We start from the raw sequence: 205,000 nt of genomic DNA on the forward strand, positions 1-205,000 counted from the left end.
CAAATATTTGCTGAGCACCTACTAGTGTCAAGCTCTGTTCTAGGCACTGGAGGAGCAGTTGAGAAAAGGTAGACAGACTCCTGCTTTTATGAAGCTTATATGTGCGTTGGGGAAGCACAGTGAACAACTTGGTAAAGAAAGGGACAAGATAATTTTAGATAACAGTACTTCCTACCAAGGCAATAGAAAGTATTGGAGGTGTTGCTTAGGTTATAGGTCAGGAAAGGGTTTTCTGACGAGGTCAATTTGAGCTGAAACTTGAGCAATATGCAGAGCTGATCTCGGAGTGTTCCAGGCAGAGGGCACGGCAAGAGCAAAGGTCCTGAGGCTGGAACAGTGTGGGTGTGTTTTGGTGAATAGAAAGAAGGTCATTGGAACAAAGTGAACAAGGGAAAGCGTTGTACGGGAGGAGGTTGCAAGGGTAGGCAGAGGCCAGATTTAGTAATAGGGTCATGTAAGTGGTAAGACATTTCAATTTTATTCTAAGTACAAATTGGAGAGATTTTAGGAGTGGAATGATGTGATCTGATTTACGTTTCAAAGAAGTCATCCGTGTCATTCATCTATTTGATGGTTTCTAAGAAAGGGTTTTGGGACACGTTGACCATACTGGTGATCGCACGAGGTTGGGCTTTGGAGCTGCAGAGGGAAGAATGTGGGCTTGGAGGTGCAGGCATCAGCTAAGCATGGACTGAAAGGTACATGGGAAATAGAAAGGTGAGGACGGAACATAGGTTGTGGTTAAGGACCTGTACACACTGAGTAGGGATGGAGCCCAGGATGCAAGGCTGGGAGAAATGAGACAGAAGGGAAGACAGGGGCCAGGTCACTACAAAACCTTGTAGACCAAGCCGAGGCAATTGGACTTAATGTTAAGGCAGTGGGTTTCTGACGACACCATCAGATTTCCGTTTGCGCTGCTATGTGGATGGTGATTAAAGTGGGCATGGTTAGAAGCAGAAAGACCAGCTAGGACTGTGGCAGTCATCAGGGAGGAGACAATGGTGACTTAGAGCAGGGCAGGGGCAGTGGGAATGGAAAAACTTACTTGGGTTTGAGAGGGGTTGAGGTTATGAGCAGTAAGGCTTGGGGACTAACTCTTGGGGGCAGGTCAGGAGTCCGGAGTCCAGGTGGGTGCCGGGGACCGGGTAAATGAAACACACTTCTCTGACCTTTATGTTGTGAACCACAGATGGGGATTGTGTTCTGGGTCCCTAATGGGAAGCAGTCTCTTTCAGTCTTTCCGTCTTAGTTAAAAACTCCAAGCTTTTGCTAGTGTGACCGGACACAGAGGGGTAAGGGGGAGACTGGATAAGAAAGTAGGGACCCTTTCTGGAAGGAGAACACAATGAGCCAGAATATTGTCCCATGCTTGTGCCTGATGTGCAAGAACTGACAGTGAAATCTACCGAGCTCCTAGTATTTTCCAGCTGCTAAATCTAGTGCTTTCCGAGAAACGTCATTAGAGTCTCATCGAACAGCCACATGTAAAACTGAGACTCTTACTTCTGTTATCTTCAAAAATGTCAGTCCCACCACCACTGAGCCCTGTCGGTGCCAAGGTCTGGAAGACAAAGAGGAGCCAGTGCAGGACAGGAAGGCCTCATGAAAACTGCTCTGCTCTGCGTATCATCTGCCCACCACCTCCCTCCCCCCGCTCCTGATCCCCAACAGCATCTTGTCGCTCTTCTTCTTAATAGTTTTTGAAAAGTTAACAGAGTGAAAAAAGCAAGGTTTCGGCACACATTATAAAGAAAGCAGATAAATGTATATCTCGCAGCTTCAGCAACGTGGGTTTATATCCATTTTTTTTTTCAAGTCAGGGAAACTGAAGAAATAATAGCAAAACTCAGACGCATTTCTCAGCCATGTTTTGAGACACGTGACTCTCATTCAGGAGCTGAGAGCTTGTGTTGGAGCCACGACTACTAATTTGTTGTAAGATTAATGAAAGTATAAGAGTGGAGCCTTTTGGTGTTTGTTGCTGATGGCCTTTCAAAGGTCTCTATCTTTCGTGATGCATGGCCAGCAAAAGTAGAAACGACTTAAGGCAAGACATTTTTTTTTTTTTTTAGCCTTTGTACAAGTTATAACCCATTGGTTCAGAGGAGGGTTATATAAACACACCTCATTTTAAACTCCAGCTCTATCACCACCTAGTAGCCCTATGACATCTTCGGCAGTGTTACTCATCTTTCGGAGTCTCAGTTTCCTCAGTTGTAAAACGGTGATAACCATGTTGCCCACCTCAGAAGGCAGTATTTAGTGGTGAAGAGTACAGACTCTGGAGCCAGGTAGTCTGGATTCTTACCTTAATTCTGCCACTTACGTTACGTTGTGTGGCCCTGAGCCTCAGTTTCCTAATCGGTAAGATGGAGATAACGATGTGCCTGCCTCATTGGGGTTATTCTGAGGATTGTACAGCAATTATAATCCTCTTATATGGAGGGGATTTCCCAAGAAGTAGGCCCCCCGGAAGGCACTGCACGCAGAACAAGTACTATTTCACTATTTGTTAAGCACATAAAAAGGATTTTTGAGAAGATTAAGTAAGAGAATGTATATGAAGCCCAGTGGCTAGTGTGGACTCAGTGATTGAGATTTAGAACCTCATCCCTGCACTCCTGCCCCCACCTCCGGCCTGTCTCAGGACTGGGCATCTAGTCAGTGCTCAGTCTATACGTATTGGTGATAGCGGACTCAGCTTTAAGAAATATGAGGCACTCTCTGGCCCTCAAGGTTTATATTCTTTCTTTGCAAGTGGAAGCTTGTATTGATTTCAGAGCCGTGTGAGGGAAGATGTGATGTTCCTTATTTACTAACATTTACTTGGGCTGGTGTCTGGGACACCCAAAATATGTTATGAATCAGAGGATAACAAGATCTGCAGCACTGTACAGATTACTCACTAATTTGACATTTGGGGATTTTTGCAAAATGTTAGGGAACATTTGACAAGATGCAAATTGCTATATCCATAAGTACATTTGACTCTGAGGATGGCGGCACTCTCCCCTGATGTGGTTACATTGGTTCCTAGCATCAGCTGCTGCATCCTGACAAGGTGGCTTGTTTTATTTTTCCCTCCTGAAGTAGAAAGTATTTGAATTTTTCTCTGAAAACATAACTAAAATTCGCTGAGTACCTACTATGTCTCAAGTGTCTTGACATCTTTTGTCTCATGTACTCTTCACAGTGATCCTAGAAGGTATATATCACTAGCATCTCTATTTTTCAATGAGGAGACCGAGTTCAGAGAGGTTCAGCAACTTGCTTACGGCCACAGAGCTCTGAAGTACCTAAGCTAGAATTTGAACCAGGGACTATGTGTCCCCAAAGACTGGGTTCCAATGCAGCAAGCTGTCTCTCATACCACCAGGGTATCATCAGATTCTGGCCTGCTTTTCCCACAATGAGGAGGGGTGAAGGAGAACACAATTTCTTGGTCAGTCCGTAGTTTTAAACAACTGGGCGGCATCTGTGGCCATGAAACCTTGTCCTGCACTGTTTTATAGTGAGACCTGAATTTGTTGGTAATCGAGAGCTTTGAAGAGCTTTCTCTTATCATGACGTTTTTAGTCAAACAAGGAAGACTGTGTTAAGGGAACAGAATGGCCCTCCCAGGCCCCCATCCTGAAGGCGCAGATATCACTGTCACATTATTTTTATCGCCGTCACATTATTTTTGGCATTGTACCATGGTACTGAGACTTACCACTCCCTGTCAGGCAGATTTTCTCCTTGCTTCCTATTGGATCCTGGAGAACAAAGGGGCATGTGTGTAGGATCTGGGTGTGAGGAATATAGCATGCCCAGGAAATAGGAATAGAGCCCTTAGGGAAAACTTGGCTCCTGGTGGATAGCTCTTGGAGCAGCCCAATTGTATGGAGGGGCTGTTCCAAGAAGAGAGCCCCCAGTGAGGCACTTACACACGTCAAAAGAGTAAATGAATGCCTCCTGGTTCCAAAAGGCCACTCCAAAGCACACTCTTCAGTTACCATTTTAAACGACAGACAAAAATATATTAAATATATTAGAGGTTCCTAGGACTTTTCATGCACTTCCTTATAAGTGTATGAGAAGTTCGTTTGGCCTGCCCAAATGAGCAGCAAGTTTTTCAAAACAGGGATTATGTGCTCTATCTCATTCTTCCTGACTGCTTTGTCGTGTTGTGTATGTGGTAAGCGGTTAATAAGTGTCTGTTGAAATGAAAATATCCTTAGAACAAAATCCATGCTGTGAATTTCCATACTCTGATACTTAACCCTAAGTATTGACAGTGACTAAGTTCTTTCTTTTTCTACTTTTGAACATGTAAAACAGGTTTTAAAAACCAGGTTTTCAAAAAAAACAAAACAGAAAAATAGATGTGCTTCAAATATCTAGAGCAAAAGACTAGAACAGACACTTCCTACCTTTTTGACCATGGAAATCCTGTTTTTAATGTTATAAAACCTTCATGGATCCCTCCACGTGATCCTAGTCGTAGTTTTAATTTCTGTTAATTAGGAAAGGACCACAGTGACAAAATACTTTTGCAGTAATTTTTATTTTATTCATTCCAACAACATCTAACAACTGGAAAGAAAAGAGTAGTACAGTTTGTGGCCTATTATTTAACCTACTTACTTACAGGCAGGGCTGGGTGCTGGTGGAAGGTAGGGCACCAACTCCTTGAGCTGGGAGGTGGGGAATGGGATGGGCAGCGCTCCAGCACGGGTTTGGAAGCATTTGGCTTCTTTTGGTCTCTCTTCCTCCACTTCCTTTTCTATACAGCTGAAAGCCACAGCAATGTTAGCAGTTGCGACTCAATTGAGAGTGCTAATTCCAAATGCAAACTGGTGGATGGATAAGTTTATTCTTCTGAGACTTAATACTCTAGAAGTGGTCCAAGTAAAACAGGCCCCACTTAAAGTCCCAATGTACACTGTCCAAATGGTCACCTAAATGTCATCCTAAGCGACAAGGAGAAAGCATGGGCTACTGAATCAAATACCGCCTTGCTCATCTGGAGGCCTTGGTACTCTCTGGCTCTGTTTCTAATTGGCTGGTCAAGCCAACTCAGCTCTCTGGAATGCTCTACACTCATCTGTAAAATGGGGAGATGGAATTACATGACCTCTGAAGTCCCTTCCGGGTTTTGTAATCTACAGATGCCCAGGAATGGCGCTGCAGCACCTGAGCTATACTGCCAGGTACCGGGTGCCACCCAGCTTCTCTTCATGCCAAGCCCAATACCTGCACAGACCAGCTCTCGAAGGGTTGCACTCAAAACTTTGTTCTTGGTCTCTCCGGAAAGGGGGCTTTCATTGTTGGTGTCCTATTATTAACCTTTCTCCAAGCTCTGTTTTCCAAGTTTAGGTTGGCTCATCAGAGTTGAACATGGACTGTTTGGATTTTTGCCAAAGCTGTTCTCCGAGCCTGATAGCACATTCATTACTCCCTACCCATGGTTTCTGCTAAATGACCTCGTTAGTGCTCTAATTACATGTTGCTCTTCAGAAAGCCAGGGGTGGGGGTGGATGAGTTAACGAAGGCTGAGTACTGAGATGGAGTACATTGTAAACACCCTGAAGGACGCCTACCTTCCCCTGGCCTGATTACCCATAGGGAGTTGGAAGGGAAGCTTTATGCTCTTTCCTCTTCTCCTCTGTTATCATTACATATTAAAAGATAATAATAACACATCCCAAATGTGTTGGTGGTAGTTGGTAATACATGAATTTGAAAGCTGGATGGTAATATTTTTACAATTTAATGTCTGTGGAACCAGAGAATTAAAAAAACAAAAAACCTTGGAGGGAAAGAAATGAAAGCATGTTTTTTGAGTGCCTATTATGTGCTTACGTAGGTTTTTGTTCTTCTTACCATCAACACTATGTCTAGTTTTTATGCTTGATTCATTAATGAAGAAGCAGCTTCAGAGAGGTTTAAGTATTTTCCAAGGGCACAAAGCAAGTATGTGGCAGAGCTGGGAATTGAACCAGGTGTTTCTGACACTAAATCCCCAAATCCCATGCTACCTCTCTATTAATTAACTCATTCATTCATTTATTTAATAAATATACTGTGGTCTCTTTCCTATGACCAAGTATAATCATGTAATTTCAGAGTTTCTATATTACTATTTTAAATTAAGTCTACAAATTCCTCAGATGAATCTAAATTCAGTGTCTTCTTTGATCATATTTTTTTTTCTGCCCTCTCAGGCTTCTTATACTTCCTCCTCGAGGGTCAGATCACAGATTTGAGATTCAGGATACTGGTTGTTATATTTAAAGAGTATCCTGAAAAAGACTTCTGTTTTTCAGAAATAGAGGTTCAATGACTTGTTGAAGTGGTCAACTTTTCACTACACTGCATTCCAGGGATGCCAAGCGTGTGTTTGAATTTACATGGAGTGTTGAGAAAGGATGATTATGTGCCATAACAAGTACGGAGATTTTCTAATGCTTTCTGAGACAGTGTGTGCACAGGACAAGGGGTGCTATACCCATTGCTGACTTTAACTTGAGCTTGTTAACTACAAAACCACACGTGTCCAATTTTAATGAAGGAGAACCCATCTTCCAACCTGGGTCTCTGAAGTATGTAGGATTTTCTTTGAGGTTTTCTTTTGGGTGGTGTTAAGGTGAACTTGTAGAGTCAAATACTTTCACTTGTCCCTGTGGAATTCTCTCCGCCACATTTTTTTAAAAAGTGGCAAGTATGATATGTTGAGTGATGAGAGATGTCCACACTTAGGACAAAATAAATGATGTGATAGAAATAGTAACAGGATGTAACTTTAACCAAGTGATGAACTTTCTAAAAACAGGGGGTCGTACCCATCTGATTACTAATTAATATTTCAACAAAGAACTTGGAATTTTGCAAACCAGGCATTTAAAATGTGAGCATTGTTTGTTTGACAGACTGTCAAGACACTGGTGGAGGCTTAATACATTAGTTTATTCTATAGCAATCAAGTTGTTATTATAACTATAAGAAAACCAGAAAAATAAAACTTTCACAGTCAAATCAGCCATAGGAAAGAAACGAAAAAAAAAAAAAAAAAAACCACACACAACTTTGAGCTGTTCCCTGAATCTATAGTATGTTTGCTGAATTGGGGGTGTGAAACAGCAGGAAATTATTACTGCATGTGACCATAGTTTTAATGATTCTACTCGAACATAATAAACCTATAATATGTGTGCCTCGAAATAAATTATAGATCCCACAGTAAAAAGCAATTCCTTATTCCACATTCATCAGTTTGGGAGAACGGCTCCCTTCTTCTGCAACGAAGTCATTAAGCTGCATGTTTCACCACAGAACAACTTTTGGAAGAACTATTCAAACCTTCTAAAGTAATTCAGTTGTACTCTTCTTCTATTTTTAATGACCAAAAACATACACAGGAGATTCAAATATACCTCTAGAATTTTTGAATGACTGGACAAAGTAGTGTTAAAAATTCAACAGCACTAATTACTTAGCTGAGCAGTATAAAAACCTCTGAATAAATGTCAGCCTAGGAGATAAGCTCTTATCTTAATCTAATGACTCCACAGACTTAATTTGTCAGGCCAGCCTCGTTGATGAAAAACAGGTTTCTATTCTCCAGTGTTAGCAGGAACATCTTTCCAAATCTTTGAAGTTGGATAGTAATACCATCAGTGTCATCCTATAAAAATCTTGTGACCAAGCCAATTTAATTCCTATTGTCCTGTTACACTAATTAAAGTTGTTCCACCCCTGTTGGACAAATATCTAAAAGTGAAGCCAATGTATTTGTAACATTTTGAACTAATCACCCTCAACTCCCCATGTTTTGTGCTTTTTTTTTCATAGTGCTGGAACACCAGGGACTATCTATCTTCTTATGGGGAAGCTGAGATTTCCAGAGGAATCCATAAAGTAAAAGGGATCCATTCACAGAGAGGCAATGCAGCAGAGTAGTTAAGAGTGGAGGTTCTGAGGTAGAAAAGTCCTGGATACATTTTTGCTGTGTCACTTATAAGTTGTGTGACCTTGGGCAGATTTCTTAAACTTTCTTAGCCTCAGTTTAATCATCTGTAAAATGGAGGATAATCATGGATATTATGAGAGTTAAATAAAAGAATGCTTCTTCAGTACTTAGAGTGCCAGACTTTTATACTTAATACAGTTCAGCTTTCATTAATTCACTGGCTTATTCATTCCTTCATGCAATAAACAAATACACATTGAGTCCTAACAAGTCCATAACACATGCCAGGTGCTATAGGGCATATGAAGAACCAAAAAGCAGAGCCCTTTGCCTTTGTAGGACTTTGTATAAACTTTCTGCTTGAGCCTGATGCAATCAGCTGCTCTTACTCTATCTGGGAAGGAAATTCCACAGAATTACCACGACTTTCCGCTTAAACTAAGTTGTGAACCTTGTTACTTGCTTTCCAGTAAAATGGGGATGTAAATTTCCACCTCAGAGGTCTGTTGTGCAGATGACATGAGATAATGTATAGTGGACAACCAAATGTTGGTGGCCTTTCCGTTCCTTGTCTCCTTATCCAGGTGACCCAGAATCACACACGGTACAAACACGTCTAGTGAGCTCTCTTTTGTCTTGTTTCATTCCAATCTCCTCAATCAATGCAATATCCTTCCCAGCACCCCATTCTTCCTCTGCTCGCTCTCCTCCTCACCATTTGAATAGCACCTTATTGATTCTCCATTCTATGGAAAGTCACTTGGAAATGTTTGTTATGTGTTGTTTCATTCAGTTCCTCACCTTAATAGAATGTAATGACACAATTTCTTTCAAATGTCTTGAAATTCATGCATATACTTAAAAATTATGTATTGAGAGTCTATTATATACTAGGAACCCCACTAGGTATTGGGGACACCAGAATATGTAAGCTGCAGCCCCTACTCTTTAGAAACTTTAAAGTAGTGTGATAAATGCTGTGACAGGCTCCTCAAGTGCAGTAGTAGCAGGAAGGGGTGGGGGAGACATTCAGCTCAGACTGGGAACTCACTTAGGGAAGGTTTTTCAGAGGAGATGACTCTTAGGCTTAGCTCTGAAAACTAAATAGGAGTCAGTTGGTAAAGATATAGGGAAAGGAAATTCCAGGTTGAGGAGTCAGCATGAGCAGATGGAAGAAAGTAGTTCCGTAGAAGAGTGAAGGGCTTGGGGGGGAAGTGGTGAGAGATGAGGTGGAAATGAAGGATCACAAAGGTCTTATGTGCTATGGTGTTAGAATTTCACCCTGAAAATGACAGGCGCCATTGATAAATTTTAAGCAGGTTGTTAATTCTCCGTAGCATGTGTCGGGGGCCCAGGAATTGGGTTTGTGTCCACGTTCTCCTGTTCTCCTCACCACTTTCATGGCCCCTTCATTATACACCACCCCCCACCCACCTCTGAGCCATCAGATTCATTGAGCACCCTGGCACCCTGCCCTTAGCATCCCTCTTCACCTGGTCTGCTGTCATCACTGATGACTCACAGCTCTTTGACTTCCTCTGCTCTAACGACTTTCACTCGATTCCATCTGGACAATCTTTTCTCCTGTTACAGCCAGAACTGCGCAGCCTTTGAAGCCTCCAGCAGTGACATTCCGATTCCTATGTCACCATCTCATAGTCTTCCCTTCCACTTCCACCGAGCCTCAGTGAGACATCCAATACATCCGTCCTACCCGTTCAGTCCTAAGCCCTTTCAAACCCCTGTACTTCCCACTATACCTAGTCAGAATCCTATGGGAATTTCTGTTGCCAACCTTGCTAATCCCCTTTACTCCCAATTTTCAACTTCATCCATTCCCTTCACTGGCTGGAGAAAATGAAACAACCTTGGCTAATAATTCCACTCATTGCTTACAGTATCTGGTTTTAAGTCTTGGCCTTTTCCTCAATTCGAACAGACTTCCTTTCTCGTTCCTTCCTGCCACAGTTTCAGGCTACGTCTGTTGGAGACAGGTTTGGTGGGCATGCGTAAAGAGCCCTGGGACTGTCCTCTAGATAGCTGTATTTTTCACCATGGACCACACTCTACCCCAACCCTGCCATAGGTGTTTGGAAAAGGATGGACATCTAATACAGAACCCCACTGAGCCAATCCGTTGACCATTGGCAAATCAGATGTTCTTTTGACAGTTTGTTCCTATATCATTTAAATAGACTGCCCTTTATTGTCGCTACCATCAATGGATTTCTATTATTTTTTACCGTAAAGCTTTGACAAGATCCCTGCAGCCCTCAAATAGCAACCGTACTCCTGCTCCCCTCATTCTCTTTATTACATTTTAGTAAGAAAATAGAGTATCTGTAACCAGAATTCCCGCAGTTTTCCTCCAACCATTTTTAGCTGTATTTCTTACTAGATCCACCCTGTCTCAGAGAGACTCTTCCTATCTGTTGTCTTTTTTAAAATAAAATTATAGTTTATCTACACTTATTAAGACATTTCTGCTATGTCATTTTATGTTTTCTGCTTCTATGCTTTTATCTTTTTCTGTTTTCTGCCTTTTTTCTTGTGTGTGTTGATTGAGTTGTCTTTATTGCTTTCTCTTCTGTTGGTTTGGAACTTACACGTAATTACTGTTTCTATTCTTTTAATGAACTTTTCTAGACTTTTAACATACATATTCAAATTTGTGTTTTTTTTATCAAAACTTAAACTTAATCAGTGTCTATATCATTCTCCTCCTAGAAGCTTTAACTTTCATCTGACTAAGCTTCCATTGATTGTAAACCTATAATATGTATGCCTCCATTGATTCTAAATTAGAATTATCTAGTATTCATTACACTTTGTTTATAAACACAAGAATTATTGGTAGCATTATTTATATCAATACTTATTTAGATTTACTAACATGTTTCACAAGTTTTTTCCCCACACGTTTGCTTCTTCCTTCAAAAGTTAATTTTTTCTCTTACTGAATACATCTTTTAATTTTTATTTCATTTTTTAACAAAGAGCTTGTAGTCATTAATTTTTTGAATCCCACCTGTTGAATGCTAGTTTGTATAGAATTCTAGACTCAGTATTTTTCCTTGATGCTTTGAAATCATTCCATAGATTTTTTTTTATAGTCATTGTTGCTAATGAGGTCTGCTGTCAATATGATTGCCATTCCCTTATAGGTTGTAAAGGGAACCTATCCCTTATAAGTTCCCTTGTAGGTCTCTCTTTTATCTCTGATTTTTTTAAGTTCTCTTTAATTTTGGTATTGTGTACTTTCACTATGATGTATCTAGGTGTGGATTTTTACAAGTTTGTCTTTTTGGTATTTGATAGGCTCTCTCAGTCTCAGAACTCATGACTCTTCACTCTGGAAAATTCCCAATTAATATCTCTTTATGCTTCCCCACCCCACCACCGCCATTCTTTCTAGTCTATTCTTATGCAACCTTTATTGTGAGATATATGTTGGAGCTTTCTAAACATTTATGCTCTATGTCTCTCAAATTTCCTTTTTTCTTCCAGCTTTATATATTTTTTTTTATAGTTCTTGGGCGATTACTTCAGTTCTCTCTACTAGTTCACCTGTGTCTAACCTCTTTAACCTATTAAATTTTGTATTTTATAAATATTTTTATTTTCAATAAATTTTTAATTTTATTATTTCCTAATGTTATGGATGTTATTCCTTTTTTTAAAAAATCTTTTTGAGGATTTAAAGCACTACTCATTTTAATGTTCCTTTTATATTGCCCAAATAGCTCTATTTTCAGTTTTCTGGTTTATTGGTTCTCTCTCCTTGAAATGGATTTAAAAATAAAATACTTTTTAATTCTGTTTGTGAACTTATCTTTTTATTTTCTTAGGACCTTATGTCCTCCTTGTGGGGATACCGTGTTTCCCTGAAAATAAGACCTAGCCGGACCAACAGCTCTAATGCATCTTTTGGAGCAAAAATTAATATAAGACCCGGTATTATATTATATTATATTACATTATATTAGACTCGGTCTTATATTATATTATATAAGACCCGGTCTTATACTTTATTATATTATATTATATTATATTAAAGACTGGGTCTTATATTATATTAAAATAAGACCAGACCTTATATTAATTTTTACTCCAAAAGACGCATTAGAGGTGATTTTCTGTCTAGGTCTTATTTTTGGGGAAACACAGTAGTTTCATGGCTGCTTATGCCCCAGACCTTCAGCCTGTTTCTGACCAAAGCTTATGTTTGTAAATTGCTTGGGTCTATCAGCCTGCAAAAGTAGTGTAATTCTAGGTCCTTCCCCCAAATGCAGTGTAGAATAGAGTTCAAGTTCTAATATAAGAACTCAATGCTTACCCCCGTTTGTGGGCCGGTAAATTCTTTTTGGCTATAGTCTTGGGCTGATGGATGGAGATAGTTTGGCAGCCATTAATTACTGTAAAGCACTATCCTGACTTCTAGTTTCATGTGGGTGATTTGCACGCATACTGTACATTGGATATTCAGCTTTAGTTTTCACTTAACACCCTGGTTTCCCATCTGTTTCTCTTGTTTTCAATATCTTCTTGTTAGGGAGACCTGTCTGGTATTTTGGGTTTGTTTGTTTGTTTGTTTGTTTATGGAGTATGTTTCTTGTTTTGAGCATGACTGATTGTTTTAAAAATTCTTATATTTTTTAACTCAGTAGTATATGAAAGTGCTTAATATGACTTTTTTTACAATACATACTTTGTTCCTTAAAATTTACATTCACCACACTTATGAATTACTTTTTACTTCTTTATTTACAGTGCCTTAACATTTTTATGTTTATATTTTACTCTATAATATAACTGTTTTATTATTAATTTAATTTTTATTTCTATAAAAGCAATACATGTATATTATTTTAAAAGTCGTGTAGTGCTAAAAAGCTTGTAATGAACTAGAATAATTTTTCTCCTCACTCTGAATCTTATGCCCAAGAGACAACCACTCTCAAATTTTCTAGCTCTTTCCCCTGATATTTAACTTCATGTTTCTAATAATAGTTGACATGATTTACCATGTAACAGTCACTGTTCTAAGTGCTATTAACTCATTTAATCCAAATAATATACTTATTTCTTGATTGATAAATTTTAGGAGTATTTTATTGTGTTTTTGCCATAGTAGATAAAAACTTAACTCTGTGCTTCTTCTTTCCCCTTCAACATATTTGTTTAAATAAAACAATTTTAGTTTATTATGCAAATGCAAATATTTTTCAATGATGAGCCAAATAGTACATTACAACGGTGTTGCTTTTCCTTTTCCTGACTTTCATTTCTCCTGCAAATGACAATTGCTTCATTTTTTTCACATGCCTTTCTATATACTTATGATTAATTTTCCAAATGTTCTAATATCTCTACTATAAATAAAAAAATTTTTTGATCTGTGGGCTCATGTAAAGTAGCTCTAATTTTTCTAGAGAACTTCTCCCAGAAAATTTCCTCTCCTGATCCAATATGGACTCTTTTCTGTCTGGAAGATGGCACAGATGTCATTAGAAGATGCTTTTGCCTCTTTTCTGATCCATTTTTCGGATTTCACATCTTTCGTTTTTTAAAAAAATGTGTTTCTTGTTTTGTTGATGCATGTTTTCCAATAACTTCTTAAAGCATTATAATGTTTTAGTCCTTGCATATCTAAACTGTCTTTATTTTACTTCCACATGTCTGACAGGCTGGGATTCGAGATTGAAAATTATTGTCACCTAAAGTTTTGGAAACATTGCTCCACTTTTCCAACATCTGGTACTGTTATTGATTAGTCTGATGCCAGTTGAGTTAGTGTCTTAATAAGGAGGCTAATTTTCCCCGTCTGGGAAAATTTTGTGACCTGCTCCTTAATTCTACATCTCTCTATATCCCAGGTATTCTGAACTTTCACAGTAATGAAAGTTTGATGTAAATTATTTTGGAGAGAGAGTTAGTTGGTAATGTTGGTGTTAGTAGAGTTGTCATTGTTTTAATTTCTGAGGCTGAGTTCAAACTACATGTTGGCTTTTTAATCCTCTGCTATTATCATGGTTTTCAATTCCTTTAAATTTAGGGGGCTTGTTTTATGGTCTAATATATGTACTATCTTGGTGAATATACAGTTGCACTTGAAAAAAATTTATTGGATAGAGAATTGTATAAATATCTATAAATATCAATTAGGTCATGTTGATAGTATTATCAGATCTTCTGTTAATAGGTATATACAGGCATAGCTCGTTTTTCTGCACTTCACTTTATTGTACTTCACAGACACTGCATTTTTTTTCACAAATTGAAGGTTTGTGGCAACCCTGCATTGAGCAAGTCTATTGATGGCATTTTCCCAACAGCATTTGCTCACTTTTTGTCTCTGTGTGACATTTTGGTAATTTTTGCAATATTTCAAACTTTTTCATTATTATTATATTTGTTGTGGTGATATGTGATTACTATCTTAGCATTTTTTAGCAATATCTATTTTTAATTAAGATATATATTGTTTATATATATATATATAATGCTATTGCACATAATAGGCTACAGTGTAGTATAACTTTTATATGCACTGGGAAACCAAAAAATTCATGTGACTTACTTTATTGTGATATTTGCTTTATTGTGGTGGTCTGGAACTGAACCCAGACTATCTCCGAGATATGCTTGTAGTGACTTTTTTTTCTGGTTGTTCTATGAATTGTTGAAAGAAGGGTGTTTAAATCTCCCTCTATGATTGTGGTTTGTATATTTCTCCCTTTAATTCTGTCAATTTTTGCTTCATGTATTTTGAAACTCTGTTACTATGCACATACAAATTTTTGATTGTTATGTCTTTCTGAAGAATTTACTCTTTAATCGTTATAAAATGTCTATGTTCATCTTTAATATATTCTTTGCCTTGAGATTTACTTTATCTGTTATTAATATAGCCCTTCCAGTCTTTCTATACTTACTCTTTGTATTTTATATATTTTTATCCATTTATTTTCAATCTATGTATGTCATATATAAGTGTGTCTCTTATAGACTGAATATTGTAGGGTCTTGCATTTTAAAAATAAATTCTTATAATTTCTGCATTTTATTGGGCAGTTTAGTCCATTAAATTTTAACGTAATTAGCGATAGGGTTGGATTAATTTGTCCCCTCTGAATTTTATTCCTCTGATTCCCTTTCCTTCCTTCTTTTGGATTGTTTGAATATTTAATTTATCTATTAGCTTTTTAGTGATACCACTTTGCATGATTTTAACTTATGCCCCCTAAACTAGTCGGTATCAGTCAGGGTTCAATCAGGAGTTAGAACCCACACCAGTTACTGAATAGAGAGAGTTTAGTATAAAAAAAGTGTTACCTAGGTAACTGAAGGTACAAAGGGGACTATGAGATATCGTGAAAGTAGGAAGCATTTATCACCCTTAGGGCTGAGAGAACAAAAAGAATAGATAGTAATTATTAAAACTTAGAAGTTTAAAGAAGGAATCCCAGGGAGGTGAATGTCAGACCTCTGAGGAGAAGGTGATACTTGGCTGGTGGTGTCTCTGCATTAGAAAAAGACTGGGACCCTGACTCTGAGGAGGAAAGCACATGCTGGCTGGCATGTCGTGGTGTCTCAGGATGGGGAGGAGGGGTTTGCAGAGAGGCTGGTTCTAGGATTTGGAAAAACTTCAAACTGGATTTAGCTGCTGCTACCAGAAGAAACTGCCATGATGAGGTGAAGAACTATTGCTGCAGCAATGCTCATGGGAACCACAAACAGACAGACAACCCACAGGAAGCAACAGGTAGCACATAGGAAGGAATAGGTCTCTTTTCCTCCTCCAGCCTTTGGCTTCCTCTAGCACTCCCTATTAACAGGACTTTTGAGGAAGTCAACTGGCAAAGCAAAAATGATGTTTGCAGAGTCCCAGTCCAGCATCACGAAGGGGAGAATAAAAAGATAGGCTTGGAGCTCAGAGATAACAACTTACTAGCTCGTCCCTTTTTTTATGGTGTTGGACATCTTCACATCTCTTTTATTTAAAGATATCTTGTCTTGGACCTGCTTGTTCTGTCCATCTTCCCTTTTCCACCATACTTCTTATCTCTTATTAACCTTTTACGATTAGCAAATATCACAGAGCCTATCATTGGGGAGATGATAGGTGCTCAAAAATGTTTGCCAAATTAATGCTAACACTAGAGAATAACTGATCAGTGCCAAATGAGTAGTACAGACTTTAATTACCATGCAGGCTCAATGGAGCAGGGAGAGACTACCACGGACTTGGGTGACCCTCAAACTTCATACATGAGATGGGTCTTGAGCTATACTTTGATAAATGGGAAGGGTTTAAATACATGGAGAGGAGGATGAGGCATTCAAGGTACAAGGCATGGCATGAACAGAGGCTTGGAGGTAAAAATGAGCTAGATGGCTTTGGGAGACAGGCATGGCTGGAACTGAGGCTTCCTTCAGGAGTGTGAAGCTGGTTTATGGATAGAGGCCCTTTAATGTCTGGCTAAAAGTGTAGAATCATAAAGGAGCAATTGGAGCATTGCTCTGTAAGAGCTGAAGAAAAGTCATTGATGGTGTTTCCGGAAGGAGAGGGTCGTGATGAAGACTACTGAATTGGGTGCTGTGTGGGGTAGCAGGGTGATGTTTGTTGCTCAGGTCTGAAGCATATATGTCTAGCAGAATGGTGCTTCTGTTAGTCGGAATCAGGAAGAGAAAGAAGCTTTTTAGTTTTGTAATGGTTCTGGGATTTTGATTATACTAAATTCAATTTGCGAGTCTACTTTTAGAAACAGGGAAGTGCAGAAAGACCTAGAGAATGAATTGGGGGGAAGTCCAAGAGGTCAGCAGAGCATCCTCTTGGGGAGAAATCAATTTCAGGCCAGCATGTGGTCATCCTTGCCTCTGCAAGGGTGGGTGACAACTTCAATAGATAAGCAGTGCACATTAGTAGAATTAGGTTCACCTCTGGAAATTAGGGATAGACCAGCTGCCTGTCACTTGATACCATTCCTGTCCCATTTCCTCCCCTGTTGAGGCCATCAAACTATTATTTCTCATTGTGTGGGCCACCCTTCCTACCCTCTAAAAACGAACCTTTGCTTATGCTTTACATTGTGGCAGAGCCTCGTATCTATTTACCAGGTTTAAAAATGATAAGATTTATTTATTTTTCTATTTTTGGTCCTTGAATTGTGCTCTTTCTTCTTCCAGGAAAAGAGTGTACCAGGGAAGATTATTTCTGACAAGTCCAATGGGAATTATAATATATTGTCGAGAAAACGAAAACCACTTGGTAGCCAGACAGATGAACATGTTCAAAATGCTCCAGTTTCCTGTCCCACCAGAGCCTTTGCTGCACATACGTGTGAGGGGGGTTCTGTTTCCTGCATTGGTTCTGAACTTTGCTAAAGCATTTCTTCTGTTTTTAGGAGAAGCCAAGCCCTCTTGACTGGAGCCTGGGAAAGCCTGCCTCACTTCCCTCACATGAAATTTTAGCAAACTGCTCGGGCTGCCAGGCACGTTGGAGATCCTGTGGGTGCAACTCCACAGAGACCAAGGGCAAGATAATCAGTCCAAGGAGACAAGTTAATTTTAGTACAAAAGAGGTTAGATGTGATTTATTTCCAACACCAATGAACCAAAAGAGCGAACAATCATCAGAACAAAACACAGAACCATCAAATACTACATGTAAAAATGGCTTGTGTCAGCTGAGATCAGCTTTGTCGTCATTGTTAGGAAGGGAGACAGGCTTCAGGTGGCTTAAGAGCCCATGTGGAGGACACTTTCAGGTTGTCTTTATAGGAAAATGGGTTTGAATCATCAGAGAGTTGGAGGAGTGGATTTGGAGACAGGAAAGAGAATAGGAGAAAAAAAAGAAGGCAAGAGAGGACAGGAGGGTTTTTATAGGAATATCATAGCTCATTTGTCATTTCGTTCATCATCATTATCTTCAGAAAGCATAACGCTAGGGCAGGATCCATGCAACTTACGCTGCCTCTTAATCATCCCTTTTCAGCTGCTGCAGGAGAACCCTCTCCAGAGCTCTGCTTTCTGTGGAGCGGAGTTCAGTGAGCCCATCGCCAAGCCCAGCGGTGCTTCCGCACAGCCTCTCACCTCCAAGATGGACCCCTAGGCAGGGTATTTGTTCTCCACTTGAGCAAGGTGTTCCCTTGCCCCTGAGCCAAGGACTTGCCAAAGGCCATTGCTCATAGTCTAATTGTTGATTTATTTAACTGTATAAAATAGCTTAAATAACCCCTTTTTCTAGTTCTGAGACTCACATAGCATCTGAATCTAAGGACTTGAAAGAATGCTTCTAAAACCCACGTCCGTGGCAGGATGAGGGCTCAGAGAGGGATTCCCAAAATCCTAGATCCTTATTTTAATGAGGAAAAGCCTTAGACCTTTACTGTTCTTCTCTCTCGGTCATTGTTTACCAGAAAACTTTGGGTGTTGAATCCCTTCCCCTTTATTTAATCACCCTGTCCTTTCTGCAGTCACATCATCCACATATTTCTGTTCCTGCCTTCACATGTAACACATTGAACATCCCTAATTTTTGCACCGACTAGGACTACGGCTTAATTACCTGTGAATATCCTGTATGTAGGTCAGCACGTGGTATATAATACTGAGTGAGTAAGTAAGTGAATGAAAGAATGAAAGCCATTAATATTGAGTGAATAGTAATTAAATCGAGAATGAAGCTGTCTACATCAATCCCTGGCAAATAAGAAGGGAAACTCTGTGAGGCTTTGTATTTGTGAAAAGACAAACCAAAAATATCTTCCATCATATGCAGAGGAGGAGACTCGAGGCTCTTGCTGAGGCTACTCAAATGAGACCCAGGGCTGGAATGGTATTTACATCTGAGCCCTCATGTCTGTCTAGTGCATGGGCATGGTTCAAAGCAAGAATTCTGAGCTCACTTTCTCTCCAGCCCACCCATTCCCCTTCCGTTTCTTAACTTTTCCTTATCGCTTATACTGACAAAAATCATAAGGTATCTTAATTGTTCTCAGTTCAAACATACTGTCCTGTCATCAGACCAAGTATCCAATTGTAGGGTTCAGAAAATGCATCTCCACCTCCTTTTTCTTTAAATGTAGGAGCTTAGATTGGGTGGCTACATACTTAATAGGGGAAATTACTTAAAAATGTATCAGGATGTGTTTGTGAAACAGGAGAGCAAAAAATTACACTTGACAGTGTTTGGGAAGGAACTGAATTTTCTCAATCTTCCCACAGGCATCCCTGCTGTCATTGCACAGCCTCTGTTGAGCACCCTAGAATACTCTGGTTACCAGCAAATGGTCATTCAAAGCTTTGCTAAAAGTGCTCATCCCTTACTCTGTTCTATTGGAGCCTCAGGCGTGTGCCCCTGCACCCTCTCTGCCCTGTTCATTGTTTTGGCTTCAGAGCTGGGGAGCAAACCTGGCATCATGTGGAGAGTTCCCATGTGCGAATGTCCACATCCTTCATTCACATCCTAAAGGGTTTCCTTTAACATTTTCCGATTGTGTTTCTGAGTACATGGTGTCAACAGCTCTCAGAACTGTTAAGTTTTCTATTTATCCTCAGGCCAGGAAAAGGCACAGATCACTGCAGTGTAACATTATCAGTGGTTTTGACAGCGACCTAGAAGAAGGATGGAATGAAGAAATTTAGCCCTGAGAGCTGAGGTCCGGCCTCAGGCCCATCTTAACCAAGAATCTCTGCTCAATTATACAGGTCACAAGAAGTTCTGCTAGTCCTGAAAATATTGAACTCATCAAACTTAAGTTGGGTGGTGTTGACTCATCTTGATGAATGGCCAGTTGGGGCACCAAGTACCATACTTACTTGTTTATTTCCTCCCCTATTCCATTACTATGCAATCTTAATTTTGAAAAGTAATCCTTTGAGTTTTGAAATTTGCTTTTTATTTCTTTTGTAGGAGCTCTTCAAATCAGCACAAACTCTTCTGAAGGCTTGAAAAGATTAGTTGGAATGATAAAAATTTGCCAGATTTGCTGAGAATAGAAGGAAGGGGACTTATTTCTTTGGAACTGTGCTTGCAAAGCCTTCAGAGAGAGGATATTGCACACGTCCCCTCAAAGTAGCATTTTTGGTTTCTTCGGATAAATATCCAAAAGGGGAGTGGCTTGGAGTAAAACATGAACTGCTCAGAAGGTCGCCTGTTGTCATTATGGTGATGAGCAGGAGATATAAGCCAGAAATATTGACCAGCTGTTTAGCCCAGCCTTAAATGCTACTAAATGTGGGCTGGGCTAGACAGGAACTATCTCGGTTAATCTTGATTTGAATCCAGGCAATTGGGAATGGAAATGCGTGTTTCTCTCTGTGCAGCTAGGAACATCAAGTTCTTATGGACCATTTCTCATTCGCCTTCTTACTCCACGTACCACGGGTGTTACCAGTGGCTCTTGTAGTTGACTTTTGACTGGAAGAAACTCCTAAAATGTTGGAATTTCTCTTTCTCTGACATACTTTACCCTAAAGAATGTGTCAGGCAGGGCTAAAGCAATAGTCTCAGGGCAGATCGCCAACTTGCCTCTGATGACAACATTGTACAAGAGTATTGCGATCTGTTGACTTCAGAGTGAACACTCAACGCTGACTGAGACCCTGGAAGGATGGCCCGGAGCAGCTGGGATGGACAAGCTGGGTATCTGCTTCATTTCATAACTCAGGGAAGACTAGTGGCTAGAAAGCATTTTCCCTTTGCCCTTTCTTATAGTTCACAACTGGGTGAAATGTTGCTCATAACTGGATTTCCAGGTCTGATAGCCTAAACAAGTTTTGGCCAGATGACTTTTATGGATGTTTGCATTTACTTTGTGAAATTGGAAGCAACAATAAGAATGACAGACATTTAGTGGTTTTAACAGTTGCTTAAATTTTTTTTTTTTTTTTTTACAGAATGCCTTTGCAAGAGATTAATGTTTAGGGGTGGCTAGGACACTCACTAAGAAAGCCTCAAATGCTAATTATGGTATATTGAGATCGGGAATTTTCAAATGAGCCCAGAGTTTCTGAATTCTTTGAAGCCATTCTGAAACCTTCTTGAAAGAACATGTAACCCCTGTAAACAAGTTTCCTATGTGTCTGCCAGCATTTGCAAGGTTGGTTCCACCATTACATCAGGAAATGGGATTCTGGGGCACAGAAGTAATACAGAAAAACATCAATGGATTTGAGAGTCACCTATTCAGATTAATCAAATGGAAAGTTAGTTCTAAGGTCTATTTAATTTGGTAATAAAACGAACAATACTTTTTCCAATCTATGAAATTCCTGGTTCTCAGACAACTTCCCTTCAGCCCCTGGCAGGACATAACCAAGACTAAGAACTTGTAATTCTCCAGCAGAGGGAGAAGATTCCTGATAAAAGGCCTTGTTTGTTACCACCTTATGGGCACTTTTTGTATTCTCTGTTTTAAGAGCGTCGGAAAGCATTTCATTATATGTCACCATTTACCTAAATACTGAGCAGTTTTCTTTCTGATGGAATGGGAATCAGATGGGTTGAAGATGAGGTTGTGAATCACTACCTTGCCTCACTGTGGCCTGAGCTCGATGGGGCCCCACCTTCATCTCTCCTTGCTTTTCTTTTATTACCTGTGTGGGTAGCTCATCTGTAGAAATCCTTCCATGCCCTTCGGTAGACTTGGCACTCAGCAAGATGGAGATTTTCAAGCTCTCCAGTGGCAGAGTCTGGGGCTGTCACCGGGGAAGCTGTACCTGGACTGGACCCATTTGTACTGATGGCACTGGGTCCTGCACTATCTGTGCAGCCCTAAAAATAGCTCGCAATTAACATTGCATTTCAAGAATTGGAAAATTTCCCAGAAGTCCATTCTTTTTTCCTTTTCTATTTCATTACATTTTGCAGTAATAATACACAAGCCTGCAGAAAACATGACGGGTAATGAAAAAATGTAATTAATATAAGCAGTGTAAAGCATGTATTTTTTTTTCTCTGTTGTCCTTGCAGAAAATTGCTGCTTTAAACCAAGCAGGATGTGAAAATGCATAAAACCCCCCTTTAATCTGCTGTGGTTTGTAAATATCTTATGCAAAACAGTTAAGTCAACTGTCAGATTTAAAAAAAAAACATTAAGTCACATATTCTTGTAAAAAATTTTTTTTCTTGCAGGGCAAATTGAGTGATTTGGATAACTATTTTTGAGGGGGGAGGAATGGAGGTGATGGTGAGGATTTTCAATAAATCTGAAAACAGGAAGAGCCTGCGTTTTGGATGGCTGATGTCTATTGGATTCATCTGAACAGCAGTGAGTGTGCTGCCTCTCTGTACATTCAATTTTGGTACAGTACTAGGGAAAAGTAAACATCCTTGCTACTATTTCACTCAATACACCCCATCCCATTAATCGAAATAAAGTGATAAAGAGGCCGAAAGGCTGTGGTATATGCTGGCATCACTCAGACCATTTCAGTTCACTTATCTGTACCACTGGCTATATCGAGAAGTCTGTGACTAGAAGGTCACAACAGAATTTCAAAACTGAAACAAAACGTTATTTCTAAAACGTCTTCCTAGGCCAGACAAGGAAAATGCTTATGATTTGTTTTCATTTGTTCTTTCCTTCGTCCTTTTTTATTTTATTTTTTTAATAACTACAGCTGACATACATCATTGGTTATTGTTTATTTCTATCTTGTTCTGGGTTCTCAAAGTGTCCCCAATGGCCCTGGTGTGTGTGAACTTTCAGATTTAGCTTGGGAACTGCTGGCCTAGTCCCCTCTGCTCCACGGGGATCCCTGGTGAAGGTAGATTCCCCCAGCTGAGAAGCAGTGCCTCTCTCCTGTGGCATTCTGGGCAGCCATTTGGAGTCCCAGATGTAGGAAATGAAATAATCCACGCTCATACAGTCACAAAGTGCCCATCTGGCACCCAGGAACCTTGCACGATAGAAGCACACAGGCGTGAGCTCACTTTTGTTTTGGCATTTCATAAACAGAGCTGCAGCCAGCCAGAGAAGAAGGACTTCGGGATGATAACAATCACTTTCCACTCCCCTCTCTGTCTGCCTGTTCCCCTCAACACACACACACACACACACACACACACACACACACACACACACACACAGCTTTAACCTTTATAAAACATAGGGGCCAGTGAGAAAAGAAAAAAGGGAGATCTATCTTCCAAGAGGTAACATTTTTTTCCAGAGGGTCTGAAGGAGAAATTTCCATTAACAGCTAAATCCCTCCCCACCACCTCTCTGTCCACATTATTGTTTTTATGCCCTCCATTCTAGGACTCACAGGCAATGGTGTGAAATGTGACCAGTCAACTCTTAGCTAACTCACTTCCTGTACATCACCCTAAAAATAAGGAAAAGCGGCAGCAGGAGGGATTTCATAAATCACACAACTACTGCATTGCTTTCTAGTCCTGAAACCGAATTCACAGGAGAGTCTAATAAATGACCTCAACACTTTTTCCTTTTTAGTTTCCTTTTAAATGTTTGTGCCAAAGTAGGAGCAACAGAAGCCTGACAAAGAGGGGTTGGTTAGAGAGTACCTCGGGCTGAGAGTGTGCGTTTATATGAATAAAGAAGGGGTGACTGTCCCCACAAATGCTTGCTGCTGACATTCAACCCCAAGTTATAATTACAGAGCAAGGCGAGTGTGTAAAACAGGCCTGCTGGGGCAGAGTATAATTGTTCTACTAGCTTCTCATCTAATCTGTGTCTCTAACTATTAATCTTTAAAAACACAGATTTCTAAGAGACCTATTGCCCAATGGCAAGAGCAAGATCCCCGATGGAGTGGGTAACTCGGGACCCTGTGATCCCTGCAACAAGTTGAGGCTTAAATAACAGACCCGTTAAATCATGTGCTGATTTGTATTGTCCTAGCATTAAGATGAGGAGAAAAAATCGCCTTGGACATTTCACTTGATGTTGTTCCGAACTGTAATAAAAAACATCAGGTTGCATTACCCTTCCCAAATATCACACTTGGCTCTCTCAGCAGTTCCAGCCTCCCAAGAAGACATTTTTTCAAAGCAGCTAGATTTTTCATCCCCAGAAAGGAGAACAATCACTGAAGCACAGGCAGAGCCCATCCCTGGCCCCTGCTGACCAAACGGCACACAGGAGAAATGAGGTGACTGGAAGGTGTCCCAGCGGAGTACAGGTTCCTGACTCCTGACCGTTAGGAAGAAAAAAACAAATGGATCTCCTCAGGGAACTCGCCCACTCCATTCTAGCGCCGCTCCTGCCTTCTCAGAGAATGGGATCTGCTTGTTTGCGAATCCAAAGCACCAAGGGGTAAGCTCACTGCGATGTTTGTAAATATGATAAACCATTACAATATTACAGCTTTTCATTTGGAAAGCCATTTAGGCAAGAAATGATTACTGACCCGTGATATGTAAATGATGGAAATGCAGAAATTAGTATTTGGGTCAACTCATGTATTTTTCAACCATGAAATGAAAATCTCAGTGTTCACATTCCAATCCGTACATGAAAGCATCACGGTACTATTAGTTGGCTATTGTGTTAATTTACTATTTTCTTAGTTAATGTTTTTAAAGCTACCACAAAGTTGTATCTCTACTTGCAATACACTGATGTTGCAACTGAAAGAGGGAAGCATGTTATTTTGGGCCAGCTGGTTTCCTTAGGGAATTCTACTTCAGTTGAGGAAAAAGGAAGTGATTTTGAAGGACAGGCGAGGGAACTACTCCCCAAATATCTCAAATATGGGATCAATCTATGGGAACTTTCTTTTGAGTTCATAAAACCATAATAATGTGTTAAATAATTATGCTATGCAAGTTCCTAGGTGCCATCGGGGCCACAAAAGAGTCTTTTGTCTTCAAGGTTGAAAGCAAAACAGACTCACTATGAAAATGGTGCAAGAATTCAGAGGGAGAGAGAATTTAGGAAAGCTTCTTGGAGGAGGTGATATTTAAGCTGGTTCTGAATGGCTATGAGAATGTAATAGGTGAAAGTAAGGAGAAAAGTCCCAGAGGATAGAGTACAAAGCCACATGAACTTGAGTTCCCACTTCAGGGAAACGGAAGGCAGATGTTAAAGAGCAAGAGGTATAGGAACTTAGTGAAATATCAGGTTGCAGCTTAAGTCACGCAAGGTGGGATGACCATTCAGGTTTCTTTCCCAGAGAGAACCAGATGAGGGCCATTGGAAAACAGTCTGGGCCTATTGTAGATTATGTAGAAATGCAGGAAGGATTAGAATTGGGAAAGACTGCAACAGGAAGGCCAGTTGGAAGGTAGGACTAGCAATTAATTTAAGGTTAGGGAGAGAGGGCCTGACCAAATGGCACACAGGGGAAATGGGATCTTTTGTCATGTGTATTAGGAGAAATGGCAGAGGGATGGGAAGGGAAAGGTGGTCTGGTAGACAAGAAATGCAAGCATTAGAGATGCATCTAAATGCTGTGTGCAGAAGGATAGATTTAATGTCAACCCTTAAATTCAATGGCTGTAAAGAGCAAAATGCGTGTATGATGCAGAGAGTAAGCGGAGTAAGGAAGTGCTAATGGTTTTGCCTTTTAATCTAATTAATTGGTATTTCCACTGTGCAACTAAATCTCCTCTTCTCACAACCTCATACATCATAGGCTTGAGTTTGAGTAGTGCTGACATCTTTGGCTTCATGCAACCTTGGCCTTTGGATCTGGGGTCTGCCGACATCTTAAAGATAGGCACTTGTTCAAATCTTTTCCTCAGGGGTGTCAAGGTCAGAAGAGATGTTCTGCCTGAGAGGTGATCTGAATGCAGGGCAATTTTGAATAGGTGAGTTAGACCAATAGTTCTCAATGGAGGTACTAGTGCTCCCTACAGAGTGCTTTGAAAATTCCTGGCAGCATTTTTGGTATGTCACAATACTGGGTGGAGCCAGGGATGGGAGACATCCTCTCTTCACAGTAAAGAATCATGAAGCATCCCACGTGGCTTTTGAATGTCCTGCCAAACATTCGTGTAGGTACACGTGTTTATAATTACCTAAGCCTAAAACCCAACTCCAATTTACATATTTTGCTGCTCAGTTTTAATGCACATTTTATTTTCCTTCAATTCACAACTACCATGTATGTTAAGGAAAGATTATATTTTGTTTTGATCAGAACTTTGTCAAGAATTGGACACTGAGAAAAATCACCTCATTGGCAGCAATACTGCCTTATTTGAGTGGCTTTCATGTCTGTCATTCCACACACAGATTCAAGCATTTGATTATTTTTCATGCCTTCCACATGTACATATTTAAATACAAATAATTTTATTGTGAATTACTTTCTTTTTGTTTCTCCTTTATATTGTATTTAGGAAATTATGCGTCTAGGTAATGTACTATATATGTGATATATATGTTCTATGAATTTCATTTCAGGATAACAAAGGGGGCGATTATAAAATATTGTTATAAAAAGGAAATGTTGGGTCTGATGGGGGTGAGAACCACAGAGTTTGAAACACAAGAAACTTAGATATGATACCTTATGAGTGGCCATCTTTTACCATTATTATTATTATTATTATTATTATTTATGTTGCATCAATCAGTGGATCTTTACTGAGCTCCTATGGTAAGCCTGCAGAGGTTCAAGCACCATATAGACATGCTGTGGATAAAACTGAAGTACAAGTCACAGACTCTCTTCCACATCTTGTAACTCAGACCTTGGCCTAATATGGCCTGGTGGCTTACCCGAGGCTGGGATAGGCCAGAAGATAGTGGATGAGACATAATATCCTGGAGGTTACAGTACTGGCAAATAACTGTCAATACAGTCCAGAATGAATGGTCCAACAGTGAGAGCCTGAGAGCACATTCCTGGAATGTCAAGCAGGTAGGAGACTGTCAGCATCAGGAACAACTGGGTGTGGATGATACTGCTCCAAGCACCAGGCTGGGGATGAGAAGTGGAACCCCATCCTTCATGGAGGGGCCAGGCAAGAGCAAAGATGACCACGTCTCAAATGACCACAGCTGGAGCCCAGAAACAAAGGAACAAACTGAAAGCTAGTACCTAAGACATGGGTAAAGATGGGACCTAGGGTACAGGCCGGAGCTCAGGTCAGTAGCTGAGGTCCAGGGCAAACCAGCAGTGAGAGGGTCTTCATGTTGAGTCATAGTGGCTGGGGTTAGAGCGGCTTATTATGTTTTGCTTCCAGTGCAGATGGATTTTCCTGCATGGTTTTGAGAAGGAAGTCGGATGTGAAGGCTGGGAACCATGCTGGACCTGACACTGAGTTTTATCATCTCATTGGAAGAACAAAAGTGTAAATACATGACAAATGCATCAACTGGACAATCATTAACAAAGAATAGGGCAATAGTTCAAGAGTATCCAAAAAATCCTGCATTGTCTCCCTTGGATCAAGGAGGGCAGGACACTCTAGGATATGAGACAGATCTATGGGTTGGAGTGGTTTCTGAAGGTTTCATGGAAGAACAAGGTCTGGAGCTTGCCTTTGAGGAGCAGATGAATGGTTAAATTGACTTACTCATTCATTCAATAAATACTTAGGAAATCCCTACTATGTGTTAAGTGCTGAGAATAAAGATGTGGACAAGACAAACAATGGCCTTATGATTATAGGCTAATTTGGGTTTCAGAGAGGTGAGCAGGCAAGAATGGGCAGCTTTCAGCCCAGGACTTGAGGGAGTTCCTAAGGCCAGTGAGACACACCTAGGGCCTACTTTTAAGGAGGTGATCTTCTTGCTACGTGAGCTGCTACTAAGCCTAGTATTAATTGTACAGTGTATACATTATACCTGCTTTAAGGCTTAATCCTAAAGGAAACCATTAATCCCAAAAACACCATTAATATAAACTCTTAGGGGGTTGCAAACTTTTTCTGTAGACAGCTAGACAGTAAATATTGTAGGCTTTGCAGGTGTGCTATGAAATCTAATTCTTGTTTTAACTTTCTAAAAATGTAAAACCTATTTTTAGCTCATAGCCTGGATTTTGCTTGTAGGGTACAATTTGCTGCCCCCTGGTCTACGCAGTTCCTTTTGTTCAAAGACCAATAGGCATTCAATAGCATTAGTGGGTGATGATAAGAAATATTTATTATAAGTAATATTTGTAGAACATTAAGCATTGTCTGATGTTATGTATATATAGTCCCACTTAGTCCTCAGAACAATACAGCTGGACTAGGTAGGCCACATACTACCATGATTCCTTATTTCATAGATAAGTAGACTGAAGCTCAGGAAAGTTCAGTCATTATATTAAGTCAGAGCCACAAAAACCAGAGGGACATTGGATCTTGGTCTTTTGATTCCAGAGCTTGTCCTTGACATACAACTACTCTGAACTGACCATGCAACCAAATTATTCACAATTTTCACAGGGTGCTCTAATTTTGAGTCTGAATGTTTTTTGAAATTAAAGGCTTACACTTACAAAGCAAACAAACAAATATTGTATATGTTCTGACTAATGCCAGGGCGATTAAGAGAGGAGTATTGAGTAGACTGTTCTAAGGGCTGAGGACACACTACAAAATTCAATAGACACAATTCCTGCTTTAATTAATAGTTTACATTCTAATGAAAAATCATTCGAATGATAAGGACACAATAGTAGGAAGAGTAGCAGTTACCTAAATGCCATGTATTGTGTTTGGAGTTACGAGTGTTTTATCAATAATCTTTAAAATAGAGCCGTAAAGTGGGTCTTATTTCCTCCATTGTGTAAATACTTTAGTAACAATAGCTAACATATGGAACTTACTGTATGCTAGGAAAGAAATGCTCAGAGGAGATAAGAGAGCAGGTATGTAACCAAGGGAGATTTGAACTTGGGTCTATACACCCTAGAGTCTTAAGGCCTTCCACTTCATGCTCAAGCAAAACCCTGGACTGTGGCCATTTGACCGTACCAATAGGCCTCCACTTTTCTATGGCTGGTGGATTTAAATCAGATTCCTTCATCTTACTGTTCTGTCATTTATGAGCCAAGGCAGCCCGAGAGCACTTATTCATTAGTGCTTTACACTGTGATGATTGCTGAGATGGCACTTCCGGTGTCATATAATGCCATTTTCTAAAGCTTATAACTCTGAAGTAATTGCCTCATGGGTTACGATTTCATCAGTGTTCAAATGCTGTTGATATGCTGTTGGGCAATTTTGATGCATAGACATCTACCTCAAGGTTTCAGTGTGCACTGAGTTTACTTTAAAAAGCAAAAGTCAATGGGAATGAAGCACTGGTTGGAATTCCTTCCTTCCTTTGGCGTACTCATTCTGGCTTTTCTTGCTTTATTCAATAGAAGGCCACTGAAACTTCTCTCTAGGTATTATTATCATTATTATTTAACTTGCATCAATGTAGTAAAATTTAAAGTTCAGAATCAAATGACCTTTGTTTACAAGCTCCTCAGCTGATTGGGGCACAGATGCATGAAGGAGGTTTTGTATAACCCTTTTTTTTTTTTTTCAATCATTGGGAAATTATAGAATCTTAAGCATGGAGGGGGATCCTAGGAGGCTTAATTTTAAATTTCCCAAATTTTCTGTGATTGAGACTTTCTTTAAAAAAAAAAAAATGTGTATATATATATATATATATATATATATATATATATATATATATCATTAAAAAAGAATACTGAATAGTGTGTAAGTGGTTTTTCCTGATAAATACATTTATCTGAAGAACTTTATTACTGCATGAATTAGTTTTTCAAAATTAATTTCTATTTTTTTAAAAGATAAAACCCATGTTTTCAATGTGCCATTAGGAAAGCTCAATGATCACATATAATAACAATGTATTAAAAGCTATACAGAAAAGAACCCATTTTTAAAAACCCATAACTCAACTAAAAAAATGACAGACTAGCCATTCATACAAATTAGTTAACTCACATTTATCAGAGAAAATATTTCATAGCATTAATAACACTGTCATTTAAGAAAAATTAAATGGGACCCAGAACCACACATTTATTTTTACTGCGTTCATTATTCGTTTACTTGTTTCATTTCTTTCTTTCTCTCTCTCTTTTTTTTTTGAATTGTAACTTTTGAACTCAAAGTTCAGTAGAGGAAGAAGCAGATGATTTTCCCATTTTAGTGACCCCGTGGTTAGCAGCAATAAAGCAACAGGAACAAATCTGGCTTGAAACATGTCCAAACCCACATCTCCCAGTGTGCACAAAAGGCAAAAAAGTAAGATGTGCAGCGGATATTAACATGAGCAATCTTGGAAATCTAAATATTAAACATATGTCAAAGATTATCAAATGCACATCCACATGTCTTATAGAGATGTCTTGCCTCCGAGAAGCTCCAGCCCATTTCAGTGTGTATGGGCTAGTTCTCTAGCCCAGAAGGTTTCATCAAAGTTTGGCATGCCCAGTGATGACAGCCCAGTTTTTTAGATGGGTCCTTGTGAAGTAATAACTTCTCAGCTCCCACACCTTTCTGGAAGACAGTCTTATTAATCTCTACTCCCACCTGGAGATAATGTTATTTAAATCCAAGTTGATTAAGTCATTTGCCCGGTAAGCTGCACAGTTCAGAAAATTTCCTGCGGTCTTTGATTTGTGTTCTGATGCTGAAGACACTAGAACCCATATTCAACTCTGTCTACAGGGGTCTTATTATGGCAATCCAGAAAAGAATGTTCCAGGTGAAACATTGAGAAGTAGTATTGTCTTATCTCCTGGGCGCTGTGTGAAGGCTGTGACTTAATTCCTTCTGTCCATTAGTCAAATGTATTTACTGGAATCAGCTCATGATACTTGGTGTCTTCTTCCCTCTAAACTTTATTCTGTAGGGTGATTGAAGTTATATTTTGGAAATACTTAAGGGTGTAATATTATAATAGGGAGCCGGCTTAATTTTTTTTTCCTGTGTGTTCATTGACCGTTGGATAATGTATTTTATAAAATCTCTTAGTGCAGCATGACCTTATTTTTTCTTAGCGTCAGTTTTGTCATCTATAAATTGCAAAAGAAAAACTGACTCTCAATATTTCACAATGAGATCATGTTTATGAGAAGACTTTGTACACTCTAGAGCTTTATACAAATGTAGAATATTATTATTACCATAAGGCACATCTACCAGAAAGAGGCCCCCCGAGTGATAACTGGTGCACTGAAATCCAATTTCATTTCCACATCTATTCATCCTTGGCAAATGTCATAGCTTTGTATAGTTTGCAGAGTCTTCATTATTAGCTAAGTGAGTTGCTCCATGAATACCACTTAGTAGGCAGACTGAGTGAGGCGGAGACTAAATTCTTACCTTTGTGCTACTTCTCTCTTAGGGAGTCTGGCACCTAGTAAATGCTTAACAGATGTGTTTTGAATTGAACTGAATTGTGCAGAGGGTAGGACTTGGAGTGAATGAGACAAGTGAATACAGAGTAAACTGCTAGTTTGGTTGAACCTGTCCTGGCAGGTTTTATGGCAGGTAGTACTTCTGGGGCACTGCTTGAGAACCAGAGAGGAACCAGCCATTCTCCATGGAGGAGCAGCATGCCCAGAGCAGTTGTGATGGGGAGGTTGCCCTCTGCCCCCCGCCACACAGACACTTCTGATACCTTCTCTCACCTTCTCTTCTGTCTTTAACAACCTGGAGAAGGAGAAGCTGCTCAGTCTTTTCTTATCTGTTGCTTATAGGCCTTTTCTCATTCTATGAGGCAGAGGGAGCTTAGATGCTTTTGGGAATAGCATGGAATCTCCAGCTCTGTTCTTTAGGGAATTTGCAGGAGCTGGAAAAGGCAATCTGCAGACATTGTTACTTGCTGGGAGTTTTCGGGGAGCGGGATGGGGAGGGATGGAACTTTAGGGAAAGATCTCAAATATGTCAGCACACACTTTTGGGTGGAAGATTTGCTTACTGAATTTGTCCTTAAAGCTAAGTGTCTGTTTTGGTCATTAAAGTAAAACATCACTTATAATAAGAACAATTACCCAATTAATTTTTCTCCTTTGACCTAGCGTGTTCTCCTAGACCACATTATAAGAAATAAAGGAAAATGTATTCTCAAATTGCTTTTGTCAGTGTGTTCCAAAATACTATGACTTGATTCTCCCCAAACACATTTGATACACACCCTACCACCACCTTTGGAATAGAAACTATTCTTATCAGCTGAAGAATCTCAAAACTGCACACACTCATCCTTTTCAAGAAGAAAGGGTTAAATGAAAGGTGTGGCTTATGAGTTATGGAGGGTGTAGTTACCCTCAGCCTGCTCTCCTCTCTTCCTGCCTACTTATCTTCCTTCCATCTTTATCTTTATCTTTAACCTATATCTCATAAGCTGAGTGTGCAAGACTATCACACCCTCAGAGCATCATCTACCCGGCTAAAGATGCAAACAGATCTGGGCTTGCAGCCGCTGCTGCCTAAGCCATCTCCCTCTGGACAAAGGGGACTGTTCTCTGAAAGAAAAGCCTAAATGCAAAAATCACATTTTACTTGCTCGGTAATAATTTCCTTTTCATCCTTTTCCCAGCCATTTTCTCAGAAATACGTAGAGAGCTTTGCTTTTGGTTTGAAATTGCAAGGGAGTGAAGAAGGAGAGGACTTGAGGAAGATCTAGATTTGGGGTAATTGAGATAAAACATTATTCTTTAGTTGATTTGGGTGAGACTATCAAAAACTAATGAAAGCTGCTGAATGTGATGACACATCAGGACTCAAACACTTGTTTACTTTCTCACTTCTATTTTAAGAGTGAAATATTAGATGGAAAAAAAAAGAATGTGTCTAAAATGAAACTTTAGTGACTTACATGTTCACATTTTCAGAGAATGGAGTAAGTTTAAGTGAAAATATTTAGAAAATGTTGACTTAAATATATCACACTCAACTCCTAAGTGATCAAAAGCTTAAAGTCTGTTTATACCGAGTAACTTCTTAAAAAAAACGATTCACTTGTCATTTGCATACATGTGTACATATATTTACTGGAATCAGCCGAACTAGTAAACTATAGCCAACAGAAAAGTCAACATGCTCACTACTATTTAGTTTATTTAAAAATGTGTTTAATTCTTTAGAGACACCATATAAAGAATATCATGGCCAGCTACAGGCATACATATTTTTGCTTGGGGCTTGATTACTGTAATCCAAGTATTTCAGAACTGTTATTCAGAACCAATGAACAGCTATAGTTGGATTAGATCTTCAGAATCTTAGACATTGGGATGAATATATTACAGAACACATAGTCCAGTGTTTTTCAGACTCCTCTGGTAATAGGGATTCCTGATCTTTAGTCCAGATCTGTTGACTTTGAATCTTCAGGGGTGGGGCCTCAGAAACTGTGTTTAAACAATGTGGTATTTTTATCATCGGGAAAGTTTGAAATAGATCTAGTCCACTGGTTCTCAGCCCTGGCTATGTATCAGAATTGCCTGGAGAGGTTGTTGAAAACACAAAATGGTGGGTAGTGGGCATCAGGCTCTTGCAAAATTGAATTCTATATTATGCATCTTTATTCTTAACAAGCTTCACAGGCACTGCCAAAGCAGGTTTGGGAATCAGTGGTCTAGTCTGACCTCCTACGTGTGTCATAAATCTCTTCCAAAACATTCTACTTAAACATTCTGACTCAAAAGCCAGCCTTTTCCTTATTGTAGGGCTCATAATGTTAGATGTTACTTTCATTCGTTGGGCCACATTATGGCTTCCTGTGACCTCTGACCACCATTCTCAGTTTGTCCTCCAGAACCGCAGAATAATTATTTCCAATGTCCTCATAGAAAATGTTCAGTAAACGTCAAATCTGTTACCTCGGACTCACATAACTGTCTTCCAAGTATCACAGACCCCATCCTTAACCTATTCCCTCATAGCGGTGACTTCATAAATTGTCTCTTTTACATAAAAAACATTTACACTTTTAAGAGCACTCTTTGTGGTTTTTTATTCTTAGAATCCTCATTACCTGAATCCAGACATGCTGCAGCATCTTTATTAAAATTGATGTATTCCAAAAATATTATTGAACACCCACTATACATGTGGGGACAGAGCCAGGAGTGTGGTTTCCAGTCTCTCGGCCTCACATGGAAAGGTGCTGGCTCAGGTAGTAGATGGCCATCAGCTGTGGCTAGTTGGCCATCAACAGTAACCACTGAGCCAATGGCCACTAATATAACTGCTGTGGCTATACTAGCAGAAAAATGGGGGCTAGTAAGAAGATGGTGGCTGAGCTGGCAAGTGCGGATTGCAGTTAGGATGGCAGGTTGCAGACAGTGTGGATCCAGCCTCCAGTGAGACTATCGTGCCGCCAGCGAGAATATAGTAGTGTGACTCCCCTGTCTATGGCTCTGTGGGTGTTCCTTTTTGGCCTCACCATGACCTTCATTCTTATGTGGGGAGTGGGACCAGAGACTCTGCATGCTGCCTTGCATGACAATATGTCACACCCTTCTTTAGATACAAGGGTTCCCACAATGACCAGAAGTAACCCTGGGTGACAGATGGGCTCTAAGTGAACCCAGTGGGGATATAGTTTTGACCCCATTGTTTCAGTAAGGCAGCCCATGACTATACTGGCTATTTTGAAAGCCATGTCACATTGTTAGTTTACTCTAAGTTAGAATTTTACCAAGACCTCAAGACTTCATATAAGTTACTGTTATTATTATTATTACCACCCTTACTATTACAAGCATTATAAAAGATAACTTTTGGGTAGTGATGTATGGTTTACAAAGTTTTTCTACCTCACCAATTCTTATAGCAGCTCTATAAACTTGAATTATTATTTCTAATTTATAGGTGGAAAAACTGAGGCTCAAAGAAGTTTAGGGTATTCCTTAAAATTGCATATATAACATTCGGTCAAGCTAAGACTTGAACTTAGGCCTTCTGCTCTTAATCTGAAGCATTTTTGTTGCCTCATAATGCCATAATAAGTGAGGTCTTCCCTGACTGTATTCTAGCAAGTGGGACAAAGTAGGGTAGTACATTACTTTTTCTTATTGAGTTATATGTGATTACTTTGACCCTTTATTCCAGCCTCTTGAGCTCTTTATAAATCATTGGTTGATCTATATTAGCTGTCTTTGTCTTCAATTAATATCATCTACAAATTGATTGAGCAAGTCTCTAAGTTATTCGAGTTATTACAAACTGTGAACAGGACACAAAGAGAGAACACATTGGCATATTTCTGGGAAACATTCTCTGGGTTAGCATTAAAGCCATAATGAACACATTGGCAACCATTCTTTAACCAGCTAGAATTTGAGGTACCTGTGCCATCATTCTGCTCGCATGTCCCAATCTTGACATTCAAAGAGGTCATGGAAGCCTTAGTTAAATGTGTTGCTTAAGTCCTGATACATTATATGTATGGAATTCCTCTGATGCATCAAAGAATAAATGGTCACCTTTTAGCTGAGTGGACCATTTAGCTGAGTGTTCCAAAAATCAAGTTACCGTATTATTTGAAGAAAATTCTCAAGGTGTTCTTTTAAATCTTGGAAGGACTCTGTAAGAGTCTCATCCTTCAAGATCCAGCTCGGAGGTCATCTTCTTTGGGAAGTCTTTGCTGATCCCCCAGGCAGAGTTAGCAACAACCATTGCTCTGTCCCACCATTCTGGTCATTTTGCTGGTATAAAACTTACCACATTACCTTGTAGTTATTTGTGTGTTTTTTTCTTCTCAATATTTAAACTTCTTGAGGGCAAGGACTACATTTTATTCACTTTCGAAGCCTTACACAGTATCTAGTATAGATACTAGTATCTAGCATATTGGTATGTATAAGAAACTCACAATATATACTTCCTGAATGAATGTGTGATTGAATACACATACGACTGTGATATAAAGTTTTCTTATACAGTTTTTGTTAGGTAAACAACATAATAAGAATCTCCTTTCAATTTATTTTGGGCTTTGCACTTCTTATTGAAGATATCCAGGAACAATGGACAAAGCTTGACCAGGAAAATCCAACATTCATTTATTCCCTGAAGTGGAAGAATTAATCCTTTGGCCCCCTAGAGTAGTTGTAGTTTTAAAATTAATCTTAACTCTGTTTGTAGCCTATAAAACAAAACTAATTGAAGAATTCAAAGCTTTAGAGCATTTTTAGGTGGCTTGATGAGAAAGCATTGAAATAAATACGAACATTTAGATAAAACAACTATTTTAATAGTATTAAGTCTGCCAATTAATGATAATAGAAGAGCAGTCCAATTAGCTAAATCACTAATAGTTTTATCAAGCAGAGGTTGGTAATTTAAAGCAAACAAGATCTTTCTAATTTTATCCACTTGCACACCAAGATATTTAAAGGATAACAGGGGATCCAATAAAGAGTATTGCTCAAGAAGAGTTATATTTAAATCTCCTAAAGGCTATAGCATAGAGTTACCCCAATTAGCCAGAAAACCCAAGCAGTCAGTAAATTCTCTCAAGCTTCCATAATTTGGGGTAAAAATAAATGAGATGCAACAAAGGTGTTGCTTACAATCATTAGCATTATTATTGTGGTATATTTGGAAGATGGAGAGTGCTCTGAGACAGTCAGAACTGTAAATTTAACTCCTCAAATCCAGCAATTGTGATTGCTCTGTAATCAGGCTCTGCTTCACACCACGGCATTTCTATGGGGGTTCCATGGAGGTTAACACCCCTTTTCAGGACAGAAGGTCAGGGGCAAGTTCATTGGTTCAATGCCACACCCAGGTTAGGACTTGCCCTGTCAAACCTCCATGGAGAATTCAGGCACCTAATTGGATAATTTAGGAAAATCCTCTTAGGACCAGAATGATGTTAACATTTCTTACAATCCCTATTTTATTTTTCTCAAGAGAACAGACTTTTGAAAACATCTGCATTGTCTGGATCTGTGAACTTCATCCGTAGAGATCTGGTCAGTTAAGGACAAATGGCAAATGATACACTGAAAAGGGCCTTTGTCATCTATCTTCTGCTTGAGCACAAGAGCAGCTCTTTAAATTTCACAATTAATGATGCTGTTTATCCCACATTAGGGTACTGCCAACCAAGCACCGTGCTCAGATGAACAAGCTTTAAAGGGAAAAGAACAAAATGGAGAGCATTTCCACAGCATTATCTCTGTCAGTGTCAGCAGGAAGAAAGTATTCTCTGGCTATGATAACAACTACAGTTTATTGAGCCACTTGCTATGAACCAAGCACTGTGTAAATGCCTTTATATTCATTATTTCATCAAGCTTCTCACCAATAAAGTGGGTATTATCCCTGTTGTATAGATGAGTTTACTGAGGCTTACAGGTTAAAGTCGCTTGCCCACAATAATGAGGCTCAGAGACAGGATTCAGAGTTAGGGATCTCTAACTGCAAGGACCTTGCTGTTTACCTGGATTGTATACTGCCATTCTGGTCCCAGAGGCTGGCATGTTGACAGTATTCAGTGTGTATTGCAGGAGGATGATGGTCTCTGTGTGTTCCAGTGGAACAGAAAACAAATACCCTGTGGACAGCCCTGTGGGGTAAATACGGAATGAACTGGACTCAGCTGGGCATTTGCATTAAAGTGCCTCACCAGAGTTCCCAGCTGCTCTGGCAAAGTGCCCAGGCACTGCCCCAGAGCCCAAACAGAATGCTCTTTGAGATGCCTCTGGTTTTCATTTTCCATGCTTTGTCATACACAACAAGTGGGCCTGGGGCTGACCTCCCAACCTGCCTCACTTCTTGTGAGATGTGGCAGGTTGTGTAAATAAAAGGAATTAGTGATACTGAAATCTTCATATCAAGAGGTAACTTTTCACTAAACTGTTCAAAGACTTGTCAAAGCCATCTGTAGAAACGATTCTCAATAAGGAGTTTTAAAGAGAAGGTTGTCAGTGATATAAGCCACATGGAACTTGCATTCACCAAGATATAAGAGCAGAGGTTAATTGAAAGATTTAAATGTAGTTCAGTTTTAGGGCTCAGGGCAGGATGGGCTGAGAACACTTAACCAGACTCCTAAGCAGGTAAACCTGCCTGAGCAAAGCCTGATTAATATTAGAGAGCAGGCTTAATTTCTCTCCTTTTACATTGTCTACTGTTTGGTTTAGGCCATTTTAAATATGTTTCACTCTTAGGGAGAAAACTGTAGAGACAGCTATATCTGACCCTAAGTTCAGATATTGGCTCTGTCACTAGGTAGCAGTGAGAGCATGGACTGATCATTTCACCACCCTGAAGAACAGATCTTGTGGAAAAAAGGATCTTGTAGATTACAGATACTCCAGAGCAGGTTTATGCTTTCTAATTCTACTATTTCACTACTTGCAGAACAGTAAAAGTGATAAATGGAATTGGTTCTCAGCAGAACTGGTACTTTAGTTTGAGAAAGAATGAGAAAAAGAAACCGAAAAATACTAGGACAATCTGTTTGGCCTTTGGTCACAGAGATTTCACAGCAAATTCTACCGGCCATCAGCTGAGTATGGGGACAAAACAGTGGCCCAGGAGCCGTGATCCTTTGTTTTTTCCCCCCACTTTAGACACCTCGAGCCCTGTTGCCCCCTGATGGCTACTTTAAAAATTAGCTATTGATAAAGCCTCTCGCCATAAGGGAGTTGGGTGAGGAAGGGTCTCAGTGAGTCAGCAGAGTGGAGCAGTGGAGCTCGCCAGGCCAATCAGATTCAGATTTGGCCATGGTGGGGGTGGGCTCAACACAGGAAAGATGGCTCCCGCCTTCCAGCTGAACGGGAGAAAGTCCCCACACAGGGAAAATGGCAACTGCTCCTCCAGTCCTCGCTCTAAAGCCACACAACCCAGTCTCTCCCCATTTGTCTCTGATGCTCTCCAAATCACTGTCCCACCGCCAGAGCCCAGGGTAAGTGCCTGCGAGTGAGGGAGTGTGCGCGGACCCTTTAAGAGGATGTCTGGGTTTTCTGCAGCCTCTGTCCCACTGGGGTGGTCAGAACCCCACTGTTTTTCACAGCCAGATGCTGTGGGGCTCCTCTTCCTGGCACCAGTACTTTGGGCTGGGTAGTCTGGTGTGGGCCTGGTGTCCTTGCTCTTCAGGGGAACCTCTGCAGCTGACATATCCCTCCTGTTTCTCAACCACCACACTCAGGTGTGGAGCCAGCCTGTTCTGCATCTGCATCCCTCCTACCAGTCTCGATATGGCTTCTTTGTATCCTTAGTTATAAAACTTCTGTTCAGTTCGACTTTAGATGGTTCTCCAGGGTGATTATTCCATAATTTAGTTGTAATTTTAATTTGTTCATAGGAGGAGGCAAGCACAGCATTTATCTACTCCACCATCTTGGATCTCTCCCCTATATTATAGCTTGTAAAGTCAATGTTTATGTTTACCCACATATTTAACACTTTTTTCAGTTCTTTAATCCTTCCTACATCTCTGTTTTTTTAGTCTGCTGGTTGTGAATTCTTTGTTTCTGTTCATCTGAACATTTCTGTATTTAACTGTCATGCTTGAAGGATATTTTGATGGGGATAAAATTCTGTGTTAGTTTTTATTTTCTATAATAGCATTGATATATTTTAATTTTCCTTTGGTTTTTATTTGTCCTTTGAGAAATTTAACTATTGCTTCTTTGAAGGTATCTCTGTCTGTTTTCTATAGCTGCTGTAAACATTTCTCCCCTTTTCCTTAGTTTTCTGTAGTATCACAATGATACATTTTGACATACGTATTTTTTAAAATTATTATTCTGCTTGGGATTCTTAGGTTTTGTTAATCTGTCCTGGAAAATTCTGTCATTCAGCCATAACATTTTAAATATTGTTTTTGTCCCACTTCTCTCATGCTTTTATTTCTAAACCTACATTTAAATATATGTGAGGCCTTTTCGATGTATTCTCTTTCTCTTATCCGCTTTTCTATATTTTCTATCATTTTATCTCTTTGTGCTATATTGTAGAACGTTTATTCCGACCTATTTTCCTGTCCAATGATTCTCTGTTCAGCTATATCTAATCTGCCATTAACTCATTCAATTAATTCTTAATTTATTGTATTTTTTCTTTTCAAAACTATGTCACTCCCCCCCCCCCCCCCCAGTTTCTTCCTGAAATTTCAAACTTGGCTGTTTGTTTTGTTTTGTTTTTGACTTGGTGGGTATAATTATTTTATAGTCTGTATCAGGTAATCCCAATTTTAAAGTCTTTGTTGGCCTGATACTATTGTCTTGCTGTTTTTACTGGTTCTCACTCATGTTGTCTCGTTTCCTACATGCTTCGGTTTCTTTGTGTGCTGTGCAATGTATGTGATAAATTATTTTTAGGTATACTTAGAGCCATTAGAGTGGTGGGTGCTTTATTTGAGTCCTAAACTTTGGTGGATCCTGAGCTTTGACTGTTGTTCCCCCTGCCCTTAATGACCTCCAAAAGCAAGTGCAGTTTCACAGTTATTTCTTACGGATAGGCAAATGCCCTTAGGGAAAAAACATATTTGAATATAGGACTTCCATTTTCTCCTGGATTTTGACTGGGCAATTTTTTTTATTCTTTGGTTAACTCTGGTATTTTGGAAGGTGTGGGTTTTTTAAAAAAAAATATTTCCTAATTTTATTTTACATTTTCTCAGCAGAAGGGTTAATGTGAGATAACTAGTCTACTATAATAGAAGTAAAATTCTGTTTTTATTTTTATATTTTAGCCTTTAGCTCAGTTCCTGTCATTCAATATTTGCTGAATAATGACTATATCAATGGTAATGAGCATTGGAAACAATTTGTATGAGCTACGGTTATTGTTTTCAAGAAATTTATCATTTATTAGGCAAGGAATAAAACACAAAAAAACTTTAAATAATGACTTTTCTTTGGGTAATATACAGTAAATGCTAGGCTTCCATACTTTCTTAGTAGAAGTGTACATTAATACACTTCTTTTCAACGGGATTGGTTAAAAAAATTGATGTGTCATACAATGGAATACTATGCAGCCATTTAAAAGAATGGGAGAAGGTTTATATGTATTGATATGGAATAATTTCTATAACATATCTAAGTAAAAACAAAGTGCACGTGCGTGCACCTAGAAATTTACAGGGTATTCCTGAAATGTTCTATATGGAACTTCTCTGAAGAGAAGAACTGAGGTTTGGAGTACAGGGATTGGAAGGAAACTTTTCACTGGGTATTTCTGTGTATATTATATATTATATTATATTATATTATATTATATTATATTATATTATATTATATTATATTCATATTATATTTTCACTTTTACCATGTATATGTTTTAAACCATTGCATTAAAAAACAAAACGTGCTAGGAAAGTAGTGTATTGGAAGGTAAACCATACTGTACTGGTGATTAATTGACCTATGTTGTTGTTTGGTTTTGTTCTGACCAAGTCCTGTGACCTTTCTAACACTCAGTGCCTTCCTCTGTGAATTGAGGACACTGACCTAGATAATCTCTAAGGCCTCTTTCAACTTTAATATTCCTCAATTCCACCTACTAACTTGGAGATACTTTTATTGGAGAAATACTTCAGTTGAGCAGTATTTTTGAAGTTAATTTGGCAAATGAAAGTATTAATATTAGATGAAATTATTGGTTGCTGAGAATGCTAACCTTCCTTTTGGTTCTCCTTCAAGTATTGCACTGTGCTTTCCCTAAGGCAATAAATTAAAATAATTGATTTGTTTGGATTCACAGTTTGAAACTGTGATTTTTAATATAACCTCATGTTTGAAATACTTTAGGCCTGTTTTTCTTTAGGATTGGGAAGGCTTAAGTCTCTGATAGATTGACCAAATCTTATTACCCTCTATTTACTGTACTATGAAAGCTTATTTCGTAAGTGTTTCCACATTTTACGCTCACACAGATCTAAGTGGCCAAAACATTTAATTAAATGGACTATTCATACAATCTCATTTCCTGGCTGGTCATCTACATCAATGATAACAGCAGCATCTGCCCCACGGCTATGACTCTGAATCTTAAAAAAAAGAGGATAATTATTTAAGTCTAAACTATGCTCAGACTAATGATTTAAAATCATTTTTAATTATAAAAGTAATTCCAGTTTATTTTCAAAAGTTCAAACAATAGAGAAGTATACAAAGTAAGAATTGAGTTCTTCTCCCCTGCTTCAATCCTACTCCTCAGAGATAAACACTGTTAGTATGGCATGCCTTTTCTTACACACACATACACACACACACACACACACACACACACACACACACACGCACGCACTCACAGAGTTTGTTTATACAATGATGGGATTATACTGAACATACTGTTTTACAATTTGTCTTTTGTACTCAGCAATATTTTGTACTTGGGGTACATGTAGCCTTATATCAGTCTTTAAAGGGCTATAACGTATTCAGTCACACAGATGTACCATGATTTATTTACATTTTTTTCTTAGTAATGGACATCTAGAGTTAGTTCCGATTTATATGCTGTGAGGAGCAGTGTTGTATTGAATTTTGTCACGTGGCTAGAATTTTTGTTGATTATTTTTCTAGAATTGGGGTTTTAGGTTACATGGTGCTTTCTATATGCCAGGCACCATTGTAAGTTTTTTATTAAATTAACTTTATTTAATTCCCATATTAGTATAGATGCTATCTATGAGTACATTTTACAGATGATAAAATTTGGCTCAAGAGGTTAAGCAACTTGTTTGAGATCTCACAGCTCTAAGTGGTAGAGTCAGGATTGGAGCTCAGGCTCTCTGACTCTAGTCAGTGCTAAACCTCTACTCTCTGCTGCCTCATAGGACAGGTATACTATTTGGAAATTTGACAGACACTGCCAACTTGTCCTCCAAAAAGACAGTATCCATTTATACTCATATCCACTGAATTTGACAGTTGACCAGTGTCCACATTTACTTACCAACTACTGTGTTCTTCCTTTAAAACTTTTTTGCCAATTTGTGGTTGGAAAAACAGTATCATATTATTGCTTTAATTTACAATTGGTATATTATTAACAGTTGTAATACTTAACTGTTATTAGACCTTTAGTACAATAAAATACATAAAAGAGTTCTTCATCATTTCCAGATTATCATCCAAGAACAGTGACGCCCACACACAGCTTCTTCAGGAAATGCTGACAACGTGGTGTACACATGGCCTCCATGTTTGTAGTGGTTCCAAAGTTTGCTTTTGAGGTTAATTTCTTTTTTCTTTTGCATAAACTTCTCACAGAAGACCTGGGTGAGCAGAAGCCTTTTTAAAACCATAGCCCAACTGTTTTGTTGAGCAATCCAGGAACTCATTTATAATGTGATCCTCACATTCATGTAACGTACTTTGTGAGAGGGTATGCCCAGAGCAGTTAAAAAAAGCAATACAGCATTGTAGCAGTGAGGGATTTAGCAGGAAGATCTGACCTAACAAGTAGAAACTCTTTTAAAGGTTCAATCAAGTTTATTCCCATCACATTCCTTTGGAATGCCCAACAGGCACATGCTTTGTCAATGAAAATTATTTTCAATCTCATTGATGTTTTGTTTGGCAAGAACCATTTCTTTGAACAATTTCTTATTAATTATCTATGATTTTTCATTTCTGACAGTGTTATCACCAGCTGCATATTTATAAAAGAGCCGAACTTCAGCCTGTATTTAATTTGTTTGTTTCTTGAGAATGAAATTTGAGAAAAAAAATACCAATCTATGTGAAACCAGATTTCAGATCTTGAACATCAGATTCACGTAGAGGAATATGAACACAACGTAATTCTTCTATCATCCCTATTTTGTGAGACCACATTATTATGTACCTACCTTACCAGTCGTGTCATTTAGCTTTGTCCCTCTTTTTGCGGCTTGTAATTTTCTGTTTTTGGGGACATGGTTTGCCTTGTGGCAATCCACATATGAATAACAACACCTAGCCTGTTAATGGGGTCCTGCCTCCCAGACAAATGACTCACTGTGGCTCTAAGATTGTATCTTCCCACAGGGGCTCGCTCACACTGCTTTCCTCAAACCACCTTCTATCTACCTGGGTGTATTAAAAATACACCCAGGACTAGAGAAAGGTGTTTGGCACATATTATTTTTATCTCCTGGGGCAATGTGGGGCAGTGCTGTCTCCTGGCTGTGAGCAGCCTATGGGTCCCCAGAGAGCATTTCAATGGGCTTCCGCTTACATGTTGTTTATACACAGCCAGGGATTTCCTTTACCAAGAGTTGCCAATCCAGTGGAATTAACCCCACATGTCAAGCAGCTCCACTCTCTTCTCAACCAGGTAGCAAGCACAGGATCTGGGATAGTGGTGAGAGAAATGGCGATAGTGGACTATGCTTCTGAAAGCACACAGACGCATAAGCATTACCAGGTAACTTGTTGAAAATGCAAATCCTTTGCCCCACCCTGCATCTCCTGGTGACTTGGGTGCAGTCCAAAAGCTTTGAGAATCACTACCCCAGCTTAATGTGTCAGACTCTTCCACCTTATCTTTTTTTATCCCTATATATTTATGTCCCTCTTTACCCATGTAACAGTTCTCAGTCTCGCATTCACTTTCTAAATGCCTTTGAGCTGTGCTGTGGACAGGGGCTCACCCTGATGGTGGCGTTCTGGCACATGATTAACAGGCTCAGAAGGACGGCTACTTGACGTGTAGCCTCTTACAATTTCTGTGGTGTAAATTGCCCGCTATGGCTGATGTTAAGCTACTTGTGATATTACGGAACATGGAGTTAAGAAGAGATGTGCCTAATTGCTCTCGAGAGTGGGTGTAAGCCAGTGTCAACACCCTATGGGGAGGTGCCAATAATCCTCTAAGTATTGGTTCAAATTTAACTCCATGTGGATTTAGATTGGGTTTATACATGAAATTGGAGTCATTATTTGTGGGCCATTTGTTGAATCATTGAATGCTTTTGATCATTAAGGTACCTGAAATATTCAGCTGGTATCCTTTAAGATCACTGGCAATATTCAAAATCAGCTACCAAATGGCATTTGGGGAACACCACATACATAGTAGATTAAGACCCACACTTATATTTGGTATCTTTCCTCTGCATACCCTGTCAAAAGTTGCTTTTGAATTAGAAACTATTAGGACTAAAATGAATTAGCAACTATTAGTTTACTATGGCTGCCATAACCAAATACCACAGAGTGGATCGCTTAACCAACAGACATTTATTGTCTCACAGTTCTGAGGCTAGAAGTCCAAGAACATGGTCTTGGCAGGTTTGGCGTCTTCTGAGGCCTCTGTCTCTGGCTTGACAGATGGCCACCTTCTTGCTGTGTCTTCGTGTGGTTGTCCCTCTGTCTGTTGTCTCTCAGTGTGTCTAAATGTCCTCTTCTCAAAAGGACACCAGTCACACTGGATGAGGGCCTATCCTAACAGCTTCATTGAACTTAATTACCTCTCCAAATACAGTTGCATTTTGAGTACTAGGGGTTAGGACTTCAAGAATGAATTTCGGGGGATACATTTCAGTCCATATCAGTAACTTACCAGCTTCTATATCTTAAGGTTCTGATAGCACAATAAGAAAACCCAAAGCATCAGTCGTAGATTGGGAATATATCAGTGACGTGCCTTTTTATTTGCCTCGATGTGAGAACTTGTCTGGGTTATGAAACGGATGCAATGTCATCTAAGAAATGACAAACTAGTCGTATACATTGCAAAAATGTTCCTCCCACCCCTCCCCTTGTCTAGTGCTGCTTATCATTGGCACATGAGGTTTCGTCCCTGCTAAACGAGTTAGAAGAATAGAAGAGATGGATATGTAATTTGTATGCATATACAGAAAAATAAGATATTGAAACTTTATTATTATTTATATATTTCCCTGTAAAAATAAGGTGTGGGAATTTTCTCCCAGCCATACTTTGACTTGCAGGAAAGTGCTGTTGAGGAGGTTCAACTCTCTCAGCTTCTCACATTTATGAGGTTATTTTTTTTATTTCATGACTATCAGAACATTAGTAAAAAAGTTCAAAGTGTGGAAAGTCTAAAAAGCCTTTGGAGTGTCTCTGTTGGGAAAACATAGGCTATCACGGGCCGAAACTTTCTTGGTTGAGAAATGGCTCCACTGTAGTCAGAACTGTGGCCAACTATGAAGAGAATGACATGTCACCGGAAGTCCACCTTCTGCTTTTGTTTTTTTTCTTGTTGACATCCTGTCATCTTAAATCATTTGGTGACATGAGTGAATCATAACACAATGTTTTAATTTTACACTATAGGTTTTATTAGGTATAATTTTTTAGTTACCTTTTGGGAACACAATCAGACTTTTAAAAATTATTTATTTTGCTGTTTTCTAAGTTGAGGTTCTCTTTTGATCAGTAAACTTTCCTTTAGAAATCCTCAAAATAATCTCAACATGCCTTGAGGGCATATGTTCTTGTAACATAATAGCATGACTAGGTGGTTCTTGGCAATCAGCCTGGCACGGTGAGACATGCTGTTATTACACAATTACACATATCCTGGTGTATGTCTTATTACGTAATTGTTCTTTTCCTTTAAAGATGCTGCTGAAAGCAATTACGTAAGTCCTGTTCATTTCAATGGGGAATCTAAATGGTGGAAGTGAAGCCGAGCCAACTGCATAGGCACTGAGGGCAACTGTACCTTAGATGGAATGTCACATCTCTTGATAGGATATTGGGCTACACTCAGGAGATTTAACTCAGGAGATTATTTTGGGCTTTTTATCCAACAGCCCCTCCCCCCTCAGTCCCCCTAGCCAGCATGCAACAATAACAGCACCTGTAATTTGTGTATTTCCATTTGTTTTTAAAGATTTTCATAAAGTAAAATTGAGTGATACGGTGGTGACACTGTCTGCCTTACGACTGCAAAATCCTATTCTATGTGTCTAGGAGTATGACACATCTTAAATGAATAAAATAAAGGTCACTGACTCCATAAAGAAGCATAAGGGAGAGGGCAAAGAGAACTGCTTCTATTAACTAAGGCAGCAGAGATAGCAGGGAGAACTGGGGTTCGGTATATAGCTCTGTGGAGGGAGAATCCTGGAAAGTCTGCCAAGTAGTGGAGTTTGTCCAGTTGAGGACATATTTATGGGGCTCCTCCTGAAATAGATCACGGAGCCATATAATAGCCATCAATACTCAGTTTTTGAATGAATGACTTATTAATGAGAGGGCAACCTGCTTCTTCTTTCCTCTTATTCTAACATCTCCTCAAATCTCAAGGGAACTTTTAACATCACTTGGTAGATTCAAGTCAGGTCAAATTGACAAGAATTTGGGTTGGAAAGAGCAGGCTGTCTTCCCCTGTGATAAGGAGTCTCTAGATCCCAGTGCTTTCTCTTGCAAATGCAGCTGAAAGTACCACCAGTGTGCCTCTTCTGGAGGGTATCCTGAGTCATTTAAAAGAGAAAGCAAAGGATGGAACCCACTGTTGACTTTGTGGGCCTTGTAATTTGGTTGTGAACTCTTGGTAGCAGGGAGATGGTAGACCATATGATCCTTGAGGACAAGGGCTGTGTCAGAAAATATCGCATTGCCAGGGTCAAACCCAGGAATTGCTATATAAGAGATGCTTCAAATATGTTGGTCGTGTCTGTTATGGTTAATTTTATGTGGTAACTTGGTTAAGCCCTGGTACCCAGATATTTGGTCAGACACATCTAGATGTTACTGGGAAGGTAGTTTTAAAATGAGATTAACATTTATGTCAGTATACTGAGTAAAGCAGATTCCCCTCTGTGATGGTTACTTTTATGTGCCGTACTGTGGGTGGGCCTCATATAATCAGTTGAAGGCCTTAAGTTAAAGACTGACCTCCCTTGGAGGAAGAGGGAATTCTACCAGCAGACTGTCTTCAAACTTAAACTGCAATATCAACCCTTCCCTGAGTCTTCAGCCTGCTGGCCATCTTTACAGAGCTTGGATTTACCAGCTTCCACAATTGTGTGAGTCAATTGCTTATGAATGCCCAAATGCCTCCAGCATCTTTGCTTTATTCTGGTGCTCATTCCTCCCTCCCCCCAAATTCAGTGAAGTCGGGGGAAACTACTTTGCTAACTTAAAACTTTGAGTCTTTGCCCTAAAAACACAGTTTTCCTTTTAAATGGGGAATCAAAATCCTGATACTGACCAGGATGCCAAGACAGGGGAAAGATAATTTGGGGTGGAGGGAGACGAGAAGAATTCAACACCCTTCTCTAAATCCTTGATTTTATATTTACTGCTAATGTCCTATATAAAAATCATTGGCTTGATTTTAGTGCCTTTGTTGAGTTCAAAGCCCCATCGCCACCACCAGCACCATCACCAGCAGCAGCAGCTCACCCTGCTGGGGTCGGGAGAGGCTGAAGACCACTTTTCAGCTTGATGTGATTTCTAACAGCTGAGATATTAAAACACTGAAAAACGGGGTTTATAATGGAAATGCTGACAGACTATTAACTATAGCAGCACTGCTCTAATAAATGGAATGGCCTGTCATAATCTCTAGTTCATAAATATGCAAATATAAGACGGGGGATTTGCTCTAAAGGATGTCTCTATAATTTTAACTGACCTTTACTGATACCAAATGAGCCTGTTGCTTCTGTTTTTGTCCATTGGATATAAAGTACAGGAAATCCAGCTGCCTGCCCTCGGCCTATAGTATATAAAGTTTAAACTGCCAGCTACTAAACTCTGGGCTCAGATTCCATTTCTCTTCACATTCACACTCTTTATTGACATTTTCATTTTTTTATTCCCAGGGGGTGGAAGCTGAGTGTGGGGGGGAAATCAAACATTGTTCATCCCCCTTTCCCCCCACGTTATTTCCACATGTCACACTGCCTACCCAGCCAAAATTCATGGATTGCCTCAAGGACAAACAGGCCATCTACACTGAATTATAAATTTGAGTTTTATCCAGTTTTCTGCTTTTGGACCAAATGGGCAGAAAATCCAGTGACTTCATATTTAATAACCTAGATGTCATTTGTCCTGTGTCTTTCAGCACAGAGTAAAGAGTTGGATGGCTAACAGTTTTGCAGATTTTTTCCCCCTAATTATTTTAAGCTATTCAGGCTGGTATCCGAACTATTGATGCAGAGCCAAATTGCCAGCAGGGGAGAGATCTGTCCAATCCAGGAGCTAAATGAGTCACTGAGAGTCAATCTGTTTTTCCCTTGCTGCTGGGGTTTCCTCCGGCCTGCCTCTCCGCTGCAGTCACAGAGAGCTGCAGGCTTGGCCCTCGCTGGCTTCTGTCACCTCCCATTTCCCGCCTCAGCCCTGCTTGCCGCTGCTGTTGATGCGTTCTGAGCAACTGAGCGAGGAGGTCCGGGACCTCAATCACCCTGTAGTTGAGGCCTCGCTTTGACAGAAAATGAAGACATTTAGGCCTTGTTGTGTTTGTTTCCCCAGTAATACATCAGGTACCCAGAAAGTACAGGAAGACCTAAACTAACTGTGTTATTGGGGTGCCATGCCAGTTCACTACTGCCCACTGCCCAATTCCCTCAGAGTACTGTTTTACTTTTCCTAAGTGTCCAAATGGAGTCCTTGGAAACAAAATGCTTCGTTTTGTCATAGGAAAATAAAAATATAAAAGTGGAATGGAAGGGATGTGTGGATATGCTGAGGGTGATGGCAGGGAGAAAAGCCAGGAGCTAAACCAGAGGCTGTGGGAGTGGTCGCTCTTTAAGCAGTAGGGAAAAAACTCACAGTGCATGAATAACATATAAAAATAATAATTTTTTTTCAATTGAAACATTTCATTTCTAATAATATTTACTAAAAAGCAAGATCCTCAAGTTCTTCCTGATAGGGTCAGTATCCAATTACACAAAAATATGAAGCTGACTTAAGGAATGTGTATAAAATTAAGATAATGTATTTTATAGGAAATAATTAAATTAGCTGACAGTTTTATCCTGAACTTTGCCATTAGGATGGACAATTCTGTGCAGTGCGCATTGAATACGGTGGGCAATCTAAACTGGTATGAGCTTTTCCTCTTGAAACTCAAGCACCACCCAGAAGCAGTATTCTCTACAAATGTATAGCGGCGTTAACATGCATGGAGTTCAGAAAAACAATCATAGAAAATTGTATTGTAGTAAGCTGAACTGCCCTAGTACTCAGAAATGAGAGAACTCAGGAGTCCTTGAGAAATAAGGGAAGAGACGGGGAGAGGGAAGAAAGATTGACTAATTGATTTACTATAATTTTCAGATAGAAATTTGGGGGGGGGGACAACTCAAAATGGGCAGAGTTGATTCATTCACTTCACAGTGAAGTCTCAGAGAAGGGAGAGCTTTGTTTCCAATGGGGCAGTCGGTTCTATTTCTGTAGTTCCAACTAACCTCACCTTTTCACATATGCACGTTGATTTTCGGTCTTCCTTTTTTTTTATCCAGCAAGGTGACAAGGGCAGTCAGAGAAAAGAGACAGATTTCTGAAACTCGGAAAGATTTCTCACTGAAATCAAGTGTATATTAGTGAATGGCTTTTCTTTTTCTCCTGCAGTCTCTCCTGTGATGGGGTCAGCTGCATCATTTACGTTTCGTTTCGTAGTGGATTTCTGAATTCTGGGGATCCAGGAAGTTCAGGGAAGTGCTCACACCATCTTAGTCAGAAGTAATTAAAAAATAAAGGCCCCTCTTTCCCTTCCATTTCAACTACAGATCACCTACTACCAAGCATGCAACACCAGTTTTCAGACCATTAGTACAAAGCATCTTCGCAGGAGGTGATAAAATGTTGTGTTATATAACCCAGATACAGTTACAGGGCTTTCAGAAAGCAAGAATCTCCCTGAAAAGAAATTTACATGAAAACAGTCCCATTGTTTGCGAACTTATGCAAATGATGCACAAAGGGGTTTGATAGTAATTTTTAAAAAATTAAATCTTTATCCCTCTCTCAAAGAGATCCTGAGAAACTCGGTTACCTATAAAGAATGCCATTGCACTTTTTTAAAAAATGTGTACAATGTAGAGTTGTTTAAAAAAAAAAAAAAATTCCCTAAGCTCCAAACTTCTTCCTAAGCTTCAAAGCCTGCTATAATGAATGTCCTACAGAGAGCCTAGTACTTTTCCATTTAACACTTACGAGGATCACTCATTACTGGTTAAGAAAATTGAAGATAACAACTACAAAATCTGACATAGCTCCAAGTATTTTGAACAACGTAAAATGTTTCTTCTGTGGGTGTAGCTTTTAGGGACCACATGGGGATACATACCCCTCAGTACTCAATCAGCAGAAGACAAGCTCTAAGTATCTCAATTCGTGTTGATTGCCTCTCAATTCCCTGGTGCTAGAAATCTGGATGTGTCCATTACCGCATGTTCAAACAATGGATCGCCTGTGCCAAGAATCTGATTTCTGTAGAAAGAAGTTAAAGAGATGGGTGAGGAATAGGGTGTTGGACCAAATGTTGTGACATTTCCCTTTGATTCTACTTTCTTCAAATTCTTTTGCATTTACTACCCGGTGTCTGTCTGGCTTTGGTACCTTCAGTTTCTTTTCTTTTCCTCCTTAATTCACTGTGGAAGATAATCCAAGTATGGAGTTTCTTCTACCACAGAGGTTGGCATGTCTGCTGGCACAAATGAGCTTGGTTTTCAACACCAGTCTTTGAGCACCAGGAATTCCTTTAGTGATCACGCCAGACAATATAGACTTTGGAAACAGACACTTCAGTCCCAGCTCTGCCATTTACTAGCTTTGACACTTGGGACAAGTCATTTTAACCTCTTGAAACATCAGTTTCCTCTTCTGTAAACAGGAATCATCATCATCATCCTATATCATCAGTTAAAAAAAATAAAAAACTGAGCAAAGTGCCATTCATGTACTCTCAACACATGTATGTGAGACACGTATTAATTTTTATACAGGTACTGTTATATTATATATGGTCCAAATTATAAAATACACATAAATGGAAATTAAATAATGAAATTACAAAATACATAGAAATAAATAATATTTTCTTCCCATCTCACACAACTCCTGGGATATATGACCCCACTTTGGAGAAGCATAATAGATGTAGCATGCTTAGTACTCTGCCTTGCGTAAAACAGTACTCAGTACATGTTAGGTATTATTTATTTTTTATGAGTAAGGAAAAGACCAGTTGCAATGGGGAGCATGAAGCCTCATATTGGCTTCTTTTTTGACATGAATTTGCTCTTATATAAGTAGCAGAGATTGGCCAAGTTGTAAGCCAAGCTCTTCCAAAACAGAGGACTCTCATTGCATAATTCTGGTCAGCACTTTTTTTCTGTTAAGAGATGCTCTACATTCACAATTATGTTCAACAGCAGCTCATATTCCAAGGAAGAATGGCGACTTCTCCCCTTCAGACAGGCCACAAAGATAGCAGAGTTGCATTCGCTGGTGTAAGGCTGGGGTGACATTGCCTCCTTGAGAAATGAAAGCCATATCTTAAAGAATCTGTGCACATGGGGAGGTGAATGAGGACAGATTTAAAATCAGAGGAAAACAGAAAAGTCTCTGTCTTTTTCTTAATTATTCTTTCACTGCAGTCAGTACTGTCCTTGGCATTGCTTATCATATGCAATAAGTAAGACACACTTATTTTGGATTTTACTGTCGTGGCATTGAGTATAGGTCTAGAAATTTTTATAAACATTCTTTGTATAGATTCTTCTAATTTCATAGTCATTTATTTGTTATTCTTAATCATTGTTACATATACTAAGCCTTCAGTACATGTCAGCACTGTGCTAGGCACACTTGCATGAACTTGTCTTTGACCAAAGAGAAGCAAGCCAAAGGAACTGATGGTAATAAATAGACTAAAAAGCTCAAATTCCCACTCAGAATGTTGGGATTTGCTAGGGAATTTGATGTGAACCACGTGATAACTGACCTCACACTTTTAAATTAGTGAGCATCAATCTTTCTCCTTGGAAATTCTTTTATTACATAAAATGTCAAACCTTGACCAAAAAAATCTTACAACAAAATATTGAAAAAAATTAAGGGCTTAAGAGAGAATAGGTATTTGCATTCATCTTGACAAAAGCACACAGCAAGTATTTTCATTCTGTTCTGATTATTGTGGATCCACTGGGTAGAGAATTCCTTTGTATTCAACATTTTCTGTTGGTTTCACTCTTCGTGAGATATAAAATCTTAATGTAGATGGTGGTGGTGGTGGTGGTGGGTGTTAAACATTTCTGGTTCTCACCAATATCTGGTTCTCCTCTTATTTTTGCACACATAGAAGACCACATTTCGTGGAACTTAGAGGTACCTGTGACTAGTTCTAGCTGTGGGTTGTAAACTGAAGTAGGATGCACTCTGGATAAAGGCACAAAAGGTTGCTGATGAGATACTTCTTGTCTCCTCTTCCTTCTGCTGTGGAGACATGACGAGGTGGTGTAACCTCCTTCAGCCTGGAACCACACGAGCAGAGAATCTCACTAACTTGTGATTAATATGTACTGGAACGAAAATAATAACACTTTGTGTTGATAATCCACTGGGATTTCAAGGGTAACAATTTATGAAAACATCAAGGAAAAAAACATCAAATATCTGGAATAAAAATAAACGTTTTGCTGGCGAAATTTGCATCATAGGATGTTGGAGAGTCAACACCACATAGTAATTCTTCGTAGAATTCATCTACGTAATTTGAACTGTGACAAAATTTCTCCTTTATTAAAGAATGTGGAAGAGTGTTCATTCAGGCTTTCAAAAGTGAGAGATAAAGGGTGACCTTTCAATAAGAGGCTTTTAGGAACCTGCAAAATGAAGCATTTGTACCATGAAAGTCTGCAGGAATGATGACCACTTAGGTTTCTGAGAAAGAGGTGCAGAAGAGTGAACCACAAATGGAAGCAAACACAACCTGTCACAAGGAAGTCCCAAGGGAAAAATAACATTTTGGGGAAAAAGCTCTCATTAAGAGTATATTGAAAAGCTCCTATAGAGCTAATATGCCATTACACGAGGTGAAATAATCATCTTGAACTTAGACCTCATGGAACAAAACCCTTATGAGTAGAGACTATCATAAATATTCTAATTTTGAAAACTAGTGACATTTCTGAGCTCCCTAAAGGCCTGGGAGCAATGGTAGCATGGTAGGAACTAAGGAGGACTTGTTGATCTGTGAGGCTCTTTTAAATGTACTTTTAAAGCCGCTTTCTCCCTAATCTTAAACACTTGACCTTTCAGTCTGATACTCTTCAGTATTATTGGATTAGGTGATTAGTTATTAAATATACTGTCTCCAGTAAATAGGTAATTGTATAATGCAATGGCCTTCAGCTTTTCTAGGCCATGTTCCCATGGCATTTAGAGTTAGAAAACTGAGTCCTTTTAAAGTGGGAATGTTTAACTCTTTCTGTGGGTAGAAGAATGTCCTGGGATTTCCCGGGATCTCATATTCAAGCTGACTGAATGAACGATAGTCAAAATGTAGAGGATCTTGTTTTTGAGAGCTCTCGAACTCAAAGATCACAGAATTATTATTACATGTATGCCCACATAATAACAGTGACAACTGCATAAACCAACATTTTCCTGTGACAAGTTGGGTGTGATGAACGTAATGGAGGTACTCACTAAGCTTCAGATGGGGTACTTGAGAAAAGTTGATAGTGCTCTTTTGCACCCAAAAGCACACAGGTGGAGAAATTTTAAATGTTGATTAGTTTTTTTCAAACGTTGTATGGCATGAAAGGGTGGGGATAGAGAGAGGAGGAAGAATAAGGCAGGGACAGGATCTAGCATGTTTGGGTCGCTTAATATGTGCCAAGCACCACACCAGGCATTTTTCATACACAGACTCATTTAATCATCCCCTAAATAGAAATAAAGTGAGTATTGTTAGTCCTCATTTTGCATTTTAAGAACCTGAGGCTCAGAAAATTTAACCTAATCCTAGATCAAACAGCCGGGGTAGTAGAATTGGAATTTGAACTTCCATCTGTTTGACTTCAAAGTCCTTGCTCTTTCCTGTATTTCACACTGTCTTCCTTTTATTAAATGTCTACTATGTGTAGATGTGGTGTTACTCATGTTATGGAACGAGGAAGATGGTCAGGGAAATCTCGGTATCAATTATGCATCTGATGTCTTTTTGAGTGCCTGCTGTGTTCCCAGCAGCACACTGTGAAGCATATAAAAGAAGCATTGAGACACAATTATAGGCCCTCAAATTAGAGGCTGAAATCTACTTGAGAAGGCAAAGCAACACATATAAAACAATTCCTCCAGTGAGTCCTATGAATGGTAAGTATTAAAGTTCACCAACGATGAGATAAGTGTGGTCTGGAGATGAGTACTAGAACCTGAGAGAATATGATCTTGTAATGCAGCCAAGGTTTGGATAGAAAGGGCACTTCAAGCAGAAAGGTTAGATGACATGAATCAAGGCATGCAGTTAGTGTTGCAGAAGGGAAACTGGCCTGGCTGGGGAGGAGGAGACAACAGCCGAGTGCCTTCCCTCTACATTGCTCTGGACCTCCAGAGCATCCTGTGCTCTGCTCTTATTGTTTGGACCACACTGAGGTGACTAGCCACATTTAATGCGTGCATGACCACTTTCCCCTGTGAGCTCCTTGAGAATAAGGACTACATTGTATTCATCTCTTTATTTCCAACACTTAAAGAAGTGCTGGGTGCCCTTTAGGGACTCAGTAAATACTGGTGAAATGGATAAATGGAAAGATGGATGCTGGATGGAAGGTTGAATAATGGGGGAAAATATCAGGGCTAGACTGACACTGAGGCAAGAAAAAAGTTGAACCAGATATATGATAGTTAAAAAGGTCTTGAATGAGTATGTAAACAAGATAAACCTAGTATTTATGAATGGGTTGGAAGGGTGAGAGACTAGGAAAACTGAGGTAATAAGAGCATGGAGCAGTAAAAGTGAGAATGGGGAAAATGAAGAATTGGAAATCAGAGAGCAGTGAGCAACGACAGACTCTGTTTCAAAATCTGGTGGAAGGGAGCAAGGAGAACAGGTATCCATAGGAAGAGATGTGGAATGCCAGGAAAAGGGTCTTGTTTTAGAGAATAATGAGCTACTTTTAGACAAGTCAAAGATTTAAAAAAAAACCCTGAAATTCTTATGTTGCGTATTAAGTGAAAAGAGGGACATTCAGTGTGATATTTAGGAATATCTATGAAAAAAGGCTGGGAGCGTGGATGTGGCTGGCTGCATAGGTTCAAGCTTCTACCTGTGGGACGGCAGAGTCCAGATATGTCTGGGGGTGAATGATTGCCTCATAAACTCCCAGAAATTGTGGTTCTGCCTGGAAGCCACAGGCACAAAGATTTGAGGTATGAAATGATCCACTTGATTTAGTTCACCATGAGATCTCCTAAGGCCTAATATGTGATTTCAATCTCCGATTAATCAAATTAAGTTTTGACGCCTCCTGACTGATGGTTCCTGATTCACACACAAACACATTCGGATGCGCTGCCAGTGTGTCAGTTTTCTACCCTAGTTGACTCGACCTTCTTTCCCTACGTCAGTGGGGTAGGGGCAGGGAGGAAGACACAGGCGCGTGCGCACACACACGCACACGCGCGCACATGATGTTCTTACATCACCAGAGCATTCTGTGCCCTCAACATGCAGCCAAAACAATGGTTAGTGTTCTTATCATAGCACATGTTCTTACAGACAAGGAATACAAACCACATACCACTCAACTCTCCCAACGTAATGAGCCAAGCCCAAACCATGACTCAGAACTCTAGACATTAGTTATTTCTCCAGGTCACAAAGGCAGTCTCTCTCTCTCTCTCTCTCTCTCTCTCTCTCTCTCTCTCTCTCTCTCTCTTAATTGAGAGATAATTGACACTTAACATTGTATCAACATTATGATTTTATGTTTGAATAATTATGAAATGATCACAATAAGTACAGTTAACATCCATCACCATACTTAGTTACAAAAAAATTATATTTGAGATGAGAACTTTCAGATCTACTCTCTTAGCAACTTTCAAATATGCAATACAGTATTACTAATTATATTCACCATGCCAAACCTTACGTCCCCAAGGGCAATCCTTTTTGAACTTGAAACAAACCCATATATAAACACTCTCCTCTCTACTAGCACTCCCAAATTTGGTGGGCAGAGAACTCTGTATTTCATAGGAGATGCTTGCAGATGTTGCATTAAGTTTCCAAAAATAAAAACAACAAACAGTGCCCCTCACAGTTATTTGTCATGATAGCTACAGGACCAAGAAGAAATACCTATCGTCCTGGGGGTACAGAATGCAGGAGGACAAGATGTTGCCCATTTTCATAACCATCATGGAGCACAGTTAGCTCAGAATCCTACAGAGTCTACTTGGCATATTTATAGAGCTCAGACTCACACCGGTGCATCAGGATGGTTTAAGGTTTGGGGAACAGGTTCCTCTACTGACAAATAGCATAATTAGGCATAATGTCTTAAGTGAACATATTAGCTGGGGCTTTTAACAGTGTGCAAGCCTCAGCTTCCGCAATAATAACCTAATCTTGTGTGGGAGCTGTCCCAGGCTGTACTTGAACGTAGGTACTGTTCGTCCACCCAGATAAAGCTCAGAATGGTTTTATTTATATCGTCCTTGTTAGTCATGCAGTCTGTGTGCAAGCACAACAACATTATTCTTATCTCCTCGGAAAGTTTAATTCATTAGCAATTAAAAACCGGTGCAAGAAAAGGACCAGGTATTGGGGAGAGGTGCATCCCAGCACAGCAAAGCCGGACAGAGAGATTTGTGGGGGTAGCTCTCAGAGATAACAGCACTAGGACGCCTGCCGAATTGTTTTTAATAAATAGTTTACCCATGTAAGGATGATCCCACTGTAATTAAATAAGATAATGTCGCCAGCAATCTCTTCAAAAGTACCCTGTTGAAACTTGCTGTCCTCAGGCTCTTGCCAGAGCCCATTCCTGCTTCCTTCACCCTGTCTGGCTTGCTATTAGTGGAGGCTGCCTCTGGGCCAGGTTCGTGTTGTTGTGGCAGAGTGCTCAATTCCAGAGGGGGATGGCTGGTCCTAGCAGCTGCAGAGGGCCTCCCAGTTCTCTTTGGAACAGGGATGGACTTGACCGCGTTCTTTGTCCTCTTAAGGTCAAGAAACTTAAAAAACGCAGACCTGATGGCTCTATCAAAAAGTCATGTTCAATGCCAGGTATTAGTAACAGGGGAAGCTGTGGGGGTGGGGGTGGGGGTGGGGGTAAGAGTGGGTGTGGGTTGGGGGTAGGACAGGGAAGGGGTATGTGAGAACTCTATGTACTTTCTGCTGAGTGTTTTGTTAACCTAAAACAGGTCTAAAAAATAATATCTACTATTACAAATAAACAAAAAGCCATGGTTCTGGGGTGTGAGGGGCCAAGGTTTATTTGGAAAGGCTTTTTCTTCTTCTTCATAAGAGGCAGAACAGGACGAAGCTGAGATTTGGAGGGCTACACCCAGGACAGGGAATTAGAAATAAAAATGTTCCCTCCTCTGAGCTTTGGTGGCCTCCACTGGTAGGGTGGAAAGTGAAACTGTCCCAGCTGAGGGGGCCTCTGGTTTCAGTGCCACTTGAGTCTTGCCTGACCCTGTAGTAGACAAAACAGACACTTGTCTGTGTGGTGTTGCATGGGTGGACTTGTTCCTTGATTAAATATTTCACTTCTCAACTACTTAGCTTTCTTTATATAGGTCAGCCTCAGTGTTGGAGAAAGAATTTGTACTGAAACTCATAATCGGTTTAGAAGTAGGTTGGATCTAAGATAAATAAGGTTAATATAACAATAATACGTCTTAAGGCTGGAGGGGACATCAGTCATCACCGGGTGCAATACTTGTCCAGAACTAAGTGGTCCTGAAAGAGTTAAATAATAAAATCCCAGCCTGGCGGAAGTTTTAATCCCAGCTGCTGCCCCAGGGGGTGAGAGGAAGAGATATTTGATAGTCCAAAGCAGAAAGTAAATATAGAGTAAATTACTTCCATGTAATTGGGGAGATTATTTCAAGTAGATTGCGACTTGGAAATGGATTGCTTCTTTTCGAAACCCAGAGTACTTGTAAATCTCCCCTTGTGGTTTCAAGGTGGCACTTAGGGGAGGAGCCATTTCTGGCTTTCAAGGACAGCTACAACTAGTCTGTTTTGTGAAGTCAAAGCTAAACATCTTTGATACTTGCATTACTCAGATCTGTGCAGTAGTTCATTGGACCAGAAGTCTAGAGACGTAGAAATGTGGCCAACAGAAACACAACACCTTAAAAATCTGAACTGTGAACCCTTGTAGGCAGAAAACACTTTGCAATTAGTATAATCACTCTCATTCAAGGAAATGGTGAATTTGATTTGAAATGGTGTGGAAAAACGTGGGAGGGGATCCATGTGAGATACCTTATAGAATTATTATATTTTTTTTTTCATAGAATGAGCCAATTTCTCCAGTAACTTCCATTCTTTGGTGCTAGTGCTCTCTTTTCAAGCCAGTATGAATATGTTCCAATCTGGTGTCTTTCTATTATTTGTCTCTTCTTCTTAAGTCTATAGCCTCTAGAACCAGAGAAGCCTCGTTGAGACTCATGACTGTCCCCACCTATTGCCTCTCTGACTTTGGGCAAATTGCCTGGTCTCTCGCTCAGCCTTTATTTTCTTATTTGTGAAATGGGGATAATAATAGTACTTGCTTCACAGGCAAAATGTTGTGAGAACTAAATGAGAAAATGCTTGTAAAGCACTTAGCACTCAGTTCTTTTTATAATTATGATGATAATCACCCATAATAAGTTATTTCTCACATGACATGATGTTTAGCCTACTCACCATTCTATTTTTCTTTAAAGCAGTTCAGTCTGTAGCATCCAGAACTGAACAAAATGCTCCAGATATGCCCTGATAGTACAAAGTATACTATCATCCCCTTTATTCTAGATTCTATATATCTATTGATGCAACCAATTAGAGTATTATATTTTTCTGCTTATGTTTTACCATTTTTTTTCAGGGGGAGGGATGGTTACCCCAATCAAACTGCTTAGTAAACTCTTTTCTCCTCTGCTATATTTCGGTATTTAGTTTTAGACCCTGGTGCAGAATCTTACATTTATGTTACCTTTTCAGTATTAGCTCTTCTTTCAATCCTATGTAATTCATTCATTCATTCATTCATTCTAGAATCTTTCAAAAATATATTTATCATGGGTCAGGCCATGATAACAGTGTCAGTTATTTGCCATGTTCTAGTATTTTTAAATTCATCCGAGTTTTGGTAGAGCACAATTTCTACGTCTTTATTCAAATTGTGTAACATGTTGGACAATGCAAGGCTAAGGACGCAGACCTAAGGAATGTCTTGAGAAAATCTCCTCAAGGCTGACCGGCATCCTCAGGGCCTGTAGTTTAATCATTATGAAGTTATCTTGTTATAGTATTCTTTGGTACAAATTATTTTTCAACTTGGCCATCAGGAAATCTTGGGCCCTTGTCAAGATTCTTGTTCAAGTCAAAATGCACTTGATCTATCTAGTCACCTGTTTCAAAATTGCCACAAAAATAAGAAAATCTGATGTGATTTCTTATTTTGAGTGAAATTAGGCTGGCATGTTTTCTAAAGGGCTCAGAGGACATATTTTTGTAACCCAGTCTAGAATTTTGATGAATGTAAATAAAAACAGAACATAGTGCATAAAATATGACAAATAGCTATTTTAGATGCTGCTCCCCACCGCATGTAACACGGTGAGAACCTTAGTGAGAAGTTTGGGAAGTTTAGCGACTTAAAAAAAAGTCTACCATAGGGCACTACCTTTACCTTTATTGTGGATTTTACTTAGCTTTTTATATGTATTTTCCCCCTTCTGGTCTCTTTGTGGTCAGGGGTATGCTTTTACTCATCTCTTGTAATTCCCTTCACAGTACATGACTCGTCATAAGTGATTGTTAATTGCTTTTAAAAGTGATATACTTAAGGTTTATTTGTGAACCTAATGTCTAACCTATCAAGATTATAGAGAAAAAATACTACCCTCTTTCAGTCCAGGATATGGCAAATAGAGATGTCTTTAGGCCTTAGGGAATCCCTAGAAACTTTCAGAGAGGGTTAGGAAAGATGTCCCCTTAAGTTGCATGAAACTCTCAAATGATTAGCAAGAATCTAATGAATGAAAAGCAGTGAAATAGCTTTCTCAAAATATTGTGAAATTGGTGATCTCTTTTTCTCCTTTGTCATTACTAGGATTTTGAAATTGTAGGTGAAAATTGCATGTTCAAAAATCATTGTACCATCTGACCTTTGCAAAGATTTCCCTTTCCTTAAGTTTGTTCAGGGCAGGCAATTGCTTCTATGGACTTCTTGAAGGTAAGTATTATTTCTTTGTATTTGTATCTCTAGTATCTAGCACAATACTTAGCAGAGAAGAGGACCTACATATGTGTTGGATGAACAAATAACATTTGTGAAAGTGCTTGGTAGACTGGGAAATCTTGCACCAATGAAAAGGGTGAGGATGACTGCTTATGATACTCAGAAACTGAAGCAGAACACTTGTCTTAATGTACTACACACACACATATACACTTTCCTTTTGAATAATGGTTCCATTTTTTTTTTTTTTTTTTTAAATGGGAAAGGTATGGGGACATTGGGTACTTTTAAAAATGTTAATCAAAATGTGTTTGCTCACTTTTTATTAGTGGTTGCTCCATTTGCTCTTCTGGCTTTTGACAAACATATGTTTGTATTTTGTATACTTAATATTACTATTCTTAGTTACCCGATACCTATCTATCTTACCCATATTTAGTCTGCCATACGGTCTTGACTTAGATTTTCCAACTGTTAGACGGTCACGCTTTTCAGGATACATTTTACAAATCAGTTTCTTTGAAAGCACTTGAACCAAAAGTCAAATGGCACGATGTAAACCAATAGTTTTTCAATGAATAAATGAAATGTCTCAGTAATGACAAATAAGGAATCTAACCTATTGACACCAATTTGGTTACACTGTATTGATTCCTACAAAAATATTACAAAAGAGAGTCCTCCATATACTCTACTGATCAGATTACAAGTATGTTTGTTAGTAAAGAGAAATTGTGTAGGATACAAGAGTTTGCCTTAAAGTGTCACCTGATATTAGCTGTCCCTCACTGATTCAAGTATCTTCCTGGATTCAGGTGGGTCAGGATGTGAGTGAAGAACCCACAGACTGCATGTGGTCCTGGGTACACAATGGATTGTGCATGATTTGGAAATGCAGCAAGTGCGTCCAGGATGTCACGGCAGGTGATAACCTGAAAATACTGGGCCTGCTGCTTACTCGGTGCCAGGGATGAGCAGGGTGTAAGAAGAGATCAAGATTCCACAGTTTCCCACAAATGTGTCAGCTTTTTATTTAGGACTTCAGAGTCTTTAGCGATACATTCCTGATTTGATTTTGGCTGTTTCACTTATTCTCATGTAAACTGGTAGCAGTGATCGTGGGTTGAGTGAGGTGGGTGAGGCCTCATAAACCCTGCTACATGTGCCAGGAGAAGTCCCCTGATAAACCAACGCAATTCTACATATTCTAGCTTCACACAGTTCAGCGGGGACTCAGCACTATCACTTTGCATAGCTCGCATACTTCTGGGCAGTTGGCAAATCCAAAATTCCTAGATGGAGGGGTTTATGGTGGCCATCTGGAAGTAGGGGGAGGATCAGGGGCCTTGTCTTAGGTTGCTTTGCCTAGAGAGCACATTTTTACTTAGCTTGAATGCTTACTTTGGCGTATTATGGAGGTGGGCAGATGGAGATAACAGACAGCGGTGCTAAAGAGACCCCAAGTCACCCTTGGGTACTACCCGTGGAACCCAGGTTTGGTAAACACTGCAAAACCTCCATACTGTTGTATGAAGCACGAGATGCTTTTTTTGAGGGTCTGAATTCACTCTCCTGGAAAGTGTTTTTCAATGGGTTGCCTACTGATCCAGAATATCCGGGGGTGGTGGTGGTGCTGCTGGGAGGGGTAGGGTTACCAGGGAGGGAGACTCTGCGTTTTTAATACACACTTTAGGTAGAGCTTAATGCATAGTAAAGTTTGAAACTAGTGTCTATGAAAAGAACCTCAAGACCACTTACCTTTCTGGTGTATGGAATTTCTTCACTTTTTCATACTCTTCATCTTATAGATAGTTTTTATTTATTTCTATCTCCTTGCAGCCTTTTGAAATATGAATGTCTTTCCTCGTTTATTTTCCCCATTGGGACTAGGAAGTCTGCATCTTTCCAAATGAGTTGGATTGTCAAAGAGTGTCCCTTAAAACCATCTAGGGAGATCACTTGTGTTTATAGAACACATTATGGGAAATTGCCTTGGGCAAGGAGGAAAACATAATGGTGATAATATTAATACCATTTATTTAAATAATGTGCTACAATTCACAGTTAAATAGAATTAAACGGTATGGTTAAATTCATAGTTAAATTACATGATCTCATCAAATTTCACAACTTGCTATCAGGACAGATAATATTCCTATTTTACAGATGAGGAAATTGAGGTTCAGAGAAGATAAGGACATATCTGACTAGTGTACAGAAGAATTGGCCCACAGTTGTCTTCAACATTTAAATTCTCTGTTTGTTCCTTGACTCCACGCATCAAATTAAGAAGGTGGGGGTTTTAAATCTGAAAATTGGTCATCTCAACATTCAAACGTAAAGTTAAAAGGTTTATGTTAGTGTCACTGAATTAGGGGTCAATCTCAAAATTTACTTGGGAAAATTTTTAAGTTATACACTTCTTTTACAGAGACCAGATGGCCTCTGGATTGACGTTTGTGCACATACCTCATAAGTCGTTGCTTAGAGCAGATTTGTTGATGTCAAATCTCCTGGGTTCTGACCTTTCTGATTCCTTTGGAAAAAATCTTCATTGAAACATTGAAATTGTCATAGACATCCACCTGTTGAATAATTTTCTCTTGGGAAAAACCATTCTAATTTAGTCTAGCTCAATTCTTACCTGTCAGCTTTACCGTAGGCCTCAACATTTTTGAAATGGCTCACTTCCCTACCTCATTTGCCGTTATCTTAGTCCAAGGAGGATATGGATCTAAGAAGTCCAATCATTTTTCTCATATCCTATTATGTTACATTTATAGATGCATCTATACATATGCCTTTTAGATTTCCTACTGCTTTATTTTGATCATCTTAATTTAATCCTTATGAGCTCATGTTCCTTAATTAAAGCCATCAAATTAAAGAAGGAAAAGGGACCTGGGAACCCCATACTAGATTTCTTTAAAGGCAGGCCCAATGAGCAGCCATCTAGCTCTGCTGTGCCCTTCCTGTGATGAGGACATGTTGTCAGGGGTTGCAGCCCATAATAACTAGACCCCTCTCATTGTCATATAATTCTTCCTCTATGTTGGGTTGAAACTTTCAACCTTTGGTCCTTTTCTGATCTCTTAAGAAACCCAGATATCTTGTACCTTGTTTTCATGTGAGAGTTTTTCAAATACGTAAGCCAGTCATTGTGTAGATCTAGAGTTACAGAATTTGGAGTCATTATGGGCTAAATTGTATTGCCATGAAATTCATGTTTTGACGTACTAGCCCCTCAATACTTCAGAATGTGACTGTATTTGGAGACAGAGTCTTTAAAGATGTAATAAATTAAAATGAGGTTATTAATGTAGACCCTACTCCAATACGGCTGATATCCTTACAAGAAGAGGGAATTAGGACACAAAGACACACAGAGGGAAGACCATGTGAAGACATGGGGAGAAGATGGTCATCTACAAGCTAGAGAGGCCCCAGAAAATCAATACTGCCAACATCTTGTCTTGAATTTCTAGCCTTCAGAACTGTGAGAAAACAAATGTCAGTTTAAGCTACCCAGTCTGTGGTACTTTGTTATGGCAGCCCAAGCAGACTAACATGGGAGAGAAATGTAGGTGGGGTTAGAGCCAAGCAGATATGTGAGATCACTTAGGCAAAGATACAGGGGGAGAGAGTAAGAGAACAATGAGATAAAAACCTTTATAGAGTAGGCAAAGGGAGGAGGGCATGGTAGCCTTACTTAGCAAAGGATCAAGAGAGACTGAGTGAAAGAAGACAAGGGAAGAAATAATTCTATGCTCCTTTTATTTTGGGTTCTAAATTCCTTAACTTGTGTTCATTTTTGTCACACTTGTCTTCGGCATTTAAATTCTGTTTGTTCCTTGACTCCATGCATCAAATTAAGAACGTGGGGGTTTTAAGTCTGAAAATTGGTCATCTCAACATTCAAAGTAGAGTTAAAAGGTGTATGTAAGTGTCATTGAATTAGGGGTCAATCTCAGAATTTAGCTGGGAAATTTTTCAAGTGACACATTTCTTTTACAGAGTCTATGAAATTCAATTTCAGTATAGATTTGTAGTGGGATACTAAAACATATTTTTAAAATAAACAAGCAAGCAAATAAACAAACAAAAAGACAAAACTCGATGTAACTCCCCAGGTGCTTTTGATATGCACACTGATTGAGATACACTAATCCAGATGAGAATAAAAATGATTTTTTTCGCTACATGACTGGAAATGATGCCAGATAATTATAGATTTCAAACTTCATGGAAAAGTGTAAATTTCACCTATATGGGAGAATGTTTTGTGAACCCAGGAAGCACAGCTGAAGTTTCCTATTCTAATTACATTATTACTTTTAATAATAACATTGAAAATGATAGGTAGGCTTTTGGGATGTTTGTTTTCTTCCTCCCAGCAATGGCTTCCCTCGGCCAGCAGGCACTGTTCTTTTCCCATATTTCAGGATCTCAGTCTGAAACGAGCTATAAAAGCTTACAACAGTCAATCATATTGACCATCACATTATTCTTTGTGACTTGGGAGAATACCCCTGTTTTCTCAAATGCTCTATCTGCTGAGAATTAGGAACCATTTCTATGTAATAAAGAACTATCGCTCACTGGGAAGTATACTCTTCCTTATGGTGGAAGAAAACTTATGACATTGAACTTGATAAAAGCCATCATTTTCACAAGCTCAAATAAAACAAGTCATCTCCGTTTCCCCTCCCTCCTCTATAGGTGCAAGTATGTGGGAAAGACCAAACTGTAAAGATGGCATCATAGACTTCAGGATGAAACAAATCAGGACTAACCAGCGTAATGAAATTCTGTATAAAAACAATGAATTGTGCAACTTTAACTTAGATATTCTAAAGAAACTCTATCATGCCCTTTATTCATTTCTGGAAATATTTCTAACCACAGCTCTATTCTTTGTGGGTGGAGGGGGTCACGGGGAGGCAATAGTTCCTTGAGAATAACCAGAACAGCCAGACTCTGTTAATGTAGTTCAGGTATTCAGGTATCAGGTATTAGGTTAATTAGAACTAATTAGTATTAGGTTCTGAGTAGGTAGGGAGTGCTATTATACACTGTGCCTAAAAGATCACAATGGGAAAGTGTGTGTGTGACGGGGGTGTGGAGGGAAGTATCCTGTTTTGAAATTTACCAGGTCTCCATGATGAGTACTGACTTGACTGGTTCATCTGCCTTAGGGATCCTGAGGATACACTCCCCTGCCCCAAAGTATGTTTTATCCAGGTGTCACGGTGTCTGACATTCTACCTCTAAAGATGAATTCCTTTGTCTTTTTTTTCCTTCCTTTAAAATAGGAATTCTCTTGGTTTGTGCAAAACACAAAATTAATTCACATAGCCAAATACACCAAGGTAGTTATCTGCCTTGTCTCTCACTGGCTGAAAGGGACTAGCAAAGCTGGAGGAAACTTGAAGTTCATCAGTAGAGTGACAGGGAGGTTTGCTAAGGAGGGCATGAGAAAGCACAGAGAGAAGAGGGGAGGGCCAGTGGGCACACATTTTGCCCATGTGGGAATTTTGAATGGGGTTGACTCTGCTCACTCAGTACCACTTCAAAACAAAACAAAACAAAACAAAACAAAACAAAACAAAACAAAACAAAACAAAACAAACAACACATCTTTGAGAGTTGCTTTAATCTATTGCACTATTTCAGTAGTTGAACTGGCCAAGATTTATAAATCTAGAGTCGAGAAGGGTGACAAGTTTTGCAACTAGAGTGTGAGTGGTAAATCAGGGCATTTATTTGGGCACTGAGGCCAGATCATTTGTGTTTGAGGAGCACCTTTGAAAACTCAGATGCAGAGGGCAGGACATGGTGTCTGTCTTTTATACCATTTCCACCCTTTTGAGGTATGTCGGAGAACTTGAATTATGGAACATTAAAAGATCATTTTGTTTCCACATTCAATTTTCTTCTTTTCACTTAGAAAAAAACTTTTAGGCCCAAGACCATTTAAGGTGGTCCTGGTTCCTCCATGGTTCATTCACTGGCCTCTCATTTCTTCTGGACTTTCATTTCAATGGAAAATGATTCTGGTGACCTCACTGTAGGGAGGCAGGAGCCTCTGGCATGTTATCAGATTGCCAGGCTGTTCTACGTAAGCAGGGCTCTTTGCTTTGGTGTAAGAAGATAATGCCATGTGTAGGTCAACACTCAAGCGTTTTGGCAAACTTGTTAAGGGCGTGGGGAGCCCTAACCACTACTATGGGCGGGGAGATGGGGATGTCCCTTGCAAGTCACCTTCAGAATTTGGCTCTGATTAAATGAAGCTATGCAGGTGGAGTCCTGCTTTGTAAAAAGGAGTCACATCCTAAGGAGGTGCTGGCGTTTCTTCCTCATGCTCCTTCTGAGGACGCGCAGAAAGGTATTCTGGCCAAATCAGCCAGTTTTGGGTTTTCCAAGTAACTTTGGTTGTAGACACCTGACTCTGTGAGTGAGTGGGAGGCTATTTTCTCTGAATGTGTTTGCATCTTGGCTTTCATGTGACTACATGCACATTCAGCCCACGGATTTCTGTTATCTAATCAGGTGCATCAGTCCATGGTGGAGAGGAGAGGGGAGGAACGCCCCTCTGACTCAGATTTTGCACAAACAAAACTCAGCCTTGTTAGCAAAGACAGGGAAGAGCACCCACAACTCAGTCCAGATCTTTCCCCACAATCTGTGGGGCAGTGCAAATGGGTGAGTTTTTGTGGCAAGATAAGCAACTCCACTGTGGTATGCTAATAAAATTAAAATGTCAATTTTTACACATGACCTTCAAGGCTCTTACGCTCTTGCTTTCTTAGGATTCAGTACAGACTGCATTTTCTTTAGTCCGTTACCAACAGCTTGGAAATTCAGTTAGAGGACATAACCCAAATGTTCTCCAAATGTTGCTTCCAAATGGGCATCTTGAAAACTGCTGATTTAAGGCGTGCAACCTTTCTGCACTGAGAGAGGGCTGTCGCTCTGCTCACCCAACTGCAGGGGAATTACCAGAAGATTAAAACCACCAATGATAAAGATAGCGCCAGGGAGCACACTTTAATTTGTTGATAACTAAAGCACAAGAGGCCTTTGTACAGGCTTCTTGAAGCCTCACTATTGTGTATTGCACATTCAACCCCTGCTTGTGTGCTGACACAAACAAATAAACGCGATCATAACGGTTGAAATGTAGTTAGAAACACAATTGAGAACATCTGTATTGTAAGCAGAAATAAATTAGAAATACTGGAGTGTTTTGTAGCTGTGAAAACGAAGGAATAAAAAAATAACCCACAGTACCTGGATTAAGCGGTTATAAATAATGTATAAAGCAAAAATCTCATTACCCCCTGTGTAAAACGGCCCCCCCAATGAAATATATTTTATGAATGTAGTAACACTGTAATAACCAAAGCATTTGTTTTTACCCACAAACTTTCCATTTCATAACTGTGAGATTGTTTGGATTTACAAGTTTGGGACCAAACATCCCCGAGTTTACTGGTTTTGGTCTCTTCCTGGTGACCTTCAGCTCTGGGACTCAGCACAGTTCCACACTCCACTATTTATCAGAATGTTGCTTTGCACACGAGAAAGCTTCCCCCAGATACAGCTACAGAAAAAAACAAAACAAAACAAAAACAAACACACAAACAAAAACAGGCGAACACAGATCCCTGTAGCCCTGGAGGAAAAGGCCTTGAAACTCTTGCATTGTTGAAGCCATGAGGCAGAAGGGAGGAGCACTACCTGCGCATGTCAGCAACACCTGGTGTGGCTCCCGGAGTGCAGACTGCTAGAGATAGAATTGATCATGGTGCTAATGTTAACATAAGTGACAGCTGCCAGATTAGTGAGCTTTATCCAACTGAGCTATGGGGCCATTACAGGGGTGGCCAGAATTTTCCCAGGGACACCATCCTTAGCAGAGCCAGGAACCAGAAGGAACGAGAGTGTCTGCATACCCACTCACTGTTGCAGCCCTTCCCTCATCCGTTTCTTGGTTTTCTCTCTCTCTTTTTTTTTTTTTTTCTGGTCATAAACCCATAATCAGTCTCTGGAAAATCATGGAAGGCAGCAGCATGCCAAAGGGTCAAACATGATTCTAGAGTCCTGTTATTTATGAAAACCAGTTCTCCTGGGTCATGCAAGGTGAACATTGTATCTTTAAGATATACTAGGGCAAGAAGTAAAGCACAGAGAGCTGGCTCAATACAATTTTTTAATATAATAGGAGCCACCCTAAGCCTAATTGTCTCCTACCTCAAATACCTAATGATTCCTTCTGAGCTTTTAATTAATGAATTAGCATATATCCTATCTGGCTCTCCTAACGTCCTTGGACTGGTTCCTAAGTGAACCACAGATACACACACAGACAACTGCCCGAATTCTAGCCCAATGCCTGATCAGGTGCTGCTCTTACTTGCATGACTTGTGACCCTGTTCTATTTCCGCCTGGCCCCAATGGGACAGCAGTGTGGTTAAGCAGCTACGCAGAATGACCCCATTAGATTTCCTTCCAGGAGGAAGTCACATGTGGACTCATTTTTGGAGGCGTAGTCAGAAACTCGTAATTTCTCTTTATTTTGGTATACAGCTATGGCACAGTGGCACAAAGTTACCAGATTATGACTCAGAAAATTGCTGTTAAGTCCACTTCTCTCCTCACTACCTGAGTGACATTGGATCAGTCCATTTTTGAGCGTCAGTTATCTGGAAAGTGGGGATAATATTACCTTATATTATTCCCTTGGTGGGACCTAAATAAGGTAATGCGAAGAAAGGGGCATTATATAGTTTAAAGTATTATTGAATGGTGTGGTGTTATCGTTTGCCTTAGTCCATTTAGGCTGCTATAACAAAATACAGACAGGGTAGCTTACAAACAACAAAAACTTATTTCTTATAATTCTGGAGGCTGGAAGACCTGGGTGCCAGCATGGTTTGGGTGAAGGCTGTCTTTGGGGACACAGATTTCTCACATTCTGTCTGTGTCCTAACATGACAGAAGTGAAGGAAAGATCTCTCTGGAGCCTCTTTATTTTTTATATTTAAAGATTTTTATTAAAAAATATGCCTAACATAGAACATTTTATCAGTTTCAAGTGTATATCATAGTTATTCAGCATTCATATACCTAAAGAAGTTATCACCATAATAAGTTTAGCTACCATCTGACACTATATCATGCAATCACAATATAATTGACTATATTTCCTATGCTGTGCATTATATCCCGGTAACTTATTTGTTTTATACCTGGAAATTTGGACCACTTATTGCTCTTCACCTTCCCCCCTTAAAAATTTTTTTCAATTACAGTTGACATGCAATATTATTTTGTACTAATTTCAGTTGTACAACATAGTGGTTAGACATCTGTATAATTTAAGAAGTGCTCTCTGACTACTCTGGTATCCACCTGGCACTATATATAGTTATTACCATATCATTGACTGTATTCCCTATGCTTTACTTTACATACACATGACTATTTTATAACTACCGATTTGTATTTCTTAATCCCTTCACCGTTTCACCCTGTCACCCTACTCCCCTCCCATCTATCACCCCCATAAATCTAGTACCCATCTGACACCACACATAGTTATTATAACATTATTGACTATATTGCTTATGCTATACCGTACATCCCCATGACTATGTAAAACCAATTTGTACTTAATCCCTTCCACTTTTCACCCGGCTCTGTAACCCCTCCTCCCATCTGGCAACCATAAAAATGTTCTCTGTATCATTAGTTTGTCTGTTTTATTTATTTATTTTGCTCTTTAAATTCCACATATAAGTGAAATCATATTGCTTCTGTCTTTTACCGTCTGACATACTCCACTCAGCACAATACTCTCCAGGTACATCCTTGCCACTGTAGATGGTAAGAACCCCTTCCCTTCTGTGGCTGAGCAATATTTGATTGTATATATGTACCACCTCTTTATCCATTCATCCATCAACAGGCATCCAGGTTGCCTCTACATCTTGGCCATTGTAAACAATACAATGAACATATGGATGCACCTGTCCCTTCAGAGTAGCATTTGGGTTTCTTCAGATAAATACCTTGGAGTGGGATTAATGGATCCTTTACTGTGTCTTCTTATAGCCTTTGTTTTAAAGTCTACTTTGTCTGGTATAAGTATTGCCACCACAGCTTTTTTGTTGTTGTTACATCAAATTTAGTACCATCTGACACTTTGAAATAGCTATTTTTATCCCTTTACTTCTCTATCTGTGTGTGTCTTCTAATATGAAGTGAGTCTCTTGTAGGCGGCATATGTAAAGGTTTTGTTTTCTTATCCATTCAGAACTCATATGTCTTTTGATTGGAATATTTAATCCATTTTCAATGAAAATAATTGCTGATAGAATGTAGCTATTATTATTCATAATTTTGATTTTTTTTTTCTTTCCCTCTTAAAGAAGTCCCTGTAACATTCCTTGTAATACTGGTTTGGTGGCGATGAACTCTTTTAGGTTTTTCTTGTCTGGGAAGCTCTTTATCTATCCTTTGATTCTAAACGATAGCCTTGCTAAGTAGAGTATTTTTGGTTGTAGGTCCTTGTTTTTCATCACTTTAAATATTTTGTGCCAATTCCTTCTGGCCTACAAAGTTTCTGTTGAGAAATCAGCTGACAATCTTATGTGAGCTCCATTATAAGTGACTAGTTGCCTTTCTCTTGCTGCTTTTAGAATTCTCTCTCTGTCTTTAACCTTTGCTATTCTAATTATAATGTGTCTCGGTGTGGGCGCTGTTTGGGTTCATCTTGTTTGGGACTCTCTGTGCTTCCTGGACTTGCATGCTATTTCCTCCACCTGGTTTGGAAAGTCTTCAGTCATTATCTCTTCACATAGTTCTCAATCCCTTGCTTTCTTTCTTCTCCTTCTGGTACCTCTATTATGTGAATGTTGTTACACTTGATGTTGTCCCAGAGATCTCTTAAACTATTCTCATTTTATTGGATTTTTTTTTTTCTGTGCTAAATGGGTGTTTTCTGCTACCTTGTCTTCCAAACCGCTGATTTGATCCTCTGCTTTGTCTAGTCTGCTGGTGATTCCTTCAAGTATATTCTTCATTTCAGTTATTGTATTCTTCACTTCTGACTAGTTCTTTTTTATTGTTTCTATGACCTTTTTAATGCTTGCTATCTCATTGTTGAAGTTCTCATTAAGTTCCTTGAGCATTCTTATAAGCAGTGTTTTTAACTCTGTCTCTGGTAGCCTGCTTGCCTCTATTTGCTTTAGTTCTTTTTCTGGAATTTTCTCCTGTTCTTTCTTTTGGGATGTATTTCTTTGTTTCCTTATTTTGGCTGCCTCTCTGTGTTTGTTTCTCTGTATTAGGTAGATCTGCAACATCTTCCCGTCTTGGCTGGGTGGTCTTATGTAGTAGGTGCCCTATGGGGACCTCACACAGTCTCCCTGGTCTCCTGCTCTGGGTGCTCCAGGACTGTCCCTTGTGTGGGTTGTGTGTGCCCTCCTGTTATATTTGATCCTTGGTTGCTACTGGCACATCAGTGTGTGGGATTGACCCTGAGGCTGACTGGCTGTGGGAGTTGGCTATCCACAGCTTATGGGTTGCTACGAGAGAGATTTACCCCACTGAGCAAGATCTGCCCCAGTGAGCTCTGGTGGCTGTTGAGTCCACGCTTTTGGTGTGCCACATTTGGGGCTAATTGGATGGTGGTCTGTTGTGGTCCGAAGCCAACTTCCAAGGATATTGGTTCTGGGGCCTGTTGGAAGGAGCTCCGGTGCAGGCCCAGGTTAGCCACTGCTTGTGACAGGCTGGGGACTACCTGGTTGGAGCTACAAAGTGATCCACAGTGGTTGCTGCCTGTGCTTAACCTGGAGGCATGTGGGAGAGGCCTTGCTGTGAACCAAGGATGGCAGCCACCAATACCAGGTCTGGGGTAGCTCCACAAAAAATCAGCACACTATGAGGGCTGCTGCCAGCTGCTGGCTCCCTTAAGGTTCAGCTGCTGATAAAGTCTAGTGCAGTACAGAGTTGGGTGAGGTGGGGTCTCAATGAGTCACCAGGGTGGAGCAAGTAGAGCTCACCAGACAATTCAGGTTCAGATTTGGCCATGGACATGGGGGGAGGGATCAGCAACACAGGATGCTTACTGTCTGCATGGAGAAGGACCCCATACAGGGAAATTGGCTGCAATCACTCCAGTCCTTGCCCTGAAATCGCACAACTCAGTCTTTCCCCTTATGTCACCAATGCCCCCTAAGTCACTGTCCCTCCACTGGAGCCCAGGTTGAGTGCCGGCTAGTGAGTGAGTCTGTGTGTGGACGCTTTAAGAGAATGCCTGGGTTTCCAGCCTTCCATCTCACCCAAATATTCAGATATGGCTCTTTTTCACAGCCATATTTTGTGGGGGTTCCTCTTCCCAGCACTGGTGCTCTAGGCTGGGGAGCCTGGTGTGGGGCTGGAGTCCCTTGCTTCTCCATGGGGGCATCTTTGTGGCTGAGATATTCCTCCTGAATTTCAACCACCACAATGAGGTTTGGGGCCAGCCCATTTTGTGTCTTTGCCTCTCTTACCAGTGTCAATGTGGCTTTTCTTCTTTATATCTTTAGTTATGAAAGTTCTGTTCAGCTAGACTTCATGTGGTTCTCTCGGTTGATTGTTCTGTAATTTAGTTGTAATTTTGATTTGTTCATGGGATGAGGCAAGCACAACGTTTATCTACTCTGCCATTTTGGGTCTCTCTGGAACCTCTTTTATTAGGACACTAGATCCATTCATGGGGTCCCCACCTTATGACCCATTCACCTCCCAAGGAGCATCTCCTGATACCATCACCTTAATGATTAATATTTTAATGTATAAAATTTTGGGGGAAAATCAAGCATTCAGACCATAGAATCATTATTAAGAGGAAATATCTATCCTACATATGTTATTATATGGTTTGAGGCTCAATTAAAAAATATGTGAAGAGGGCTTTTAAAAGTGTAAAGAGCTAAGCAATGCAAAGTGCATTACGATACTGTGAATGTAATGGCCATGTCAGCTGGATTACCTGTGATCACGGGTTCCATGTACACATTTGCCAGAGCAGCTCAGTCTGCTAGACCAAAGAGAGGGTGCAGTGGCTGGAGATACTAGATTTTGTATTATCTTTATTCCAATTTTTTAATTGTGAACACCTCAATTAATTGTATTTAGATCTTTCTCACTTCTTTTACTTCTTATATGAAGAAATAATAGTCACCTCCTGATATTGTCCTTGGGAAACATAATTAAAATGGATTCTGAAAATATCTTTTAAGGACAAAGTTATGTGAGGGACATAAATTATGTGTGAACTCCTTCAACAATAAATAGGCACATCTCACATATCCCTAGTATCTCGAGCTGATAATATAACAAGAGCCTATTGAATCAGGACAAGGTGATGGTTCTGCTCGTGTGACAATCTAGGTCTCAGAGTCTGGTATGCAGGCAGGGTGTAGAGAGCAGATTGCATTTTCAGGAGAAAGGTTAAGCTTGAACTTTTTGGGCAGGAGGTGGTTAGGTGGATTTTTTTTTTTAAGTCCTTGAATTTACCTGATGAGTTTTGTGTCCTTGTGATGGTTGTTGCCCTCCAGATTATGAATAAATTTAGCAGCACAAAAGAGGTCATTTAAAAATTTCTCCCTCAGCTGCTCCATTTCCTCTGGTTCTTCTTCCAGCTTTCTCCTCTTCTTCACTAATTTGGCCACCTTTGAGGTTGGCTTCCTGATCTTTGTGAGTTTAAGATAAGTGGTATGTGGTTTTAGCAATGTTTGGAAACTTTTATGGAAGAATTGTAGAAAAATGGAGGTTTCCAGAAAACTCTTAATCGAAGTTAATAGATCCATTTTATTGTTTATTTATTTATGACGTTAAAACATTTTATTTTGAATTAATTTTAGACTTACAAGAGGTTGCAAAAATACTATGAAATGTTCCTATATTCCTCACTCTGCTTTCACTTATGTTAACATCTCTCATCACCATGTTATAATTATCAAGAATAGGAAATAAGCACTCATATAATGTTAATAACTAAACTACAGATTTCATTAGAAATTCACTCATTTTCCTGTAAGTATCATTTTTCAGTTCTAAGATCCTATGCAGTACTCCCATATTGCATTTTGCCTCCAATCTGTGACAGTTCCTCTTTCCTTGTCCTTCATGATTTTGGCACTTTTTGAAGAGTAGTGATTAGTAATTTTGTAGAATGTCCTTTAATTTAGGTTTGTCTAATATTTCCTCGTGATTGCATTATGCAGTTAGATTATGCAGTTTTGGCAATAATGTCACAGAAATGATACCTTTTAAGCACATCATATCAAATGATTCATGATGTCAATATGTCTTATTACTGATGATATTTACCTTCATCACTTGGTTAGGCTGGTGTCTGCTGGTTTCTCCACTATAAAGGTACTACCCTGTTTCCCTGAAAATAAGACCTAGCCAGACCATCAGCTCTAATGCATCTTTTGGAGCAAAAATTAATATAAAGACCCAGTATGTATATTATATTATATTATTTATATTATATTATATTATATTATATTATATTATATTATATTATATTATATTATATTATTATATTATATTATATTATATTATATTATATTATTAATTATATTATATTATAATAAAACCAGGTTTTATATTAATTTTTGCTCCAAAAGATGCAGTAGAGCTGATGGTCCAGCTAGGTCTTATTTTCAGGGAAACAGTATCTTTCCCTTTGTGTTGATAAGTATTTTGAGGGCAGTATTTTTAGTTTATCTTTGAATTTCTTTTCTATAAAGGAGCAGAACCCTGTGTACTTTATTGTATCTTAGTTCTTAAACAAAGAATTGCATACTTTAGATAATCTTTGGGGCTTTACCATTTTTTGCCTGATATGCATTGTGGTTTTCCTCATTCCTGATTTTTTCATATAGTTGCATAGTACTTCATTGTGTGGCTAAGAGGTCAGATATTTAAGTTTACGAACTCATCCTAGAAAAAGTGTTACATCCTCATTGCTGAATATCACTACAGTCACCTTTGAAGTACTCCCATTGGGAAGTTATGCACCAACACCAGAGCCTAGTCCACCCTTCAAAGCAATTTTGGAACTCTTTTTCTGGAATGGCCATCAGAGCTGTCATCGTATCACACTTTATGTCCTGAATGTCATCAAAATGTCTTCCTTTCAGTATTTACTTTATCTTTGGGTAAAGAAAAAAGTCATTGGGGGCCAGATCAGGTTAGTAAGGAGGGAGTTCCAATACAGTTGTTTACTGGCTGAAAACTCTCTTACAGACAGTGCAGTGTGAGCTGGTGCATTGTCGTGATGCACGAGCCATGAATTGTTGGCAAAAAGTTTAGGTCATCTAACTTTTTCATGCAACCTTTTCAGCACTTCCAAATAGTAAACTTGCTTAACTGCTTGTCTAGTTGGTACAAATTCATAATGAATAAGCCTTCTGATATCAAAAAAGGTTAGCAACATCGTTGCAACAAGCTTGGGAACTTTATTGTCGGACCTCGTATAGCAGTTTATTCAAACACTTTCCCACATATGTGTTTTTAAGTTGTTTCCAGTATTTTATAATTACAAACAATGCAGCAATGAATAAGTTTGTACATATGTAATTTTGTGTTATTGGAGATATATCCCTAGAAGTGGGATTGATAGGTCAAAAACAAAATACATAAGCAATTTTGTTAGATATTGCCAACTATCTCTCCGGAAAGGCTATACCAATTTGTATTCCCACCAGGAATGTACGAAAGTGGCTGTTTCCTCATAGCTTCACCAGAGTTTTACTAATAGAATGTATTGTCATATTTTTAAATTTTTGCCAATTTGATAAGTAAGAAATAGATTTCTTTAATTATAAATGAGTTTGAGCATTTTTTCCACATGTTCAGGGCCATTTTTATCTTTTTTTAAAAAGTTGCTTATGTCTGTCCCTCATTTTTGTATCAGGATTTTGGTCCTTTGTCCCTCAGTTTTTAAGATTGCTTTATATATGAGGCATATTAGCCATTTTTCTCTGGTATATGTTAAGATATTTTCTCTCCATTTGTCAGTTGTCCTTGTTTATGGTGTTTAATTTTAATTTTTATTATCATGCAACACTTTTAATTTGTATGCAGTCAAATTGATCAATTTTTAAAAATTGTCTAGATTTTAATCATAGTTACAAAGACTTTTCTTATAAAAGTTAAAGGATAATTTAGTCATGTTTTCGTATGCACTGTGTGGTTTCAGTTTAGATCTCCTGAAGTTTATTCCACTGTATGATGTGAGACATGGATCTAATTTTATCTTTTTCCAAATGACTACCTAGTTGTTCCAGAACTATTTATTAAAAAGTTCATCTTTACCCCGGTGATTTAAGATACCACCTTTGTCACATACTGAATGTCCATATATATTTGGGTTTAATTCTGGACTATTCTATTCCACTAGTCTATTTGTCTATTTATCTAACTATGTTCCAGCTCCACACTATTTTAATATTCACGGCTTTATAGAATGTTCTAATTTCTGGTAAGATTAGTCACCACACACTTTTATTTTAATGTTTTTCTATCTATTCTTGCTTTTTTTTTTTTCTCATGTGAACTTTAGTATCAAGTTGTCCGGAACATAGCTACTTAGTATTTTACTAAAATTGTATTACATTTATAAATTAACTTAGGGAGAACTGGTATTTTTATAGTGGTGTAATCTTAGCTAGGAACAGGGGATGTGTTTCCATCTTTTTATTCAGGCTTTTATTAGTGTCTTTCAGGAGTGTTTTAAATTTTTTTCTTGTATATTTTTATACACTTTTTGTTAAAGTTTTTCATAAGTGTTTTACTATATTTTGATGTTGTTGCAAATGGGGTTTTCTCTATCATTATGTCTATTGTATGAAGGCTATTAATTTTTTTTTTTTTTTTAAGATTTTATTGGGGAAGGGGAACAGGACTTTATTGGGGACAGTGCGTACTTCCAGGATTTTTTCCCAAGTCAAGTTGTTGTCCTTTCAATCTTAGTTGTGGAGGGTGCCATTCAGCTTCAAGTTCTTATCCTTTCAGTCTTAGCTGTGGAGGGCGCAGCTCAGCTCCAGGTCCAGTTGCCATTGCTAGTTGCAGGGGGCGCAGCCCACCATCTATTGCGGGAGTCGAGGAATCGAACTGGCAACCTTGTGGTTGAGAGCCCACTGACCCATGCGGGAATCCAACTGGCAGCCTTCAGAGTTAGGAGCTTGGAGCTTCAACCGCCTGAGCCACTGGGCCACCCCAAGGCTGTTAATTTTTATATGTTAATTTTTCATTTATTTTTCTAAATTAAATTTATTTGGGGTGACAATGGTTAGTAAAATTACATAGGTTTCAAGTGTACAATTCTATACTACCTCAGCTATATATCACATTGTGCGCTCACCACCCAGAGTCAGTTCCCTTCCATCACCATATATTTGACCCTTTTACCCTCTTCTACCCTCGTCTTTCCCCCCTTACCTCCTGGTAACCACTAAACTGTTGTCTGTGTCTATGAGGTTTTGTTTCTTTATTTGTCTTGCTCCTTTGTTGCTTTCAGTTTTATATTCCACATATGATTGAAGTCATATGGTTATCAACTTTTTCTATCTGACTTATTTCGCTTAGCATAATTATCTCAAGATCCATCCATGTTGTCACGAATGATAGTCTTTCATCTTTTCTTATGGCAGAGTAGCATTCCATTGTATATCCTGCTACTTCAATAAATTCTTTTATTGTTTGAGTTAGTCTTGTTATTGATTCTCTGTGGTTTCCCAGGTATATTATCAGATCATTTGCAAATATAGTTTTCCTTTGTCTTTAATCATTCTCATGTCTCTAATTGATTTCTCTTGTATAACTGCATTGGCTAATACCTCTAGTAATAGCAGGGATAGTGGACATTTGTGTCTTTTTCCTCATCTTAGTGGAAATGGCTCTAGTGTTTCCCTATTAAATAAAATACTGGCTTTAGATTACTTATCATGTTGAGAAAGTATACATCAATTCCAATACACTAGTTTTACCAAGAACGTGTGTTAAATTTTGTCAAATGTTTTTCTCAGTGTCTATAGAGATAGTCCTATGATTTTTTCCCCCATTTAGTCTTATTATGGGCAGTAGGCTAAATAAAGCCCATCATGTCCTAATCCTCAGAATCTAAATGCTGTGTTATAGGATTAAGTTTTGGCAGATGTAATGAAATTAATAATTTTCAGGTAAGGAAATTATCCTGGATTTTGAAGTCAGCACTAAATGCCATCACAAATGTGGTTATAAGAGAGAGTTAGAGTGAGATTAGATACATACATAGCGGAGAAAACAATGTGAAGATGGAAGCAAAGATTGAAGTGATATGGTCAGAAGTCAAGGAATGCTGGCAGCTACCAGAAGCTGGAAGAGGCAAGGAACTGATGGATTCTTCCAGAGCCTAAGGGGGATTGGGGAGGGGGTGGGGGGTGGGGTGGGGTGAGAGAATCCAAGAACTTGATTTCAGACTTCTCACCTCTAGAACTATGAGAGAATAAGTTCGTGTTGTTTTAAGCCACCAAGTTTATGATAATTGTAACAGTGGCCAAAGAAAACTGATGGGGATTTTGGTACTGGGAAGTGAGATGCTGTTGTTACATATACCTAAAACTGTGGAAGTGGCTTTGAAATTGGATAATGGGTAAGAGGTTAGAAGAATTTTGAGATATCTGATAGAAAAAGCCTGAATATGCAGACTGCAGATGGAATTATAAATGTTAACAGCACTTTGGTGAGGTCTCAGAGATGGAAATGAGGAGAACATTATTGGACACTGGGAGAACGATGATCTTTGTTACATAGTGGAAGAAAAATTAGCTGAATTGATCCTACAGTTTGTGTAAAGCAATATTTATAGATAATGAACCTGCATAGTTAGATGAGGAGATTTCCAAGCAAGGTATTAAAGGTGTAGCCTGGTTTCTTCTTGTTGCTTATAGTAAAATGACAGAGGAAAGGGATAAATTGAGTAAAGAATTGTTAAGCAAAAAGGAAACAGCACTTGACAATTTGGGAAATTGTCAGCCTATTTAGATTGCAAATGATGCTAAAATGAGGAGGTTTACTGTTAGGAAAGTGTGCTCTGGAGAGAATGAAAAGCATGTGGCTAGACAACCTTTTACTAGTGTTGAGGAGATATATATGTGTGTGTTGGAGTATGTTTGCTAATATTTTGTTCAGAATTGTTGCACTGATATTCATGAGTATTGTTGCTTTTTTAGGTTTATGTCTTTGTGTTGTCTTTATCTGTTTAAGTATGACTATTATATTTGTGTCATAAAAAGGATTAAAAAGTTTTCTTTCCTTTTAGCAATTTATAGAGCATTGGGACTAACTAGTATTTGAAGGTTTGGTATAATTCTCCTATGAAATCATCTGTGATTGTTTTTGTGGGGGAGTTATTTAATAACTTCTCTATTTCTTATATGGAAATTGGTCTATTTAAGCTTTCTAACCCTAATGAAGTTAATATGTAATGTAGGTCTTTGAAGTTATTTGCATAGAGGTCTACAACTTAGCCTGTTATGATTTAAACATTTGTTTTGTTTCAATGCTTTTTCCCTTTTCTCATTTCCTCTAAAAATATTTGAATATTTTCCCTTTTTGTCGATCAACTTAGCTAATGGTTTACCTATTTTGTTATCTTGCCCCCAAATTATCATTTTGATCTGTTGACATTCACCAAATGCCTATACAGCAATGTAGGCCTATCAACTTTTCTTTCCTGTCTCCTATTTTTTAGTTGCAACATTTCTATTTTGTCACAATATACAATAGCTGCATGGTAGTCTTTCAATTCCATTCCCATCTTTGTTTTAGTATTATGTGTACCTTTACATATTTTAAAATGCTTCATATTAGTCCTTTTATTAAAATTTTTGCAGTCATGATTTGGTTGGGTGAAGTTTCTTTAGTAGACTCTTCAAGAACAGTTTATAGGTACAGAATTCCTTAAGTCCTTTTTTTAAAAAAATTATTAAATTACAGTTGACATTCAATATTATTTTATATTAATTTCAGGTATACAGCATAGTGGTTAGACATTTAAGAACTGATCCGCCTGACTAGTCTAGTACCTACTTGCCACTATATGTAGTTATTACCATATCATTGACTATATTCCCTATGCTTTACTTTATGTCCCATGACTATTTTGTAACTACTAATTTGTACTTTTTAATTCCTTCACCTTTTTCACCCTGCCCCGCAACTCCCTCCCATCAACACCCCAACAAATCTAGTACCCACTGAACACCATACATAGTTATTACAATATTATTGAGTATATTCCTGATGCTATATCCTACATTCCCATAACTACTTTGTAATGACCATTTTGTACTTAATCCTGTCCCCTTTTCCACTCACCCCCAAAGCCCCTCTCATCTGACAACCATCAAAATGTATTCTGTGTCTATGAGTTTGTTTCTGTTTTGTTTATTTTGTTCTTTAGAGTATACATATAAGTGAAACCACATTGCATTTGTCTTTCACTGTTTGACATACTTCACTCAACAGAATACCCTTCAGGTCCATCCATGCTGCCACAGATGGCAAGAACCCATTCTTTTCCATGGCTGAGCAATATTCCATTGTTTACATGTACTACCTCCTCTTTATCCATTCATCTATCGACAGACACCCAGGCTGCCTCCACATCTTGTCTATTGTAAACAGTGCTGCAATGGGCATATGGATGCCCATGTCCCCTCGAAGTAGCGTTTGGGTCTCTTCAGATAAATACCCGGAAGTGGGATTTCTGAGTCCTTCTTTGTCTCTTGTTATAGCCTTTGTTTTAAAGTCTATTTTGTCTGACATAAGTACTGCTACCCCAGATTCTTCTTCGTTTACTTTTGTTTCCATTTTTATAAAATATCTTTTTATTCCCCTTTACTTTCTATCTCTGTGTGTTTTTCAATCTGAAGTGAGTCTTTTGTAGACAGCATATATATGGGTTTTGTTTTCTTATCCATTCAGCCACCCGATGTCTTTTGATTGGAACATTTAATTCATTTACATTGAAAGTATTATTGAAAGTAGCTATCGCCAACTGTATTATTCATAATATTGATCTTTTTTTTTTTTCCATCTTAAAGAAGCTCCTCTAACATTCCTTATAATATTGGTTTGGTGATGATGAACTCTGTTAGCATTTTTTTGTCTGGGAAGCTCTTTATCCATCCTTCGATTTTTAATAATAGCCTTTCTGGGCAGAGTAATCTTGGTTGTAGATCCTTGCTTTGGAGAGCCTGTCGAAGAATTTCTCTCACCATGTTATCTGCAATGTACTGGAGCATAAGCCCCAGTAACTCTTGTCTGGGCTTCTGGTTTGGCCTCTTGTCAATTTTTATTACATAGAGAGCCTAAGAACCCAAGGTTGGTAACCAAATTGTTCATTGATATAGTGAAAGACAGCTTTACTATATATAAAATCTCTTTTTTTCATAATTCCTTTCATAGAACTTTTTAAAAATGTTACTGCATTGTTGCCTTCTTCGTATGTTCTAAAAACTCTGATGCTAGTTGAAATCTTTTGCCATTATTTATTTTGAAAAACATTATTATTATTTTTTTTTTTTCAAAAGCTATTTGTGCTTTTTCCCTGGAAGTCTTGAGGATTTTATCTTTGTCTTTGTAATCTAATAGTTTTACTAAGATAGGTCTCAGCTTTGATCATTTGGGGTTAATTTTCTCAGGTGATCAGTTAAGCTTTTTAAAGCTTTTTCTATTTCTGGAAAAATTTCTCGGGTTAGAATTTTAAAGAGTAGGTGTGTTTCATTTGCTTTCTTTTTCTTCTTTAGGGACCCCAATAATGAAAATAGTATTCATTCTTTGCCTGTCTTCTATTTCTATTTTTCTCTGATACACTTTATGTCTTCCTTTGTGTCATTTTCCTTCTGGTGGTTGTTTTTCTGCCTTTCTTCAATGTCCCTTATACAATTTTTATTTGAGTGCGTTTTCTCTTGGCTGTTTTGTAATTTCTTCTTTATTTCTGAGATAATATCATTTCCCCCCTCCCACATTTCTTTCCTAAGTTCAATCAGCTATTTTTTCATTTCTCCTTTTTTTGTCTATTTCTGTTCTAGGTGTTGAATTTCTAATTTGAAGTGTTTTTTCATATCCTCAAATGCTTATTAGAATATATGTAGTTTGTTATGGAGTGTAAACTTAAAGTTCCCTTCTGCTTCATGGTATATTTTTTTTGGGGGGAAGGGATTTTCCTCGGTTGATTTGTGTGAAAATTCATTCTGCAATAGTTTATTTTATTTTATTGTTGTTGTGTTTTTTGGTTGTTGTTGTTTGTGTTTTTTTGGTGACGTTGGAATGTTTTACATGGTTCCTTGTTAAATAGCAGTCTTTACTGTTAGTCGAGTGAAATTTAGGTACTTGAACAGGTTTTTGTTTGTTTTGGTGGTGAGGGAGGAATTGTGAGTCCACCAGTTTTGTTGATTAATTTTTATCTTCTAGGACCCTACACTTTCCTTCTTTTCTACTTCATTACCGAATTGCCAAAGGACATGTCTTCCTTTTTTTTCCTTTGTTTTTGTTTTTCTCTCCCAGAAGCTACACGTTTGGAGGACTGTCCCTTTAAATCATACTAGTTCATTTCACTTGTGTCTGTCCCTTTAAATTATGTGTTTGGCCCTTTAAGTAGCTGCCTCCCCTTTAAAACCACATACTTCGAAATTCTCTTTCTGAAGTCCTGCTCTATTTCATCTTTCTGGTGTCCTCTCCATCCTTCCCTGAGGTCTCCTTGCTTGTGCCCCTCCTCTGTATTCTGAATAGTTTTTATTGGTTGGCCTTTGCTTGTAGCAAAGTTCTGTGGTGGGGGAAGGGAGGGATAAAAGGGTATGAGATTTACTTCTTGTTTTCTTTTTACTCACAATTTTTTTAGCACTCTTGGCACTCTGTTCAAGTAATATTGAAAGTATGATTTTGCATAGAGATTTCATAGTTCTGGAATTACTTTGAATTGTTTGATGGAGGGAGGGAGTTTGAAGGTTATTTACTGTATACCTGTCATTTTCTCCAGCTACTTGAAAGTCCTCAAGGGATGCATGTGTGTGTGTTAAAACAGCAATCTCAGTCTTGCCAGTGGTTTTACTTACCACCTATACAGCCAATGACTCATATTTAGATTTTGAACCCATACTTTTTTTTTTTTCGATCTTTGGATACTTATATCCAACTATAATCATATAACCTCAGATTCACCAAGATCATGACTCAACAATTTCCTTCCCCCACAAGCTTGATCTCCCCTCTCCCCTCACACGCAGTCTGTTTCTTGTTGAAAAGAAGCATTCCTCATTTGGACACTGAAGTCAGAAATTTGAGAGTCACATAGAGTCATCTATCTCCCCGCCCAAACATCTAATTGACACTTAATAAGTGGCTATTGGATAAATGTCTTCACCGTTTCTGGAAGAAGATGAAAAAGAAACAACATTTCTGTCCTTTGACAACACCTGGCATGAGGCCAGGTAGGGTGCTCTTTGCTGCATAGGAGAAGATCTTGCTAGTGATGGGAACAACAGCACCGAACACATAGCATTTAGTAAGGAGTTTATACGAATGATAAACTTCTTATTTGAGTTGAAGATCTTGGGGGCAAGAAAAATGTCTTATTCGCTTGACAGTCTTTCATAATAGTTGGCCGAAAGCTTAATAAAAGTTATTAGGGTTATTTTAAATAAATGAATGATAAAATGGATAAAGGACTATGATATCAGCTGTGATAATAGCATACATCTTCTAATGCAAAGGAAAAGTGGTCTTGAAGATCACTAAACTTAAGTAAGCCAACTCAAAATTTTACACACATTAGCAATGTTACAAAAATAAATAATATGAACACTCAAAATCTCGGGCAAACTGAGGATTCTAAATGAGGGTTTCTCATCCATTTTTGTGTGTGCCATGAACCCCTTTCCTATCTGGTAAAGCCTATGGACATCTGTCTTTCCAACTAGATTCTATGGACACTTCTCAGAATAATGCTCTAAGATGCATACCATAAAAAGCATAGCATTACAAAGAAAACCAATTACATAGAAACATAATTATCAAAGTATTAAAAAACACACAAATGTGTGACATAGTAATATATATGCTTCTTTATTAATGCATTAAATAACAAGGTCTAGCAGGCAGAATAATATCTACCATATTTTCAACTCGTGGTGAATATAAGCAATTTTTAAAAGTTATCTGCCACTACTGTAATGTGATATGAAAACATCTATGATTTTTGTTGGTGATGCAGTTAAGACACTACTATTGCAATGGTTTCTCGCCTATGTTCATAATCGAAAAAAAGCTAAATTTCAGTCAAACTATAGTAAAAATAAAAATGTGTTTTTTTCCTATCCGAGTTCACGGCCATCTGAATTCTATACACACACCTACATCCATGAATTCCAGGTTAAGGACCCCTAATTTAGAAGGTACAGCTGCTGTTCAGCACCATCTGATTACAGCCACGCAGAATTGGAAGCCCAGTGGCCTATGGGTTTTCATTTTTTGTGACTTCTGACCTAAACCTTTATGAAATTATGGATCCATCATTTTATATTCTCTCTAAAAGAGTTACCTTTCCGGGGGTGGAGGGGTGGGGAATTGGAAAGTGACAGCTGAGTTGTCCCTTGACAGGCAGAAAGGTTTATTTTGCCCAAAACAAAATAGACTTGCATTTTGCAAAGTTAAAGATAATATCTATAAGCCATTCTCTTCAAACACCACTCTGAAGGAGCTCTCAGAGGCTGGGCCATGACAGAGGAAGGTGTGGAAGGTGATGGAAGAGGGCTGGAACCTGGAAAACAAATACTACAACCTGTAGATAATAAATGAAAAAGGGTAGGAACTTCCCACTGGCTGATAGAAAGAAAATGTCACAAACATGAAAACATAATAAAGCTGCGTTTGAGTCCTTGGTGCCTTCCCTTCGTGATTAATGATTGGTCTCAAATAGGATGGGTAAGGGAAAGTGAAGTTCCTCTTGAAGCAGTTTTAAAAATGCCACAGCTTAAAAAAAAATATATTGTAACATCAATTTAAAAAAAAAAAAACCCTGCTAAAATGTAAAGGTCAAGAAAGATTTGGGTGTTTTTAAATGCTGTCTTGAAGAAATTCTTATAAAGGTTAAGATGTCATGTAGTTTCAGAATTATGGACAAAGGAAGGGGGTTCAAAAGCAGTGCTACCTCAGGGCCCTGGGTGACTGTGACCCATGCCGACAGTGGGCAGCGGGCAGCTAGTGGATCACAGTGTGTCACCATGGCAGTGGGACAACCCAGGCACTGATCTCTCAGAGTCTTTAAAGCCATGAAAACATTTCACTTTCAGAGCTCTGTTCTGATTATAAGCAGCCCTCAGGATTATCTGTTCCCCCTACCCCACTGCTCCCAAACAGCAGCCCTCAAAACCCCCCAGGTGAGGGAATTCTGAGCTCCTGCTGTTGCTTGCCTTCTCCCACTTTGCCCTGAACTACCCAATCCGTCCACAGAGAGAGCCACCCCTTGTTTTTAGATTTATGGAGTATGGCAGTATCTCCTCACCTCCACATATGAAGTGTTCTCTGGACATGGCAGAGGTTTCCATGAATTCATGCCTAAGTGGTCTGGAGACAGGTGTTCATTTGCTCTCAGGTGTTCTAGTCACAAGCTAACAGACCCCTACGGGATGTCTCCTGGCCCTGGCAGTGCTCTGGTGGGAATGCAGAATGGAGTGCCTATGCACCAATACATCTGAGCAGGACTACAGCTCAGGGACTTGGGGGGCCACCGGGCCATTGGAGACCAGCGATTCTCAACCAGTGCCCACCAACATGACATCTAAATCACTGGAAGTCATCTAATTGCACCTCTCAGTGTAGTCTGTGGAGCAGCAGCTTTGGCATCTCTGAGAGCCTGTTAGAAAGCCAGAATCTCGTGTCTCACCCCGGACTTACTGAACGAGAATCTGTATGCTAACAACATACCCTGGTGACAGTATGCACGCCCGTTAAAGTCTAAGATGCACTTTTACTCAAGGCGTATCTTCTGCATGAGTAAGTGCATACACACGTGTGGGCACGTACAGAGGACACCTCTCCCCCTGGGAATCTCTGTTGAATGATAAGAGTAAGTCATAACACTCAAAAGAAAAGGATAGTAACTGCCATTGTGGAGAGTTCCAATCTGTCATGCCCACAAAGGGAACAAGAGCTTGCAACTACATGCTTGCTGTGGGTAGTTACTACTATGTACTCGCTGTGCGTAGTTACTTAGCAAGCTTATCCTGAATGACGTGGGCCTTTTGAAGAACAAGCCAAGTCATTTGACCCCTCATACCACCTCTCCCCCAAATTAATGTCTTTGTGACATTAATTGATTTTATGTATCAGGGTTGGACCTTCAGGTAGGGAGCTAGACCTTTGCAAAATATCATTTGCAGGGCATCAGAAAGCAACTGTTAAAATGCAATCTGAGGGTCTTGTTAATTGAGTCTGGAATTCACCATTAAAAAGCCAATCATTTGGGTTAACTTAGAGTTTCTTGTTAGGCATGCAGTTCTCACTATTGCTGCTGAGATCACTTCCCCTAGCATGAGTGAAATACTTTCCCATTCTTCTCCTCTGGTGTCTGTCCCAAACTCTCTTCCAGAGTCAGCTTAATTATCCTAACACTTTCTACTTACTACTGCTTCTTATTTCTGATTGTACTAATTTTATATATTCCATTCATTTAGCCCTGAAAATATACTCTTCTGCTATTGTATAATAGCCTGACTTTCCAACTAGATTTTTAAACCCATCAAGAGCAGAGATGTATCCTAGTTCTTGTATTTCAGCCCCCAGCCCAAGGCACTATATCCAGGAGTGGTCTCATAAACTTAAAAAAATAAATAAATAAATAAACTATCATCACCAGTTATTAATGGTTCTGGGTGACAGTACTTTCCAGGTGCTGGGCATTTCACACACATCTAGTCATGGGATCGTCACAATTACCCACTGTGGTTCTGGGGATCCCTATTCTCAGAGGAGAGAGGAGAGCAAGGCTCAGAAATCACAGGGGACTTTGGAAAGTCACATGGCTGGTGTGGGGCCAGGCCAGATTTGAGCTCAGATTTATCTGCAATGTGTGTCCCTTTTTCATTAATACTGTTGTGGGAATGAGTTTTCCTTTTGCTGCCTGCTGAGAACAAATCAAATAAGGGCTCTGGGAGGAGAAGGCTGTCTTGGGAGAGAGATGGATGAATGGGTCCCCATGAGCCGTGGTTACGTGTGTGATACTGGGAAAGTTGTTTCTTTTGGTACATCCCAGCTTTTAAATCTCCAGCACAGTGGTGGTTATCCTTAACTCACTGAGTAATTGAAAAGTTCAATAATCTAGCGGGGTATCAAAGAAGAGAAAAGGTCCTGAATGTGAGAGCCAACTTCAGAGGCAGTCCTGTGTATAGCCACTCCAGCTGCAACCTCTTGCTTTTTCTCCTGCTTGTTTATGAAGTCTTCAAAAAGTGGCCGCAGGTCTTCTCAAGGGTGGCCCTCATACCATGAAAGAGCTTGCAAAGGTCTAGCTCCCATCTTTTGATGTCAGAAAGAGTAGCTGTGTTCTTCACACTCAGGATGCGGAAGCCAGAAATTGCTCATTTATGAACCTGCTCGCAAGGAAACAATTCGTGCTAAAGGGGCCTGGCTTACTTCTTGGACATTTGCCACAAAACTGCCTTTGCTTTTCCTGACATCCAAAAAACAAAATCCCCACAACACTGTGGATTCAGAAAGAAGTGGATCTAATGTGATTCTTTCCAATCAATAGTCAATGAGGGATTTTAATTTGTGAACACAATTACCATGATTACTGTGACGCCTATGGAGTCATTGCGTTTTACTACTCTTCTGGGGAACTGGATTTCCATATTTAGGAAGGAAAACTAATGATATTAGGAATCTTGTGTAGCTACATAAAATTCTTCCCTAAATATGTAGTGCTTTTCTAAGAACCCTTTCTGACTAAAAATGATGCAACCTAATATTAAAATATTTTACAGATGTATAATTCACCACCCCAATTAAAACTTTAAGTAAAAGGGAACAGAGCTAAAGTGTCAATGTTTCTATCAGAGCTGTTCCTCTTTGAGGTGGCCACAATGGCTGAGACGCACATTTGAAAAATTCTTACCATTAGACAATTTATTTGGGTTATGACATTGTCTCTAGAAGGAACCTGTTAAAAATGCAGGTTACTTGGGTTTAGTAACACATTTCCCACAATAACCATTATTCTAGATGCATGAATTACTTTATCAGATTAATTAGCTGTCATCTATCGGACAATACGATGTTGAGGAAATAAGGCATATTTTAGTGGACATCATTGAAGTATACAACAGTTCTATGAGGGACATGCCTGCTTGGGGGCCCTATGCTGGGGGTCTGGGAGGCTAGCAGACAGAGAAAGACACTGAGTAACCAGGGGGAGAAGAGGAAAGTGAGGGGAACATCAAAATGAAACTTCTATGTCCTTCACAGTTTTCTCTCTGATCACCACAGTCTTGTTTTCTGCTTAAATGTTTTTCAGTATAAAGTGACCGTATAATCTCTACTTCGGCCCAGGCCTCCAAAATATAGGTCTTACTTGTATCAAAATTTGAAATGAAATGATTTGCCTGCCCATGCCTATGGCAGTGATCACCCATATCTGTTTCTCTTCTCTGTCCTGGGCACGCAGCTCAGCAGCATTTCCCAGCCCTGTGTGTCTAGAGGAGCTAATGTGACTGAGGGTTAGATACCAGATTGTGGGTGGCCATAAAATATATCACATGGACTTCTGTCCTCTCGCTGTCCTCCCCTGAGTGGCTGGAAGCCAACAACTGGGAGACATAAGAGACATGGGAGAAGCCCCTTGACAGCAGAATCTTTGGAGAAGGGCAACACAGGGGTGTGTCGGACTGGAAACAACCAGCTTAGTGCCATTAGTGATAAAGCAAACTTGATTGTGCTAAGATATTGAGATCTGAATGTCTTTTATTATGTCACAGAGTATTATTTATCCTGAGTGCTATAATTCACCATCTATACTGATATTTATTATCACTAGATTTCAGAATACTTAAATCTGAGCAAAACAGGACTTTTAAATTATGTTTAAAATATTGTATGTATCAGCAGCTCTAGTTTGCTAAGGACTTTCTATCAGACACTTCAAGTGTTCTGTACTCTTGCTTAATTCCTGCAACAATTTTCTGAAGTAGATTTGCTATCCCCATTTCACAGATGGGAAAAATGGACTTAGAAAGTTTATGAAAGAACTTGCTTTGGGTCATACTGCTAGTGAGTGGCAGCATTGTGATGGTAATCTGAGTCATTCAGTGTTCCCAACGAGCTCTTTGCCAATGTGTGATTCTTATAGTTACTCTGAGAAAACAGGATCAGACCATGGAATGACAGGGCAAGGTCACACCATGAACTGAGAAAAAATCCTGGCCTTGAAGAGGAAAAAAATTATCTTATTTCTCTGCTCACAAAACGGTTGAGAGAACATTTCCTTTATCTCCATTCCATACCTCAAAAATATTGAATTGATTTTCTTTGCTTTCCCTTTTCTGCCCTCCATTGAAAGCCTTGATTATGCCCCAATTTGCTGCACAGAGAACATTCTTGCTATTGAGTTATAAATTCTGCAGATGAGGAGGTTCTAACTAGGTTTCAACCGTGAGACATTTATCCCTCCAGTGATATATGCGTGCAACTCCCATCAGGGAATACTTTTCTTAGACGAAACAAAATTCTGTTTCAATAGAGGTGAAAGAGGGAAAAAAGTGGACACAATCTGTGGTAGAAAAATGCACCCCAAAGAGAGACGAAACAAAGAACGGAGCTAAGTGGAGGTAGCTTATTGGCTGTTCTTGTGGATAGGGAATGTCGAATTTATTTTCTTTTTTCTTTTTCTTTCTTTCTTTTCTTTTCTTTTTTTTTTTTTTTAGCAGAGAAGGTAGTTTTGCCTGACTGACCCCTATGATGATTGTTGCTACTCAGATTCACTAAGAGAATGTATGTGAAAAGGGCTTCAACACTGTATGGTGCACCACACATGAAAGGTATGATTGTGCCTTTATTGATAGAAAATCTGCATGTGGTGTTCTGCTAGATGATGCCCAGGAGGCTACAGTCCGATAAGTTGGGGAAAATAGAAGAACATCATGGTTTAGAACAGGCTATGGAGGCAGAGCACAGCCCTGACTAGCTGTGCAATAATGTCATCAAGTTACTTAATCTTTCCAAGCTTCAGATTCCTCCTTCATAAAATGAGGAGAAATGTTAGCTCTCTCATTGTGTTTTGAGAACGACACAGGATAATACACAGAAGCCCTCATGCTTTGTCTCCTGTTTTGAGGAGAAGGATGATGACGATGACGATGTTGAGTTAGACACAAAAGGCAGAAGAGAGACAAACTAGCCTATACTAAGAACAACTTTACATATCTGCTTTTATTGTGTGTTAGCCTCAGTTTCATGAATTTAAGGGATAAAAACAAAATCAGACTAGAAGGAATCCTAGAAAGATTTGGCCAGGCAATGAGAGATAGTGGGTAGGTACAGCTCCCTGCTGGAATGCCGTAGGACTGAGTGGTGGAATGGTAAAAGGAAACCACAAGTGAATCCGGTAATTTTTGAATGAGACTCATTGCACTTTGAGATCCCATCCAGGGTCCAGTAAGTACCAGATCATCAGAGAGGGAGTAGACTTCCAGAGAACACAGCTGGAAGCAGAAGTGGGTTTGTAGGGGAAGGTAGGACTCAGTGTTGGCAGAGAGAGAGAGATGGACAACTCTGAGAAGTCTTGTAAGATCAGTTGGGTAAACTGGTCCAGGGTGGGACTGGACCACCACCCTACAGGGCTTGTCCTACAGGCCAATCCTACATGTTGCAGTCATTTAGCATCCGTCTTCTTGTAGGGACCAATCAGAGTTATCAGAGTTCAGAAAACAAAGTTTCTATGTTGTTTAGTCTGGAATTTGTCTTATCTTTTCAATATTCTACACGTTTCCCACCAGCCTACTAAAGAATATCACTTCTCTGAGGAACAGAATGGTCTGCTCTGATACTAAAAGTGAGATGTTTGTTTTTTGAAGCAACATAGATTCAAATAGCGATAACAGTTCTTTGTGGAAAATGAAAGCATCTTTATATTTATTTGAGTAAACAGAAAAATAGCACAATTGAAGTGATTTACCACCTACCAAACAACACCGTTTCCTTTTGTAAGCCGTGTTCCATATACGAGGGTGGTAAAAGCACTATGCCGCACAAAGGGAATTGTGATGTATTCAGCCAGTGGAAGCCACCATGCCTGTTGACAGGAGTTTACCTTGCTCCATTATGTTCTACCTCAGCCGATAGAGAATCATCCTGCATTCCTGAGACTGACAGGCTCAGCTGCTTGGCAAAAGGTGTTAGTTCTCTTCTCAAATGGCCAGTGTTTTGCCTGGGAGTCAATTTGTGGGGATTCATGCCTGTTGAATTGGGCCTAAAGTCAAAGCAAAACTTCAGAGAAGCTGTCATGTAGCCCAGGTGAAACCAGTAATATTTATTTATTGCAGCTTCCTTCTTCAGTCAGATAGTTCTTGTCCTAGAGAGGGTTTGGGATTTTCCACGGCCAGTGCATGCTTTTAGGTTGGGAGGCGGGTCGTGAGGACACATAGCTTTCTTTTTCTTCTCTAGGTTTTCTTTGGAGATGTGTCAAAGCCGACTCACCAGGGCACCATAGGGCCCCCGGCCCCTCTGTCTCCTGGCCCCCTGAGACCCCCGCTATGACAGTAAGCCTAGGTTCACTTTTTTTTTCTTATGTGGCAATGACAACAATCATAATAATTGCCATTTATTGGTTCTGTATTATGTCCCTGAAATTATGCTAAGCATCATTGTATTCACATTATCCTCCCTGCCTTTCCTAACAACTACAGAAAGTGGCTATATGTGCAGCAGAGACTGTTGGTTTTCATCTCTAACTCCTCGGCCTACTCCACAAGGTCTCCTGCGGACAGGCTAGTGTCCTGCATGACAGCTGTGTCCCTCATGTGTCCCATGAGGTGTGCTCTGACCTCATGGGATGATTGGAAATACCTGAAAGTACCTCATGGGCTAGGCTGGAAATACCTGAAAGTCCTTGGCTCAGGAGTGACCCTCAACCTTTGAGGGCTGGGCGTTCTTGCATAAATCTCCCAACGTCCTCTTCCTTGGGTGGGGCAATTCTGAGGCAGATTTCCACAGTCTCCTGAGGGGTCCTCAAAGGGATTGAAAGCAATTCATTGCAGTGATTACCTCTCTTTGAAACCACTTCCTCCCCATCTCATTTCCTCATCTCCTCTCCATGCTCCTTGTGATTACCATCCAAACTTGCTCCCTGTCCTCGACTCAGGATTTGTCCTTGGGGGAATCCAAATCAAGATAGTACATGATTGCGCACACATAACCAAAGAAAAATGGAGGCTTAGTGAGGTTGACTTGCCTGCTGACATGTAGCTGATGAAAGGGCAGAAGGATTTGAACCCAGACTGTCTCTCATTATGTTTTTCTGCTTCTAGCAGAAATGGTCTAGACCTATTTTTCTAGTTAATTAATTATATTAGTTCATCTATAGCTTCGTTTCACAAAGGACTTGAGGCAATGCAACCTATAGTTCCTTCATCTGTCAAAAAATGTATTTGCCCTGTGTCTTGTTCCATTGAGACTCAGGATTCAGCTAACAATATAATTAGAGACAAATTTAATAAATTAATTAATATTGCAATGTTATTATCTGAAAATGGCTAAATGTAGTATGCCTCTGGAGGTATTTATAATTTACAAGGGACTTTTAAGATTGCAATACCACAACTTAAATGGCTCTCTGTTAGTGGAGTTTCCAGCATCAAGTGGTTAAGGAGACCTCCTCTCCAAGCCCTGCGATGGGATGGATGTTTCCTGAGTTCCAAATTTCATGTCTCGCCATTTGCTTACTTACTCTGCCTAATGACGCCAAAGCTCTATCTAATCATCAAGATTCCTCTTGAACTGGAAGGCACAGTTCAACCCTGAATGTGTACTAACCAGGCTCCTTCTAAGTGACCAAAACATGCAGCCCTCCTTTCTTCAACTTCCTGTCTCACGAGGCGACACAGAAGACCTGTTTACCTGCCTTAGTTCCCCAGCCTATAAAGGGAAGATAACACTTGTTCCAACTTGCTTTTCGTGGGGTGATGTGAAGACAAATGCGAGAATGTCTACAAAGTCCTCTGAATTCTTGGGATGAAAGGCGCTATGTAAATAGAACACAGTCTTATTATGATTAAACTTTAATGCAGCAGCTCTCGGGACTGCAGTCTGGCTGGAAGGTAGGAGTGCAGAGTTGTCCCTTCTAATCATTGCCCCCGTGAATTCACCATCTGGCTGACACATCTCAGTAGTGCCCATCCTTTTTGCACGTTCAACTTGGTTTTTATTCTCATAACTTATTCTCAAGTTATGCAGTTACGTTGTTACTTTTCACATTCTTTAGATTTGGGGTCATGTTTTAGAAAGCACATATGTACAAACATATATGAGCCACCTAATAGGTGACCCAACTCCTGGGGATCAGTAACTAGACGTTTAGATCAGTAACTAGACATTTAGATGTAAATTCTACTCTGAAAACAATATTCTTGACCATCTGCATGCTCTCTGTGGCCTGATACACACTCAGGCATCTCGCATTTTCAAAACAACAGGCTACACAGTTTTCCTTTTTGTTGAAGAATTGGAACGACTGGATTTCTCAGCAAAAGCAAAACAAAACAACCATAGAAAAACACTACCTTTTCCTTCCCAAATTAATTCTTTCAGTTTATGCTCCTAACTCCATAAAAATGTGGTTTAGCTTTTGAAGTTTTTATTAATATTTATAATGCCCGTTTGGTGCCCTTGAACCTCCCAGAAACAGAGACCTGATATAAATACCCAGCTTCTAGGTGGTAGTATACTCAAGCCCAACCATAAACTTTAATGTTTATACATATATATATTTGACTTTGCTTTGTTTCTCCTGCCTCTTGATGTGGAAGAGATTTTTAAAAATACTTTTAAAAATGCATATTTTAATGGCTTATATTTTAATTTCAAAAGTAATGCACGTTTGTAAAAAAATACAGATGTGCATATAGAAAAAAACGAAAAAGGCTCTTTTTCCCAACCAGTTTCTAAAATCCCATGGAAGTAAACCATGTACTTTCAATCCTTTTAAATTAGGGTCCTGTTAGTTTGAATGATTGAAATTGTCTTAAAAGCTAATCAGAGTCATATTTCTCTCTCTTTTATTTCTGAATAGGAATGTAATAAAAAGTGTAGAAAGTTTCAAAAATACAGTGAAGTTTAAATAAGAAATGAAAATTGCTCGTAAGTCTAGTACCCCCAAGAAAACAATTTAACATTTCAGTGTACTTTTTACAGAATTTTCCTATGTAAATACAAATAAAAAGTGGTACCCTACTCCTCCCACTTCCTCAATGTTGTATTGTGACAATTTTCCAATGTCAAGAAAAGTCTCCAAAAAAACATACTTTTGATTGGCAGTGAAATATTCCATTGTAATTGCTTCAGCTTAAATTATTTCCAAATAATAAGATAGGGTGGAGTGGGGGGTGCTATCCCTCTTACCTTATGTTTCCATGGTGGGGGTGGGGCTGCAGAGGGCTTCCCTTCGGCTGACAAGGAAGGACACATATAAGCAGACCCTTTGCTTGTCACCTTTGGATCCCAAGGTGGAGTGATTCCTCTGGCAGGTGACATGAAGGTATCAACTCAGTCATTCCCCAGCACCATCCTGTGAAGTTCCCAGGCTTCCTGTTTGAGCTCCCCCATCTTCTTGGAGCTACTGGACTCGAGGATGCGATCAGTTTTTATTTCTCTTGTTTTCCAAATAAGACTCACTTATTTGGGCATGTTTTTACCAAATGTTGAATTAAACTGGTGTTCAATTCTGAAGTAGTAGTAGGCTTTTGACCAAAGATTGAGCCATTTTTCTAATCTGGTTTAATCAACCAAAGGATTATGTATAGATGCTCAATTGAATTTTTCTCTCTCACCTGGCTCCTAACACAGATGGGAAGAAATTGTGAGTCAAGAGAAAAAGTATAATTAATTATACTCTTAGGTCTAAATCAATATTACTATAGTTAACATTTATTTAATATTTACTCTGTTCCAGGCTGCATTTTCTCATATAACTCTCCCAAAAATCGTGCATGGTGGTGTTATTACTCCCATTTTATGGATGATAAAACTGAGGAATGGTGACACCCCTAGCGAGAGATGGAGCTGAGATTTGCTCCTATGCTCCAAACCACTTCACTCTATTCCTTTCTTCTATTCCATATCTTAAATAATACATGAACTTTTTTGTCCATAAATTGTGGCTTGAGCTTATAGACTACCCAATGCTGTCTCATTATTGAGTATATGTCTGTAATTACTTTTACAGTATTTTATTTTAGTTGTTGAATGCCTTTCAGTACTATTTATAGTGACTATTTTGGTATGCATATTTTTGTTTTTATGCAGTTAAATCTATTCTTACCTTTCTTTATGACTTATTCCATTTTGACTTTTCTGCTCTTGGCTCTTCTGTTTTTGTCCTTGCCTACCCCAATAGATTTTCATCTATATTTTACTCTAAATTACTATGGTTTTATTTTAGAAATATAACTCGTACCATCCAGAAATTATTTGGTATAGGAGAACCATCCAAATTTTTCGCTTTTTAAGAAAAAAAAAAGAGTCAGTTGACTCAATGCCATCCTTTATCCATAATGCAATGCACTGACTGTGTAGGCATCTACCTGTGCCCATATTGCATCAACCTCCTGAGAATGGGGAAGAAGGACCATTGAATAACATACTGATGCTCAGGCTGCTTCTGATGTTACAAGTAATAATATCATTAGTCTCTGACCCCAAAGTCTCATTTCTTCTGCCACATGAAACTGTGGCAGGCTAACTTATTAGCGGGCAAGTAAGGTAAAAGCTCAGACCCAGTTTTTATTGTTTGAGAGATTCTGTTTTCTAGAAATTTACTTATAAATTTACATCTATACGCAGAAGTAATATTGTTTGTAATTTTTTCCCATGCTATCTTTAATAAGTTTTTATGACTATACTACCTATAAAAGGACTTTGAAAGTTTTCCATTCTTTTCTGTGCTGAAGTATTTTATATATATATATATATATATATATATGTATATATATATATGTATGTATATATATATATGTATATATATATACACACATATATAGTTATATATTTATAGAGATATATATATAATATATAATTCTATATGTAATAATAATATACAACATATAAAACATATATGTTTTTATATAATATATATGTATATATATATTGTATAGACTAAGACTTGAAAATAGTTTTTTAAATAGTTTTGATTTAGAAGCCTTATTGGAATTTATTTTCTTTCCAATTTTTTCCCACCAACAAAGATTTATTCAGTTTACTAGTTCTTATTGAGTTAACTTTAGCCATTTATATTTTTCTAGAAAATCAGTGAATTTTGAAAATTTAATAGTTTATAGTATTGTCATATAGGTTTTAAGTGTCTTTCGTATGTATAATTATATCACATTTCTCATTTTATGTACTTGTTATTTTAAGCCCTTTCTTTTTTTTTCCTGGACTTGCTAGAATATGCCAGACTATTAAATTTTTAGTGTTTGGTTTCATTACACTTTGCTTTTATTTTTGTTATTTACATTCTTCTGCTTCTAAAAAAATATTTTTATTTTCTAACTTTTAAATTTAATTATGCTTAATTCTTTTATTTGTGTTACTTCTGATATAATAAATCAAGCATAGCAACCTGCTTTTTCCTCTGAATAGTTTTAATGCCATCTTGTAAGATTTGATATGCAATGTTCTAATATTTCTAATATCTATTTTCCCCCTAACTTATAATCACAATTTTTATTTTTTCTTTGATCCAAGAGTTACTTATGTATATTCTTTCTAATTTCTAATTAACAAGTAAACATTTTTCTTTTTTAAGACTCTTTTTACTATATTCTAGTTTATTTCGTTGCAATTGCAAAATACAGGTTGTATAGTTTATCAAAGTTTAATTTTTGTTCTATTACGTGATTAACTTGTAGAAATATTCCACAGATGTTTTAAAAGTATATGTGTTCATGGAAGGGCATAAACTTTAAATTAATACAATTATATAAACTAAAAATTATTAGTTACATCTGCTTTGTATTAGGCTTACTTTGTTTATCAAGGAAGGAAAACAGTTTCAAGATTTCAGTTGTTTGTCTCCCTATTTCTTCAAATATACTGAAGAGTTGTGTGCTTTCTATGGTCTAATGGTATTTAGTAGATGCATAATGGTTCATACCTATTATACTTTTGTTGAGAAATCTGTATTTTTTAAGCACTCTAAATATACATTCTTTGTTTTGTCCTCTGCCTTTGTCTATTTTTTGTGCTATTGATCTTTTTATTTAAATAAATCTGGTAGATCTTTAGTTATCTTTTTATTCTTAATTTTAATGTATATTTTTAATCCAGCATATAGTTGAATTTTATTTCTTAACCCAATTTGATAGTCTTGATCTTTTAATAAAAAATTCAATTTATTTATATTTATTTTCATAACTGACATTTTTCTTTTCATCTTTTATGCTTTCTTTCTCTCTACTTCTTTGCTGCTGCCTTTTTTCTTTCATTTGATGTATGGACTAGGTTTCCTTTGCTCGTTTTCCTATTATGATTGAATGTTTACTTGTGTTTCCTTGAAATTTTAATTAACATATGTAATCCTGTACTTCTCTAATCATGAATGAAACAACCTATTGACCTCTTACTTCGTTAGATGATGAAATTAGTGTGCATCAACCATTTTCTTGCTCTCATGAAAAAAAATATATTTTTAGATGTTAACCATGGGACGGCCCTGAGACCTTTGCTCAACTTCAGGAGCTAGTCAGTGTTGCTAAAATTATAGAACATGTTGCTAGCAAATTTTCTATCTTTCTGATTATCCAGTCCAAATGCGTTACTATAATGAAACCACTAAAACCTCAGAGAGGTGAAATGACTTGCTCTAGTTCCCAAAACTAGTCAGTGGCAGTATTAGCCAATATTCGACCTAGAACTCAGGTCTCTTGATCCCCAAACTAGTACTCTTTCTAGTATATTATATATTTTACTAGTAGCAGTTGAGCCAGTGAGCACATCTGGTTTTTTTAGGATTGGGCAGAAGTATGTAGAGGAAGAGAGTGCTGCAGCTTAGAGAAAGGCATAATGGCAGAGCATAGGAGTGTTTGATTTCAAGAGGAGACAATATACAGCTTATCATTTAAAATAAACATAAAACAAAAATGCAAGCTTTTTTTGCTGGCTCTGTCACCTCACTGAGAAGAGGACTTCGGTCAAGCCTTTGGATTATCTGTCTGCCTTGAGCTTTAGATTGCCCTTTTGTTCACTTTTATTGAGTTTTAACAAGAAGCCATCTGGTGAAATATTTTGGACTTTGGTTGATATTTAGCATGTGAAACAGGCTGATTTCAAGAGTGAATACTCAGCCACCAGATGAAAGTTAACAAATAAGGGTGATATTAACTAAATTATAATCCAAATAGCATCTCACTTTAATGTTTACTGGTTGACTTAAACATGATCGTCAATTTTCATTGAGTTCAGAAACAACTCTTAGGGACATTATCCCAGGAAAGCTCTGGCCTTAGGAAATAGGCCTGTTTTTCATCCCAGTATCAAGGCTTTCCAAAATCAGCCCAGTAGACTTAATGAAATGTACACTCAGGGAGCAGAGGATGGTGGAGCCAATGCTTGGAAAAGATATCTATAGTTCAGCTCCCATGAACATGGATACACCCTTTGATCCTGAGAGGGCTTTTTCCCTCCTGACAACAAACAGGTAGTATCTTTTCCAATGTTACTTTTCCATCTCTCAGACACCAACTGGGTATGGATGGGGCTCCCTTAGCATGTCAATCACAAGTCCTAGGCCACTCATACTTCTTCTGACTGACTGGCTATACATTTGGGGTTCCCACTAGAACAATTCATAGAGCTCAGGAAAGCACTTTACGTGCTACATGAAAGAGATGCATAGGGCAAGGTGTGGTAGAGGGACCATGGGGCTTCCCTGTTTTCTTCAGGTGTGTCACATCCCAACACTTGGATGTATTCACCAACCAAGAAGCTTTCTGCATTTCATTGTTCAAGAGTTTCTGTAGCATTCAAACTACAGCCCTTTCCCTCCTCTTGCTGGATATTGGTAGGTGCAGCTGAAAGTTCCAACCCTCTAATTACTTGCTCTTTCTGGTGACCTACACAATCCTGAGGCCATTTAGGGGGTCCGACTTTAAGTCAGCTCATTAGCAGACCCTCAAGTGTTATGGAAAGGGATTCCTTATGAATAAACAAAGACACACCTTTCACTCAGGAAATCCCAGGGCATTTAGAAGTTCTGTGCCAGGAACCAAAGACAAAGACTAAATATATTTTTGTAGTATACCATAGATCCTTATGTTTTCATATAACCCTCTGGGCAGAGCAATGAGGTCATTGGTCATCTATATAGAACCCACAATTTATAAGTGAAGGATTTTTTTTTTATGTGTGTGCAGAACCCAATAGATACCTGATGAAATATTGAAATGAGAATATCTAGAAGACAGACATGGCCTGGTTGTTGTAATTTCTGAAGTTAATAGAGGAGGGTGTCCAGGTGTTTTTAAAGACTATATTTCTCTTGTCCATTTCACCCATGTTTTACACACCTCTTCCTGTTGAGGAGTTTAGTGTGTTTTTGCAGGTTGTATTTAAATAATTGTCAAACATTATATAGACTGTGTTATTTGGCTCATTTGGAAGATAATACCCAAAAAAGACTTATTCAAGATCACACACACAGTCTCTTCCTAAATTGGCAAATGATCTCTGTGCATTTACCTGCCGGCCTGCATGATCCTTGAATTGTAGAAATGATGATGCTGGATATGTGTCTACATGACCTTCAGCCCTTTACATACAGTATCACTGGGTAAATATCCTTGGGTAAATATCTGTGTTTCCTATGATGGTTTGAGTGATACTTATGCTTTAACAAATGACCCATTTGTTTCTGGCTACGTAGTGGCATCCCTTCCAGCACAGCGTCGGCTGGGCTTGGCAATGGTAAATAGCTGTAACTCATTTTTTGATGGCTGGGTGTCACTGTGTTTGTCTTTCAAAACTCTTCAATCCATTTTGCCCATTTATGTTCAATTTCATTGATGGGAATCATGTTATGGTCCCAGCTCAGTAAACCTTGATTCTGGGATACAGGTTTGGTGTTCATGTATTGACCATAGTATTGGGCCTTATGGACCATATTTTTTCTTGACTTTGGGTGATTCTCAACTTGAATATAACACCACCACTAGGTGGGTCAATTCTATTGCTTTCTAGACCTTTGCTTCAGTTTTAAAATTGATGCCATGATGATAGTATGCCACTTTTATTTTCCTACAGAAAATAATTTGTAGACATTGTTTTCTCCCATCTGTCTACCTACCATGTGATAATATATGACCAAGGAAGCCAAATTTGGTACACGACAGTTCTACCTGGCCAATGAACTTGCTCCATCAGGCAGAGGCCTTCGTGTAGGTTTTGGTCATCTTTTGTACTCTCAGGGAATGGTGATTTTACCCACTCTACAACGAGGTCTGAAACAGTGATTCAGAAGCCTGACTCCTCACCTGAAAACGCTGAGGAGTGTTAAAAAAAATAAACAGATTCTCAAGCTTCAACTAGATTAACTGAATCAGAATCTCCAGGGTCTCAGAATCTCAGTTTTGAAACAGCTATTAAAGCAGTAATACTGTTGCTGGATCTCTAGTGGGAAGAACCACTGGTCTAGAGACGCTGAAATGCTTCCGGTGTATATGTATGTGTGTGTACTAAATAGTAGCACTTTGGAATTAGAAGGAACGCTCCCAGCTCATCTCTCATTTTATGCGGAGGATGTAGCGGTCATGGCATGTTCAGTTACATGTCTAAGCCCACATAGTTAGTCAGTCAGAATTGTGAAAAGCAAAGTCAAACAAAAACCAAGTGTCCTGATTCTTAATCCAGACTCGATGTTCTCTAAATAAAGCTATCTTTGAATATTTTCATAAAGTGTTATCATTTGTAAGTTTAATATTTTACCCAGGAGAGATAACTATATGTTAAATATCTCTGTCCTCTGAGCATTAGAGCAAAAATAAATTTTGAGAAGCAAGGGTTAATAGAACAATGCAACTTTACCATATCAGTAGTTGACAAGTTAACTTACTGTTCAAAAAGTCATTTTGGTGCAGGTTGATATCAGCACAGGGAGATGTACTGAGAGAGGTGGAGGAACAGTATGGACCTAGCACAGGTGTGTAGACATATGTAGGCTTAGGATCAAATCCTGACTCCATGATATGATTCTAGGCAATTCCAGGCCTCAGTTCTGGGTCTATAAAATAGTTCCTTTTATGTTCCTTTTATGGTTGTTGTTAGGTTAAGTGAAACAATGTATGAATGTTGCCTGGTACATAGGAACTAATACTAATTCCTCATTCATTGAGTGCTTATTAAATTCCAGCCACTGGACAAAATATTTAAAATTATCATTATCCTCTGAGTGGGTGAGTTATACTTATGCCCATCTTAAAGATGAGAACCTGAGACTCAGATGTTCACTAACCTGCCTGGACTCATGGAAGTATTAAGAAGCTGAGATTGGAGTTCGGCCTATTTTAAAAAAAACACCCAGGTTTCATGACTCTTCTACATTGTCTTTCAATAATGACAGTTATCATTACTGCCCCCATCCTCACTCAGAAGCCAGTATAATTTAGTGATCAAGCATGTGACTGAGGAGTCAGACTCAGGTTTTAACCCAGATTGTTCCATTTTAATAAATAACAGCTCTGTGACCTTGTATGCGTTCCTTAATTTCTCTAGTCCTTGTTTTCCTCATTTGTAAAATGAAGATGATAATCTAGTTTATAAGGTTGTTAAGAAGATACCCAGTAAGTAAGTCTCAGTATGTCTTTTGCTTTTTTACACATTAGTCAATTCAATATGCTAAATGAGAGTGAATTCTGGGTCTTGACCATGCTTTGGAAGATTATAAAAAATGGTGTTTTTTTGTTGGTGTTGTGGGTTTTGTTTTTTTAGTATGCTTTCCCTAAACCTAAGGTGCTATTGTAGTAAAGGTTTTTGCTGAAGGGCAGTGGAAACAAAGGTTGGTACAATTTCCAGGTTCCTCCAGCGAGAGTTGGTCTTTCCTCTAGCAGGGAGTGGACTCTCCCAAGTTCTATGGCCCCGAAAACCGTAGGTTGAAGGGGAAGATGGGCCAAATCTGAGCAGCATCTTATCACCCCACTGTGATACGTTTGGCAAGCATGCTTATCGAGAAGGGGCTCAGTTTTATGGACTTCTAACTGCTCTGCAGAATGGAGCCCAGCTCTAAAGAGGTACTAATAGTTACATTCCGTGCAGAGACGGCCCCTGTGATATGATAGCTGAGGTTTTGGGCCATCCGTTGTGTGCTGTCCATTCAAATGAAAGATTTTGGAGTGTAAAAGCAGATGCTGCTAGTGACCCCAAGGGATACGTGTGTGTGTGTGTGTGTGTGTGTGTGTGTGTGTGTGGTGTGTGTGTTTTGCGTGCTTTCAGTTTTTTCTCACACTCATTCCATTTTGAAGGCTGAAGGCAAAAGTTACACATTAGAACATTTATGAGACCATTTCTCCTTTGCATTTACCTGTAAAAATAAAAAAAACGAAACTACACTGTCCTAATGACATTAGCTTCCTTTTTGTTAACTAAATCTAAGAGATGATCTGTTAAAGATAATCTTTATATATTTTAGCTTTCTAAGGGGAAAAAGCTGTCATTAAAAAGCATGAAATATCACTTACTACATTTTAGTTCAGTAACCTGAAGTTTGACAGATTTCCCGCCTTCTCATCTTTCCTAACAGAAGCAACGCACGGGCCTGCGTGTAGGCCTTTGTAACATTTTGTTCTTCGTCATGGAAGAAAATATTTTAACGCTCCTTTATCTCCCTTCTTTATGCACACTGTGCTCCTCATCCAGTGCCAAGATGAGGCTGAACCGCAGCCCTGGAGGAGCGTTTCTGTCTCAAGCCAGCTGTTTCCTGCCTCCTCCCACCTCGCCTATGTTGTATGCTTGATTGAATTAACCAATACCAGTGCATTGTATTGTGAGTTATATGTATATGTGAGTTAAAATACAACCCGCTACACGTCAATATTGCACTAAAAATACATCTTTATACTTTTATTAACAAGCATTGCTTTAATTCAGTACGGCAAAACAAATCTCCATTTCTAGAACAGCAATTTTACATGTCTATAAATACCTGGATGTATAGAAAAATCAGATATGTGATGAGCTGAACACACAAAATTGATAAAAAAAATACTGGGTAATTATTTGAATTGCAAAGGAACCCTACACTTTGTTCAAATGTTTCTTTAAAAGTAATAATAATATCTTACATTTGCATAGTGGGAAAGGCTTTGCAGATGTCTTTCACATACATTAGCTAATTTGCTCCTCTCAACATTCCTGTGAATTAACTGGGGTAGTGACTATTATCTGCATGCTTTATGGATAAGAAAATTACAAAGCATCCTTAGCACATTTGAAATATAATTGCCTTTACAAAAAGTCAACTAATCACCGGTTTAGGTTCAATAATCCATTGTGAAAAGTTTGCCTACATGTATTTACTTATATATATGGATAGTTACTGGACTGCCCTGGTTATCTCTTGCTGTGTAACAAATTACCCCACCACTTAGTGGCTTAAAAGATTTTTATTATATATCACTATTTTGGGGGGTTAATAGTTTTAATAGGGCTCAGCTGAGTGATTCCTCTGTTCCATGTGGAGTCAACTAAGATCACTTGGGATACTCAGCTGGCAGGAGATTCTCAGATGCCTTTATTCACAAATTTAGTGCCTGGGCTGGAAGATTGATCTTGGCTGGGACTGTCATTTAGAGTGCTTACACGTAGATTCTACAACGTGGTATCAGGGTAGACGGGGACTCTGGGTTTCCACAAAGGCATCATTCCAAGAGAACACAAGTGGAGGTTGTCAGTATCTTAAGGCCTGGCTGGTTTAACAACTAGCCTAACATCACTTCTGCCATAGTCTGTTGATCAAAGCAAATCATGGAGCCCACCCAGTTTCAAGGGAGGGGGACATACACTCTCCCTCTCAAGAGGTAGCAGAGAATTTGTGGCAATATTTAATCTGCCAAAGTCCATTCTTTGGCCATTCATTATTCACATTCCTTCCCTATGCAAAAATATATTCACACTCTCAAAATAACCCCCAAATTCTCATTTCATGACAGCATCAGGACTCAGGCAGCATCAAGATCAGGCTCAAGATCCAAGATCTTGTCGTCCAAATCAGGTACAGGTGTGGATGAGACTCTTCAGGTATAGTTCTTCGAGTATGAGTCCTCAACCTGAAAACCTGCAAGCTAAAGAAACAAATCGTTTGCCCCTGCCCAACTTAAAATGTTGAGACAGATAAGACAAATGCAATGGGCATTCCCATTCCAAAATGGAAAGAATGGAAAGCAGAGAGTCATTCCTAGTCTACAGGACTTCTGAAATCTTGCTGGCCACATGCTGACATTCTTTGATTAGGTTGTTGTCCTGTTTCCTAGGAATTACACAGTCATATAATGAAATAATATTAATAATTATTTACTACAATTCATTTTTATCTCACCTTTATCAATATTATATCATATATGCTTAAAAAATTGACACTTTTAGCATTTCTTCCAGAAATCAAAATGCAGCCCATCAGTTCATTAAATCTATTTTCAACCCATCAGATCCAAGATCATTAAATCTATTTTCTATTGCTTACATTGCCACAGACAACAGCATTGGCAAAATTTCTGCCCCTTCATAACCAGAGTCACTTTTTCTCCAGCCTCCAATGGCAATTACTATGCTATCTTCTGGGTATTCACCAACACTCTCCTTCAGGTCTTTGCTGTTTTCACGAGGGGTCTTCCCAGCTTCTGCCCTGTCTGCTTCCAAAACCAATGTCACATGTTTTCACATTTTGTTATGGTAGCACTCCACCTCCAGGTATCAAATTCTGTTCCTGTTATCTATTGCTCCATCATAAATGACCCCCTAAACTTAGTAGGTAAAATAACAATTATTTTATTATATAAGAACTTTATTACTCAGGAATTCAGTCATGGCTCAGCTCCGTAATTTTCTGCTCCATGCTGAATTGAGTGAAGTCACTCAGTGGTCTTCTGCTGGTGAATGGGCTTGTCTGGAGGCTTCATGATGGCTTCACTTCATGATGATATGACTACAACCATGGCATTTTTGCCTGGAAGGTGGGGCTCAGCTGGAGTTGTTGACTGGAGTATCTACTCATGGCCTCTCTAGCATGGTGGCTTCAGGGTAGTAGGATTTCTACTACCCTGGGTAGTAGTGACCCAGGATTCCCAGAGGGAGTATTCCAAGAGGTAGGATAGGGGAAATTGACACTTTCTTAAGCTCTCAGCCTGGAATCTGGCCCAGCTTCACTGTTGCTATATTTTATTGGCCAAACAGTCATGGAGCCCACCCAGACTCAAGGGCATGAGATATAGACTCCATCTCTCCATGAGAGGAATGTCAAAAAAAAAGTTTTAGTACAGAAAAATAATATTTAGTTTTTCATTTTGTATTATTTACTAATACTTATAGGACTGTCTGACCCAATGAACTAACTCAGGATTAGGAATTAGACTTTTAAGCTTTGGTTTCCTTTTTTCCCATTACTTGGCTATGTTTGAGCTGATGTAAATAATCTTTGGGTTTCAGTTTCCATCATAGACAAAACGGAGATGATGACAACTGTTGGCACCCACTAGCTCAAGGGGATGTTGTGCCTGTTTAAAAAAAATCAGTATTCAAAGAAGTACTCTCTAAAGTGCTCTAGGAAGTAGAATAATAAATTATTATAAGTAATTGGACCATTACAAGTGCACCACATTTTTCTAATGAGAAAGAAAATTGGATCTCAGTATTGTGTAGGATTAACAGGGCCACATAGGAACTCTGGTACATGTACAACATTCACACTTTAAACACATAATTTAATGCCATAGCATATGTTTCTTCTGTCTTTCCTGTATGCCAGGCAAAGTATATATTCTCATTGAACCTTTGCAACACCTCTTTGCGGTAGGTGCCATTATTAACATCTTAATCATGTTTTCTGAAACATTTTTGTTCTGAAGTTTAAATTATAACACATCTTTTGCATATTTATACATAATACATCTTAAAAGAATCTAATGAAACTTTAGTAGAGTCTGTAAGGGTTTTGTTTAAATTCTACAGAAATCTTCTTTGTTTTCTTCTATACAAATATTCTTGTAAAATGAGATAAAAGCAGATTTATGAAGATATTAAAATGATATAACTAAGGGAAAGAAAATAATAAAAGAAGCAAAAGAATTAGTAGAATCTAGTTTTACTTACAGAAACCAGAAAGAAGATGAGGTAGTTTGTATTGTAGGAAGTGGGGTGGGCTGGACGCCAGAGCTTGGTTTCTTCTTTCCTCTAGACCAAAGTTTCCTTTTGTGTCAAGAAGGTGGAACAAGATGAATTCTAAAGCCCATCTTGACTTTAACATTCTCTTATCACTCCAAAGAAAGGGGATGAAACACAAAATACACATAAACACACCCATCTATCAAGGAAGTGAAGACGCAGACTAGAAGACCGATTTATCAAATGAAAAAAATTTTGACCTAGAAAATCATTAGTAGAACAACCATAGAGCCTGCAAAACAAACCAGCAGACAAGGAGGGAAATCAAGATTTAAAAAAAGAAAATACTGAGCCCAGACATCAAGAAGGCTATTTGCAAAAAAAGTTTCATTTATTTTTTTCAACAAATGTTTGTGGAGCCTCCTGTGTGCCAGACACTATTGTAGGTATTCAGGATGGAGTAGTTAAAAAGAAAAAAGAAAAAAAATCCCTGCCCACGTGGCACCTATGTTCTACGTTGGAGGATATAGGCAGTAAACATATTCAGCATGTAAACTATATGATCTGTTAGATGATTGTATGTGCTAGCAGACGAATAAAGTAGGGAAGAAGGGTTGAACATGCTGGGTAGGGTTTGCAACACCAGATAGGGTGACCCCCGGGAGACCTCACTGAGTAAAGATGTGAAGGAAGTCAGCAAACGAGCTGTGGGGACTTGACTTCCTATTTCATAGAGAAAATGAAAGCACTTATAAGAGCATTGCAGGCAGAGGGAATAACAGAGGTGCTAGGATGACAGCATGCCTGATATGTTCAAAGAAGAACAAGGAAGCCAGTAGAGCTAGAGTAGAGTAAATGAAGAAAAAGGTAGTAGGAGGGGAGATCAGAGAAAAGACTCTGGGAAGATGTTGAGCAGAGAGTACCATCTGACATTTTTTAATGAGGTACCTTTATTGCTATGTATAGAATAGACTAAAAAAAGGTGAAGGATAGAAAAAGGAGGAAGAGTTTGGAGGCTACTGTACTAATCCAGGAACGTGATGATGGTGGTTCAGACTAGAATGGTAGCAGTAGAAGCATGGAGAAGTGATGCGGTTCTTCATATATTTTGAAGGTAGAATGAATAGGATGTGTTGGGTGGTTGGGGTGTAGGGTATGAGAAAAGAGGAGTCAAGGAAGCTTCAAGGAGTTTTGAATTGAACTAAAGAGTTACCAGTTGCTAAGATGGGAAAGACTGGGAGAAGCAGTTTTGATGGTGGAGCTATTAGGAGTTTAGTTTCAGATATGTAAACTCTTAGGTGCCTATTAGGTATCCAAGTCATGTATGTATCATGTGTCATGGACACATAAGTGTGGATTTCAGGGGAGAGAGACAGACTTGAAGCATAAATGCATTACAGCCGTGAAATTGAATCAGCTTCCCAATAGAATCAGCCTCCCAATAGAATAAGATAGAAAAGATGCAGGGTTCAAGGACTGAGCCTGGGGTGTCCCATGCAGAGATGAGGAGAAACATCAAGAGTAGACAAAGAGGAGTGATCAGAGAAGCATGCATAAAACCAAACTAGCAGACAGTCTTGGAAGCCCAGTGAAAAGAAAAGTGTTTCAAAGAAGAGACAGTGATTATCTAATGCTAATGATTGGTTGAGTAAGATGAGGACTGAGAAATGACCACTGGTTTAGCAAAACAGAGGTCTTTAATTAGAAAGACATCTACAGAGAGGTACAGGTGAAAGCCAAATTTGAGTAGGTTCAAGAAAAAATGGGAGGAGAGAAATTGGAGACAGTGGGTTTAGACACTGTTTCAAAGAGGTTTGCTATAAAGGGAATGTAAAAAAGGGGAATAGCTAGAAGTAAATTGTAGTTGAGAGCTTTTTAAAAATATGTATATGAGAAAATGACAAGTTTGAACATTGAGTAAAGTGATCAGATAGAGAGGAAAGAGAACATTGCTTGTGCAATGTCTTTTAGTAGGTGTGTGTACTAGCATCCAGTGGCAAATGGAAGGCTTGGTCTTGACTAAGAGCATGACTAGAAGAGAAGATGGGTAAATGGGCACAGATGCAGGTAGGAGGGCAGAAGTGGTGGCAGCTGAGTGAAGTTCTCTTGAAGGCTATCACTTTCTCAGTGAACTAGGAAGCAAAGTCATCAGCCCAGAGGGAGGATGACAAAGGTGTTTAGAGGGTTGAAAAGAGAGGAGTAGGTATGAAACAGGTGTCTGTGGGGGTAGGAGAGTTATTGGACTAGAGAAATATAGTATAATTGCTAGAGGGTATTAAAGACACCTTTGAGGTGAATCCTTTGGTTTTCTGAAGTTATGCATTGCTGGTCCTTTTCAAACTGGTGTTCTCACAGTAAAATATTCCTTGGAGCACTGAGAGGAGACAAGAGAAAGCCTAGAATTGAATAAATGTCCCAAGGTGCAGCTGACAGAACATAACCATTTCTTCTACCCTGTTTCCCCGAAAATAAGACCTAGCCAGACAATTAGCTCTAATGCGTCTTTTGGAGCAAAACTTAATATAAGACCCGGTATTTTATATATTATATTATGTTATATTATATTATATTATATTATATTTTATATTATATTATATAAGATCTGGTCTCATATTATAGTAAAATAAGACCAGGTCTTATATTAATTTTTGCTCCAAAAGATGAGTTACAGCTGATTGTCTGGCTAGGTCTTATTTTCAGGGAAACACAGTAGAACACCATCAGTATTTTTCTGGCACTTTTCCTAACTCCCTTGTTCATTCCTCTCCCCCATAACCATTTTCCTTATTTGTGCTGAGCTACAGCTGGATTGGTCATGTATGGGTTTCAGGGAGCAGAACCACTTGTACCTAATGGCTTTGTTTTACTTTTGTATTGGTCAGCCTTTTCTGTTGTTCTCAGGTAACAAACAATCCCCAGTTCTCAGAGGCTTACAATTTGTTTTTATTTCTTGTTATAGGTTGGCTGTTGGCTGTAGATCAGTTGCTGTTCTGTCCCACATAGCTTCCTTCCAGAATTAAAGCAGTAGGAAGAATCCATATTTAGATCATGCTATGCTCCCAGCACAGGAAAGAGCAATAGTAGAACTACAGGATGGCTCTCAAAGCTTCTGCATGGAAGGGGTAATTGTCGCTTTTGCTCGTATTTCATTGGTTAAAGCAAGTCATATGGCAAATATGATATCAATGGGATAGGAAGTATAAAATTCCTTTTATTGAGGAACAAATAATTTGGAACAATCACATAATTAGCCACAACGTTTTCCATGTGTAGCAAGAGAAATCCTCCTCAAGTAACACAATGGGTCAAATTACTTCTTTCCAAAGACAATTGACATTTAGCCCCCAGGAGTAATCTCAGGATGATTAGACACTTGGTATGAATTTCTGGGTGCAATTTTATGTCTGGCCCTGTGGGTTAGATTATTTAGCTTTAGAATTTAGGAAATATCTTATCTTCAGGGAGGCAGGTCAGGTATTTCATCACATACATTATAGGTATTTCAATATCAAAAGCACCTATGGCAAATTTTACAAAATACATCTTACAAGCTGCAAGAGAGAGCTCCATCCAGACCTATCTTTTGAGAACATTTTAAGTTCCATGACCAATTTTACAATAATATAAATATAACATAATAGAGGAAAAAGCTCTGCCTGCAACTCAGCAAAATAAAAATCTAGATATGGTAGAGAATTCCATATGTGTTTCTTGTTTAGAAAGAGGAATTTTATAGTTTGATAAAGAGCTGGGATATTTCTCCAAGGCATCGTGGAACCAAGGCCTATGATTCAGATTCCTGTGCAAAATATAGTGCCCTGCACAAAGCAACGGGTTGTTCTGAGCAACTGCCTTGCCATGGCCTCATAGAGGCGAGAAACTTGAGACCAGCCATGAGGGGTAGCAAAGCTGACATGGATGCCTGGTATGTCAATTTAAACATTTCCATGTTTCTCTGTTAGCACAGAAGGAGCCAGGCTCTGCTGCTGTGCGTTCTTTAGTTTCACTTTAGTGAGACTTTTCCTTTTTGTTTATGAATATATGACTCTGACAGCTGGCAAAGGAAATTCTAAGAACTTAGCCAGAGCACAAATTGTGCACTACTGTGGGAATTTCTCCTCATATCACTGTCCAATGACCCAGCTCTGGAGAAAACACCCAGGTAGTGCATTCCCAGTGGTAGCTTGGTTCCCATTGACTCACCACTGGTGCCCTCATTAGGGTGTTTTTCTTTCTTTGGATTTTAGATTAGTTTTTTCCCCCCTAGTCCATCTCAAACTCCCACCGCAGTGAATTTAGTGTCCATGAAGGGGACTGAGGAGCTGTCCCCTGAGACTATCTTAGGTTTATTTTTAGTGCAGGCAGTTTGGAAAAATTACTTTCCCTTGCTGACCACACCAGGACTGCCTTAACTCTGACTTAGCATTCTAGACTTCTCCCATTGGACTGAGCAGGTAACCCATGCCTTCCTCTTAAAGATGGAGCAATCACACTACAATGAGGATAAAAGATTTGCCAAGAGTTATTCAGACACCCAATTGGAAGAGCATTTTTCTTTAGTCTATTGGTCTCAGGTCTATAAGATGTTTGTGTAAAATTATAAGTCAGTCTGACTAAATTGGACAGATTGCAGGTAAGAACCCCACTCCCTAAATCCCAGTTGATCTCCTGAGCCATCCATATGTCTTAAAATTGTTATTATTACTATGAAGCTATATGCTTAAAAATTGTTTCCCTTGAGAACACATACCTAACCCAGACAAAGAGATCACTATTTTTTTTCTCACTCAGTACCCTTTGTTCCAGTTTTCTTGTTTCTTTCTACCCATCTTATGTTTCATTCAAAATTATATTGAAATGCTGTGATCTCTGTAGTCCTGTCTGCTATTAGGTTGAATCATATGAAATTGCCAATATTCACATGTTCTTTTCCTATAAAGGCAGCAATTTAATATAGTTCAGTCTAACCAATTAGAATGAGATAGTAAACTGTGAAAATTCTCATGCAGAAAATGCAGATTATTGACCAAGTTAATGGCAACTCATTGGTAATATGTAATAGAGTTGAATGTGTATCCAAACTTTAATAAGACCCTTTGTAAAATGAAGGCGAATTGGCATATTAAATGAGAATTTTAATTTGGAAGAGAATTTCAACTTCTGATAGGAAAACGAAAGGGGGAACTGAGATGCCCACATACATGTTAATGTGTCAAGAGACTCTGTGTGCAATGGCCGTAACCACAACTCGGCATGTGCAACTTGCTTAGGTCTGTAGAAGATTGGTTCTTTATTTTATATACGCTCTCTCTCTTTCTTTTTCTCCCCCACCCTTTTGCCCTTGGTTTTCATGGTCGGATTTCTGAAAAAAAACAACAGTCTAAACTCTGTCCATATTCTCCCTCGTATTCTGTGTGCAACATACTGCAAAATCTGGTTTCTGTCCCTGACACTCCGCTAAAACTGTTTGCCAAGGTCACTAATGACCTTTGATGGACAAATTCAATGGAAGATTTTCTGTCTTTATCTTGCTTTACTTCCCTGTTGCATTTGACAGGATGGACCAAGATTTACTTTTTAACATTTCATCTCTTTCCCTGACTTTCATGATCTGGACACACTCAGCTGTCCAGGGCCTAGCTTGACATAGACCCAGGAAGGTACTTGTCTCTACTTGTCGAATGAGTGAAAGAATGAATTAATGAAATTACAGCATGTTGTTAATTATTAGTCATTGCTAATAATCAATTGAATCCCCACTTCTAGTAACTTCTCTACCCTACCCACTGCCATATGCATTTTTAATAATGTGCAACTTGCAAGGTGCAACATTCTTCATTTTTCTAATCTCAGAAAGCCTACTGGATAGTCGGAGGAAAGGCAGGTAAGACAGAGGAAACTGCTGGTTCCTTCTCACGTGACTTCCTCTAATTCTGAGCATTATAAATATTCTGGGTCATCAGTCATGTGTTTTAGTAACTCTTAACTCTTAGGAAAAAAGATTTATGTTCTTTTTCTTTCATCCCCAGGATGTATCACTTAGAGGTCCAATAAAGTGTATCCACAAACAGCCACTTGTTGCTTGCTTAGACATATGACCCTGACAAAAAGATAGAGAACAAACCCAACACAAAACTCCAGGAAAACAAAAGAAATGCACTAACAGAAAATGTGACACACATGCACACACGTTATGCATGTTTAATTTCTGTTGTTTTGGTTGGAAAACAGCTGCAGGTGTCCTCTAATTATAACCCCATTTTCACAAATATCAACTGTCATATTTAATCTGTTATAGTCACCATATAGCCTACTGTTACAGCACATTTCTTTCATTACGAATTTAGTAGCTGAGTCTTGAATGCTCAAACTAACATTCAGGCTAGTCAATTAATGCATTATTTACAAGTTAAATGTTATTAAAAACAGGTTCTTAATTTACTAATGATTTACTAGACCCAAGGCAATATTCCAATTTTTTTTATTGAAAAATGGAAGAACATTTAGCACAGTTGGGATGGGGAGGAATATTTTGGCATCTCTCATCATTTTCTGAGTTTCTTTCCTACTTTCTTCTTTGTTGTGTGTTGATTTCGATGCCTGTACTAACCAGTTGCAACATGAGTGACAAGAAAGATGCATAAAAAATAAAGACAGCATAAATACTATTGTAAATGGTGTTTTTAAAAATCACCAGGCAGTTTGGAATGACTCAGTACACATGTTCCCCACACAATTCAGCATATTGTGATTTACAGTACCATTTCGGCAGCACAGCAGGTTAAGAAGGTTAGAAGTCAAGGAAATTAAATATTATTAGCATTCCACTGTTGTCAGGCTGCATAAATGGAATATATGTCTTTTCAAATACACTTTGAAAAATTAAGAGTTTCTAACATTTAAGGGCCTCAGAGTCATCACTACAATCTGGATTTTGTTCTTTGTTTTAGCTTTTTTATTTTTTTCTGTTTGCCCTAGATTATGTTCTGAATTCTTATCTTTCATGTTCTCTAATTCCATGACATGCTACTTATGAAAGATAACATGGGTGAGCTCTTTGATGACTCCATGAAAGGATTTACCTCTATAAAGCCAGTTACCCCTTCTTCCTGCCTTTCTCTGCAGCTGTCTTTGTGGCCTAGAGCCTTCCATTTTCTCCTCTCTACTTTTCTCCTGTCCTATAATACCTTTTAAAAAACTTAACCAAGATCCACCTTCTTAATGAAATCTTGTTAAAATGAAGTCTTGCCTACAACGGTCTTTCTTATCTCTGAATCCTTATAGTTTTTCATGTCTGTCACATAGTCCCTCCAATATATGTTACTCTGAATTTTCTCCACAGTTGTTTCTCCATGGGACAAGCTATAGACTCAGAAAGACCTGCCATTTATTCGTGATGTGACCTAGGGCAAATTATTTCTGTTCTCTAAGTCTCACTTTTCTCTTCTCTTAAACGAAAATAAAAAAACCTTTATTTAATCGTTGTGAGAATTGGCAAGATCATGTATGTGAAGAACCTGGTAGTTAAAATGGTAGAAGCCAATGCACAGCAGTTCCTGTTGCTGTCATGAAATAAGATAATTTACATCAATCTCCTAGTACAGTGCCTAGCTCATGTTTGGCACTCAATAAAGTTGAATTCCCTTTGGTACAATAAATAGGTCATAAGCATTTCTTGTTTTCATTTTCACTCAGAGTAAAGATTTCTCAAGGGCAAGGACTACATTTTTTTTTTTTTTGTACTCTTCAGTTTATGTGCATTAATGTTCAATCCTTCATATTTTGGAAAGCATTCTGTGTATCTCAGGAAATCCAGGCAGAACTGAGTGCTCATTGCACATGTCGGCGACCTGGGTAAGGCACGTTTTCATTGGCTTTTCCTCATTCCTTGCCTCACTCTACCTGTTCCCTCGACTTCTGGGATCACCTTCCAAATGAACTACTGACACCACAGCCCTTGATTCAGGCTCTACTTTTGGGGGAGCCCATACTAAGTAAGAAAAAGATTCAAATGAAAGAGAAAGGCAATAAACTAAAAAATGTGCAAAGTAGCAGAAGCTTCAGTGCTGCCCAAGGCAGCTAAGATGGGTGAATGCCAATAGAATAAAGATGAGAATGGAATTAATTCATTAATTTTTATTAAAAAACTATTTATTGAGCACCTAGTAGGTAGCACACCAGGTATTGGTGATCATAATAGATAAGGTCTTTCTGCCCTCATGGCACTTATAGTCTAGTGAAGGAACATGCAATAAACAAACACATCAATGTGCAAAATCATATCAGGGAGGGACATGGAGACATCACTTGGAAACAAGGCAGTAGGAGTTAAACTGTGTGCAAGCTTCCTATTTTAGACAGTGTGATCTATTCAAAATGAATCAAGGCCTATCTGAGAAAGTGATATTTAAACAGAGACCTGGCTAGAGTGATAATGACCCACCTTTTGTCCACTGCCTACCATCTTCTGGAGTCAAAGCAGTTAAAAAAAAATGCTGTTGAACCTGGCGATGGGGTAATAAGACAGGATCTCAATCCTGCTGGTTAGAAAAAAATGTGGTGCAGAGATTTCTCAAGGTGCAATTTCCCAAGCAGAGTGCTTGCTGCTCCAAAAGAGCCCTAAAGAGCTGACCTTGGCTTGTAAGGCCTGTGTAAGTCCTTCCTGTAGTAACTCCATCAGGGGCTCCTTCATCCTTCTATCTTCTCTCCTACCTTTCTTTTTCAGTATGTGCTTCCCAAACACAAGGAATGCCTTTATTGATATAAAATTTTAGAGTATATACAGAGCACACTTTGTCTCAATTAATCTCCATACAACTTTGTCCATTAAGTACTTTTATCCTTATTTTATAGCTGAGGGAACTGGGGCTTGGGAACTTTGCTTGGGAACACCCAGCTATACTAATAGAGCTTGGATTCAGACTCAGTCTTTTGGCTCCAGTCCAATGTTCACTTCAAAGCTGAGTCCGAGGGCCCCAAAACTGAGTTTTGTCTCTTCCCTCGCCACCCCCACTGACCCCTACCCTACCCTCATCAGCCAACTTGTGGGGGCTGATGATCTTTTCCTTCTATAGGATCCCATCATTCTGACTTTCCTTCAGTGAGCACAGGATCAGATCTCAGTAAATCCACAAGTTTAGAAATGAAAAATCCGAGGACAACTCTATCAAGAGATTCTATGTTCAGTATTCTCACTTAGCCCATGTGCTGTACTCTTGATTGTGTTTTCCCATTGCCACATAACGATTACCAAGGATTTTTTTTACAAGTAATATTTATTTTTAAGTATGTGCTAAGGTATCCTTAATGTTCCTCCCTCTGAGGAAACACGTGGTGAAATTTGATATGATTGCTCTTGGATCTGTTTCACTCTGCCTAGTGGCACACCCCTCTGCCCCTGCCCCATCCTCCTCCCCCTTTTTTTTTTCTTCCAGGACATCCCACTTGATTCAAAAGCTGAAAGACTCAGTTCCATAGTGATGGATGCTCCACCATGTGGGGGACTCAGAGACAATTTCCTCTGTGGGGTGAATTCTGCTGCACAACTTATAATATCAGGTTGAGTGGGACTCTTCTTTTGGGTTCCAGTTGGAAACTGTGGATTTTTAAAAATTTAAAACACAATGTACTATGTCAGGATCTCAGAATATATGGAAAGTTACTGTACTTTTAAAGAGATTTAACTCTTAAAATGTTGGAAATGCAAGATGGTGAATGTCTACTCCAGGCCATTTCTTTTGGCATACAGGTTGGCAATATTAAACATTTTTAAAGCTTCTTTTTAGTATACAAGCACTCCAACTAATATTTTCTAATCCTTACAATAATTCTGTGTGAGGTAGGTATATTTCCAGTTCTCATTTTATGCTTCAGTGGCACTTTCTACTTCTCCTTCAAAACACTTTGCTCACTTGTAATTATTCAACAACTTACTAGTTGTAATTATTTGTCTAATATGTAGGAGTTAAAAAGGCACATTCTGGAACCAGACAGACCTCGTTATGATTCCTGGTTCTAAAAGCTGTACTCCCCATGACCCTGGCAAGGTGTCATAATGCATCCCTGCCTCAGTTTCCTCATCTGTAAAATGTAAACAATAACAGCATTGACCTCATATGGTTGTTCTGAGTTTTCAAAGTGATAAGGTGAACAGGGCTCAATACAGTGCCTGGCATGCTGTAAGTATTCCATGACTGTTGGCAATTGTTATTATTATTGTTATTGCTCTGTAATACATAGGTGATCTTCTGTCACGTTTTGTCAGGGACCGTTCCCATTTGCCAGTCGTCCTGCAATAATTATTAATAGTGTCTCCGTTTGCTCTCAAAAGTATCCAGTTTGGAAAAACTATAGACATGGAGGACTGAGTAATGGTTGATTGCATGAGGAAGTAAAACTGGGAAAATCTGAGTGAGATTAATGTATTGCATTGATGTCCATATATTGGTTGTGAGAGTATACTGTAGTTTTGCAAGCTGTTAGTAAGGAGTACACAGGCTCTCTCTGTGTTATTTCTTACAACTCCAGGTGAATCTACAACGATTTCAAACTCAAAAGTTTGATTTAAAGAAGGAGAAGAATAAAAAAAGTCCCAGTTTAAAAGATAAATAATACTCTGGTCATCCCAGAAAAAATGCCCATTGTCCCACCAGGATATGACCACCTTCTTTAAAAAGAATTGCCGTTGGTTTCATCTATCTCCTTTACTCAGTTTAATTTTTTTCATTGTACTTATCTCCACTTGACATATTATATTTGTTTATTCTCTCAACAACTATTTATTGAGTGCCTTCTAGGTGCTAGCCTTGTATCAACGAACAAGCTCCTTGTGAAACTTAAATTCTACTGGAGGAAATAAATCATCTCATTCTAAAACATCCTCACACCCAGAATGTTTGAAAACCTATCTGGCCACCTCATGGCCCAGTCAAGATAACACATAGAATTAACCATCACAACAGGATAAGGGGGAATGGATACTAGGTGGTAGTTGAAATTTTAAACAGGGGGGTCGTGTAGCCTTGTTGAGAAAGGGGTATTTGAGCAAAGACTTGAAGAAGGTGAGCCATTTATTGGCTATTGTTCATCTTCCCTGATCAGAAAGAAAGCTTTATGATGCAATAATTTTTCATCTATTATATTCCCAGTGCCTTGTGCTTATTAGGTCATCAAAAATATTTGCTGAGTGAATTAGTGAAGATGGGAACTGTGGTTTGTGTGCAGTTATATTTCTTTTCCTTAGTGCAATGTTTGGCACATGTTGGGTTTTCTTTCATTTCTATGATTGTTCATAATAAACATCACTGTGGACATGGGCTTACTTCTTTTGTTTGATATTGTGTCCCTAGCACTTCAGTGTTTAGACCAGTGCCTGGAACATACATAGTAATTAGTTAATAATTCTTATGATTGACTTTGGGCTCAGATAAAAAGACTGAGGCTCGGAAATGGGAAATGGCTCCACCATGGTCGCATGGCCAGGATGCAGCAGAGCTGGTTGGGGCCTTAACTCTGGCTTTCTAACTCTTAAACCATAGTATTTATTTATATCAAACTGCTTTTAAAAATTGTCCTGGGGTCTCTCATTTGGCCACAGCCCTTCTGTCATCTATCCCGCTGTCCCTTATTTGCCCACTCTGGGATGTCTCCCTGAGTGACAGGCAGGCAGGTTATGTTGAGTTGTTAGCACACACACCTCCCAAAAGATAACCACCTCCTCCAGGTACCACAGTGTCAGGGGCCACCCCTCACGTTAATGCAAGTAGAAGGTAATGAAACCTTTTGGCGACTGTCGACTTTGTCAGACAATAGTGCATTCAGTTTGAAAGCCTCCACCAGGAAGTTGCAGACTTTTAAAACTAATTTGGTGTTTATTCAACTTTGCAATCACTTCTATGTACTATCTGTGTTTCACACACCGTGAAACGGCACTACACTGTGCAATTGAATTAGTTGTACAGTGACTCAAAGGCATTAAACAATGACTTTGATATTTTAAGTACTGACTAGGAGGGATTTTTAATTCCTTCCTCATAATGAAAGCAACAAAAAAACCCAGTTACACAACCCTGGAACACTTATTCTCTTTTCTATTCTGGGTGGACCCCACTGAGACAGAAAAAAATCTCCAAGCATTTAGTTTGCTTAATGGCAGAAGAAAAATTAAACAAGCATAGACGTGCAACCTTAATGACACCCAGCAACACTAGAATAACAGTTCCTAGCTTCTAAAACCTGTTATTTAATACAATGGGTAAATCTTGTGGGAGCTTTTCAGGTGCTGCTGAGTCTGAAAAAAACAGCTACTTTGTGGGGAAGGGTGGGAGGAGAGGCAGGGCCTGCATCCTGCTCGAGCTTATTTGCCTGGGAGGGTCTCTGTGCGCCATTCAAGGCAGGCAGGTACTGGGTGAAACACAGCACTGGCTGGACAGTCCCTGGAGGCTACGACCCTTCTGAAGACAACACCATGGCTATGCAAGGCACAAATGTTGTCAGTTCTGCCAGTGACAGCATGAGACTTTTCATCCAGAGCCATTCTGGAGATGGCACTGACAGAAAGCAAGAAGGAGGGGGGGAGGGGGGAGGGGGGGAGCAAACAAACCCAAACAAAAACCACAGCAAGTGAATTAGTGCCATGAAACTACAAGCATTAGCTGGTAATAGTTCAGGGCAAAGCACCTAAGTGATGATTCACATCTAACAATAAATATATGAATAGCTGTTGAAAGCTTGTTTGATTTTCACAAAGAGGTTTAAACAAACATTCGTTTGTTCATTAGTCTTAAGCAACACTTTTATGGCAGGGGATGCATTAAACCTAACATATGTCTGCAACCAAGATATTTGGTGGTTTTAAAGATGAAGACACAAAGCCATGCATATCGTTTATGCAGAGCGGCCTTGAACTACCTGTAATGGAGTGAGATACAGTTATTATGTATTAATGCTGTGAATCTTCATCCAAGGAGAGAAAACGAACAGGCGGGAAGGAATGTTGCGTCTTTGGAGATAAAGACTTAGAGGCCCCCATTCTGCAATTGGTTCTGTGTTTGCATAAACTCATTTTGTTGTTGTTGTTGCATAATTTTTAAAAATGCAAGTGGTTTAAATCTGTTCCCTGAGGTAATTAATGCTCAACTGGCATTCCAACGCCATAAATTTCCAGCTTTGGCAATCTTGGCTTGGGTGTCAGGTCAGGCTGGGTTACTGAGCAAATGGCTGCTTCAAAATTTTTAGGGTAATTGCCTCTATAACTCGTTTAGCACAGGCCCTGTCAGGAAATCTCTGACTGTCATTGACGCTCCTGTTCCCCTTTTCCCTCCGCCTTTTCTTTCCACACTGTTTTTGTACTGAAGTTTGCTCTCCAGTGGAGAATGACATGTGGCCTTTCATCTCCTGTAGCACCTGGATTTTGTCACTGTCAAAGCCTTTGCTCATGACGATGTGATGTCATCCTCGATGGGGCCCAAAGGGCAGTGGTTTGGCTGAGCACATTTTGCCCCAGCTCAGCCTCCATCCTTGCCAAGAAACCATCAGTTCAGAGAAGACAGGTCATGGTGATGGGATGGGGATCAATTGAAGAACAAATGCCCATAAGCCCAATTTTCCCAACTTTTTTATGAATGCTGGGTTAGTTATTGATGTCTTCCACAATGGTGTGAGCAATTTCAGCAGTGTACTTTGATCTCACTTCTCATCTTGTGTGTGTGGACATGGAGCCTTGGTAGGAAGAATGTCATTGAGTTTGTGCATTAGCTCATGGCCAAGAACTTCTATTGATATGTCTCTACATATGGGGATTTTTCATCAAACTGCATTATAAAATATGTTAAATACCCAACTCCTAAATCCAATTCATTAATTATCTTGCTTAAAATACACTTCAAATATATCACATTTGACATCATATGTCACTGATAGTAGAGGGAAATGATAACACTTAAAATCAATAAATGTTTTAAATTTATTTTACTTATTATGGTTGTCATAATATTTTGACATGTAGGGCTGACATGTCAACAACGCTGTTATCATGATGTGAAGCAATGGCATTGAACTGTCTCACCTCCTGTGTTGCTGTTTCAAGGTAAAGTGGGCCCAGGGGGAAAATACAGCTAAGATCTCCAAGGAAGCATCTGCTTATGGAGTCAATACAGGTCATCACTGAATAAAGCGCCCTGAGTGCAAAAGAAAAGCTGGGGGGAAAAGTCCTCACTCTAATCTGTAACGCTTCTCTTGGTGCATTCAAAAATAATAAGAGCCAAAGTAAATGGCATGCTTTCCATGCTTTAGACCCTGGGCAAATTGTTCCATGTATTTGATCTCATTTCATCCTGTGAGGCGAGGCCCTTTTAGCCCTGATTTATAGATGAGAAAACGGAGGCTCCCAAAGCATAAGTAACATGTGCAAAGTCACAAGTCTAGTAGGTGGCAAGGCCTGGGTTTGAATGGATCCATGCCTGGCTCTACTCAGAAGCCAAAGCCATCACTCTTCTGTGTGGTTTGGAACTAAAGTGGATTCTGGCTTCTGGCTCATCCTGACTTCCCACCGGGATCCTGCCACATTCCCAGGTCCTCCCATCTCTGACTGCTGCACGATTACGAGTATGTAGAACTTGAATGTGGACAGTGTGTTGGAGTTTACAAAATGCTTTCATACACCTGGAGAAGATAGGCTTGCCGTTAAACAACACCTTTTGTTTCCAAGTTTAGAGATTAAAGGCAGATTCAAAGGAAACTGCAAGAAAGGAGGATTTGAGAGCTGTGCTTTTTCTGTTATTTAGGACACAGGCGAAGCCAGATTTTTTTTTTTTTTTTTAAGGCTAAATGTAGGTTTGACCCTGCTTGAACTAAGCACCAAAGTACTGAGTAATAGATGTGACTTGGAATCCTTCACAGCAGCGGTATTCACTATGCTCGGCTAATTAAAGTGCAGCAAAGAGCTTCTGGTGGGCAGGGCGATGTCTTCCCACCTCAGTCCCTGTTTTGTGCAGAGTCGGTGCCCAACGAATATTTATTGAATGCAGTTATTCATCCACAGCCAGAGGTCAGCAGCTTGTTCCTATCTTAGCCCCTCTTTTCTCCACTATTGATTTGTTTATAAAGCGTTTTTATTTTTACCAGCAGGTCTACACCACTGCCTTAACAATTAGCCTTGGCAACTAAAAGCTAGTCATTCGTTCAGCTAATATGTATTTACTGTTTTTCTTTTCTTTTCTTTCTTCTTTTTATAGATAAGGCTCTGCATTAGGTGCTGGGGGTATAGCAGAAGTGAATAAAATAGACGATTGTGGGAGATAGAGATCGGTTAACTAATTAGACAATTATTATCATGGTGGCAACACTTATGCAGGAGATGCATAAATGGTATAGGTGCACATAAGAAGACAACTTGATGCAGACGGATGGCTTTCTTGGAGAAATAATATTGGAGCTAAACCTTAAGGGTGAATGAGAATTAACCAGGGCAAGCAGAGTAGGGAAATGATAGGAGGGAGGGTGTTGAACAAACAACCCAGGGAGAGAGAATGCATTGGTGAGGACAGAAGCGCAGAAGCGCAGCAGTGTTCTGAAACAGAAACCAGATTCAGTTTGGCTGGAATGAGGGGCGAGGGGGTGGGGAGCAGAGTGGCAAAATGAGACTTTTTTTTTAACCGGTTAAGACTTTTTGGTTGCAATAAAGGGAATTTATTGGCTCAGTAAACAGAAAAATCCAGAGGTATGAGAGGACCAGAGTTCTTTATTCCTTTCTAATTTCTTGGCCCTAATGTTCCTCACAGGTTGAGTTGTATCTCCTCAGATAGTAAAGTAACTGCAGTAGCTCCAGCCCTCACACCTTCCTTCTGCATCAAACTTGTTACAGCATTCTTAATACAAGGCCTGAGATTTATCCTGATTGGCGCAGTGGAGGTCACATCCCTAGCCCTGAACCACACCAGCATTGAGGAGGCAGGAATGGCCTGCTTAACTTGGCTAGGCCAAGTGGTCTGTCTCTGGAGCCAAAGGAAAAGTCAGCATCCCTGGCAGCACAAGGATTATAAATAGAAATCAGGGCTGCTGGGAAGCACAAGATAGATGATGGGGAGGCCACAGTGTTCACTACGAGGGTAAAAAAGAGAAGGTACGCCTGTGCTATAGGATTTGGGGCTTATTAAAACCACAGGGAGTCTTTAAAGGATTTTCAACAGGTCAGTAATGTCATTAGATTAAAATTAGATATTTAAAAACATCATTAGGAACTTCACATTGATATGTCTATACTCTAGTTCCCAAGAAAACAATCATTGTCAGGTAAATAAATTATTAGGTTAGGAACAAAATGCAAATCATTATTTTTCTAGTCTTCTTAATAATAAAAACAGCTAATTATTATGTCTATTTAATGTTAATAAATAGCTATTAATAGTAATGAGCCAGCCACTCTGAAAAGAATTTTACAAACATTATCTCACACAATCTTCACTATAATCCTAGGAGCTAGGTTCCACTATTATCCCCATATTTCTCATGGGGAAGCTGAGGTATGGCGAGTTTAACTTATCCAAGGTTACATAACTAGTAAATAGCAAGACCTATACCTGTCTAAATAGAAATACTGTGTTATTTCCACTAAACTCTGGAATATCATGGGGGTAGGGAAACCATGTCTTTATTTATTTGGCAAACAATTATTGAACAAAGCTTTTTGCCAAGATTCAGGAGTCTCAACTGGCCAGCCAAATTGCATAGAATCTGCTGGAATTTAAACAAACAAACAAACTATATATATATATATATATATATATATATATATATGCCATTTTAACCACTTTTAATTGTACAATTCAGTGGCATTAATTACATTCATGATGTTGTGCAACCATCACTACTATCTTCCAAAATTCTTTCAACACCACAAACAGAAACAATTAAGCAATAACTCCCCATTCCATCTGGTAACCTCTTATCTACTTTCTGTGTTTATGCAATTACCTATTCTAGATACTTTATGTAAGTGCAATCATACAATATTTGTTCTTTTGTGTCTTATTTTATTTTGTGCTTGCTTCACTTAGCATAATGTCTTCAAACTCCATCCATGTTGTAGCATATATCAAAACTTCATTCCTTTTCAAGGATAATCTGCCAGACATTTGACAAAACTATTTTTGTTAGTACAATGATTACAAAATATTTGAAGCTGAATAACTATAATTTTAAGCAAGCATTGCACTCTCTGGTTTCCACTATCCCCATGATACTCTATTGTCTTAAAATTAGTAGCCTACTTCCGCTTTGTAGCATTTCCTGTCTGGCTCAGAAGGCATTTGTGTTGGCACCCATTGCCCTTGCAGTCTGGGATGAGCAGAGCTCCAGGAGGTTGATCAGACTGAGTTCTCTCCCCAAGAAGGGAGAAACTTGTCTCTCTATACCTTTTTTGCCATCACCTAGTAACATGGTGCCTTGTATAGTAGGTGCTTAGCATACTTGTATATTTGTGGACCCAAATTTAAATTCAGTGTAGCAAACTGTTATCCAATGTTTATAATGTTTCAGGTACTGTGTTAAGAGACAGGCACACAATAGAGAGCAAAAGACATGTTCTTCCTGTCCTCGCGGAGACTATACTGCAGCTAATAATGATGATAAGAGCCAATGATCTTAAAAATACTAATGTCTTCTATTTTTATTTTGTTGTTGTTGTTGTTTTCAAAGTATGTTCACATGTATCAGCTCATTTAGTGATATGATGTTTGACATACATTTACTTTTGAAAACGAATGGCTATCATTCAGCCTATTTCAAACGGAACAAGTTGGAAGGTTATTGCTTAACCAAGATTTAAGGTTTGATTTAATGGGTGGTAAATAATGAATTACTTCTTTCAGAAAAAGGGTTTTTTAAATCTTAAAATAGTTTGTATAAAAAAACATTGTTCCTCAGCCAAGTTGGGAGACATGCCAATTTTTGCCATGCTCTAAGAATCCTCACCAACTTTCATGTCGTTTTATGAACCTAACTCTCTTGATAGTTCCAGGATTTAAGTTAAAAGGGTGCCTTAAAACAAAATCCAGAGCACATTACCCTGTCTCTTCATGTGTATCATATGTCCCTAGATGAGTTGTGAAGGCTTTTAGGGAGTGAACAGTTTCAGAGTTTCCTTGAGCAGGTTTACTGAGTTCGCTAGACTTGCTGTCACCTGGAACTGTCCCACTTCTTTGGTTGTCAACAATGTGCTAGTGGAGAAGAGAATAATGCAACAATAGCTGCCTCACAGACCTCAACAACCTTCTGTCTTGCTATACAGCTGAAAGTGTTGGACTGTCTTCATTTGTCACAAGCATTTCCATCCCAGAGATCTGTGGGAAGACCGTAAGTGAAAGAGCCAGCATTTAGTCAGTAAGATGGGTGAGAGGAGATGGTGTCTTTCTGAATGTTCTATTAAGTACATAGTTCCGGGTCATTACCAAATAAGGACAAAAGGGGCCCACAGAGAGCAATGGAATAGCATCACTTAAAGAATCCAAATACAACTCATAGTTGCAAAAAGTGCTTTTTGTCAAACATTAGGAAAGAACATAACTACATTTGAACAAGGCTACCTAAGAAAACCGTGTAGGAGGCAGAGAAGGAGACTCTTGGAATGGGAGGAAATTCCAGTTCAGTCTGGTTTATAGAAACTTCAACCACAAGCTTTTTCAAAAGGATATCAGGATTCAAGCATTACATCATCTAAAGAAATTCTCATTGGTGTTCAGACCCTGACTGCTTGGAATCTGGTTTTCTTTATTTAACCCTTTCTCAGCTGAGACGTTGCCCATTTAACTTTGGGAATATACTTTTCATATTGTTGCAACAGCAGTTAGCATTTGAATAGGAAGCATTTGAAGGAAGTTGCTTTCTATAAACCCTTCATCTGAGAGTTAGTTTTTATGCTTAGAATGTCAAAAGTTATTTCAAGTGCTTTGTTGCTATATAATTGCAATAGCAGCATTACTAAGAGAAATGCTTCAAGAAAAGCCTTTGAAAAATAGAGAACATCAGTCATTGTATGATTAACTTTCCCATACCTCAGTCTCCTTTCTCTTATATTTTCCAGCTTTATTGAGATATAATTGACACATAATGTTGTGTAAGTTTAAAGTGTACAACATGTTGGTTTGAAACATATATATATATATATATATATATATATATATATATATATTGCAAAATGATTGCCACAGTAAGGTTAGTTTACACCCCCATCATCTCACATAATTACCATTTTTTTGTAGTGAGAACATTTAAGATTTACTCTCTTAGTAACTTTTCAAGTACATGATACAGTATAGTTAACTAGAGTCACCATGTGGTACTTAGATCCCCAGAACTTATTCAGCTTGTAATTGGAACTTTGTACCCTTTGCCCAACATTTCCCAATTCTCCCTACTCCCCAGCCCCTGGCAACCACCATTCTACTCTCTGTTTTTATGAGTTTGGCTTTTTTCACATTCCACATCCAGTGTGGTCATATAGTATTTGTCTTTCTCTGTCTGACTTATTTCACTTAGCATAGTGCCTTCAAGGTCCTTCCATGTTGTTGCAAATGGCAGAATTTCCTTCTTTTTAATGGCTGAATGATATTCCATTGTATAAACAGGAGTGTATCACATTTTCTCTATCCTCTAATCTGTTGATGGACACTTAGGCAAACAAGATCGTTTCCATACCTCGGCTATTGTGAATAATGTTGCAATGAAGATCGGAGTGCAAATATCTCGTCAAGAGAGTTATTTCATTTCCTTTAAATATATATACAGAAGGGAGGTTGTTGGATCATATGGTTGTTCTATTTTTAATTTTTTGAGGAACTTCTATAGTGTTTTCCATAAGGGCTACACCAATTTATATTCCCATCGACAGTACACAAGGGTTCCCTTTCTCCACATCTTCACCAACACTTGTCACTTGTCTTGTTGATAATAGCTATTCTAACAGGTGTGAGATGATATCTCATTGTAATTTTGATTTGAATTTCCCCAATTATTAGCAATGCTGACCATCTTTTCATGTGCATGTTGGCCATTTGTATGTCTTCTTTGGAAAAATGTATATTCAGGTTCTCTGCCCATTTTAAAATTGAATTATTTTTTGCTGTTGAGTTGTGTGGATTCCTGATATATTTTAGCTATTAGCTCTCCATCAGATACATGGTTTTTTACAAATATTTTCTCCCATAGGTTGCCTTTTCATTCTGTTGATTGTTTCTTTTGCTGCATAGAAGCTTTTTAGTTCAATGTAGTTCACACTTTTTTATTTTTGCTTTTGTTGCTTATGCTTTTGGTGTCATATCCCAAAAAATTGTTACCAAGACCAATACAGGGAGAATTTTTTCCCTGTACTGTACTTTCTTCTAGGAGTTTTATGGTTTTGGGTCTTACATTTAAGTCTTTGATTCATTTCAATTTAATTTTTCTGAGTAATATAAGACAGAGGTCCAATTTCATTCTTTTGCAGGTGAGTATCAAGTTTTCCTAGCACTATTTTTTGAAGAGACTCTCCTTTCCCCATTGAGTAATCTTGGCTCCCTCATCAAATATTAGTTAACGATGTATGTGTGGGTTGATTCTTAATTCTGTTCCATTAGTCTATGTGTCTGTTTTTATACCACACTGTTTTTATTACCATTGCTTTGTAATATAGTTTGAAAATCAGGAAGTATGATGTTTCCAGATTTGACCTTCTTTCTCAGGTATGCTTTGGCCATTTGGGGTCTTTTGTGCTTCCATACAAATTTCAGGATTACTTTTTCTATTTCTGTGAAAAATGCCTTTAAAATTTTGATCGGGATTGCATTGAATCTATCTTTAGGTAGATTGGTATCTTTAGGTAGATTGGTATCTTTAGGTAGTATGGCCAGTCCCCTTTCTGTTATAATCATATTCTTAACTTTTGGATCAACATGTATGTCAGATTGTTGCTTTTCTTTGTCATTATGAAAGAATATTAAAATTATACCTATAACTAAGCAACCATCTACAAAAACTAAAGTAACATGCCATGGCCACCAAAGAGACATGTAAATATTTTGGCTTAATGATGACAATATTATTTGGGTATTTTCCACTTTATCTAGGAAAGGGCATTGATATAGTTAACGATTTAAAAAGTATACCATTCTGGAATTGGCTTGCAGTCTTCCTGTCTTCCCACTGGATGCTAGAATGGAGCCAGATAGACACAGACAGTAACTGTGGTTCCGAGTGATAAAATGACTCATAACAGCTTGGGAGTTGTGCAACTTGGGGCTATTATCTTGATTTCATATCACTTTCCTTTCCTTCTCATGGTAATTATAAGTAATATATGTTTTCTAGTTCATAAATTAAAATGCTTTCTATTTCAATCATTTTTGGTGTTCATAACATCCTTGGAGATAAATGAAGACAACTACCAGAGGTGATAAACACAGGTCTAGAGGCGTGAAGAATTATATGGGACAGAAGAACACAGGGAGGAGAATGTGGGCAACCTGATTTCATACCCATTTGCAGGAGGGCTGGTGGCTGAGATATAACTGCCAGCGGGTAGACTAGGCAGCAAAGAGCTACTTCTCAGGCTTTTCAAACATTATGAGCTTACTCTCCTTTCTGGTCCTATTCCTACCAAAAATTCATAAGACTTAACCAGGCCAGTCATAATTTGGTCCCCAAAGATAAGAAGAGGAGGGTGGGAGCATGAAACTTACAATGACTGACCTTCAGTTGAGACAGAAAGTTCAGACAAAGAGTATGAGTAGTTAGGAAGTATTAGCTGTCTCTTTATCCATTTCCACACATGGACCTATGTTTCAACTGGTACAGAATTGGCAGTTGACTCACAATTATATAGTATTTAATACTGGAAAATTATTTGTGTTTAAAAGAGTAACATATTTTTTACCTGGCTCACCAATGTTCCCTTGTCACTTCTGAAAGCATTTTCTAGAAGGAAGGCTCCATCTCGCCCAAGGCTCAAAATTATCAGTCATGTTGAAAGGAAGAGTAAAAACAAGCCAACAAACTGCTGTGCATTTGATTCCAGTTCATAAATGCATTATCTTTTAAATACCTGTATCATAAGTCAGGGTCTTCAAGGAGCAGAGTCTGACAGAGTCCCATGGTTTTGGGGAAAAGAGGGAATAGGACTGGGGAGAGGGAGGAGTCAAACTGTGATGCAGTTCCAACAAAAGCCTCAGGGTCCTATGACTCTTTTCACAGAACCTTTTGGGGATCTCTAAAGCTGGGTTAACCCTGCAGAGTTGTCCTGAATTGGGGTTAGAGATTTGGCCTTTGTATGCTTGCAGTGACCAGTCATGGCACATGGGTGGCCCTAGGGGATGAGGCATGACCCTGGGTGATGTGGCTGTCTAGGGCAAGTCCTAGAGAGGCAGTCAGCTGTGAGCCGTAAACGATCAACACTGCTGGTCACTGAGGGAATGAGTATCTTAGTCCCAGAGGGTAGATTTGGGCAGTACACCACACCATCAACTACAATGCAGATGAAAGGTCTCAACAAAATGGGCTTCCAAGATTATTCAGTTTTTTTTGAAAGATTGACAAAGTAAACTCAGGATGATAAAAACTTCAGAGAGCCCTCAGTGGCCCAGTGATGGCAGATTCCTTAGAAATTATAAGACAGGGCTCTTGCTTGGAACCTTTTTTACTCACATCATGAAATGAATGGCTTTTCCATATAATAGATGTAGCAAGAACACAGGGGCTGTTCCAGTTTGTGATGTTCGGATAGTGGGCTATAGGGATAGGAGTGTAGCAGCCTCCATCGCAAGGCTTAACCTTCCCCACTCTAGTTTGAGTCCACATTCTTAGAGGAAGAGCTAAAGGTTGCATTCTGGATCTTTCTGTGTAAGAGGGGGTGAAATCTGCTGCCAAGCACAGGAGTATTAGAGCCTTGAAACAGAATCTAAAAACTGGTTGTGGATTTGGAACAGTGTCTTTTATGGCATCACTGTTGGGGGCCACTTCAGGGAGCTAGGGGATCACTGCGGCATTGCCTAGGACATTCATAGGGCTGTCGGAGATTCAGGAGGTGAAGCCAGAAGATATGTGTGCTTAATGTTGAAGAAAAGCATTTTTATGTCTGTTAACATTTATGGTGTCCGATTGAGTGGGTTAGCAAAATAAAGACAGATGGCAACAGATTAATGCGAACACTTACAATACTTACAATATTGCACCCACTCCAGCTGAAGCTCTCCTGCTCAACTTCCTCTACAACTCACAGTCAAATATCACTTAGTGACCCCGAAGAGAAGAGCAATTTATGATGGATCAGGAATCAGGATTAACCATACATTTATCATGGAATGAGGAATCAGAAACTTCATTTAATGTATAACTGTGATGTTTGTCTGGGGCTGGTGGATCATTACTTTGCAATCATTCCTTGTGTTAGGGAGCAGGAATTGATTAGCCTAGGGTCATTAAGTCCATCCCCTGCCTCCAGGCTGTACAGTTTGTGTAAATGGTTCCAGCTGGATATACCCTTATGCTGTTCTTAAGGAGCTCCTGAAGAGGAAATTACGAGTTGTCCCAGAGGAGCACATTGTGAGAGTCTCACGGACTTAAGCTTCAAGAAGTTCCTTTCCATATTTAAGGAGCACTGGACTAGGGAGTCATGATCCCTGGGCTCTCCTATCAGCTCTGATGCTTAGTAGCAATGACCTTGGGGTAACTGGTTTTTGACTTATTGTTTTCACTATAAGAGGAGAGTAAAACTATTTCTTCTGACACCCTTGACACCCCCCATAAGACTGTCCTGTCGGGAGGATCAAAGGAGACAGTGATATGTGGAGTGCTGTTGTGTTTCTAAATTAGGTTGTGATTTACCAATTCCAGAGTACAAATTGAGATCAATTAGATACAATTAAGGACTGATCAGGCCATGGAGAAGCAGATGTGATTAAGAGTGAAAAGCCTCAGCGAGTTTAGATTGAAAGAACGGGTATAAGATGGAGTCTATAATGCTTATGGTTGAACATTACTGCATTCAACTTGGTCATGTTCAAGCCTATTGCCTTCATTACAGTGTGATACCAAAGGTTAAGTTATCTGATATGGGGGCTTCCGTTATCATTGTTGGGTTTCAGTACCATTTGGAATGATTTTTGTGTCTAGATTTAAGATGCTTGATGATCTGGAGTGCCCTGTCCTGTATTCTTCAGCTGAATCCAATTACTAGTAGAACAGTGTGGGTTTGATGTTGAACCAGAAACCCACCCACTCATTGCACATGTGTTTCCATATCACATAATGAAAAATACATTGTAGCTTCAAGCAGCTGATAAATGATGGTAAATTTTTTCCGATGTTGGAATTTTTCTAATGTCTGATAAATGTCTTTCATAATTCACCCAAGCTTTCTGAGTACAAGAGAACATCCATTATCAAGCAGAGATAGGAATTTTTTCTGTATATGCCTTCTGCCATGACCCCCCCACCCCCACCCCACCTTTGCTTTGCTGGTATTTGAGTTGGGGCTGTTTTGTTGTTGCTGCCCAATGGGCTACACGGCAGCACTAGAAGAGTTGTGAACCTCTTTCCCTCGACGCTTGGACACAATTTGTCCTGTCTCTTTCACCCTTGGAGAGCCTCACAGCTGGTCTGCATGATACTCGATATCATTTTTATGATAAATGAAGGCTTTTTGTAAAGTACAGTGTCTCTGTCCTGCTATGGCAAACAAAATGCCTCCTCCAAGGACAATGTACTTCCTATTAGTTACAGCAGTTACGCAGCCCTTTCTGCTCTTAGATTTTTGCCTTTTCCAAAGTTTGGGTATATTTCTTTTCTTCCTTTCTACTTGATTCTTTGGGCTTCAGAGTAGAGTTTGTTTGAGGCTCCTGTCCTTCGGAGGCTTTTTACAGGGTTTTTTGGCTTTCTTTTTTATGTAACAATACATATTTAGAAAAGCACCTTTGTCATTTACTTTCATTACCAAGATTGATCCTTATTTCACAACGATCTGCAATGTAAATAAGTAAATACGAGCAGAAAACTGGGGCTCATTGTATTTAGGTGTTTTGTTCATTTTCATATTTCTAGCAAGTGATGGCAGCAGTATTCAAAGTCAAGTCTTCTGATTATTCATCCTGTGTCTTTGCAACTTGGCCACAGTGTTTAGCACTAAATAAAACATGTAATGATATTTACCTGACCCATTTAACTATGTGAGTATTTGTGATTGGGCTGCCTGGCCATTAAGCATCCATGGTAAGTTACATAAATGAAAAGGTGAATGCATTTAGGCACAGAATCAATACTTATAGGGGTAGTTGGGGACTAAGCAGAGAAAGAGCAAAAAGAGGTTGTGGCTCCCAGAAGTTCTCCCTGCAGGCATCAGGGGCTTCATCTGACAGAGGTGCTATCCTGCTGTTAAGTCAGTTTTGGTGCCCCAGGCTTGAGAAGTGAGACGCGGCAGAGACTGGGGATGATGAACCTCTTTCCTTTCACAGCACTGGCTTTGCCATGCTACCCTTCAGTTCTAGAACTCAAAAAGAAAACAGTTGTCTCAGAGAAACAATAAGTAAAAATAATTAGGATTTAGTAGGTGGCTAAGGTGACAAATTTATATCTGTGATGATTAGTTTTATGTATCAATTTGACTGGGCCACAACGTACCCAGATATTTGGTCACCCATTGTTTGGGGTATGTCTATGAGGGTGCTTTGGAATGGGATTAATGTTTGAATCATAAGACTGAGTGAGGCAGACTGCACTCCCTAATGTGGGTGGGCCTCATTCAATCAGTTGAAGACCTTTATACAACAAAAAGGCTGACCTTCCCCTAAGTCAGAGAGAATCTGTAACTGTAACTTCAAACAGGGCCATCAGCTTTGCCTGCCTTCAGACTTGTGATGAAACATCAGCTCTTCCTGGGCCTTAAGCCTGTCTGCCTTCCAAGTGAAACTCCATCATTAATTTTCCTGGATTTCAATCCTTCAGACTTGGACTCGAAATAAACCATCGGCTACCCTGGTCCCCAGCTCTCTGACTGCAGATCTTGGGAGCACTTAACTGTCATACTCATGTGCGCCAATGCCTTATAATAAATTTCTCTCTCTCTCTCTCTCTCTCTCTCTCTCTCTCTCTCTATATATATATATATATATATATATATATATATATATATATATATATATATATATATATATATATATATATATATATCCTGTTGGCTCTGTTTATTTGAATAACCCTGACAAATAGAACATCCCTCTAATAAGATAGGTGGTAAGTAGTAAATGACAAGGAGAAGTGGCAGTGGCGAGTATACTCTGGAGGTTTGGGGTATGGGAGCTGGAGTCCTGGCAGAGAAGACACTCAAGAAACAGGACACAAAAATACAAAAACAGCCCCCCCCAAATGTATGTGTGTGGTTCCTCAAGTGTGATGGGGAGGTGGTGAGTGGAAGGAGCTAGAGAGTGAGGGCCATTTGGGAGCATTAATAAGGAAGTCTGGGCCAGATTCTAAGGCAAGAGTTTGGGGGCAGTCATAAAACAGAGTGAGGAACTTACACACTGCCTTCCATAGTGGCTGCACCAATCTGCCTTCCCACCAACAGTGTATGAGGGTTCCTTTTTCTCCACAGCCTCTCCAACACGCGTTACTATTTGTCTTGTTCATGATAGCCATTCTAACTGGTGTGAGGTTATATCTCACTGTGGTTTTCATTTGCGTTTCTCTGATGATTAGTGATGTTGAGCATTTTTTCATATGTATTGGCCATTTGTATGTCCTCTTTGGAGAAATGTCTAGTGAAGATACAATGTGATATATATGAGGTCAGACAATAGAGTTCGTGAACTCATCCTAGACAAAATGCCACGTACCTCATTGCCACTATGGTCACCTTTGAAGTACACCCCTTGGGAAGCTATGCACTGACACCAGTGCCTAGTCTACCCTTTAAAGCAATTTTGGAATTCTTTTTCTGGAATGGCCATCAGAGCTGTCACCATATTACCGTGATGTCCTGAATGTTATCAAAATGTCTTCCTTTCAATATTTCCTTTATTTTTTGGTAAAGAAAGAAGTCATTGGGGGCCAGATCAGGTGAGGAGGGAGGGTGTTCCAATACAGTTATTTGTTTACTGGCTAAAAACTCCCTCGCAGACAGTGCCGTGTGAGCTGGTGCATTGTTGTGATGCAAGAGCCATGAATTGTTGGCGAAAAGTTCAGGTCGTGTCACTTTTTCACACACCCTTTTCAGCACTTCCAAATAGTAAACTTGGAGAACTGTTTGCCCAGTTGGTACAAATTCATAATGAATAATCCCTCTGATATTAAAAAAAGGTTAGCAACATCATTGCGACAAGCTCGTGAACTTAATTGTCAGACCTCATAGGTGATGCATTACAGAATTGTATACTTGAAACCTAAGTATTTTTTACTAACAATTGTCACCCCAATGACTTTTAATTAAAAAGCAAAGTATGAAACTTGCTGGGGTGAAAAAAAATGAAAGAAAAGTAGAGAAGCAGAGAGGGTAAGGGAGAACCATTCTGAGAGGGTAAGAGAAGAGCATGTGGAGAGAACATCTCAAAGACTGTGAACTTTGCCTTTGGCCAGTCTTGCTTGCTCCTCTCCTAGATATAGAAACAACTTTCATTTCGCTCTGTCACATTACATTTTACCTAATTTTTTATCTCAAGCCAGCAAACATTTGCCTATTCATTTATTCAACAAATATTTATTGAGTGCTTACTCTGTACCATGCACCGTTCTAAAGTGCTGAGGATGTAGCAGAAAACCAAACAGACAATATTCCTGGGGTTTCCAGTCCTATAACATGTCATGCCTTTGGGCTACCTGTCATAGACAAATAAGCATCTACTTTCCTGTACTCAGATCATGGCTCCCACTTTAGCAAAAGGTGCAATTCTGAATGAATAAGACAATCCCTGCTCTGAAGGAGCTTATAGTCCAATAGTTTCATTTACACATATACAGTTAATGATAACAGGACATATGACACATGGGTGAAAGTTTGAGGGAATGAGAATTACTTCCCCCTGAGTTTATTTGATGCACTTTGAGATATTGCCATAGAACCACTTGATTATTTAGTGGCTAATGGATTACAAACTGCATCTGACATCTATTCTCTTACTTCATGCTCTCAACAATCCTTTATGTCAGATAAAACACACATTATTATTTGCAAGTTTAAGAAGATACATTTTAATAGTCCTGTTTTTAGGCAGGGCTCTATATTTCTCTTTTCATTCATGTCAGGCCACATGTCCTACTTTTCCTAACCTCACACAATGGTGGGAGAAATGAAGTATTGAGTGCAAGGAGCTGGGTAAGCCAGTGGCAGTGAACTGGTTCTGAGGGGTTACGGATCACAGCTGACCAGATGGGTGCAAGGGGAAGTATGGTGTGGTGGGTGCAGGAGTGGTATTTTGTGCTATAATTGGCCATGCATGCCCAATTTATGTGTAATGCAGTGTGAGGGAGGAGTGTTATATGATATTAAAAATTTCTAGGGAACATTTCCCTTCCACCTACAGATAACCTTTAATGTGCACAGATGTACGGCTCTGTCCCTGTCAAGCAGATCTCACAAAGGGGAGGCTGAACAGTGAGAATGGAAGGCAGCCCAAGAGAAAGGGGCAGGCTTCCTAGTGGTCCTTTTTCAGGAAACTCTTCCTCCCTTTTCCAAAATGTGGGACAGAAGGACCTGTTCTCCCAAGGACAGACCCACGGAATTGCTGCAATCCAAAAGTCAAGGGGACTGCAGAACAAAGGCTCAGATTTTTCTCTAGCAACATGTGTTTAGAACAGTTTTCCAGTCCCTTTCATCTTCATCATCCTCCTTAGAGGTGAGTGGAAGAGGTACCAATGTTTTCACTCTACGGATGAGGAAACAAGCCTGAGATTTTTAAGTAATTTATAAAGATTATAAACAAGTTATAAGTGGAGTGGAGAGAGTGGAGATTTGGATACAAGTATGTCTCACATTTAAATCACAGGTTTCCTTTTCTATGCTACAATTTCCCCCCATAAATAAAAATTGAGGGGGGATTGGAGATTAAAATAAATATTGTAAGTAGTTATACATGAGGTGTGATCAAAAACTATGGTGAATGTTTAAATTTAAAAGAAAAAGGAAGTATTATGGTGAAAGGCACCTTGCCATTAATCCCTCTCAAAATACTCCCCCTTGCTTCGAACACGCTTATCCCATCATCCTTGCCACTTTCTGAAGCAGTCCTGGAAAGTCCTGTTTTGTGTCTTTAGTTGCGCTGTCGTGGCTGCCTCGATGTACTTACTGAATCAATTCAAAGCATTTACCTTTCATGGTCCCCAAAAGAAACCCTGTACTCCTTATTAACCACTATCCATTTCCCCATTTCCCTACCTCCTGCAATCACAAATCTATTTTCTATCTCTATGGATTTGCCTACTCTGGATATTTCATATATTGGAAACATACAATAATGCAGACTTTTGTGTATGGCTTCTTTCACTGAGTGTACAGTTTTGAAGATTCATCTATTACATAATAAGCACAATGTGTTGTATCCATATAATGGATATTATTAAGCCATAAAAAGGAATCAAGTATACTTTTGCTTTAGGGATTTTGGTTTTCTGTTGTTAGGTGTATATATGTTTATAATTATGTCATCTTGACGGATTGATGTTTTTATCTTTCTAAAATGTCCTTCTTTGTCTGTAGTAATAACATTTGTCTTAAGTCTATTTTGTCTGATACTAGTTTAGTCACTCAAGTTCTCTTCTGGTTGTTATTTGTATGGTATATTCTTTTTCATATTCTTACTTTCAAACTATTTCCACCTTTGAATCAAAAGTGTCACTTATAGACAGCATATAATTGGATCATGCTTTTTAAAATTCATTCTACCCAATTTTGTCTTTTGATTGGAGTGTCTAAATTCGTTACATTTAATATACTTATTGATAAAGTAGGGTGGCTGTATGCCATTTTTTCTATTTGTCTGTATGTCTTATTTCTTTTTTGTTCCTATTTTTTTTTTATTAATGGTTTCTGAGTTAAATAGATATTTTCTACTGTAGCATCTTAATCCCCTTCTTTTACTATATATTTTTGAGTTATTTTCTTAATGTTTTCCATGAGGATTACAGTTAACATCATAATTTAACACAATTTAGTTTGTATTGATATGAGCTTAATTTCAATAATACATAGAAACTTTATTCCTAGCTGCATTCCCTCCCCTCTCCTTTGTCATATTATTGTGATACAAATGACATCTTTATACATTATTTGCCTATCAACAGAGTTGTAATTATTGCTTTATACAGTTATGTTTTTAAATGTTGTAAGAGAAGAAAAGCCCAAAGCTAAATACTTTATATTGTCTTTATATTTACCTATGTAGTTACCTTTATCAGCTTTCTCCATTTCTTCCAGTGGATTTGACTTACTGTTGAGTGTCCTTTCATTTCTTCACGATGGACTCCTTTTAGTATTTCTTGTAGGCCAGGTCAGCTAGTGACAGATTCTCAGTTTTTGTTCACCTGGGAATGTTTTAATTTCTCTTTCATTTTTGAAGGGTAGTTTAGCTGAATATAGAATTCTTGTTTGATAAGCCTTTTATTTCAGCACTTTGTGTATATCATCCCATTGCCTTTGGGCTTCCATCGTTTCTGATAAGAAACCAGATATTAATCTTAATGATGACCTCTTGTATACAATGAGTCACTGCTCTTTTGCTGCTCTCAAGATTTTTTCTTTGTCTTTCAATAATTTGATTATAATGTGTCTAGGTATGGATCTCTTTGAGTTTATCTCACATATAGTTCATTGAGTGTTTTGGATGTGTGGATTAATGTTTTATACAAATTTGGGGAGTTTCTGACCATTAATTCTTCAAATATTCTTTCTGCCACTTTCTCTGTCTTCTCACTTACTTGGACTCCCATTGTGCATGTGTTAGTCCTCCTTTATAGCATGCCACAAGTAACCGAGATTGTTCATTTTCCTTCATTCTTTTTTCTTTCTGTTCTTTAGACTGAATAATATCAATGGACCTATCATCAAGTTCACTGATTCTTGTGCCAGCTCAAAACTGTTGTCATCGTTAGTGATTCCCTCTAGTAATTATTTACATTTCTATTATTGTACTTTTCAACTCCAGGATTTCTATTTGTGTTATGATAACTTAAAATATCTATATCTTTATTGATATTTCTATTTGGTAAGACATCATTTTCATTCTTTTCTTTCAATGTCATGTCCTACGGTTCTTTGGATATATTTGAAATAGTTGATTTAAAGTCTTTGTTTAGTAAGTCTAACATCTGCCTTCCTCAGGGACAGTTTCTCTTTACTGATTTTTTTCCTATGTATGGATGATACTTTCTTGTTTCTTTGAATGCCTCATATTTTTTTTTATTGAAATGTAGACATTTTAAATAATAAAATATAGCACCTCTGTAAATCAGACCTTCTTCCTCCCAACCCAGAATTTGTTGTTGTCTGTTTAGTGATCTTCTTGAACTAATGATGTAAAATCCACTTTCTTTTTCATATTTAGCCACTTACGTCTGTGCTTAGTTAGCTTGGTGGTAAGCTAATAATTAGAAAGAAATTTTATTAAATCCCTGGTGCCAATAAGTCTCTAGCCTTTGCTGAAGAGCTCTATAGCTGTACTAGGGTACATCTTCAACCCTTAGGTTGGAGTTCACTACTATGTTTGAGCTATCACTTCTTGTTTCTGCAAAGCCTCAAGTTTGCTCAGAGGTGAGAGTTTAGGGCCTTCTCAGGTGTTATCAGGACCTGTATACAGCTCTGTATATCCACAAAGATTTATAGATTTCCAAAAATATCTCAGAGATTTTTAAGGCCTCAACGAGCATTTCATTATGAAGCTTTATTTTTAGGTTTCTTTTGGTTAGTGTCTTGTTTGCCCCAACTGTTATTGTTGCCCCATGAAACTGCAATGTTATACAATTGCTGCTGATTGTTTTTAATAAAAACCTTCAGGGAAAAGGCTGTTCACACAAAGTGAGTCCTTAGTCAGGTCAAATAAAGACAACCCTTCAATTGGGTGTTCCCAGGTAACTGGAAGATGGGTCAAATAATGATAGTTCTTTGGGAACCCCCTAGTGACTGGTAGGCTGCTGAGTTTTACTGTAATTGTGCAGTTGTTGGTTTTCAAGTCCACATCAGCACTGAAGAGAGAGAGAGATGGAAATAGGGCAAGTCATAACACAGTAAAGCTTGCTTTTGTTATGGAGATTCTTGAGTAAACACTCTTTATTGCAAGCCTTTGGTTAATTTCCAGAGTTCTGAAAATTCTGATTTTGCCAATTTTTGCCAGCGTTCTTTTTTCTTTTATGAAGGAGCAAATTTTTGGAAATCCTTATTCTGCCATTCTCATTGACATCATCCTTTTAACCTCATGTTTATTCAAAAATTTTTCTTAAGATTCCTTTCTTTCTTTGAAAGTGAAGTAATATCTGACCTGTCTCATTTTAGGTGTATGTTAAGAACTAAATTAGATAAAGCACCTGGAACATAAACAGTGCAAAATAAGGGCAAATTAAAATTGAATATATACTGTTATAGTTGTTTTGTCAAGATATATATCAGCCTAGTGCTCTGGCAGAGATGTCTGGCACTCCTCAAAATTTGTGGTTCCTCTTCCGGGGTGTAAAGTGGTTACTTAGATATGGTTTCTTAGCTATGAACTATATTTTCAGCTCCCTACAACTTATATCTACTAGGGATCATGTAATTGGTTTTCACCAGTGGATCATACACAGTGTGCTGATGCTTAGTCAACGGGGTTAAGGAATGGGTATGCATCTCTTTCCCTTTCTTTCAATTTGATAAAAAAGTTCATGGTGACCTTGGGTGCCATGTATTAAAGATAGTGACACTATAAGATAGAAAGAGTCTGAAACCTTGGATCATTGCTTGAAAGGGCACCCATTTTCTTTTTTTTTTAAGTGAGAAATAAATTTCTGTTGTGTTTAATCCAAATACAAGAGAGAGTCCTACAAAAGCACTGGTGTTACAGGATAAGGCTAACATCTGGGTTAATACTTTATCCTGTATATAGTAATGACACTTTTAGTAAAATTATTTCACTTGACCATGTGCATTTGAAGATCTCAGAGTGAGACCTCTATTGTGTAGTCAGCCAATGTGGGCATAGCTTGATATGACAATCTGGGCTAGTATAAATAGCTGGGGAAACTCTCTTTGGCCAGAGGAGAGAATTAATAGCTGTCAGGTTGGGGGTTGATGACTTGTCCCCCAGGGAGTAGACCCTCCCAAGAATAAATGGCTAGTCTTTAACTCCTAGATAATATGTTAGACTGGGAAAAAATAGGTACCTTTTATGTAGGTCCAGGAAAGCTTCTATAGGCCAAGGTCACACTTTTAAAAGAGACTGTTGGGGCGGAAATATGTGGATAGAACATTGATGTCAATTTTAATATCTGGGAAGTCATTCTGGGAGTCAGAAATGACAGAAATTTGAGAAAATGCTATAAGGTGGGAGCAGAGGACAATTGCAGTGATTTGGGACATATGTGAGATACCTCAGTACCCCTTGAACCATAAAGTGGTCTAGGAAATCTCGAGATTTTGCCAGTGAGGGTTACGTAAAGGACAGTTATTTTGTTGCTTTGTTGTGACATATGTTTATCCATTGAGTCATCAGACTTTTGAAACCTGAAGAAATGTAGCCTACACGCATATACTATGATGAGCTGGGCTATGCAGCTTATAATGGAGGCAGAAAAAGATGCTGTGATTTGTAAGTCTCCTTTGCTCATTTTCTTTCTGTATCTGAAGTCCACTTTTTTTCCCCCCCCTAATTGTATGACCACTGGGACTAGAGATCCCATGGATGGAGTTCTGAAAAATCTAGAGGAAGGCTGTAATGAGAAACTGTTTCCCATTGATCTTGTCCTTCCCCAGTAAGCTGCGTATTTGGATTGGTTTGGGCGTGGGGGGAATGGGGCAAGGGCAAACATCCAGGAACTTAACATTGTCAGGAGCTTTGTGGTTTAAACTCTGAAACTCAGTGAGCTGATAATGATGACAAGCAGAGGTTAAATCTCCATCTCATCATCAAACTGGGAAGAATAGAGGATTTGTATTCAGTCACACAATGTGGAATGAGGGCAGCTCTCAAAATGATTGCTTAGGGTGCTTTTTTTCACACAGCCTCTGTTTAGCTGTATGTGAAAAAGTCTGCTCAAAAAGAAACTTTTGACTAGATATATAATAAATGAGAGATGCCCTTGAGAAAAGAGAAACACCTGTTTTCCCCCCATTTAGTTCAATGCCTACCCATTAATTACTGAGGCATATTTAGGTGGCAGACATGCAGAGTATAGCACCCCTGACCCCCAGCCTCTGCCCCAGCACAACTCCCTTAGGTATTTTTAAATTAAAAGTTATTTTTTTCTCCTTTGGCAAACTGGTTTGCTTTTATACTGCCTCTATGGGGCCATGGGAATACCCCATCCCTGAACATACACAAACCCACGTTTGAAAAGCCTGATGTGGGAATGATCCACAGAAACAAGAGAATGCCTTTGCTTTTGACCATACATGGACCTTGGCACTGCAATGTGGGGAATTTGCCCAGGCTGTTACACAGCCTCTGCCCTGTGCCCTCAGCAGGCAGGCAGCTGTGCTTTCTTGAGCATGGATGCTTCTGGAGAGTGACCGCTCATAAACCTCAGAGGCTTTCACCTCAAGACAGAAGGGCCCTGCCCAGGAATTTTGCCAGAGCAGACATGACTCAAAGGGTGATGTCTCCTGAACATCTTCTCCCCTAAAATCCACTCCACTCCTTACTCCTTACCATAGCTTTGCAAGGACCTCTTTTATTGCCACCTTTCACAAAAGTTTAAAAAATGTTACTTTTTTATTTCCAATTTCTTCCCCTTAATTTATTTCCAATTTCTTACTCATACCTGGCTTCCATCTTTATTTCACTTCTGTGTGAGTTGAAGATAATATTATTTAATAGTCATATATATATATGTATATCTATCTATCTATCTATCTTCAGTCATACATATATATGTATATATCTTCCCACATAGGGGCTACATCCTTGTTACATTACAAGTCCACAGCTCCCCATTTCATTTCTCGAAATCAAGAGGAAACTCCCCCAACAGAACAAGCTAGATAATTAGCTTGGCTACTGTTTGTTGTAGAAATCATTTTTGGTTGGCTCTGGTCGTTGTGCCTCAGCTTTCAGGCTGGGCCTCCCCTTCAGTGGAGGAGGCAGTCGGACTAGGGCCTGTCGCAGCCAGACCCTGACTCCCTCACCACAAGCTCTTAATTGTTTATTAATGAAGCTTTTGCCAAACAAATCTACACATTGTCTAAACCCTCCGCCCCCGGAGAACATTCCAGCCTGCCCACAAAAGTGCACTGTGCGGTTGCTCTCTAAAAAGTCTCATTCTGTCCTTGGCAGAGTTGGTTAGGATTCGAAAAATTCTTCTTCTTCTTTTTTTTTTTTTTTAACTTTTATTGGCAGCACCAGCTAAATATGAGATTGTTTCTGATCCCTTCTAAATGGTGGCACAGGTGTCACCATCAAAGCTGAGTTCTCATCTCTGCCTTGGCCCCCTGGAGAATGGTGTCCCTTTCTGCTCTGCATCTGGTCTCCAGGCCTCAGAGACAGGAAAGCCCTGGTGGAAACTCCTCCCAAATACCCAGTGGATGGAGCAGTCCAGCAGGCATAAGCCAACAGTTGCTGCTTGGTATTTGAACATCATTTAATGAGTGCCCAGAATTCATCTGTAAATTCACATTGTTAATTTAGGGCCTGCTATTCATTAATTAGGGGTTTAGTGGCAAGTGCCATTGAGCTATCTGCAATGTTTAAGGTTATGTCAAGCCCTAGTAAACGGCTTGCTGATAACAAGCTGCATCCATCTTCATTACTCCGCCACTCCTGTCTGACTTTGCTCAGCATCTTCGAAGGGCTATGCCTCTTGGAACTGAAGAATTAAACTTTTATCCAAACCAGATTCTGCTCTTTCACCTCTTCTGATTCCTTGAGTACTCCCCATTTATTTTGCCTAAATGACATCTGATTACCTAACATGGAGTGGAGCAAGGTCTTAACCTAAAACAGCCCACAGACCTCAGTTCTCAGCTGCAGAATTCCAGCGGGTTAACACTAAGGAAATCCTTACATTTCCATTTTGTCTGATACTGGGCTCAGTGTAAAAGACATAGTTTCTGATTTTTTCTTTTCATGAGATTGCTGTTCCAGTAGATTTTTTTTTTTTAAGCTAGAGAAATACAGGAAATTAATTTTAAGCCTGGAGAATAAATGTCCCTATTGGTTCGAGTTTACTTTTGCAGTGTTTCTGTCTCTGAAAATATGTATTATTTGAGGCAATCATGGTGCCAAATGAAATAATTCCAACCATCAAAAGAGCCCTGCATGGCGAACCTCAGCTGCACAAACGCAGTCATGTTGGAGGTACACGCTCAGTCACCAGAGGGGCTGCAAACCTGGCCTCCTTTTACATTTCTAGGTCCACAGTCGAAGCAGGCAGCTAGAGCAGACATTTAGGGAGAGACTGCTCTTAAAGAAAATTATATAAGTACAAGTTTGTTTATCCTTCAAACGCTAGGTTAAAGACTTGCGTAAGAACCAACTTTCACTGACAGATGGTCTCCATAAGTAGTTGATTCTGAGAAGGGAGAGCGCTACCTGGCATGGCTGTTTAACACATTAGGGTGCTTGCAGGGAGAGGCTACTGCTCCCCTGAACCATGGTTCAATTTTAAGCATCACTGGCCGGGATAGGTTATTGTAACTATGTTGAGAAGTGAGCTTGAGAGCCTGACGCTCAGAGTGTGCGAGAGGGAGGGGAGGAGGAGGAGGAGGAGAATGATAGCCCAAGGGAGGGTATCTGAAAACCTTTGCACCACTGAGCTGGCACACTTATCACAGGGTGACAGTCCATACCGCATGCCTGCAGTGCATTGCTGTTTGTGGTGCATGCTGCCAACTGGCTTAGAAAATACAGATCTCCCTCTCAGATAGAGAAAGCAGAGGCAGAATGTCAGCTGACTGACGTCTCCAACAATAGGTTTTGCTGGACTCAGGATGCGGGGTTGTGGATACCAGGTCTGAGGGGTCAGAGGCAGCTCTCCTAGAGGAGGCCCTCCTTTCCTGGCTCGCACTGCCAGCCCACCTAGCGTTCAGCTGGAGGGCCCCATCCCTTCTCACCGGCTGGCATGAATGCCATCTTCTTTTCCCCCCTTTTATTTTCATAATTAAATTCCACAACACAAAGATTTCTTTAAAAAGTGAGTTTTATTTATGGGTCATTTTGTCCTATGTCTTATTAAACACTACATAGAAAATGGCTCAGAGACGATGGTGAGGAAAAAAAAAAAGCAAACAAAGGGCTTGGTTTACAACATTTAGTCATGAAGTTATCTACATTATACGTGATTGAAAGAGACAATCTTAAGCTGAGGATTTCTTAACTTTCCCATAATGATGTGCTGGACACTTGAAGTAAGAGCCCTTTGAAGCTGACGTGCTGCAGGATAAAACACACTTTTTCTTTGGAAGAGAGAGAGCCAGTATATTGTGGTGGCAGAAGGAACAATGGAGCCAATGAAACAGAGGTCAGAGCTGAAGGTTTCTGCTAGAAGCAAGCTATATACAGGTATTTTAATTTTTTATTCAGACAGAAACTCTGCTCTAGGACCTGGAGCACTGTAGGCAGACTGCTGGTAAGAAAAGCACTCAATTGTTCAATTTTTATTATTCAATATTGTATTAAAAATTTTTTAGGCTCTTGAGGTCAAGGCGACTTTTAAAAGGTTAAAAGCTATTCAAAAGGGTTACCATATCCATAAAAGCAAATGAGATTAAGCCTAAAGACTGATGGAGAAAAAAACAATAATTTAGATAAACTGCCACTGTCTCAAAAATGTTTTGACTTCGAACAGAGAAAGGGAATTCAGAGATTCTTGGACTGGTTGTCATATCAAAGAAAGATTCATTAAATTTGAAGCAATTATTTTTGTGCTTTTTATGTTTGGTGTGTTTTAGTGCAGGTTCCACCTTTCTTCAGTTACATTCTTTATAATGGTTTAGGAAATGTAATTGCATGGCTCCAACTTCCATCTGTCAACTATTGACCTTGCTGGTTGGGCATCTGTAACATCAGACACTGTTGTCATGGAAAGAATTATGATGTTCCAATCGAATGTATTGCAAAGTTAACAAATCCATAACATGATCTGGATTACAGGGAAGAGTTTAGAAAACGTACTTCAGAGACCGCAGGGAGAAGAGACTCGGTTATCCCCATTAATGTTTATCTCTACAGCTGGCCATTAAGTGAGAAAGTTATTGTATTACAATGGAAGAGCTAAATTTGAACTGCAATCTTGAAGTGAGTACTCCAAATCAAAACGTGGGGTTCAGCAATGGAGATAAAAGCTGCTATGTGCTTCCAATATCAAGTTGTGCATTCATATCATTGATTGACTTGATGGCAACTTGGAATGTCTGCCCTTATGGGGTCTCTAGTTTTTGCTCAGAGTACTCGAAGATATGCTCTAGTCTGGTTTTGTTGTTAATCTCAGAAAACTAAACCTGCCCAAGGGTGGAACTCTCAGAGCTTGTAGTTCAGGGAAAGAAGTGGTTATAGAGGTCAGGGTTAGCTGCTTTTTTCTCAAAAGTCTAAGCATATAGAACAACAACACTCTTGACATTAAAGTGAGAAGATAGTTGGTATAAAACTTTAATTTTAACGTCTATGGAAACTAGGTCTGGCCTGACAAAATTAAAATGGATAGAAATAATATTCTGGATGCTTAAATTTATTTTCACTATCCTGTGTATGAACAAATAAGCATTCCAGGTAAGTCAGAGGAGTTAACATTTCTATTTCATGAGAAATATCCCCTAACAAAGAGTTTTTGGGTTACATAGCTTTCATTTTTACCAACTCTAAAAGGAGAATGGTTGTTGTGGACATTAGAATAATTGGGTTGTTTGGATCACAAAATGGCAAAGCAATGCTGATATATCTGAGAAGAGCTGAAAAAACATGCTTTGGGTTGGCCCAGCCTGAGGAAAACCTATGATATGAAAACAAAAATTTACAGACAAATAAATTAAGGGGTGATTATTCATATTGTGAAAGAGTCTTTAAAGGATTCCCCTAGGATTCCTTTAAAGGCTGAGCTTCACTAGTTCACGTAAGGGTTTGTGTGCAGATCATTAACTATTTGACAGGCGGGCCAGAAATGCAGGTAGAGCCAAGGGGAAGTGAGAGAATGTTCAAGAGGTAGAGAAAGCACTGACACCTGAGGCTCTCCAAGTCTCAAGATAAATGTTGATGAAACAATAATAAAAATCAAAGTGAAAATATGATATCTACTTACATGATATATTTATACATTAGAGATCTTGGAGGCAGACAACTTGGGTTTAAATGCCAGCTCCACCACTTACTTAGCTGTGTGACTTTGGATAAGTTACACTACCTCTCTGAATATCAACTTTCTAGGGCTGTGTGAGTGTTACATGAGCTAATATATATATAAAGTACTTACCCTGTTTTCCCGAAAATAAGACCTAGCCGGACAATCATCTCTAATGCCTCTTTTGGAGCAAAAATTAATATAAGACCCAGTATTATATTATATTATATTTTATATTGTATTGTATTGTATTGTATTGTATTGTATTGTATTGTATTGTATTGTATTGTATTGTATTGTATTGTATTATATTATATTATATTATAGACCCGGTCTTATATTATAGTAAAATAAGACTGAATCTTATATTAATTTTTGCTCCAAAAGACGCATTAGAGCTGATTGTCCGGCTAGGTCTTATTTTCGGGGAAACATGGTAGTGTCCTGTCATGTAGTAAATGGTGTGCACATGTTTCTAAGATGATTCTGGAACACACTATTATAAAATGCCAGGTATTCTCCAAAGCAGGGATTATTAGTATTAACATGACGGCAGAAGTGATTTAATTAAACAAAACACCTTCTACCCCCAAAAAAGAAAAAAAAAAAAGGAACATTTAGAAATGAATACTGCTTTCTGAAATTTAACCTTCTTTGAAATTATTGCCCCAACTTTAGTTTGGCAAGATTGGGAAGCACATACAGACAATCAGCAATCTAGTATCTCTTGATTTTTCTACACTAAAAGGCTTTGATTCACCTATTATTACATTTGTCATTTTAACAAGAGTATACAGGTTGAAACATAAATTACTTATTTATGGGAAAGGAAACATCTTGCTTGGTTGACTTTGCTTGGTTTGCACAAGAATGAACTCTTTCCATGTATTCTATCCAGTGCAGTTTTGGGGTTGGGACGGACATTAAGTCAGTTCTAGCCTCATCAAATGGTTGAGTTTAACAGGTTGTCAAACCAGAAGCACTGAAAATGGGTATGAAAGCTGTGATGTGTGTGAGTGCAGATAGTATGGCATAGGAATCTCAGAGTCAGGTAGATCAAGGAAGGGTGCAGGTTCATTGGATGTAATTGAGTTTTCCATTCTGGGGTCCTGGCAGTCGACAACTGGCTTTTACCTTCTGGGTTTTGACATGGCACATGAGAAAGCCTGGACTGTTTTAAGGACCAGTAATGATACTTCTATTAAATTACAAACTGGTCTTCTAATCATTTAATGTATTCTCCTTTTGTGCTCCCACAACTCCTCTTCCACTCAGGACGGGACTCCCTGTCAGGTCAGCTCTTTGGTCACATAAGAAGACCCACTACTCTCTCACACTCTATTCCATATCCCTCTTGGATACAGGTTGAATAAAAATATGCTTTCTGGTCCTCACACTTAGTTTATGTGAGTGAATGCTGATGGAAATGGGTAAGTAAATAGTTTTTAAGTGCAGGAGATCAAATTACTTCCTTCACAATTTGAAGTTCTTGACAGCTCTGGAAATACTATGTTTTTTTCAAATGTTAATGTGGGTTGATTTTTACCTAGCCTCACAGCAAATTGCCCAATAAATCGTCAGCTTTAAATATATTATTTTTTGACAAAAAATTTAAATGATTTGATTCATTTTGGGAAGAAATTTCTCAAGTTCAGAAAACTTAAAACCATGAAAATCTATAAATGCTTTTATTTCTGACTCAAGTTATATGGAATAGGGATAAACTTGCTTAAATGGGAACTATTTTTGTTGTCTTTAGTTAAACAATTGTCTTTTACTGGTTATTTCCTGTTTATCCAACAATCTGTATATATTAGTACCAAGAAATCAAATTTTATTTAACTTCACTTATTAGACACACAGCTTTGCCCAAAGCAGCCGGGTCTCCCAGGCTTAAATTCTTATTATATTTTCTCACTATACACTTATTCTTTTCAGCATGTAACACAAGTATATGGAACAATTATCTGTGTAATTATTTGCTTACTGTCTATCTTTATTGGTAGAGTAAGCTCGATCATGACAGGAGTCATGTCTGTCTGGCTCATTATTGTAGCCCAAGAGCACATGCATAGTTGATCCTCAAAAATGCGTTGAATAAACCGAAAGATATTAGTCAATTTCCTGTGCTTATTCTGTTTAGTGGTAATCAAATATCTATTATACGTCTCATTGAAATTGCTTTTTTATTTTAAAATTTTTGCTTTTAAACATTATTCGAACTTGCACAGATGGGAAATGGATGAAATATAAAATTTATCCTCTACTGATGGCCAAAGGTTTCCAAAGACAATGACTTTGATTGCTTCTCTGTTTAGCTATTTTGATATTTACCATCATATTAATAAATAACATTGTATTCTTGATTTTCTTAAGACTTCAGATAATATCTATTCCTTTTCAGATGAAAGATGAAAATTTTCATACACTCATACTCTTGCTTTTATTCCCCTCTAAGTTCAGGTGGGTATTTTTGTTGCTTTGTTTTGTTTTGTTTTGCTTGTTTGTTTTTGGTGTTTTTTTGTTTTTTTTTAGTTTTTTTATTGGTTATCTTTACTACTTGATATTAACCTACGTTTTTCTATTACCAGCTTTAGACTGCCTATATTTTTCCCCATGCCAGGTGAAATGAAGAAATCAGTGTACCTTCACTTCTTTCTTCTTGTCTTCCTTTCTGCTGACTTCTGTTAGCCGAATCATTGTATTTTACATTTTTAGAGTTTAAAGCAATTTGTATGTAAACATTACTACTATAATAAATTACACTTACACATTGGTATCATTACATTTGTACCATTTACATTTCGGTTCAGTGTCTAATGTGTTTCATGAATTGTCTATAGTTTGATTTAAAAATAAACATCTGATATACTATTTAAACATTATAAATATTACTTTCTCTAGAACCATGATGAGGCACATGGAGAAAACAGTGTAATCAAAAATAGTACCAAACATGAAAGTCCAAAGGATGAATATATAAAAAATATTATTAATATTATTAATTAATTATTAATATAATAATAAATAAAATGCATATTATATATTATACATATTATATTATATCAATAATTGCTCAAAATAATGTCACATTTTAGCTTGCTGAATATTTCACCATAACTTCCTTTTACACCTGTTTTTCCCGTGCACAATACAATCCTCAACCCACCCATTAATATAATTAATATAAATCTTTTGTTTCCATTAAGCCCTCTGGTTTCCTTCTAATTTATGCTCATTACTTTTTTAGCTTACTGATCATTCTGAGATTTATTTTATTGTAATTCTGGATTAGATTGAACTATTCTTAGATTCTTTTTCTTCCTATTTCTTAGATTATTTTTTCATATTACTGGTGTACATCCTCATAATATCTTATTTAGAAAAGGTAGATGAGAAGTAAATTTTCTGAGTTCTTTTATGTCTAAAAATGCCTTTATTCTTCACATAGACTTTATAATTGCACTTTATATATAATACTAGGTTTAAAGTTGTTTTATAGTCTTTTAATACCTTGTGTTGTTCATAAGGCATTGATGCCAATTTGGTGATCATTACTTTTTGAGTAATCACATTTTTCCTCACTTTGAAAGCTTTTAGGATTTTGTTCTTCATGCTTAGTGTTCTGAAATTTTACAAAGATGTGTCTCTAGTGCTCTTTTTCCACTTGATGTTTCATGGGGTGGCCAATTTTGGGGTTGATATTTTTTCTAGTTTGAGGAAATGTTCTTCATTTATTTTCTTTTGTTATTTCTTTTGTTATTTCAACTCCTTCATTGTTTATATTGTCTTCTTCTAAACCACCTTTTAGATAGATTTTAGACCTTATGGATCTATGCTTTATATAATGCTTCTCAAATATCAGTGCATATGAATCACAGGTGCTTATTAAAGTGAAGATTCTGGTTCAATAGATCTGAGTCAAGTCTAAATTTCAGTCTTTGCTTCTGTCTGTTATTGTTCAGTCCACAGTTTAATTTATTTTTAGATGATTGTATTTCTAAGAACTCATAGCTATCTTTTTTGATATTACAAATATAATGTATTCTTGAAATTTTGAGTATACTAATTAGAATTTTTTTTTTTAAAGTTTGTTGGGGTGACAATTGTTAGTAAAGTTACATAGATTTCAGGTGTACAATTCTGTAATACATCATCTATAAATCCCATTGTGTGTTCACCACCCAGAGTCAGTTCTCCTTCCATCACCATATATTTGATCCCCTTTACCCTCATCTACCACCCCCCTCCCCACTTACTCTCGGTAACCACTAAACTATTGTCTGTGTCTATGAGTTTTTGTTTCTCATTTGTTTGTTTTGTTCTTTTGTTGAATTTGTGGTATATATACACAATGGTACACTATTTGGTGGTAAGAAAAGATGAAATAGGACCATTTGTGACAACATGGATGGATCTTGAGATTATAATGCTAAGTGAAATAAGTCAGATAGAAAAAGCAGAGAACCATATGATTTCACTGATATGTGGTATATGAACCAAAAACAACAAAACACATTTTTAATGTTCTCTTTTATTCCTTCCATTATCACTGTCTCTTCTGTGATCAATTTTGTTTACTTACCTTTGTGTTTCTTTTTCTTCTACTTGGTTTGGTAATCTTTGGTTGATCACTAATATTTGGGCATAAAGGAATATATTAGCTTAGATAGCTGGCATAAGTATCCTTTTAGGTCAAATGGACCATTTTACCCAAAGGCTACTGTCCTAAATGGGAGTGCTGCCTTCAAGTTGTGTCAAAGGATGAACCCTATTGACAAATGGCTCTTTCTTTCCAGTAAATTAACAGCCTTGGGACACTAGAAATGCCAAATAAGCCAACTGCCCCATACACAAAGGAAAAAGAGGGGTGACCTAGTCCAGCTGCTCTAAAGATGGTCTTCCAGTTACAAATCCTTATTGCTGCCTCTTACCAACTTCTATCTCTACCTGTTTGAAATATCTCCAGAGATATTTTAAGAAAAGTGGTCCCCATCTCTGCTACATTTCTTTGCTGTGGGTTGTGATCTTTTGGGTTGTGATCTACTCTGCTGGAGTTTATCTAACTATATAGTCCAATCTGCTTTCTATGTTCCAAGACTTCATCAAACTTTCTGGTCCGTTAATGTCATACCCTTTTCTCCTCCCTTTTTATGGTTTGTTTCAAGTGCTGCCAAGGATTTATTTATTTTTATATGTGTGTTGTCATTTCAATGAAATTTAGAATACAGAGAAGGCAATGTTGGTCCTGTCCATCATCCTGAACTAAGAAGCTATATAGCTATCTAAATGCTTATATCTGAACCTGGCTAATACTCACCTGGCTGTTCACAAACAGGCAGACTAACTGTAAATAGGTAAATTCCCATACAAGTTTCCCAGACCTTGCTAATTATTCTTCATGGATCAAGTAGGATTTAATAGTGTTAAGGGCTTTGGATGATTCTAAATTGTTCCCTGAGCCTCTTGGCAGTTTCATGTGTGTATAGAAATGTGTGATCATAAAACAAAGTAACTATAGAGATGTTCTTAAACTAAGAAAGTTGAGGTAAAAATTAAAGTTAAAGCAGAATTTGAACTGGTCTACAGTTTACTTTGAGGTGTTACATATTTTTATGTTAGTTAAGCTTGACCAACTCTACCTTGGATTTGCCAAGAAAATAATTGATGTAATCACAGAGCCAAGAATGATAACGTGAAGATCTGTGGAGGGTTGGCAGGACCCCAGATCACTGGGAAAAAGCCAGCAGAGTACCTATTTTTAAAAGGCAATAAAAAGTTTTTTGAGAATTAATGACCTTTTATAGAGTGAAAAAGCAGTGCATACTGATTGCTTTGACCTAAATAAGTTTCAGACAGGCTTATACAGTAATCACAATGAGAAGTAGAGGAAAAATGTATTCATCATATATTACACCAATATAACATTAAATATCCAAAATTGGATAAATGTTTTTAATGTAAAATGTTAGATTTTTATTTATTTTATTTATTGCTATCATTTTATTAGAATTTAAGGACATCTGGATTCTGGCCATATTTCTCCATTTTTACTTGGATACAATGTTGTCATGTAGATGTTCCCAATAACATAGACATATGATAAATTCAAAATATTAACAGAGTCATTTTTTTCAGATACCAAACCCTTCCTTGATATGTATGTAGGCTACATGTTAAAATTTTGCATATATGACTGAAACCTGATGCTGGCTGCCTTACTCTAGAATTTAAAATTAAATTCAAAATGACTTCAATAAACTAAGTAATTGTTCTAAAATCAAACCAAATAAAATGAAACAAGTGATGATATAGAGTGTTTTAATTAAGAAGGAAAGATGCATCCCCACATTTTTGAAGTGGGGGAAAACTAGATAATAATTGAGTAGAAGAAAAAGGAGTCTGTCAGAGTCCCTAAGCAGCAGCATCCACTGACTATAATGTGCTCAGCTCTTTCACACCTCTGGTCTTTGTATGTAATGCTTCCACTGCTGGAATCTTTCCTTTCTTTAGCTTGCAAATGCTCTCCTCATCCTTCCAGTCTGAACCCTGTGAAGCCTTTCTTGTCTTACAATTTGAGTTAGCTCTCTGTCTTCTATGTTCCCTTGATACTTTGTACATTCAGATACAACTAACATTTGTTGAGTGCTTACGACCTATCAAGCACTGCAGCACAAAATAAAAGCTATATCACAGAGCATGCGTGACCTCAGTCATCAGTTAAATAATCATCTTTATTTAACCAGTTGAAGACACTGAGGCCCTGAGAAGGTGCACGAGTTGTCCAAGGTTACACAACTAACAAGTAGCAAATACAGATTTAAACTATGTACTTATTATTATTTTTTATAGTTCTTTCTCCATCATGGGACTTTAAATGCTTCAAGGCAGAAAAAGTATCTTATCTCTCAATCCCAGCAGCAGCACACCAACTGGCCACTGGTCAAAATGTATTTGGTGAGCAAATAAATTAATGAATAAACATTGTAGTGGACTTGCATGAAAGTCAAGCTACATTTCAGGTTTGAGGAATTTACTTCTCTCATACCTTTGAAGTGAGCATTCAATAGATAGCCATCAACATTTCTGCCTCCGTGTTTTACTCTGATTTTAGGTTGGAGCTTTGTAATGAGTAGTGAATAGTTATCTAAATTATAAAGAGTTAAAAGAGTTAGGTGTGCTTAAGGTGGAAGTACCATGCTGATGGTTTGTTTTAATGCCTCATACAATGTTAAGAAATAACCAGTTCATTGTTTTATTGGATATTTGTTTACAATGTAATGTGTATAAGGCACTTCATCAGTCATTATGGGGTAATAAAGTATATAGACAGAGTCCCTGACTTCAAGTCCTTGCCTTCAGCATAAGACAGGATGTAAGAGCGGCGTATCCATAATGGCAATACAGGGTAGTATGTATCAGTGCTACCGGAGTCAGAAAATACTGTGCCAAGTGATCAGGGAATAGTCTACAAAGGGTTGGTATTTGAGCCAGGCCTTAGACAGGGCCTGTTGGGTGGTATGGGTGCTCAATGTTGGCTGAATTTTGAGTGGCATTTTGAAGGTTGAAGTTTAGAGGAAGACTTTACTCATTCATTTATTGTCTCTCCCAAGGCATGTTTGAACACACACTAGATACCAGACACTATCCCTGGCACTGGGGATATTAACCCAGGTGTGCCCCTTTCTTCAAATACATTCTCACTGTGTTAGATTCTTAAATAAGAATCAAATTTCAAGGTTGGCAAGGATCTTTAAAAATCGTGAGATCCGCCTAGTCTTTAGTTCTAACTTCTTGAATAATATTTCCTTTCACCAAAAGAGCTGGTTCTGATGTCATCCTACCCCAGCGCTCCCCTTCCCACCTGTATACCTCAGAGGTTATTTCTTTTTCCCTCCTCCAGCATCCAGAAAAGAGAAGCTCATTGCTTATGCTGCAATTTTGATAACCTAACTGGCAGAACAGTTATTCAAATTTTAAGCTTCTGAATGCAGCAAGATCAACCTGGCCTATCCACATAAATAATTTTGACACGATAAGTATGCGAGAGCGATGATAACCGATAAGTGAAGCAATTACCTTGCTTTTTTGGATTATATTAAATGAAGATTCTGATAGAGTAATGAAAAGAGACAAAGCAGACAAAAAGTCGGCTGCAAAGCTTTTGGGCACTGTGCTATCTCTATTATACCATATTGAAATAGAGAAGCTATCACCAATCATGCATTTCTATGTAACTTCTGGCTTCTAACAGTGAACAATGAATAAATTGTCACAAGACAGTAACTGATAAATTGGGATTGGCAGCGCTTTTTAAAAAAACATAAATAAACTTACTAGTCACCTTTTTCTTTCTCAAAGCAGTTTTTAGGAGACTCTGGGGGTGATCCGTTGTACCTTATGTTCCCTTCTATTTCCTACCTCTGCCCCAGCCCCTGCCCTGCCACTGGTCTTTGTTTAGTAATCAATACGGAGTTAAGACTGTATTCTGGCATTATCACCCAATTTCACCAATCTGTAGCCCTCTCAATTAGGAATGTGCCTTGACTGTCTGAAATTCACAACGTCAAGTTCGTTTAAAAAGTTACTGTTGGTAAAACAAGTTTTACAAATAAGGGCAAATATAAAATATGGACAATTTGTTCCATGAGCTTAGGATTCCAGTAGAATGAAAGTTCTTTAACAACCCACAAACACTTTAATGATGGCCCAGTCCTGTATTTGCAGATTGTGTAGAAACAATATTCCCCTTGTTGCAGGAGGTAGCAATAGGCACTTCTACCACCATAAACCCCTTAAATTAGAGAGGCTCTTAGGTGTGAGCAAATGAAATTTTCTAATGCAAACCATTCCAACTCAGTATCCTGGCAAAGTCCGTTAACCCAGCAGTTTGCAAGTTTAATGATGACTTGTTTATTTACTTATATTTTCCTTTTCAGAAGGTCTGTGGTATGAGAGGGTATGATTTAGGAATGAATAAAATTCAGTTCTTTTCACAATTACAGCTTGGGCCACCTAAGCTATTTATATTAACATACCACCCACCATGGAACAAAGGTTGAATATGGAGGTAGAAGTACAGGGTTCAAATCCCAGTGCCACCACTTACTTAAAGTATGACATTGGGCAAGTCAGTTTTACCTAGGTGTTCTATCTATGAAATTGGAGTCATATGGTTGTAAATGAAAAAGGGGCTGTGTAATAAACCTGACAAGTTCAGGGGGGCCACATGGCAGGCCTGACAAGCTCAGTGACCAAACCTAACCACACGAGATGGTCTGATCACAAATTTCTAATTGGGTGTCATAGCAAGTAGTCACGTCCTTGGCCTATAGTTTCCTTAGCAAAGGTCAATCTTTACCTTAAGTGAGACCTGTCTGTCATTCTTATGCATCTAGGATAACATACCTTTGAAAGGTCAGAGTAATTTTCCTTTCTAGATCTTCGAATGTACAACCACAGGTACCAGAGCATAAGACCAACAGAGCACAAGACCACAGAACCCTCATTGTTCTCTTGTTCCCTGCAAACCATCTCTGTGTACTGTAAATGTTTATTAACTATCCTGTACCCACCAATGTATAAGAAGTATGTGTTTCTCCATTTTACTTTTCGTCCAGTCCTAGAGATATCCCCACTTTGCTTTCTCTTACGTCCTTAATCTACCATCAATGGATTATATATACCTTCCTTATGTTTTCTCTTTTGACTCTAAAGTATAAAAGGAAGTACAAAACTGCCATTTTCCGGAGCATTTTCTCAATCCACTGAGATCTTGCTTCCAGGCATGTCCTCAAAAATTTGGCCCAAATAAATGCTTATGAAACTTTCTATGGGTTTGGACATTCTTTTGTGGACAGGTTTAAAGGAGTGCACATTAATGGAAATGGTCTGTAAACGATTAGGCACAGTGAGAATGTTAGTGAATATTGATCTGGCTGGTGGGTGCCCTCAAGGTTCAGAAAAAGGACCAGGCCCAGTGCTGCCATTGGCCTTATCAAGATTGGAGTTGCAGGCCAATCGCTTGTAATGGCAGGGTCTGCTGACTTAGTTCCATGAAACAAAGAGTGTGGGAATAAGCATCATTAGTCTTCTGCTCCTACAAGCAGGATCATTTATTTCCTCTCTTGTTAAAAATGCAAAAGCAAACCATTCACGTGGCCACTTTTCAAAATGAAAAGGCCAATAAAGTTATTAAAAGCAAATCACATTTGATTAAATTATTATCATTATGGTGTTTAAAATAACATTTGTTTCATTTATCAAGTTCCAGTCTTACTGCATCAGTAAAGAATTTGCCTTTAAAGACCAGAAAAACAACAACATGGAAATGAAGCCCAGTGTGTGCTCCCAAGCTGGATCTTGGATTATTTTTCACAAGTTCTTACCACAAGCCTGTACTGCTAGAGCTCAAACTCCCAGACCTCCAGTTACACACATTAACAACAGTTGGGTGGAGAGAATCAAAGGATGTGGGGGAGAGATGGAAGGAGGAGGAAAGGAAATGTTGATATTGCTAACCCCAAAGCAAGGTCTGGTTTTACATTTGCTTGGCAGTTGTTTCACTTTAATGACACATTTAGCAAGCTGACTTCATGTAACTATCTGTTACTCATCCTGGTCTACTTAAATGTATAATTTCTTCCCTATAATACAAAAGATCGGTTGTAGGTGTTGCTTGAAATAAAGGCAAAGAAAATTTGTCAATGTGTACATGGGCAACATCAGCCTTATCTCTAAATTTTAGAAATCAGCAATCTTCAAGTATGCTTAATGAACTTGACCATGACTGGTCATAATGGGAGAGACAGGTATTCATCAGATGTGGACCAGATATGTGTCTCGAGGCACATTGTAATGATTGGTCAAGAACAGCAGCCAGGAGCTCCCAAAACACTCCCCTTACCCACACCATCCTGACCACCAGAGCACTCCACTTCCCCATGCCTCTTCCAGAACTCCCAGCCACCCAATAGTTAAAGGTTAATGACTGGCACACCTAGGATCTCCATATATCCATTCTGATTGGACAGTACTTATGTCCTATTGCTTGTTAAGTATTTGAATATCCTAGATATCTAGTTAATATTACAATGTCAAGTAGAAAGAATAGAGAGCTATATTTCAGCCCATGGAAATGAACTTATGTCTGTCTGTAGCCCTTAAAAGATGTCAAGACAAACCTAATAGAATTCAAGCAGATAAATATAGGGGCATTTATTCTTTTAATCTATGTATTCTATTTATGCTTTTATAGGTTATTCTGGGTATATTTGATAAAAATCCACTTCGGATGGGTGTTATACACATGGAGAAATCCCAAGTTATAATATTTTCATACTGATTGATGAGGTCTTTGGAATAGCCAAACATCTTGAAAGCTCTTATGGTATTATACCTTTGACAACCAGGTTTTAAAAATATGGGGTAAATCGAAAAGAATGGAGCTTGAGCCAGCCCACAACACTTAGAAGAGCACTGACACATTTACAAGACCTGCAAAAATTATGCCAGGCCTGTACATGTCCCAGGACCAAAATATGCTCTCCATAAAAACCTAGCAAGTATTCCAAGAGACTCTGGGATTCCAAACAGTAACATTTCTTATTTATTGTATCGTTTTTGAGCACTTTACTTTGGAAGAAGAATAAAAAGGAGAGCCTCAGATGAGCTGGTAACTAGTGATTTGGCCACTATCAAATGAGTGCATTTTGAGTGTTAAGCTTGTGGATTTCAGCAGCCCAGCAGATGCCACTGGCTCACATCATCACAGACTTCACCACCTTTGATTTTTGTCACATGGCAAACAGTAGCTGTAGTGATGTTTGTGTGATCAGGGCATAGGAGTTTACAGAGGCAGACATATTCTCCCTCACACTACAGAGAGTATAAGTAGAGGTATATTCCCTCTCCCACTCCTTTTAGGGTCCATGTTCCTTATCCTTAGTGTCTAGGACATAATGGACACTCAGCAGATAGTCACTGAAAAACTAAATACTCTTAGAGATGAAATGTCAAATCCTTTTTTCATACCTCATACTGGTTCTTCTCCTTGGGATGATTTTCTTTTCATTTTCTTTATGCCAACTCCCTCTTATTCTTCATTTATTTATTTGCCAGATGTTTACTGAGTGCTTACTGTAAGCCAAGAACCATGTCAGGCACTGGGATCCAGCCCGAAATAAGACTTGACTCAAAGGTCACCACCTCTGAGAAGTTTTCCCTGAGTCTCTTAAGCAGAAGTTGCCCCACATTGAGGTCCCATACTATGTTCACTGTTATTATATTTAATACATTGCATTCTAATTAGCTGTGTCTAGTTTTTCCCTCACTCTAAACTAATTTCTTGGAGGAGATGATTGGATCTTGATTATCACTGTATTCTCACAGCCATCAAAACATTATTTGTGACTGTGGTAGACCTTTGCCATATGACTTTGTAGTTCGTCCCATCAAGAATTAGATCTTATTTCCCAATTCCTGGAATCTGAGCTGGCCTTGTGACTTGCTCTGGCCAATAGAACATGGCAGAATTGTTAGTATAACAATTCTGAGCCTACCTCTCAAGAAAGAACAAGCCTGGTCTAGCCTTGTGGATGATGAGAGACCTCTGGTTTGATCACCTTTGTCTCTCTACCTAACAGTTAGCCAAATGGAAAACATGTGAGAAAGGCTATCCTACATCAGCAACCCTCAACCAACTCATCAGCTGAACACAAACAAATAGGTGTGCTAAGTCTGGCCCAGATCAGCCAATTATACAGCTGATCCATTAACTCATGAAAAGTAATAAGCACTTATTGTTTGAAGCCACTGAGCACTGAGTTTGGGGGTGATTTGTTATACAGTGATAGCTAACTGATACAGTCATATTCTTTTAGTTTTTGTCTTCTCCTTCCACTTAACAACAAAATGTTATATATACTCTTGACTAAAAAGCTTAGCATTTTGTTTTGGGAAAGGAGCCAATTCTTTGTCTTTCTGAAGTTAGCTGCTGCCGATCTTGGCCTTGGGAAAGATCATGAACTCACTGAATGTCAGAGCTGGAAGCACCCTAGTGGTCATCTTACCTACAACCCCCAATCTCTTAAAATGGGAGCTGAGCCAGAAGAAGTGGTGTAACTTAGTCAAGGTTATCTATCCTTTTACAAAGTACAGATTCAATTACAATCTATTTTTATATAGTACCAGAAGAGAGATGTGGGCCTCCACAGCTATGGTGCATTTCTTACCTCCTAACCAGGCTTTGATAACCAAACTCTTTAAGTTATCCTTGTTCTTTTTTAAAGGTACAGTTGGCACAAAACATTTTTAAACATAGTCAAACTTAATGAGGAACACGACCAGCATCCAAGAACAAGGTTATCTAATTGCTTCAATTACTAAAGAAATGCAGTATGTGTATTTTCTTCTGCCCCATTTATAATTTTTTTGGACCCTCACTGCAGGCTACACTGATGCCAAGAGTTCCCCACTTGACAGATGTGTGTTTGTGCATGCCCTCTTAGCTTGAAGCTTATCAGTCTTGCAAAACACCAATTCTTCAACTGACCACATGATTATTCAACTCTTTTAACTTGGAGGATATGCTCACTCCTGAGGTTTGTTTGCTAGAGGAATTTCATTTGCTGCTGGATCATGTGATTCTTGGATGATAATAATCACACAGTGCTCAGGCCCAGGAGCTCTTCGAGGAACATTATTTTCCAGCAAGAAAGCTAACACCTTCATCAGAAAAATATATTCAGGGCCTAGCACTTTTGTGTGTGGCTTAGTGAAATGTAATGTAAACCTTCTTTGCCAAGTAGTTAAAGGAACCGTGGATTGGACATTGGGAAGAAAGAGCTGCGGGTTGTGATAGAAGCATTTGGGTGTTGATACAGTGCTTTCTCAATGAAAGTCAATAGTTGAGAAACTGATAGTATGTATCCCTCTTCTAAATTTATAATAATCAATAGCTATGAAGACAAAGCATTTGGTATTGATCTTCTCTTAATCAGAGATCAAACTGAACCTTATCTCATGACAAAGTAAAATTAATTCTTTTGTTAATTACTATAATTATCTTCCCCACATTTCTTTTGTGTCATTAGTAAGTGTCAGTAGTAAAAAACTATCTCCTTAAATCGCCTCTTACCTATTATGAATTACAAATTCATACAATTTTGATAAATGATTTTATTCTCTCCTTTACACTTGCTTTGGGGCCTTTTGCAACAGATGATTTTTCAGAGAAATGCCTTGGTGACTTAGCAATAAAGACATGAGAAGAAAGGTCATATCAAAAAGATTAACTATGTCGAAAGACATCAGGCCTTAGAACTCTCTATCAATCACAGGGAGTCTCATCTTTCCTTTGATTTTTACTCTAAGGGTGTTTCAGAACCCTGGAATGTTGAAAACAAAAATTAAGAAGTCATTGTGATAGGTGTAGGAGTTTACAGCCCAGGATTACCTCAAATATGACTTTTGGCTTAAGGCCTAGGTGTTTGCCAATGTTACATCACAGTTGAGATCCACTGTGATGGAAATGGAAGAAAATTCTCAGGCTGCCATTGACCAATCAAGCCTAGGAATAAAGGTCATTGCTTTGATGCCCAAACAAACCTCTCTTAGTCACTACAGAGACCTTAGATCTCCCTGACTTTACCACTGTTTCTCTCTTGGGCTTTACAAACCATCCTTTATCTCTTTCCTTCTGGTTCCTTCAGAAGCCAAGTAGAGCTTGGATAGGAGAAAGAACAATGCGTTCTGTCAGGACCAAAAAGGAACATGTTACTTGTTAATTAAACACTTTGTTATCTGAATAGGCTATATCTTCTTTGAAGAGTTGGCTGTTGGCAGCATTTTTCCAAAACAAATTCTTCACTAAAATGCTAATCCTCTGAGATGGCCTTGCTCCTTCCAACTTGTGAAGCAGGTGGAGTGAAGGTAAATGTCAAGCTTTATTGGTATTTTGCCATGATGATCCAAATATAGTGAAATTCATTCCTTCATACCTTCATTCATTGAACAGTTATTAGGCATCTACTATGTGCCAGGCGTGATGGTAGGTTTTAGGAGAACCAACATTTTGCCTTCCAACGCTCACAGGCCAGTAGGAGAAGCAGGCACATAAACAGAAGATTATAGAACATTGGTAGGGACATTTTTTTCAACTCTTATATTGACTCCCTGTTAATATAATTATTTTTGTATCTTACTTGGTGTCCATGGGAAAATCAAGATATTTTGCTTTGGAAATCTATAGATTGGAGAGAATGCCAACAAAAAGGGGAAGAGCTAGGCAGGCCACTGGAGAGCACATTAGGTGATTTGAGGATGGCAGTGGGAAGACTAGAAGAGGCTTACTGGAAGAGGTGGTTCCTGGGGTAAATCTTGATATAAATGTGAGTTGATTTCTAAAGCAGTTTCATTAACACAGAGAATATTAGAGAGGGACCAAGTCTGCATCTTCCCCACGAAACCTCTGGTCTTTAATGAACAACTATCCATGAGAGCGTTTGCGTCAGCTGAAATGTCTTTCAGGATTGCCCATCTTATACTCTGGTAAGCCAGTGAGAAGTTTCTGTGCATTGTTCAGCTCATTCATGCTGGCAAGTCAATTAACTACTCTGGCCTACCTGACTGGGGCTGTAATGTGGTTTGTACTGTGTTTTGTGGTTAACGTTCCTTTATATTATTATTACTGATGTTATCTGTTATGGATGCTCCAGTGGAAAACTTTTTTGGCTTCCTTCCTGGTGGCTCACGGAAAAGGGGAATTTTCCAAACGAATAAGTAAACTCAAAAATTCCCAACACATAGAAAGTGTGGAGAAGACTTTCTTGATAAACACATTGGCATTTTCATTTGAAAGTTTCCTGTTTTCTAACGAATGGCTTTCTTGTTGTTCCCAAATAGTTCTACAGTACTTTACAATAGAATACAAAAGATTGAAAAGATAGGTAATTTTCTCAGTTAAACTGAGGTTTTAAAATTTCCCTGGACATTTTAGTGATTTTTCTTGCACATATTGAACATCTTATACATTTTCCATTTAATACACTCATGAAGGCAGTTCTGACTTATCTATGAGTAACTAGCACTACCTTGGTTCAGACATTCCCAAACCCATCTATTTTAAGAATTTTAAAACCTCTTATCATTTCGGAATTCAGATTCAAAAGTCAGGGGAAAGAAGAGAGATATTTGTTCTTGGCCTCAGTCCCATTCTAAACAATATGAGGTTGATATGGTATCTTGGAGAATGAATTTGGGATGTGTATAGATTTTACTTTAAAACTACTTACATTTCCTCTTTCATGAACAAGCAAATGGTGGTTTTGCAATTGTCTTTCCCAACTAAGAACACCTCTATTGTGAAAGGAATTCTCTCTTAGCTCTCACTGGGCCTTGTTTTAATGAAAATGAAACTGCATCTTACTTGTTATGGGAAGATTAAGATACTTTACTTAGAAAACCTCTTGTGGAGAGAGAAAGTCAATAAAAACCGTGACACCATTTGTCTCATGAGTTCTTGGAAATGTAGGTACCTAGACAGAAAAGGTGAAGCAAGAATCAAGTCTTATTTCTAGTTCATAACAAAAATGAGCCGGGCAAACTGAGGTTTCCAGGCTCTTCAGCCCTGGGAAAATGTAATGGGAATTCTTTAGGCCATTGATTTTGCTTTGTGTTTTGGAGTTTTGCTATTTCTAGAAATAATGGAAAGGACTCCATTGAGATTACAAAGATCACATAGACTACTTCTTAGATGACACTGTTCCATTACCATCACCCTCGTCCTCTTCTGCATAGGAAGATGCAGCATAAGATACAGCATTTGTGGCATCTCCTCACTTCGCTCCTAGCATTCTGAGATATTAAAAGTTAAAAAGACATACGGAGAAAAAAACTGATGGTTGCTAAATGGGAGGGGTGTTGGGGGATGGGAGAGAAGGTGAAGGGATTAGGCAGTACAAATTGGTAGTCACAAAGTAGTCATGGGGATGTGAAATACAGTATGGGGAATATAATCAATAATGTTATATAGATTAGGTAGGGTGCTGGATGGGACTTATCGGGAGGATTACTTAATAGATTGTGTAGAAGGCTGACCACTGCGCTGTATACCTGAAGCTGATGTAGAATAATATCAAACGTCAACTATAATTACGTGTATACACACACACACACACACACACACACACACACGGTCACAGGATGTAAAGTACAGCATATGGAATAGTCAATGATATAGAAACCACTATATACCATGTCAGAGGGGTAGTAGACTTGGAGGGGGGTTATCACTTTGTGAGGGGTGTAAATGTCTAATCATTACACTGTTTTGTACACCTGAAACTAATGTAAAAAAAAAATAAAAATTAGTCTGATAAGTTAGTCTTACCTGGGGAACATTGACGAGTTTTTCTCTTTTAAGTCTCCCTTTGAAGGTCCTGTGGCTGTGTCCTGTTGGCTCTCACAGTCTGTGGACCACTCTTTCTGGCAAAGTTGCACATGCTAGCATCCTAATAATTTCTTTCATTTCCTGGCTTTTCTATTTTCTTATGGCTGTTCTTCCATGGCTCTTGTTTTCAATCAAGTTTTTCTTTAGTGAGATGTGAGTGAGAAAGGCTCCTTTGGTTTTCTTTGCTGTTTGTACTTCTCTTCACCATCACCATGGGGCCATTTCAAAGTATCAATTTTAAAGGTCACTTGTTAAATATGCAGTTGAGCCTGACAATGGGTTAATGACACCCGAACAAGCCATATTAAAATTACGTGCTGTATGATCATAAACAACTACTGAGTAAAAGGAGAAGAAAGCAAAGAAACTTCCTCCCAAGAAACCAACATTGAAAATATTAGTTAAAATGTTAAAGTATATTAGCCAATTACATAAAATCCTTTTATATTGCCTTCCTTAATTTCAAACATGGCATGGACTATTTTGTCTGTGAACTCAAGTGGAACAAAAAGCTACAGAATGCAATTTGTGTCAGGAGCTGGACTACAGAAGGACAACTAATTCTAATTAGTACAAAGTCCCCATAGGCCAGAGGGAGGCCAAATGCAGGAACCAACTGCCTAATGTTGTTTCTATCTTGCAACAGGTGGGCCACGGCCTTCTAAAGGTTGTCATGGCAATAGCTAATGGTAGACCTTTAGCTGGACACCAGCAATTAATTGCGGGCATGTCCAGTCTTTGAATGTGAAATCTTTTAATACATTTCTGAACGAAAAGAAGATTGGCTCTTCTAATTGGTTAAAATTAAAAGAGCAGGAGGCTTTGCCAAGAACTACTGTGATATAGTGCAAGTCTGATTTCAGCTTCTCAAACTTAGATTCTTTGCCTATCACTACAGAAAAGAGAATGGTATTTACTTCTGATAACACAAATATTAGTTGAATGTGGGCTCAAGAGCAAATATTCATGCAATACACTTTTCGACCATGCTTTAGGCCTTTAAGAAACACACCTTCTAAATTCTGGCAAAATATCAGAAATGTGTATCTGATTTCCCAGTCCTGAGTGTTTATAGCCTTCAGGGCAGGTGTCATTTCATTAGTAGTGATCTTTTGTGATGGTCTTAGGCTTGAGGGTTAGCCCCTGAGACTACATGGCTTGGGGATGTGGCCTAGAACCGGGTAGTGGTGGAGCCGCAAGAAAGAGGGAATTGAAAGAAGACTGCACCACGTGCTCAACAGGAGTCTCCTGGGTGCTCAGCTGCAGACCCTGGGTGCCCCCTCCAACATTTATAAGCAGCTCTAAAAACCAGTCGAGACCTGCTTTGGCTGGCTATTTGAGAAACAGGGCATAGTCCAATTTTAACGAAGTGCTTGGGAATGGAGTGAAAAGAGAGAATATGTGCTTCCCTCTGGGTGTGGAATTGCGCTGTTGCATATTCTGAAATTATAAAATAAAAAGAACAACCATACGGACATAAGAGCTAACACATATTGAGTATTACTGTGTGCCAGGCATTGGGCATTACGTGCATTACCTTATTTGCTTTTCCTAGCAACAATAGGAAATAGGTACTATTATTATTCCAATTTTAAAGATTAGGAAACTGAAGTGTAGAGATGTTGACTGGTCCAATGTGTCCCAGATAGTACTGAGGAGAGTCATGATTTGAATCCAAGCCTGACCCTAAGCCTTGAATTGTTCACAAAAGAGAAAGCCATTGAAACAGTGAGTTGAGTTGTGTTTATTGTAGAAAACAACAACCCCCCTACAAATGATCCAATCCAAAACACATTATATAATCTTTGAAATCTGAGTTCCTGAACATGAATTCCTTAACTACGATTCCCTTTATTGAAATGATTTTTTTAAGGAGCATTTTATTAAATGCTTATATTTCTAATTACAGGTCCATTCATCCTTCTTCTCTTTCTTTTGAACATAATGGGAAATGCAACTATTCTTTCTCCTTGTTTTATCGCTAAAAAGGTAAATAAATAAGGAAGGTGCTGTCCCACTCCTCACAGTATCAGCCAAAAACACATTTAAAAATTTTCAGCCACTTCTATTTTATGTGTGATGTTAAAAAAAAAAAAAAAATGTTTTAATGGAACAAACTCAGATTTAATTCATTTTAAGAAGTGTATGTTTTAAAAATATGAGGGTCTAAGCAAAATGATGATGAATTATATATTTACAAGGATTAACTTATTTTCATGTATAGTATAGCTTTTCCTGGATGGGAAATTTCCTTTTGGCTTCATTGGATGAGAGAGATAAACATAGGTGTTTGGGTCTTTTGTGTTTTGTTTTGTGTTTTGTTTTTTGAGATCTTTGTTCCTTAGGTGAACACTTGTGTTCGAAGTATATTTACTCTTGCTACTCTCCAAGTGTGAGTGAGTAAGAAGTATATGAGGAAAAAGAAAACTAAAACATCTTCAGGAATTCAGTTTCCGGAAAAAAAGGCCGTAGCACAGTTCTTTGACAACCTTATCATGACATGTTATGTGGGCAACAGACTCCCCCACTGTGGTATGACGTGTCCCCTGTGTTGATATACGTATGTGCTCGTGCATATCACCTTTACCTACACATGTTCAAAACGAACTTTTTTTTTTTTTAATTCATTGTAACAGATGGAACATTTCTGGGCTGTGAATCACAAAAGGAGAAAGATTTTAGAGAGTATTATTGCTTTAATGTTGTTCCTTTATCAGGCCCTTATGCTCAGTAAATAAGGCAGCCATTGGATTCTCCACAGATTTATTTTCACCAAACAATTGGACTGAAAACTCCTCCAGAGTGGTAGGGACGCCCCCCGCCCCACTTCCCTACCTGCTATCCTGTTATTAGAAATGTTTTATTAATAAAATGCTTTTAACATGACCTTCCAAGATTTTTGACTCTTGTTGCATGGGTGGCACCAGAGGCAGAAACAAGGCTCCTTTTAATAACACATTTGCATAAGTTGATCTGAAAGATCCTCAAGCGATTACATGACTCCAGGGTTGGCCTGTCATCTCAGAAAAGCCTGAGGTACTCGTCCCAAAGAGATCAAAACTCAAGAATTAACTAGTCTTCATAAAACGAGAACATCTCTAGGAGCAGTAAAACAAATGATTATCATTTCTTTTTGGCGTTGGACTATGCCAAGCTAGAGAAAAACAGAGCTTTCAAACGTTGACAATCTGGTATATTGAAGTATGACCATTATTTTTTATTTTCCACATTTTTGGTCCAAAGACAGTTCTGAGTAATTGATTCCCATAATGAGCTATGGTTCGTTAGTCAATTTAATTTATAATTGAATTGGATGGATGTAACTCTGTGTAAAATTGTCTCTGAAGAATCTGTTTTGTTCGTCTGTTCAACTTCTGACAGGGATGGAAGAAAATCTAAATTATTCCTTCCTGCAAGGGGGAAAAATTCAGAGTCTCAGCCTCCCTGGTGAAATTAAGAGAAAAAAATATTTTTAATAGTTGCCATGCAAAAATATTATGGTTTCACTAAAATTTATACAAGCATGTCAATTAACACATTCATGGCGAGGTTGGTGGATTCAGGCATCTGAGTGAATGCCTGAGGCAAAGACCTTTTCTGAGTACCCAGAAGGATTTCTCATTATTAGAACGAACAGCAGGTCTCTCTGTATTTATTTTTATCAGTTATTGACAAAGATGGTCTTATTGCTACATAAATATGCCCAGAAAACAATAGCTCTAATTCTCCAGGTGTTTTGCAATCACCGCAACTTGTATTTTCTATACATTTCTGATAATGGTGTAATTTGGGGAACAATTATTAAAATAACCATGTAGAGTATTTTTTCTTAGTTTTGAAAGACTGTCAGGAAATTTTTAACTTTAACTGTTAACAACAGGCTTGCATTTTTCTCAAATTTTTTTCTCTTATTCCCCAATCCCTTCACATTTAAAACTTTTAGAACCATCTTAGTACACACTCAAAACAAAGCCATAATTATGTACAAAGAAATGTTTTGCAGTTAATGCCATCTAAGACACTCACCAAGTGCCAAAATGCATAGGATTTTGGTAAAAGGCAATCTGTTCTTTGAGGATAATGCATGCAAACTACTCTTGTGCAAAACCTGAGGCAGGAATAGTATACCGCCTAAGATTGCACCTATAGAGCTGACTTTGATACTATGCCCAGAAGTGGGTTACAGGCTGTGATTTGAATGAAGTTTAATCATTTTTAGAAGCAAAGGGCCTTTAGGGTACTCTTGTTCCATAAGACTTATTATATCTAAGAAAGACGAAGGCATAGGCTTTATTCTTCCTTGTTAACAATAGTAATACAGTAATGATCTCTAATGATGGACTGTTGTGTGAAATAGACCGACTTGGAAGAAAAGCTAGATGAAAACAGCTGTCATTTTACATAGTCAAACCCTGTTCTTATACAGACAAAGAGATCATGAATTCACATCCCATAATCTGATGGAGAAGGCATTATATCACTGTGTGTCCATTGCCATTTGTCTGAGCTTTAATCAAATCCCTTGTAAATGTTAAAAATATATATTTCAGTTAGTTACAACGATATGAATAAATAAAGTTGAATTAAGGTGGGTCAGGATATAAAGTTCAAATGTTACAGTTCCCAAGAGACACATCTTTTGCTGTTTTTCTCCATGCACATACCAATGACTGTTCTCTCTTTCCCTGACCTTCGTAGGGTTTTAACCAGTCTTTGTGTTGTTTTTTTTAATTTCTCACACAGATGAAAAAGATATTTCATTTGAAAAAAATACTGCCCAAATGAGCCAGGTTTGACTTCAGCTCTCCAAGTCTAAACAAAGCAGGAATTAGCTTTATTAGGTGAACAAAATCATCAGAGATCACTTAAATTCATAATTGTTACATTCCTCCTGAAGAATTTTTCAGGAGGACTCATCTTTTATGTAATTCAGCTATGTAAAATGGATTGAAAGGTGAATCTAACAAAATATTCTAACCCACATCAATCATTCATACATAATGCACAGTTCAATGAGGGCCGACTCTGGAGCCCAGATAAGCAGTGTCAGAGTAAGTTATGTTCTAAGGCAGCAAAACCAGTTGTGATCAATCACCTAGTAACCAGCATAAGTTACATTTTTACTTTGGTCCTACAACTCTTTTGGATGTACTTTGAAACGTATTGTTTTTATCTAAAGCAGTAGATCAATACCGGTGATCAATAAGCATTCATTCCCAACTAACAAGGACAATGGTGAGTGAATTCCTTTAGACATTTTCATAGCAAGGAAGGTTGGGTTGAATAGTAGATCATTAATATGTCAAATTTTAAGCAGGAGACCTTAAAAATTTCCTCTAGGACAACTCTCAAAGAACACCCTTGTTCTTGAAGACAACTATTCCATTGCTAGGATTTCCAGTGAAATCATCAAAACCTTGTCTATTGATAGGTCCTGCAGTTTCAGTCCACATCAAACAAACTGGAAATCATTATTTATTGATAGTTTTGGCCTTTTGTGAAATTTTGTAACGTATTTGTTGTGATGAGGTACAAGTCCTTGCAATGGCACTGATGAATATCAGAATGGAAGAAAATAATGGAGCTCTGTTGATGGGCTAACAGTTACTTCCATATGTAAAATCACAGAAGGAGGCCTGCTTACTAGTCTTCAGATCATGAGAAAGAAGGAAGATTCGGACAGAAGTGACATTAGTCAAGTTTTTCTACCTGTTCACTAGTTTGCATGCTATCTCTTCTACACAATTCCTTGAAAGCAGGGACTATGGCTTATTTTACATTGTATTTAGGAATTGCTAGTGTACTTTTTTGCACTGACAAAGATATTAAGGAAATATCCCATGGAGATAGTTCTCCAGAACCTTGTAGGTCTGACTTAAAAGCCACTGCTTGTCATTGATTGAGTGGCTTCACTTCCACAACAGCAGAGGGTTGGCCTCGATGTGAGATACATAAAAACTGAGTAGGCATCACAGGATCAGAGGGGACATAAAGTGGCCTTCAGGGAGTAAAAGGCTTCAGACTTTGAAAGTGGAGGATGACAGTGTGGGAAGTAGAATGGGCAAGGAGGAAGGGACTCGCTTCTTCCAGGGCCAATGTTCTTCAAGCTCATTTTATTGAACACCGCTCAATATCAAACCCTTTGACAGTACCTCTATACATATTTTTTTATAAATTGTATACATATGCCACTATTATCAGGTCACATCTCAAACATGACACGCAGGACAACATTTATCATGTACGACAATGAACGTAGCTGCCTTAAATATTTTAAAATTATTTTTTGTTGACTTATTGCCATATAAAATTATACTGTCCTTATTTTAATTAGTAATGTGGTTTTTGAAGAGCTCATGCTAGAAAGAGTAGATGTGTCAACTTGCGCTTATATTAGTGGCATCATTTTTGATCTGTACTTCTTACAATCTGTATTAATTGCCATCTATAATTTTGCAGCAATTTTGAAACATAAGGTGCCCACTTTGTGAGGTTAGTGTGTAACTAAAGTGAGATCAGAGACTCCATAAATCCATGTCATCAGTACGTGTAACCCACAGTAATGCATGTTGTGTGTGCTAGCACCTCCTGCCCTGGTTATCACACCACTCACTTCTGTCTCACATACACACACATCAAGGGGGGCATGTGTGTCAATTCACATAGCAAATACTTGTAAAGCTTATTTTTTACACAAATGTAAATGAACATCCCAGTATTTCCTCCTGCATACCAAAAATTCATCCTGCATAGCCCATTTTAGAGAACGCTGTGCTATCCTACGGGGGAAATACCCCGCTGTTCTATGGGCATGAACAGATTTCACTGGACATGAACAATAGAGACACTGAATTACGCATTTATATTATAGGCTTATATTATAGAAAAAGAGAGTCATTTCTGCTTCCTCTCCCTTTAAGCAATACATAGACATTTATTTATCTATTTATTAATTCTATAAATATTTACTGGGAACAATCTGTAAGTCTGGCATGAAGTGTCTCTGTCCATATGGAATTCATGGGCTAATGGAGAATATGGAGGCAGGAAATTATAATACATTGGAATAAATACACTAATGGCAGCAAGCACAGGTGTTTTGTGCTCCAGGAGGGACACGTAAGGGATGTGTAAGGTCAGGAAAAGCTCCCTGGAGGAAGCTGAGACCTTCAAACTAAGTAGGATGGGTTCTAAGGTGAGAGAGACCAAGGCGTCTTAGAAGTAATCCCTTGAAGGCTGGTGTATGGAACGTTAAGGTAGTGGGAAATGTGACTGAAAAGATTAAAGAGAGGTTAGCTTCACCAAGGTCTTACCTATTCTATTATTAAAGTTTAACTTTATTCTGAGGGCCAAGGAAAGTATTTCAACAAGGGTTAAATATGATTAGACGAAGTCAAGTGCAGAAAGTATTTACTATGATGCCTGGCACGTGCTAAATACTCTGTAAGTGGCAGCTCTGATGAAATTATCAGTATCATGATCAAATCTGATTTATCAACATTATTATCAGCTTTGATATGTGCAGATCTCCTTCTATTTGCAATTTGGAAAACAGATTGCAGGGAACAAGACATTTGGTCTGAGCTCTTTGTTCTTATAAATTCTTTTCTTTACTTCTTGAGATTTGCTGAGCTCACTTAGTTCTATGCTTTCCCCCTTAAATAATTTTTTATAAAATTATAATTTTATCTATGTATTTATTTATTACTGAAATAGACTAAGTGGGAAGAGGTAAGAGGGGACCCTGGGGGAAGTAGAAATGGATTAGACTTAGAGAAATGTTATTGAAGAGTTTTCATCATAACCATGTATTTCATGTGGAAAGCATTTCACACTGGACCATTTAGGTACACGTATCTAATAAGTACTTGTTGACAGACATAGCTTTTATGTTAATTAGAGGAACCCTCTCACTCTTTAATGCATGGATTACTTACTCTTTTCCTACATGAAAATGACTATTTTCCTTCCTCTCTTTTGTGGTGTGTACATGCGTGTGTGTGTGTGTGTGTGTGTGTGTGTGTGTGTGTGTGTGTGTGTGTATGTTTTGATGTATATGTATTTGGTAAGTTTATGTGATTGCATGGTCAATTCCTTCGGCCTGCCTTGCTGCAGCAATTAAAATGGCAACTACCTTCTATTTTAAATATTGTACTGAGCATATTTGTCTACCATTGTTGCATTAACATCAAAAGTCATATCCCATCAAGATAAATTCTTCATTGAGCACCAAAGATTAAACATTTCTTTAGATTATGTAAATATTAACAAATGTATTGTTAATAGTGTTGCTGATGATTTTGAAAATCATTTCTTTTTGTGTCATCAACATCTGCACAGAAAAATTTAGAGAGATTGCTTTTCTTTGATGTCCTCAAGCTGCCATCTTGTTAAAAGGAAGCAGCCCCAAACCTTTCTCCTGTTTGTTAGTCTCAGTTCAAAAACTGTTCAAATGAATACAGATGTGGAGTTTCATATTCTTAGTGGGGAAGATGGGCTACGGAAAATTATCTTAGAAGTAGTCAGAGGAATCCATAAAAAGTACCATTTTTAAAGAAACAGGCACTGGCTGTTAAGGGGATAAAGGACTGAATGTTGTAAAAACCTAGCTGTGTTTTAGGCATTTCATCATACAAGGAAACAGGCGGCTTAGTCCCATTTTTGGATATGCTAATACCTGCTGTGCTGAAATTAAACATTGCATGAAACAGGTATTTAGAATGCCCATCAGAAAAAAAATTAAAAACAGTAAATCTCAGGCCCATGAGGCCCAGACTAAATCTGGCAAGCAGCCTATTCTGCAAAAGACTTCCTATTTTTGAAGACAGCAAGCTTCAGCGTGGCCAGGCAACGACCAAGGACAAACATTGCAAGAGAATCTTTTCTTTTTCTTTTTTTGTGTGTGAAGGTACTGATGCCTCAATCTTTTTCTCAGCTAAAACAAAATTAATTCCCAAAGGAAAGAAACTTAATTCCCTGAGACAAGAGTGTGAAAAACTTACAAAAGGGAATAATGTGCAAGCAAGAACAGCACCTCTTTGGGAGACGTAGGGGAACACCCATGTGGAGACATCTGAAGGAAGTGGTCTGTATGTAGGGCAGACCATCTCCATCTGTTAAAGTGTGGGGTTCTGTGATTCTACCACCTTCATTGACTGAACCACACTGAACGATGGTTTTCCTCCAAATAAATAGCAAAACAAATATTAGTTTGTGATTCTGCTTAACAAGTCTGAAAATGCACGAGAGAGGTAACCATAATTTAAAGTTGGCATTAGAAAGCTAAGGTTATATAATTTGGAACAGATGATTTTTTGGTGCACATTGTCAAGTTATAGTTTATCTTTGACTTTTATGTGTATTTTCCCTTTTGGGTGCATTTTCATCCAATACTGTTTCAGATTTATATATGTAATATAACCCAGAGAATGATATACAGTATGCAATACTGGTATTGTTGGTACTATCCATTTACAATAATAAAAAGTTAAAAAGACAAAATGTAATGATAATAGTAAACAAACAAAAAAAATCAATGCTTTACCAGTTTCTCATTTCTAACTTTTCATTCTCTAACATTTCCTCTAGCGAGTATCAGTTGACTGTTTAAAACCCTTTCTCTTTGTGCCTTCACTTCAATTTTTCCTCCTTGTCATTGTATTCTTATAAAAGCTTTACTCCCCAAACATTTAATCTTGTTTTCATATTTATGATAAGCTTTGAAATGATTACTTTTTCACTTAAATACTCAATTTTTCATGTTTTCCTTGCCATTACCATTTGTTTTTTCTCTACATCTGCAGTGTTTTTGAAGCATCATTTTTTGTGTCCATTCTTTCCTCCCCCCTTTCATTTTCTTCCTGTCTCGCAGTTTCTACTACCTTAACTTATGTCTCTTCTCTTCACCTGATTCACTCTTCAATTATGCCTTTTCCTCTACTTTTTTCATGAGCTTCTTCTTCCTCCCCTCCCTGACTCTCGTCCTCCTTTTGTTTTCTTCCTCCCTATCAGTTTATCTCTACTTCTTCTTTCTCTGATTTTTTTCCCCCTTAAAATGTATTCTATTGTAAATATTAACCTGGAAATGCTACAAATACAATGCATTCTTTTCTTTGAAATACTGCGAACACAAAAAAGTAAAAGGAGATAAATAATATTATATCAGAAACAAGTGTGTTCTGCAATGTTAGAACAAGCCTTAGAATTGGACTGATCAGAACCTTTTATAAGTGCATGGATGGTGGATCACTGAACTGCAGGAGCTATTAGCTTGTCAATATGCCATTTTATCCCAGTCTCTAAATATCTAAGAATGTTACTACAATCTACCAACTACGTATTGTAAATTTACCAAATTTATTCATACGCACAGAATGTTGTGCTCTGGGAACTTGTAGGTCTTCTGCATGGGCTCCTGATGGCCTCCTGACCCTAAGCCATCATGGGCACCTATCAAAGGCAGCTGATTATTCAAATTGTGAAGTTAGCTCAGATCCAAACAGTGGATGTTGGGAATACTTGGTATCAGCCTGGCATCTAAAATCACGCCCCACTCAAAGCACTGGCAGAGGCATTGAGCAAATTGCTCAATCATAAGAGAATTACTAGATACTTTTTTTGTCTTGTTTTTCTAAATTTTAGATTGGTAGATCTACTGTATTGACTCTTTTTAAAATGTGCACTTTGTATTAGGGAGAAAGGAGTCAGAAAGTGTCCTTTCATTTCCTACAGAGCATCTAGAATATGTGTGTGAATGGAGTTTATTTTGATGACTCAAACTCAGTGTGGCCTCTGACACCACCTTAGTTTATAAACCACGATGCAAGAACTAGTGAGTAGTTTAGATTGAGGCTGGAAGGCAGAGACTACAGTTCTATCCTTATTTCTTAACTTGGAATCTGGCACATACCTTTGGTATTTAATCTGTCAGTCAGCTTTCAGTAGGGTGGGCTTGCACTACACAGGCTTGTTTCTCACTTGGCTATGTCTCTGTTCTGCTTCAAATGACTTTTTCATTCCAGAATCAGAAGTAGCAGACACCCTCTGGGAGATGCCATTCTTCTGGAAGAGAGAAAAGTACAAGAGAGAGAGATGAAGAAAACAGGTAAAGATTCTTAAACATTTTACTCCGAACTGGTATACCTGACATTCACTCTCATTTCATTGGCCAAAGCAAATCACATGACCAAATCTGATGCTAGGTGGGCAGAGTATACTTCTCCCAAGGAAGATGTAAGTTACATGGCAGCCAACTGGACATAGAATATTCTTACAGGAAAAGAGGAGTGCCAAACTGGCAACAACTACATGATTTCCATATGTAGTAAATGATATTGAACTGAATTATCCACACAATCAGTTGATGACCAATATATACTATGCTGAATGTATAGACACATGAAAGTTTTAAGAATTATTTTTCTTTGTTTATCTTTCTCAGCAAGATCCTCCACTAACAAGAGAAGTTGAATAACATCATCAGATAGAGTGCCTAGTACTGATTCAACAGATACATAAGTTATCATGAAATGGATAAACAATAAAGATAATATGACACCAGAAGAAAATATAGAGCTATATTTAACTTTTTTTTAAGAACCTGAGAAAGATTTTGGTGGAGTACTTAGACCAGAAATTGCTTTCTTCTGACCCACATCCAGAGGAATTTTTTAAAATCCCATTTGTTACAACTACCATGGAGGACGGAACTGTATGATTTTATAGACTGTCTATCCTTAGAAATATGCACAAGTCTTTGCACAGCTATGAAAACATATTGCTACATCTAAATGTGGTTTAAAAAGACTCAGAATCCAAAATTCTGAACCTTCTCTGACTTCCCTGACAAGGACACTTTATAGCCCAAGTACCTCTCTTTTCTATCTCCTAGAAGAGTTTGCAAATGTGTTCTTAGATTAATCTTTCTTCTACAACAGGCCCCATAAGGGTCAGCGCCCTGACACAGGGTAGGTGCTCAGTAAGTATTTGTTAAATAAAGAAATAAATGTTGAGCATTTGCTGACAGAGAGGCTGAGAATTCTCTACAATTTGTATATCGATCTTCATAAAAGGAAATAATCGATCTGGTCTAAACTCCTGTGGACTATAGACTAGCATGTGTAATATTGGAAGAGACCAGAAGTGATACAACCAGGCAAATAACCATAGGTTTAACTCAGCTCCTCAGTGCAAAGAAACTTTAGTTCATCCCAGGTTCATATTGTAGTTTGATTTGTATCTTAATTGTAGACTGTTGTCTATGGCCATATCTATATTTAAATTATTTAGCTTACTCCCATTGCATAAATGCAATTAGACGTTCTCCATTTTCTTTAATTTTTTTTCTGAATTAAAAAATATGTTTTGTTGTATGGCTAGGAAGTTCTAAAATGGATGGAGCTCAACTGACCTTCATCATGTGTCTAGGTGGTCAGAAAAGAAAGATCACAAGGTACATTACATCCCTCCCAGAGTCTACCTGAGCAACACCTGAGCCCCTTTGGGTGGTCCCCACCTACAGAAACATCTTGCAAACAATAAGCACTCAGTAAATATTTGCTGAATTGAATGGAAAAGTGAGAGACAATTCATGGTGATCACACAGAAAGATTAACTCACACCCCGTGCTAGAAATTCCAAGACTGATCACCAGCTGAATATGTCTGAACAACTCATTAAAAACCAGGGAAAGTGCAGAAGAACATTTCTTCCCTACCCCATTACTCTATGGGAAATATAAATGAAATAGATCATTTACATAACGGCATAATGTGCCTAGATATAACAGATTATTTGCATAACTGCATAATGCCACTAATCAGGGAAAAAGCCTTAAATATTTCTGGGATATGAACATACAGAATCATATAAGGTATGCATATCAACCAATAATCAAAGCCTTCTCTTTTTTTGTAACTTGTATCCCAATAGGGAGGAAAATATTCCACAGAAGTGAATGAACCGCCCGGCATCATGAAATGAAGCAGTGGGTACTTATAAGACACTAGACTGCTCTGTCTGAGTTCAATTTCCCCAAACCAATATTATTTTCCTTCATCAGGAGCTATTGGTAGGGACTAGTACTCCTGGGAATATAAGAGCAAGGCCGTTTGAAAATAATTTTATGGTGAGTAATGAGGAAGGAAGGACAAAGCTGTTCTCCTAGGTATCAAACGCCCTAACTTTCTTGTTAACAATGATCGCGCGTGGAAGCACTAGCAGCATTAGGGAAGAAAAAAATAAGGCAGCACGATGTAGTGAGCTTTAATAATCTTTTTTTTTTTTTTTTTTTTTTTCATAACCAGGGTAGTTATGCCAGGTTATATATTTACCTAAGTGCAAAAGTTCTTAAGCTTGTACAACTCTGCTGAGTTCATTATATTTTTTAATGTATCTCAGACTCATTTGAGATCTTGATTTCCCAGTACAAACTAGAGTAACAAATATATAATTATTCTCATAAATAACTCAGCACCTTATATTTCAAACAAGTTTCCCCACAAGGCACAAGTGCCCTATATTAAATTCTTTTAAGTGTAAGTTGATTAAGGTAAAAATTAGTTGTTATTACCTTATGAACATTTTAGTTTTAGCAGCAATTCAAAGCCAGGTCTATCACAAGTAGATTTGTTGCCGCCCACAGGTATAATCATCAGGAAAATTAATAATCATGTTCAGTGTGACTATAAATCATTGTGGTTTAGGCAATTAATTTCTGTAGAAAAATGAAAGATCTCTAAGTATTATTACTGTGCAAACTACATGTTGTGAAAACCCAGATCCAACATAGTCAAATTGCAAATGCAGGGTTTCTAATTTCAGAGTGTGATAATATGGGGTCATCAGAGGCAGGGAAGCTGACGATTCTGAATAAATAATGTGGTAATTTTTAGCGGTTTATGACTGGAGTTTTCAGTGCATACAGTAGTCAGAATCTCTAAACCAGATGCAATGGAAAGAGTTGCTAATTTCTAGTCAAGGCAGAGAAAGGCACTAGAAGAAAATGAACAGGGGGATATTTGAAGGAATCCACCCTCATGGCTGGGCAAATACCCTGAGTGCCCTCGTACAAGGTACACTGCTTGCAGAATTGCATCCACAAGAATTTATTCTGGTCTGTCTGTTCAGTGTGCAAAGTCATGTTGGGGAAACAAAGACACCTGCAAAAGAAAAAAAGAAAAGTAACATCTATTCATTTGTGAATACTTACCAGACAATCTCCTAAGCACTTGTTTTCTCATTTAATTCCCACAACCACTTTATAAAGTATGTATGATTATCTGTATTAATAGATGAGGAAAAGAAGCTCTGAATAGTTACATAATTTGTTCAAGGACGAAAAGCTGGAAGATGGTAGAGTCATGATTCAGGCTGACATCCAAAGTGTATGGCCTTCTTCTCTAATGTCATTTTCTGTTTTTTCTTCACTTTTACTCTCTCTCATTTTCTTCAGTTCTCTTTCCTATTTATGGTTCTGTTATCTGATATTCTATTTCAGATTTTTTCCTCTATTTTTATGGCTTTCCCTTGTTGGTGTTAAAGGTTCCCTACTGATGCCTATGAGTATTTCTTAGACAATTAATGGCCCCTCGACAGAAAAGGTTACTGCCCCCTTGTGCAATTGTGGCATTGGTAGGTGTGATGAGTCGAACAGTTTATATCTCTTTATAGTTGTAGGTATTCCCTTTTTTTCTAAGCCTGACTTTGTAAATTCTTTGTCCGATTCCATCCTAATTTATTAGTTTCTTTTCTAAGAGGTACTAAGTCTTTGCTTTATTTGTGTCCTGCATTTTTGAAGATAGGCTTTGTCTTACCTTGTGGTTTACAGAAAGCATACAGCTAAAAAGAAGAAATAAAAGGAAGAAATGGAAAAGAAATGAAGGAAGGAAGAATGAAAAGAGGAAGAAAGGGAGAAAGAAAGAAAATATTGCAGAATGACTGTTCACATTAAAGAAGATTTGTCACTTTTCAAAGAGTTCACCATAGGTATCTTTAAATAGCAAACAAATCTGAAACATTGACTACTATTTTACTTACGCAACTATTTGGGGAATCCCTCATTGCCTAAAGTGAGCCACCTCTCTTATTATTTCAGCAGCACTTCACCTTACAGAACACAATTTATAGTTAATAATGTGTGTGTTTTTTTTTTACCAAAACCTAACTCATTTGACTCTCAGAAAAACTACATGGAGTGGGTGGGGGAAAAGGTTTTATTTCTGTTTTTCACCTGACGAAGAAACTTAGACCCTGAGGAATAAGTGACTTGCTTAAACCACACACCAAGAGGAGAGATAGGCTAGGAACTCAATTGAATCCAGGTCTCTGACTCTAAAGCCATGGATTTTTAAATTACAGGCACAAACTTTTTTTTTTTTTCCTTCAGATTTTTACTCCCTTGGGTTAAAAATTAAACCATAGTCTGTTTCCATCTTTCTGTTGAAATCGCTCCGGTTAATGCAACCAGAACCCTCCCAATTATTCAATCTGATGGACTCTTTTCAATCCTTACCTTACCTGATCTCCAGTTTTGATAGCCTTGACTTTCCTTCTGTGTTTGCAGAGACATTTTCTCTCCTTTTTCTCCTCCAACTTCTCATATAATTCTTTCTCTTTTTTAACTGGTTCATCTTTCTTCATATTTTTAAATGTTAATTTGGTTTTGGGCCCATTTCTCATTTGAGCTCTCTCCCTGCACAATCTTCTTTCCTCTCGTGGTTAAATCATGCTTTTCTTCAAGAATAACTTGAACAGAAAGTCTCTGATTCTTTCTATGACACCCTATCCTAGTCTGTATAATTTTCTCTGTTCATTTAAATTTTACTTCATTTCAAAGAGATTCAAGGTAGGGACCTTACACAGTTAACATTTCCCTCATATAGATTCTCATAACATTTCAAAATGCCTTTATTTACACTTTCATCCTTGCATTGTATTAGCTACATTTCTGTTACAAGATTGTCCTTGAGAACAAAGACTCTGGATTTATTTACTATGACAAGAGAGCATTTAGAAAATGCTCAGTACACAGTACTTGGTAGACACATAATTGTTTAATTGTTTAATGAATAATGAGTAACAGAAAGGAGCCTAAAGTACTAAACCATTTAGTATGACTCCAACTTACTGGACTCTAAAGCAGAAGTGGAAGTGATTCTTCTGATTCTTAGGTACGAGTATATGGATAAGTAAATCATATTTTAATTGTTCATTCATTAGCTGAAAATATAAGGAGTCCAATGATACTCAAACACCTAGTGAAGAAAATGAACAAAAGAAGGGTGTGGTTTTTAACATAGCACCAGGCTGTACGTAATCTCACACGTTTGAAACACTCTGTCAATTATAAATCATTATGCAAATATTAATGACTTATCTTCATAATTAGTCATCATCACCTGGTAAGAGATACACTTAATTCTAAAAAATGTTAAATATTTGCAACGAGGGTGTACCCATGTTAGAATAAAATATTTCTACTCTTCCTGGCTTTTCTGTGTTTCATCTGTAACCTGAATATTTGAAACACTGGGTACCTTTTGGAGACTAAGTAGACCCCTGAGATAGAGAGGGGAAGGAAAGAAGAAATATTTAGTGAGCTCAGAGAACATTTGGAGGGTAGAACTGAGGTGTTTTATAAAGTTTTGAGCAGCTCAGGTCTTCTCTAATGTACTTTACCCTCACTATTTTTCTTTTTTACATTTCTTTTGAGATGAAATATACATGCATTGGAATTACGGATCTTAAGTGTACAATTCTATGAATTTTGACAAATATACACACATGCAGCAAACATCCTTATCAAGAAAGAGAACATTTCCAACACTCCAGAAATTTCCCTTGTGTTCTCTTCCAATCAATCCTCAACCCCACAGGCAACCACTGTTCTGATTTCTAATAACATGGATTCGTTTAGTCAGTTTTTGAACTTTATATAAATGGAACTATACAGTATGTATTCATTTGTGTCTAGCTTATGAGTCAATGTAATTGTTATTCAATTCATTCATATTATGGTGTATATCAGTAGTTTGTTCCTTTTAATTGCTGCATACTATCATATTGTATGAATATACCACAATTGGTTCATCTACTCTCCTATGTGATAACATCTGAGTTGTTTACAGTTTTCAGTTATTATTAATAAAGCAGCTATAAACATTCACGTACAAGTCTTTTTTGCAAACATATACTTTTATTTCTCTTCGGTAAATCTCTAAGAATAGAACTGCTAGCTATGTGTATGTTTAACTTTATAAGAATTCCCAAATATTTTCCCAAAATGATTGTACCATTTTAATACTCTCATCAATACTCTCAGCAAGATATGAAAATTCCAGATTATACCACATTCTTGCTAACATTGAATGTTCTTAGTCTTTTTAATTGTAGCCATTGTAGTGGATGTGAAGAAGAATCTTCATTCAGATTTAATTTGCATTTCTTTGATGACTAGTGAGTGATGTTGAACACCTTTTTATTTGCTTACTGAATTTTTGGGAAGTGTCTGTTCAAGTCCTTTTTCATTTTTTTTAAATGAATGGTTTGTTTTATTATTGAGTTGTAAGAATTTTTATATATGCTGGATACATGTCCTTGCCAACACACATACACATCTATCTCAAATTACTGTGTTTGTGTGGTATGAGGTAGTAGTAAATGTTCATTTTATTCTTTCATATGAATAGTCAGGTGTTCCAGCACCAATTTTTGAACAGGTTTTTCTTTTCCCACTGAATTGCCTTAGCATCTACATCAAACACCAACTGACCAGGTATTTGCATGTCTATTTCAGGCTCTCTATTCTGTTGCATCGACCTATTTGTCTATCCTTTAATCAATACCATACTATCTCATTGCTGTAACTTTAGAGAAAAATCTTTAAATCAGTAGACAAACGGAGTCCTTCAACTTCGCTCTTCTTTTTTTAGGATTGCTTTGTCTGTTCTAGATTCTACCACTTGTCAATTTCTGGAAAAAAGTTTTTCTCTTGCCAATGAAATCACATTTTTGACTGTGATTTCATTGAATCTCTAGATGATTTGGGGGAGAATTGACATCTTAATATTGATATTCAATATAAGAATATTAACAATAACATTAAATTTTTTAATTCACGACTATTGTCTTAGCTTGAGCTGCCATAACAAAATACCATACACTGGATGGTTTACACAACAGAAATATTTTTCCTCACAGTTCTGGAGTCTGGGAAGTCTAAGATCAACGTGTTGGCTGAAGTCTCTCTTTCTGGTGTGGTGACAACTCCTTTGGCTATGTCCTCATATGGCTGAGAGAGAGAGAAAACTGGTGTCTTTTTCTCTTCTAATGAGGCACCAACCTTATCAGATTAGGCCGCTACCCTTATGACCCCATTTAACCTCAATTACTTTTTATAAGCTCTATTTCCAAATATAATCACATTGGATGTTAGGGTTTCAACATATGAATTTTGGGAGGACGCAATTCAGTATAACAACTACGTTGTATCTCTTCATTTCTTTAGGTCTTCTTTAGTTTCAGCAATATTTTATTTCATAATTTTCAATGTACTGGTCTCTCCAATCTTCTATTAAATGTATTCCTGTGTATTGATTTACAATGTAAGTACCTGATAACATCTTAGGTTTTAATGCTATTTTAAATGTAATTTAAAATTTGTTTTTCTAGTTTTTTGCTTCTAGTATATTTTTTGCTTCTAGATTTTTTTTCTTTTATATATTCCTTCTCTTGAGGGACATTTTTGTATGTGGGCTTGGCTGTGAAAATTCGACTTAGAGAAACTTGATAACATCTAGTAATTGAGAAATAAATCATTTGATTTTACAGTCATCTCTTTGGAATTAGGCTAAAGTAACTACACAATTCTTAACTTATAAATCCCAGACACAAGGGATAAACATCACTGTCTTTTACTAAAGTAGGCATTCTTCCCTTTCTCTATGGTAGCCAGTATTAACTTCCACATATTCTTTCAGGATGCCTCCCATCCAGGATCCTATTTCTGACTTAGGACAAACACGAGACGGGTGTATTTCCATCAGTCACAAATAACTGTCCATGTGGATAGCTGTCCAGTCCAGTGGTCTAGCTCCTTAACCAAAGATACCTTTGTGGTACCATGTATTATGGTAACAGGTTCAGTTTTTAGGCAGCAGGAAGTACACAAAATAAAATCATTTAAAACTTTTCTAGTACGTATGTATGGATATGAAGTTTCTGGGTTGCCAGGGTATCCAGCTGTGCCTTTTTATTTTTTTACATGAATGAAATGCAGATTGGATAAACAATGAACCACAACAAGGAGACATTTTTAAAAAGTCCAACAACTCTATAGAAAATTTAACTCTGTGGTTACAGTATTTCTGATATTCTCACTTTGGGCAATTCTGTGACTCCCTTGCTAAAGAAAACATTGTGTATAAGTTGCATATGCCTCAACGACACTTGGGACTTCAACCCCCCCCACACCTTTTTAATGGGGGAGTGGCTATAAATCTTTAGGTGAGAAAGTAAAGTTGTCTATTCCAAACAAGCTTAAATTGTTTGCCACATTCTTCTCTGAAATATCATCAGGTATTTAGATTGCGAACTAAGACCAAAGTTAGAACAATCAAGGCTTTGCTAAATAAAGTCCTATACCTTCCTGGGAGATACTGAACAAAAGCACTGAAAATTCAGCCCTTGAGATTCTCATACATTTGACACAAGGCCCATTTTTTCATTTAGGCAAACTCACCTTATGTCTTCAAATAAAGCATGCCACCAAATACTAAAGAACATGCTAATTCTCCACAGTGTATTTGTATCATGTGATTCTTACTGTCATAAAATAATGACAAGGACACACTACAGTGTATTTATTATATTCTTCTGTGAAGTAATACTTGGTGATTTACTTTTCATTCTCAGAGTTTGTATTGTTGTTAGTTACCTCAGTAAAGACAGAATTGCAATAGGTCATCCATTCTCATGGTGTTTATTTAGCTTCTTTTAGTTTATCCTCTGGAGAAGGCTTTGATTCTGAAGAGACAGGGGACATAAATCCATCAGTGGGGATTTAGGGCAAATTAGGTTTAATAACCGCAGAGTTGAAATTTTGCCACTGTACTTTCTAAATATCCATTCCAATTTGTTAATACAGCACAGATTAGTTTGAGGATGATTTCATACTTCCCTGTGGAAAGTTTTACATATGAGTACATAAGACCTCTTTAAAGTCAGAAATTAAGCATTCATAGTTACAAAGGACTTTAACCTCATAGGATAACAATACAATTTCATGGTCTAGGTTAAGAATTCTTTGCCCAGTTACAAGGCTGAAGAATGAACTTTGGACCCAAAGAAAACATGCCCAATGAGTGAGAAACATAGCTACTGCTCATGTCCCAACAGCAGAGCCGCCACAGGGAAGGCAAAAGATAAAAGAAAAAAACAAAACAAAAAGCCTTCCAACAGACAATTCACACATGTCACAAAAATCCACCCTCCTGTGTCTGAAGTCACACATATGTCTCTGTATTTCTATATTTAGGTTTATATTTGCAATATCTTTGATTGCAGAAGCTATAGAGCTTTTTTATTCAAATGGGCATTTGCAAACGATATGTTTCCATTTGCAACACACATCTTTTTAAGTCATCCAGATGCCATGAGCTCTTGCTTAGTCCACTAATTTATGTGACTTTGGAATTGTCAGATTAAAGACTAATTTGACGACCAAATTTTCTTGTAAATGTAATTAGAAATACAAGACATGAGGCAACCATACGGCAGCTCTAGCTGAATTGAAACAATCTACACATCCTAAAACTTTTACTCCTTTTCATTTGAATCATCCATGTCTTATATTTAGATATGTATTTCATTGCCATCAACAATAGAATTATTTTCATGTTGTAGTGAGATTTTATCAAGGTTTTTTGAAGAATGCCACATGACCACTGCAGATGGAAGAAAACCACACAATCATTTGCCAACTGGGTAAATACACTGTGCCTGAGTTTGTATATCAGTGAAGGTACTGTTAACTGATATGGTGTTTATGTCCCCAGATCTAAGTGGCTAATCTCAAAGGGAAGTGATTTCTCTCCTGCATGAAGACTAAAATGAGTGTTCATCATGAGTGAGGTGAGTCTCCTCTAAGTGGGGGTTTAGGCACCCCAGCACCTTCCATCTTGTGGCTCTACCATCTTCAATTGTGATTGTTAAGATAACCCTCCTCACTTGAATCAAGCTGCTGAATGTCATAAGAGTATTATGGATAACAAGTGGGAGATTTTTCCAGGAGCTGACATGCATTACTGCTCACATTTCATTGGCTGGAAGTCAATCACATGGGCACACATAACTGCAAAAAATGGATGGAAAATGCCATCTAGCTTTGTGCCCTGGAGAACAGGAACATCCTTATCATTAAAGGTAACAATACTTATTTTTTTGTTATATTAAAATAAATAACTGAGCCCCTTTAATGAAAACTCTGTAATAGAAAATCTGAGGAAGAACATTTTTCTTTTTGTGGGCATACCCGAATTTAAGAGGTAACACTATGTAGTTATGTTTTCTGCTCTCTTAAAAGGAACGCTCCTTAAAGAAGTGGTATGGTATGGTAAAGATAAAAACAATAGATCTAGATTGTTTTTTTTCCCCTCTGCTACTAATTACTTGAGTGACCTGAGGCAAATCACTTACTGGGCTTCATTTTTTTTTCCGCACTGGTAAAATTAGAGCATTAAATAAGATGATTACTAGGGTTTCATCCAAATAATAACCGTGAGTTTGTGTTCTTATATTATGATATATTTATAATTAGGAAAATACTAAATGGGTCTTTAGTATGTTATTTATGCTCTATAGTAGAACCATTATTTTTTATTTTACTTTAACTTACAGGGATTTTGTGAGTGTTTGATAAAAGTTTTTGTATTTCCCCTCCTCCGCACACCAAGGTTTTTAAAGATTTACCCTCTTTCCAAGTTTTTCAGTGCCTATTTTTTATGAAACAAAGGTTAACAAAGATATCACTTTTATTGATATTTACTCATTAAATCATTACAATCTTACATTTTCAGGACAAACTAGGTCATGGAACTTACTGGTTGTCATCTGTGAGGACAGCAAGTGAGGAACTAAACTTGGGTCCTTTCAATTCCCAGCTGCCTCTAGACAATAAATAGGTGGGATATTGTTTAACATATAAATATTTTCTGAAGGTCTTTGCCTTCCCTATATCCAAAAGCATCATAGAAAATAGATTTTTACAGAATTCTTCTCTTTTCTCCAATTTCTGATTTTCTTAACTTCCATGGGTATAGATGTGTATGTAAATTTAAAACAACCTATATGGTCTCCAATTTACTTCATTCTTCGGCATATTTTTGCAGCCAGCCCCAATATTCTCAATAGGAAAATGGAAACAGTATTTTGTTGTTGTTGTTCAATTTAATTTTTCTGTATCCTCCTTATCTTTCCCAATTACAAAAGCCTATGTTCCCATGTTAGTAAATTTACATAGGACAAGGTCTGGAAATTCTCCCACTGAGCGGCAGAAAACGATATATTAGTGTGCTTCATTCTTGATTAGAGAAATTGTGGCCCTGGATCTTACAGCATTTTCTTTTTTTGTTAGTGGGGGAAAAACAAAAACAAAATAAAATACAACACAAAAATTTAAGGACTTGTTTCGTTTTGCAGGATAAATATCGTAATAAGAGGCCAGAGACTCACCCTTCCTAATCCTCCAAGGGTAGATAATGTTTTAATTCCCACTTGGCTCAAGGGATTATGGATCTGGCTAACTACCTGGTTCCACATTATCTGTTTGCACCAGAAAACTTCAAAACAGTTTCACAGATTCATTCTCATCACACTTGTAAGAAGTAATATTGTTCTCATTTTGTGGATGGAAAAAATGGGGCACTGAGAGTATAAGTAACAAATTCAGAGCGTGTGGTGGAACAGAGATTTGTACCCAGAGCTCTGGAGAGCCAGGCAGGCTCCTGCTCTAACAACTAGATAAGACTTCCTTTGAGGTTGTGGATGTGGCTCACGTGTTTTAAAAAGATGGTTCATTTTATTTTTAAGGCACAGAGAGACTGCTAAAGAGACAGAGGGATGAAAAAAATTAAGTTTTACTTGGAAGGTTGAGTGATGCATATTGTTAGAACTTGGAAAATCTCTCCCACCTGGAACAACCTAAGACACTGAAAAGCTGTGGAAACTATTAACAAACAGCAAAATAGGAAATGAAAAATATTCATAGGAATGTTTAAAGATATAAATACCTCAGTCTAAACACTAAATTTGAAAATAAAATGATCGCAGTCTCTTCTAGATACATGTCTTTATTATTGATTCTAGCCAATGAAAACATATTTGGATGCTTTCAACTAGACATATTCTCTGTGCCTCTATCTCTCCCTCAGTATATTCCACATATGATCTTTGTCATTTGATACTCTCATTTGGACAAGGTAGGCTGTGTATTAAGCAAAAACCAAAATATGCCAAATGTGATGAACTGTTTCAGTTCTGAAAACATCATCTTAGGTGAACTTTCCAACTAGAGGACATTAATAGTCTTCTCATATGATAGGAAGCAACTCTTAATAATTGATTAATAGCTCTCTGATGCAAACAGTGATAACAATGAATGTACATTTCATTGTTTTGTAGGCAGATAGATCGTGATTCAAATAAAAATTAACCTATAATTAATAAACAACCACATGCCAAAGTCAAATATTTATGTCTCCATATCTTAAAGCCAGTGAACATAAAAAGCTTGTCAAGAATTTTTAATTTTGTTGAGATAACAAGCACTCATAAGAGGACAAAAGGGTAGCTTTGCCAGAAAAGGATGAGCTTTTTAAAAACTTGCCCAATAAAATCATGCAAATGAGCAGATTTTCATAAGCCCGTGGATGAAAAAAAAAAAATGTATGCTGGCCTTAAAGGGAATCAGGCAAACCACCCAAAAGAGATGTTACACTTTGCTTCTCTTAGTTTTCTTCTGATTCAAAAGTCTTTGTTGACAAAGAAGTTCTGAGTTAGTCTCCTGCAAGGCTGATATTTGTACTCCTTGACTGTGAGAGCATTTAGAAAAAGTGCTGGTTTAGGCCTGGGTGACCATGATGAAGCACGGGGTGGTGAGGTCCATAGTAATGTTGGGGACCAGGAGGATTTTAAAGACACTTACGGAATTTTTCAAACGTATTGGGAAGGAAGAGGATATAGGACTGAGCTGTAGGATGGATGTTGGAAAGATGTGTAAAATTATAAATTTTAGTAAGTGTGTCACTGCCAAATTATATTTTCTCTTTAATTTACTCAGTTAAGTTCTACACACTCCAGAGGAACTCAGCATATAACACTGATAAAAATGATGGGAATTGCAACTTGGCAATGAGTTAGTTATATTGTGGGTTTTGTACAGAAGTAGTTCTCAAGGGTGGTCCCTGGACCAAAAATATCTGCAGAATGCAATTCTTTAGGTCCCACCCCAGAACTAGTGTATCAGGAACTCTGGATGTTGGTCCCATCTATATTTTAACAAGCCTTCCAGATGACCCAGTTCTACATTGAAGTTTGAGAAGCATGGTTGTAAGAACCAAGCAGGACTCCCAGGGTAATGTGACCTTATGGAAGAGCCAAACCAAACGGGATCTTCTTCAGAAGGTTTAAGTCTTGCGGCTGAAATGCAGATTTTATATCTGTGGACTCAGGCAGGGTTTTAGGATGAGGCACGTTAATTCTAAAAGGTCTTTAAATCAAATACAAATTTGTACTTCGAGGGCTTACTTTTCCCAACTTGAAATTTTCCTCAGTGTACACTCTGGGTTCAAGTGGTAGAAAGCCAGGAGCAGCCCCAGCCAACTTTCCCGAGTATCCTGTAGAAAAACAATAAGCAGTCTCTTGCAACTTCTTTCTTGTTAAGGCAATAATGCGAATCCCTCAACATAAATTCCTCTCAATTCCTTTCCTAGCTGATACTGAAACTAGAATTTGCAAACATGGGTTGGATTCCTTTTATACCATAGTTGGCTCACTGGCCATGTTTGGGTTAGACAGAGGGAGGTTTAGCAAATTAGACTTTATATGCTATTTGGAGATCACCAAGCCTTCAAATATTAGAATATTGAACCCAATTTGAAATCTGTGTATTGTAGAAATAGGGAATTTGTGATACCAGTTTAAAATTACCCTAAAATTAAGAGGCAAATGTCACATCTATATATCCATCAGTACATTCTTAGTCTTTGTCACTTGTGAAGAAAGTTGCAGAGATGAGAGATAAATATACATACAGGACAAACGCGACATGAACATGTTGAATAATCAGCATGGCCAGGCATCAGCCTATTTCTGGAAAGATCTATGGTGCCTTGGGAAGGGGACAGTGTGGCAGGACAGGAGAGGCACTGAGGGATCAGGGAAGTGGCGATTCATCAATGGATATGACCATTTTGGTGCACATATGTTACATTATGGCCTGAATTCAAGAGGAAAAAAAATAGGTACATTAAAAAAATACCGTGGGATGTAAAACTCTATTAATATCGAAATTTCAATACCATAGGCCTGTATGTGGTATCTCTTGGAGATGGGCTCTGAGGTCTGAGTGTGGGCTGTATGGTCTTTAAGCTTTAAGCTGTGTTTTCTCTTACTGTGTTTCCCCAAAAATAAGACCTAGACAGACCATCAGCTCTAATGCATCTTTTGGAGCAAAAATTAATATAAGACCGGTATTATATTTATATTATATTATATTATATTATATTATATTATATTATATTATATTATATTATATTGTATTAAAGACCCATCTTATAGTAAAATAAGACCGGGTCTTACATTAATTTTTACTCCAAAAGACGCATTAAAGCTGATGGTCTGGCTAGGTCTTATTTTCCGGGAAACACAGTAGTACTAATTACATTGTATTATAAGTATTTGATAAAGTATTTGGGTTTCTTTCTTTCTTTCTTTTTTCCTTTTTTTCCTTTCTTTCTATTTCCTTGTCCTCCACTGAACTGTAAACTCCTACAGCACAAAGGCTCATTATTTCCTTCCCCTTTCCCACTTTTCCTTCATTTATTGTCCAGGCAGCTATAGTGTCTGATACTGAGTAGGTAATCAATTAATGGTTATGAATGAATGAACGAATGAATGAATGAACTAACGAACAATTATAAAATGACTGGATTTGGCTGCTAAGAGCTGATTGTCAATGAATAGACAAGAGATGCCTCTGGTCCTATCACAGGACAGGCTTGCTCCAGGTTCTAGAAGAAACCATGAAGTAAAGGAAACAAATACCTGGTGTCTCTGTGAGACATAGAGGTCATTTATACAAACCAAGAAGAGAATTAGTTCTTGTAGGAGCTGAATACCAGAAACGGTATGTTGTTTGGGGTGTCACGACATTTCAGAAAGGAGTGGGGCTCAGTTCAGACAAAACATGGGACCTGATAAGAGAAAGCAAAGGGTGGGCAGGAAAAACAAAACAAAACTCTTGTTCCTGAGGTGTCTACTAAAGTTTGTAGGAAAGCGAGGTTAGAGTAAGGAATAGTACAGTGGAGTCACAAAGGAACTTGGGAAAAGGTGTTGTTGGTCCTAGGATAGACTAGACCAACAGGGATGACCACAAGTAGTTTAAAACAGTCTCTAAAAAGGACATTTTAATTGAAGCTAGACAGAGTGTGCATGCTATTCACCTACTAGACATTCATAGGTATAACATTGGATCTCTAAGAAATAGTGCTGTTTGTAACATATTTTGTTATATTACAAACAACTGGCCTAAGAGAGAATTATTAACAATAACTTTGAGTAGGAGTGACTTGAATATCATAGGCAATTACTGAGTGCTTATTGAAAGAATAAATGAATCATGGCAAGAGCTCTGTGTCACAAGTCACTGGGAAGAGTCCATAATCTTAGGGCGAGAGCCTGTTTTATCACTAATCAGTGGCCCTAAATGTGCCAGGAGACTAACAGAGAAAACAAAACACTAAAGCAGTCGGCTTTTGTTTAGTACAAGAGGGACGTCTTCAACCATTAGTTTGATAAGACATAGAAATTGGCCGAGAGAGGTGGAGTTCACCATCTACAAATATTTTAAAGAGAAAAGACCTCCTTAATTTTGATGATTTTTTCCATCTCCCTAGCCTTAAGGCCCGACTCGGGTATACTCCATCTAGAATCTGGATCATTTCTCAAGACCTCTCAGAGCACTCTGTGACTCATTCTATGGCTTCTTTTCCCTCACCTTCTTCCTTGCAGCCTCACCTTTATTTCTAGCTCTTTCTTGTCCTTCCTTCTCAATATTGACTGTGACTCTGACCTTCCTGTTTTTGTTTTTTACATCAAGACCCTTTCTGAAATAACATGTGTCCCCAGACCCTTCTTCTTTGGCGGCTATTTTGGGGAATGTGGCAACTGGGCTCATTGTGCCCTGAGACCAGACCAGTGTCAGCTCGCTGATGGAGTTTGTGAATGTGTTTCAGAAAGCCTGCTCAGTCTGGGACTGGAGAATGACCCTGAATTTGGTTTGACAGGTGCAGTCCAGAGGGAGCTGGCAGCACAAGAGGCAGTCTGCCCTAACCAGTTAGGGAGGGCCACACTAATGTGGCAGCTTCCCTAGAAGGGGACACCTACCAACTCGATAATCACTGGAGGCAAAATGGATGGCTTCCACTGTTTGGTTGCATAAGTATAATTCCCTCAGTTAAACAATGGGAGGGAACCAAGGGAGTTCCTGCGCAACAAGAGATGTTGATTTTGTTGTTCTTTCATTCTCCATTGGTGCCCTGGTCCTCTTCTGCTGTCACTCCCCATTGTTAAGAATTCAATGCCAGAAATGTAAATTGGTGCAGCCACTACAGGAGACAGTAAAGGAACTTATGGAGGTTCCTCAAAATATTAAAAATAGAACTACCATATGACTCAGCTATTACACTTCTGCTTATATACCTGAAAGAAATGACATCACTATCTGCACCCCATGTTCACTGAAGCATTATTTACAATGGCCAAGACAAGGAAGCAATCTAAGTGTCCATAGACAGGTGAATGGATAATAAAATGTGGCATATATATAATGGAATATTATTTAGCTACAAGAAAGAATAAAATTCTGCCATTTGCGACAACATGGATGCAACTTGAGGGCATTATGCTAAGTGAAATAAGCCAGCTAGAGAAAAACAAAGTGTGATATCACTTATATGTGGAATCTAAAAAACCTGAACTCATAGAAACAGAGAGTAGATAGGTGGTTGCCAGAGGTAAAGGGATGGGGGAAATAAGGAGACAGACTTGGGTCAAAAAGTACAAACTTACAGTTATAAGATGAATAAGTTATGGGGATCTGATATACAGCATGGTGACTATAGCTAACAATACTGCACTGTATACTTGAACGTTGCTAAGCGAGTAATTTTAAAAGTACTTAACACACACACACAAATGGCAACTATGTGAGGTGACAGATGTGTTAACTAATCTTTTGTGGTAATCATTTCACAATATATATATGTATCAAATCATCTTGTTGTACACCTTAAACTTACACAATGTTATATGTCAATTATACCTCAATCAAGGTGAAAAAAATAAAGATTCAATGCCTTCCTGTTTCCTTGGGCACAGCAGGCCTACTTTCCATCCCATCACTTTGGCTTTTCCTCTTGGGACAGCACCTCATGTCTTAAATGCCTCTACTTATCACTCCTCTCCTTCTGCCCTTCATCCAAAACCATCAGTCTGTGCCCTCTCTCTGCAGTGCCTCCCTTCCAGATGAATTTCTTTGAGGTCTGGTGTTCTGAATCTTTTATGCATGTATTCCCTGCACTATCTGGAAACTGGACACAGAAGGTACTTAATAAGGGTGCTTGTCAAAATGGAGTTTATTGAAATTACATTGCTGTCCTATCCCAAGCTTTCGTGTCCTCGCTTGTTCTTTCTGAGATGCACTTGAAAGATAAGTGGCCACAGAGTCAGGACACTGTAGTAGTCCTGGCCCCACACTCACTACCTGTGAACCCTTGAGCAAGTCACTTTACCTTTTTAAGTCTTGTTTCTGAATGCAACAGAAGAATTGTGGCAGGTTTCTGTTTTATGTCTCACAATATAAATGGATTAAATGAGAGAATGTGGGTGCAAGGGTTTTATGAATTAGAAAATGCTATATATTTGGGTACTACTTACGCTGAAGTCTGTTGGAGTTAATGACTGACAATTGCTTAAAATATTACTCTTCTCAGATAACTCGCATGCTTGCATTATGAAGAGATATCATTTTAACATCTAATTCTGTTCAGTGAGAAATTATTCAATGTCTATTATATGTCTAGCAATTTTGTATACGTTGTGGAGGTTTCGAAAGAGAAGTGATTGCTTTCTGAGAAACTATGACATAACTAGAGGGTAAACCTTACTCTGGTGAGTGGCCCACTTGGGATTTAATACCTGGCTCTAAGACTCTGGAACTAGACTACACACACCAGTACAGTTAAAAAAGAAAACAAATTGAAAGGCCTACATAAGGTTGTCAATTTTTAATTTGTTTCATCTATTCAACAGTCTTAAAATCATATTTAGAATTTGTATATATAGTAGTGTGAAAAACTATAACATCAATAAAAGTCTAGAAAAAGTTCGAATGTGACTCATCTGAGCTTTATGAAAAGCCCTGGTCTTCTGCATTTCCCTTTGTGCTACTCTGTTGTGGGCCAGGACCTGGGAACCAGTGCTGAGCAGACAGAGCAGCTGACTGGGAGGTGGCCCCCTTGCTCTGATACAAATTCTTTTTCATTAAGTTGGTATGAGACTTTGCACAAGGCCCTGAATCTCTCTAGGCTCCACTCCTCTTCATAAACCAGAGGAGCTGACTAGAATCCACACTGTCCAATAAGGTAGCTGTCAGTCACATGTGGCCATTTTAATCTAAATTAAGTTAAATTAAAAATTTAATTCCTTAATTAAATTGTGGCACTAGCCACAATTCCAATGCCTACTAGCCCTTGCGGCTAGTGGCAATCATAATGGACAGTGCTGATATAGACCAGATCCAGCATGGCAGACCTCCTGTTGGATAGTGCTGGACAACATGACCCCCAAGTTGGTTTTTTTTTTTTTTTTTTTTCAATTTTAAAATTCCAGAATTTTTGTGGTTCCATGTAGGATCTGCTTAACTTTAGAGTCATAATGTGGCCTGGCTCATAGTTAAGTTTTCAATTGCTTCTTTAACCTGGATAGTGAATAAATAAATACTTCTTATTTGTTTCTGATGACTAGCAAGGTTACCAATGGTAGCATGTGAAATATTTTGATTTTATGGTAAATCCTATGCAGTTTGGTGAAACCAAAATCTCATATTCAGCCTTCTGTATCTCTCTCAGAGGTTCTCCTCCATTTAATACCCACTTTTTCTAATCCATACCACCAGGTATTGTTTTTTTTGTTTGTTTGTTTTGTTTTGTTTTTTCAGTTTTCTTTTTTGATCTGAGATTAATTTCCCTTAACATTTTCACAATCTTATGGAAAAAACTAATCTAAATGATAAGTAGGTTCTTTTTTCTTCTTCAGTCTACCATAAAATTGCCAATGTGTTTTTAAAAGCACTATTTTTACAGAACTAGTGTAAACACTGTTTTGGACTCCATCTGTTGCATTAGTCCCAGCCACTAACAAGTAGTGTTGTGAGATGTGCCATCATAGTAGAGTCGATGGGGTACAAACTGAGATGGTTTGGCAACAAGCAGTGCCACATGTATTGAGCCACTGTCATTGCCATTTAAGGGAAGCACCAATGCCACGTCAACTCTGTGCAAATGTGAAGATGGGAAAGTACTCAGCACTTACTTTCTGAATCTGAAAGAACAAAGTAATACTACTACAAAAAAGAAAAAATAGAGTGTTGTCTAAATTTCCAAGATCAAATAAATAAATAAATAAATAAATAAATAAATAAATAAATAAATGGAACAAGTCTGAGGGCGAAAGAAAAAGAAAGAACTCAGTGGTTCCTAAAAATGACTCAATAAACTCTTATCACCAAAGTACATGAGAACGTCTGCACACCAGTGCCTGTTGAGTCAGTATCCTTTCTTAAACTTTATCTTTCTCTGAGCAAGCAGAAGTTGCAGAGCCTGACACTGTTCTCATTTGCACCTTGACGTAAATATAACAAAACAAGTAAAGTCTGAGTATACCTGGTTATCATAAATATGTGACAGTATTGGCCAACAGAACTGTCCTGAATGTTCAGTAAAGTCCAGTGACACTCCATCCCAGCTTTGCAAACTCTGACCTTCATGCCTGCACAGAGTCTGCTTCTTGTCGGTTATGGGTTGTTGCCCATGTTACCATATTGCCCACATGCTATGCTGAGAGCAGAGAAACTCTGCCCCTGGAGTGGGCTTGTGTCAACATTTTTATTGCAAATTCCCATTTTCTGATCATTAAAAAGCTTTCGGCACAGAAGTAACTTTGCAAGAGTTCAAACTTTGAAAGGACTCATTTAACGGCTTAAAAATAACACTTGGGCCACACCCATAATTTAAAATGTTCTAGCTGGCTTTGTGGCCTGGAGTTTTTCAAAATGCGTAAACTTAAAATACGAAGGGACTCAGGACTTGGAGCAGTTCCAAAGATTGGTTTTTAGTGTTTGGTGAACTGGAATGAGGTTCCTTAATGGTAAGCTTTACTTGCAGAAGTGAAATTATAGGATCAATTTAGTTGGAATGTTGTCCAGCTTCAGCTGGAAACTGAATAATTTTCTCATAGGGTTATAATGGAAGAAACGTTGGGCCTAGGACAGGATACATAAGTTGGAGGGCCCAACTTATGTGCAATGTACAAATGCAAGGTCCCTATTCAAAAATTATTAAGACAGAGACAGTGGCAACACAGTGTTAAACCAAGTGTGGGGACCTTCTAAGTATGGGGCCCCTTGCAGTAGTGTAAGTTGTGGGTCTAGGAAGCTGATGCCACCTAGCCCTGCTCTTTGTTTTTCTTTCTTCCTTCCTTTCTTCCTTTCCTTCCTTCCTTCCTTCCTTCCTTCCTTCCTTCCTTCCTTCCTTCCTTCCTTCCTTCCTTCCTTCCTTCCTTCCTCCTCCCTCCCTCCCTCCCTCCCTCCCTCCCTCCCTCCCTCCCTCCCTCCCTCCCTTCCTTCCTTCTTCCTTCTTTTCTCAAGGTACACGAAGGATTTTACTGTTTCTAAAGCACTATTAATGAACATTATTGGCTCAAGTATAATTTACATGTGAGCACTGTTATTTTAACAGGTTCTGTCTTAATTCTTTTACAAAATATTGCTATTCTCAACTTTCTTACCGAAAGTAGTTTAATAACAACCAAAATGCTTAAGGAAGATGGGTTTCTAAAGCTGGTAAAATGTTTTCATATCTATTTTCAAATGTGAGCTCCAAAATAATCTCATGAGATTGTTAGACTAAAATAAACTCATTCTCAGATTGAGAAACTGAGGCTCTACTCTAAAATTAAATGATTTGCATAAAGCTTTACAAGTCTTTTATTGGTAGAACCAAGATCCTATTTTGAGTAAAAAAGTGTCAGATATCACAAAGCTAAAACACTGAAAAAAAGGAGATCTTGGATGGAGAAATAATGGAAAAATTATGAAATGTGTTTTTCTTTTTTTCTTCTCCACAATGCTGGGATTAGACCAAACTAACTCCTTTGAAAGACTTTAAAAATCATGTTTTTATGAAACTTTTGTTTCAGGGACCAGACCTACAGTTAGGCTGAATCCATGTGATATGAGGTTGTGTGTGATTGGGCCTATTTACAACTTGGTGAACAAAAGAGATGGAAGTCCATTCACCATAGACTTTTGGTGAATACTAAGAAAAACTTCCGGGATGACTAGATAATGAAGAGTTGAGGTTTGAAGTTCATATTTGTTTACTGAAATGTTGTGGATCCTGCATTGTTCAAAGTATTCCACAGGATGTTAATATTGCGTTGCTTAAAAAATGAAGGAGGAGGAGGAGGAGGAGGAGGAGGAGGAGGAGGAGGAGGAGGAGGAGGAGGAGGAGGAAAAGGAGAAGAAGAGGAGAGCAGCAGTAGCTCTTTTTGGTCAATTAAATTTGGAGAAACAATGATTTTGATAAAGTTAAACAGCTTCCTAACTGCAGGACATCTGAAAACTTTAATGAGCCATTATGATTTGTGACTATTCAGGAGAGAATGCAGCTTTTCCAAACTTTTTTGGCCACAGAACATCTTAACTCCTTTGTTGTTGTTGTTGTTGTTGTTGTTGTTGTTTAAAGAATCTCAAGGGGGTAGTGCTCCACAGAACACACCTTGTGAAGTGAGGCCCTGGATTAAAGAACTAACAACCCTGACAATAGTCCTGTAGTTAGTTGAATTGTGGTTCTCAAAAAATATGTCCACCCAAAACCTCATAATGTCACCTTATTTGGAACAAGGGTCCAAATGTAGATGTAATTAAGGTAAGAAAACTCAAGATGAGATCATCCTGGACTTAGAGAGGGCTCTAAATCCAGTGACTCGTGTCCTTTCCAGAAAAAGGAGAGGGAGATTCAAGACACAGAGATACATATACTAGAAGAAGGTCCTGTGAAGGTATAGTGGAGGCTGGAGTCAGATTGCCAAAAGCCAAGGAATGACTGGAGGCAACAGAAGCTGGAAGAGGCAAAGAAGGATTCTCCACTCGTACTGCTAGACGTGTGGCCTCCAGATTGACTCTTACTGCAGTTTTAGGAAATACATGACTCAGCAGTACAATGGAACCAAGCAGTACCCTCCATCTAGGTATAAGGAAATGTGAGTGACGTGAGAGACTTGGAAAGGGCAGCTTGTTGTTAGGTGAACAGCTGGACAAGAGTTCCGCCATCCTTGCTGGGAAAATGAGAAGTTACTTAGGAGAGGGTTAACTTAAGACCTAGATAAATTGAAATAAATGAACCCTACTAAAAAGGCCAAAACCGTCAGCAGTCTAACAGCTGTAGAATGGGAAAGGACATGATGGGACAAAGAGTCGCTGGTAGGGCTCCTAACAATGTCACTCCTGTCCTAAGGGGATTCTCCCACGGGTCTCCAAGTTGCCTATGGGGTGAGAACCCTAAATGCTCTCAACTCTCTCGCCCCCTCCCACTTGGGAAAATTTCTCACATAAGACTGGGAAAATTTCCAAGCTTGCTTTGTGTTTTGACTCCTCTAAGCATGTTCATAGTTTGTTCTCTTTGCTCTTAGTTGAAGAGGGGAATTTCTTTCTTTATCTCTTTGCAGCCTCTCTCAACATTGTTGCCTTAGTCATTTATTTCTGACCTATAATTGGGCAGCATCATAAGGGCTTTCTTTGGCTTAGAGCAAGGAGGAGTTGTGTTAAATAAACTAAACTAGTCTCTAATTACTTGCATGCTTATTGTGTGTTACTAGAAGTGGCTAAAATGTCAAAGAAGCTTTTGCTCAATGGCTTTCACTCAGGAGGCTTAGAGGTTATGGCGGCCCGGGAGGGCACTTGAGTTACACTGGGTTTTGTGACTGCAATTAACAAAATAACGCAAGTGAGAGGCTCCAACTCATGCACGCATGACCCTCTCATTCTAGAGACTCAAAGGAGTGATTCTAACTGGACCCACCCTTCTCAGAAGGTGATTAGTAGCTATGGCCAGGACTGCAGTAACCCACTCATCCAATTGCTTTCAGCAATTGTTAACACTTGTCTTCTAAGAGCCTGTCTAGAGTCCCTTCCTCTGTTACATCAGTAGGGGGCATCCTGGCAGGGACTAAAATGGAGAGGCAAGTGGGGTTGAGGAGCAGTTCTGGCCTCCTGCTTGTCTGGTCTGTCCTCTGCCCCTACTGACAAGAAAGAAAAGTGAAAGGGAGGCTGGTGCCAGAACAACTTCCTGGTACCACTGCTAAGAGCAATCTGGCTGGTAGTGGGGAAGTGATTAAGAGGTGGTGAAAGGGGGACTAGTAGAAATTTCCCCCCTGTGACTGATCCATAAATTTTGGAAACCTTGGTGATCACCTCTATTAAAAAGGCAAAAATATGGGCCACAAAGAGGTTATTCCAAGTTCATCCTGAGACACTGGGGCAGTACTGGAAAATAAACTCCTGACTCCTGATTCCTGTTCTGTGCCACCATTCTGGGATGAACAAAGTTCCCCCAGCCTGTCACCACACTCATAAATATAAGCAGATGAACCCACTTCCAGAATTCCTTTGCCTTCTCCTCAGTCCATTTCAAATGAAAGTGCAGGAGCAAATACTTCAGGCAGTGAAAGCTTTCAGGGACTTTGTGCAACAAAGCAAGGAAGCCAAAACGCAATAGGTAGAAAAAGACCAGAGAAACATCTGGAAAAAATAAGAAAGTGCATAATTATGATAACAACTCCCAGAAAGGTCTTGGCTTAAGATTTCAATGGATTCTCTTTTCCTTATCTGTTGTACACCCCCAAAGGCAAAGCAGACATCTTTGCCCTGGCGTCTCCCCCAACCATACATAAACTCCCAACCCTTTGAATCATTAAAAATGACAACTGCTTTATAAACCTTCTTAGAGTGACTTTCCTATTTTTAATATTTATTTGCTTCTAACATGCAGGCACCCCAGCCTTTCTTTGAATGATTTAAGATTAAATAATTAACTAACAGACCTGTCTGGAAACAGATACCCTTTAAGGGGCAGTTCTTTTCTTCGAGAAATGATCAGGGGATCCTGCTCTGGGCTGTTTCTAAGTAAGACAACCTTTCATTAGGAAGCTGAAAACACATGCTCCCCAGTCAGCGCTTTAGTCCTTGCTGCAGTGAAACTGCCCATATTTAGAGCAAACATCCAAGTAAAAATCTGAAGGAATGGAGGCTAATTCAAGAATGTAAGATCCATTAAACTATGCAAGTATGCATGAACTGGAAAAAGTGGATCCCAATACATAGCGCTATAGCCCTTAGCTGTTAGCAGGTGTGAGTCAGTCAGTTGTACAATTCATTTGTCTACCTAATTGCACTGAAGATGGGCTTTTACTTTGCCTATAACATCTCTAATGAGTAGGTTTTCAGTTCGATCTAACTAATTAATTCTTGTTAACTTCCTTTGCATTGCTGTTCTTTTAATTTAACCAGAGACAGCCCAGAGTTGCTACTAGTGTTTAGTCTCAACTAGATTACCCCTATTCATTAAGGGCTGTAATTGTTGGTCATACCCTTCCAAGCGGTCATTACAACCTCTGGCTTGCATATTGAATAACAGCAATTTCCTGACTCCAACAGACTCTGGTGTGAGGGAGGAGAAAATGCTAATAAAGAAAGAATAAATGATTCTCGACTCCATTCAGGGCTGTGTAGATTTCTTTTGCAGTAGAAATTGTACCGAGGTGGTAAAACGGGCTTCTTGCAGGCCCCCTACCTCCACCCTGAGCGAAAACAATAAGAACCAAGTGAAGCATTGCCTGCTACTGTGATTACAGCATCCGTAAAAGTGATTATATGGCTGCTGTAATCAACTTCAATGAAAGCTGCCTGTTAGAGCTTCAATAATTACTCATTTCTGTTAACAGCTTGCTTTCAGTTTAGCACTTTGAGGCCATGGGGGTGGGGGAGAAAAACTAGGGGCATTTTAATAAAGGATCCCACTCACGTGATTTTTTGGGGGGTACGTGCTTGTGTGTGGGCAAAAAAAAAAAAAAATGCACATGTAAGTTTTTTGTGCCTTTCTCAATAGCAGCCCCTTTCATTTTAAGCTTAGGTTCTATTTAACCAGCAAATGCACAAGTTCATACAGGGTTCAATCATGTACTGAATGTTTACTGAAGGAGGCACAATAGTTTAAATAAAGTGGTGGTTTTAAATATTTTACCCATTTCTTTAAACAAATTTCCAATCTTTAAAGTCTGTGCTAAACACATTTCAAAAGCAAAATACCACAACGATCTTTCAATAAAACCTCTGCATTGAGTGTTTCATTTACTCTCCTTTGCTCCCTCCCTCCTCTCTTGCTTTGGTTGCATTTTAATATTTATTTTCTAGGAGAGGGCAAGTTTGTGAGAATAAAATTCGTTCTAAATGCCTTCAAATATTTGCCCTCAGTGCCTTCATTGGAAAAAATAAAGCAAAAGAAGAGATTATTCTAAGCCTAGTGACATCAGTCACTTGGGTGGTCAGGTCTTGGAGGTTCTGGCTAAGGTATGATTGGGTGGACAGAGAAATAAATCAGACCCACTGGATCATGACCCATATGCCTCTCACAGTTCTCACTTTCAGCATTTCTGAAAAACAAACAAGTTGCATAAACATAATATTTTAAGAACCAGAAGAATAGAGACCTTGTTTTCATCAAAGACAAAAAGCAAGACCACTAAAGTACAAAAGTTCTTTGAGCTCAGTCACCATCCAATAAATCGACTCTCCTACTCCCAAACCATCACTATAAACAAAAAATACTGAAAACCTTACAATAAAGTTAGATCCTGTTATATTTCTATGCCTTCAAAGGTGAGATAATTTGGGAAATCCTCAATATTTGGGTGTAGTTTAATACCAAATCTAAACTTAAAAAAATTTTTTTTTTCACAACACATAAAATCCCAAACATATCAAATTCAAATTCTAGTGCATTCAAAAAATTGCTTAGAAAAAAACTCCTTAACTTTATTTTTTTATATATATCTAAAATGACTAAATGATTAGTGAGGAAAGTCTAATATTATTTTGAAAACTAAGGCTGAAACAACAAAAAAGTTGTGTTTTATCAGTAGTAATAATCCTATTGACTTTGATTTTATTTATTTTCTTTGAACGGCTCACATTTCACCTATTTCAAGATTTCACTGCATTGTTGTATACAGCACATAGCAAGAGTATAGGTTGGCTTGGAAACGAACACTTTTCAGCAGTACACATCACACTTTTTAGCCCATAGTAACAGACTCCACGTTTCTGGGACTTACTGATTATTTAAAAGAGTAAGGAACATGTTTTCATTTATCTTTTTTTCATAGCTGTTTCCCTGTTCAAATGGGCTTTCATCTAAACTATGTCTTGCTGGATAACACATCTCCCTCTTTTTTTGTACATATCCCTCCACTCTGGTTTTGTTTCAGAGTAAAGCATCCTTCACTGGACCGTGTATCGATGTTCATAGTTCCGCTGTCCGCACCATTGAAGTCTGGCTGTGTGTAGAGGATGAGGAGGGGCTGAACTCAAAGTGTGGCTGGGCTGGGGCTGGGATGCAGGGAGTGGGGAATGACGCAGTCAGAGAGATTTTCCCCATTGGTAGTTCAAGGCTGTTGTTTCAACACCACTCCTAGCTCTGTCATTAGGAAGGACAGAACTCCAAAACTAAGTTTATCATGCTAATTCTATTTCCTTCCATATTGCCAAGCCATAATTGTCTCATTCTAATTTGAATTGTTCTATCATATTCTCCATTAGATTTTTTTCTGTACTTTCATAAAGAGGAAAATATGAAGTTACATATTTGGGATACAAATTAAAATAGGACAGTCTCCTTTTAGATACTTAAATTTTTTGAGGAACAAGACTATAACTAATATTACTAGAGCTTTAAGATTAATTTTATTTACATTCCTATATGTAAAGTTACAACTTAAATATGAAGTAGAGCATTTAGATTTTGATTAGCACCTCTATAAAAATGCACTATATGTAAATATAAGATAATCAGGGTCATTGAGACCATTTGGGGTTTATTTTTGGCTTCAGTTTAAGACAGCTACATTCTACCAAAATCACAAGGAGTTGCCACTAGCAATACAAGCCAGGTGAACACCACACAGGCCAAGAACTTAGCATGTTCCATTCTGCAAAAATGTATTCTCTGGGTGAGAACAAGAGATAAGATGAGCCTTTGAAGTCAAAAGCAAGCAGGGATTTGCTTAGTGGTTCTTCCACTAAGATTATTATATCATAGTTGGGTCCTTTAGTTCCTAGTTTCATGTTTCTTCTGGTTTCTAAACTCTAGTGCATGTATTCTTTTGTTTACGTGAAATAGTACCATGCAGGTGTCTCTACTACACACCCAATATTTGATGCAATTCAGGTTTTTCAAGCCAAGGCATCAAAGAAGACAAGTAAATTGGTGATGTTCTGACATTGTATTCTTAAGACATGAAGATTGGCTTCAAGCCTTTTAGCAGGAGGAGATGATTAAGAAAGACAGGCTTGATAAGTACTGAGAGAAAGTGGTATGTTAGCGCTGTAGCTTCTGGCTACCTTATCAAATTTCAGCATTAGATAAGCTTCTGCCTCCCAATCCTCCACTCCACCAAGAAGTAGGATTCCCGAACAGTTGTTGGGAGCTGGGGGTAGGGAAGAAACTCCACAAAGATTTCAAGAGTGAATCTCCTCACAATTAGTCATTTGCAAACTGAAGGCACTGGCATTAAATCATATAATCCTTGCTTAAAGGATGCAAAATAATATCTTTTTGATTCTCCTTGTTGCCCTGAGAATTGGTGAACTATAGGAAACTCCCAACTTGGGCCACATATTACAGTGTTTTGTGTTCTAAAATGCTTTCAATAAACATTTGCTGCATTTTGTGTTACTGATTTTTTTTACATTAATTAGAATATCTATCTTTGAAAGAACTATCTTACATGCATTTTTTTTCCCTACTGAAACCCCAAACTTTTCAAGGGAGTAGAATTTAAAATAACTTCCTTTGGTTTTAAATTGGCCATAGAGTACAGGGACTCACCAGTCTATAAAGGAAATGACAATTGTCTATTATAAAGCTAGAACTTATTTTAACATTATTTAATTTTTATTCTGGTATCCCTGAGTATCCAGAACTGCCTTTTCATTAATGTTCCTAACATGTTTGAACATAATTTTATTCAAAACTTCTAGAAAACTATTACATCTCTACTACATGGAAAAAAAAATGTTTGGTTACTATTAATATTATCATACCTGTTATGGGATTCTCCCTACATTTCAAGATGTTGCTCTTATTATTGCAGCTTAAGATTGATATCTAATGGTGAAGAATAAATGAATATATTGATGATACTGATGTTGGTGAGAGTGTGGCAAATGGACACTCTCACAGACCATTGGTGAGAGTATAAATAGGTACAAATTTTTGGAGGGCAATTAGGTAGAATCTATCAAAATTTAAAATATACATGTCTTTTGAACCAACAATTCCCCCTCTAAAAATTATTCTGCCAAAAATACTTGCACAAGTATATAAGAAAATGTGTAC

General features: G+C 38.3%; 1 long non-coding RNA gene across 1 annotated transcript; it reads left to right on the plus strand.

Annotated features, from left to right (window-relative positions):
* The first annotated feature begins 57,809 nt into the window (after positions 1-57,809).
* On the plus strand, positions 57,810-181,920 carry LOC141572386 (uncharacterized). The gene is made up of 3 exons (XR_012497749.2): positions 57,810-58,019; positions 175,796-175,878; positions 179,602-181,920. It is a non-coding gene; the product is annotated as an uncharacterized LOC141572386 (long non-coding RNA).
* Positions 181,921-205,000: the final 23,080 nt, after the last annotated feature.

This window comes from Rhinolophus sinicus, chromosome 14 (assembly GCF_057876585.1).
Source record: "Rhinolophus sinicus isolate RSI-liver-muscle chromosome 14, RSI-T2T, whole genome shotgun sequence".
Taxonomy (NCBI): domain Eukaryota; kingdom Metazoa; phylum Chordata; class Mammalia; order Chiroptera; family Rhinolophidae; genus Rhinolophus; species Rhinolophus sinicus.